Source organism: Pseudochaenichthys georgianus, chromosome 17 (genome assembly GCF_902827115.2).
Source record: "Pseudochaenichthys georgianus chromosome 17, fPseGeo1.2, whole genome shotgun sequence".
Classification (NCBI taxonomy): Eukaryota; Metazoa; Chordata; class Actinopteri; order Perciformes; family Channichthyidae; genus Pseudochaenichthys; species Pseudochaenichthys georgianus.
Genome location: NC_047519.1, coordinates 16000585 through 16244377, shown reverse-complemented (window position 1 = coordinate 16244377; position 243793 = coordinate 16000585). Strand labels below are relative to the sequence as shown.

Sequence of the window (243793 nt, the reverse complement as noted above, 5' to 3'; positions counted from 1 at the left end):
GATGATCTTATGCCTCCCCTGTGATCTCCAGTGAACCCCTGTCTCTTGGAAAACCTGACTGAGATGGAAACAGTTGGAGGTCAATAGCCTGGCAGCAATCAATATTCTATCGGGTATGTTAAGACAACTACTTCATCAGGCCAATGGACATGAACTCTAGGTCGTCAGCCCTAGAATTTAAAGTGTGTTGGGGCCGGGTAGGTTTTAAATGGTGTTAATAACAGAGGAACTTAGTGAAGTTTCAAAGATTCGGGAGAATGGAGTTTCCGGAGGCATCAGACTTGGTGAGATTCCGTTCAGAACTGATGAAGGGGCTATGGATATACCTTCAATGTCCATCACCACTATTGATGAAATTGGGGAAGAGAGTGATGTGTCAGTCGAGGAATGTAAAGAGGATCCTGAAGCGGATTTTATGCCAAACTATTGGGAGGATGATGATGAGGTCTACCAGGAGTTTGAGGAGTTGGACTTTGATTCCCTCCCGGATCACTCGGACACACACAGTGTTGCCTCAGACGATTCTTTCTATCCTCCAGATAGTCCATTTCAGACTGACCGCCCCCCGAGCCCTGACAGCCCCGAGCCTATTTCATTCTATAAGGCCTGCTGCAACAACAACTCCATCATAGTCAAGATTATGATCAGACAAGGAGTGACCGAAGAGGAAGTGAAAGAGACGGATCATAACAAAAGAGTAGGTCTTTGGATATCAATGCATTTTAATGAAAAGCTTGGTTTTCATGCATTTCTGTTGTTTCAATTTTATACATTACATTACATGTCATTATCCAAAGCGACTTGCATACATTCGGTACTGTGGACAATCCGGCAGGCAGAAATGGGTTTCCATTCATTTTCTAATATCATAGGGGTTAGGGGAATACTATGTAGTTCAATTGTAATAGTCTGCACAGGCACTTATAATAACTTATAATACAAACTATAATACAAGTTCCGGCAGACTATACGGCCACTAAAATATATTACACAACTTAATCAAGATATGAATGAGCCAGATGATTTTCATACCATAATAACGGTCAAATCCTGAAGGAGGCTTCCGAGCAGTTGGTTAAGCTTCGGATGACAGATTGGTAGTTTAAAGTACGGAAAGCAATGACATTGTAGAGAAGCGGCTTGCCGTGAGGGCTCAGATTCTAAAGGGCTTGCTACAGTAAGCTGACCTGACCTGAGCTACTGCATGCTGACAGAGCTGGAGAGAAGGATTTTCCTGGAGAACTGTCACAGAATTGTCTTTCAGAAAACCTTGAAGTTTGTCAACACAACATTATGCTGACATAGACATGATTAACGAGGTGAGATAAATGCTATTGGCATATTGAGCTAAACGCTAACTTCATCACGATCAAGCTTGTTGTGGGTATGAAGACCTTAATCAGCATTGCCCTTTTACCTAATTTTACCGCAACCAACTGTCCTGTTGAGTTACTTGTTGTCAATGTTGGGAAACTTTCAATTGATTCAGATCACTGTTGAGTCAATCCACTCACTGTTTGTAGTGTGATTCAACAAAAGACCTTAACACAAAAGGATCTGTAGATAACTGTAAAACCGTGTGATATCTTTAATATTTGTTATGCTATATTAGAACCAGGCTGACTACGCTAACCTTCTACTTTGTATCAGTCTTGGGGTTCACCTACAAACTTGAACACATTCACGTTTTTCATCATTTTAAACTCCTAACTTATTTGTCACCCTAAGGACAAAGCTTGAATAAAATGTCCTTGTATTCCGCCTTGAAATTATGTCCGTGTCATATCCTACACAGGTATAATATGTTAAACAACTCTATAGCTGTATTTTATGAGGTTCTTTATTAACACCCAGAAGGCATCATTTATTGTTATTTTTTGTTTGCGATTCAGAGATGCCACAGTTATTCTCCCTTTAAAGGATAGTTTGGTTTTGCACAGACAAAGCTGTTCATGCTCTCTTCAAAGCCAACATACCCCTTTATAAAAGAACATTTAATTTCACCTCGTAAAAGATGGGAGATGCTGGTCTACCTGGATCAGTCAATTTGTTTTTTATTGAGATTAAGGATGAAGGATTTGGCCGAAAACCAAAAAATGGCACAGAGTTTCTAGAAGCATGAAAATGCAACCCTTGAGCCCTTTGTTTATATGTGTTTTCTGTGAAAATGCTACTGACGCTAACTCTGATTTTTATAGCTGTTATCCTTGTAAATAAGAGCTAACCAGATAGTAGCCATTTTGGAAATGTTTTGCTCAGCAAGTGACCCCTCCAGTTGGAAACCCATGTGTACCCAGACATAACAGTATTTTATAGACGTCTTTTTCACTCTGAAAAAAGCCTTCTACTTTGCTTTTAGGCAGCTCGACTGCTGTTCTTAGTTATCTGAATGAAAATCACTAAAATGATTTTGTCTTCGAAACATGGCTATAAATCCATACATAAGCTATCCCATAGTCCCAGGAAACCAATTTGAAGTTAAACAAATCATAGACAAAGAGAGAAGAAGAGACTCAAGCACTCTTTTTTGTTTGTTTCAGTCTGGTCTGATTGTTGCGTGCTACCATGGCTACATGGAAATTGTCATCGCCCTGTCCCAGTGCCCCTATCTGGACATTAACTGGCAGGACAACGAGGGCAACACCGCTCTCATTACTGCAGCACAAGCAGGTAAACACACCTCTTTAGAATTCTTAAAATGCCTTTCACAATATGGGAGCACCGACACAGGTCTTTTAACTATTTTAGCCTGATTAGACCAACATATACTGTGTTGACATACACAGACTGAACTTAATCAAGAGCTTCTGCCCTGTCAAGTTAAAAATGTAGAGTTCGACAAGAATATTGATACCACTAACATTTCTGAACGAGACTTAGAAGCTACCAATAAGTAAGTGGTTAATTTTGTCACCATCAAGGAAATGATCATCCTCCCTATGTTCAGATGCGTTCTGTGATCTATTCCCCAACTACTTTTAGAGTGGTACAATTGATACTGTAGCAAATGTAGTACACATTGGGTAAGAAAGGGTCCAAAATAAAGCACAGATCATATTATGAGGTCCGTTGCTTTCAGCTGCAATAATCACCGTTTTTTTCTGGCAATAAAAAAAGTACCAAGGTAAGTAATTTCATAGTGATGCAGCCATATGTATCAGACACAGCGGCCCGGAGTCTCATCTGCTAACGATGATGAATGGCTCTTTGTGTCCTGTGATGAATAGCTGCAGACCCCTCTTCATTTTCTGCTTCATTAACAGAAGTATCGATCTTCCTTCATGACAAAGTACTCTGCAACACCTCAGGGGAACAGGTGACCAAGAATTTTCCTGAAAGCCTTCAAAAACGGTAGAAAGTGTCCAGACGTATAATGGTAATAAATCCAGGTCCTCAGATGTGATCTCCCAGTATTAAGAGGAATGGAATTTCATCATTTTATGGGCAAGGCCACTCAGTCTTACTTGTTTTTGTAAGGGAAGATTCACAAATCCATCAAATAAAACTATTATTTGTAATACATGGATATCATTTTAAGATTTAAAGGTCCCATGTCATGCTTTTCCGGTTATTACCCGTCCCCTTGTGTGTTATGAAGGTTTTTATGAAAAACGGTCTGCGAAGTCACAAACCCTCAAAGTACACCCTGTAGCGAGTAAAACTCTCACACAGAAAATACCTGTCTATGCTGCCCCAGAACGCCTCGTTGGAAATTCCAAATGGAACAATCCGTGGAGCCAATACGTTTCCCCAATACGTTACGTCCGTGGATTAGTCCAAATTGACCAATCCGCGGACTTCCTCACACACACACACACACACACACACACACACACACACACACACACACACACACACACACACACACACACACACACACACACACACACACACACACACACACACACACACACACACACACACACACACACACACACACACACACACACACACACACACACAATCTTTTCTCAGCTGCAGCTCCGCCGATTTCTCCTCCCTGAGACGGTGGGACGCGGCGAGGCTGTGAGTAGGCTGTGAGTTGGTGAGCACACACACAAACTCCCAGCCAGGCTGCGGGTGTGTGTGTTCGGGCTGGGTTTTGCTGTGTCTCGCTGTCTCGCAGATGGCCACTGGGCTCATAGGGAGGGGGGGCAGGAGCTCCAACAAGCCGTTTAGGACAGAGAGTGAATACACATACTATACAGAGATGCTGTATGAGAAAACAATGCGATTTTGGAAAATTGCACAATATAAATCTATTCTAGTATACCTCAACAATGGAATTATGATCAATAGAAATGGCCATGACATGGGACCTTTAAGACTTAAGGACAGTTTTGGGTGCATCCGCTCAACTGTATTCTGTCAAAATACACTAGAAGCGTATTTTAAGTTAAGAGGAGAGACACTCATGGGACGGTTCTTAAACGTGCGGTGTTGTATCTGGTTGAATCAAAAGCATAATATGGACCGTGTCACAAAAAAGTTATATAAGGTCATATAGTATGTCATAGAAATGTCATTAAAAAGTCATAAATAATGGCACGGTTGTCAAATTTTTGTTATAGTATCATATTATATTATATATAGTATGTCATAGAACAATTTTTAATAGGCTGTTTCTGTTTCTGTTTGTTTGTTTGTAGCCTTTATTTAACCAGGTGAAGCCCCTTGAGATCAAAAGATCTCTTTTTCAAGGGTGACGTGCAGGACATTAATTACACATGTAACATAAAAACAACAGAACAACAATAAGGATGACATACAACATAATGTACAGGGTACAGTTTACAAACTCTATTTACAGTGACAGGTACCATGAGTATCAAACAGCATGTCACCCAGCCGAGTTTTAAAATGATGCAGGGGAACCAAAGTGCTCAGTTTTAAATGTTCCAATTTAGTGGAGCTGCACATCTAAAAGCTTTCTTCCCTAAGACAGTCCTAGCACTTGGCACATTTAATAAAACCACATCATGAGATCTCAGGCAATCCGTACTTTCAATTCGTCGAGAGGTCAGAGAGCAGAACATAAAAACATACATTGTAGCTTCACATGTGTATCAAAGATATTCGTGAGGGGTCTAATGAATGTGATGAACGAATATGATTAGTAGCCTTTACGCAAGTATACTGAAAGATGACGGCTAGCCTACCACGAGGTGCTCCTCCCTTACAGAAGGGAATGTAGCTGTACTGAAATGTCACACATGGACACATACAAAAGCTTTTCCTGGAAAGTTGTTATAATGACTGAAAAAATAAGTGAAAAGGTACATATGTAGAAAATGTGGGTGATACATCAGAATAATATTTGCCATTGCAAAGCTGTGTAACACAAGTCTGTGTTTCTCTCCCGGTCTGCAGGTTATTGGTACATCGCAATCTATCTGCTCAATTACTTTCCAGGGATGGACATGGAGAGGAGGAACTGTCACGGTTTCACAGCGCTGATGAAGGCTGCCATGCAGGGCCGGGCCGAGTGTGTCAGGACTCTCATGCTGTCTGGTAGAGCACACACTATGATCTATTATCTTAGCCAATGGAAGGCCACACCGTTTATAGCACAGCTCTACTCCCAGATTCTCCCTTGCACTGAGCAGTTGTATATCTCCTTATGTTTCCAGGAGGCGATATTCAGGCTCGGGACAATGGCCGCCAGTTGACACCCAGGGAGTGGGCTCTCTTCACCGGTCGATATGAGACGGCCTATCTGATGCAACGGCTGATAGCAAGGCCCTGTGCTGAGCAGTTCTGTGACTCCTTCTCCCTGGAGTGGCCCATGTTGGAGGTCAATAAATCCATCATGACTACACACTATTGAATGCGCCTCATAATGCTTTAAACTGATGATTCCTGTAACGTTTGATCTTGTGCAGGAGCGGGCGGCCCAGTCCGAGGAGCCGAAGTCCTGCAAAAAGCTGTTGATGGACTTATTTTCGTGCTACTCTTATAGGTTTTACATTAATAATAAGGTAGACCCTGTCGATGATGGAGTTTTTGAACACATGGTCCAGGTCACCACCAGCATCTGCTCTCCGGTCATGGCCACAGCTTGTCACACGGTGTGTCCAGGCAGCCCCCCGTGTCTCGGGAAGCGTCGTCAGGCCGTGCAGGAGATCCTGCGGAAGCAACGGGTTTCTGAGCTGAAGCGCATGGGCCCGGAACGACTGAACAACTACAAGAGATTTTTCCAGAACTCCAAGGTCCTTCTTATTCCCAAAGTGCTGGATCGGAGGGCCAGCCTGCAGCCTCTGCTAAATGACGTGGCCACGTTGGCCATGAGGCGAGCGAGCCTCCTGCCTCTGCATCTGCTAAGGAGGAACAGTGTGCGGCCAGGCATGGTGGTGCCAAAATTGAGGCTCTGCAAAGCCCCGTCTTCAAGCTACTTACCCGAAATACTCAAACGGAGAAGCAACAACAACCAGCTACAGATCCCCAAGTGGAACTACAAGATGAAGAGAATAGAGAGGAGGCATGAGGAGGAGAGGCAAAAACTGTTACCTCAGATAAGGAGGAGATGAGGGAAATGGGAGTACTGGTGTCTTGTTCGAAAACCCTGACAACACTTTACGCAGTTCTAGGAAAACCTGAATGAAGAAAGGATTCCCTTGATGTAAATATAAATGAAACGGTTCAATATGGGTTTCTCACCATTGTTGGAGTTGTTGCCTTGTTTCCTATTTAGTTCAAACTATGTATTTGTGAGGCATTATTAACATTTGGTGCTATGTGGGAGATACAGGATTTCAGGGGGAGAAAAATCCACTTGCAGGATACATGTGTTACTCTTGACAGTGTGTTAGGGCGATTATAGGCTAAAACGATATTTAAAAAAATACAGAGCTGGGGAAGGGGGGGTCAAGTGAACATATGGTTGCTTGACAAGAATCCCAACTAATTATGATTTCTTTGTAAACGTCTGAGTTTTCCTCCCCTCATCAATGGCTCTGCAGTTTCTTTTGTAGCTATTATGTCCCTAATACGTAGTTTTGGTAGATGCTGCTACAGTAGGATGCTAACTAGCTGATATATCTGAAGATGGGATTCAGTTTGCTTTAAAGAAAAGTAAGTAAGGACACAACAAGAAAGAGTAATGGCAGATATTAATAATGGCGTGTCACTGCATGCTGTGGCTCTAATGAACGTCACTCACTTTAGGTACAAGGTGCTTTATCTATTTGGTTTTCCGCTGCCAATAATACTCCCTCAGTGTAAACTGGGTGATTAGCGGTTTTCCTTGGCAACACGCCTTGAGGAAGTAAGATGTGCATCTTTCCTGAACCGCCATGCGACAATATTACAAACTTGAATGGGTGTGCTGTTCTAGTATTCCTTTTCAACCTAATCTACATTGAGGATTAAGCACCCAGTCTTCATGGTCTAATCTTGAGTTGATCGCTTTCAATCTTTATTACTAACCACAACTTTTGCTGATGGAATACCAAAACTAAGCAAGTCCAGTTTAGTACATCTGAACTGGCTTCAGAGAAAGACAAGAAACAGCAACAGGACAGGACATCATGCTGGCTTAATACAGGATAAACAACTGTAGGATATAATATGTTGAAAATATTATATGTTGAAGTGAACTTTGACAGGAAAACATTGCCAGAGAGACATTTTAAGAGGTGGGAAATGGGGCTTGAAAAGTCAGGAAGGTGACAACAAGTCTTGGGATTGTACAGGTTGGAGAGAATAGCTCCGACACGGCCAAATGAAGATTGGTGGGTGGCTGGCTGTGACAGCAGATTGCCACAGGAAGGGATCAGCAAGCCTGCGGGAATAAGCCAAGAAGTCATTTTGCACTGATACATATACAACAGGTATTTGTGAGCGGCATTTGACAGCCGAGCTAAGGAGCCAGCTCACACAGGCTTTGTTACGGCTTTGTGGAGAAGTGGGGAGGCAGAGCCAAAAATAAACAGCTTAGACTGTGATTTATTGACTTCCAAAATAATCACAAGATAGTCCTCTGCTACACTGGTACTGTGGGCATCTCCTGCTCTGTGAGAAGTGGAGGTCCACTATATATATTATTTGTGTATTTGAATTCTACAAAATACAAAGAGATGTAATATAAGGTTACACAATGTCAGTAAGCGAAGGGCATTACGTATTTTGGTAAATATCTGTACCTTTTTTTTCCTTTGGGACTCTTTGCAAACTAATGAACTAGGTGTCTATGTTGACATTTCGGGGAAAAGTTGCAATGTTAGGATTTGTGGGCTTATTGCCATTACTGCCACCTTTAAAAAGGGAAAGACCACCTGAATTAAGAATTCAAATATTGTATACTCATGGCCTAGGGAACATGAGATAATCTCTCTCAGAGCCATAAACCAATACAGTAAACTTTTGATGTCATCAGGTATTAAAGCTGGAGCTAGACCATAGACGATGAATGGGAGATAGATTACATTTGAAAAAGAAAACGTACCCATTAACCTGGGTTTGTCATCCGTATCATCCATGGCATTTTTCCTAATCCATGGAGACTTAATAATGGTGACATGGCAACTGTCTGTTTTGAATTGATACTGTTGAAGGGTCGATCATTTGCTCTGATATACTATATGAAATGCAAAATTGTAGCTTTTTTTATGAGCTGTTGATCACTACCAAAACCCTGGAGGCTAATAAATTCAATTTTTACCAATGAAAAAAAAACATCCCAATATCTGCAAGCGGAAATATTTTGAGGCTACCCAACTGAACCAACTTTCTGCCTTCACTTTCCGAACTGCAATTGGCGAAATCTAGCCCCAAACCCATTTTCAACAACAATTTAAAATGTCAAAACTCACAATCCTGGTATAGCTGTTCTTCATACATTTTAGTTGTATTTTTTCTACTCAGCTCTTTCTGTTTCAGATAATGAATTTGGTTCAACCTCCATATTATGTAGTTGATTAGTTGTTTGATATTATTGCAACTCATGCTCTGATAAGATAATGTAAATGTGTTACTGTCTTTCTTTAACAGCATAATACAGGAATATTTCACAATTTGAAAAATACTTTTCAATAAAAACAAATCTCTTAGTGACACTCCTATGTTAAAGATATAAAATGACTGTAAGACAATGTAGCTGCTTTAGCTGTTTTGGTAGGAAAACTATAGAAAGTTCAAAGCAAACTGACAAAGACTCTGGAGGGAGTCATGTGTACTGATTAACTACATTTGGAACTCATAGGTGTCATTTTGGTTGATGCCAACACAAGCTTAGCTTTTAGAATTAACCATTAAATATGTTTGGCTGATCAAACACTGCAGATAGAAATAATGTACTTCCTTACCTCAGCAGGGATGATATAAATGTCCTGCAAGAAGAAGTAATTTACCTTAGATAAGGAAAAAAAGATGCACACCAGCCTTCCCTCTTTTCTGGTTCTGTGACTTGACGCCTCGTCCGTGCTTTGTTCTGCTCTCCAATTCAATTCAATTCAAAACCTTTATTTATCCAGGTAAAATCCCATTGAGATCAATGATCTCTTTTTCAAGGGAGACCTGCAGCAGTAGGTTCCACAAGAAGACATACAAACATTAACAACAGAACAACAAAAGGACATCATACAGCAAAATGTACAGGACACTGTCTCCAACAGTGTATATGTAATGAAAAAGATTTGCGCTATCTTTTGGCTTTCAAAGATAAAAATCTGTGCCTGTGGTGTGGTGATCTATCTGCAGAGAGCCATGCAGAACAGGCCTCAGAGACTAAAATGGCCGCCACCCTGACATGTGGTGCAGTTTCTCGAATGACCACTAGAGAGCCCTCCTGACCCTTATATAGATTTTATCTTATGCCATTAAAATAATTGCTTACGATCTTCTGTTTCTTCTGTTTTGAAGTACTGGAAAGCTTTCGGACTCTGAGAGGCTGCACTAGAATCTCCAGACCATGTTCATACAATGTAATTATTCTCCCTTAAGTATAATAATGGAGTATACAGAGCAATTTACTAAGACTCTGTTCAAACCACCTACTGTAAATGAAAGGGCTGTAATACTGAAGCCAAGTCTCAAAGCATTTCTATTATCTTGGTCTTTTCTCTCAAATTTGTCCTGGTCTTTGGTCCTTGGAAAATGTAATTTAAAAAATGTTTTTGTTTTCCTTCCCTGCCAAGCATCACTTGCTGGTCTTGTTGCACACTGGTATGGCTTTTCCGCTAACGACAGTGCAACAGGAAGCACAATTCTTCCATTCAGTCATTTACAAGTTAACTTCTTAATTTGTGTACTTTTGTGCAGAAATGTATCTTGCAACATTAGTTACAATTACGAATTTGGAAATAATGTACATTTTACTTTCTTGCTCCTGTCACATTTCACGATTCACGTTTTGTTCTCTCTGGCCCATTTGAATCGTTTTCTCTTATTGACCCAAACATTTGTATCTCCCTAGAACTTCAGCACCATTTGAAGATAAGTGTAAAATTAAAGCAATATCATTTTCCTTGAGACGGGTGAGTTGTTTAGCAAGTTTCAAGTCTTAGTAAATGTGCATAAGAAGAGGAATGCAAAGGCTGCAAAAATAATTTCAAACTCATAGTTTGTGCCATGCTTTAGGAATATTGCATACCCCTACATCCCTACATTATGCATAGTTAATGATGAAACATAGAGGACCAGAAATACTTTTTTTTAAACACGCACAACATTACCATATAGACTCTTCTTGGCAACAGAAGAAACAACTCCCAGAGTCAGAGGTTCTTCGATGGTCCGTTTATATTTTTTGGAGCAGTTGCAATCTGTTTGAGGCAATAGAAAGATTCACAATTCTCTTTTTAAAACACGTTTGGTCTAGCAACAAAAAGGTTACCAACGTTATATCTCCATACAGGTCTTATAGTTAAGTTCTTCTGCCTAAGGATCACAAGGACATACATAACATTGTCAGTTTCCAGATGCTTACTCACAAGCACAATACATCTGTTCATCCAGTGTTTTTGTGGGGGACTGTTGCGTTACGAGTCCTTTTTCAAGCATCAGAAGATGACCTCTATGATTTCTAAAACGCAGTGGGTAGGGAGAACCAGGGTCTGTTGTCACGTATAACAATTTAGCCATTCTCACTTTAAAAAAATCACCATTTAGTTTTCAGATTTACCAACAACAAATACTCATGCACTCATGGGTGGACTTTTGCTATTTAGCATAATTAGACTAATTAATCAGAACTTAGTGTTTTCATGCATGGGAAATACAAGAATCAAACTCGTGACTGTTTCCTGTTTTGTGGCCGATAACCAATGGTTCTCAAGGGGAACATACATTTTGTGCACAGTTAAAATACAGACATGTTGGAAATACTTGGACGTAGCACCTTTTTGGACTGCTTCAGTGACAACGTGGATCCCTGGGCCCTGGTCTACTCTACTCCACATAGCAACAACATTACTACACAAAGTCGACAATTTAGTGTGTTGACCAGGAAATAAAAAATGTGAACAAAATTCCTACATGTAGCTGTTTTTTTTTCTTTTTACAAGTCTTTTTTCCATAATGTTGCTGCTATAAGTGACATCCACATCTGCACATAAAAAGTATATATTTATATTTATATAATATATATCCGTACTCTATTAACAGTTTTGTCTACCATGAAGTTAGAATTGCCACCCATCTCTCAGAAAAGTTTTTTTTTGTACTTCAAACATTGATTATTTTACAACACAGAAATCAACTAATTTTGTACAACTTTGGGGGAAGCCTAGCTTCGCCCTCGTCCGCCACAGTCCCTCCGTGATCTTCGTTTTTCTTCTTCTTTTTATGTTTTCTCTCCAGTCCTGGTGCAGTTAGGCAGGTTTCATCCCAGTAAAACACAGTTTAGAAAAACCAAAGCATTTACAAACTGGCATTGTTAGAACCGCAAGGATGTTCAGCTGAACTTGGACCCTTTAACACGCCCCTAACCTTCCCCCTTCTACAGATGAGGGGAAGCAACCCTTGTTTGGCACGGTTATATACACAATGAGCACAGTTCACTCAAAGGAGGCGCTCATGGGAACAAAACGAGGATTTAGGGGGTGAGAATGTGACGAGATAGCTGGCAATAAACGAAAGCTAGCCTAAAATAATGTGAGTATTGTCACAGAAAAAGCTGCTTAAATGTTAAAGGTCAGTAATAACGTGAACTCCATCCATAGGGCAGTTAAAAGAGCACCATGACCTATCAGAATTGATGCCTTAATACCCATTCACATCCAATATTTTACATGTTGACATCTGTCTGTTGCTGTGATATGAATTATGGGAGTGCAGATATTGTGTGTATTTTTCTTTCGTTTTTTTGGGGGAGAGTTATTGAGGAAGTGAAGGTTGACCAAATGGCGAAAGGCCTGACATGACACAGAAAATAGTGCAATGTACAGTACGCAATGCATCTCCGTAAATGTACAGCGTACGTCAAATACTATACAACCAGAATTAAAAAAGTAGAAACACAACAAAAGAAAATTAAAAACCTGTTACAAATGACAAAGTCCTGAGGCGTTCTTCGCCCAGAGGAGGATACATCACGCCAAAGCCATAGAGAAACAAAGGTGTGTGACAGACGTCCTACATGTCTTACAGCTCTGCTTCTTGTGCTTCACATTACTAAAAGCCATGACGCTATACCACATATATACAGCTTTCTCCTGGGTATCTTTCACACTTTCCATTCACAATCCAAAAACGTCCATTCTTGAGTCCACTGATTCGTTTTTTTTCTTCCATTGTCCTTCTTCTTCACATATTCCCCACTTCTTCCTTCTCCCTCTCTTCCCTCATATCCATCTCTCTAACATTCTGTATCCAGAGGCCTTCAGGTACAGGAGGTCTTTCTGTCTGCTGAACCTTCTAGCAGTAGTTGATCACAAACTAAACACAGAAAGAAAATGTGTCCGTCAGTTATGTTGGTGGTGTACATGCACATGCATGGCCGCTCCTCCGTTTTGCTTCTGGTCCTCCTTTGTCCCCTTCCCCTCAGATGTCTCTGAAAGGACTGTCTCAGTTTTTCACTTTTCCTGCACTCCATCCTCCCCTTCTGTTGTCCTGCTATCTATGATGCTACTCAGGAACCACAGGGGAGGATGGGGATGGAGGGAAACTGTCCTCTCATCTTCTCCTCCTCTATTTAAACCCCCCCCACTTCACCATCCATCCTCTCCTCCTAACCCTCCACCCTCATCTCCCCTTAGACCCAGGAGTCTGGTGAGGCCGGATAGTGGCTGGTCTCATAGTTGAGCTCGCTGTAGGGCCGTGAGGCGGAGTAGAAGTCTACATAGTTGCCGGTGGACTTGAGGCCCTGCAGGTGCATGTTGAGGTCACCCTGGGGAGGGCGCCCTCCCGCGAGGACCTGGTTCTCGTAGAAGGCCTGGTCCTCGTAGTTGACACCATCGGGTGGGGGAGGGTTTTGGAATGGAGGGTAGGGCTCTGAAGGAAGGCCTTGAGAAGAGATCTGTCAAAAGAAAAAGGCAAAGATCATCAGTGACAGAACAGCTCTGATGCAGATTAGGGTTAGGAGAAATCTTATCAAACTGGCAATTTTTTTTCTCCAAATAAACCCTCATTTCACAGAGTTAGGTGTGAAAATATCCCTTTCTCCCTGAGCGCAGTTTTTAAATCGCTTTTTGGGTACAGACTATTATTCAACACAAAAGAAAAAAAAAAGAAAAAATGGTGATGGCCAAGTAAGATCTCCAAAAGCTGATGAATTGATCCAATCGACCAACGAGGCTTGGTCCAAACCATCATGACATGAGGATATGGACAAGACTTCTAAACTGACCATGCTTTCTGAAAGAGAGTGGTTGAAAATAATGCACACAAATAATTAACATTTATAAATCCGAAAACAGGTTGATATGTATCCATTACCTATTGCTAGGTAGCATGACACAATCAATTCCAATGAGTAATGGCAGCTAATGACAGACAAAAGGCTAAACCAGACAAAGGTGCTTGTACCCACGTCTTTTGAACTTGCCCCTACTTAAGCTACTGGTCTTGCTAAAGATTTGAGACCCACACTTCACCCAAACCTGATATTGCACACATCCCGGACCAAACTATTATCTCAAATTGGATAAGCATTGCTTTGAGAATGCCCAGTCATACATTTAGAGATAAAACCTGCATCAGATATGTCTGCCAGAGGGGGATGGGCAATATAAAAGGCTTTTACAACAATTGGCAACAATTCAGAATCAAATGCAACACCTTGGGAGCAATTTTCTATAGTATTCATAAAACACATATGGGACTCTTTAGACATTTATAGTTTATATTCATAGTTCTTAGTATTTAAAGTTGTAGTACCTGATTATACTTCAGGTCATCGGTAGGCGACACATATGCTCCTCTGTGCAGCGTGGACGACCCACCGGGGATTTGACCTGCAGGGACAGAGAAGACTTCAGAGGGATGCTTGCTCTGAAACTGATTCAGGAGCGTTTTTTAAATTAAGAATAAGAAGCAAAATGACAATGAATGATGATGATTAGGAATAACTAAGAGCTACATTTCCCCCACATAACTGCTGAGAAACATGCCAATATTGCACAATGAAATACCGAACCTTCTCTGAAAACCATGACAAAAACAGCATTAAATCATTGTATTAATCATAAATATCCCACTTGTAGACTTACAAACACTCCCTATAGTCTTCTGAATACCGAGAAACACAATTCATATTCAGCTGTTGTTTTTCAGATAGTGAAATCTGACCTTTAGTAAGCTCCATCTGGCTGTCTCAACAGCGTATTTCTAATTTGTTCAATTTCTTTCCGATTTACACTGATACATTGTAGAATGTGTTATTGTTATTTGTACACACAGTGTATGAGTAGAGTGTGGTATTGATTTTTCCATTCAACACTTTGCAAGAAATAACAACCAATATGTTAAAGTGTTCCTTAAATATTATAAAATGTCACACTAACATGTGACAGTTTTTTTGTGTCAGACACGCATTATGGAGTTCTTACCCATCATGGCGTCCTTCCGGGATGTGTGCTCGCCCTTGTTGCCATGGTAACTAGCATTGCCAGTCGACTCGTAGTCTGCCTTCCTCTCCTTCAATGCCATCATCTCTCTTGGGGAAGTAGGGGCGCTCGCTACACAAAACACCACACACAAACACACGGGGGATATCTTTAACCTTCAATCCATCATGAACACATTATCAACGCACTTGACGCCAGAGTCCCTTCACAGCAGAAAGGCCAGAGTGATTTGTACTTTACAAAGCATCTCAGGTTCTTGTATTTACCTCCACAAAGGCACAGCACTCTTTGTGTATTATTTCCTGTAAACATCACCCTGATATGAATCATAAACGGGGGCACGGGTTGTGGTTTGTGTTGTGACTCTGTGGTTACCAAAGCAGTCTTCACAAGTCTGGATTCTTGACCGGGGTGGGATTTTATAAGAGGTAAATATTGAGTCATCCCCCTCCTTGAATCTGGTTTACTCTTGCTTCTCTTTTTTTGTCTGTGTGGCTGCAGGCCACTCTTTCTCCACCAGTATTTACAACAAGTACATATTACCATCTAAGTATCCCACTGACCCATTCATCTGTCTTGGCATGATTTAACTAAAAATCCAGAAGAAAAAAAGAGGATAATAAATGTCGGACAGGGGGTGCAGTGTGAAAGATAATGAGCACTATGATTCAGTGCCATATGTTACAGTAGCGTTCGCTGTTATACTCAAATCATTATCAACAGCCTTTCACAAAGAAGCTGCTGGCCATGGTGCAGCCGGCCGGCCTGCTTTGTGTGGATGCATCAGTGTCTTTGTCTCTTTTCTGTAAAACACATTTACCATTGATCCATATACTCATTAATACTCTGCTAATATCACATGTCTATTGTAATATCGGCACCTAGATGGCTAATCACCTTTGATGCTGTTGCAGTAAGCAACTGTTGTATGAATGTAACCATTTAAAAAATGTATTTGTGTATGTTAGTCTAATGTACGCAGGCCGACAGGTGCAAAGGGCCCACATTTGTTTTAGAAACAAGAGACAAGAGAAACATTGTCAATTTCTTAATGCTGTGCATGTATCACAAGTTTGTCAAAATGAACATTTTTTTCAATGTAAGCTTCCAAATCTAAGTATAATCCAATTGCCACTAACAGTAGACAGTGTAATTCCAGTTCTGATGATTTTTCAAAGTGTGGTGCATTGAGAAATGGGGTATAATATTTTAATTATATTTCACACATTTGCAATCATGAAAAATGTATTGTTTATTTTGGTTTGCTGGACATTGTTATTGTCCCAAAAGTCGGTTTTAGATGCTTTAGGACCAAGCATAGAATACATCTCAAGGGGTAAACACTGATTACATTGTATGTTGCAATTTTATAAGATTTAGTTAACATTAGAAGATGTTGTCATGAGTCCAAAAATGCAGAAGCCTGGAAAGCTCATATTAGTCAAACCTAAGTTTTGACAACTCAAGGGCAGAACGTTTCTTTAGGAGATACCGTGCAAGGATTTTATTTGACAGCAGAATAATTGGTCAGTGCCTGTTGTAGTGTGAAGGTGAAAGCAGATTTAAGCCAGTTTGAAGCAGTTTATTTGACTTGACTGTTGGAAAGATTGATAGAGGACAAAAGGGAAGACAAGAGAGTGAGGGGTGGGTGGACTCACCTGATCGATTGTTTGGTGAAGTCCGTACAGGAGAGATGGACGGAGTGCGAGAGGAAGAATAAGGTCGCTGTCTGTCTCTCTCTATCGTGGAGGAAGAGCCGACAAAATGGTACTGGGCATAGCCATCCTGAAGATGGAAGGAGAGGTTGCAAGAGGAGATGAAAAATATGAGTCCGCGTAAAAAAATAATGCATCTCCACAACTTAAAATTCTATCATAACTCATTTTCGGCGTAAATAAAGCCAGAGCACACATTTAAACGTTACCTTTTTGTAGAGGCTGCGGAGGTCTCTGTATTGCCACATGCTGTTCAGGACTTGGGAAGCTGCTTTTACCACTTTAGGACTATATTTGGGAATTCAGCAGAGGAAAAAACACATACAGTATAAAGCTTGACTGTCTTTCATTTTGTTTTTGTGCAATCAGGAGCTATAAAAACATTAGAATGCAGAATAATAAAAACATAAAGCAAGGACAATAAACCAGTAAAGCATATCTCACTGCTATAACAAAGAATGGATAAAGGTGCACAATGAAAATGCATTTTTTTATGTCCTCAAATATGGCACTTAAATTGTACTGAGGCCAAATTGCATTGCTTGATTGAATGATTGGCCAATATTTCATTTTGTGTCCTCCAGGGTTTCACTCAGTTGACTAATGGCCGTGGGTTTAATTGGCTCATATGGCCTTATCAGAGCCTAACAAATTGAATGTATTTCTTCCAGTCATTTTGGGGAATGTTATTCTTTTATTTTCGGGTTTGGTTCTTCGAATATTAACATAAATTGGTTTCATCCTATGATTATTCACAGAGCGCAAACAAATTTGCCGTCTGCTATACTGCACAACGGCAACACACGTCATATTTAGCCAAAGTTCGGTCCTCGACCAATTTAAAACATGTAGCCTACATGTTTTAGTAGATAGAAATGTTTGTCAATTTCTGTCAAAGCACATTTTAAAATGTGCAGTAACTACAAAATGCAGCTAATTTGACAGCTAGCAAATAGAAAAGAAGCTATCAAATGAAAGATAGCTGGTGGGAAAGCAAGATATAGCTTTAGTTAAAGCTATACCAAACATATTTTTTGATAGCCGTTATCTGTAAATGAAAAGTATCACAGTAAATATCCAAAATGAGGTGGTAACTAAATCCTACAATGCCAGAGAGAAGAACCCAGCAAAACTGCTGCTAAAGCTAACTAGCTTAGAAGGCTAGATCTTAGTAGCTGACTTCTTGGTAGTTGACTAGTGGAATTAAGTTACCTTTAAATTAGCCTGTATTTGGGTTGTGTATGGGTATGACGGTAAACAGACAGATACTAGCCATTTTTCTTTTAGACCTTATTTTCTGCGTTTTGCTGACTCATAGCTCTAAAACAAGCCTTTTTTTAGCCTTAATTTTCGCTAAATTGATTTATCAACTTTTAATACTTTTTAAGACCCCGCGGAAACCATTTCTACTGGATCTGCGCATGCGCAGTACGGGTCGGGGATTGACCAACCGGCTCCCACTGCTCTGCTGTCTGTTAACGTTGTTAACGTTGTTGGTGGGGGCGGGGAGGGAGCGGATCAACAGCTTGAGCAGCTGTCAACTCAACATTGTAAATAACCAACCAAAAACGATCGCAGGTTCATCTTGTTTTTGGCGTGAGAATAGTTTGGGCAGCGTGAGAGCGAGAGTGAAAGCGTGTGTCACACACGCCAGATGCGTGAGAGTTGGCAACCCTGCTTTTGGTGAGGTAGTTATTCTCATTTGCTAGATTGACAGATGAAAATAATTCCCTTTGTTTTCTTTCTAATATCAGATTGTAATGCTGTTGCATCTTCTATCAATCTATAAGAAAACTGCCCCATGATGGTATTTCTTGTTCTTCTTCAGGCTAATCCTTTTCTCTTTCTTTACCCCCTTCCACCTGGCATCATCTTTCCATTCGGCTTACTTGTCTCCTTTGCTCCTGGCGACGCCAATGAGCTTCTCTATGCCGCCGGCGTCCCTCAGGGCCTTGGTGTTCTCCATGTTCTTGGTGATAACCTCGTGCAGTGCGCAGCATATAGCGGTTATGGTGTCATCGGACATGGTCTTTCCCGCCAGGACACTGCTGTTGCTGCTTCCTCCGCCTCCACTGCCGCTAGTGTTGTTGTTGTTGCTGCCTCCGGGCAAACGGTGCACCAGGTCCCTCATGGCATATTTACCTGTGGGCACGGTGGGCAAGACAGGGTGAGTGGGGTTGATGTAGAAACATTTTTGGTTGAAGGATTTGGAGTTGGAGAGGAGTCGACAGGGTGGAAATGGGGATGAAAATACACTTTTGAGCATTTCTTATGCTATCTTTGTCCAATATTGTAGTGTTTTTGGCAATACATTTTAGTACATAAAATAACAGATAAAAAGAATAGAAAAAGGGAAAGGACATTTCTCTGTCCCCCCTAAAAAAGGTTAGACGGCTCTCTGCTTTCATTTTTTACTTAAAACTATGGTAGCTTATCCAGCTAAGACTAAGAAAATAATGCCTGGCTTTGGGGCTGTCAGACCATTACGACGACTTGACCACGTGATCTAAAACCGACTGACTACATTTCCCATGACAGCTCAGCACTGCTGTCAGCCAATCTTGTCCACTCTGACCTTTGCCCCTTACTCTGATTGGGTGATCCCCCTGGGTGGTGGGGGCGGTGGCACGTCATGACCAACTGACAGTTCACATCCACAGTATATGTATTAAAATCCTGCTGGCGTCAGTAGAATATATACTGCATTATTTTAATGTGTAGGCCTATAAAACACAAACTCATATCAATTATGATCATGTGCAGAATATACATTTGGAACTTATATGTTGCATATGCGCCCTGCTGATGAGAAATATGGTCTTGGTTGCACTCAGTAGAACATTGTGTAATACAGGTTGCACGACAAGAGTATATAGTTTGCAATGTAACGGGGACATTTCTGAACCAAAGACAGGACATGTCTCTGAACACAGTACACCAGTGCATTGTAAAGTGTGGTCTGTAGCATTCTGCAAGGGGGTTCATTATTTCAAATTCATGATATAAAATCAGATTATTTTTTACATTTTTTTCTAATTTCTCAGATACTATTTCAACTTTTTTTAAGCTTAAATAGCGGCACATTCTAATATTAGACCATGAGTTTGGTTAAATTCTGAAATACACTACAAATTAGCGCTGGGACTAAAGAATATTAATTAAGAATGCAAGGCAATGTAAACATTTTCCAAGTGACAAACATAAGGTGGTCCCGGTATGTTCTCTATCTTGTTCGGGGTCCTTTGCTGAAAAACAATTAAGAACCTCTGCAGTATTCTATGAAGCTAAAACAAGATCATTCATCATAAGCACACCATTTTAGCGATAAAAAAAAACCCCAATTCACTTCCAATAATAAGAAATTCATATAAACTGGGTTATGGTGCTATATCTTATTTGTGACATTGCAGCAATAAATCAACTGTTGGCTCACAGCGGACTTATTTGTGGTGGCCCTTTTGATAAACTACTGAAAGCTCTGAGGATACAACTACACAATATGTCGCGTCGCTGGGTAATTTCATCATGTCAACACAATGAGTGAGAGCAGGAAAATGTTTCCCATCAAAATATACTTGCTTGCCTTGTGTCACTGCGATATAAAATTGCCATTACAACCTTCATACACAGTACACATGAATGGCTGCAGTCACAAACTAGACCACACACACAGACAACCTCAGCTCAGAGCCTCAAGCATCAGACAGAGCAAGAGGAGGGAGGCATGCAGTTGTTGCTATGGGGACCAGCAGGAAGACAGTGTTCATTACAGACATCACTTGGTTTCAAAAGGAAAATTAAGCTTCAAACAATCAGTCAAAAGAAAACTACCACAGTCTTGAATAGAGGTAATATGGGGATACATTTAGAGAAATACTATACAATTTGTGTCTTCAATTTGAAATATAAGAGCATTCCTAAAAGCAATAACCCTCTACACAATTGACATTTAACAGCAGCTTAAAATAAAACAGACACTAAACACGTCTACTTACATAAACGATTATCATATGCATTATTTAAGCGAGTGAATAGTTCTGCAAGTGGGTCAAGATAACTGCACTTGTTTTCAGTGCCATTATCTTCAATTCACTCAACTCCTGAATAAAGATGGCTTGCTTTGGAAATGTTGCCTTCACCCAATAACAGACTATTTTCCATGTCACATTATTCCAGACTCTGTGTTTTCCCTTCACTCTGTCTATGCTGTGAATGGGCCACTCACCGATGAGCTCCTTGTTCCTGACGTCCAGTGCCATGTTTCTCAGCGCGGTGGCCACGGCACACACCACCCGGTCGTTGTCTATCCTCAGTAACTCCACCAGGATAGGGAGGCCCTTCTCCTTACGCACAGCAGCCCGGATATACACCGACCACTGGGTAGGAGAGAGGGTTGGAGGTGGCCGAAGAGAGGTTTGATATTTTTGCTTTGTCTTCCCTTTTTCCTTATTTCTAGTGTACTTGGATTTGTTCTCTTGAATGAACGATGTTGATGTTTTTAAATGTTTTTTGTTTGGTACCTTTCCATACCCTACAGTAGATGTGGGTTGGGTATGTCCTCAGTTTGAAGAAATAGACAGTAATCTTGCAATAACCAAAACAAACTAACACATTTGGGCAGCAACTTGTGTTTACCAAAAGGTTAAACTGTCAATGGAGACTGGTTTTAGGAGAGCACAGATAACGGCTTAAGTTACCTGTTGGAAAGTGATGTCTGACAGCAAGGTGCTGTGGTAAAAATAAGCTAAATATACAGGCCCTTAAACTGATATTGTTTAGGTGGCTAACATATGTGACAGACTGCAATCTACTCCTACGAAATATTAGACCTATCCCTTAAAAAAGGGATAAAACCATATGATTGGGTGACAATTCCTCAACGTAATGTTCACTTGCTTGGAACATTCAGATTACTCGTTGCCTTCTGTAGAAAATTCAGTTCAGTAGTTTTGGACAGGATTTACTTTTTAATCTGGAACACCCAAGGTGATACCCTTTATGTAAAACTGGTGGTACTGTATCCACTAGCATTTTCTATTTCACAAGAAAATGCATTCTTCAAGTGCAGGATTACTGTTAGAATCTGCCCAAAGCTTGATGAGCCAAAGGGTTGTCTGTTAAGATACTGATTGTAATTTAACAATCAATGAGGTAAGAAAACAACCTTTGAAATCTAGTAGTAATCAAACACTCCCCTGTAATGTATGTTATTATCTGGATATTACTTTTTAAGGTCATACATTTGTTGATTACAGAGGGTGATGTACCAAATGTTTACTCATAAAGGGCCAGTATATAAGGTGTGCTATCTCAAAGCACAAAATGGCCAGAATATGGGGGCTGTTGAAGAGATTTCAAATTGTTCAGAACACTTTGGCACCCAATGGCATTTCCCTAGACTTCTGCAGATGCCCTTTAGTATCACAGTGGTGTAGGCACAGACCCTACCTTCCAGCTGCCAGCAGCCAGGTTCTGCAGAGCCCCAGCTGCTCCCTCCAGGGTGTCTGGGTTTGAGCACTCAGACAGCAGCGTGAGGTAGGGCTTCACGATGGTGGGGTGCCATAACATCTGGATGCCTTTCGGGGGATCCGCCAAGTCTGGAAATGGGCCGACGCCATCCCACTACGGAAGATGAAACAGTATTCAGAATAGAAAAATTATTTTAAATTCTCTGTGAGGGTTTGACAATGCCAGCATGGACCCCATGGCAAGAACAAGGGATGAGAACGAGAGAGGGAAGATTTGCTCATTATAAACAATGATATGAATCGTGTTGCTTTCATCTAATGGCATTTAGTTTTTCTGTCTTCTCCCTCATTGAAATCTGAAATGTCCTGTGCTTTTTTTAAATGCATGCACTCAAATGCTGTACATACAAACAAAACTGTGCCTGACATGTGTTAGAGAGGTGCAAGGACAAAATAATTTGCAGCAAAAACCAACACTTTATTTTGAATAGGTATACAATAGTTTACGTGAACATTTATGAACATACTTACCTGTTATAAGAATAATTTAGCTGAATTGAATGTGAACTAATAAGATATAAATAAGTGACAAAATGTTGAAAGCGGACCATTCAAATAAATTGTTACCAAAAATAACTAGTATTCGCTGCCCCACTTATTTTCTGAAATGAAAAAGGTCAGCACTAGCTGTTCGTTCAAAACCTTACTAAAACAGGTAAAAGTGTGTGAGCATTATCAGCATAATGCACTTAAAGTCCTCATGGTGCAGATAAATGGTCTGTGTCAGTGTTGTACAAATATATAAGATGTTTTGGAAATTATGTTACTGTTGCTTTTTGGGGTTTTACCTTATAGTGTGTAATGCCGGTTTCTGTGCATGTAAATGGTCTGCAAAGGCTAAAATCCCGCCCGAAATGCCACGATTGGACTCAGGTGACATCACTATGTAACACTCGCGATACTGTTGGCTAGCACTCCAACACATTGTACGTGATAACGGGCTAAGCAAGGTGTCTAAGCTGTTGACCAGTCACAACAGAGCCGGCCAGCTAACCAATCAGAGCCGACTGGTCTCTGGTTTCAGACAGAGGGTGAAAAGAGGTGGTATGAGAAAAATAAAGAGCTTTTTGAACATTAAAGCATGTAAACAGTATACATGTTTCTCTCAAAACAAAGAGGAACCCTTAATGAGTCAGTTTAACAGAAACCTTCAAAACCCACACATCTGGAGATGCACAGTTTTAACTCGACAAGGAGGGCAAAAAAAGCTGGGATAACAAAATATATTGGAGAAAAAAAGGAACAATATCTTTCACAGATTTTTTTAATAGAAGTATAGCAGAGAATGCAAATACTTAAGTAAAGCACAAGTAATCTAAACTTCTACTTGAGTATAGTTCCACCAAGGCTTATAATGTCTGTTGTTGTTCCTTCTTTGTCTGAATCTGATTTGTAGATGTACCATAGTAAATATTAGGATGTTCTAGGCTTCCTACTGTCATTTTATATCATCAATCCTCACATTTGTTTTGTAGAAAACAAAATGTTCCTCCTTCCATCTGCAATGACGTAATCTCACACGACATCTGATAAGGCTCGCTGCCAACAGACTGCACTGCTGTCTGCCTTCACTTCCCTTTTGTCTTTGACCTTATTATTCCACTACTTCCTCTTCCCCCCTCTCTCCTCTCTCATCCTTTTGTATCTTCTAGCCCCCCTGTTAACCCTAGCTTCCTTCACTCTCTCCTCTCTATATCTCTCCTCCCTACCGACGTATCCTTTCCTCCTCTCCTCACCCCTCATCTCCTCTGTAATTACTCTACAGTTGATAGAGTTTCGCCCTCTCCAACAAGCTCCCCGATCGCTGCTTCATGGTAATCACCCACAGCTGCACTGGAGTGGAGACAGACAGATAGAGGGAATGGATGGGGGGGAGGTTTTGATGTGTCCCTTTACAATCTGATCCCTGGTTAGTTGTAAGATCTTCCTGGTTCTGCCTTGATGTGAACAAATGTGTTAAAAGTTTACTTGGCAAATGGTAGTTAAAGGTCTAACATATTAAGTAAATCAAAAATGCCCTTTTTCTGTATTTTCTAAAAAATGAAAGAGAGGGGAAAAACATGCAGGGCTAATGAGCAATTTACCCACCCTGTACCACCAGAAGTGTTGGGTTTTCAATCCCAGCAGCTTCAAGTAGAAGTCTTAAAGACATCTTCCACTCAACCAGAATGTGATGCTGATTGCTAATTAGCATGACAAGAGGTTTGGTTTCTGACAACTACACATCTAAAAAGAGCAATCATTTTGTATCTAACCGGAGAAAGAAACTCTTCCTGTTGGCAGCAGATGGACAGACCAAGGAAATCCAGAGCGAAATAGTAACAAAATATAGTTTTTTGTCTGAAAAATTAGTAGTCAATGCATGGAAAGCTAAAATAGCTATTTTCCCAATGTTTGAGAACCGTATAGCATGTGTTGATGGGTTAAGGCCCTGACACACCAACCCGATTTTGGGAGTCAGAGGCCGTCAGAGGCTGTCGGGCATTCGCGGCGCTGTAGTCAGGTTGGTGTGTCCCGCACCGTCGACCGTGACACGCCTTATTTGGACTGCCAGACCCGATGCATGGCCGATTCAACATGTTGAATCGGCCATGCATCGGGTCTGGCAGTCGGACCAAATAATCACTCTGGCTGTTCAGCTAGCAAATCAGTGCATGAGAAGCGAAGCGGAAGTGAGGGACGTAAACAAACGATTTAAGAAGGCACACAGACTGCTATTCATTTTCATCTCATCATGGCGATCTGGAATGATGCAAACGAAGACCTGCTCATCACCTTGATCCAGGAGAGGCCAGCTCTGTATGATATTACGGAGAAAATATACTCTTCTTCTTCTCTGTCTTCCGGTTGTTGCCTCTTTTGAATGACGAATACACACTACCGCCGCCTGCTGGTAAGGAGAGTTATTGCCACTCACGCACTGAAGTCGGTGCGGTGTGTTCCCGTGCGACACATGGCCAAAACGCAGGAGAACACGGCCAGGCAACAGCCGACTTCAGCTGCGTGAGTGGCAATAACTCTCCTTACCAGCAGGCGGCGGTAGTGTGTATTCGTCATTCAAAAGAGGCAACAACCGGAAGACAGAGAAGAAGAAGAGTCCTCTGGTGACTGCTTGGTGTGTCAGGGCCTTTAGGGTTATATTGCATAGAAGCAGGGGGTGTAAATCTAAAGTGTAAAAATACTCTTACAAATTAAAGTCCAGCATGAAAAATGTATCTTAAGTAAAAGTACGATTTATAAGTTTATGAAACATACTTAAAGTACTCATTATGCTGAATGGCCCAATTCACAATAAAATGTCAGGTATTACTGGATAATACTTTTTATTTCCTAATAATGTGTTCATTCATTTAATGTTTAAGTTGGCAAAGGTGGAGCTATATTTTACAACTAAAAAAACAAAAATAAGTATACTTAAAACGTCATTTATAAGTGGATTTATATGTTGGATTACAAATCTGAATCTTAAATCTAGTAATTGGGAAAAATACTCAAGATGGCGGTTATATTCCACCTCAAGATAGGACAACACAAAAAGTACAAAGACTATAAGATGCATATTAGTATCACATCATCAAACTCTTCTGTTGCTATGAATCACGTTATATTAGATACGTGACCCTAAATAATTCAGGTGGTAGGCGAAGATCACGTGGAAAAACAAACTCAAACATCATGAATATCAAAGAAATCTGTGGTGCATTCATAAATATCCATCGTGTGAAGTGAACTAAGGGTGAACTGAGCAAATGTTACTGAACCAGAAACAGCAACGAGCTGCATTACAAAAGGAGATAGTGAATACTGAAACATATAATGTTAGGATTATTGTCTTAAAATGACAACCTCTCTCTGTACAGCTGTTATTTTGCCTTTTTGTTTAACTTTAATTATCCCGGTGTTGACATCTGACAGCGAGTAACCAAGCAATTAAGTCACGGCTTTAAATAAACAAGAGAAAATTCCTCATGCATTATGTACTCTGTATGTAAATGTAGATTTTTATGTGGGCATTACAATTCTATAGTGGTCACCAACCTTTTTAAGCCCAAGATCACTGACCTCGGCCTAGGTGAAAGGCGAGATCTACCTATTGCAGAATTGACCTATTCCAGACAGTGCTTCCAATTTGAGACCTTTTAGGCTAATTGCATCTGAATTACTGTTACAATGAAGGCTCCATAATCAGCTCACGGCATATAGGCAGGGGTAAAGTGCTATGTTTTACGAGTGGGGGGTGGACCTCACCTCCTCTAGGGGGGTCCAGGGGGATGCTCCCTTAGGAAGATTTTTTTTTTAAATATTGAAGTTGAAAGCATCAATATGGTACACTTTGAGAGCAACATGAAGAGATCTATGGATACCTCTCTCAGCACCATATGAAACAGAACTGTAAACAGATTTTCTTTTTCTTTATGGATATTTTACAAATCACTCCCCTTTTAACTGTATTCTTGTTTTACTGCCATAAAGTATTTCATACCTGTTTTTCATTTATTCTCTTATTGTTTGTATAACTATAATGATCATAGGAAGGTGTGCCGCGGAAATAATCTTTTGAATAATTTGTGACAAAACCGTTCTAAACACTCAGAGAGTCCTTTAGCTCACCTGAGCCCCTCAGTCTGACAGGGGAGGAATCTCCTCCAGCTTGTTGTGGAAACAGCTCCTTATGTCCTTTAGTGCAGCTAGCTAATCAGATGCTAACATCACGGTCCCCGCTAGCACCGGTCCCTCTCTCTCACTCACTATCCCTCTATCACACTAAATGCGCTATTGCCACACACACACAGAGCCGAGCTTGAATGACACAAGTACAAGTGTATTTCCATGCAACTCTCTGATTGGTCTGCTGACTTGCCTCTGTTGCATTCACTGAACACGGGTAATTGCAGTCCTGGCGTCCTCTCTTGTGTCATGATGGGGTTCACGTAAAGCACGGATATTAATGTATTATATTATTGAGGTGTCTCAAATATACATCAATCAAGTGGCACCTGCTAACAGGGTGGTGGATGATCGGTTTACATCTAAAAACGTATTTTTCAAACATTATTATTTTTATTTTATTTCTCTTTCTTTTGTTACTTTTTTTTTTTTTAACGGTCCGAGATCTACCCGCAGCACACATGATCGACTGGTTGACGACCACTGCGGGAATGTATTAGTGTGATGTACGAGGGAAAGTAAAAGCAAGCAGCAGGATACTAGAGAGCCAAGAACTACAAAGACTTTAAAAAGACATACTGTTACATCCCGTAAGAAAGGCAATAACTTTATACCACGTTTATTTAGGCACCAAAGCTAATTTCACTCCAGTTAGGAGTTTTCGCTATGAGTCATTCATTGGTGTAAAGAATGAGAATGAAGGGACTTCCTTAAACACTAACTGTGATGCTAAAAGGCAAAAAATAAGACTTATATGTACTTATAAAACATTTCTAATAATAATAATAATAATAATAATAATAATAATCTCTCTTTATTATTGTCCCCTTACTCATACTCACCTTCATTTAATCTTTAACCTGTGTTTTTCATCAAATAATGATAATCTTATGTGAATAGAATTAGATTAATATGACAGAATTGTTGTTTTTTTGCTCGAGATTGACTGAAGTGTTCAATATAAATTGAGTGTTTGTGTGTGTGTGAGTGTCCAGACACAGTCCATTAGCATGCCTGGATACTCATTATAGGAATTATTAGACTTTTGATAGGCATTAAAACACGATGAATCCACCATATTAATATTATTCACCACCATAATCTATCATATAACTGCATGGATTTGCACCCTGCCCCCCAAGAAACCCAACCTGAAGCGGCTCACCATTCTAAAGGATATGAAGTAAAGCTAATAAGCAGTTTTTCAGTCAGAAAATACTTAGAATTTCCATTTCCCCACCTGTTCATGTCCCTTCTTCTTCTTCTTTTTCTTGCCCCAGCATCCAGAGCTCTCTGCGTCCTTCCCGCCAGTGTCACACAGCAGCCCGTCGAGCTCCTCCGACCCACCCTGCTGGCTGTGGGATGTCTCTGCAGCCAGACGGTACGACAAGTTCCTCAAGATGCACACACAGTTCTCCACGGTCTGTTGGTGGAAGGAGGGTGGAGAGAGAACAAGAGACATGAAGGAGGACAGATGGCAATCAGGACAAAACTGTAGGGTCATATTTACTGTTATAGTGTATGTTGGAAGCAGGACCCAAATGCAGAGATAAACTGAAAAAACTCCTTTATTTCAAGGCTAGGATATAAACAAAGACAAAACAGAACACTCACTGACGAACTAGTCATGACACAAGACGAACCAACAAAAAACCAAAACTTAAATACACACAAGACTAATCATACAAACAAGACACAGGTGAGGAGGGAGGAGAAAACACAGGGACACCAGGTGAACACAATCGGGTAAATTAGACACACCAGGGAAACTAACGACAGGGAACCACAGACAGATTTAAACAAGACAAAACGCAGACAGAAAACCAAAAACAGATCTAGACAAGACAAAACACCATAAAGACAGATCGTGACATTTACGCAGGCACACACACTCTCATATAACCATAATGTGCAGTGCTAGCTGTGTAACATAAAGACATGCAAACACAGACACATGCTGTGTGCATAATGTAGACAGACAGACACACACACACACACTAATCCCATTGTTGTGAGTGGCGCATGCAGCCAACAGTTACAGACTTTGATCTTGTGAAGGATTTCTAAGGATTAAAAACTCCATATCTCCTCGTGAGCACACACACACACACACACACACACACACACACACACACACACACACACACACACACACACACACACACACACACACACACACACACACACACACACACACACACACACACACACACACACACACACACACACACAGCTGTATGTGGCACATATGCAGGAACATACATGCATACAGATACACATGGTTGCTCAAAGCCTCACATGAAAAACCACACAAACACACGCACACTCTCACAGTGATGTTTCTGTGTCACTGACCATCTGGGTTGGGTAATATATGGTGCACTGAAACAAATCTGAAACCCTCCAAGCGTGGGTACTCTATACTGGATATTTGTCTATAGGCTTATGTGCTTAAATAATATATTTGTGTTGAAAAAAGAAAGAAAAAAAAGATGAAGAATTGGATAATTGTGGCTTGTTGTTTCAACATATCATTAATTGATTACCAATAGGTTGTTGATGTAAGTCTTTGGGATATGTATTAATCCACATATTCCTATTTGCCAGTGCAGAAAGAAGTTATTTTTTTACTGTGTATCTGTTGTGGCCTGTTAGCTTGGGACACTAACATACAACCCATATATTTATATATTCATAAATAACCCAGGGAGACAAACATGTTAGTATGATTATGCATATACAGTGTATGGCTATGGTCTGCAAAGATAGATTAAACACATTTGCATATCACTTGTGTTAGTTCATGTAAATAATTAACAATCTGTACATAGTAATCAGCAAGAAACACATGTTTACAAAGCACACTCGTATTTGAGTCCTTGGACAGTGTGTACACACGCATGCACAGACATTTTCAGCAACATCATTTTTTATCATGCCTCCATTTTTGGAGTTGGTTGTATGTGTGTGAGAGAGAGGGGTACCTTGCTGTCAATCTCACTGCTCCCTAAAGCTGTCTGGATAACGTAAAGCAGAGCGTCTGTTAGACCCTCGCACTCCCTCATCCTTCTCCGGGCCTCCTCACCTGCAGAACTCACATTCCTGTAACACACACACACACACACACACACACACACACACACACACACACACACACACACACACACACACACACACACACACACACACACACACACACACACACACACACACACACACACACACACACACACACACACACACACACACACACACACACACACACACACACACACACACACACACACACACACACACACACACACACACACACACACACACACACACACACACACACCTTATCAATGAACAGTCAACCTGAAGTCTTAATATGAAGCGAGTCTTCAGAATATCCTGCAAAGTAACACCCACAACTTGAACATTCAAGTAGTTTCACACAAGTGTAACCTCTCATGGTGATGTATATGTATATGCGTTACTGTGTACGCAAATACAAATTGATCATGTTGTTGATAGTGCTATAGATGCGCTGCGAATAAAATTAGACTCTGTTGCTCCTTTGAAAAATAAGAAAATAAAACAACATAGATTAGCTCCATGGCATAATGCCGAAACCCGCAAAAATAAAGCAAAAGTCTAGACAACTTGAAAGGATATGGCGTTCCACTAAACTTGAAGAATCTCGTTTAATTTGGCATATTACTCTCAATGAATATAAGAAAGCACTGCGTAAAGCGAGAGCAGCCTACTACTCTTCATTAATAGATGAGAATAAGAATAATGCAAGATTTCTTTTCAGCACTGTAGCCAGGCTGACAGAGAGCCACAGCTCGATTGAGCCTTCTATTCCCTTAGCACTCAGTAGTAATGATTTTATGTGCTTTTTTAACGATAAAATTGTTACTCTTAGAAACAAAATTAATGACCTCTTACCAGTATAGTGTTATCAACAGCTCCCGGAATCGTAAGTTCTAATATTACACTAGATAGTAAACTAGAATGCTTTTCAGCCATTAACCTTGAACAATTACATTCAATGATTCTCTCTTCTAAACCATCAACGTGCATGTTAGACCCAATTCCAACTAAGCTGTTGAAGGAAGTTTTTGCATTAATTAGCACTTCTTTATTAAATATTATGAATATGTCTTTATTATCAGGCTATGTTCCACAACCATTCAAAGTAGCAGTGATAAAACCGCTTCTTAAAAAGCACAACCTCGATCCAGAGGTTTTAGCCAACTATAGACCTATTTCTAATCTTCCGTTCCTCTCAAAAATTCTTGAGAAAGCGGTCGCAAAACAGTTGTGTGATTACTAGGGCTGTCAGTCGATTAAAATATTTAATCGCGATTAATCGCATGATTGTCCATAGTTAATCGCGATTAATCGCACATTTTTTATCTGTTCTAAATGTACCTTAGAGAAATATTTTTTCATTTTTTAATACTCTTATCAACATATGAGTGGACAAATATTCTTTATGCTAATGTTTATTATCATTTGAACAATGACAAATATTCTCATGAATATTAAACACAACAACCTCTGAACATCACAAATATTCGCCTCAATTTAACCTGGAACCTCTCATACAATACAGTGTGCGTGCGTGTGTGTGTGTGTGTGTGTGTGTGTGTGTGTGCGTGTGTGTGTGTGTGTGTGTGTGTGTGTGTGTGTGTGTGTGTGTGTGTGTGTGTGTGTGTGTGTGTGTGCGTGCGTGTGTGTGTGTGATGGTGGATCGTTGGAGCTATGTGCATCTCAAGGCATATGCTCGAACGGGAGCTGCCTGGACGCTGCGATCATGTTGCGCGCATTAACACTAGCTGAGTGTGCTGACTTTTCGTACAATGTCCCACTGTCTGGCTTCCTGCATAAAGTCAAGTGCTTGGCGCAGTTGTCGGCGAAATGTCGCTCCCCTGTTTTCATTTAAACAGCTCCTTATATCCGTTAGCGCAGCTAGCTAGCACCAGATGCTAACAACAACACGTAAGGTCTCTCTCTCGCTCGCTCGGGCCACACAAACACACACCCTCCCGGTCCTCCCAATAGCCAGTCGGTGCCTGCCGGTGAGCGTGGAAGTGTGGTCTGCTGCAAGCGGGCAGCAGGAGCGGGGCTGTCAGCATCAGCTTGTAGATGGTATTTTAAACTCGATGCGCTCTGAAACTGCGGCGCGGCCGAGGAAAAAAAATACACATGCGTTAATCGCGTTAAAATAATTAGTGGCGTTAATTTGTTTTTGCGTTAACGCGTTGTTAACGCGTTATTAATGCGTTAACTTGACAGCCCTAGTGATTACTTAAAAAACAATGATTTATTTGAAGATTTTCAGTCTGGCTTTAGAACACATCATAGCACAGAGACAGCTCTGGTTAAAGTCACAAATGATATTCTAATAGCCTCAGACAAGGGACTTGTCTCTATTCTTGTTTTGCTCGATCTCAGTGCTGCATTTGATACTATCGACCATGATATCCTATTGCAAAGACTAGAGCACTTAGTTGGCATACAGGGAACTGGTTTAGGTCCTATCTATCTGAACGCTCTCAGTTTGTACGTGTTAACGATGAATCTTCCACGCAAACCAAAGTTAGCCATGGAGTGCCACAGGGCTCAGTGCTCGGACCTATTTTGTTCACATTATATATGCTTCCGTTAGGCAATATTATAAGGAATCATTCTGTAAACTTTCATTGTTATGCGGATGATACTCAACTATATTTATCAATCAAGCCTGATGAAATTAATCATCTAAATAAAATTCAAGACTGCCTTAAGGACTTAAAAACGTGGATGACCTTAAACTTTTTGATGTTAAACACGACCAAAACTGAAGTTATTGTACTTGGCCCGAAGAATCTACGAAACAAATTATCTAAAGATATACTAACTATGGATGGCATTAATTTGGCCTCCAGTGAGACTATAAGGAATCTTGGTGTTATATTTGATCAGGATTTATCCTTTAACGCCCACATAAAATCAATTTCAAGGACCGCCTACTTCCATCTACGTAACATTGCAAAAATCAGGCATATCTTGCCTCAAAACGATGCAGAGAAACTAGTCCATGCATTTGTTACTTCTAGGCTGGATTATTGTAACTCTTTATTATCAGGGAGTACCAAGAAGTCAATCAAGTCGCTTCAGCTGATTCAAAATGCTGCAGCTCGTGTACTAACCAGAGTTAGGAAAAGGGACCACATTACTCCTGTTCTGGCTGCCTTACACTGGCTCCCTATAGAACACAGGATAGAATTTAAAATTCTTCTTCTCGCCTACAAAGCCCTTAATGGGCAGGCGCCATCTTACCTTAAAGAACTCATTATACCCTACTGTCCTACTAGGGCATTGCGTTCCAAGAATGCAGGGTTGTTGGTTGTTCCTAGAATCTCTAAAAGTACAATGGGAGCCAGAGCCTTTTCTTATCAAGCTCCACATTTGTGGAATCAGCTTCCAGTTTGTGTTCGGGCGGCAGACACCCTATCCGTTTTTAAGAGTGCGCTTAAGACCTTCCTTTTTGATAAAGCTTATAGTTAGGGCTGATTAGATTCAGCCCCTAGTTTTGCTGATATAGGCTTAGTTTGTCGGGGGACATCTTACTTCTTCCTTCTCGCTGTCTATACCTGTGTACTCTCATGTTCCGATTAACCCAGCTTCCCCAAATGTCTTTCTTTTTGGTGTCTATATACGCTGGGATCCGGAGTCATGGATGATCCTGTGGTCCTGTGTCCTGGATCGCGAGCCCTGGATCTTGAGTCGTGGCTGTGGTCCTGGATCATCGGTCCTGGATGGATATCCTCGTGGATTCATCTTCCTATTATACACACATGCATTTCCAAACATTTGGACTACCTATGTTGCAAATGTATTATCTTTTCAATTTACACACGGCATCTATTGCACGTCTGTCCGTCCTGGGAGAGGGATCCCTCCTCTGTTGCTCTCCCTGAGGTTTCTCCCATTTTTCCCTTTAAACTGGGTTTTCTTTGGAAGTTTTTCCTTGTACGATGTGAGGGTCTAAGGACAGAGGGTGTCGTATTGTCATACTGATATTCTGTACACACTGTGAAGACCACTGAGACAAATGTAACATTTGTGATATTGGGCTATATAAATAAACATTGATTGATTGATTGATTGATATGCCTGTTAGAGTGGTATGAAAGAGAGAGATTCTATATGAGTGTAATGCCCTTTAAATGTCAGACTATTAAAGTTGGCTAGGAGATGTTTGTGCCCTCGGTGTCAGTGAGAAATGGCACCAACTTTTAAAACTCCATTAGCTGCACTAGTTTTCCCAGGTCCTTAAACAACCCACACTATTTTAGCCCCAAAACATCTATGGTATGAAGACACAGGGTGCATTATTATACAGCTATTTTGTTATACATTTTACATTATTTTAGGCCATGTTAACAAGGTTAATGCCTTCATATTAATCAAATCAAATCAAGTTTTATTTATATAGCACATTTATAAACGATTTTTGTTCGAGCCAAAGTTTGAGGGGAAAAAATGGGAGAAACCTCAGGGAGAGCAACAGAGTGATCCCTCTCCCAGGACGGACAGACGTGCAATAGATGCCGTGTGTAAATCGAAGAGATAATACATTTTACAGCATATAGACCGAATGTTTGGAAATGCATGTGTCTGTAATAATCCTGTGGAAGCCATCAGGGAAGCAGCATGACGAGACCCAAGGCAGGACCGCAGAGACAGGTTCAGCCACGACCCGAAGTCCACGACTTAATCCAGAACTCAGGATAGAGGATCCAAGACACAGGACTACAGCAAGAGGATCATATTAAATTGTACTACCACTCAATTAAAACAGATTAATTGGGCCATGTAAAGTCACGTTAATAAAAACAAATGAAATGTATGTTTCTGTAGCCAAACCTAATGCCATACACACGACTGCAAATAAACTCTAATGTTGCTCCATGTCTGTCATAATGTGTTGAAAATAAGTAGGCAACTGCTAGCTATCATACAAGTCATATCAACTTTATGAATGGTGCAATTGCATGATATGTTGGTGTACCCATTATCTTTAAACGCTAAGGTTTAAGCTGTTAAGTAGAACCCTTAACACCAGCAGCCTGAATTAACTCATTAAGAAAGCTGGCTCAGGCATCGGCTTCAAACTGGACACTTTTGAAGCTGTGGTGGAGAGGAGGAGTCTGAACAAACTGTTGTCAATCATGGATAACCCCGCCCACCCTCTCCACCAGCAGCTGGACAGACAGCGGAGGTCCTTTTCCTTCTCCTTAACCCAATTTGTACAACGGCTATTTGCACAATTATAATGTGTATTTAATCCAATGTCTTATCTATTGTGAATTTGTGTAAACTTGCTCCTAATGTCAAGTTGTATTGTGTATTCTTACTATATATACTTGCCGCCAATGTACATTTTTAAATGTATTATATTTATATCTTATTGTATCTTTTAAAATGTTTTAACTCATGTAACTGTTATGTTTGACACTGTTGCTGGAACAAACTAATTTCCCAATTTGGGATAAATATAGTATAAATCTATCTATCTATTAACTATCTATCTACAGAGGTGGGAAGTAGTGGAGTACAAATACTTCGTAACTAGACTTAAGTACATTTTTTCTGGTATCAGTACTTTACTCCACTACTTATTTTTCTGGCGACTTTTTACTTTGACTTCTTACATTTTTAACACAAATACCTGTACTTTCTTCTTCTTACATTTTCAAAACAGGCTCGTTACTTTAGTTTTATATGCGTTTGGTGCCGTGATCATTATTATAGAGTCATTGCGGGCCTATTGATTTGAACACGATCTGTGTATCCATCATTTCTTTGTCTTCTCTTAACAAGAGTGACCAATGAAAACTCGGCTTGAGTCTATTCGGTCTATTCCCATCATCCTCTGAACCAGAAGCAACTGCGGCGCCTTATTTATCTATTTTATGGACACCTCAAATAAGATGTGCTTTTCTTTTACGTTGATAGGTGGTTCCCAGCTGAGAACACTTTTTCTGATTATTCCGACATCACATGAGTGCAGCACAATATTGCAATGTTAAGGAAAATATGTGTATCTGCACTGTGATTCAGATCTAAATTGTAATGGGTTCTTCCTTGGCCCAGCGTACAACTTTCTACGAAGTTTTATAGAAAACCCGGCCGATTTTTCCCTAATCCTGTTGACAGACAGCCAACAACCTAACCTAATAGTGGAGTTCAATGTAAGTAATAAACAAGAAGAAGACCTCCAAATCAAGCAGAATAAAGAATAATAAAGAATACATCTGAATTAAAGCCCTTGTTATGCAATTTTCAAACACATTTTTTATTTAATTAGGGTAAACTAAGTGACTGGATCTGAAGCTGTGTTCACTGCGCTCTCTCACCCACGCAGATCATTCAAAACGTACTGAGGAAATATCTGATAAATGAAAATCCCCTGTCACATAATAACGCACCTGTTGCCTTATTATGTGACAGAAAGAGTTGACACTGCACACTCTTAGGGATTTTAGTGAGATGGGGAAGAAATAAAATCTTGAATTGGATGTCATTTTAGCTTTCATTAAAACAGGTTATATCTTTGGAGGTAGATTGCATACTGGTGTAGCTTAATGGAGTAAAAATGCGTTTTGGACGCATTTACATATTTTTAATGTTTTTAATTAGTTTGTAAGTACAGTTAGTAATAAACCTTTATTAGTTGCTTATTCAGCGTTCTGGCAGTACAAGTTTCAGCACTTCCTGTTGGTTGGCACAACAGCATACTGTATGCACACACGGGCAGTGCAACCAGCCGTGAGTAAGCAGGGAAAACATGTTTGTGTGAACGTGAGAGACAGCAGGGCAGAGACTCGGCGAGACAGAAGAAGAAAAGGGAAAAAATGAGGGATAATATGATGGAGAGAGAAGAAATGGAGTAATACAATGAGATGGTGACGGAGCAAGGGAGGGGGAATGAGAAGGCCAGGAGGATAATGGGAAATAGAAAGAGAGACAGCGAGCAGGTGGCCGGCGATATACCAAACCCGCCATGAAATATTCAATCTTTAATCAGACTCCCAGCATTCCTTAACGAGGAGTGAGAAAGATGAATTAGCCCTTCGAAAATACACACAGTAACCACATGTGTGCCTTTTCACACACGTACTGTATTAGAGGAGACCAGGGCGCCGAAATGTGTAGTTTATTTTCACTGATCGCAGTTAATTAGAGACATTATGGATGCGATTGATCGACCACACAGGAAACCAACACACACACACACACACACACACACACACACACACACACACACACACACACACACACACACACACACACACACACACACACACACACACACACACACACACACACACACACACACACACACACACACACACACACACACACACACACACACACACACACACACACACACACACACACACACACACACACACAGCCCATTGGCAAAAATGACAGAGGAATGCTGTTTAAATAAAACACACTTATTTGTTTGATTGTAAAATATGTATAGAGTTTGTGAATGTTTCAGGCTAGGTTGTCATTATTACATCTGAAATATATATATAATAAATATTATATTTTATTGCATGAACCAGTAGCACATCAGCCGGCTTGTCTCTGTTTGAAATATTTACGAGCAGAAATGTTATCATGCAGTCCTGAAAGTTTTGGACAGCATCTCACCAATACAAATTGCATGTGTATAAATATCTTATGAAATGTTATATCTACTACTAAGGAACTAAGAAGTTATCTTCTCTTTTAGCCGGAGTGTTTTTATAGCATTTTGTTGTTATAAACTAACCAATCAGTCGTAATGTGACATCCCGACACCATTTTCAATCCATTTTATTTATTTTATTTTCACGCTATGAAAATGACAATTCCTAATTCAGCCAACAAAGCTCTGGATCTCTAATGAAGATAAAACATCATACAGATGTGTTTTTGGGCATTACATTTCTGGACAATAAAATAAAAACATATTAAATCCTATTTAAAACATTTGATATTCCTTTAATGTAATATTTCCATCTGACTTTTACTTAATTTTCCAGAGGACAGGAGGTCTGAAATGAAGACTAGACAAGTTGAGATACAAAATCAATATTATGATGGTTTCCTGAAGATGAAATGCTAGAAAGCATTTAGAAAATATTACTTTTTTCGTGCTGCTGTGACCAATTGTGTTAATATTTGTCATGTCTAGTCTCACCTGTTTCTTTTTTATTTATTCATTTATTTAATTTGTGCTGTTGTAAAGTGTTTTTATTGTAAAGTATTTGTATTGTATGTACAGCACTTTGGCTTGACCAAAAATCGTTTTAAAAATGTCCTATATAAATAAAACTTGATTTGTTTCAACTTCCCTAAATAACATTTAAAACACACATTCCATTTTATAGTCACTGTTCTGCTTTTTAAATATCCAACGTGCTGGAGTGGGGCGTCATAACAACAACAACAAATATGTGTCATAGTCTTACTACTTCCACTCTGCACTGTATGACTAGCATCATGTCTCAAGAGAAAACCCAAAGCCACACTAGCTCTGAAGCCAAGATCTGAGTCATATTTACAGCTAAGTCTGTCAGTTCTCTGTGTGTTATAAAAACATCACAGAATCCTAACTAAAAATAGATTTATTTCACTGTTTGAATGGGGTTGATAATAGCAGCTTGTAAACAATAAAGCATCTCAGCAAAGAGAGTGAATATGTTCCGACAACAAATAGATAAATCAAGGTGCAGTAAACACAAAGGTGGCTTGGCGGGCAACCTTTATCACAATCCCAAACACCCGCCTCTGGCAAGAAACCACGTTCAACGGAAAAGAAAAGAGGTGATATAAAAATAACAAGAGCAGACATTGCTGTGGCCTACAGCTTTTGGTGAGGAAGGAGGTGAGTTTTGATGCTTAACTTTATTAGCACATTTTATTTATAGAGCAACTAATACAATACAAATCACACCAAAAATCATTCCATATTGCATTGATTATTTTGGATGGATCTGATATACGGGTACAAATAAATAACCTGAACCTGAACCTGAACCTGATATATTACTAACACTATGGCCTTGCAAAGAGTAAAGACCTAGCCAAAAACATGAAGATTATAGAATAGCATTTTTTCTTTTACCTGAATTTCAGCAATTTGGTCATATTGTGTGTAATCTTGTCCTACTGTTTCTAAGTAGTTGACATTTGTTTCTGTTTTAGACGTAAGTTTAGATTGTAGACCAACTAAAAAAAAAGCAACAATTTGTTTGACACATTCTCACCACTTGTTTTTACTGTATGAGATGAGGCAAGATCAAGGTTCAAGGTTCTTTATTTTGTCATACGAACTACAGTGTAGTTATGCCGATGAAAATCTTGTGTCACAGGCTTCTCCAACAGAGCAACACAAACACAGATACACAGAAAAATATATAGTGCAAGTAAATAGTAAATAGTAATAAAAAAGGTGAAATAGTGAAATAGTGCAATAAGAGTCTATATGCAAGTTATTGAAATAGGATATATAGGTAAATAGATAAATAATTTTAAAATAATTTGTAAGTAGCAGCCAGGGATGTTGTTTCAACTGTTCAGGTGTTTAACAGATTTTGCTTCAACAGTTCAGGTGTTTAATAGTCTTATTGCTTGTGGGATGAAACTGTCCCTGAGTCTGGTGGTTTTAGTCCGGATGCTGGGGTACCGCCTGCCACACGGCAGCAGACAGAACAGTTTGTGGCTGGGGTGATGGGGGTCTTTTAGATTGGAAGAAACTCAATTTGAAAGGTATCATTGTCGCAATAAGTTTAACAAATATGTTTGTTTTGGAGCACGAGCAGTGGCGCCAGGGTATGGCTGGGGAAGGCTACAGCCATACCAATAAATTGCTTAGCCCCACCAAGATTTATTTTTATTTTATTTTATTTAACCTTTATTTAACCAGATAAAAAGCATTGAGATAAAATCTCATTTGCAATGCTGACCTGGCCAAGAAGGCAGCAACGTTACACATAACACAAATACAGAGAACATAACTAAGAAAACAAAAGACGAAAAAGCAGTCACTACATTGAGCACATTGGGACAGTAAGAAAGGTACATTACTTATTACTGCAAGAGCAGCTGGTGGTAAGGACCTCAGACAACTTCAATTTAAAACATGCTATTGAGACAAGTGCCGTCAGTTTGAGGCTTGATTGAAGGTCATTCCAAGACCAAGGACCATAATAAAAAATACTCCTTTTCCCAGCCTCAGTCCGCACAGCAGGAACCTGGAACCGTATCCAGGCACTGGATCTGAGGTTGTAAGAGTCACAAACTGGAGCAAATCTGGCACATATGTACAGTGGAAGCTTTCCTAAAATGGCTTTATACATTAATAAAAACCAATGATGCATCCTACGCATACTAAGTGAGGACCATCCAGTTAGGCTATACAGTTTGCAATGATGAGTCCTATAGGGTGCATTTGATATAATGCAGTGCAGCATGGTAGACTGGGTCAAGTTTGGCCAAAACAGTGGGACAGGCAAATCTATAAATGGTATCACCGTAGTCCAGCTGGGACAGGAATAAGCCAGAGACCAACCTTTTACGGGATGAAGTTGAAAAACAACATTTAAGTCTGTAAAGGAAGCCAAGAGTGAATTTCAATTTCTTTGATAGAACTTCAATGTGATTTCAGATTACTGTCCAACCAAAAGCCAAGATATTTGTAGGTATCGACAAACTCAACAGAGACGCCATCAAGGGTGTCAATGGAGAGGCAAGAGGACGCTGACTTGGGAGAAAAAAGCATTGCTTTGGTTTTCTTACTGTTCAAAAGCTGTTTGGAATCAAGAAGTGCATGCTGCAGCGTGATAAAATCGGATTTTAAATTGGAAACGGCCATATCCAGAGAAGGAGCACATGAGTATACAATAGTGTCATCACCAGCATACATATGATAGGTAGAAAATTGCATCTGATTACAAATATTGTTTACATATAATAAAAAGAGCAAAAATGATGTTAAAGTAAGCAAAATAAAGTCCGCCAACTCGCGCGGAGTAAATTGCACAGACAGCAGTTAGTAAGATTGATTTCAGTAGCCACTTGTCTGGAAATACCGAAGACCAGAAACGGTTTTTGAAAACTTTTTTCACGTAGTGATCGTCTTCTCAATAGAACATCTTTGATAATGTCTTCTGGCCAATCAGAATCACGATAACGGCGTGGTGTTGTTGCAGGAAGTCCAGACGGAGAATACTTTTGCTGTAGTACATCTCTATATACATCGATACAACATTACGTGTTGATAGAAATCAACACGTAATGAAATAAGACCCCACGGTTTGATGATTGATAGGTGTGTGTGGGCTGTCTTTCATTTTGACACACAGAACAAGGGGGGCTATCCACCGTTATCCACAATGTAAAGTAGTTCACACAGCCTCTTCCCTCTTCTCTCTGTGAGGAGCAGCAGGTTCAGCTTTCAGAACAAAGTAACACAAAACTAAAATGGCATTAATTATTTTTAAACATGTCGTGTAGTAATAGATTTATATATTTTTCTTCTCAAGAGAGTACCAGAATGTGTATTTTATGTTAGTATTTCTCCTGGGGGAGAATCCCCCCAGACCCCCCTGCAGGGGTTGGGTTTTCAGCATGCCAACTCTTTCACCTGTGGGGAAATTGCAGGATTGGCTCCAGGTCGCCCTTTTTATTTACTACAAGACAAATGTGCCTTTTTATTTCATACTGTTCAATTTGGATTGAGACAGGGAAATAATCTAAACCTCACGCGTGGCGTTTCACTGTCAAGGGGAGCGTGTATGTAATTACATTGCAAATACTGGCTTGAGCCCCACCACTGTATGGGTTAGCCCTACCATAGATTACCCAACAAAAATACTCTGGCGCCGTCACTGAGCACGAGGCAAGGCATTACACATCGCAACTTAAAGTGGACCTATCATGCTATATTTGAAACACATATTGTAGGGCCATACCTATACAAAACATGTTTTTTTTTCAAAATACCAAACAGTTCACCCATTGTAGCTATGCCTCATACTGCTCATACCCCTCTTTTGCAGCCCTGTTAGAGAAACGTGGATCTTGGGTCCTTAGCTTAAAAAAGAAGAAAGAAGAGAAGGCGGAGCTAATGCCTGATCAGAATTCTACCGGAGATAAAGTTAAATTTTGCTGTGATAAAACGCCATCCTGTTTAAACCACGCCAAGGATTATTTCTGAAATAGTATGGAGCTCAAATGCTTTTTCTCTTGCAGGTTTATCACAAGGTGAGTTCTTTTTTTATTTCCTGCTTTTTAAACACATGTGCTCTTCAGTACAGGTTAGCTCTGAGTGTTAGCAAGGCTTGCTAATGTAAACAAAGACGAGATTACGTCCAAAACACGTCAGGCATTGTTTCTGAAAGCAACTTTCTGTGGGTCCGCCGCTATTACGTCACAGCGGATGGAATCTGTATCCGCTCGTTGTACACCCGTTTTTAAAAGATTTGGGTACGGAGGAAAAGAGAGGGTTTTATTTTCTGACGCTGCGTGAGTTCCCCGACGCACCGGGGACACATATGTATGTATAAAATACATCACAAAGTGCATTTTGCATGATATGTCCCCTTTAAATGTCTTGGCCATATAATAGAACCAAGAATCCAATAAACTATCTCTGTCTTCCTAAAGTGGGCTTTTAAATAAAGACATTGGAGAAAGAGTTACTGGTGACACTGACCGCAAGCAGCCGGTGGCGTTGCGGAGGACCTGGGAGGAGTGGAGGAGCAGCTTGCGGTCCTCCTGGGTGTGGGGGGAGGTGTCCCAGCCCGAATGGGGGATGATCACAGCGTTGGTCAGCACGGCCAGGGCGTCCTGGATGATGGGCATCTTCAGGCCGTCACATGACGACAGGTTCCACAAAACACCTGAGGAGGACAGCAGGGTAAGGTGAAAACCGGTCCAGAAAAAATAAAAAGAGGAGAAGAGGCAGGCACAGACGCCTTGAAATATTAAAGAGTCAGCAGCCTGATGGAACACACACAACACAGACAGTTAGTTCTGTCTTCACTTTCTTTCTTTACAGCGGTTTGAAAAGCCTGCTTTCAAACACGTGCGTCATAACTAGTACAATGGCCCTTTCTTATGGAGAACATTTTTACATGTCACAGTGACATTTTGTTGTTGTTGAGGATTATACAATTAATGATGACTCAATTTCATTTGGCTGCTTGGGTTTCAGACTGCTATACTGTGCATGTGGCTCACTGTCATTGCTGGTTAAGTTGACTAGAACGCAGCCATTGTGTTATTAGAAAAATCTAGACTGAATTATTAACCTAGAAAATAGGGCAAACACCCACTAGAGAGCCCTAAGTGTTAACAAAGTGTATGGTGGTATATGTGGGGAAAATAAAAGGAGAAAGCAGGATGTCTTAGCTATACAAAAAGTATTTTTAGAAAACAGATTAAGAATATGTTACTTATATAGGAGAAATTCAAGTTTTTCATCTTTTGGCTCAGTCCAATTGCTCATAGTTGACCACAGGTCCATCCCACTTAACGAATAGTAAATGGACTGCACTGGCAGGGTTAGGGTTAGACCTTTTCCCGTCTTTGCTACCACTCAGTGCTTTTAAATATACATCAGCATTCACCCATTCATAGACACTCATACAGAGTGGGGGAAACTAACATTCACAAACCCTTGACTATACCATCGGCAGTCGTTTGGTTCACCTTGCCCAAGGATACTATGACATGTAAACTGCAGGGCTGGGGATAGAGCCGCAGACCTTCCAATTGGTGGACGACCACACTTTAACCATTGAGACCTAAAACATATAATATAATTAAAATGACCTGAGGAACGACCTCTTGGTTCCTACTGGCAGGCTCATGATTGACAGCTTCCTGAGCCTCTTGTTTACTCGGTAGGACAAGTGACACCTCTCTCATTCTAATTGGTAGATTTATGAGCTGATAAATTACCACCACAGCTCAAGGCCACGCAAAAGCATTCCAAGTGCACACCCATGCTCATAAACAACCTTCGATTGGCAACCTGTATCGTTATTTACACATTAGTGATGCAATTCAAGTGTAACAAAATATTCCAAAACATGACCTTTAAATGAATTGCACCACAGTGCTACTGTCATTCATTGAGAATAGAAAAACCTTGAGAAGTGTCTAAGGCGGGAAATCACTTATTCACATTTCCAGTGCACCTCTCTGCTGCTCTTAATCCTCACCTGAAATCAACATGCAGTGACCAGCCAACCAAGAAAGTGGAGTGAGTTTTCTCCTGCCTACCAATTACTATTCACTCTTTTTGACACACACACACACACACACACACACACACACACACACACACACACACACACACACACACACACACACACACACACACACACACACACACACACACACACACACACACACACACACACACACACACACACACACACACACACACACACACACACACACACACACACACACACACACACACACACACACACACACGGACACGGAATAGACAAAAGCCCTTCCTCTCAAGAGACTCTCACACACACACACTGTGTTTGAGCCTTTCAAGAAAAGGACAGAGAGGGCAAGAGGCAAATCATCAGTTTTTTGCCGCAAAACTTATTTCTTAAGTGGTTTTACACACACATATAAACACCAAATTGTGATAACCTTGAGGATCAATGCAACGCATAATTGTCGTCGACCTTCGTCTCGTAAACGTCAATGTCCTAATCTATGTACCTACATAATTATATGTGTGTGTTTGAGAATGTCCACCTCTAGTCATATCTGCACTTATGTAGCCTTCTCCTTTATGTTTGTAATTATAGCCGTAATGGTAGTAAAACACCCTATCCTTGGGTCTGTGTTTGGAATGAGGCGTCCTCTCTTAAGTGCCGTGTTGTTCACCCTCGGCTGAACAGCGACTGTGTAATTACAGCTTCTGTTATCTGTCTTTGTGGGTTTGTATGAATTTGTTCTTCTCTGTGTGTGTATGGTTTTGTATGTGTGTGCATCTAAGCCCCCTCGACAAATCAGTCTTAATGCTGTCAGCCGTTCGGACTCGACACCTTTATGCGGGGTGTTAAGTCAGTTTGTGGTCAGGAGGAGTTTCTAAATGACTAGCTTCCGGCTTCATGGCGCTAATTAGCTGTCACGTTAGCGAAGTGTCTCCTCTCTGTCTCATCTTATCTGCTGCTCAAGAGGGCAAGGAACACAGCGCTGAGTCTGTGATAACCTTGACACTCAATGTGACGCATTATAATTCTAGCTGACCTTGATTTACACATCTGTGAGTTAGCGAATGTCTCTGTGAAAGACTTCTCATACTGTTTTCCCCCCACTGTTTGGCTTCAATATGCCGTTCGCTTACTGTGGCCAGTGTTGTGCATAAACGCTTGTTTTTCGATTAACGCTCAAATGATCATATCCGTTTGTAACATAATCGTACGTTTGTCGAAGATTGTTGAAGGGACTGCAATTGTACGCTAGTATCACAGGCACAAACCTGGTTTTTATGGTGACATGATTTTAGACTAACTTTAATATTCATAGAACAGCTGTACAAGAGAGCTATCAAGGTTTTTGACAGAAAGCCTTATTCATACCACCACTGTACCATCCTTGAAAAACACAATTTCTTGAGTTTTGACAATTTTAAGTCTTTTAAAAGTATGTGTTTTATTTATAAATATTTACATGGACTGGTCCCCCCTCCCTTAGGGGAATTCATCCACAAAAAACACACTGGACACTGCATTAGGTCAGAAACCAGAGGAGACTGTGAAGTCCACCGTAGACGGACAACTTTTGGACAAAATGTACTTGGGCAGCTCTTTCTGGAATAGCCTCCCAACTGAGATACGGGATTGTCCCACTCTCAATAGCTTCAAAGGTCAACTCAAAGAATGGATGAGAAACAAACAGACGTCTAATCACAGCTAAATGCACTTTAAAGGAATGGTATGCTCATGACACTCATTTTTAAATAATTATCATCCGATAAAACAGACCAGTCTCTGCCAGTCTTTTTTTTTTTTTAATCCGATGACATTATCAGTGATTTTAAACTGATTATATACCGAAATAACATCAACACTGTGGGCGCCGCTATTTTCCGGACGTGACGTAAACCATGCGTTTGGTTTTCGAAGACACGTTGATCTCCATGTTATTTACTGTAGTTTCTCTCTTCAAATATGCCTCACTGTATCGCGAAATATTGCCACAATTCTGATAGGAACAATCCACGGAATGCTCGGTTCCATCTGTTGCCAAAAGGTAAGCGTAAGAAGTACATTCGGAGGCAGTGGCTAGCGAAATGTGGCCGGCCCGAACCGAAAGATTCACAGGCTCATGTATGCAGCGAACATTTCAAATTTCCGGACGACTACTCTGAGAGTATGATAAAACATAACATGGGATTTATGGAACAACCATTACTCAATGGAGATGCAGTACCATCGGTCTTTCTGGTGTCATCACCGACCAGGACACCAGTTCGGCCAGTTGAGAAATCGCCCTCTGCAAGTGTGAAGCGACGGAGGAGCAGAAGTAGTGCTCGGAGTAAGAATAAGGTATGTTATAGCGCATTTCCATTGCAGCGGCTAGCCCCGTTTTAACGTCCTTTAGCGTCCAGGCCAGGACAGTTTTTGGTGGCCTTTCCATATAGCGTAGTACCGACTAGTGTGTATTTTCCCCCAGTTTTTTCCGGCCCCATAAAATCGTGATTCTATGGCCAGGGACAACGAAGCTGAGTATGCTAAACTAGAGAGGGAATCGCTAGCAAGGGTGGTACTACATGCATACATATAGTATCTTATATCATCTTCCCATTATACACACATGCATTTCCAAACATCTGGACTACCTATGTTGCAAATGTATTATCTCTTCAATTTATACACGGCATCTATTGCACGTCTGTCCGTCCTGGGAGAGGGATCCCTCCTCTGTTGCTCTCCCTGAGGTTTCTCCCATGTTCCCTTTAAACTGGGGGTTTTCTTCGGAAGTTTTTCCTTGTACGATGTGAGGGTCTACGGACAGAGTGGGTCGTATTGTCATACTGATAAAACATCAAAACTTCTTCCTCTGCTGACGAGTCCGAACTCAAATATTCAGCAATGTTTCCGTGTGTTGACAAAGTGAACGCATGGATGACGTCACGACCATCACGTGACTACTGAAAATGGCAAAAATGGCGGCGGCCAGACGGAATATACAGGTCTTGATAAAAAAGAGCTATAAAATCATTATTTACCGGGGAATATCGCTGATTTCTTCAGGGAATGGTTTAAACATAATGTTTCACTAAATACTGAAGTTTTGATTAATTATCTAATGAGTGGACCATTCCTTTAACAAAGGGGTACACGAGGCGTGTGGCGCAGTGGGTTAGTGCGTTTGGTGTTCGGATCAGGGGGTCACAGGTTCAAATCCCACTGTAGTCAGCATGTCGCTGTGTCCCTGGGCAAGACACTTCACCCCAAATTGCTCCTGTGGGGATTGCCCACAGTATTGAGTATGTAAGTCGCTTTGGATAAAAGCGTCTAACAAGTATCATGTCTTCTCTTTCACTTTATATGTCCTTGCTGCTATATTGTATTACCATGTCATAAATACTTGTGTATGCTGCTCTTGCTCTTTTTCACTTTTTGCATAACATGTATTTTGTTGTTGCTATGTTTGTAAAATGTACATTTTTTAAATGTTTGTATGTGAGGGAAATGGAAATTAGCTGAACACTAAATCTGGCACTGTTACGCTTGACACATTTTAATGTTTTAAGTGTTCATTACCGTGCATTGTCCCTGCGAAATAAACGATTACATTAAAAAATAATAGCTTCCAAGCTTCAATTTTAATTGTGTGAAGTGAACTTTAAGCTAGCTCTTGTCAAGTTTGAACTTTGACAATGGATAATTCACATTAGATATGGTCAACTATTTGTATTAAAGTAGAAGGTAGCTATTACTGATTAGGGGTATTGTATGTACATGTACGGGTACACACATACATACAGTACATTCCACTAATCTACCCAGTAACCCCTAACCCTATCCCTGTAGATTACTTAGGCTAATTGGTCAAATGGACTGCCTAACAGTCACCTAACAGTCGTCCCTTTTGCTGTTTTGTTGTTGTGATTAATGTGATGTTCAAGAAGCACCATCAGCACATATGTTGCTTTGTTATTTGGTTGAACCTACCATTTCAATTTAAAGTTTCAAGACAAAAAGTAATTCATCCTCTTGCCATACAACATCAATGAATGCATCGTATGTTTGTGTAAATGATTCTGTTATTCTATAATTATATTGTGATGGTCACAATAAATGTGTGTATAAATTGAAAACAATGTGTATATATAAATGGTTTATTCTTGATTAAAAACCACATGGCAGCTACCTGGGAAGAAAATGAAAAATGTCATCCCGCAAAATCAAAATAAATCAAGTGAATATTAATCATTTGGGCAAAGTGTTGCAGCACAGTATGTGAAATGCCATTGTTATGAGACTCTTGTCTCTATATTATCTATATCCTGTGAATATGCATGCTAACGGAACTCTTTCCAAATCAGCACAATCTGATTAAATAAATGCCATGAAAACATGAATGGCTTTTGTAGTCAAATAATCTAATTATCCTTTTGTATCCACTCTAACGTGTGAGGTGTTAAGTGGCATCTAACAAAACACATTTTGTTGTTGTTTTTCTGTGGTACTCCCCAGAGTGAACATGCTCTAAGGAATGTAAAATATGTATGTAATTAACGAGCATAATTCTTATAATGAAAATAACAAATCCCCCATTGAGGAGGATGTGGATTTTGTGAGACAGTTGCATTCATTGTATGATTAAAAGCACAGCGAGTTGTGAATACAAACAAAATGTGTGGAGGGAATACCCAGAAACAGAAGAGCAATCAATTTACAATTTACTCAAGTGCAGGGTAAACTATTTCAGAGTGTGTGGCAGGTTAAAAGAGCTATAGAAAAAGAAAGGGAAATGCTAATGAGTGTATACAAAAAGGAAAACAAGATATGTTTTAAAATGATCTCAGGATCTCATTAAAGGCTCATATTGTATGTATACAAATATAATATATCAGATGCTGAAGAGGAGTAATTTACTCCCTGTTGGGATAAACAAGTCTTATCTGAACTAGATTTTGTAAAAGATTATGAAATCTTTAAATCTAACCATGCTTTTAGGATTTATATATGCACAAAGTATGGATTTATGTACATCTGAGAGGTTGTTCCTTGTGATTTGTGTTTCTTCCTTTTCCAGTTGTTGCTTTGTTTGTAATAGTAATATAAGCCAATCGAGGGCACATTGTAATTTATAACATGATACTGATAAATGAAACAAATGCAATGATGTCATGCTGCAGCTGCAAAAAAAGGACGTCTTTGTGAGCAAAGTCAGCTGTTTGCCACAGTCACTTCCTGCTGTGCAGATAATGACATCATCTCCCTGAGGTGACAGGCAGCAGGATTTATCTTTTTTTATCTTTGATCGGAAACACACAAACTGTCTCTCACACACACACACCCAACCAAATGTACCCTACTGCTAATACACATGAATATGCAGGGGGATACACACAAAGCCATGAGGGTGTGACAGATGAAGGAGGTTAATTGCCTCAGCATTACATCATGAGTGGTAGCAGGAGGTTATGAATGCACCGTTATGGAGGGAGAGGAAATGAATGTGTTGGCTGTCTCTCTTTGTCTTTGAAGCAATTTCCCATCTCTCATGTGCACCCTATCACTGTGTCGTATTTCTCTCTCCTGCAATATTGCAACACATCTCTTAGGCTGCGGCCACACGAGGACGAAAACGGTCGTTTGCGTTACTGTTTAGTGTCATATAGACCGTTCGGCCACACGAGGACGACCGAATACGGCACTAAACGACTGAGGTGGTCCCAAGATAGAACGGCATACGCAACGCTCTGGGGGGTCCAACGGCTCCGTGTGTACGCCCTATATGATCATTTTCTGATAATGATGGCAATAGCCCCGCCTCTCCCCACCTCTGCTGCTCACCCCCGCGTCAAAGTAAACTGCACACTGAATTCAGATTATTTATCTTTCTCTCGATATGGACCTAAACGCGAGTGAAGTCTAATCTGACAGGACGGAGACACGCAGCTCTGCTCACCTGCAGCTCCTCCCGCTGCAGTAAAACACACACTTCAAGTCAGATCATCACCCTTAGCTATTTTAATTACCTCTCAAACTACCTAAACTAGTTATAAATATGTTTATTTTTACTGTCGGCCGGGTCACTCATTACTGGATCAGCTGCTGCATGAGACAGACACTGACGCTGTCCGAAGAGAGGGAGGAAAAGGAGAGGCTCCGTGTATTTTATTATTATATTATATAGATTCGTTATTCATTTGGTTTAAAGCTCAATAAATAACAAAGAAGACCTTTGACCGGCACTTTTATAATTTTGTCCGGAAGATTTCATCTTTAATACACGCTGACTGGCGAAAAACTCTGCCCGGTTCCCTCGGCCCCCACCGCGGAGAATAAATAGAAGTGCAACCATGACAACCATGCTTCTTCGCTGCTTTTGTGGAGGAAGTTACAGCGCCACGTACAGGCTCGGCATATGTACTGCAGCTTCTCCAGTGGTTGGAGCTAAACCGAGCTGTCTCGTGTGGACAGACACTATCCGGATGACTATTGCGTGTTGACGGAAGGTTTTTTGCGATTGCGTTTGCGTTAATCCTATGCGTTTAGCCGTTTTCGTCCTCGTGTGGCCGGGGCATTAGTCATAAGAGAGAGAAAGACAGCATGTACAAAGCCTGACACTTGAATGTGTCTGTAGAAGGCTGCGATTCATTTGAAAAACTCAAAGAATGAGTCAGACTTCACCTTTTTTATAAGCTGTCATCTTTATTCTCTCCGCTCTTATACGTTATGTATGTTCTGTAGCGTTCAACATCAGATTCAAAAGGCAATGCATCCTACACGTTTTTATAACATTTTTCAAACATTTGTTCTGGATTAGTATCTGTAAATAACGTTCAATAATTCAGTATTAAATGCCTGTGTATAAGTATATTATTTCTTTCTGCCGGGGCTTTCCAGTGGCTTTAATGTATTTTTTATGTATTAACGTATTCATGCCCATATATCAGTATAATGTAGTCTAGCACTTTTGATATGTTTGCAGTCTTCTGAGAGGAAAAGCATTATTTAGCAACTATCAATTTGTGCACACATCTATTGTACTCAAACAAGAAGCCTGGCCTCTTTGTTTCCATAATGAGGTGACCATCGATCACTGTTAATCACTTTGCCCACACAGGCCTACAGCTTTGTGTTAATGAGCCTCCACCGTGGACTGGAATCATGTTTGCTCAGTTTGGGTTCTTTAATGACATTGTCATTACAAACAGGAAACAGTGTAGCTAAGCAGTATACTGTAGATCACATCAAAGTCAACCAGGGTTGGTAAGGAAAGGAAAGCAAAGCTCTGTGCCTCTGCTAAGTTCGGATTTTTGTCATTTATTTGACAGAAGCTGAATGGGATGAGTGTTATGTGACAAGCGCTGTAACCATTTAGCTTTGAAGCCCGCTACTAATGTGTTAAGTGGTCATTTACTCACTACTCGTATCTTATTTTCTTCAGACACAAAATAAAGGTAATATCACATTTCTCAATGAGTTTCAGTCTGATTTAATGGATACAAATATTATTTAGCTATAATATGAAACAGGTCGAACCATTAATCCTTTGTTTTACTGAGCAACTTCATTAAAAAAGTACTGTAGTGTGTTATATAGGTTTTTGTGCATGTAAATGGTCTGCAGAGGCTAAACTCCCAAATTTCCCTCCAGCGGGAGCTTCTCTCCCTCACACTCCCCCCCTGCCTGAAACGCTTCAATACTACTGTTTACGCAACATAGTGACATCACTACGTAGCACTTTATATCTTGGTCCTAAACTTTTTAGAATTTTGTGAATAATCCACAATCTCTATTGCAGTTTCCTCTTTAACTCTGCGTTTCCCTTATTCACCAGAGATCTCGTTCTCTGTGTCTTTGCCTAGCCTAAACTGGATAAGCATTGTGACTGGATTGCCTTCAGACTGCACAGAGTTCCCATCACAGCGTGAGCCTGACAACTTCAATATCTGCTTTAAAGTGCTGAAAGCAACGTGAGCAATCCAAACCTGTCACTAAAGATGATGTGAGTGGATGAAAATAGTTGCATTGTAATGACATGCTGAGCTGCGGCTTCTGATGACATGCAGATTTTAGAGAGGGAATACATAGGTTTAAGAAGACGCAGCACTTTGTGAGTCAGAGAGGGAGTTGAGTTTTCTCTGTAGTTTGCTTCAGGATAAACTCATTTATCAACGGTTAAAATATTAGTTCAAGCCAGGCTGTTTATGTAAAGCTCAGACAAACAAAAGCAGGTCTGCTGTGTGTAAACGCCATGCCTGCTGACACAAATTATTACTCTTTAACCAATTGTTTGTTCATGTTTAAAGGTCCCATGTCATGGCTATTTCTACTGATCATAATTCCATTGTTGAGGTCTACTAGAATAGATTTACATTGTTCAATGTTCCAAAATCACATTGGTTTCTCAAACAGCATCTCTGTACAGTACGTGTATTCAATCTCTGTCCTAAACGGCTTGTTGGAGCTCCTGCCCCCCCATTCCCTATACGCCCACTCTGTTCTGATGAGTCCACCACCGTTACAGCGGAACATCAGTGTTTATGTGTTACAATGGCGTTTGTTAGCAACCAGAAAATGACACCAGTAATGACAAACAGATGAGAATGCTGCGTGGGGTCTGGGTGCCGTAATGGTGGGACGTTGCGGGGCTCGCTGCTCCGCCCTGTGAGGCTCGAGGAGCGGACAGTGTGAGCTGGATTACTGGTGTAGTTTCCTGGTTGCTGCGAGACAGCGAGACACCGCGGAACTCAGCCTGAGCACACACACACACACTCGCAGCCAGGCTGTGTGCGGAAATCCGTGGAGCCGCGGCTGAGAAAAGATAAGGCTGAGTGAGTGTGTGTCTATCTCACTATGACCGTTACGTCACTATGACCAGGAAGAAAAAAATGGAAAAATTAAAATCTCCAACGAGGCGTTTTGGGGCAGCAGAGACAGGTCTTCTCTGTGTTAGAGTTGTACTCGCTACAGGGTGTACTTTGAGGGTTTGTGACTTTGCAGAACGTTTACAAGCAGAACAAGCTACATAACACACAAGGGGACGGGTAATAACCGGAAAAGCATGACATGGGACCTTTGATAAAGCAATAGTGATCCAGCCTATATTCAAGTCCTGAAAGCTTTTAAATGTGTTTTTTTAAAAGCTTTTCTCAGAGATGTGGTTTTAAGTTGTTTGGGTTTCTTTTCATAAATAAATGTCACACTGCTGCTTGCTCAGTCACTGTGGCATGTTTGGCCTTTAATTACTTGTTTTTGGTGCAGAAGTTTAACTGGGAGAAGACGGGTCTGAACCGTGGTATCAAAAGCCTTCAAAGACTGTGCAAGAGCATAAAGGTTGGTGACATTGATTTAATTAAATTGCGTACAGGAGATTTTGGATTTCCATCACCATCATCAAACACTATTTCTCTGAGCAATGTTTTTCCGATGTGACAACACCTGCTCTATCAATCAGGCTTGACGGGACTACTCAAAAAGTACATGCTCACAAATTCACATTAAGCTGTTCTCATTCACTGGTAGTACATTCACCTACAATGAAATGCATGGAAATATGTAAATAACCCAGGTTTTAAATACGTTTGTAACCCAATACTTGCAGGTGGGATTCACCAAAGGACCTACAGTACAATGCGAAATGATCGCAATACTTAAATCACGATGCAATATTATTATATTATAAGCTGCGATTGCAGACTAGCCAGTATGTCAACAACTCTTCCACTGTCCCCTCTTTTGTTTTGACCAATTTGCTGTCAATCCTGCTGATCTCACCGGAAACAGGATGAGTTGGAAAAAAGCAAACACAAGCAAACTGCATCTGCTGGGATAACATCTCGTCTAAAGCAGCTTTATTCTCTCCAAATAATCATCTTTGGGGAATAAAAAAAGCGGAAACCCCCCAAGAGAGATGGAGAAAGACTAAAGAGCAGAGGGCAGCAGCCTTGTTTTTGTCAGATGTTGTGCCATCAATGACACTGCAGCATGCAGGAGAGAAGAAATGTGTGTGTGTGTGTGTGTGTGGGTTTGTGTGTGTGTTTGTGTGTGCAGCTGAATCTGTATCTAGCAATGCAGGCAGCTTGACTTCCCGCTGTGATCCTGATTCAAAATGCTCACCAGAGAGGAAAAAGGAGGGGAAGGCAGGGAGGGTATGAGATTTAGAAAGAGAGTGAAAAGGAGGAGACTGAGAAAGGCAAAGAGGACAGGAGAGAGACAGGAAGAGAAGGGGAGACCAATTACGAAAAACCCAATCACAGAAACAGGTGGAGAGAGAGAGAGCTATTTCCTCCGGGGTCTTTGAGAGAGAGAAAGAGAGGAGAGCACGGGCTGTCTGCGTCCGGTCGGTCGTTCGGCTGTTTAATTTGTGACAGGAGGGATTTCTGTGCTCCGTGCTTTGAATTGCTGCTCTAATTTATATGGTAATCTTCTTTAAGACACCGGCAGCCTACAAAAAACCTTTTATTTCCATCTGTGCTAAGCCTAAACCCCTTTTCTATACTCACTACACATTCATAAATATATATATACATGTGTAGGCGTGGGTCATACTCTGCTCCAAACGTGATTGAATGTGAGAAAGGAGAGGACACCTATCAATTTCACTTTCCCTGATAAGGTCGCCCAGTGCAACTGTCCGTATTCATAACTGTCTCTTACTGTATGACCAGGAATAATACTTAGCATGTTTGCCTCCCACTAGAACCTCATATCACCCTGATGTGAAGAACTGCTGTAGATAATTAGGAGAGTGGATAAAGGCTCAAGGGCAGCCTGTGGGACACTGGGACATTGTGGTTTAGGAGAGTTTGCAAGGACAGGATATAGGTGAAAACGGAGATGGACACTTGGTTGGCTAAAGCTACATTCACACTAAACCAAAACATATATTTAAGGTGTTTTCAGAAATAAACTCTGCCCATACTTAGATCCCTTTCAAAGGCATGCGTGTGCTAGTGCAAACAGGAAGCATATTGTCTATTCCGAGGTTGGTTGCTCAGTCCCTAAATATACCACAAAAGCCACAGCAACAACATCTTCATTAATAAAACAGCCTCACTTAAAACCGTCTCTCCATGTAGGGTTGATAAGGACGCTTGACACAGGAATTTTCGCAAAATGCTTGAATAACAGCTCGCCTCCTTCACGTTTAGACAGGAGTAGGGTTAAAAATGCAGATTTAACTGCAGCTGCTAGCATAAACAACAAGGGCAGAAACACCCGAAATCCATTATCCATGTTGACTTAACCACTGGAAAAAGGTCACATGATAGGTGCGTGAGGAGTCAGGGAAGGACCAGTTGTGACTTATAACACCCACTCAGGAAGCTAACATTGTTGGTTTCTGCGCCATGGTTTACAAAATATCTCTTTTCCTGCCTATATGTTAATATACTAAAACTCAATCCTGGAAGTTGCAGACAAAAAAGGGGTCGGAAACATTTAAGAAAACGTTTGTAAGGGACAACAACGACATATTCTAAAAGTGTTGATGCTCAGAATAAACGTAGCAAAAGTTAAGTTTCGGATGGAAGGTAGCGATATGAAAGATTCCCAACTTTGCAACTCGCAGGTGTTCACATCATTGGAACAGAAACGACTGTTGATATATGTAGAATTGGTCATGCGAGGACTACAGGTTCTGTAAATGGAAGATGCGGCACTGCAATTCAGCTTTAATGAACTTTAATAATAGACGATATCCTCTCTAATGATCCGATGCTCTGCACCGAAGCCCAAACAATTGGATTACAAAATAAACTCTCAATCAGTAATACTCACAAATGTATCCTTTCCTGTTTGGATTGATCTTTAATATTGTTAGTCAGTAGCTGATATTTGATATACTTTATTAATCCCCGTAGGGAAATGGTTTCTCTGCATTTGACCCATCCTGTGTTAGGAGCAGTGTGCTGCCATTTTGAACAGCGCCCGGGGAGCAGTGTGGTGCCTTGCTCAGGGACACCTCGGTGGCACTTGGTCTTGCCGGGACTTGAACTGGTGACCTTCCAGTTGCCAAGCCAAGTCCCTATCGACTTCGCCACCACCGCCCTGATATCTGATAGCTGTTATCATTTAATTTAATTTCACTTCTATGACTTTTAGAACTTGCTACTCGAAGATGGAAAGCAGCTACTGAGCATGCATGTCATCGATCCATCTCAATAAACTCCATCTGCTGATGAAGACTTTCACAGTTTTTATGGTAAAACCTTCACTTTCATGATTTAAATTGTTGAAAATGATTTTATGTACCGACTGTCGGCTCCAACTCGGCTAGAATTGAACAGAGTTGGTCCAAATTGTTGTAATCTGTTGAAATGCTTAATCATAAATATAATTGGTAGTGGCTCAAGGCGTCAGTTTTCCTAATTCCACCCTGAAACAGTGATTAAACTGTTAAAGCAGAATAACTAACACCTTGCTCTCTGACATGTCCTGAAATACCATGTTCCTGACAGGCCTACAGCAGAGATGTTTTCATGAGCGGGGTGCTGGTTACAGAAATTCATTTTTTCTCATTTGGCTCCAGGAATGGAGGAAACCCTCCTTAGAATTTTGAATGTATATCAGTTTGAAAATGGAGTGGTATTCCTCTTTTAGCTCTGTCGCCTCACCATCCCTCTCCAGAGGTAAAGTCCTTTACTGTGGCCGTCAGTGTGAATGCCAATTAGAAAGGGGATTGCCAGCAAATATAAAGTAAAAGCTATTAAAAAAAGCACTAGTGGAGGCACAGTTGGTAATCCTATAATCCTTTTGGGGGTGAGTTTACAACCAAGACCTCGAAGGGTTTGGAACCTCAAATTAATCAATCCTGAATACACTTTAATGTGGATGATATTTGAGTTTAGAGAAAGAGAATGCAGTGCGGCCTTTACGAAGAATCTCAGTTTGACACAGCAGGCAGCTGGTAAACAACTCACACACTCAGTGTAGCTGGGTGTACAGTGTGATCTGTACTGTATAACGGGATGTTCAGTGAATGTTCCCTATCTGAGAGTACATGAGAGGCAACATATGGATGTGTAATGTATGAGAGTGGTTCATATCTGCAACTATGAATATTTGCATTATGATTGAGAGTTTGCATGTCATTTATAGATAAATACTTTACAGGGACATAAGATGATTTCTCACTATGAAAGAATTATGAACACGTAACTGCATACAGTAATGTTATTCATTCAACTCTATTTTATGCAATCTTCTTTGATAAATCCCTTAGAAGCCCATTACAAAGTCTATAACGCTAAATAACAAAGCTGTCTGTATTTTCTTCCACAATTATCAGTGTCACAATTGTATAAATACACAATTAGATTGTACTCTTAAGATTGTGACATACTTATCTATTGATATACTGTAGTTCTTGCCAATAAAAGTTATAATTATAGGTATTTTAGAAATGTGCTGTTTTACAGCTCTTGCACTAATGAGTCTTTGTTATATACAGTATAACCACATCTTTCATTTGTGTCGCCTACAGTAGTTCAATTGTTTGAAAATACTATACAATACAATATGCCAAAAAGATGTGCAAAACGATTCAAACTGTAATATTCAATATGAAGGAGTATACGGGGGTTTTCATTTACAGATTTTGCACTTTGCTTTACTCACTCATACTCGGTACATGTTGATAAGCAGCTGAGCTATAAGCTGCCACTTAAGTATGAGAAGTAATTGGAAGCAACTCGAACCTGAACAAGTGAGTACACGGACAGACTTTTAGCATCACAAGCTGCAGGGTAGTGTTAAAGGAAGAGGTTTGGAAATAGCTCAATCCCTGGTGCACATTCAGTAACTTTACGTGAACAGTTCTTACCTGTGAGCAGCTCTCTGATCTCCACATCTGTGGTCTTGCGCAGCAGTCGGACCAGAGCCGGTATGCCTCCGCAGTTCTTCAGGGCGATCTTGTTGTCGTCGTTGGCCTTGCCGTAAACCAGGTTCCTCAGGGCTCCACAGGCGCTCCGGTGCACGTCCGTCATCCGGTGGTCCAGCAGGTCCACCAGCAGCTGGATCCCACCTTGTCGCCGGATCTGAGGTTGGAGGAGGGAGGACGGTATTAGTGCATTTGTTCCAATTTCCCCTACAATTGAACAACACATGTTGGTGTTTAAATAATATCAGAAGACAACAGGGCTTGTTACTGTCCACTTGAGAACATCATTTCACACTTTTGATGCCAGGATTGTAAGAAATGATTTTCTGTTAATAATATTAATTTCTCGTTTGTCACCACTTGTAAACAAAGTGCGCTGGCACTGATGCAAGATTTATTAAAATGCCATCCGCTGCACTTTCTGTCCCATCACCCCTCTAAGTGTCTGCAGCCCTGCCTGCGCTCCCCGTCTAGACGAAGAGAGAATGTAGGGCAGTCTGCTTGCTTTAAAAACAAGACCCATTGTGTCTCTTGTGATCTATATAAAGCTACATCAGCATGACGCGTATCACAGATGATTCACTTTGGATGACAACATCCAGTTGGAAAATGATTGTGCAGAGACAAGATGTTAGATATTCATGTAACAAACTTGGTTGAAATTTATTTTTGAAAACAAAGCAATTATAAGTCAATCAAAACACTAATTACAATAAGCAGGATAATTAATGATGTACCTTGATTAAGAAGGAAACAAAACAATGTATCATTATGTTGGATTAATTGAAGTTGTGTCTATCCTAAAAATGCTCATCACAAGGGATTGTTTCATAATTGCTTATTTTGTGTGGAAAACACAGAAAAAAAGAAAACAGTAAGGGCCGTAAAGATGTTTATTAAAACTGTGAAAAGGAACGTTTTAATATAATAATCAGAATTATGCGAGGTAACTTTTGCTCAGTCTTGTCTTGCCTTAAAGGTCCCCTATTATACTGTTTTTCATCAATGTAATAGGTCTCAGATATATACAAAACATGTCTCTGAAGTGTTTGGCTCGAAATACCAAACAGATCGTGCTTTGTAGCATTACCCATAATCCCCTCTGATTCAAAAGTGTTACTTTAGATGGAAATGAGGAGCCACTCCCCACGCCCCTCTGAGAGATATTTGGTTAAAAAGAACACAATGGTGCTCTAGGAGGAGATTCAGGTGGTAAGGTGTGGGGGGGGGGTTACCTTGGTTGGTGATTGGCTAATGGCAACCAAACAAGCCAACAAAACGTTATGACATCACAAAGTGGCCAAAATTTGATCAGCTCATTTTCAGACAGGTTTTTATAGAAATGGATCAGGAAAAAAAGTGAGAGAATCTTTTTTCCTGAAACTTTCAGAATGTCTTTACACAGAGGGGACACATGTTGATGTAGAAGAGACACGAAAAAGTGGATTTTGCACAATAGGTGACCTTTAGTGACACAGAAGCAGGTTGAAGGACACGTTTTTTAACGCATTACTAGAAAAACACATTGAGAACAAATCATTGTTATCCTATGGTGAAGAATGCCTGGCATGGGGTTTTCTGACATGCCGATAGAGATATATATTCTAAAATTATTATTATTAACTTTGCAGTCCAAGGCCAAGGAAGCAAATCAAATCAAGGAAGAGGCGGGTTTCTTACAAACCCTTTCCTGTTTTGCTGCAGGTAAGGAGACCATTATTTATAAGCTTGATGATGTAAGGCGCAAAATATGTAATTATTTGTTATATTATTAGTCAAAATGCACAAGGAACCACCCTCTTCGAAGGCCTTTTTTGAAGCTTTTGTGTCTGTTGCGATGCATCTCTGTGTGATCGCGGCCTAATAGAATAAATCAAGCACGCAATTCTACAACTTCATCTGCATCAGGTGCTAGGAGACCGAACAGGCAGTGAGCCGCATACATATCCCTCTGCATCCCATCTATTATTATTCAGGCATCTCTCTCAAGGACGAAAACAATCTGGCCTGTGGGTTGCATTCTGCCAGCCCTGCTCTTTAATACTACTATTCTTCTACGGCATTTTCAACATCAGTCTTCCGTCTCATCCGTCTGCTCTATCTTTATTGCCTGTTGGCCGACTGTTGTTTGAAGTACTCGGTTTGCCCTCAAATCCATCGTCTCCATTGAGAATTGAGCTGAATGGAGTTGACATTGAAGAGACAGACAGAACAGCTTGTGAGTGATGCCAGCTCTAAAGGACAGAAGGATAGACTGAAGGAACAGCGCTGCACTCTGAGTTTGGTTAAGTCAATCAATCAATCAATGTTTATTTATATAGCCCAATATCACAAATGTTACATTTGTCTCAGTGGTCTTCACAGTGTGTACAGAATATCAGTATGACAATACGACACCCTCTGTCCTTAGACCCTCACATCGTACAAGGAAAAACTTCCAAAGAAAACCCAGTTTAAAGGGAAAAATGGGAGAAACCTCTCGTTAAGTGTGCGTAAAGGTGCGTTTGGTGGCGCACAGACAGCTGCTCACGTGGGACTGAGTTTCCTCTCAATGAAGACGTGTCGAAACTTTCATTATTGATGAAAGAGCCAGTTGAAATTAGCCATATTATAACCTGCCTGCTCAATGTTTGGTCATTAACAATGTGTTAAAGGGGCCTTTATGATCCTTTCCTGTAGTGTGTTATATAGATTGTTGTGAATGTAAATGGTCTGCAAAGGCTTAAGTCCCAAGGTCTGTGACGTAATGACTTCAAGTTACACTCGCGCTTCTATTGTCTAGGTGATAGGCTCAGGGGTGGGAGATCTCTAAGCGGTTGACCAATCACAAAAGAGCAGGCTAACTAATCAGAGCAGACTGGGCTCTGGTTTCAAACAGAGGGTGAAAAGAGGTGCTGCAGCACAGGCAGTATGAGAACAATAAAGCACATTTGAACATTAAAGCATGTAAATATGTCACAGTAGAGGCTTAACATACAAACATGAACCTGAAAATGAGCAGAATCGGGCCCCTTTAAGCTTTGTTGGTTAGTCTGAATGAACAGAGACATTCAAAGAAATGGGCTTCTTGATCTCCCGCCAAATTAGTCTAAATATCACCAAAACATTTTATGTGTGTATTTTTGACATTTTTGGTAAATATACTCTCTACATTCCTGGATTTTTCTCTGGTATGATATAATTGGGTCTAGCTTGCGGACCTAGCGGCAAAAGGCACTGTGGAAAGGTAGGTTTACTTCTCCGTTGGTCTGCAGCATGACCATTAAAAACATTTTCAGGCGAGCGCACACTCACCCACTTTTTGTCAAGAACTCTTGTCCCCTGGAATCTTGCCAGTGGTACTCAAAGTACTGAAAAATCCCACTTTGAAAAACTCAACAGCAGCATCCTGTACCTTTCCAGAAACTATGTTCAGCTTCTAAAACCTCAGCAGAAAAAATCCAACACTGCAGTATCTGCATTGCTATCTGCATGTTAGAGAAAATAATGCGCCGTTTGTTTTTGTGTGTGTTTTAGATTAAACAGAAATTATTACCTCAGATTTGATCTTGTTGTCTCCAAAGCAGAGGTGCTGGAGGTAAGCAGCAGCGTTGGACTGGACTGATGGGAACTGATGCTGCAACATCTGAATCACCTCTGGAAGCTCTGGATCCCTCCAGCCAAACTCCCTGAAGAGACACAAGGAAAAGACAGTGTTGTGAAATGTGCAGAGATATAATAGTGTGTGTGTGTGTGTGTGTGTGTGTGTGTGTGTGTGTGTGTGTGTGTGTGTGTGTGTGTGTGTGTGTGTGTGTGTGTGTGTGTGTGTGTGTGTGTGTGTGTGTGTGTGTGTGTGTGTGTGTGTGTGTGTGTGTGTGTGTGTGTACATGGATGTGGATGAACCTGTTAGGCAGATTTTCTTGCTAGTGGATGCCTGATTTAAAATGCGAACCAAAGAAATAGACAGAAAGAGAGAGAGATTTCTGGTTGGAGCAGAGTAAAACTAATAGGACGGAAAACAACAACACAGAAGAAATACATACTTTTGCCTTAAGGCATGCTTTACACACACACACACACACACACACACACACACACACACACACACACACACACACACACACACACACACACACACACACACACACACACACACACACACACACACACACACACACACACACACACACACACACACACACACACACACACACACACACACACACACACACACACACACGTATAAGAGTGTGTTTGAAAAAAGACGCACAGTTGATTATCGTGAGAAAGGTGTGATGTGAGGGAGTGAAGTCGAGGTAAGGGATCAGAGAGCGGGAGAAGAGGGGGGTGGGGCTTATCGATGTAGATTATCTGTCGCCAACAGCAATGAAATATCTTGTTTCCTTGACTGTGAAGGTTTCTAGGGACCAACTAAAAGTGAAGCCGGATATTTCTTTCTCTTTTTTCGTTGTGAAGTTAACGTCGTCTTCTATAAATCTGAAGAATGTGGGAGAAGATACTTCCTGAATATCAAGGTGAGACACTCAAGACAAAAACAAAGGCAACTTTGAGAGTTATGGCTTATTTTGGCAACAATGTATTCACAACTTTCATAATTTTCTTTTGTGCCTCTACTGTGACATGTTTAGATGCTTAATGTTCAAAAACATTTTCATTTTTCTCTTACTCTCTGTACTGCAGCACCTCTTTTCACCCTCTGTCTGAAACCAGAGCGCAGTCTGATCTGGGAGCGCTATCCAATAGTAGCACAAATGTTAAGTTGTGATGTCACTATGTCACAGAAGTAAACAAGGGACAGAAATCAAGGAGTTTCATGCAGGGGGAGCTTTGGGATTTTAGCCTTTGCAGACCATTTAAATGCACAAAAACCTACATAATACAGAAAAGGGAAAACCCCAAGAAAGCATAATAAAGAACCAGCTTTAAAATATATTTGACTATGCTCTTTTACTTTTGATACTTTCACTTCCATCAGTTGCCACATATTTGCCTGTTCTGATAAACACATTTCTTACAGATACAAGAGGTGTGTGCTGCATACAGAAGCCATGCTTGCTCTTCTCTTATGTACAACCCAATTCTCTTTCATGTATCTCACTCTTAAGGCAGCAACAGCCTCACATCCCTGTGGAGATAATTCCAGTTCAGTCTAATCTAATATAAACACATGCACGCACAAACAAACCCAGGATTGCGCTGATACAAACACACACATGCCCACCGCTGAGCGCCGTAGGACTACTCAGTATGCAGCTTGGTGCACACACACAAGCACACTTATATAGGAGTCAAACACACACCAAAAACACACTCATTGACTTGCAGTCAGCCATCAAAGGCAGTGCAGAAGAGCCAGGATTAGAAAGCTTTTGTCTCTGAGTTTCATAATGGGCCATCGGGATAAACCCAGTGTTTCAAACATGGGGAAATTGAAGAGAGAATTATTTCAAAGGTTATTTTCTTTCTCTCTCTATTTGAAATCCTCTTTAAGAATGTTTCAGTGTCTCTCTCTGTTTGTCTTCCCGCCTTGCTCCAGGCGAATTCCTACACCAATGCACGGCCACAACATCAACATAGATATTGTTGTTATGCACATACATTAGCAGGCGCTCTGATAAATATGATCGGAGATGACACAACCTTGTTTAGGGCACCCCGTGGGTTAATAGGCAGATAGGACATCTAACGTTACGGCTGAGCGAGCTGTCGGATGTGTGTGTTTACTTCTTTTATTTTTTATATTTATATATTGTAATTAGAAAGTGGGACACCAGCGATAAGAAGGCCTGCAGACAAGAAGCGTAGGAAACCAGATGGCTTCACTTATCAGACAGATTCAACCGCTTGTGTAATCACTCGGTTAATTGAAGGGTTAAACTGATCAACATATAATTGTATAAAGAGAATAATAGAGATCGAGGTTTGAGAAAAGTTCAACGAGACATTTTACTATGAATACTTTTCTTTCGCAATTAATTGCATTTTAGAGCTAGTTGTTGCACATTTCATTTCATTTACAAACAAATGAATGTCTTAAGGTAGGCTAAGTAATTAACAGGCAAAAGTGTCATGTTGATAATGTTTCAATATTCAGCTGTTGTGTCTTTCCATAAAAGTTTAAAAATTGAGGACATTTACTTGTTTCAAAGATGTTTAACATTGTGGTTTTGTTTCTGTTGCTTGAGTAAATACGATTGTAATGCTACTTCCACAACTGAAATGTATACAGCAAATAATGACCAATATAATCAACCAAATGTAAAGATCAAAAGCTTACAAGCAAGGAATATCAATAAACTAAGTATTACCATCAAAACAGATCTGACATACTTGATTTCTGTGTTTTTTATCCTCTGAAAACAGCCTTTTATCAGTGTTTGCTTTACAGAATCATGGACAATTCCACTTTTAGTCTAACATCTCCACTCTAAAAACAAACAAAGTTTGACTAGTGTATTTATGGTCAGTTGAGGCCTTTACAGAGATGAAAGCAACACAAATAATTGTTTTCCGAAAAGAAAACATCATACATTGTTCACTTTTCTAAATTAATGCTTGCCTCCTTATTGTAGTATTGTAAAGAAAGAAAAGCTTTTGAGAAATGACTAAACAGCACAGTGGAGGTTGTCTCTCAGCGTTATAACTAAGGGTGAACAATGGAGCTTGAGTGAAAACAGGGACATCCACACCACTCATACTCTTTTAGTAAAGTTTTGGCCAAAATTAACCAAATTCAACAGCTGAAGGCTTTCATACGAGTCCGTCAACACTAATGTTTTCTGAACCGTTTCCTCATATCTCCTATTCTTTTTCTCGAGAGGTGCAACTACTGAAATGGTGAATTGAGGTAAAGTGCTTTTCAGGTCTATTACCCATCAAAACAGCACACAGTAATGTTAGCGGCACATCAGTAGCACTAGCAACACAATCAACTCTACCTGAAGGCCCAAACAGGACTTTTGGCAGCACTCTAAAATGAGTGAATATGTAAAAAAACAAAAAAGGGTTGTTTTCATTCATCACTTCTTGTATCTTTCGGTCTATACCTACAACAATCTGTCTGATGTTAGCGTTCTTCTTTAAGTGCAAGATCAAGGCGGACACACACATGTAATTGTACCCGCCCACCCAAACAAAATTGTTTTCAGCTTTCAGGCATTCAATATTTGACACACCCACACACACTCAAAACAGAAAACGTACAAGTATGCTTCAGAACACCAGGACCGGAAAAACATCACCACACATACAATTACAGACGACAGGAGCAGTGACTATAAGAGATACAAAAATAAACATAAAGAAAAAGAGCAGAAACACACACACACAAAAACATACACAAAAAACAGAGCCAGGGCTTAGAATAGTTGCGGCCCCGGAGAGATAGTGGCACATCACAGTGGATCAAACTCAACCCGAGGCCTAAGGGTGTGATGCTTTTCAGGACACACACACACACACACACACACACACACACACACACACACACACACACACACACACACACACACACACACACACACACACACACACACACACACACACACACACACACACACACACACACACACACACACACACACACACACACACACACACACACACACACACACACACACACACACACACACAATGTACACATTCAACAAAGATTGGATGAACTCCAACATGCTGAAAATACAGTTGACATGTTGTGCAATACCGTAAAACTGCATTTAATAGCTCGGGATTTATTTGCCTCAATCACTGAAACAACCGGTGTATAGTTGAGACAGCGCCCTCTAAGGGACTGGCCTTTAACTCCTTTTGCTCAAAAGATGGAAAATAGGATCAAGTTGTTTATTTAAACAAGTATAATTAGAGCAATACCGTATTATTTACGAATCATCCATTTGATCCTCGTCTGAAATGGTTAACAACGCTGGTACAATGACATCCAGCATACGGACACACTTTTCTTTATCCTCTTAAAAGAAACATGCCCATCAACAAACTTTTTTGACATAACAAAAAGGAAAAAGGTTTAAGAACTGACCTAACGAAAGAAGGAACATTATCATTTTGTAGCCAGCAAGGTAATGAAAACAAGCACACCCAACAATATGGTGCGGTGAACACATTGTTATGTCAGTTAAAGTGCCACACAGTGAGCAAAAGACTTAACAAGACACTATTAACAAATTAGGTTATTTTTCATGACACTTTTTTCAATTTGTATGGATCGTCCGAGCCTTACAGTACGCACTTCAGAAATAGAATTAATTAAAGAATGGAAAAATATTCAGGTTTTATGGCCGCTTCAGAGGTAGGGGGTCAAAACCATACAACACATTTGAATACATTCTGCGTTGGTCCTTGGTTGTTTATGGTTTCCATACAATTAATGAGATGTGGAGAATCTAACTTATCTATTCTATGTGAGGCATAGCTATTGACAAAAGTTACCCGCTAACTAATACGAACTCCATTTCATTAGTCAATAAAGTACCCACATGTGGCGACTAAAAGAGACTCCGTGTCGGTTTTTATTGACATTTTACAGTATGTTATGGGATAATATTAAACAACATTTTAAAGAAGACTAGAACTACAGAATAATTGTCCTACAGGCGCATTGGAACTTGGAATCGCAGAGACGGTCTGTCTTCTCTGCTGTGTGCGTTCTGCCCCAGAAAGCTGCACGATAACGGTTCATTCATTCATAACACTAGCCTGGAGCTGATCTACTGTTCACTCAGCATCTCACTCTCAGTGTGTGTGTGTGTGTGTGTGTGTGTGTGTGTGTGTGTGTGTGTGTGTGTGTGTGTGTGTGTGTGTGTGTGTGTGTGTGTGTGTGTGTGTGTGTGTGTGTGTGTGTGTGTGTGTGTATGTCTAGTTCCAGGGCTAAATGAACACAGGAGGATATGCTGCTCCCAGTCCCAAACACTGTGTGACAACATCACAGCAGGATGAGCAAATACCACAGAGCCATCTGTGAACTTCAGGCCAAAGTGTTCACTCCGGCAATGTTTGCACCGTGTTTAGTGTCGGAGTTAAGAAAACAATATGAAACATATTTGGATGACCCCGCTGATCTAGTTTAGATTGGATCCCTATATCTAGGGTCAGCCTTTGCAAAGCTTGTCATTCATGACATTATTTCTGCAAAGGTAAAATGTTTTAAATACTGTTTCACTTGTTTTATAAAAAAGGAAGAACAAGGCAGATCACATTACTGGTCAAAATCTTCAAACTAGTTATGACATGTTAAATAACACCATCTTGCTCATCAAGGTTTCCTAGTTTCATTTTTTAACTTAATTTGTGGCTCGTCTAATTGCTATAAACAAGACCGTTTTTTGTTTAACTGAACAATCTTTCTTATCCCTTGTATATCCCACAGATAGCTCCAATCTTAAAAAATCCATATGTAACAAAGCGCTGGTTTCCTTGACAAAATGCAACAGGAGTACTTCATTGGTTTTCTGGATTAACCTCTGTGGCTGACAAACGCTTATGCTAATTACACATGTTTGCATTTATGATTTTTGCAGATAAATTGCAAAGGGTCTAAGTAAATTGCTTACGTCAGTGTATAAGAAAACCACAGTTGCTTAGATTAACCGTAAAGTAAATAAAGTAGTTGAGTCTGGCATTTAGTGAGATGCTGTTATATGTCCTTGATAACCTCTTAAGTCTACACGTGTGAGCAAACACCTTATTGACGACACATAAAGACCTCAAACCAGTGTGGTGGGTCCAAAAACCAAACCTTATGTCACGGCACAAAATGTGAACATCTCTTGAGCTAACCACAGACGAGATCAGGGCATTGGAAGTGCAACAATGCTGACTCATTTCAGGGTTTAAGGACTCATTCCTGTAAGTGTCCATATGCCTGTGTGTGTTGCGCTTGTGTGTCTTCGAAATCCCCCCAGAGAGCCTAATGTTTCATTTGGCGACTCAGTGGACTGGGACAAAGTACTGACAAACTGTCAATCCACTCTTTGTTCCCAGGCAGCCAGGTGGGCTATCTCGCATCACCACTTGTCTAGGAGTGTGTGTGTGTGTGTGTGTGTGTGTGTGTGTGTGTGTGTGTGTGTGTGTGTGTGTGTGTGTGTGTGTGTGTGTGTGTGTGTGTGTGTGTGTGTATCATCCTGTCACCCACAATCAAAACATTTACACCACAATAGCAGATGCAGGCAAACCAACAATTAAACCCTGTACACAAATAAACTATGTATGAATTATGTATTGATGAAGCATGGCGAGGCGCTGTAATTTGTTGATCACCGCTTTATCAGGCTGAAAGGATTTCCTATGAGTCAGGGTTTTTGTGGAATAGAGCAATTTGAAACCAGAGATCTAACTATCTGTTTTGTGTCGGGTATGTTTGGTTTGTGTGTGTACTTTTGCACCGCTGTGGACTCTCGGGGGGGGAAATGGAGATATGCGTCTGATGACTCATTCGCAGAGACAGACAGACAGGTAAACCTGCAGAGTAGACTGACTGGAGAAGAAGAAAGGAGGCAGGAATAAAGGGAAATAAATTAACAACGGTGCTGACTCACTGCATTAAGCTTTCAGCGGGAGATCCAACCACATTAGGGGGCTGATTATCAACGAAACATTACAGTCAATTCAAGGTACATTCAAATGGAATTGTGACGAAGATGGCTTCGTCACAGTGAAATACAGGATGGTTATGCTGGGCAATTTAAGCAAAAATTATATTTGATTAAAAAAAATGATTCAACCTTTCTTTGAAAAGATCCACCCATCCGCCCATACAGGATCACACATGTCTACAGTTTTTATTTGCTCAGAATGTATTCATTCAATGTTTGTCCAATTTAAACAGTAGCATTTTCTCTGTGCTGTAGCAAATGCTATGTTGTCTTTGTGTGAAAAAAGCCAGAAGTGTGTGTGTGCTGTGGTAATTCCTTCTCCTCGCTTACACAGTTGTTTGTTTCCTCCACTTTTCACACCGAAAAAGGAAAGTACACATTGTACAAGATAACGTGATATTTGCATAAACAAGTATATGTTTTTGATTTAATGATATCCAAAAATGTCCATATATGACATGATACATTTCTCTACCACTAAAATCAGACAGGAAATAGCAACAAAACAAGGACAAACTACGAAAATATACATGTACTTTTTCGAGACAAATAAGAACATCTATACCAAAATACTCAACACACCGTGCCAACATTTACACTGGGCAAGCTCCACGACTAACTTCACAAAGCACCTTCAGATATCACCAGGACAGACAGACAAATGAATGACCAGAAAATCAACAGATAGAAAGATTGATAGAGGGATGGGTGGATAGCCAAAGGAGAGAATGAGGAATGTTTATACAAAAAAGAAACAGAAACGATATTTCTTTAAATGGCAAATAAGTCATTTTTTACTTTGTTACTTAAGACTGATTTTATTTTTTGTAAATAATGCAACTTTTCTCTTAGTGTTTTCAGTTAAAGCATGTAATTTAATGTTATGTATATTGATGTAGTTTTATTTTTATTTTATTGCCAGTAATCCAATTTAGAACGCCATGTAAAATGGGTGACGATACATATGGGAACTGTCATGAGGTCATTAACATCTGACATTGGTGTCATATAGAGAAGATGGAAAGAGTCAGTGAATGAGACAGGATATATAGATAGATAGATAGATAGACAGAATATATGTGTATAAATAAATAGTTGGATTACTTTGTCATTCTTTGCTCGGCTTGATTTTGATTCCACACAAGGAATTCTGGGTCGTACCTATCGAGGGGGGACAGGCAGAGAGAAACAAGAGAGGTATATGTTGGCTGTCTGGCAAGAAATTATTCAATAACCGTCATAAAAGTAATGATCAGTAAATATAAATCTCAATATGTAGCCACTACACTATCTTTCTCTCTCAACATTTTGTTATCAGGCAATGGTGGAGGAGGTGGGCTGGTGAGGTGCATGCATTTAGAGCGGGTGGTGAGGAGATGGTGGGTATGTTAGTTAAAGAGAGGGTCCTAGGATACAAACAGACCATTTTAGAGCCAATTATCAAAATACCTTCAGTGCTATTAATGCTATTCGCTCATCCATGTCATCCTGTTTTGAGCAATACATCAAGTTATTATGAGATTGGCATGTTTGTCAACCGTGCTGGTGACTATAGATGACAAAATCCTTAAAGTGTATTTTATTAAAAAATGTTTGTCATTGAAAATGACTAGCTTTATCTCAGAAAAGCACGGCTGAACGACTAAGCTAAATGGTGAGTAAATGACAAGCTAACAATAAATTGTTTCCACCAAGGACAATCACAAAACAATATTGATAGGGAAAAAGGGGTATAAGTACGCCCATTTGAGATGGACTGGAATAGAGCACCACGTGGGCAATAACTTGCAACTTCAAATCCCCAAAAAACTGCTATGATTGAATTATACATTCCGTAGGAATACATGGTAGCCTATAGGGTCTGATACAGACATAGGGAAGCCAGAATATTGAAAGATGGACTCACATAACATCGTTAGTTTTGGTCTCTTGAAACTGTTACATTTGACTACTGCAGAAACCCAATGTTCATATATAAGTTAATATATATATATATATATATATATATGTTTGAGGGACCCTCCCTTCAACATAATGTGGACAAATAGCATGTTTTCATTCCTACAGTGGAAGCACTGCATGTTATGAAGGTAAAGCACAATGGCATGCATCAGAAATCAGTCCTTTGAATGTAGCAGTGCAGATGTGTTGATGCTGGAAGCTACACAACAATGATGCTGAAGCTCAAGATTGAACAAACAGACAATGTGGGTGCAATGTGCACAGAGAAATAAACACTTGGACAATGGGTGAAGGAAAGAGCCATGGCAACTACAACAAAGTCACCTATCCTAATGACACAGAAACATTTCTTTATGCTTCCAAATGTGACCATATAATAAGCCGTTCAGCACAAAGTGACTTCGTCATTTGAAATATGATATTTTAGAAAGAAAAAAAATGTTCTGCTTACACCTGAGCTGAAATATCACAAAGAGAGACACTTCAACTTTAAGTAGGCTGCTTATATCTGTGACAGCATGTCTGTGCAGTCATAGGACAGAAAAAAAGACTAAGAAAGAAAAATCCATTACACAATTGGAATAGTATCAAACTTGATTATAACTAGGACAAAAGAATGATACAAAATCTACTAAAGCGGCTCTGTATACGTCTCTCTGTTGCTCTTTTTTCATCTATCTTTCACTGTCTCTCTTTCTTTCTTTCTTTCCCTCATTCTCAAACACCCACTTTCGTTCTCTTGGTCTCAAAGCAGACTCCATGCACTTCCCGCATTAACGGTGTCTGCCTAATACACAGAACGTTACTGATTGCACTGAGACACTCCAAACTTTTAAATTGGACCAAAAGGTGTGTGCAGGAATTTGTACGGCAGTGTGAACAAACCCCGACACCAGGTAAACTAGAGAGGACAGTGAAAGATGTGGCGTGATGTGTGCCTTATACTAAAGCCCAGATTCAACCAGCCTTTTACCGCAATGGACCGTCAAATTCAGACAGTCAATTATCTGTTGAAGTGTTACAAACTGCAGTCACCATGCTACAAATTGAAACTTTGACACTCTTCAATTATAATGCTTAATGTGTATATAATTATGTTTAAACCGGTGAATCTGGCCCTCAGTAAGTTCAGTGAAAGTGGAAAGGGAGCGGAACAAACAGGCTTCATCATCAAGTCAGAGCTGATTGGACATTTGTCTTTTTGTTCTCACCTTGGGTCCTTCTGGATGCTGTCCACCGATGGAGACCGGCCTAGGGTGGCCTCAGGGGCGAGTGCTGGGCCCGACTTGCTGTAAGGCGATTCGGTGGATGGGCAGAACTGCAGAGTGCGGTACGGGTTTCCATAGTCAGCAGCCCCGCCTCCTGCGGCAAAGCTGCCTCTCTGAAAGGTTCCCGCGGCACTCTGGCTTCCTGTTCGCTGCAAGGGGATTGGGTCGACACCAGGGGAAGACGGGGCTACAGCAGGAAGTGGAGAGTAGGGAAAGATCAGATAGTTGAGGACATCTTGGTACAATTGGTTTGCCACTGGGTTTGATGTAGCCGAGGATGGGCGGGGTGAGGGGGAAAAAAGAAATCGGAAAACAAGTGCCACCACAAGGATGCAAGTACAAAACGACACAATGAGAAAAAGCAACAACACCAATGAAAAATAACAGGAAAGAAAAAAAGTGAGGAATCAAATTAATAAAAAGAACTCTAACGTAAACACAAATGTCAAACTACAGTGACAACTTAAAGCAACATTATATACCTAATAAAACTTAAAAACAGCTTACATTGTCAAAACATTTTGATGTTACACTGACTTCCTTTGATCAATGAGGTTTCCTGATGGACAGAAGGCTTTAGTTGTTGCTAACTGCTAACAGTAGCTGTAGGGAAGTCGCCAGGAATTGGAGCACTGAGCCCTATTGTGTTAACAACGATCACTAAGGAGATCTCTAGACCAGTGGTTCTCAACTGGTCAGGCCTCGGGACCCACTTTTTCCTTTGTTAATAAATCGCGACCCGAAATGTTGAACCACTCAAATCTATTCAAGAAAAAATGGTGCTGTAATATATACGCCTTTCAGCATACAATATTAATTAAAGTGAAGTACAGTGCATGTATCCCTTATATCCCTTTACAGAACTAAAGAATGCTTTTAAAACAGGTTTAATGAGAAGATGGAATCAAAGCTGAACTGTATAACACAAAAAGGCACACATGCTGAGCAGGGGGGTCTGGGGAGATGCTTCCCCAGGAGATTTTTAGAAATATTAACATATAATCTACGTATTCTGGTACACTCTGAGAAGAAAATAAATAAATCTATTACTACCCGACATTTTAATAATATTTGATGCTATTGTTTGTTTTTCACTTTGTTCTGACAGCTGAACTTGCTGCTCCACACAGAGAGAAGAGCAAAGAGGAGATAGTCTGTGTGAATTACTTTAAATCGTGGGTAAGGGTAGATAGCTCCCATTGTTTCTGTGACCTGTCAATCATCAAACCGGGGGTCATATTTCATTATGTGTTCATTTGTATCTGAAGTCATGGATGTATAAAGAACAGTGTTGGGTGTAACGCGTTACAAAAGTAACGGAGTTACAGTAATGTATTACTTTTTGCTGTAACGAAGTAATATAATGCATTACTAATGAAATGTGGGTAATATACTACCCGTTACAATTCTCAGCAACGCAGTTGCAACACATTTTAACCCAAAATGAAATGGTGTTTTGTTTTTTAAGAATTCACTAACATCGCGAGACATTCCAACACCAGAGAAATATTGTGCCGGTAGATTAGTAATGCTGCGTTCACACCGGACAAGATGCGATTTTTGGGGGTGGCGCGATTACATGTAAAGTCAATGCAGAGATGCGGATAGATGCGAATTCGCTCCGACGGCGCGCACGAAGCGGTGGACGCGGTGCGAATCACACGACTGAGGCGATTGAAGGGGGCCGCGTCGAGCGTCAAATTCACGTGACGCAAAGCCAATCAGCGTTGGGATGATTGTAACATTTTAAAGTTGGAATGAAGTTTCTGAGTGAAAGTATGAAGGAACAGTTAGCAGTTGAAGTCACATGAAGATTTGTTGAAGTCTGAAGAATGTGTCCATTGACTTCAATGGTTAAAAATGTGATGAATTATGGGATGTATCTCTGGAATTATGAAAGTTATGAATGATAAAAGTAATAGCCATGGATTCCCGACCGAGCTGAACGTTTTGATGTTTGAACGGAGTTTCTGCGATGTTCAATGCGGGAGGAGAAGACCGGCAAAATAACGGGCGGAATAATAAGAATAAAGAATTTCGTGCGTAGAAGAACAGATAGTTTGAATGCTGTTAACAGCATTCCCACTAAATAAAGCAAAGCTATTGTGTAATACAATATTTGTATTGCATGTATTTTTTTATTATTTGTAAAAATGTCAGTTAATAAAGCTTAAAAGAATAAAGATATTTTTGTTATCCAAACGTTTGACTTCTTTCTTTTATTATTTTGGAATCGAAACGGGGGATCGATAAGAACCGGAATCGATAAGCAGAATCGGAATCGATAAATTTCAGACGGTACCCATCCCTACTGTAGATAGGAGTAGTGGCAGAAATAGACTGTGAGCCCCCTGACCTCTTATTATTTGCATTTAATTTCTGCTTTAGTGGTGCCAAGAAACATATTTATACAAAATCAAATGACCTAAAAGTAATTAGCACACAGTGAGGGTTTGGGGCTTCAGGGCAGTGGCCCAGTTTGCCCAGGTGATAGTCTAGTCAGATTCAGACGGAGAAAGGAATTGTCTTCTTGCTAAAAAGTGGCTCAGAAACCATTTGGGCATGATAGTACCACCAGCTTGTGCTGTGGGGGGTGAACTGGGTCAGTATGTGTGTGTATCTGTGCACGTGTGTATTTTGGTGTGTGTGTGTGTCTTGAAATAATTTGAATAACCTTGAAACATAGTCAGGCTTGAACAACTACTCTTCGTGTTGCACAGATAAAATAACAAAAGATCTAAGTGTAAAGAAAAAATGAAATTCAGAGCGCTGCGGTCGTGACTTAGATTCACTGCCACAAAGCTGATATGGTTATTGAGTCATTTGTATGCATCTGTGTGTGTCTCTGTGTGTGTCTCTGTGTGTGTGTGTGTGTGTGTGTGTGTGTGTGTGTGTGTGTGTGTGTGTGTGTGTGTGTGTGTGTGTGTGTGTGTGTGTGTGTGTGTGTGTGTGTGTGTGTGTGTGTGTGTGTGTGTGTGTGTGTGTGTGTGTGTGTGTGTGGTGAGCCAGCACAACCTCAAATCCTTTAATCAAAAAAGTGAATCTCAATTATTTTGGAACCTAACCTTGTGTTGTGCGTCGGCAACTGTGTTAAATGTTTTGGCCAGATTCTACTGTCACACATGTACAAGGAGTGGACTCAAAAGCATGAATGCAGACACAGGATTCAAGTATCAAAAATACTTTTTACTTGAAAAGTAGTATAGTACACAAATATAATGAATACCAAAAGCACAGGATCGACAGATCCAAAAAAAATGCATACAAAGATAAATCTACACTAACGCTTACCTTACAAAATAACTAGACAAATACTATTACCTGTTCTTACCTGACTATAACTATATATGTGAACAATGACCGTAACGATAACTAGAAGAATTTGGATAACTCTGGAGAGTTTGGCAAAGGACACAAGACAATCTGGCAACAAACAAAGGGAGACAGGACACTATACAAGAGGTAAGTGGACACAGGTGGAAACAATCAGGGGTGGGGCAGACACTGACGATGGCGGGGAAACAACCAAGACAGGAAGAAAAAGGAACCAGAAAATAAAACAGGAAGTTGAACATAAATATCTAAACTAACAAAAAACATTTAACACAGTTGCCGACGCACAATGAGAGGTTTTTCTTGCATATTTTTCTCTCTCTGTATTTCTCTTTACAGCAACCTACATTGTTCAGGGAACCAAATCTGCAGCAAAGCGTTGACAACATTTTAGGACACGGTTGATTTGCTTTGATTTCAAAGCACCCAAGCTAACGCCCATGGGATTAATTGAGATTAATTTTCAGCCTTGAAATGTATTAGTTAACAGACTGTGACTGAGAGACAAATTGCCATTGAGACCCCAATTGGATTTGCCTACCTGATCTGGTAAATAGCTACTGTACACATGATCAGATGGGATGAGGAACTCTCTAATATACAGCAACCTTTAATATTACACCATTAAAAAAATCACCTATGTCTCATACCTCTCAGTATGTACAGTAATACTTTGATCCATCAATTCTTCTATGTTTCATGTGATGTCTTCTTTTACTCTATGTTACTAAATTTAGAAGGGTCAGTAGGTGATTTACAGCTGTTGCTATTTATAATTCTGGACTATTTGAAGCACACTTCTCACTCTAATCCACTCTGTAGTGTTTTATAGGTTCCTCATTCCCTCCTGTTCCTTCAACCTCTTTGATTCCACTTACTAATAAATGATCTCCATAAAGTGTTTATAAGTTACACTTTATGGTTTCATTTATTAAAGGTAATAAGGCATTTACTTATTCTAGATAGATAGATCAGTTATGAGCAACAACCTTTTGGTTGTTTTGAATGTTATCAGCCAATTTAATGGGGGTGATCAGTTTTGATCAGCCCCATAGAAGTGGCTCATACTTTCTTTATTTTCAGCATACCTTGTCCTCTAAGGTTGGGTTTGGTGTAGACTCGGTCCTCATAGATAGGGTCGATGTGGTGTTCAGGGGACTGCAGGGGTCGGAGCTCAGCGCCCAGGTGACTGAGCTGGCTGAGCTGGCTGCTGTAGGAACCTCTGGAGCCTGAAAGGCACAGGGAATGTTGAGGTTAGGTATCATGAGCAGTATATAAATAATGGTGATCCATAATTTAAAGCAAATCAGTTCTATTTTTTAAACTACCCCTTAAAGCACATTTAATGAATAACTGTAATATCTTGATTACCATGTCATAGCCAGATTAACATGCTTGGGGGCTTCGTATCCTGAAACTTAACTAGTGGCCGTCTTTATACTGACACACAGTTGGTGCCAACTGCCAAAGTGTCTGTGTGAGATGCAATGGCAATTCAAGTAATTTGAGCCTATCCTCATTATTACTAGGTTTTAGGTAAGGGTTAGTCTGAACATGTATGACGAGTGCTACATTCTACTGAGCTGCGTGAGAGGGAGGGGTGAAGGATGGGTCAAACTAATACACTATGTCACATGTGAAACAAATTGTAAAAAAGCAAGCAATAGTTATTGTGCATTAGTTCTGAATGAATCACTAACAAAGGTTTTTAAAATAACAAATCCAATATGTATTTGGTTATTAATTAAGAAGCTTATTTCATGTCACTAATGTAATGCTGTAACTTTAAAGGGGACCTATCATGCAAAATGCACTTTGTGATGTCTTTTATACATAAATATGTGTCCCTGGTGCGTCGGGGAACTCACGCAGCGTCAGAAAATAAAACCCTCTCTCTTTTCCTCCGTACCCAAATCTTTTGAAAACAGGGGTACAATGAGCGGATGCAGATTTGCTGCCGATCTGACGTCAAATCGGCAGCGGACCCACAGAAAATTGTTATCAGAAACAATGCCTGACGTGTTTTGGACGTAATCTCGTCTTTATTTACATTAGCAAGCTTCACTAACAATCAGAGCTAACCTGTACTGGAGAGCACATGTGTTTAAAAAGCAGGAAATATAAAAAGGAACTCACCTTGTGATAAACCCGCAAGAGAAAAAGCATTTGAGCTCCATACTATTTCAGAGATAATCTTTGATGTGGTTTAGAACAGGATGGCGTTTTATCACAACCGAATTTAACTTTATCTCCGGTAGAATTCTGATCAGGCATTAGCTCCGCCTCCTCTTTTTGTTTTTTTAAAGCTAAGGACCCAAAATCCGCATTTCTCTAACAGGGCTGCAAAAGAGGGGTATGAGCAGTATGAGGCATGGCTACAATGGGTGAACTGTTTGGTAGTTTAAGCAAAAAACTTCACTGACATGTTTTGTATAGGTATGCCCCTACAATATATGTTTCCAATATAGCATAATAGGTCCACTTCAAGGCAGGTGAGTAGAAGGCTATCTACACATCATTTTCAATTACTTTTGAATTGGACAAGTTCTAAAAATGGATATATGACAAATGGATTTCACACATCCACACATAAGAGAGTAATCATTTAATTGTCCTGACCTCTACCTGCCAGGCTACCAGGCCTTTGCAGGGTTGCGTTGGCGTACAGCTCGTGGGAAATCTTGTAGCCGTCTGGTCCGATGTGATGCAGCATGCGCTTGGTGGGCGACAGGGTGGCGTAGCTGCCCACCACTGAGCTGAGCTGGTGGATGGGCGACGAGCTGTGGTTCCCTGGGGAGGTTGTCATGGGGAGGGGGGAGGAGGAGCCAGCGGCACCCGATGCTACCATGTTGATGGGCGATGAAGTGCTGCAGGAGGAGAAAATGAAATTGTTTGGTTGGTATTTTTGTCAAAAAACTAAGAAACATTTAAGACTATAAAGTATCTATACAGGCTAAGACAAAAAGGGGAACTCAAAATCGATGTACTTGTTGAAGGGAGATTTATTCGACCTGTGAAAACTGTCGTTGACTATAATGTATTGTGCAGTTCTAAACTTTGTCAAACCAGAAAAAGTCAAATGCTTTGGGCTTGAAGAGTATTTTTAGCAGAAAGCATGCATATATCTTTAATCTTCTAAAGCTAAATTAATTCAACTCAAAAGGCAGCCTGTCATTCAATGGTTTGTATCTTTGAAAATGTTGGTATCTCTACAATATTCAAATGTGTGGGTTTGAACACAATTTTACTAGACAGCAGTTACACTGCACAGTGAACACACTGGATGTATTTTCCAATGTAAAGATTGCAATTCAGGAACTTTGTCCAAGATGTATGTGTTTCGCCTAGACTGCAGTAGCGTGGACAAGTTACAGAACATACTATTTTTAAAAGATTTTTAAGTCGACATGTAGCCCAATGCATTCAGTCAAATTCCAAGGCTATACAAATATATTGTTACACATAACCAGATTAAGACTTTATTTTAGACATGTAACCATGTTTTTACTATATTTAGAATAACATTTGCAATACATCTGTAGTAATGCTCATTGCAGCACTAATTCAATTGGTTTCCACCCATCTTCAATTTCAAAATTCCCTAAGTACTAGCGTCCTGCTAGTCCAACATGAAAAATACAAGCTGGACGTTTCTTGTAAAACAGACTAAAAGCTTTAATTCAATTCAAAAGGATTGTATCAATCCCCTTAGGGGCAATTAGCTGCGTTTAGCTTTAGGGGTTTTCAATGCCAGAAATCTCAGCACCAGGTGAAGTAATTGCTGAGTTATTGATCAGAAGATATATTCCTTTGTGCTTAGGGTCCAATAAAAAAGTCTTACGTAATGGTCTGCTATTACAGCCCTTATTAAATCAACCGGTCAGACAGAAGTCGAAACCAACCTGTAGGACTTGGCGAGCCGGTTTGGGGACTGTTTGGGCGAGGACACCCTCTGTAGCGTGGCGTAACTGGGCATGTCGGAGGACGCTGATCCAAGACGCTGCAGCTTGGTGGGGGATCCCATCGCCTGTAGAGGGGAGCTCACACGCTGAAATAGAGAAGGTGTACATCATTAAAGATGTAAAGATGTCACTTTAAATATTCATTTACTCTCCTTGTTCATATCATTATTTTCAGACGGATGAACATCTCCCCCCGGAGCTGGAAAACCAGACTCTAATCTGAGATAACATCCTGATGAAGAGGATTGGAGACCAGACCAAACATGAAGGGACGACTCTGAACTTTTATAACCAAATGAGCACGAAATCTGATTGCGAGCAATGGGCCGCCAAATGAAGCTCCTTAGAATTCTTAACGTACATTTATATTTTATTCCAATTGGGGGAAATCCATTGATGAAATATGTGCAAGGTGGTGCAGTTAAAAACCTAAAAGGTACAATTTTAAGTGCTACATTGATTTTTAGATGGTCAAGACATGCTGAAGTGGGGATGCTTAGTAAAAAATAAAGTGCTGGTAAATCTGCTGAAATTAATTCAAATACACTTTGTATTCTTAAAACCTCCAAACTCTCCGCCTGGAGGTAATCGCAGTGCAGCAGAGAAGCAATTCAAGTGTAAATCATCACTGAAGAGGCTAGGATGTATTGCAGGTTTGGTGAATTGTTGCTGTACTGCTGACCGATTTAAGAATAACTACGAGAGATCTCATAAACCCATTCCACTAATTGCAAGAAATATGCAGGATAAGCCATTTTTTCAATGTTACCACAAAAGCAGTATTGTTGCTTACATTTCGGCACAGTTTGGCTACCACAGCATATACCACTGAGGTACCACCATGTCTTCACTCATCTGTTACACATTTAACACTTTGTTGGTGAAGCAGTTTGCAGAACATGAAACAGGGGTGAAATGCTCTGCAAGTCATGACTAATATGTCTGAGGGCAACATCGATCTATTACTGAAAGCTTGTAATGTATTTTTTCTTACATAAAAGGTGAACTTGTAGTATTTTTGAAAAAATAAGCCACCAAAACTCAATTAAAAAGACTGTGCCTTGGATTAGATTTACCAGCTCCAATACTTTTTCTCTATAACGGACCTACTTTCCCTGGCATTCATGATTGATTTCATTAAAGAGTTACCGAGGGTAAATGAAGCAAGCACTCCAAGCTCACTGACTTTCTAACAGACAGTTAGCAAGCTAATTATGTAGCTCAGTCCCAGCTCACAGTTAGGGTGACAACAATGTAAATCCTTGTGTATCCGAAACTTGGTGTTGATCTAACACAATGTGTAAAAGTATCTCAGACCACTACTTCAGCTAAATGTAGTTATCTGGCTTTAACCAACAGTGTGTGTGCTAATACAAAGATATTACTTCCACTTCTCTAATGTCTCTCTAAGCTCTGCGGAAAGTTGTGTTTTTAGCAATTCATTGGTGATTCGGCACACTGAGCACACAGATTGACAGCAGAGAAAGATATGGCAAGACAAACATTCAAAAGCCTTTTCTAATGGTAACTCTCAAATCATTGGTTTCACTCGGTTATAGTAGTGTTATAGTAGTGTTAAGTTTCAAGGATTCCACCAATAGGGGTCTCTGAGCAATGGTTAAACCATATAACAATTCAGACGCATTACAGTAATCCAGTCAGATATTTGTACCTGTGCGGGCAAAGTGGCACAGGAGTAATACATGGGTGGTCCGCCAGGTGAAGATCCATCTGCGGGCATGTGGAAGGCGCTGCCATGGGCAAATGAGTCTCTCTGTGACTGGGAGGGAGAGTCAGTTCCCACTAAGTGGGCAGCTGCACGGCTGGATGTCACCTAGAGAGGACAAGAGTGTGGAGAAAGATGAGAAACGGGAGGAAGATAAGGGTTCAGTCAGCGAGTGTGGAACACAAAATGTAAAGGAGGTAAGAAGGGTAGAGAAAGAAATCAGGAGAATGGGCAAAGAGAGCACAAAGAGGTGTGGGTAGAGCAAAAGATAGAGACATGAAGAAGAGGAGAAAGTGTGAATGGAGAGAGGAAGGATATAGAAGCAGAGGCGTGGAGAGGAGGGAAATAAATGAGGGAAGCAGGAACATTTAAAGTGGAGAGAAAATACACAAGGGAATACATGTCTTTCTGATATGTGTAAAAAAATAGGTGTACGTGTGTACCTGGTTGTAGCTGTGAACAGCCCCTCCAATCTGCCCACCACGGCCCATGACCGATTCCCCAAGTGCAAGACCGTGGTTACTATGGTAACCAGCTGCTGCATAGGCATCCTGGTGGTTGAGCTGCAAAGCGCTTTGGGACAGAAGTCCTTGTCCTAATGATGAAAAGAACAGGATGAGAAGAATCAATAAAGCATTCGATGAAAATGTAGGTACATTTCAGAGCTTAAAGGGGTTTTGATTTGGGGCAGGAGGTTAAATGAGGTAATGTCATCGTTTGAGACCCCATTTACACGGGAACGCAAACGCAAACGAACCGAATACGATATCAAAAAAGTCTTCCATTCACACGAGACCGCTCGAAAGCGCTGGAGACGCTGTAGTACATATGCCGGGCCTGTAAGTGGCGCTGTACTTCCGCACGAGACCGTTCGAAAGCACTGTAGTACACAAAATACACCAAAAGCAGCGAAGAAGACCCCCGAGCATGGTTGCCGTGGTTGCCCTTCAGTTTATTCTCCGCGGTGGATTTACATGTAGTTCATGTAGTTCTCTATGTCATTGTCCACTAACATCTGTAGCATGGTCAGTAGCAGTAGCTACTGACAGTAGCTGACAGTAGCTACTGACCATGCTACAGCAGTGAGCAGCAGTGGTGGGGAGAGGCGGGGCTAGGGCTTCATCGTTATCAGGAAATTATCGGATAGGACGTACACACGGAGCCGTATGGCCCCCCAGAGCATTCCGTCTGCAGATCTATCTACCTTGGGACCCGTTATCGTTTTAGCGGTCCGTTTCCACGTTTCCGTTACGGCCTCGTGTGAACGAACGGGCTATACGAAATGGAAAAGTAGCGGATACAACCGTTTTCGTTCCCGTGTAAACAGCACATGAAACGAAGATACACCTTCTTAAGGTGGATTTCAAAATCCACCTTAAGAAGCATTTGTTAGGACACATTCTCCTTTTGTAACAGTTGTGTGAAGCTTCTTTCTGTCCATGGCCCTCAATGTTATTGTATCCCAGTTTTCATCCCACGTGTTACAAAATGTGGTAATTAATGTGAATCCAACAAATATAACGCCTCAGTTTGCAACAGACCTTGAACAGTAGCTAAGAATATAAAAGACGACTGAATGCTGTCATAGAATAAAATAGAAGGCCTTGTCCTCTTTTATGAGACGCATATTTGCTTTTTACCCGCTCTGTTATTCTAGCCTCTCTTCACTCTTTTCTATTCATGCTCAGTAAATCACACTCGGAACCTGACCTCCATTTCAAACACTCCTGCTCTGTCTTCCTTTTTTCACTTGCTGCCTCTTTCACTTCCTTTACCGCTCTCTATTCTCCGTCTTTCTCTATCTCCACTCCATTTTTTTCTCAATAATTCAGCAGGAGAGTCACATTAATAATCTTGCACAAACTAACTCATCCATGTGTTGAAATCCTTTCTAATAATTTCTCTTTGAAGAGGGTAATGTATGCCCTTTTAAATATAAATGTTAAAAAAAAACATTTGTATAGTAATACAACATATTTGCATTTCAAGATATGTTTCTTTCTCCTTGAGTAGAGCATTTACTAATCTCTTACACCACACCAGGACGGTACATTTTCTAACTTAAGCAAACTACTTTCAATGGATTCACTGTAATTAATGATAAAGTGAATCATATTATAATCTATGATTGGTCATGGTCCAAAATCTAGTATGTCTCTTGGACAATAATGTATGATGGCGACCTTCACAAAACTTAAACATACTGTGTAATTAAATTGCGGAAACCATTGGCTATTGGTCTGATTTAGCCATTTCAGTAGTAAGCTGTAGCCAACAGGATTTCTGATTACCAGCTTGGTCTCAGTCTCCGAGTGTCCAACAGACATTTGGTTACTGCCTTCGGTGTGTGATATTGAGTCAATTTAGTATCTGTATGAGAAGCATCAAGCGGCAGCAATGTGGCAGCAATATTATTGGGTTGGTTGGTTGGGTCAAACAAACACAGGACTATGACCCACTGTAGATGTAGCTGTTTTTGTCCCGTGCGGAACCAAATGTCATTCGAGCCATTTTACTAAAAGTTATTAATACATTCTGATTAGTTCAACCCAAGCTAAAACATTTTACTTAACCCAGGTAAGGAGTTTTGTTTGATTTCACTGTGATAATTACTATAATGGATAACCATTATACGCAATTTGACGCGTAGGGCTACCCAAATTGTCAACAAATGTACCCTAGAGGTCCAGGCGAGGAATAACGATTACCTTGTCCGAATTGTTCTCGGTCATTGCATTCCGAAACATTGACAAGTTGAGACGCAAACATTTTGTTGGTGGAGATAAGTGATAACTTCGACTAAATTGATTCACAAGTAGCTAGTATACATTTAGGTTATGTATTTGCTACAGAAAAAACTAATCTAAGCATCCTTCATTGGACAATAGTGAGATTGCATTGCTATTGTCCTTCATTGGACAATAGTGAGATTGCATTTCTGCCAAAACGTTCTGTCTCTCCTTTGCCACACTGACTGTTTACTTGCAATACCAAGTAGACATCCAGTACGCCAATTTCCTACCTCCACATACTTCATATTACATAGAGATATAAAGCAGGCTTTTGGGTAAGGAAGAAAGAAAGTAAAATATTCCTTAAGAGGTACATTAATCTTTTCCATTTTCTCATTTTCTGAAACATTACCAACAAGTGAGCTTAGTTCCTGGCTCATTACACAGCTTCTACACGTTGCAATGTCATGTTTGAGTTCAAGTGTGAGAATCACTGACACTAACCTCACTGATGAGCTGATTTTTATTAACAAATCTTACTCTACTATACCCACATTCAGGCTTTCATCCAACATCTACCCGAGATCAGTCGGCCAGACTCCAGCTGGACAAACCTAGCCTACAGTGAGCTGGTCCTTCAAATCAGTCACTATGTCAACAGTTACTTTTAGACTGATCAAAAGTCATACTTGCCTCATTAGCTTTAATGTCTGAAAAGGGATGTGATTAGTTTTCTCTGGGTGCACAGTTTTCAGTTTCTCATCATGTGTGTTGCTGTTACTGATTCACAGTAGCTTCACAGATGAGGCTGACTATGATGACACATGTGCAAACACATAGCCAATAGCAAAAAAGCATAAAGTGACAAAACGCTTCATTGCTAATTTCACACGCAGCCACATTCTTGTTTCCGAGGCATTTGCAGTCTGGTGATTTGTACACGGATCATTTAATTACTTGCGTCAACATGCAAACAGGCAAATGCTGTGAAACATTACACAAGCATGCATGTTTGTGTTATTTATCAGAGCATGTTATGTGATTACAGCACATTCATGGAACACATGACGAAGCATTCACACAATATGTTTTAGACAGTGAGTTTTTAGCGTTGCCTGGATCGTCCCTAAAACTTGAAGTGAGCTAAATTGAATCACTTGAGGTGGACAGGCAGGTCGAACTTCTCCCATCCCTCTTATTGAGATCCTGTAAAAGGTTTGATGCACCTTTGATTAATTCACTAATGGTGATGATAGCATTGATATGCCTCATCTACACATTTAATTACGGAAACAAAATGTCCCTCAGTATAAAATTAGTGTACTTCAACAACTTTCAAAACGTCTACATCTGTTTGCTTTTCTTTCAAACAACTTACAACGTTAACTTTACAGCCTTACATCAGTTCTTAAATAGGACTATAAATTCCTCGCGCTCAGTATTTGTTCTTGAGCTGTCCTCCATCAACAGTGGCTGTCCCTTTAATCTCCACTTTATCCCTTTTTTTGCGAGCGTTCCAAGAATCAAACATTGTACGAGACGAGCTGAATCAGTCCGTCTTTGCGATGATTAAATAAGAAAGAATGAAAAATCATAGTGGGCCGGCGGTCAATATCAACTGCATTGGAGAGATAAAGTCAGCAGCTAACAGCAAATGGAGTCACTCTGGATAAGGGCGTTGGAAAACAAAGCTCGACCAAAGTGAAAAGTCCATTAAAAGTACAGCAAATGGATCCTGTGTAGGCAGTGATTTTGTGTTATTTAAAATGTGATATTAAGCCAAGGGGTGCTGGTTGCGTTTACTAGGTCAATGCCTCTTTGTCTGATATATGTTCGTCTTGGGTACATGGGTGAACAAAAAGCCATAATGCAGTGGAGGAATTTGTAGTCCACACCTTTTTTCAGATGGATTCACATGCACACAAACCCAGATGTGTGCACAAAGCAAGAGGATGTTTTCCACCGTTTTTGTTTGCGACTTTAGGTGTGTTTCATGTGGGTACTGGGGCTTTAAGGGAGTGAAGCGGCCTCATAAATACATGATCACTCAGATGGCAGAAACACTGAAGGCTCCACTGAATGCATCTGAGGTGGAAGAGTGAGGGAATGTGTGTGGATGTGTAGAAAGAGCTGTATTAGTGTATTGGAAGGAAAGTAATGGGGTGCCATAAGAGGGTCTCTGCCTGTGCATTTAAATATCTGTTCAAACGTCAGTGAACACATACACACACTGAATATCGCTCATTCCTTCACCGTGAACGCATGCATAGACACACGTCACATCTGCATATATACCTGCATGCATGCAGTTCTGGATGGCCTAACGCTGATAGACTTGCCCGGGCTCATTCATCTGCTCTTCTGCCATTACATACCCCCCCTCCCCAACCCTGCCACACACACACAAACACACACTTAAAGTTGTTGAGTGGCTTTTTTGCTGCATCGTGACCAGCGTTCTCTATTGACACATTTTAATATTTCATCAGTAGCTATTTTTAGATATGGTATTGGAGCACACACACACACACGCACGCACGCGCACACACGCACACACACACACACACACACCCACGCACACCCACGCACGCACGCACACACGCACGCACGCACGCACGCACGCACGCACACACAAACACACACACACACACACACACACACACACACACACACACACACACACACACACACACACACACACACACACACACACACATAAAAGGGCATGCTCAGTCCCAAATAGCTGCATGCAACATAGTCCCATACACACAGATTAACATGCACACTGGAGAGCATCACGAGCGTGAAGTCATGAAGGCACACACAGTGTCACACTAATCTGCTCAGCAGCTTGAGTGAAGAAGTAGATGCTGCTGCTGCTGCTGCTGCTGCTGCTGCTGCTGCTGCTGCTGCTGCTGCTGCTGCTGCTGCTGCTGCTGCTGTGTGTGGTGTGTGCTTTTAGGTGTGTGTGTGTGTGTGTGTGTGTGTGTGTGTGTGTGTGTAGGTATCTAGTTATACATGCTTTAAGCCTTATTTGTATGCTTATCTGCTTTTAACTGTACATTAAGTAGCAAGTGTGCCAAATGCATTTTTTACCTGACCGTTTGACAGGTTTAGACCTACAACTCAAAATATACAGTAATCTTAGCTAATGCTGATAGATTATGGTCCAACCCAGTCTCACAGCATTTCGTGTTATAGTGATGAAATGTAATCTATTGATTCGTGTTCGCCAACATGATTTCCCCATTTTTTTCGTTTCACCCAGAACGATTTTAAAAGCAATGTAAATAATAACAAATTAGAAGGAAAAAAAGATTTAAAAAATACAGATTTCAGTATTCTGACACAGAATGATTTTAAAAGCAATGTATTTATATTGGTAGTATGTTTCGTGCCTGCACCAAATAATAACAAATTAGAAGGAAAAAAAAGGTTTAAAAAATACAGATTTCAGTATTCTGAGGCTCTGAGAATCATTTATTTTCCTCACGGACAGCAAAAAAAGTCAGACATTATACAATTTAAAATAAAAACAATAATCGTCGCTTGATATTGAGTAAGAACTCAAGCACTCACTGTTTTTATGAACCCGACCGGACACAAATACTTGTTGCAAGCACGAAACATACTACCAATATAAATACATTGCTTTTAAAATCGTTCTGTGTGACACGGAAAAAATGGGGAAATCGTGTTGGTGAACACGAATCAATAGATAACATTTATTTCGTGACTATAACACGAAATGCCGTGAGACTGGGTTGTATGGCACATTGATCATTACACACCAATAGATCCTTGATTTCAGACAAAAACAAGCTTCCTTATTCTAACCTGCAACTGTAATTTCTTCCAGCTTAATGACAACATTCACTCACAGATGTTATCAGCTTTAGCTAGCTAGTTGATCAAGATAACGTTAGCAGCATTAGTTTTTTAAAAGAGCGGTCTCCTGGTGACTTTTTCATTTTAAATCATTCATACATTTAATTAATTTGCTGAAAACAAACAATGAACACTTAGAAAAATCACATTTTAACAGTGATTAATTATAATTCATTATGTTCTATGATTACTCTTATAAATCATTATGCAAATTCACGAGTGCTTTAAGCTAATTCTAACACATTTCTTATGTATGTTTTTAATGCATTATATACATGGGCAACGAGCATTAACAGTACTAGAAATGAATACTACTACTTAACTATTTATCTAGTAAGGATAAACTTCCCCAAATCTATAAGGAGCCGGAGAGAGTGCTAACATTAAGCTAAATGCTAATAACATGCAGGATTTTCTCACACACAGTGGATGTGCTGTACATTCATTATTTTCTTCAGCACAAACTAGACAGCCCCAATTGTATTCTTTGAATGAAGAGACTCTATCTTCCAACAGACACAAGACATCCAAATAAAATATAATACTTGAGATTCCTATGCTCTGATTGGATGATCGATGTAGAGAGAAGGGGCTTAGTAAAGACATTAGTTGGGTTATTTTGCCCTCTTTCTTTCTTGCCTGTTTATTTTCTTGCTTATTGGTCTATTCCCCTCTGTCTCTTGCAGGCATATTTGCTCTTCTTTTTTTATTCGTCAGGTGGTCGGTTACATAACTGTTATTTAAACATTAATAACATCAAACAAAATTATTATTCCTAGTTCTGCATGCGTGTGTATGGCAGTTCTTAGCTTCAATAGCACGTGTGACTAAAAAGGCAATGCATGGGAGACTGTACACTTCTGGGATTTTCTTCATGCCTCATATGTAATTGGTGTATGCTTGTCTATGCACATGTATGGCTTTATTTGCATGTGTGTGTGTGTGTGTGTGTGTGTGTGTGTGTGTGTGTGTGTGTGTGTGTGTGTGTGTGTGTGTGTGCGTGTGTGTGTGTGTGTGTGTGTGTGTGTGTGTGTGTGTGTGTGTGTGTGTGTGTGTGTGTGTGTGTGTGTGTGTGTGCCTCCCCTCACTGCACTGTGAACAGCAGGCCAGCTGACACCTCAGTGAGGGTCGATTAGCATATCAAACTACTGGCACGTCTCTGCATGTCTCCTGACGGCTACCTCTCTCCCATGGGGTTGCCTGTACAAGAGTCATGGGTATCATCCCAGGGACCAAATTACAAAACAATAGGGTTCGGCAGAGAGTCACGCTGTTGTTCAAGATCTCACTGAGAGAATGTATAAACAACTCCTTTAAACTCTGAAAATAAAACAACATTGCATCAGCTGTGAAACCTATTTTTTTACCATCTAAGTATAGAAACTATAGGTTACTTACGTAACCCCAGTCCTCAGAGTAACATGAAGTGAGATGTCTCACTATGGGATGCGCCTCATCGCGGAGCAAACAGAAGCATCAATCTCATTACACCAATCCTGATTGGCCGGTGATTCTTGACGTCAACGTCAGGGGAAATCACCCCCTATAAGTAGCCTGCGCCACGACGCATGCGTCATTCAAAATAAGCACCTCTTCTCGCTTCACCGTAGCAAGGAGGGCCGTCTGGTGAGACATCTCACTTCATGTTACTCTGAGCCTGGGGTTACGTAAGTAACCTATAGTTCTCATTCATAACACTCCGTTCGATGTCTCACTATGGGAAATTGTAGCTCCCGTATTGCCAGACGAGCTTATCTCGAAAATCACCAAACCAACCAGAACTCAACAGGTAGAGTTCTGACTCAACCAGGTGCCCAGCACTGCTTGAGTCACACCGGGAGCAGAACGCCCAGCCTGCTAATAGGCGGACAAAAGTGAGTGGCGAGGACCAGCTCGCCGCTGCACCGATGTCTTGGATGGGAGACATTCTGGACAGAGCCCAGGATGCAGCCAGACCCTGAGTCGAAAGAGCTCGCGGACCCGAGGGTGCCTGCGAACTCTGACTCGTATGGGCCCCAAAGCAATAGCTTCCACAAGACAGTGGGAGAGCCGTTGCTTAGTAACAGGCTTGCCCTTATAAGGGTTAGCCCAGGACACCAGGAGTTGGTCATTATGACAAGTACCCCTGATCTGTCCATACAGGTGCGTAAGCACGAACTGGACACAGCAAATCCCGCTGCTGTTCCCCGGAGGGACCCAGAGGCGGAGGAAATGCCTCAATGTCCATTGGGTACATGTACAGACAGTGCATGAAAACATTACTGGCTCGCCTGGCGGAAGCCAGGGCCAGTAACCGCACTATGTTAGAGAGACCTGGTGTAGGAATCTCTCGCACTCTGAATAGTGTTATCACCCTATGAGGGAGTCTCACTATATTCAGGTTGTACCCAGGCTTGGAATTTCGTCATTTTAGGGGCAAGGCCATTTGGCCTTCCCGTTCACGTTTTTTTTAAGGGCACAAAGGCCACATGACAGGGCACAAAGGCCACATGACAGGGCACAAAGGCTGTTTGGTTAAATTACGCTGGTCAATCAACATGACTGAAAAGTGTAGCACTAACGTCAACACCAGTCGTTTTACAAACGGCTGAATAGCAATAGTGTTTCTTAAACGTATACGTTAAGTTCAGCCATAAACCACATAAGTCAGTCAGGGGTAGACAGTAAGGGTAAAATTGTATTGTCACTGGCCCCACCATTGTAACCACTGGCCCGGAGCATTCGTCCACCAAAAAAAAAATCGACTAATAATGAAGAAAATTAACACATTTGTTGCAATAATGTATGCACTAACTACATTACTACTTGTACTACAACATTTTAATCATCAGTTCTTCCTCATTTTCCTCAATTGTTCATATTTGGTTTAATGATATTGTGGTCATTGTTAAAAAATGTCTGCTATTATTATGAGTATTATTATTTGTATAATGCACTTTCTGCCTTCCTGTCATTAGGAGTTAGACATGTAATGGCTATATGTAATTGATTTGATTAGAACCTTCATTAAACTGCTGGGACATTTCGCCAATACCTTTATATTGTCTACTCTTCACTTACTTGTCAGCATAGGTCGGCATTGATGTACAGAGCCGACAGAAGACCTTGTTTATATTGGCATCATATTGAGAGGTGCAGCCAGTGACGCGTCCTAAAACCAGGAAGTAAGCTGCTGGTTCCCTCGACAAAAAGCAATGGAATTTATCCACAGGGTTTTGGAAAATAGCTGGAAAGGTCTGTGGAAAACAAACCTGTTTGATAAATGCACGTTTTGTTCAGCTGGATAATCTCCACATGTCTACCCTACTTTTATAATGTTCGAATCATAAATCTAATCGATAGATTATAAAAGGGTTTTAGGACGCGGCACTGCAGCCAACTCCCTGTCACTCCTTTAACTCCTCCGGTGACTTTCTTTTATTTGAAGATTGTTTTTTGCACGGCGCTTGGCCGGTTACCGCTCGTATTAAAAACATTTTGGCGAATGGTTAGGTGGCGCGATAGTCTGTAGTGAAGAAGGAGCGCCCTCCCGCTCACGGGAGCCTGCTCGCGCTGTGCTCCGAAGCAAACGCTGTTTGCTGTGGAGCACAGCGCAAGCTGTTTGCTTTCCCCCCCAACAACGACAACCGACTCACGAAACGCTATGTTGTAGCATTGATAACTAAATTGCTAGTCAAAATACCAATACCACAGGAATTTTTGTTTTACTTTTGACAGGGGCACAAAGGCCACTTTGGCCATGAATTGCATTTTTTTTAACAGGGCATCACGGCCAAAGTGCGGGGCAACGACGGCCATGGCCGTCGTGGCCGTCGTGAAATTCCCACCCTGGTTGTACCACTCACGGGCCAGGCCCATAAGGCCAAGCGCTCTGGGTGTGGGTGAAAAATCTCCCCCCCCGCCTGGGACAGTATGTCCCTGCGTAGTGGGAGCTGCCATGGCTGCCCGCACAGCAGCTGATAAATCTCCGCCAGCCAGTACATAGCGGGCCAGTGCGGAGCTATCAGGATAAGTGTGTGGCGTTGTTCCCTCACTCTGGCCAGAGTTTGGGGAATCAGAGCCAAGGGTGGGAACGCGTACAGAAGGCCCGAAGGCCAAACGTGTGCGAGTGCGTCCACGCCTAACGGTGCGTTTAAGTCACGCATCGAAAAGAACAGCTGACATTGAGCATTTTCTCTTGATGCGAACAGATCCACCGTGGCTCTGCCATAACGCACCCACAGCTGGCTCACAATCCTTGGATGTAGAGTCCAGTCTGCATATAGTGGTGTACCTCTGGACAGCAGATCTGCCCCGAGGTTCGACACACCCGGTACGTGCGTCGCTCTCAGGGAGAGGAGACGCCCGCTGCTCCATAAGATCAGTTTGCGTGCCAGCATGTGTAACTGGAGAGAACGCAAACCCCCTTGGCGGTTTATATACGATATTGTAGTCGTATTGTCTGTCCTCACGAGGACATGGTGTCCTCTGAGAAAAGGCAGGAAGCGTTTTAGGGTGAGGAACACCGCTAAAAGCTCTAGGTAATTTATGTGTGCCCGCTGGAGGTCTCTGCTCCAGAGACCCCTCGCCGAGCGGCCTTCATAAATACCTCCCCAACCTGTCAGACATGCGTCCGTGGTGACCACCCTTCGTGAAAGGACAGCACCCATAGGCACGCCCCGTACTAGAAAAGTCGGGTGCAGCCAGAGGCGCAGTGCCGTTACGCATTTCACAGTAACCATTACCCCCCGCGCGCCATGACGCGCGGGGTTTAGTTTTAAGGCGGCTACCCAGCGCTGAAACTCCCTCATGTGTAAGCGTCCTAGTCGTACGACCAGGATGGCTGACGCCATGAGCCCCATCAACCGCAGGCATGTTCTGAAGAGAACATGTTTGCGCAGCCGGAATTGAGCGAGACAAGCTCTGAAAGCTTTCACTCTTTCCGCTGACAGGCGAGCTGTAAAGGGCACCGAGTTCAGGTGTAACCCCAGGAAGAGTATAGTCTGCGCGGGGCACAACATGCTCTTCTCTGTGTTTATCATGAAACCCAGGTTGAGCAGGTGCTTTACGAGGACACTTGTCTGTGTAATAGCCTCGTGCTCCGACTGTGCGAGAAGCAGCCAGTCGTCCAGGTAGGTCGCCAAGCGAATACCCTGTTGTCTTAACGGGGCTATCGCGGCTTCCGTACATCGTACAAACACCCTTGGACTGAGAGACAGGCCGAAGGGAAGTACTCTGTATTCGTAACAGATCCCCTGAAATGCGAACCTCAGATATTTCCTGTGTGGATAATATACTGGGACGTGGAAATACGCATCTTTCAGGTCGACTGATGTAAACCAATCATCTTGTCGCACGAGACGCAGCAGAGATGTGTGAGTGAGCATTCTGAACTTATATATTTTTAGATATCTGTTCAGAACCCTCAAATCCAGTATTGGCCGAATTCCGTTCCCTCCTCGTTTGGGAACGAGGAAGTACTTGGAATAAAAGCCACTCTGACTCTGCTCGGCAGGTACAATAGATATAGCCCTCTTTTCTAGAAGTGAGAGGATCTCTCTCTCTAGAATATGGGCTGACTCTCCTCGGGCTTGTGAATACAAAATGCCCGAGAAACGAGGGGGGGTGACAGCGAATTGGAGTCTGTAACCCCGTGTCACTGTCTTGAAAACCCAAGCAGATGTTGCGAGCATCTTCCACTGTGTGCTCCTTAGAGCCAGCGGAGATGTCACATCTCTTACCCTCTGAGACTCTGTTTGTTGTGTCATGGGGCCCTCTAGTGTCTGAACATGGTGTTACCCCATTTCAACAGTCCCCACCGTCACTGCGCACGCACGTGGCGGTGGCTTCACGGACCCGTCAATAATCCGTCTTTTGAGAGATGCCGTAGCTGCTCTTGAAAGGGGAAGGATTGGCGGGCTGTCCTTTACAGCTCTAGCCGGCACTGCGCATGCGCGTGACGGTGGTGCCTTCACAGACCCGTTTATTATCCGCCTTTTGAGAGAGGCCGTAGCTGCTCTCAGAAGGGGATTTATAGTTAACGGACTGTTTATTGTTTTTCTTTTCATTTTTTTGAGCTGCGCCCTTGGCCGAAGCCTGGATGCGTTAGCGGAACATGGTTTATTCAAACAATAAGGATGTGACATGTGTTTTATGCGGACTTGAGGATGGCGTTGAGGCATCTCTAGAGGCAGCGGGAACACATTTCGAGCCGGGGAAGGAACTTCCAGCTCTGTCACAGAGGGGAAAAGGAGGGGCTGTCATGCCGCTCGCTTCTTCCTCCTCGACTGCTGGCCGAAATTCTGGGTTGTCTGCGCCTGGGCTGCAGCCGGAACCGGAGATTTTCTAGGCCAACTCGCCCTCGTCTCCTGCCTGGGCTGGGGACTCGGGACGGGCTGCGACCTCTGCTGACCTGGTACTTTAGACCCAGCAGGGTTCGGAGCAGCTTGGGCGAAGGGCCGCTGTTGCGGAGGCAGCGGCTGGACCCTTCGAGGGAGACAGAGGTGGAGGGCCTCGTCTTCCTTCTTTTTCGACTCGCACCTCCTCTGCATGGAAGCGAGAGCGGAGCCGAAAATCCCCTCGGGAACGATGGGCATATCAAGCACATCTTCCTTTTCCCGGTCCGGGAGGTTGGTGAGGTTGAGCCATCTAGCTCTTTCCTGCACCACCATGATCCCCATTACCTTGCCCGTGGCCTGGACGGCGCAGCGTTGGACACGGAGACAAATGTCTGTGACCGCGGCTATCTCGTCCAGAGTGGCCGGTCCAGAATTGCTCGACATATCCTCACAGAGCTCCGCTTGGTATGCGATTAGCATCGAGGAAACGTTCAGAGCTCTGGCGGACAATGCTGCAGCTTTGTAGGACCGTTCAGTCATGGTCGACTGGAATCGGTCCGTCTTCGCTGGCAGTGTGGGGTTCCTGCTTGGTGACGGGCCCATCCTCGGTAGGAGGTGGGCTGCCACCAGCGGTTCCATAGGCGGTATGTAGAGCAGGCCGAGCCTCTCCATACCGTCACAGTCAAGGGAGGAGGCACCCTGGATTGGGGCCTTGTTGCTAAAGGGCCGGTCTCTCCACGAGACCGACACCTCATCCAACATCTCCGGGAAGACCGGAAGGAGTTGCCTCTTTGTCCTCGTTGTTTGGGAAAAATGTTTTCCCTCGTAACGGGACCTGGAGGTCTCCTTGGCCACTTCGGGCCATGGGATGTCTAGTCTGGCCGCAGCGCGCTGACACACGGCTTGCAGGTCCATGCTGAGACAGGGCGAAGCTGGTGTGCTATCGCCCGGGAGAGCAGCCATCGCTCCCGGCTTTGCAGCCTGAGCTGGTGACACGAAGACGTCGTCTTCTTGCTCGTCCGAATCAGACAGGAGGAACTCAGAGGCATCCTCTTCATCCTCCATGTAATCCAATTCTAGGACATCCTCCGCGAGTGAAACCATGGTGAGGTCCAGCCCGCGTCTTTTGCCGCCACCGGGTCCCGGCCTGATATGGCGCGGGAATCCGGTTCCGCGGCTGCCGCAGTTGATGAGCCCCAGACCGTGAAGGTGAGTGACTCAGTCTCTGCGGCGGACGCCCCCGTGTCTTGATTGCCAGCCGGCCAATCAGTGGACATGAGGGGATCCTGTCCCGACAGGCTAGCTTGTCGTGCTAACCGTCGGTGGAGGCTCTTTATGGTGAGGCGGGCACAATGCCTGCACGAGCCGGGGTTGTCGATAGCCTCCTGGGCGTGTTCCAGCCCGAGGCAGGACGAGCAGACCTGGTGTGAGTCTGTGCCTGATATCTTCAACCCGCAGCCGCAGAGCCGAGCCTCCGAGTCCCTGACTCCTCTGGTGTGAGGGAGAGAGGCGTCCATCTCGTTCGTGGAGGGGACCCGCTCTTAACAGGTACGTCGAGAAAAAGTGTTCCCAATCTGTCTTTTATCCGGAGAAAAAAAGGCAGTGTGGGTCTTTTTTCTCAAAGAATATTACCTGGTGTGGCAATATTCTTTAAATCCTTTTCTCCTCCGGGGAAGAGAAAAGAAAAAACGTCCTCGCTACCGTGGTGTCGGCAGTGAGGGAAAAAAGCACAAGCTAGCAACTGGTGTGTTGCTAACTTGAAAGTCAAAATCTTACCTTACTTCCAGAGGAAGAACGGCGAGGTTGACTATAATACTAACTGGTGTGTTAGTATCATACTCTTCTGTAAGGCAGAATAGGGTAGCCGGCTAACGCCCGTCGACCGAAAATTAGCTTTGGTTCAGTCTGTGGACTGTTAAGCTAGCCCGGCTACCATTAGAGATGTGCTCTGAAGCGAGAAGAGGTGTTTGAATGACGCATGCGTCGTGGCGCAGGCTACTTATAGGGGGTGATTTCCCCTGACGTTGACGTCAAGATCACCAGCCAATCAGGATTGGCGTAATGAGATTGATGCTTCTGTTTGCTCCGCGATGAGGCGCATCCCATAGTGAGACATCGACCGGAGTGTTATGAATGAGAACTGTGTTGTCTTTCAGTTTTTTGTTGTGGTTCTAAGGCTATAAACTGTATTAGTTAACTCAACCTAAAGATACCTATTATTTCCGTTAGATGTTGGTGGAGACTAAACACAGCAAGAGTAAATACTGGTCTGTTCATCATTTGGTTTGAAGAATTATGGCGGCAATGAATGCTAATACTGCTGGATTTGTAAATCGACAATTTCTTTCTAACACGTTTGCCATATGTGTTTTTAAGATGATAACATGTACTTGTTGTGTTTAGAGCTTTTTGTGTACCCCAAAGTGGCTTAAAGTCAGATTTAGGTGATTATACAGGTATACAAGCTTAAAAATGTTGCTTTAGCATTGCTGAGTACTGGTTCAGTATTGGTGGCCTTATGAAAGCTGCATTTGGTCTTTTCAATACTACATATCTGGTAACCATAACATGGGAAAGATATTGTGGAGCATAGTAATATAAAATGTACTAAAACATTGTAATTACATTTAGTATTAACTGGACTAACTAGCATGATTGTAAACATTTACTAGAGGTAAACAGACCAACAAACTGAACAATTATTTTCAATCAATATAAAATCCAAGATAAGATGAAAATAAACTGGACACACTAAAAGACAACAAGCATAGAGCATGTTGATAACCGCTTTATCCACTATACTGTACTTGCACTTAAAATCATTAAATAATTCATGTAGCACTTTTGGAAAATGTGATGAAATCCAATGAAAGACAACCACTCTTTCAGCCTTTGGTTAGCATGTGTGAATTGGAGCAAGTACTTAGTTGAAATAATGTGGCTTGATTAAATTTAAAAAAGGGCCTAATTGTCTTATATTTTCCATTTATTCAATGAAGGTCTTAAAAGACGCTTTAATGCTTTATTGCTCACTAATGTTTTGGTGCATGCTTCCTTTGTGTACAGCATTTTCAAGTGAATTCACACACATTCAACAGGTTCATCAGCACAAACGTGGAGCATACATCTCTGCAGAATACCTAACCCTGCAGGTCTCTGATTGCATTTTACCTATTCTCTTTTAAGCCATTTGTCTCAACTGTCAAGAAGTAAAGAAAACTACTTTTTTCATTATCCCTTGAAGAAAACCTTCGTAATCATATTATTGGCCTTACTGTCTCCAATAGTGTCCTGCGAGTCCAATATGCCTGATTCCTGGAGCGATCGGATGCAGGAGTCCACCAGCTCCAAGCCTGTCGTCAGCTCCTCCTCGATATCCTTGTGTCCATCTACATGTGCACACACAGAAAATGGTAAAAGGAACAAAAGTTAAAACAAAGACACCTTATATTACAACCTTCAGAGTGCAGAGTCATGAGACTTAAGCTAGACTCATGGCTCGATTTATCCAATATGGGATCATGCAAAATGGGAGTTGTTAACACGTGAAACACGAGCAAATAATGCAGCATGATATTTTCAGGTGCAGGGTCACCAAAAGGTAATAACGTCTAAAAGAATGTGTGGGAGCTAACTCTGCTAACTGTCCATAACAGCATTCTGTAAATAAAAAAAATCCAATAATAACACCTTTTACTTAATTTAAAAAGTAAATTACAATGGACATGTTTGTTTGTTTTACACTATAATATAAGTTAGCTAAAAGAGGCTCAGAATTAACAACAATTCTGAAACATTTGGTCATGAAATCCAGTCTCTATTCATTCATGAACAGGTAGCTACTTTGGGCCTTCAGGACAAAATTCCCCATAAAAATCAAGTTGCTTTTTTTCAATAAATAAAAATCTGTCCCAGAATATCAGAAGCACCACTGAAATTTCGATTTAATTCTGAGATGCGTAACGTAAATTGAGAAAACCAATATAAAGTGTTTCAAGCAATCCAAGACTTCATGACAATAATTGAATACCAAGCAAGACAGCCCAAGGTTCAAAGACTTAACGTTTTTGAGTTAATTCTTAAGGTTATTATACCACACTTAAAACCTCTGATTCATATAAGATCATTTTTATACTTTTACAAGTAACTAAAAAGCAAATAAATACCTATAGGGAGTCTACCGGACATATTTCCCTCCCTACACTGTTGAAAATCCTTTTACACCAACTTGAGATGCAGCATGGAAATTAATTCTTTTTCAGGCTGATAAGCAACCTAAAAAGTGGCCTCACTCTTGTCTCATCACATGAGTAATGCGTAAGGATGGACCTTGGGTGAAGCGAAAAAACTTGACTGATAATCCAGCAACAAGTCTTGTGGGATCTGGGTCTATGGGGCAAAGACTTGTACTTAGATCCCAGGCCGTTTGATGCTCAGGGTCTTCCAGTTAGAGAGGCCTGCCACGAAGGATACAACTCACAAATTAGTCTGAGGAGAAGGGTTAATCTCTTTTTGGGAGACAGAGATGGTAATAGTAGAGGACTGTTGAGTGGATTTAGGAGGCTGATTTTATTGACTTCGACTGTCGGAACTGCAGACTGATGATGTTGATGATGCTGGTGAAACATTTCCAATGCTGTCTGCATCGTTGGGCTGGATTTACTCTCACCCTCACGCCCACGAGTCAAAAGTCATTTTTAAACCTGCTTGATCCAGAGGTGATGGGTTTTTAATGAATCGCGATGACAAGATCAAAAAGTCTGATTGAAATTCAGGAGGTTTTTCGTGGCAGAGTCAATTTAGTCTCTCTGATTCCTGGTGGTCAGGCTTAGGTGCAGCAGATGGATGAAACCCACAGCAGCACTGAAAGCCTTCAGTTTGAAACATTTTGACCAAGAATCTTTAGTCACCTCTTTGTTGGCAGAGGTCACCAACCTTGCACTCAGACAATCAATCTAGCCTCAACACCCTATACATCCCAACATGACTGACAAAGAGGAAGAGAGAGAGACCTTAGTGTCATGTATGGGCGGTTCTTTTCAACTAAAATGCTGTCAAAGAAGATGTCAGGCCCCGAGAGGTGTCTTCATTTGATTTGCAAATCACCTGAAAAGCCTCACACTCATTGATTCTTGTTTTCTCTTGTGTGAAAAACACTTCTCATATGGCTCTCCAAACAGTTTAAACGAAATACTATGAATATTTGCAAATGCTGTTTCACCTTTCCTCAGCTGTCGGATGAGGTGAGGGAATTTGAGAGACAGGAGGGTTTATTTATTTTTGTTAGAGCACATTTTTTTTATTTGGCTTTCATTGCAGGCCAACACATCCTCACTCCCAGGTCGGCCTATGTTGACGTTATGTCAAGTCCCCTGTGTCGGCTTTTTCCAACGCAAGGGGGGGGGCCTTAGCGTCCATTTTCAGCTTTCCGGGATGTCCATATGCTTCTATGGACGCTCATGGAAGCACGGCATTCGTTTGTGTCGGCTGCCCTTAAAGGCAATGTGAGCGTCCATTCTCATTGGATAACGGAGAATTGTACACCCGGAAGTAAGTATTCCCCTTACTGTCGATTGATTTTACAGTGATATCTGCACTACTCATCAACTAAAAAACACCAGATTATCCTTGTTAATTACACAACATTGATTGGTTTAAATTGTGTGCAATGCTTTTGTATTTTTCCCCTTCGATTCGGAGAAACAAATATTTTTTCGGAGTAAAGGATGGCAGAAGACACTACACTACCCAGAATCCCCAGCTATCGTTTGGACTACACCATGTGCTCTGTTTGACTTCACTTCAAATTTCTCCCTGCAGAAAAAAAAAACATGGCCGAACTTCGTTTTATTCTCGGTGTAAAATGCCTATTTTAAAGTTAGTTTGGCCATTAAAATGCGTTTTGATGTCATTTGATGCGAAAAATATGAGTTGTTATTTCAGATTATGTGTGCAGTGGATGTACATGATCTTTAGTTTGCTAGTTATTATGAAGATTACTTCAGGAAATTGCGTCCATAACGTTTTCATTGTTACCAAGGTGGTTGCTAGGGACGCTGCTATCGATATTATTTCTGTTATGTTGTGTAACTGTTTAATGGTGTTATCTTTATTGCTACCCCCTTCCCCGTCAATGTATAGTGTTGGTCCATAGCGCAAACATATTAGTTTAACAAAATCCGCATCTAAAGATAGCCTACGTTATTTTCCCCTGTGCAATTCCAGTCTCACATCTCAGAGCACATCGTCATTAACAAATACCGGAAACAGACCGAAAACATTTAAAAAAAATAAAATAATACTTTATTCCGAGTGTGCTTGCTTTTCTCTTTGAAAGTCATCACATACCGGCATTGTAATACACGGTTCGGCTGAATTAAATATTACATATCTGCCGTAGTTCTGTATTTATAGAGCCCTGATGAGAAGACCTCTAGACAAACATGAGGAACTGAAAACGTGACGTGGATCATAAATATATCAGCCATTAAACAACATCTTACATTTATTTTCACACAATACGTCTCCTTGCAGTATCAACACTAATTCGGCTGACTTTTATATTTGATCCAATTCGTAGATAGGCTGTATTTACACCATAAAGGTGCACAGCTGATATAAAGGGACACCTAGTGGTTAAAGCATGTTATTACATTTCATTATTTTTATTATTAGATATTAATAGGATCCCTATAAAGTATATTCATTACTCGTTATTCTCTACTAATAGTTAATTAAAGACTGTATATAATGACTATTTTGCACATCCCTTTCAAGATTTCAAGATTTTCTAAGGTTTATTGACATATCATATAGGCCTACACAACTGTGGTGTAGTTCTGCACTGAATGAAAAACTTGGGTCGCAGGTTCCTCAATAGTGCATTACAAGACATCTATCAATATTTGTGCATACCTCCAGCAATGTTAACTATGTTGAAGCACTTATTTTAACTGATATTATACATAATGTATTATACTCTTATAAGATGTATGTAGATATTTCATCTCCGGCCTTGTCAGGTATTGAACAATCAATAAATAAAGAACACAGAATTGTTGAATATAAAACACAGAATTTGTGTGATTATACTAAATGATTTACAAATAAACACCACTGCATATTTAACTGTTACACATGCTGATGTAACACAAATGTTCCAACTTGGGATCAATAAAGTATATCTTATCTTAAGCTGATCGATGGCTACTGCCATATTTGCAAAATGTGCCTCTGAACCTTGACAAGTGCATGTTTCAGGCTTATCAATTAATGTAATGTAATGTAATGTTATCACAGGGGTCACAAACATAAGACCAGCTGTTAAATAAAGCTCTTCTGACCTTATCTGGCATGTGTGTATATATATTAATGCCGGCAATTTTCACCCATTTATTAATTATATGTTTTAAATGTGAGTGTTTCCTGTCCCCTAAACCTCCAGGGATGTACACAGTTTAATACTGGCAACTTCTTATTATGGGAAATACGAAAACGTCTTTTAAAACTACAACTCCCAGTAGAGACGTGCCATCGATAGAGAACATGTTGCGAAACAGAATAGCCAGCATGTGTAATTCTGGGGACGGGTGGGAGAGGGGGGGACGCGGTGGACCCGTTCAAATCCAGTTTTGGACAGTCTGCCGTGGTTCCATCCCATTTCAAGTGCTGTTCGAGGCTCGGTAACCCTCGGAGCACACTCTCCAATCACAGAGCTTGAGGACTATCACTGGGTTTGTCAAACAGAGCACATGGTGTAGTCCAAACGATAGCTGGGGATTCTGGGTAGTGTAGTGTCTTCTGCCATCCTTTACTCCGAAAAAATATTTGTTTCTCCGAATCGAAGGGGAAAAATACAAAAGCATTGCACACAATTTAAACCAATCAATGTTGTGTAATTAACAAGGATAATCTGGTGTTTTTTAGTCGATGAGTAGTGCAGATATCACTGTAAAATCAATCAACAGTAAGGGGAATACTTACTTCCGGGTGTACAATTCTCCGTTATCCAATGAGAATGGACGCTCACATTGCCTTTAAGGGCAGCCGACACAAACGAATGCCGTGCTTCCATGAGCGTCCATCGAAGCATATGGACTAGAGATGTTAAGATTCACCGATTCGCATCGGTGCACCGGCATAAACGTTCAAGATGCGAGTGCACCGGTTGAAAGAGTGCACATCGGCTACAGTTTGGGTTGAACCGGGTTGAACTCGCGATGCATCGATTGCGTAGCGTCTTTGCATCGGTAAAAAAACGATTCATTCATATAAAATCCCCTCATCTTGTCAACGCTCAGCAGAGACGATCTTTGATATTTGCTTCGCCACTACGGAGGCCGAGAGTCTCAGTTATCAACACACACGGAAGTTGAGGAGAAAGAGAAACACAGCGCACCGAAAAATACCTACAAATCAAACGTTTGGCAACACTTCGGATTGTTCAAGAAAGACGGTGTAATAATCCTTTATGCTATATAGCTGACCGCAGGTCATGGAGAGTAATAAGGTATCCGTAGACCTTTGTATGAGGTATCTTTATTACTTAACAGGTCTACAGCCATGATACATAGATCCGTCCTAGATGCGGGCTTGCATACACACAGTATCACTCCGCAGCCGCACCCCATCAGTAACGTCCTGATGGTATATGTGCGCGGCACTATATACTACAGACGGTCAACTTGAAAAATCGATCGCAAATTGTTAACGATGCCGAGCCGCTTTAAAGTACACACGTAGTACGAGGAACTTAGCGACGCACATAAATAGGCGACATGGGGTCTGCGGCTGAAAAGAGAAACCTGAAAGTTAGACTATGAGTTAAATCACTCAGTGAGGTGTTCTGTCAGAGAGAGTGGTGTTTAGTTTACAGCAGCCTGTGAAGGCCAATAACAATTTAAATGTCTTCCTTACTGTAAGCAGTTATGAAATACCTGTTTGTGAAAGGTTATTTATATTCTTTATTGTTATAGAACCCACTGCTTTCTGCTCACTGGTGAGTTAGCCTATGAGTGTTAAGCACATCAGGCTGGCAGCTGTATGGGCATTGCACTATGGTAGCTGTTATTTGCACATTGTTAATCATGAGCAATGCATCCTTACATTGTTTAACTGTGAGGTGTTATACAATTGTACTGTAGCCTACTCTGGCTAAAAAATAAACGGCATGATGGGATGTGCAGTACCAAATATGTAAAGCTCTTTTTTGTTAATGTATGATTTGCTGCATATAAGGAATAAAACAAAAATCCTCTGTCGTACCATATTGAAGTATCATTATTTTTGCATAATGTTGAATCGTATCGCACCGAATCGCACAATGTTGAATCAAATCGTATCGAACTGTATCGCAACAGGGGTGAATCGTATCGTATCGCATCGCCTGGTGTTTCAAATGTATCGTTAATGTATCGTATCGTGGCAACGTATCGAGATGCGCATCGCATCGGCCTCAGTGATGGAGATGCACATCCCTAATATGGACATCCCGGAAAGCTGAAAATGGACGCTAAGGCCCCCCCCCTTGCGTTGAAAATGGACGCTAAGGTTCCCCCCCTTGCGTTGGAAAAAGCCGACACAGGGGACTTGACATAACGTCAACATAGGCCGACCTGAGTGAGGATGTGTTGTGCAGGCAGCCACCATAGTTCTCATACAGAAATTGCATCAATATGTTGTTAGTGCATACTGGGGAACTTTTACAATGGCCAGCAATATAATAACGCTCAGTCAGCAATGTTCAGCGTGAGCAGTGCTGTATTGCAAACAATAGAGGACCAGACAATATGTTGGATTTGAGAGGAAATTACCTTGGTTGTTCCAGCGAAATTTCTCATCTGCTGAGCTGCAAGAGACAAACAAAAGAAAGCAAACATGGTTAGAAATATGAGCAAAAATGACATTCCACGCTTGTTTGTTGATGCACTTGCAGGACAATTTTACAGTGCAACAGCATTTGAAACTGCCTAAATCAGTTTCCCCCATGCTTTATAGTATTATAAAATAACAGGAATACCATGGCAAACATTGATTTGAGTATTATATCATTGTATATCATGTGGTGAAAAACGTATATACTATAGCCATTTGCAGTTTTTCATTTTTTACTGTAAACTGAAGGATGAACATTTTTTTTTCAAGAAATACAAAAGGATACCCTCTAACAGAGTGGTTCCCAAACTTTTTCTGTCAGGCTCCCCCTTTGGAGAAAAAAAAAAGTCGGGCCCCCCCAACACAAGTCAGGCTCAGTGGCTGCGCCAGAGATTTATTTTGGGGGTGCTGTGGGGTAGCTTGACGTTTCATAGAGGGTGCTCAAACATTTAGGGTTTCCCATTAATGTACCGGTTGCTAAAGTGGAATTTTCTACTGCAACAATCTCCACGCACACACAACGTACCCCCAACTGTTACAATGAAGGCTCGATATCAGCTCATGGCATATAGGTGTAAGCAGGGGTAAAGTGCTATTTTTATAGGTTGTGTGTGGACCTCACATAGGGGGGTCCGGGGGCAAGCTCCCCGGGAAGATTTATTTTTAAATATTGAAGTTAAAAGCATCAATCTGGTGCACTTTGAGAGCAACATGAAGAGATCTATGGATACCTCTCTCAACACCCATATGAAACACAACTGTAAACAGATTTACTTTTTCTTTATGGATCTTTTACAAATCACCCTTTTAAACTTTATTATTTTTTTACTGTCATATAGTATTTCATACCTGTTTTTCATTTATTCTCTTTTTATATCTATAATGATCATATAAACGTGTGCCTCAGAAATAATTGTTTACATTAATGGTGACCAAAACGTTTGAGACCCACTGAGATAATACTGAGAGAGTCCTTTAGCTCACTGAGTCTCTCAGTCTGACAGGAGAGAACTCTCCTCCACTTTGTTGTTGAAAAAACTCCTGATATCCGTTAGCGTAGCTCGCTAGCACCAGAAGCTAACAACAACGATCTCCGGTACCGGTGCGCTCTCTCTCGCTCGCGCACACACACAAAATGGCTCCTTTCACACACACAGAGCCAAGCTTTAATGAAACACAGAGACCCAGACGTAATAGTACTGTACTGTGTCATATTATTTTCGAATCAATAATTTTTTTTTTTATCTTTTTTTGTTGTTGTAATAACCATTTTTCCTCCTGGTCTCTCGCGCCCCCCCTGTCATGCCTCTGCGCCCCCCACTTTTGGGAACCACTGCTAAAAACAGGGTTTAAGAAGTTGGAGAAATAATTATTCGAAATAACAATGTGTAATACTTTTCCTGTTTGTGGAAACAGTGCACATAACTGATTTATTATTTCAGAAAAAAACACTGATTGCAAAAATGTATTCCTACAATTTTTTTAAACATTACAACCCATAGTAACCATATATTACTATACTGACAGAAAGTCACACAACTCCCCTTATGGGGCTTTCACACCAACGCGGTTCCAGGGCCGGTTTGGAGCTAGAGCCTGAAAAGCACCGGTTTTTTTAGCTCCTGAATCCAAATTCACTTATGGGGAATTGGGGATATGTATCAGCTGCTTGTGTGACAGTCAGACAGTGAATACTTTACAGCGGCCGCTGCCGTGTGAGCTAACCCGGAGCTAACGGGAGAAGAAACTCTGGTGGAAGAGCAGCACTGCAGCGGTCGGTAAATGCCGCTGAAACACATTAATAAATAATTAACCACAGCACAGAAAAGTATAAGGCTGGAGAAGTTGTTATTTAATTTAATCTGGCTTCGTATGATTAAAAGCAACACGATCATCGTCCCCCATTGTTGTTGTTGTAGTGAGCGACGTAACGCCGTTGGGGAGAAAATCAACGACGTAAACAGTGACGTCATGACGCAGCAGCGGCAGCACCAGTCGGGCTCTGGGCAGTGTGAACAAAATGGGGGCTAAAAATAAAAACCGGTTCCGAACCAGAAAAGCTCTAGCAGGGAGCTAGAACGGGAACCGCGTTGGTGTGAAAGGGGCATTACAGCAATTGGCAGTTTACCTTTACTTCGACAGTCATACACCACTTTGTTCAATTTTAAACAATGCATTCTTAATGTACAGTGGTGTGGTACATTTGCCATAAAAGGCAAGGCAGATATCTCAGGTACTCAAATATTTACCATTTATAACTGCTGTTTGATTACATCATTGTTTACCATCTGATTCTTGCCTTCCTTGTTCCTTTCTACCTCTACCTATTGTCTGCAGCCAGCTCGACAAAATGCTAATCCCCAAGCTCTATATTGTGGACCATTTGCTTTGAAATGTACCTGTTTTACTGTCTTGCCATCAAATTAAACTGTGCTTTTGACTGAGGCACCTGAAACATGAATCAAAAAACCATTGAGTTCCCCAAATTGCGCAAGCAACTACTCTGTGGTAACTATAACATTCAACGATTCAAAAACTCATTAACAAACTGTAACAGATACTGCCAACTTTTTGTAAGTAGAATCGATTGTGCTACGGTGCATAATTATCTCCTGGGACTGCTGCCATATGCTGCCGTTTTCCACTTGTTCTTTGATACACTGCGATGCTTGGGTGGGAGATATTGGAGATCTGACCTTTAATGACCACTGCAGAGTTGAGCAGGGTTTCACAGTCATTAGCTCTCATTTAAGGAAAATAAAATGAGGCGAGAATACAGAGTAGAGTAGATGTCAACTTACAAATCTACAATGTGGAACAGAAGCTTCTCACAGCCAATATTCTAAAGTGAATCGAAGAGGAAGCTCCCAACGTGTAACCGTGAGTTGTTAATTGTTCGTCAGTGTTCTACAGACCCACATCCATATTGATTATTGGGCAGCAGGGTTTACCCTTCACCCTGTGTACAGACGAGAAGTTGTCATTTGTCTTTCAGCTCATTCGTCAGACAATTGCACGGTTGTAAAAAAACAGCTTGATTGGCCAGTCAGTAAACCCTGTCAAGTCTTACTTATATGGACTATAAATCCATCTCACTAACACTGGTAAATTACAGTGAACGCTATAAATAAAACATGCTGTCTGTGAGTTAGATGGCCTATTGTCATCCACAAGGTTAACCATCAAACTCTATCTATGCACAATGCTGTACAGATAACTGATCGCCCACAAGTAAGTATCACTACTTTACATGCCTATATTAAAGCCCCAACCATTACATAATCATATTATTTTAATATTCCTTAAAGAATCACCACTAAGTTGTTTTTAGTGCTTCTCTGATGAGCACTTGTTTTGACCTTTACTAGGAAGCAATGCATCAAATTTGAGCATTCCATATCCACATACACCGCTGGATGAGCAATTAACCTTTGTTAATATAATAGCTATATAAATTGATTATGTGTGATAAATATCCTTCCATCTACAGGTTAAAAGAAAATCTATTTTGTCCATCCCCAAAGTGAAAGATAGAGCAATTCTTCATAGGAATAGTTTGACATTATGGAAAAAAGGCCTTCTTACAAGAGTTAGATGAGAAATCACTTTATTGTCTATATGCGACAATATATGCTTATGCTTATGTTTAAGAAAAAAGTACACACTGCCAACTAGCAGCAACTCTAAAGCTCACTTATTTAAACATGATGTGTTTTTTGTTTAACACATACACAACAGAAATGTGAAACCTGCACGTTGTTTTCTTTTACTTTGGACAAAGCCAAGCTAGCTAATTTATATTTTTGTTTGCTTACAGGCTGTTTCCATTCATCTATTTACCATACACATGACAGTGGTGTCAAACTGCTCATCTCTTTGCAGGAAAGCTTACATGCTTTTCCAAAATACAATTCCTTAAAGTTCAAAAACAAATTTTAAGGGGCCAAATCACTGGTGATAAGAAAATATTGACCAATTAATATCATGTCACAAAAGGTTCTCTTGTCAAAATTGCTACTTGATTCCAAATAAAAAGTTGGTGTGAAATCCTCCAAATCTGTAACCAAAAGCATCCACAGATAAATCTAGGGGTGAATCCTATTCACTCCCTGTGGACACAGAACAGAAGCTATTAAATCATCCCATTGATTACCTCCATTCTCTGTGTGTATGTGGTGTGTGACGGATTGCGAAGGGGGAGCCAAGCGCTACGTGTTAATGGGACCCTCTGTCAGCAAAGCAGACTCCTCATTCATCAGGCGTTATTATACAATAAACCCCCACACGTGCACACACAGAGGAGGAAAATGCATCACACAACATAAGGGAGCAGAGTGAGACTGTACCCGCACGTCTAGGAGGATAGAGTTTGTTTATATCTGACACACACCTAGAATGGAGCAGGGTGATGAGGATTATTATCACTCGTCTGGGTTCAGACAGCCAGTACTGATGACAGAGGCTGAGTCAATGTTTTCCTAAAGCCCAGGACAGACTGGTCCTCGCACTATTTTTCCTATGTCAAAATGTTTCATCTTGAAAATGCTCGAGTAAAGCGTGTTTTTGTTATTTACCAATGCCCAGGGTGTGATGTGAGTAAAACTAAATGCAAGTGGACTGCTCACATACAGAAACCTCATTGGGAACTGTGAGGAAAGAGGCCAAGGCGTGTTATCATCAAGTGCTTACCAACAGGGGCTGGAGCTAGAATATAAAACAGTCTGGAGAGTTTCAGATTTCTGTCTGAGCTGGAGGTGGGGGGGGGGGGGGGGGGCATTAATGTGCCCGCATCATCGGGGAGATCAAAACAGACCAGACAAAACTAGATAAGACACGGGGAAGGCGAAAGAGAAGAAAATAAATGAGAATATATAACGCAAAATCTGAGAAGACAATAGGCTAAACTAAACTACACTATAGAAAAACAATCCTTCATCATCATGCATCACAATCAAGGAGCGTTCACTGGGGAGAAAAAAACAGACAACCACATTTGTGTCTACCATTCAGCTTTGTAAACTTACTAGCATGTTACTATCTACTAGTACCACAGCAATTACCTGATTAATAAAGTTGTCAAGAAACAAGGGCCATTATTTGTGTTTGAATGGTGCCTTGAGCTAAACGTCAGAATGCTAAAACATGTTAACATGCTGATGTTAAGCAGGTATAATGTTTATCACAATCAACCTCTTAGTTAAGCATCTTGCTGAGATGTGCTAATTGGCAGGACAGTTAAAGTAGGCTAGTAGACTATGGCTCACGCTGATATAAATGTAATAAATTAGTCGATATGTTTTGCAAACCAAAGTATAGGAAACATTTAAATGTTGACTTTATGATGGTGCTGGTGGAAACCCAAATGTCAATCGAATGGTGTCTCGGAACAGGAAATGTCAGGGGCTCATCCACTAGTTCTTACTCTTTCACTTAAATCCTAAAAACTTAGATCTTATATTTAAAACTTTATCCAAAACCTTTCCCCTCTATGACCTCTCGAGGTTTATTAGAGGGTAACAGGTTGCAGAGAGGCCTATCCCGGCCGGGGAGTGTGGAACGTAGTCACAGACCTACTCCTCACCTCTGACCAATTCCAATTAAGGTTCCAGTGGGGACCTTTCTCCCTGCGCATGCCTCTCCACCTCTGCTTCTTACTTGCTACCATTTTCCCTCAACCTATCCTAAGGGAGTGCATGTATGTAGACACGTTAGTTTAGCTGCTATAGGCTTGGACTGTTGAGGGGGGCACCTTACTCCGTCTTTCTGTCTGTTTGTACCTGTGTACTCTCATGTTCCGATTAACCCAGTTTCCCCCAAATCTCTTTTTTGTGTCCATATCTACGCCGGGATCCTGAGTCGAGGCTAATCCTGTTGCTGTGGTCGTGTGTCCTGGATCCTCTATCTATCCTGAGTACTGGATCTGAGTCCTGGACTTTGAGTCGTGGCTGAACCAGTCTCTGCGGTCCTGCCTGACTCTCACCATACTACTTCCCTGATGGCTCCCACAAGATTGCTGACATCCTCGTGGATTCATCTTCTTATTATAGACACATGCATTTCCAAACATTTGGCCTTTCCAAACATTTGGTCTATCTATGCTGTAAAATGTATTATCTCTTCGATTCACACACGGCATCTATTGCACGTCTGTCCGTCCTGGGAGAGGGATCCCTCCTCTGTTGCTCTCCCTGAGGTTTCTCCCATTTTCCCCTTTAAACTGTGGGTTTTCTCTGGAAGTTTTTCCTTGTACGATGTGAGGGTCTAAGGACAGAGGGTGTCATATTGTCATACCCCCTTGAAAACGAGATGGTGCATCTCAAGGGGTTTATCCCAATGAATAAAAATGTCTATATATATACTGATATTCTGTACAAACTGTGAAGTCCACTGAGACAAATGTAACATTTGTGATATTGGGCTAAATAAACATTGATTGATTGATTGATTGACTAGGGACCATGAATGCCCCAGGTATTGAGATATTTCGCTTGGTATTAAAGTGTTGGAATATCTTGGTCAGTGTATATTTTGGTCATTGGATTTCCTTTTCACAAATGGATATTCAAAAATAAAAAACCACTGGATATTTAATTTTCGTTTTAAAATTGAAAAACCAAAATTGGTCAAAAAGGGATTTACTAAACTTAAAAAACGGGATGATTTTTATTTTCTACTTCTCAAAACAAAAAATTAAATCACTAGAAAACAGAAACAAAAAAACTACAGTTTTTTCATATTCTGCTACCGGAAGTTACCTTACGCAGACAAAACTCACGGAAGTGATTTCAAAACAAAAGCACTCGTATGGTAAAATCACACTTTGAATCACTACAGTATCCTGTTGAAGGAACGGTGATTATTATAAACAAGGGGAATTTAGCGATCACAATGAAAACGGCCAAGACACACTTTGAGCCCAGAAAACAGGAAAACTTAGTTGACAGGTAACCTAGTTGACAATTTGTATGACATGTAGATGTCAGACTCATTACACATCATTATCAATTGCATTTTGCACTTCTGTCTTGAAATAAACATAGTGCTGATGGTTAATAATGTCAATGTGTCCAGTCAACTATATTATTTGCGTCAAATGTTTGACTTTCATTGTCAACTATGTTGCACCTCATTTTTTCAAATGTAAAATATCTAAAATAGTGCTTCTGATATCCTTGTAGTATAATGTACATCTACACAGGTTGGAGTTTTACATGACATCTCTTAAAACTATCAAAATGACCTGTATGGTAGTTTTATGATAACAAATATCCCTATCCTTAATGACAGTGCTGAAGATATCACATGGAAAACAAAAACTTTAACACAATTATTTTTTAAACTTCTAAAGATCATTGTATGGTAGAATAGACTCAAGAGCCTTTCAAATTGGATTTCATTTGAAGTGCAGGACTTAATCAAATGATTGTAATGACATCAAGTTTGTCCGTAACATAGTTGACAAACTGAGTAGTGAAAACATCCTTTCCCTTAAAAATAATTAAATAAAAAAATGTTTAAGCTTTGCAACTAGTTACACTGAGGAATATACTAACTTGAACCACTGATTGTTCTATTGAGAAAGAACACTGTTTTTGTACTGTTTTGTTGATGTGAAATGTACCCCAAATTGTAGAATGATATAGAGCAGATGTTTTCAATATATATATAACCTGGCCGGCTTAGCCAGTGTGTATTTCTTCAAGCACCACAAGATTCAGAGTTTCTAAAGTACAATTCTGGGCCATTTATTGTGTAATTTCTCCAAACACATACAGTAGAAATGCCTGTTTTGAAGCCTTAAAATTGTGCAGGAAAAGGACTTTACATTGTATTATACTTAAAGACAGGGCTATTCAGTTAAGAAAAAAGGAAAGCAAATTGAAGAGAAAAAAGAAGAGAAAGAAGGAAAGCAAATTGTTATAATGGGTGATGTAACATTAATGACAGACATGAGGTCCTTGGCACTCAGACTCTAGAGGGGTCATTTTGTGATCATGGGGCATAACCATGGGGCATTGGGGCATCACCCTTACAGCATCAGGACAATATCATATGGAGTCAGACACTGGAAGTGTGCTGGAGGCGTTGACTGGGACTGATGGAAGGATGAGGATATTGAGACTGAAAAATCGGCGAGGAACGAACTAGCGGCTGAGAAATAATCATATATTAAAAGACAGCAGCATCATAAGAGGCCAACCATGTGACATAGTGTGTCACTTTGCTGAAGGATATTTGTGACCAGCTATCCAGGCCAGACTCTAAAGACTTTCCCAGGTGTAAAATGCTGCTGCCGGGAGTACTGACTGGAAGTATTGCTGACATCATTTATACCATATCCTCTTAAAATACTCTGTCCAACAATATCAGTCTCAGGAAGAAATATGTTTTTAATGCTCATTAAAAGAAAAACATGCATTCTTGTTCTCATGAGGGGACATTGACAGAGGATTAATGGAAAAGTACACAGTAAGTACTTCATAGTACTTGTGGGGGTAGTTTCACTAGTACTGAGTCCAACAGGATCAATCTCACGAAGAACTAATGGCAACAAAAAAGAATTCCCTCATCAAATTTAGCAGAAGTGGCTTGATGTTGTTCACAGCAGGGGAATTTCACAGAGTATTTCTCAAAGAATACGCGGTAAAAGTACTTCAATGTATTTGTAGTAGTAGGCTTACTAATACAAAGTCAAACAGTATCAATTTCATTAAGAACTAATGGTAACATTTTATTTGTTATCACTCATCAAAGATAGCGTGCAGAAGAACATGCATTATGGAGCCTACTATGGAGGCGACTTTGACAGAGGATTACTCAGTAAAAGTACTTCATTTTATTTCTGGTAGAAGTCAAACTAGTACCGAGTCCAACAGTGTCAGTTTTCCTAAGAACTTGAGGTAAAACAAATGTGTATCACTCGTCAAATATAGCAAGAAAAATGAAGAGCAGCTGATTTGAAAAGACAAACGCGAGAGACGGCTGAGTGACCGCAGTGCAGAATCGCTGTATAGTTTAAATCTCCTAACAATGTTGTCCATTTTCTGACATAGGTTTATTATATGTACAGCCCTTAATAACATCCATGTTCTGGGCTCAATGTGTGTCTTGGCCGTTTTCGTTGTGATCGCTAAATTCCCCTTGTTTATAATATTATCACCATTCCAAGCAAACGAGTGCTTTTGTTTTGAAATCACTTCCATGAGTTTCGCCTCGCCCGTCGCTCAAAGGACCATTTGACCATTTAGTAAGGTAAAAAGCAAAAACGCCTCGCAGACGCTCTTCCGTTTATTTGTTTAATAAAGAAAAACAAATGGACCGTAGATCCCGTAGATACACTCATCTGCGTTCTTATTTTGTAAGGTAACTTCCGGTAGCAGAATATGAAAAAACTGTAGTTGTTTTGTTTCTGTTTTCTAGTGATTTTATTTTTTGTTTTGAGAAGTAGAACATGAAAATCATCCCGTTTTTTAATTGATTTTGTGAAAAGAAAATCCAATGACCAAAACATACACTGACCCATCTTCCTGTACTGACTGAGTCACCAATTTGCCATCCCTCACAATAGTTTGATGGGTTTTCTGTTTATAGGACGGATATATTGATGTTCTCCAAAGTGCAGATTTGGATGACCACCTGAGCTTCACCAGCCCTCTGTGCCCAAATAAGCAGCCCTATTCCTCCTGGCCACCAATCAGACCTCAGTATCCGAAACAGCTCATTGACCTCTTGGCCCAGGAAATACCGAGAGCTCTTTCCAGTCGAATCTCCCTGGCGCATCAATGGGATGTGACAGTATAATTAGTCGACGAGAGAGAACTAATTGACAGCGTGATCAACTCGCCTGCTGCGGGTCACGCCATGGCATTGGCACTTCATCACCGCTAATGATATAATGCTGTGTGCATGTGCGTGCGAGTGTAAACTTGGATAGGTTTGTGTTTATAGACAACAGCCTCAGGTGGCACAGGGATCAACACTGTTTTTTGTGTTTGAATGGGTAAAAGGGTCAAATATTAAGTATGACCTGTGGCTGAGGAGCAGCAACACAGGGATTGATATGTCATTAATTAATTAAAAAAGCTGTTAGTGCATGTAATAACATGTATATTGCACATGCTGCTTGTGGTGTACACACAATCCAAACAGGTTAGATAATGCTGTTTAACATAATCCCAGGGTAAGATCAATGTTGTTTCCCCATAAAATGTATCAACAATACTGCATAATCTCAAAATGTCCACAGACAGTGTTTTAGGTGTTGTTTTTTTATTCTAGTTGAATCGTATTCTGGTTGGTTGGATTTGTTTAGGCAGATTTGATCAAAAATAAGTCCTACTCGGGTGTGGAAAAAAACATTTGTACATAAAGTCTTCAGAGGAAGTGGTCTTGGCATGGTCGCTAAATATCTATTATTGTAACCTGTAATGGCTCACCTAATGTTAATCCACCAGAAATGGGGTAATAACTTAAAAGCCTATAATCATAATAAGAAAATAAAGAGTTTCTTTAGACTGCCAATGTTTCTGGAGCTCCACCAAGCAGAGGTGTCTAAAATAAAAACCTGACACTACTTTACTAGAAATCGGATCCATTAGACTGAATGACATATTGGACTCTTCTATGTTAGGTCTACAATAAAAATGTATACCCCAAATGGGAAAATTAATGTCAAGAAAAGAGTCAAACTTGAGCTCAATTTTCAATCAGGTAAAAAGTAAGTTAAGTGAAAGCAATCTTTTGTAATACTTGAGCCCAGTTATGCCAAGTTTAGTCAAAAGCACCACTTGATGAAGCTGTTATGTGGATGAAAGAACACATGTGAAGCGTAATGCTCTGTAATTTAAAATAATGATCAACTCCTGTTGTACATTCTGACCCGATATTTTCAGCTGCTTTGAAGAGCACATTAAAGCTATTTGATGCTATTCCTAGAGAAAAACATCAAATGAAACTGCCACTCTCCGACAACCTTATCCAACCAACTGGTCTCTCGGCTACAGGGTAATGGAAAGAATATGACACACAGACAGAGAGTTGGAAAACAATAGGGACAGAGAAAATGAAAAAGTGGAATATAATACAAAGAGCGAGGGATAATGGTCGAGAGAAAGAGACGGGGAACCACTGAAGAGCGGAGTCAGAATATGACACAGAGAGGGAGCTCTGCAGAGGGGGGCTTGAAAGAGGGGATGCCAGAGATAGCATTGGAAATCCTGTCATTTTATCCACCCAATAAACACATTCTCAACTCAGTCAATATAATCCATCTATTTCCAAGCCCTGCATATTATCTGTTATCTTTTCTGACCACAATGGCCAGCCCTCTTGTAGACATAGCTGTTAGATAATAGAGCCACCCATAAAGAAACACAATACAAAGAAAGGAAAGCAATAATCATTTTAGGTATGTAAAACCCTCAAACAAAAAAGCTGCCATTGCTTGACTCACAAACTAAAGCCAAAGTGTGATTGTTAATTTACTCAGGCGCATTTTAAAGAATTGATATGCAAAAGATTACTAAATCAGTCAGATTTTGTTTTATACATGTTCTCTTTCAATCTTCACAGTTACCTTTAGTTGACTTATTCACATCTATTTAATTCACATTCTCATCACAACTACTGACACTGCACTTTTGAAAGCATACTGTATAGTCATATAAATAAACTCCAAAGTAGCATTAAGATGTGTCACTTCAATGTGTTTTCTACCATTCAAAGAACAGTCATGATGGATGATTAAAAAAAGCCTCATTTAAATGTTTTGATTTTATTTCACTATACTTTGATCATCAATCACTGCCAGTTGAGTTTTCCTTGCACACAAATATGCACAACTTTTAGGAGTTATGCCTCCTCTTTCATCACTGTGAAACTAAAATGCATTAGTCACACCAAGTGAGGTATAAAATTGGCTTATTGTGATGCTGATGTGATGATTTATATAAAAGCAAACTTATACATTCAAGGAAAACCTGCATAAATACACAACAATTAAGAATCATAACAAATGCATATGTTGTGTTCTGTAGTAGCTGTTTTACCAAACAGGAACATTTATTTATTAATGATTGCTGATTTATCAAGGTTTAATATGGACAGTACTGGAGGCAGAAGTCTATTACAAGCTGATAATATTTGAGTTGCTTAGCGAATGTTTGCTTACATGACAAAGTCCAAAAATCCCCAAAGATATAAATGGGACTTTAGGTGCTAAGCCCTTCAATATGTTCACAAGCTGGTCCCTAAAAGATGCTTAGCGAAAGTCCCAGAAGCATTTTGAGCAAACGCAGCAGCAATAAGCATCCAATTATTACTCTTTTTGTAATAGTGTATGTTTTTAAGTTGATAACATGTTATATTTGAACACCCTGAAGCATCAACAGCACATTTTACCTTCAAAGTGTGTCTCCCAATCCATTACCTTCTGGATTACCAAACATCAAGCTACCTATTATTTAGCTTCCGTGTTAAATGTGTGAAGTTCCGCATGGAAGCTATATGCCACGTTACATTTGCAATAACCCAGATGAGCTAAAATCCTGTTTATGAGAAACATGAATAATATGATAGCTAAAAAGCTGAGCAGGAATCCTGAGATAGAAAAAAACATCTGTTGTGTAAACTCTGTTGCTATGGTAATATCCACAATATTCTGTTTATACAAGGGTAGATGTCAAACCTGAACAAATATGACCTTAACTAGGTCAGGGGCTTCTGTATTTACTAGCACACGAGTGCAGGTTTACAAAAGAAGCCATTTTTCTGCAGAGAGCCGTTTCATGCATTGATCCTGTATTAAGAGTTTAGTGGGTGTTGCAGCCATTCGTTTGTCAGTCAACTGGAACTGTATAGGCATTTAGAGAAAGGGCTGGCAACATATCAATGTTATATCGATAAAGATATACAAGACTATATATCCTCTTCAGTAGCAACCCAGTCTTACGGCATTTCGTGTTATAGTCACAACATTTAATCTATTGATTCGTGTTCACCAACACGATTTTGGTGCTGCCTTGAATGCAGCACATCATGATGATGCCGAGATCACCCAAAACCCCTGACTATTCTCTCAACTCAGTATTTACATTCTTTAATTCAAAGAAAATCAGTAATATCTTTAAAAACTACAAGTCCCTGTCTATCAGCTGTGCACCGTTATGGTGTAAATATAGCCTATCTACCAATTGGATCAAATATAAAAGTCACCCGAATTATTATTGATACTGCAAGGAGACGTATTGTGTGAAGAGAAATTTAAGATGTTGTTTAATTGCTGATATATTTATGATCCACGTCACATATTCAGTTTCGGCCGCAGTTCTTTGAATTTGTCTAGAAGTCTTCTAATCAGGGCTCTATAAATAAAGAACTAAGGCAGATGTGTAATATTGAATGCAGCCGAACCGTGTATTACAATGCTGTTATGTGATGACTTTCCAAGAGAAAAACAAGTACACTCGGAATAAAGTATTATTTTCTTTTTTTTTTAAAGAAATTCGGATTTCATATCGCATAAACATCATATCCCAACGTGCATTGCGGCTAAAACATCCAATCACTGAGCTTCAACCATAGCTGAGGATCTTGGGTAATCAGTTCAGTGGGTGTGTATCGCCTACGTCTGTTTCCGGTGACTTTATTTTGAAATTCAGTTCTTGACGGACGGCAAAAAAGCCCGATATTATAGAATTAAATAAATAAAAAGAAGGATAATTGTGTATTATTGTTGAGTAAATAACAGTGTGTTATTTACAAAAGAATACAGATTTCAGTATTCTGAGGCTCTGAGAATCATTTATTTTCCTCGCGGCTGGCAAAAAAAGTCCAACATTATAGAATTTAAAATAAAAACAATAATCGTGGCTTGATATTGATTAAGAAAATGTTTTTATGAACCACACAGCTTCCAGTCTTCCAAGACCCGACCGGACTAAAAGACGTGGTGTCGGCACGAAACATACTACCAATAGAAATACATTGCTTTTAAAATCGTTCTGTGTGACACGAAAAAAAGGGGAAAATCGTGTTGGTGAACACGAATCAATAGATTAAATGTCGTGACTATAACACGAAATGCCGTGAGACTGGGTTGTCTGTAGATATTACACTACTGCATACTGTGCCTTGTCTTGGCTTTAAAGGCTGCATTAAAGTAAAGTGATGTACTTTTCTAAATGTATTGATTTTATACTATGCAACAAAAAATGGTGTTAGTTAAACAAACCTGCTTTATTATTGTGTCTGAGTAGTTTGTGAATTATTTCCTCTGTGAACTTTTCCTGATTTGTAGTGCTGTCTACATGTATCTGTCTTTTCCCAGAGATGACTGAATAACCTGAAGTGAATGGAACATTTTGTTGGTAGAATTAGATGTAGCTGGTGATGGAGTCAGTTAAGGAGGAGTCAGTGTTTTGTATTGAAGATATATAACTCTAATGTTGCTGGTCAGCTGATGCAAGAAGCTCTTGAATGAGACAAAGCAATTAAAACTTGTTACGGCACAGGAAGCAAGTAGTTATAAATGTGACATTTGGTCATTATCTTAGTGTTGATTTAAGACCGGCTTGTAGAAATTAGTCCATATGGTGCATATGATATATAAGGAGGGCCGTTAACAGCATCTAAGCTAAATGCAAGACCATTGAGAGTTACAACACAGACTGGAAGATTTTTGCATCGTAGATCCTGAGAGAATACAGATAAACGCACGCTGCAGAGGAAACATAACACAGAGCCAAGGGATGCTGATAGTATTAAAATGGGACTCCAGTATTTATTTTGTGCCACATTGGTAACATTCAGACAGTCCCTCAGCCAGCTATATGAAAAGGCTCAGGCACATCCCAGAACGGCCATTGTGGACCTTTAATTACAGTCTGAGCCTGGAAGATGGAGGACCCCGGTGTGCACTGTAACTGCACTTTATCTCGCCCGGTCACCTGCATTTTACCTAATTGCATATTATGTCGGAACAATAGCCAACTGTTGCTGCTTTGTGCGGGTAATATCTAACTCGACTGTATCTCATATCTCAAGAGAGGAGAGAATTCAAGGGGTGAAAATGTCAACAGCCTCAGGAGACTGTTGAACATGCTACCCAGAGAAGGGCCGTGTAGTGCATTATGCATGGCAGGATGGTGTAATTAGATGGCTGGAAATTCTACAACCCATGGCTTATTCCAGATAGTCTTGCATGTTGGGAGTCCTACAACAAGATACTCATTTACAAAGCTACTGTAGCCTAACCTGACCTCTGACTTTTGTTAAGAAGCAAAAATCAAAAGGTTACTCCCCTTAGAGTTGTAATGTCATTAGATCTAACCAAACAGTTTTCAAAATATATCTTGCTTTTGAGGCTGTCCTCAACAGGAAAACGATTGTAGCCTACTGGTCGTTTGGACCAATCCTCAAAATGACCTATGATCCAGAGGGACCTCTTGCATCTATATAAAGCTTTTGTCTGTCACAAGGAAATGTATTTGTACAATGACATCTTAATAGCACTACATATGGGATGTGGTTTGGGTAGATGGTTAGGTGTATCAAGCTTTGACATTTCACTTTTTACCAAACATTGGTAACTTTTTAGCAATGACATAATCTTCCCATAAGACTTTAAGTTAATTAACATCAGAGAAGGTATTGGTAGAGTTGATCATCAGACAAGATGGGAACCCATATGGAGTGAGAAGTTTGTTCATGACCTTTATGTGTATTATCATCAATGTCACCAAGTCAGAATTCTTGAACACGAAAAGTCTGTTAGAGCACATTCACAATCACTAAAGAGAGTGCAGAAGAAAAAAATGTTGTCTAGTTGCAAATGCAAAAAACATAATGCCGGTTGCCAGCAGTGCCTCAGCAGATTGCAATCACCAAAGAAAGTAACACTAAATAAATGCAGCGCTCTGTGTCTGGCTGCAACCGATAATATTTTTCAGTGAAATTCTGTTGCTTTTGAATAAATAGCTCCGCATGAGCTGCCAAACTGGAGCGAGGACAGTGAGTGACGGGAGATATGAGTTCTGTCTGGGTCTGATGTTCATGAATTCAGCGGAGGTAGAGTAACGCTTCATCTTCCTCCCCTCTGCCATTCAGACAGAGAGAGAAGCACGAGACCCTTTGATGCGAGTGATTAAAGCCCAGCAGGACGAGGCGCAGCTCGCCATCTCTGTTACCCCGTCCATATGCTCCAGACAAATGGTTAGAGAGAGAGAGAGAGGCAGAGAGAGAAGCAAAAGTCTCCTGTGACCCACTAAATTGGTCAGATTGACTGCCAGTGTGGGAAGCGGCCATTTTGACTTGGAGCCAGAAGTTAATGAGAAGCGAGGGGGAGGACATGTTGGTTCTCTGTGTGAGACTGGGCAGTTTTTCCAGAACTGCCCAGAGACAGATAACATCTCTAGAGGTATTCGTATTTCTCTCAGCAGATAAATAATCCATGTGTCAAAACTCTCCAATGCTGCCGATCATGTGGATAGAAATCTCGGCAAGCAGAATGTCAAAAATGATTGGCTGTGATACATCTCTCTTATGGTGCTGTAAAAGGCTTTTGAGCCTTCCTTCGAAACAAAATGAAAGAGAAGTCTTTTGAAAGACAAGAAAACGTCTAAAACAGCAGACTTCACAGAGTGGAATGATCAGTCATCTTTTCAGCAAAGCAAGTAAAAACAAAAGCTGATGTTCACCGACCTTCCACATCTCCTCTTTTTTCCAGTTATCAAGTGCCGAAATATTGAGCCTGTCAAGAGCTATAAATACATGTTGCTGTCAATAGACACAAACACCTTTTGGGATAAGTGCTCAGTGGCCATTTATTATAAGACAGCAGTGCTTTTGGTTTAGCAGTACGGCGGTTTGTATACTCAAGCCCAACCTTCAACGTACAGGGGTCCCTGTCCTGTGAATGCAGCTTCATCAGAACACACTGTATGGATATTAAAGTAGGTAAAATAGCTTAATGTCTGTATACTATTAGCTTTAGGCTTTGAGCAACATTTAGCACAGGAAGCTGATTGGCGGTGCAACTCTGTCGCGAGGCAGCGAAATGCCTCTTCAGTCTCCAGCAGTAGGATTGTGTGCTCTTTTACACTATCACTGTTCAGAATATATATAAAGAAACATGCTTTTATAGCTTTTTTTCCTTTTATTGAACCAAACTCACACTAATTTGCAATTCCTAAACCGGGGTATTGACCAGACTATAGGCGCGTTCACACCGCAGTACTTTTCCCACTTTAGTTCCGATATAGTTCCAAAATGTTGCGTTCACACCAAAAAGAGCCGGAACTAAAATTAGTTCATGAGAACCTTTTCACCCCCTTTTCCGTCCCTGCTAAAGAGCAGGGACTTTCGTGGGAGAAAAAGGTTCCTATGTCTGATTGGCTGGGCGGATTGCAAACCACGCCCCGTAAAACTCCCAAAAAGTGTTGTGAAGCCGCCATTTTATTATCCTCGCATTAGCATTATTAGCATTGGCCCAGCGCAGAAACGCAGAGAGACTAACTTATGGCAACACAAAATAAAACATGGGCGCGGTAGATGAGGAGGTGTCGGCGTTCTGGCGATTTACTCGGAAGTCCCCAACTCCGGGGTCTTCCTCCCGGGGACTTTGGGCGGCAGTATACACCGTGAAGTGTTTGCGGCCTGCCAGTAAACCCAAAGCAGAAGAAGAAGAAGTGACGTCAGCGGCTTCATTTGCCTAATCCTCCCCCAGGGACTTATTCCAGTGTGAACGCGATCTGTACTTAGTTCATGAGAACTAAAGAGTTCTCATGAACTAAGTTCTCATGAACCTTTGTGGGAAAAGTACTGCGGTGTGAATGCGCCTAATGACTTCAGTGTACCGCTACATCTCCATTTAGCAGTAGTTGAGGTTCTGTCTTATAGTAGACAGAGTTTTGCAACTGTTACAAGTCCTTCATATAGGGCAGACCTACTCTTATATGCTGGTACTAGGAGAAAAAGGGCAACATTGAGGGAGAAAAACGTGTCCTTAGCTGAAGCACTAACCCACTAAAGGACTTTCTATTGAGAATGTCTGCCACTGATGCCACTGTCTGGACAAGTTCTCCTCGACACCTGATATGTGACACAGTCCCGGTGCCAAATCCCAACTGTTAGGCTTGTAGTAGCAGTGTGTTGTCCTTTTTACACCCCAAATCGACAATCCAGAGCTGTGGCCATTTCCTCTCTAGCTAGCTAGATGTCAAATAAATGTACTGGCTTTGGACTTGGCCTGTTGTACACACCTTCTGTACACACACATACACACACACACACACACACACACACACACACACACACACACACACACACACACACACACACAATGTCCGATGATCTGTTCTCAGTCCCTTTGTGCTGCTGCAGCAGACTCCTGGGCGTGAGCTTGGCTTTGAATTCGTCATAATTGCATTTAAGGAAATTAGTTAATTAAGTTAGGCTATCAACAGTTCATCTCGTCATAGGGCTGTATGATCTTCTTTTTTACTCACGTTCACATGTGTGACTGAGGGAGATTGAATTGGCAGGAGTAATTTGTGTAACTATATTCTGCTTGCAAGGATTTACTGATGGTCTGAAGATAAAAATGTCTATGTTATCTATTATTCTAAATAGTTGAACTATTCAAAGGATCTCTTTGATTGCATTTCATTTAGCACAAATGTTCCTTTTATTCTGCCTCATTTTGCCTTTGGATAGTGGATATTTAACAGCACATTTATGTGTTCTTGAACTGTAGATGCTTGCAGGCACATTATGCCAATAATGTGTTAATAAATGTCCCAAAAATGCAAAAAAAGTCCTTAAAGAAACACAACACCTAGAAATGTGTCTAAACTTACAGCAGCTTTGCATTGCATTTCTTTACCCAATTACTCTATTCCAGCTTGTGTGCTTCAGAATAGGTTTATTTCAAGTCAGCATGAATATGTATGTGTGTGTGTCTTTGTGCATGTGTGTGTGTCTTTGTGCAAATCTCCCAGCGTGTTTGTAGTCTAAGGAGGTTTTCATCATAGCTTATCTGTGACAGTTCTGTCTCCGTTCTGCATGCAGATCAATAATAGAGTCACAGATGACTGTACTTACTGGAGCCACACAGACACACACAGCCGAGTGTGAGTGTGACAGACAGAGCCTGTCTGTGACTGTGGAGGATATTAGGCTTATTAGGAGTGTCTGGGTCTCCGAGTGACTCATGCTAGCTCAGTGTTTGTTTGCATGGTAGCAGGTTAAAAGGGCTTAACATGAGAATGCATCTACCCCCTGCTTCCTTTGCCTCCTGGCTCATTTTGTTATTCCCTCACTCCCTCCCTCCCTCCCTCCCTCTCTCCACCTCCCTTCTGGTCCCTGCTCTGTCCTCTTTTCAACCTCGTCCTCTTTTTTCTCGCCTTTCCTCCCACACATTTTTGTTTGGTTCCTTACTCAAAAAGAAAACTTTCTCAAACTCAGATTTTATGACAGCTTTGGAATATGTTTTGTTGTGTTCAAACTGTGACTTTCTGTGGGGATATGGGTGTCAACAGGGGTACATCCTACGGTCTCAATATAAGTGATTAAAAAGGCCCTTTTATGCATTTTTCGTCATACCCTTCCCTTTAGTGTTTTATACTGTATAAGTTTGTATGCATGTAAATGGTCTTTAAAATATAAAAGTGTTTAAAATAGGTAATTCTGTGTTGGTTAAACCAATTGGCAAATATTTACAAAACTGATATTTGACACAAAGATGAGTTTGAGTTACCATGCTATTATAGTGCAGCCAGCCAATCCATTTTGAACATATAGAAACTGTGCAGTCGACTGTCTCAATCACATGGCCCTTGCCTTTCAGGTCATCCCTTCAGGCCTCATAACCTTGTAACAACTATATGAAAAATAGCTGTAGAAAAATGTGGACAATCGTAGCAAACCTAACCCCAGCTTTAGAGGCTGTCCGACTGTCAACTCTGGGAAATGACAGCCCTGAAATCATAACAATAATAAAAGTTGTGAAAAACATCAATTTAACAACCCAGAGCAACTGTGTACAGCTTCCATGACAACAAGAAATTGAAGTCAGCAGGGCGGATAGGCTTCTCACAACAGTAGAATAAAGCAATAGCATAAACCATCATACATAAACATAATGTGGCCCTGGGTGAATGAAGGGAAACATAAGATTATCATGCTCTTATTGACTTACTGCCTGCTCGGCTGATCCCGCCTTGTGTGTCATAAAGTAACCTGCTTTTCTTTCATTAGACAAACAGTCAAAGTAATTTTCTACTACAGTGTTGCAACTGAAGTCACAGCGTGTGAAATATCATTGAGTGTAATGCGAGGTCAAAGCTGGCGTCAGGTCATCCGCAATAAGTCTGAAAAGACAGTATTGTGCAAAACCATGAAAATAATCCTGTCCCCCCCCAAACATTTCCCTTCCTGCCTTACTCTTGTCTCCATTCACCTGTATAGATTGCTGGCCTTTTTATCTCTTTCTCTGCTGCCCTGTCTTTGCTTCAAAGTCGCTCCATAACATCAATACGCAGAGTTCAGTATGGACCACAACGAATGCTAGTGTTTGAAATGTACCTCGCAACCTTCCTTCCTATTCCCTCTCGCTGTGAGATCAATACCAAGAACACACACAAGAAACCACCACTGTTATCATCAAGCAGTCGGCCTTCTTTGGATCAATAAGGATTAAAAAATGAACATCCTCATCGCTTACATCATCAAAACAGGCACCATCATAAGCATTAGAGTAATTTCATAGTCCATATGTCTGAGCCAATAAAGACATACTAATTTACATCCAAACTGTCAAGAAAGGTAAAGGTTGCCATTCAATGTTGCCAAATAATGCCAAAGATAATTAAAGAAATTCTAAAGATCACAAATTATCTGTTGACACACAATGTGATGCTCTAATGCAGGGGTCACCAACCTTTTTTAGGGTGAGGGCTACTTTAAAAAAATAAAACTAATCGGGGGTTACTTGTACTCCTCTTTTTTTGTTTTTTGCAGTGTATATATTTAGCACATTTTAACATTTCAATAATCCAAACATCTTTAGAATATGATCACAACCAATAACAAATCACTTAAACTGGTTTATTCTTATGTTATGTTACCTAGTTAGCATTCTTTCTTTTTCTTTATACATATTTTACTAATCACTCCCCTTTTAAACTGTTTTTTTGTACTGTCCTATACACATTGGAATGATTTCTTACTTTATCTATATTAAATAGATAAAGGTGTGCTCTCCCTAGCTCTCTCTATCTCTCCCTCCCTCAATCCCTAGCTCTCTCGCCCTCCCTAGCTCTCTCTCTCTCCCTCCTTCCCTCCCTAGCTCTCTCTCCCTCCCTAGCTCTCTAGCTCGCTCTCTCTCCCTCCCTAGCTCTCTCTCTCGATCTCTCTCTCCCTCCTTCCCTCACTAGCTCTCTCTCCCTCCCTACTTCCCTCCCTAGCTCTCTCTCCCTCCCTAGCTCTCTCGCTCGCTCTCTCTCTCTCCCTCCTTCCTTCCCTCCCTAGCTCTCTCTCTCTCCCTCCTTCCTTCCCTCCCTAGCTCTCTCTCTCTCTCTCACTCCCTCTCTCTCTCCCTCTCGCTTGCTCACAGAGGCTGTGTGCTCCTCCGTGGCGATGACGGCTTGCGTAAAAACATTATAATAAACATATTTGTAAAGTGGGGGGACACAAACGGGATTTCGAAAAGAGCGGGGGACATGTCCCCCCTGTCCCAGGTGGAAATTAGGCCAGGCGTGTGTGTGCGTCAAGTGCAATAAACATATATGCAGGTTGCAACACACACAGAGTAAAACTCTGCCTCTCATGTGCAGTATAGGCTGGCACGACTAGGCTGTTCAATGGGGCTGATGTGTTGTGTAGATTCTGCTAGAAGGAAAATCAGCGGGGAGTGCCACATTGCTTTTCTTCTCGACTGCAACGCTGGTCCCGCAAATCAAGCAAGAACGTGATTGGTCGATATTCATTGGGGGGTGGGGGGAGGAGGGGTGTTAGATAGATATAGAGTTGTAGTAAGTAGATAGAGTTCGCTATGATTTAGGTTTCGTTTATGTATAGGGTAGATTCCTTTAATTACATTTCCTTTTTTGTTTTGTGTATTTTATACATTTTGGATTTGCTTGGCGAGCTATTTTTAGAACATGCCCCCGCGGGCGCACCGTTTTGGCTACCCTAATGTGACACACACGAGGGTTTGTTTTGCCAATAAAGATTTTCCTTTAATCCAATGAGAGCCTTTTTAAATCTTTTTCAAAATACCAAATGGTTTACCTTAGCTGTACTCAAAATGTGGGGACATTGGCTAAGACAAAAAATGTGTGGGAGTTTTATCCAGGCTGAATTATGGTATAACCATTCCGAGCACTGGCATTTAGAGAGAGGAGCGGGCAGTGTTAGACGATGCCGTTCAGGGGCATCGTAGAGAGCCGTGTTTCACCAAAACAACCTTTGAAAAGAACACAAACTTCAAGAGACAGCTCACATAAAAACATTTTCATTGTGTGAGGTCTCACAAAACTCACACTGCCATTTTTTTTGATTTAATAAATGTAAGCCCATTTTGACTAGAGCTTAACAGAATTTCAGATAGTTAAATGATCGTTAAAGTTATTATACATGCAAAAATAACAGAAAATGATAAGACATTTTACTGAATATTTCTGGGTTTTGGTGTGACAAAACAAGACATTAAAAAGGCATCAGTTGGAATGTTTTCACGTTTTTCTGACATTTTATATACCACATAATTAGTTTATAAATCTAGAACATAATTGGAAAATTAGTCTGTAAAGAAATTAATCGTTGCAGCCCTGATTTTGTCATAAACATGTGTTTACATCCAATTGGTAAATGAATTGTGCTGTGTGTGTTATTTTGACAATGATGCCTTTTTGCCAAAAAGTAATTGACATGCAAACAAATGCTATGTGTGTAAACTAGAAAAAACGAGAAAAAACGTGAATCCTACAAAATGATTTGATGTATCAGTCTCTAACGAAAGTTAAATGATGAATATGATCTGTGTGCATAATTACAGCAGTAACATTAAAGTCTATCGGAGTGAATATAACTCCAACTGGCAAATACTGCATAACTGAATCAAACTGAGCCAGAGAGCTTATTTGTTCCCCTCTTTCCTCAAACTCCATCTTTCTCTCTCTGATCCTCTGTTCTCACCACTTTTGATACTTAAAAAAAACTCTACAGTCATATAGAGGCGTTCAGCCCAACTGTAGCTCAAGGGACTATCTCTCACATTAATATAAAGAGAGACGTTAACTCTGCGATATCGCTCCACAGTTCACATCCTTTATGGCTCAGCCATATGCAACACAGTGCAGGCTCGTCGCTATGACATTGACGCTCTGTCTTTTGAAAACATCAGTGGCCCGATATGAAAACGTATGGGAAAACTGCGTAGAATGTTTCCTAATTAGCAATATAACCATATGCCATATTTACAGAGTATATAATCGAGGGGGAATGTGAGGAGCCAGATGTTTTTTCTTCCCTGGTGCTTCATTTTTTGTTTTCAGGGCTATGGATCTAGAGGAATTAATGAACAAGGCTCAATGCAGGCTTGTGGCATTTAAAAGTCAATTTTGAGTCACATATGCCTCCAACACACTAGAATCCTTAATAAATGAAAAATAGTACACGCCTGCAATAACAATTGGTTTTCCTTGTTAAGAAATATCATTCAGCATGCTCATCAGACCCAAGGGCAGACAAGCGCAGATGCAGACATAGACCAAAAACAGCTGAAAAATGAGAGGCATAATAACGTGATGTCAATTTCCCAATTGATTTGAGTTTCCCCTGTACCTGAACCCAACCTTAGACCAAACCGATTGTTATCTGCAATGCATGAATTAATGCCAACCTTACCCAAAACCCAAGGCATCGCTGTGAGAAACACTATTTAAAAAGAGGAGTATAGCTTGACACAAGACTTGTTACACATCCATCAGCCCTGGCAGGAGACAGTAGCACCCGAGGGTCTCCTGTCTCCTGCCACAGGTGGGGTCCCACTCTCTATCTCTCTGCATCATCTTATCTCTTTTCCCTGTTGAGCGAGGTCGGATAATGTTGAAAAGATTCATTTATATCAAGCTGCCAGCAAACCAAAGCAAACCAAATAACAGTTAACTTAATTAAATACACCTTGCGTGACACGATCAACAGGTGATTCTACTTCAGATATGGTTGCTATGGCAACTGGGAAATAAGAGAACCAGCAGCAGAGTAAAGGAAATCACACAGGATGTTGTTAGTCTCATTATAGGGCTATTCAGGGTTATTGTAATTGTCCACAGGGCTATAGCCTCATTATGGTGCCTATGGGAATGTGAATTATGTAATGTAATCTGTTGATGATGAGATGGGGCCAGTTTTGATAGGAAGTATTTTCTGCTTCTCTTTATTCTTATCTATTTATTGACAATAGATAGTTCTTTTTTTAGGAATTTTTACAAAAATGTCTTAGAATTAATTAAGCCTCAGTTTATTCTGGCATCCCATTGGCCAAAATGTTGGCGACATATTTATGAAAACAAACATGCATGTTAACATAACGGGCATATTGAGGTCAGCAAAAATGATCAAGGTCGTGTCTATTTATTGTGCAATGAGTAGATAACAAAACAATGTAGTAAGAAAGATCAAGGCTTGTCCCTGGGTGTTTCTCAATCGCGAGCTGCTCCAGAGCCACTATTTCAAGCCTACTACGTCATCGAGTGCCGCCGAAGTACTGTTCCAATGTCCAACATACTTGGAATTCTACCAGCCCGGCGCAATTTGTTTGGAGACATTTCGAGGCTGCACATGTGTAGACTCTGCGGTCTTAAAATCCCCACAATGCTTTGCGCACGGACCAATTTCCCCAAATCTGTGGCGTAAAATGTAAGGCGGGGCCTCTCATATGGCGCACACCTGCACACTTGCTCGCCTGTTCCACTCTTCGTTTTCCGAATGCCAGGAAGTATTCTTGCCTCGCTTCTGAAGCAAGACGCTCGGAAGCGTGCTACCAAACAAGCGTACTCGCGATTGAGAAACACCCCCTATATCGTCCACTCCTACTCACCAGCAAGACCTTGGATGTAGAACGCTCTGTCCAACCGACCTGACATTACATGTTTTGACTCTTTCGATTGCCTCACAGGGAGTCCTTGAAATGACCATTAGTAACGTTTCTTTGAAAATAATTTTTCAATTGAATACAAACAGCTAACATTTCTTATGCAGCAATATGCCCCCCTCTGCAAACATCTTGTTAGTTAAAGTTTGCTGATGAGGAGCAGAGGGAGAGCCACAGTACTGCGGGTCTAAGCTGGCAGCAGATCGCTCAATGCATGTGCACGCACACATACACACACACTCAACATTCAACGGCCAGACAAGCAGCCGGGCATCCGATTACTGGACAACTGTCGCAAATATGCAGAGCCAAAAAGAGCCAGATAAATAGCCCACCCCGGGAGGAGGCAACACCTCGGCCAGAAGAGTGGAGGGGCCACTGCGGTGCCACCAGAGCTCTGATATCTGCACCGGGCGTGTGCTCGCTGTCAGAGGTCCACTCGGAGGGGGGGGGGGGGGGGGGGGGACTCAGGATTAATTTATTTGGATTCCCGCTGTATGAAGAAATTAAAGGACGGCGCAAGTGGAAACAATTCACAAAGGGTTTAAACTGTTTAAAACAAATGCTCAAATTATGTGTTTATGTGGATTCAAAAGTCATAAATAATCTACAAAATGGAGGAGAACGATCTGATTGGAGCAACTGTGACAAATAATCCAACTGAAACCGGCATGGACAATGACTATGTTTTAAAAATGCGCTTATCCAGACAAGCTTGGTTTGGACACTTTATGGGCAGAAGAAACATTTATATTAAAGAAAGAATTATACATTTCTGTCTTTTTATGCCTTTAAAACTAACTTGAATTTTTATTAAAATTAATTAGTCAATTATTTTTTATATTTTATTGTAATGTAGAGACAAGGCTTTTAGTGACAATCATGTATTGCCTTACAATATGTAAAATAAAAAAAGTCTAAATATGATATTTGGCCTCAAATCATCTGAGGCCTGGCGCCTCCTCTGCAATCTTTGGCGTCCCCCCAACGGGGGCACGCCCCCCAGGTTGGGAACCACTGAGATAGAAGGACTTTAGCCAGGAAGCAAGTAAACACTAGGCAGAGTGGGGAACACCAACACAGAAAGCAGAGAGAGATACCAACGTCCTCTGGGGTGTCCCTTGTGATATTTCTTGGTCGTAATCAATTCAGGATACTAAGTTACTTTTAACTCGTTGGAGATTGCTAGGCACTTTTGTGTGAGATCAAATTTTAGATCAAAACGCAACAAAAACAGGAAGAATTTAAAGAGAATTTTAAACTGTTGACACAAAATGTAGAAAAAACTAAAGTGAGATTCCAACAAGAGAATACAAAAGGGATTGAGAGGGAAACTGAATAACTAAATAACAAGTTGAGGGTAGAAGCCTCCCTAAGGCAAGAAAAATGCAGTTGTTCTCGGTTTTACCAATGGCAGGCAAGACAACTAGCTTAGAAGTTAGGCATTTTAGCCATTGAATTTGGCTAATGTCTTACAAAATGTGTGATAACCATGTTGCAAAAGTTACTTTGAGCTCAAGTGATAAAGTAAATAGAAAAGAGTGGTGTGTAATTGACCAATTACATGCACAATGAAATCATAATCTCCTCAGTTTATCCACTTTGTACGGAGTTTAAACCCACAAGAATCACCAATGCACGGAATGCAACCTTGACATTTGGGGCGGAATGGTCCTTTAACTAATGAGGCCATGTATATCACACTCCTTTTTCCCAACAGACAAAAACATTGTCTCAGCTTGACTGATAGAGCAACACACATATTCACACAGCGGATTTGTCACTTTTGAAGTGATAAAGCAGCATATGCCGTGGCAGACACTGCAACCTGTGGTTATTGATTACAACTGGAAACAAAGGCAGAGCTGAAGATCTCATTAGCACTTCTAAAAGTATTTTTGTTCCATATCACAACAGGCGCTGAATCCTGAACTGCCAGCCCCCCTCACAGTCAAACAGCTGCACTTAACACTCAACACTTAATTCAACTGTTGTAGTTTGACCTGTCTGTCCATCTGGGGACAGAATTCCTTTATTTCTGCGTACTTTTTTAATAGAGCTGTCAAATACAAGTTTATAGGACAGACAAATAAAAAGACTTCTAACTAAAGAAAAAAAAAGGAACATTTTGGTCGATGATTCACATATCAATTGGATTTGAGGACTATTGCCTTGTGACAAAAATATGTGGTGTTTCAATAGATGTAAGGACCCTCGATATTATAATCTTCTCAATTCAGGGTAAGCCCTTGATAAGCTACAATACACAGTTTCACAATCCCGTATTGTTTGCTCCTTTTTTATCGGTGGTAACAGCCAAGGTGTCTGAAAACAACAAAGAGTTCAATTCAATTCAAGTCAAAACCTTTATTTATCCAGGTAAAATCCCATTGAGATCAATGATCTCTCTCTACTGCTGCAGGAAGACCTGCAGCAGTAGGTTCCACAAGAAGAGTTCCTGGTCATAACAACAAATGGTTATATTACATATACCCTGCTCAACCGGTGGTTCGTCTGAGAGTAGTCTGACTCATTGGGTGTAAAATGTGGGTATATGGCTGCTATGGACAGAATATTTGTATGTGTTATGCTATGTATTTTGTAGAGCTCTGTCGATACATCCTGTGCTTAGTTTGACTGGCTTAAAGAAATACAAACAAGAAGGAATGTTCTTTTCCCCTATGGCAGAACAATAATGTGTGGAGCCAGACCTTTCTCCTGTGCTGACACAGCACCTTGCAGGTTGGTCTGGCTATGTGAGACTACTTTGGGGTAGAAACTAGAGCTGCTCCTTTGGGAAAGCCAATAAGACTGTCTGTGAGGGAGTTTTTCAAAAAAACAACAATACATGCTTCCGGGATTCCAGGTAGTGATCCTCCAAATGATACATTGAATGGATGGTTTAATAGACTTTATAGAGGGATAAGTGAATTAGATTAAGTCTATCATTCTTAACCATTTGGATTATGAGTTTAAAAGAAAAAAAGACTATAGGTTAAATACAAACTAGTTTCAGCTCAAAAAGAAAGGTATTCATTGAATTTGTGTTAAGAATTCATTGGGAATATACTGTTTCCATCAACACCAGGTATAAACAATACAGGATTCTGGTGCAATATTGTGTTGGTTAACAGTATCGAGACCCTTTGAGTCTTTTAAAATGAAGTTGTTGCAAAACAATTAGATCATTTTTAGAGAACTATATTTTTCTGGAACCATTGCCTTTCGCCAACATTATGCTAGACAACTGTCAGCACAATCTAAATAAAGTAAATGTGACACAGAAGCATTGAATGAGGGTGAATTGGTAGCTAGCAGCAAGTAAAGCTAACCTGGGTGACACCAATACATCACTTTTGGTAGTGGTGAGAAAAAGACCTGAAACATGCACCCAAACGGCAACAAGACCTGGAGTTAGAACATGGTAAACCAGGCAACTCACAAAAATATATCACATAACTTGTTGCTAAAGAGGAAAACAAAAGACTACACCAGCAAAATGCATCTGGGCCATGCTAAAAGACATTTGCTAATAGCTAAATGAAACGGAGGAAATAATAAGATACAAAAAAAAGCTATTCATTTTCTACTAGTGATGTTACGTATTGCGTCGAGGCTTCGGAGCGTGTGTCGAGTAATCCCTGAAGCTTTTTGTGAAGCATGTATCGAGGCTTGTATAGTTTTGGGCCAGTGACGTCATCGATGACAAACGAAGCCTCGCTGCCTGTCAATACCACGTGACTGCTTCACGAAGCGATTCAGATCGGTTGAACCGTTGAACCACAACGCTCATAATACCAATGGATGTATAATAAGAATCATATTACCCCTCCTGTACCCGGGCCCGGTGACACGATGGAATCAAGAGAGCTCAGACCCTCACTCATATAGAGGTCGGAACATGTCATAAGTATAAATAGATATAAGCATAAATAAATGTAGGAATAAAAACATGAACAAATAAATACAGGAATAAATATGTTGCCGTGTTTTCAGGGAGCTTTAGTGTGTGTGCTGTGGCTCAGCTGGAAAGCAGTTGACTCATCATGACGCAGGGTCCCTGGTTCAACGACTGAACAATACGTATTTGTTGTTGTTTATAAAAGCTACAGCTAAATGAGATAATGTAGTTAATAAATGTATTCTTTGATATGGTTTAGCCTTTCTCAGGCTACAACATGGTTAAGTTTATGAATATTATTAAGGAATACAAATCCCTCTTTGCAATGTTTACCAGCCTCCTTAGGCTTTTCAATCACAATCATTAAACTGGAATAAATACAATATTGTTAACATGATAATATGATTTAATGTTCGTTGTTTAGAGTTATTCTAAGGCTTTACTCAATGGGAACTCGGTATGAGATAGATAGAGCACACTGTTGAGATGTCCAATCTGCCTGTTTTACACACTTTGACCAACAGGGGGGTTTGTGTTGAAATGAAGCCCATGATGAAGCCTCATGAGATGAACCCTTTTGCAAACCAATTGCCTGGAAAGCTTCAAAGCTTCATAAGGCTTCATTTCACCATCACTATTTTCTACGTTCTTTGCTAATTCATGTACAAGCAATCCTGCTTAATTTATTATTATTTTTAATAAAAAGAGCTAACCCTGTTCCTGTAGTTGTCTTGTTGTTCACTTTCCTCCTGGCAAAAGGCTGAACTCCTGAACCACACCTGGCAAAGTAGATGGGCCTGGATGATTGGACTGTGCCATTCTCCTAAAACCATAGGGGTGTTCTAATATGGGATTAGTTTTGTATCATAAAGATAAAGCAACACTTTTTCAGAATAAAGCAAAACTATGAGTTTAAAAGAAAAAAAAACTGAGTCAAGCAAAATAAAATAAATTTCAAAAATAAAACTATAAGTTGCAAACAAATCATTTGTGTAATCATGTGAACTATAAGTATTTTTTCTTTGTTTTAATAGGTTTTTGTTTGCAGTTCTTGTTTCTTCTTTCTCAATGATCAGACTTTTGCTCTCGCTGCAGCTCTTCTCTTTTGCGCTCCCTCATTGGTGCGAATGCTGTTTACAGCATTCCACTATAGTACTTCAAATCTTTATTCTTCCCCTTAAACTTATTTCAGCCAATACTTTGGCTCTCCATAACTTCAGCTTATTTTCAGCTACAGAAACCATTCAAATATTAAACTATTCAGCCTGTTCAGGAATCGATGGGAAACCTTCAACTTTTTCAAAAATATTTCATACTTTTTGAAATATTCAGCTTTTTAAACTCTTTTTTTTACATTGAAGTCAATGGGAGATGCCTTCAAATCCTGTTTTCCTACACTTTGCGCCAAATGCATCTCCTTCCACATAATTTCAGCCAGACCCTTCATTCCAACTTTCAAATGATCACAAGACCTTCAGCTATTCAAACTTGACTTTTACTTTTGATATCTTTTCAACTTTTTGAGATATTGAATTTAGTTTGGAGCTTGGTAGAGAGGCCTTTTTCAGATTTTAACATTAGAGTGGATGCAGCAGCTCGTTAACTCTAGAGTGCTTTGATCTCAAAACAGAGTGCAGCACAGCTCGAAATTCTCCCCCAAAAATGTTTTAAACTTGCCATAATTCCCAAACCCTACACTCCTCAGACATATTTTTTCATGGAAAACGTAGGAAAACCTCTCCTACTGTAGGTTGAAAAATAAAAAATAAATAAGACAAAATATTAAACAAAATGCCTCTTGAGGGCATGAAGTGACAAAAACGTTCAACATTCCTCCATTGAAGCCCATTGTAATTTCAGGCAGATATTTCCTCACGGTAGCAGCCACACACCTTTAGTTAAACTGCCAAAAAGGCCACATTATTAACCCGAAACTACACAAAAATTACACTTCAGATACTCAACTTCCTTGACATGCTTCACGTTTTGAAATTTCACAGATATCTGTTATGGTTCTTCCACAAAACGTTCACATGTAAGAGGTTTATCTCTCATTCAGAACAATGGAAACCTGTGATCTCTACAGAGCTCATTAGCTCAACTATAAACACCTGTGTAATGGAACACGATGATGTCATCGCTCCAGCTGACATGCAGCAGACTTCAACAGTCCAGCTGTGAAGACATCTTCGGGACAGTTTTGAGATTTCTTCAAATGCCGTTGCCATGGCAACACAATAATCGCCTTGAAACACGGTTTTCTCATAGCTTCAGTGAAAATACTCCAAACAGCCCAGAACTTCACAGGTTTGATAACGATGCAGCCATCAATGCATCTAAGCGTAGTATGGGGTGTCATCAAATGTCGTTGCCATGGCGACAGACCACTCGCCATGAAACACGATGAGGCTGTAAGTCCAATCGACACTTTCCAATCGTCCCCCAATCTTCACTTGTATATCACCGGTCCATGCCTCAACAGCTCTACGCCAAATCTGAGATCTCACCATATGCCGTTTCCATGGAAACGCATCCCTCGCCATAAAATATGATGAACACTAGGTCTGGTCTGTTTAAAAAAGCAAATCTGCCACTTTTATATTGCAGAATTTGTTCAATTAAAGCAGTCTTTAATTGTTTGTCCTAAACATAGCAATATATGCTTTTGAAATGTAACATGTCTTTGAAAAATAATAGTATACAGTTTATATTGTGCATCACCTTTAGCTTAAAAATACATAGATGTGTTTTTTTAATCTATAAAATAAATAGACAGACACTTTATCAATCCCAAATTGGGAAATTATTTAACAGCAGCAGTGTGTTGAGGTATTAAAATATTTAAAGTTGGAATAAAGTATGAACTACACATCACAAGTATAATGCACTGCAATCCATAAGATAAGTCCGATATGTTCATGAAAACTCCCCAGGAGACACCAACACTAATGTGGCCGAGTGGACTCCGGCGTTTGCTCTATGAGTTGCACTGTATGATCTGTGGTGTAGTGGGCTGTCACTCAAAAGCTGAGTAGCCAATGGGGACACACCCCGGAAAGTCCCGCCCACCTGGGATGTTTGTGTCAAAATCTCAAACAAAAAATGATGGAGCGCAAACGAGAGAGCTGCAGCGAGAGCAACAGTCTGATCATTGAGAAAGAAGAAACAAGAACTGCAAACAAAAACCTATGTTAAAACAAAGAAAAAATACTTATAGTTTACATGATTACACAAATGATTTGTTTGCAATTTATAGTTTTATTTTTGAAATTGATTTTATTTTGCTTGACTTAGTTTTTTTCTTCTTTTAAACTCATAGTTTTGCTTTATTCTGAGAAAGTGTTGCTTTATCTTTATGATACAAAACTAATCCCATATACTAATACCATGGGCGTAGGAAGCATCCTGAATGTGGGGGGGACATTTTGAAGGGGGGGTGTCGGGGTCCCCCCCCCACGAAAAAAAAAATAGTAGATGGTGGTTTGATACTTTTATGTGGCTATACTAGCATGAGGAAAATGATGGGTACATTTTGTAATTTCATCCAGTAGTAAAGAAAGGAAACATATTTGATTATTAATTCAGAGCCGTCTTTGAATAAACAAAAAGCAGTTTAAATGCCCATTTTTTGTACATTTATATACAACAATAAATATTTGTGAGTGCATTGAGAGATATTGTTGTGGAGAATCATTTATATATAAATCGCAAAATACATTTGTGAATCTTTCTGTGAGCATTTATTAATATTGAGACTGATCTGACTCCATACAGATGTTAAGTTCACCTAGGAATGGTATCATTGACTTAAATGTTCAAATAAATGTTGCTCTTCTGTCTATATTGGTCATATGATGCCCCTTGACTGAAATGTTTCCTGTTCAATATCCCCACTGATTTCCTTAACATTCTGGGATGAGAGTCCACATCACAATTTACTCTAAACTGTCATTTCCCTTTCATCACTCACCTCAGCAATGGACCTCTCTCCACTGTCCCTGTGTTCTGCCTCTGACTCACTCTCAAGCGCCTAGATGTCAAGAGAGGTGGTGAAGTGATCATTATTCATTGAGCAGTATACTCTTTCACATTGAACCATAACAAGTCATACTGAATGTAAATACAACTGACTCTAAAGTAAGTCCCAGTCTGTGACATTGGACATTTTGAAGACTCAAAGCCCCAAGCAGTAGAATATTAGCTAGTCTATGTAATGTGCACAGAAAATAAATAGTTAACTGAATACTGGGATGGAAATTGCCTATAAGCACTCAGTAAAACATAAACACACACACAAAGCTTCTGAATGATAAGAAGTATAATTAAAACATAATGTACATTATCATTTTGAGAGAGAGTACCGAAGTTAAAGAACTCAGAAAATAATCTCTTATCGAACTGAGGCTCCAGTAAAACACACTGACTGCGTCTCTACATGGACATCATGGTATTTACATGAGCACAGAGAGATCGGGTTATTCATGTTCCCTGTTTACATGATAAATACTAGTAACCTGGCATTTCGATGCCTTTTCTCATCTAAACTATTCAGTATTTGTATCTCTCTATCATGACATAAAGACGAAACTCATCTTCAGAAGTGAGACGCCGCCGCCGCCATCACTGTTAACTGATTAACTGCTACCAGCTGATGACTTACTTTCCTCTTCTTTGAAATGTTCTTATGTCCATGTTGTCTGGGGGAGAAAACATATCAAACCAAGAGATCGTCAGCTTTGATTTTTGCTGTATTAACCATTTCCTGAACATTTGGTGTGTGTGCCTTACGGCCCGTCCACACTACAGCGTCGACAGCTTCAATCTGCCCATTCACTTTGAATGGGGTGACGTCACGTTGCCTCGCTTTTTCGCCGAACTGAATTGTGGGTAGCATAGCGGTCCGTCTCTGACGCCGGAGACGCTGGAGTAGCCAGCGCCAGCCAATCAAATCCCGTTTCGGAAAATCTGACAGCTCAAGCCGTAGCCAATCAAACCACGTCTAAGCTGGGAGAGATATCCCGCCGTTCATTTCTATAATTAAAAAAAAATGGAGGAGAAACTAATTATCGCTGTAGCAAATCACCCGGTTTTGTATGACCAGACCCTCTTCACCTACCGGGATACAAACCGGAGGAACCAGGCATGGAGGGAGGTGGCAGAGACAGTGGGTGAAACTGGTAGGTTTTCGCCTGTTTGGGGAGTTTATATATATATTGCTCCCATAAAATCCCCGGGGGTTTTTGCTTTGTATGTCGGGGGCGGGAGATTCATGTGATTGGTTGTTGGTCACGTTGCTTGAATAAAATCCCCAAGCTTCAGACACGCCCAGCTCCAAGCTTTTTTTGAAGCTGTAGTGTGGACGCTCTGTTACGGTACGTCCACACAGCAGCTTTAGACGAATCTTCCACCGCTTCCAACGCTTCGCTGCCCATTGACTTTGAATGGGGATGACGTCCCTTTGCCTCGCTTTTCGCCGAACTGCATTGTGGGGGAGCGAAGCGAAGATTTCCAGGATTTCCAGGATTCAAAAGTTGAGCAATGTTCAACTTTTGAAGCTGAGCTGGAAGCGTCAGCCAATCAAACACGTTTATGCAAATCTGACAGTAGAAGCGCTAGCCAATCAAACCGCGTGTAAGCAGGGAGAACCAGACCGCAGTTCATTTCCTCATATTCCAAACGAGAAATTACGGTAGCAAATCACCCGGTTCTTTACGATCAGAACTATTAACGGGATACAAACCGGAGGAACCAGGCATGGAGGGAGGTGGCAGAGACAGTGGGTGAAACTGGTAGGTTTTCGCCTGTTTGGGGAGTTTATATATATATATATTGCTCGCATAAAATCCCCGGGGTTTTTTGCTTTGTATGTCGGGGGCGGGAGATTCATGTGATTGGTTCTTCATACAACAGATCTGAGCTCTCCAACTATGACAACACTCCTTGAACATGCGTGCGCTATGGGAGAAACTGCCTTGGTACAAAGTAGCAGTGAAAACATGGTACGGAGTTTCATTGATTTGGGCATTCTCTCAATAAGCAAGTGGAATGGATTTGATAGTGAAGCACTGACATAGCGCTCTACAAAGTGTGGCGAGTGGATAGACCGATTCACGGACTTTCCACATGGTAAAAGTGGGAGGGTCTAAACTAATCATTTGAAAAAGTGGGGGGGACTTGTCCCACCCTCATATAATGGCTGCGACGCCCATAAATGAGTCACTTCAACCAGGCCACCCCTGCTTTAAGTGGAGCAATGTCTTCTTTGCCCTGCAATTTACTATTTACTGGCCAGCATGGGTATGTAATCCTACAGTCAGGAAAGGAGGCCAATGTCACTTGGACAGAGATATTGTAATAATTAATCTTAGGCTCTAGAGCAGTTCTGTTATGTGTTGTCACTGCAGATTAAATGCTGTCCCTTATGTTTGCAAGGACATGCAGCGATTACACTATTTAAAACAGCAACAATACTAATGTTTAGGAGGTAATTGAAGAATAAATCGTATACACATTACATACTTTTTGATTAGTGTATTTTGCCAAATCATTCATCCTTTTGGCAATTACATCCAAGCTGGACAAAGTGGACTGCCTATACAGGGGAAGACTGGAAATCACAAGACACTCTGCTTCTCACTAAATAATAAACCCATTTAATCAAGTGAGTGAGAAGATGGAAGTCTTTATTCCATCTGTGTGCAGCTGGGTGTTGAAGTGGAAAAAGGTTTTTTTGTTTGGCTTCCACACCTCTTCCATCTCCCAAGTTGGATCTGTTTTAAATGGAGGCTATCAATGCAGCCCTGTGACAGCGTTGAGCAGCTAAATGCATGGCCAGTTAATTAGACACGTGAATGAATCGGTTTTAGAACTTTTTTGCTGCTCATTGTTGGTCCACCCCTCAAATTGAAACGAGAATTACAATGCCGGCAGACTAGGAATTAGTTTGAGACGGACGGAATCCCCACTCGCTTAATGGAATCAAAGAGGAGAAAAGATGATGGATTGTTTGTGTCTAGTGTGTGTGTGTGTGTGTGTGTGTGTGTGTGTGTGTGTGTGTGTGTGTGTGTGTGTGTGTGCGTGCGTGCGTGCGTGTGTGTGTGTGTGTGTGTGTGTGTGTGTGTGTGTGTGTGTGTGTGTGTGTGTGTGTGTGTGTGTGTGTGTGTGTGTGTGTGTGTGTGTGTGTGTGTGTGTGTGTGTGTGAGTGAGAGAGAGAGAGCCAAATGCTTTAATCACGTTACATTGTCCTGAGAGGCAGGCTAAGTGTGTTACCGCTACTGTTTTCACATTGGGCTGGTATGGAATGTGTTCTGTGAGATCAGAGCAGAGACGACACCAGTGTCCAAACTCAATCAGCAGAAGATAATATGACGGTCACTTAAAAAAAAAACTGAAGGTCCTGAGCAGAACAATGGACTCCTGCGGCAGCTGCACATTGTTTGGTTCTTCGTAAGAAGCAATCGCTGTTTTTAATAGAAAATGAATAGCATGTCATGTTTGCAAAGCTGGGGATTTGCTTTGTGCCATTAGACCTGAGCCAACAATCAATTTGAACTACCAAAAGCAGTCGCTTTGGTCCACTTGGAGTGTTACACTGACAGGGGTGGCATGATTTTGGCACCGAATATGACATTCTGCTCTCTAGTTCTGCACACAAATGTATTCTGGGTGATGTTGTCACACCTGATTAAACCTGACAAATTAGGAAATTAGAGAGGTTTAAAGAGATTAGGTTTCTATGTTAGTGTGTCACATGGTCTGTGTCGCGCCAATTCTACAAGCAAAAAACTAAAACCTATAAATGTATAGAGTTGTGGCTATAACACTCATGTGTCATAATAATAAAAGAAAACATAGTGAAGAATGATATGCAGTTTATGCGAAAGGATTTGGTCAGTAGCTAGTCACATGATCATCAAATCCAGATTAACTGTGTAGGAATCAAAGTCAGATTTCTTTCAAGTTCAAAGCCTCCTGCTGCAAAGTGATATTGATTAATTCCTCGTGCGTCTCCGAGCTTAAAGGTGCTGCGGTGTGTGTACTCAATGTGAAGGAAAGGGCTTTAAGATTGCATCTTCATCTTGTCAGTAAACCTCCACCTGAGTTTTTGACAGATCTGTATCCTTTCTTGAAGCAAAGAAGACACATACAACCAGGTTTATAAGAGGTTTTAAATGATCATTCTTGCGCTTTAGTTTCCACACTTAGTTTAAAGTGATTACAGCCAAATTGCCTCATGTCCCATTCACCTTCCCGTTGTCATTCTGCAAGTTCATAATGAGGACAAGAAAACGAATAACACTAGTGAGAACTGATAACAGCTAATAGCCTACTTGTTTTTAAAATGAGGTCAGCTGAAGTGAATATAATTAATGGAATTTAGTTGCATAAAAACTTAATAAGTAAAAACTGTTCGTCTTTGTTCATTTATAAAGCTACTCTGGAGGTCACTGTCTTTAAAAAACGTACAACCATCTTTTATGTTGTGTGGTTACAAATGTAGTCAACTAGCTTGCATAGATAATAATACGCTAGCTTGGTGTACAGTATTTCACAGCTACACCAATCATATCATTAGGGCTGGCCTATCAAAGTACACTGACTTCTATTTGTTAATCCGTACATATTGTATATTCAATAGAGATACTCTATACATATGTCACTGTTGATATGTGCATATGTACTGTTTTGTTTATTTGTTTATTATTATTTTACTGTTTACAAGTTTTTGCTGTTTATGTTAATTGTATTCATTTGCAATTCATGTGCAATGCTTGTCTAATTAAATCAGTTGCACACGCAGTACATGTTTTTCAGGGTTTTGTAAGCGCAAAATACCATGGTAGAGTTGTAATGAACTGTCACTTTAACAATGGCAAACTTTGCTAATCCATCATTTAGTTTGACGTCCTGTTGTAATGGAACTCAATGTGATGTGATGTCCAGATCTTTGTTTAAAAGAAACCGTGGTTACTTATTAATACAAACAAATGATATACATATCTTATTTGAATATTCAGTCAAAGAAAAATATATAGCTACCAGATGTATGTATTTCTTCCCATTTGATATACGGTGATTGTGTGAATTATAAGAAAACAACAATATAGATACATGTTGCATTAACTAGTAGGTGTGTGGGTAAGGTGGTAAGGAACACAATCTTGTGCCCCACAGGAATGCAGGAGGATCTCAGTCTCTCTCTCTCGCCTCAAACAAAATGGTGTGTTTTGACATGTGGATTCAATCATCTAGATCAGGGGTGTCAAACTAAATTTCATCGCGGGCCACATTCGCATAAAGGTTGCACTCAAAGGGTTGGTTGTAACTATATATATAAAATAATGTATTATATCACATTAATGCCTCTGAATTGGATTATTATCGGATAGGATAATAACTTAGTAATTAACTACGTTTGAAAGCAGAAGTCCAGGGCAAATAATTGCAAGTCTCTTGAGTGCGCATGTCACAAAACGAGATGCATTGTGGGACATGTAGTGTATGGGCATCCTGCTTCTGTAAAGTGACATGTAACCATATAATAAACGTATTATATTCTTTGCAAGCTCTTGCAGGGCCACATAAAATGAAGTCGCGGGCCGGATTTGGCCCCCGGCCTTGAGTTTGAGACCCCTGATCTCGATGACTTTTAGACACAAAAGTGAACCTCTAATGTGACCAGCTCTGAAGCCATTCACCTGCAAGAGCACAACTGACACACACAGGTAGAGCGTTCAGAAGAGGATCTGACAGGTGTGAGACATACACACAAACACACCTGATGCTAGTCATGCTTCCGGTCTCAGAGCCAAGCTTGCATCTCTCCAGCTGACTGGCAACGATCTGCCGCTCTGCTTCCAGCTCCCTGGTCAGACGTTCAAACTGCAACTCCTGGAGGGAAAGAGAAAAAGACATGTCAAAACATTCTGCTCATCAACACATTTACAGCCTTCCTGAACATTATTTTGGCCATGTTGTCAAACACATTTTAAATTGTTGTGAAATGGACTCTGCCGTCTGTGGTGGGAGAACAGGCTAGATATCACTGTGTCTGGCAGAGAGTCAGTGAGAAATGTCGCAAACAGTGACACCACACTAACGCCATCCCATATGTGACATTTGTTATTCTGCTACTAGCAAAGTTGAGAAACAGATGAAGTGTGGGGAATGTAGAATGTTGTTGTTGTTTTCTACATAAAGTGTCAGTTTTGCATTAAAGCTTTAGTTTGAAGCCTGCCTGACAAGCACGCTGTATGGATTTACACCCTGCTGTTACCATGTGGTGGCTGATATGAAGGGAGGGATGAAAGAGGTTGTCAGTCACATCACCCCAGCTAAATACCCATCACGTAGATGCCATGTTGCGCACCCTAAAGAAGCACTCTCCATGAGAGAACTGGATGTTGATGTTCATAAAACCAGGTGGATCAGGAAGCAGTTATGCGACAATATATTTGTTTTGTTTCCCTAAAACGTTATTTCTGTTCTTGTTGAATATCTGTCCTACCGAGTCTGTCAAGAAAGACATAGAAAATAAACCTAAAAAGATAGATGTCATACACAAAATGAAGCTAAAGCGTAAATTCAGTCAGGAAGACTGGCTATACATTCATTCACTCCTCAGCTGATTTTACCACAATCTCCAGCAGCGAATCATAGTGCTGTCAAACTTTACATGTGTTCTCCTCTCTCCTGCAGTCAGCTGTGATTTCAGACCCAGTTTGAGAGAATCCAAAGACCACTTCTCCTCAAATCTAGATCTTCAGCATCCCCGTCATCCCACCTCCTCATCAATCCAGATGTTCAGACCACTCATCGCCAAAAACAATTAACATTCTATCATATCGCACGTGTCAATAAATGTTCTTTAAACAAATAATTAAGTGTTATCCTTTTTCTACTAAAAGAAAGTATATATAATTGTGCCAAAAACACCCATAAAATGTTCTAGAATAACAGTAAACTGGCAGTTGATTACAATTCTTAAGTAAAATACATGTCACATTGGATGGGTCAAATACAAAGACTACATTTCATTGTGTGTGCGGTGCTGTGTACGTGTGACAATTAAAGAGGATTTTCTTTGAATCCTCCATTTTCATTTTAAGTTCTCTTTAATCACTTTTGTACGTGTGAAAGAATGTGTTTTGATGAATGGTTCTTCCATTGTTTTCATGCTTAATTTATGCTATTCAATGTGTGATGAACCACTATCAATTAACTTACGCACAGCAAACAAACAAACAAACCACACAAATGGCTGATTATATAGTATTTGTGTCTGCTGCTACGATCATTATAGCTGATTAAACGTAACCTGTGATTTAACCAACTTGTGTGAAGAAAACAAATATATATTTGGATCGCAGATGGTTTTAAATCAAGCCAAGGGCACTGAGATCCTGCACACTGGAGCAATGGTCCTGAAATTATGATTTAGATCTTAAATTGCTTGGACATTTTCCTGGTAGCTTTCCAGATAATAAAAGTGATGGAATTATAATAAATCATGTCAGAGCTGGAGATACAATCTATAAATGCTCCCCGGTCAGCATTTGCATACAAAGGAGATACTCTGAAAGAGATGTGAGCTCATCTAAAAGTTATAAAAGTCTGAATTGTAATCTGATTAATCTCTATAAATGTAATTCAATATAATGATCAATTGCTGACTTTTAAAGTGACAACAGTAACTCAATGTGTGAGGATATTTGAAGTGACACAAGCACACATGCAGGACAAATATGACTTATTATAAAGGTAAATAAGACACTTTTCAACACCCATTAGTGCCCAAATTGTTTATGTGCAAAATAAATGTCCCATTGCATTAGTAAAACCAAATCCTTGTGGAGTTTCAAGCCTAATTAGGCTTCATACAGTGCATTTAGAAAGAAATTGCATGTCGTTAAAAGTGAATAAAAAGACTGATCTGTTTGCACAGACACCGTCAGAGACAGATCTTTACTATGCTAGTTTTTTACACTTAAAATGCTCTCAAAATATAATTTTTACAAGAAAGAAGGAACATTAATTTGATTAGGATTACACATGTGTATCTTCATTTTAAGAGTACTGATGGAAAGCCGAGTAGTGGTCCGTGGGAGATTAAATGCCTGATGATGCCTGAGGCGACTCCACGCTTCTCACCATAATGATAACATTTGATTAGAATGAATCATTGATGTAATAGGTTAACAAATCAGATTGCAATTGTCATTGTCATTATGCACTGGCTCAAGTATGGACACAGATAAGTATAAAGACACATGACTAGCGTGCACATGCATTGGTTTTAGAGCTTGTTCAAATAAGAGAGCAGAACTTCTACACATTAATACTAGCTATAGTGACCTTAAAGGTGGGGTATTTTGGAGAAACCAGCTCGAGTGCGCTAGAATTTGAAAATACACAACCGTAAAAAATCTGCCACTTCCTTACAGAGCCCCTCCTCCAACACACACGAACGCGCACATGACCAATGAGGGCATGAGATAAGTTTGTGCACAGATGGAAGTCTGACAGGCAGGTAGGCCATCCAGTTATTGGTCGTGCTTTTTACAGTACCACGGCTTCCGCAGATTTTGTTATGGATTTTTTGTCAAAGCACTGAAGATATTCATTGATATCGGGATGTTAAGAGAATTCCATGGAATATAACAAAAAGTGTATCTCGAGCCGGTTTCTCAAACTTACCTACCCCACCTTTAAGTTGATATATATATATATAAAAATTATATATATATAATTTCACCTTTGTATCTGTAAGTGGCCATAAGATCAATCATCACAATGTTAAAGTTTAGTGTGGAGACAATGATCTGTATGGATGATTTGAGTGTCTATGGTCTCCCTGCTGAAGGCTCATTTGGAGATAAAAGCCGTTCTCCTTTGATAAGTTGCAAACACAAACCAGCCACTTGCTACAAAGCTGCTCAAAAGATGCAAGAACAGCCGTCACACAGAGTTAAGAACTGCTCTTTTCGCATCTCAAACATCGCCGCCTGCAAGACAACAACAAGATTGTCCCCGTGGGATTTCACTTTTTCAAATCAAATCAATCTAACCACCCGAATCAGCTGATGTAGAAGCAAGAAAAGCGAGAAAAAACAACCTACTTCGAGGCATCTTCTCCGGAGCAGAAGAAGGAAAAGATGAAACGCCTGTGTGTTGCTTTGTTTGTTTGCTTGTTTGGTGCTGCTACAGCTGAGGCTGAAGCGAGCTGACTAACTAGCTGGATGGTGAGCCGTGAGAATTCACTTGTCACTTGGCTTTTTTTTAAAGCATCCAAACAAAAGCTCCCTCCTTTTCCCCCTTTGCCCCTCTGATCACTTCTCCCTCTGATTCAGTATTGACAGGCAGACACCTGTTACTGCAGAGGATCAGGCATGGTCGGATGAATTCAGACAAATTGAAAAAAGGCGGCAAAAACAATAAAAAGATCAATACAAAAAGTAGTGATTCCACGTACCTTCACATGGACCATACTGCAAACACAAATTCCCAAAGTATCCTGCTTTTATTTAGCTCCCTCCTGGTCAAAAAGCAACAACAACGCTCCCTCTCCCACCTCCAAACACTCATCTGTCCCGGATCAGACACAACAAGTGAGAGAGGGGCCGAGAGACATAGAGAGACTCTAGTGTCACTTGAGCTGACTGCAACTCTGCCTCTCTCTCTCTCTCCTTGGGGGCCACGAGACACACACACACAGACACACACAGTGTTCACTCAGGCACAAAGGTCCCCATGGCAACGGAGCATTTAGAAGCCCTGTGGCATTATTTATGCAACGTTGCATCACAATGGGCCCTCCCACCGGCCGACCCTGCCAAAAAAGCCCGCCGCTCACCCGGTCACTCTCTGCCTCTCTCACCCGACCTCTCTCTCTCTCTTTCTCTCTCTATGACTAGACCATCTGCACTTCTCACTCCCCCCCACCCCGCCTCCACCCTAGACACCATCACTGAAAAGCAAAGGGGGGATTTAAGGAGAAGGGGGCCGGGAGACACAGAAGATGGATGGGAGGCAAGATGGAGGGAGGTATACACACTCAAAATAGTACACGCATACCTACACACAAACACACATGCCTACACACACTTAAGCCATATACACGCGTGTGCACTCACACACGGTGTGTTCTGCCTCAGTGAAATTACATGGGCTGACATAGGATGTAAGGTGGGGGGGGGGGAAGCACATTAGTTGCAGCAAGTTCATGCAAGCACACAAAAAATTACACAATCTACACACAGCCATCGCTTATCAAGACATGTTTGGCACTGTTGGCAGCAGAATGCTTATTATGGGAAAGCACTTTATATGATATTGTCCAGAGTCAAGGTGTTGTGTTTTACTTTTTATATAACAACTTTAACCCTATAGTGTGCTTTCAGTTTACAAAAGATACAATATGGTTTACAAAAGTTACAAAATAATCCGCTAACTACTGTAGCATGTTCCAACATGCTGTAGCCTACCAGCCACTAGCTTGCGAGCTACAGTTGTTACCGAACTAGCTCTTTTCATTTTTGAATCAATAAGTGTACAGAATCATCAATGCAGAACTTAGTGAAGCTTCACTTAAAAGAACAAGCATGCACACCTATCTCTTACCCAAATGCAATCTGGCTCAAAATCTGTCGACATGGCTTCAGAACAGGTGCCACAGTCACGTCCAAAAACACAAAGAAGCCCAGTGAATAATTCCCAGCCCTTTTCTAAAATCCTTTCTTTGTTTTTGCCTTCCTTTATCTGATGTGTCCACTTCCCACTCCCTAGATGCCACAGTTCAACTAAACCAATCACGACATCCTTGCAAATACATGCTGCATATGCAAAACTCCAGCCCTCACACATTTCTTTAACCAAATTTGCATTGGGTCTGTTGACATGGATGTTTATCTACAGACTGCCTAAGCGCAGGTTTAATCACAGAGATACATGGTCCATCCATCGAGTGTTTGGATAAAACTACACAGATCAGCAGGATCATCTTACATTACAGCCTGCAACTCTCAGGCCAAGGGCTTCGGGGTCTGGTCTGACTGGCCAGATCTCAATGACCTCTGTAATCGGACTGGAGTCCAGCTCAAATGGACACGACTCAACACACAGACTGAAGTCCCCGTCTCTGATGAACTGATCACAGACCCCAGTGTGGTTGTGAAGGCCGACATCACAACACCTCAGGAAGAGACTGTGGAACTGCACAGAGACTCTGCAAGGAGGGTTCTGCTCAGCATGAAGCAGTCTGAGACCAGGCAGCACTGGTGTGGACTCAGACTACAGGGAAAGCTAGCCTGTTTGGGGTTTGCTGACCACTCAGTCTCACACTCAGTGTTTAAGAACGCCGCTGTTGGTGAGGATGTTCTGACATGTACCATCAAAGCAAGACTGCAGGTATTACCCACTAAGTACAATCTGTCCACCTGGGACCCTCACATTCACAGTCCATTCTGTTTAAACCATCAGGATTCACAACAACACCTAGAATCCATTGCACACATATAACAAATGGATGTAATGCATACAAACGCCTGTACATAGCCCGTCATGACCGTATTGTGGACATTGTGTCTGATGCGGTAAAACATCTTACCATCTAGCGCAGCAATGTACAAGCACGCTAGAGTGTTACCAGAATGGTTTGGTTTTACCAATGATGTCTTTGCTAACATCCCAAATACACCTGATGTGGTTTTTGTTGACACCAACCACAGAGAGGTGCTAATATTAGAAGTAGGCTGTGCCTTTGACCTGTACATGGACCAGACTTTCCAGGACAAGTATATCAAATACCAACCACTGCTCAATATGATAACCAGCTTTGGGTACAAGTGTAGATATAGCATACTCATATTCGGAAGTCTTGGCCATGTATATAAATGCACCATGATTGGTTTGAGAATTGCTGGAATGTCAAAGAGAAAAGCCAAACAAATTGCCAAATATTGCTCTGTTTCAACTATTATTGGCAGCGAAGCCGTGTGGAGAAGGAGATGCTATGTGTTCCCTTAAGTGTTCTGTGCTGCTTAGCCCTGATATATTTGATTCCCTGTCTTATGTAATATAATTTGTGTAACCAAATAAAGTATTCAAATGCGCGCGTGCGTGCGTGTGTGTTTGACATGTTGGATTGCATAAAGCTGATTAATGTATCTTAGAATATCTTAGAATATATTGAATATCTAGAATTCCTTAGTCTTTCAAGTTATTTCTAATAGAAAGGCACACATTAGATGAATATGCGTGTAACAAGGACTCAGTCTGTGAAATGTATAAGGTGCATGATGTTTTTTGTGACTCTAGGTAAATGTTTTTAAGTCTGAAAAAATAACCCCAATAATGTCGTCATCTTCTTTTTAGACTCGAGATCTACACATTAATAAAATAAAGCCTGACTTTGGTAATGGCGTTTGTCAAATGTAGACATTTACCAGGCAATATCAGTTGCTTAAGGATAAGTAAAGGATAAAGAGCCATTAAAAAGTATATAAAAGGGATTTTCTTTCACAGTTCGAAGCAGCAATTGATTTTCTTTTAAACCCTTTTAAGCCATCAAACCACATTACCCGACTTTTAAACCTTACATAATATGTGTGTAAAGCAATATTCCACCAATTTACTGCTGAAATTACATTAAATTGAGGGACTCAAAAAAATGAAAGAATAGTAAATGGCTGACAGATTGTGGGTCCCGCTGTATAAAACCACCAATGTTTAATGCAGCCTTTGTGTTACATATTTGATGTCACACATAGATAATCCTAATAACTTCACCCTAGGTTATTTTCTGACTTCGAACCACCACTCTGGAGTCACAGAAGACCTTACACAAGGGTTTGAGTAAGACTTTACAAATGTGTAAAAAAAGTGACGTTTCCATTTAGGCGCAACTATATCTCTATTGTGATCAATTTCACGGTAATGGAGGAAAAATAAATGTGTAATTAAAAAGCAAATCTATGCGAAATCACTGATGTTGCTCCTCTTAAATGTTACAATAAAAATGAGTACAGCCTAATCACCATATCCATCATAGTGGAAATAAACTGGCCTTACAGACTGGTGTGCATGCATGTGTGTGTTTGTGCGTGTGTTTGAGTAATCATAGCTTGATAAGCAATAAAGTGCAAAGGACAACAATTATCTATGTCTTAATGAGCAGGTTCTACAATGAAGAGCTTGTCAACTGATTGCATTACTAAAAATCGGTCCCAATCAGAGTTGGTTAATGGAGACAGAGGCAAGACAGCCACTAGCTTACAGGAACAGGCTGCCCCCTGAAAACCCCATTAAAGCAATTAGTAAAGTAAAATAAATGACTGTAGGACAGTGGTGGGCCGCATGAGGAGAAAAGTTGCAGTGTGTGTGTTTGTGTGTGTGTGTGTGTGTGTGTGTGTGCTTGGTGTGTGTGTGTCCCTCTCTCTCTCTAGTGTAAAGCGGTCTAATTGTGCCCCGTGGCGTCCGCCTGGCATTTAGTTGTTTCAGAAGAGGCCCCCGTTCATGGAGAAAATGTCACAATGGCTGTATAGCTAAGACCGCTGCTGTCTGGTGCTTTTTGTTTTGGGTCGGAAAAAAATACTAGGTACATTCAGTTGGTAATAAAGTTGTCTCTGAGGCGGAGGAAAACAAGCCGACACGAGAAGCTGGGGAGTGATAGAGAGATGGAGACCAGGGGAGCAGGGAGCGAGAAGTGAAATGAGATACAGGAGTGGAAAACTTGTGCTGACTGAAAAGCAGCGAGGGGGAAGACAGATTCAAGGAGATTTAGCGCTCTCCAGATACCAAAACTACTTAAATGTTCATCCCAAACCAGAGAGATCTGTCTTGTTGCCCGATAACTGCGGCTGTAGATTTGGGGTTTAATTCCTCATCTCACCGCAGTATGTATTTCCAACCCCCCCCCCCCCCGTGTACAACAGCCTGAAAACTGGTTAAGCACAGACATGAATTATGAGCAGGTATAAAATATTCAGGGTAAAAATGGTCTTTGTTGTGCTCATTTAGCTGCAAAGTACAAAAAGACATTCATCAAGCTTCAAGGGAAAATCGTTTTTTCAATCTGCAGGGCGTATGAAAGGCTTGAGGTTGTTAAAAGCCCACGTTCGTGACATATGATGTAACATCTAAAAGGGTAACAGTTCTCCAGACTCTTCTTGACGTTGTTGCTTTAATCACATTGGAACACCTTGTGGCCTTGTTATTTTTGTCTCGGGTTATTGCTTGTTGCTTGGAGGATTGCCGATTGACATGTTACTTCCCAAAAACCACATTGTGTCTGCAGGTGCTGTTTGGAGAAGAGGATACATTTGCAACTTTGCCCAATAAAAGCTTACTGTCCTAGTGGAACCCTTCAAATGTGTTCAAGAAAAAAAGTACAATAAGAGGACAGGGTTCTAACTGCAGTATGAAAGTCATCAGTCACAGCCCAAATATATGGTTCCAATTCAGAAGTGCACCTCTCGCCAAGGAGGGATAACAGCGATCAACATCCTGATTGCTCGCCGTGATATAGCATTCCTGGGCTTAATTTAACTATATCTCAAATTGTAATCCCCTATACTATACTCAAAGCACATTAGCGCCATACACTAAAGCCTGCGTCACACTGTCCCGAAATTGACACCCGATGGACACACGATAAAGGAAATGTTCAAATTCGGCTCTGATCGTAACAACATCAGGCCATTCGTGAGGGCATCTTAAGCCATCGTATGACCGCGGGTGGAGTTTCTCAGGCTCCGGCAGCAACTTCATGAGCGGCAATTTCGTAAGGGCATCTTGTCAAATCGTGTCATCTTCGTGTTATCATCGGTGCCATAGGGCATTCACCCTCAATCTGATAGGGGTGAATGCCCAATGGCACCGATGATAACAAGATGCCCTCACGATGTCCTTACGAAGGGCAACATTGACACACAAATTCAACACGCAAATGAACATTCGTAACGTCCTTCGGCAATTTTTTGGCATGCCAAAGATTTTGCCACCGCTCACAAAGTTGCTGCCAGAGCCTGAGAAACTCCACCGGCGATCATACGATGGCTTAAGATGCCCTCACGAATGGCCCGATGTTGCTACGATCAGAGCCGAATTTGAACATTTCCTTTATCGTGTGTCCATCGGGTTGTTTTATTGCACAACAAAATCATGTAAACATATTATGTAAATAACCCAATTTGTGTTCTGTGAAACTGAAAAGGATATAATATATTATTTTGAAGGCGAGTTGACAGGAAGTTGTTGTTGCTATGGAAACAACATTACGGAGAAAACTTAATATCTTCTACATATAAAGACGGATACAGTAAAGAACAAAGTCTGAAAATATCAGTACAGTATCATAGTACTTTAACATAATTGTTTTTGTTACTTTCGTTGCAGTTGTTGTATGTCTTAAATGTAATATAAATGTTGCCTTCGTGTGTGGTTCGGGGCCATCTTCGTGCGAAATTCCCAATTCCATATTCGTGTGTCCATCGGGTGTCAATTTCGGGACTTTATGGACTGTATCTCATTGACTATATCAACAATTCACAACTTTTTGCCTACTACATTATATTACATTTAACTGACGCTATTATCCAAAGCGACTTACAATAAGTGCAATAAACCATAAAGATTCAAATTAAGGATAACAAGAACAGTGCTGACATATTAACTTTAAAGGTCCCCTATTATGCAAAATGCACTTTTTAATGCATTGAATACATATATGTCTCTCTTGTGTGTTTAGAGACTCAGAACGTTTCTGTCACTCAAAATCTGCTAAAAAAACGGGCGAGTTAGGTTTTGGTTCATACGTGACGTAAAAGTTAATAATTGACTTTATTAGGCAAGGCATGGCAAGTTTATTTATATAGCACCTTTCAATACGCGACAATTCAAAGTGCTTTCCAAAATAAAATAAAAGACATTTAAGAATAAATACAGTAAAAACACATTATATAATGGCATTTTACAACAGGCATTTAAAAGGCAAAGATAATAAGATAAACACAACAGTTATACAATACATGAATAAAAAGCAAACTGCAGTGTGAATATGAGAAGTTCAATTAAAAGCAGTTCAATTAAAAGCAACGGCAAAATATATGTTTTCAGTCTCGATTTGAAAATAGTAAGAGTTTCTGCGGACGTGCATGATTCAGGCAGTTTGTTTCAGATTCTGGGGGCATAATAGCTAAACGCCGCTTCTCCATGTTTTGTTTTTGCTCTCGGAACCGAGAGCAGACCCGTTCCAGAAGACCTGAGACACCTTGATGGTTGCCATGATAGCAAAAATGTGTGTCTTTGTTGAGGTGTACCTGGTTCCACTTCACAGCGAGGGAGTAGCAAGCTGATTGGCAGATGAAGAGCGAAGTGCACGTGCTGAGTGTGAGGTTTGACTAAAATGATACAAATCTTTGTTATATTGTGTTTCTGTCTTTGCAGAATAAGCCATGCTTTAACCGAATACTAAATGATGCGGCTTTTCAAATCAAGAAAAAAGAAACTCGTCAAAGAAATCTGTCTGCCACAGAAGATACTCTTTGATCATAGATGGCTATTAATATGCGCGTTTAGTAAATGTCTGAGTGATATGCCTTTACTTAGGACAGTGTGGAATAAAAAAGGACATGAGAAGAATTTGAGAGACTGCATGAATATTCTACAGAACATGTTAGGCTCCAGGTTATCAGTCTCATACATGTGGGTCAGGAGGAGATTGCTAAACCACCTGGTAAGTTGGTCCAAAAAGCAAAGCCAAAACTTGAAAATAGACCTTCGAAAAAGAAATAACACATGAAAGATACTGTTGGTTTGAAATATTGAACTTTTGCTACGGTTGAATGTATCTGTTTTCTGGAGACCTTGTTGTATGAAAAAGTTATAGTTTTATTTTTTCAATCTGACAACAATCTGTGTGTATTGCCTCGAGGAAACACCAAACAAAGCTCTGTACTTGTGGAAGGAGAAAAATAGTAAAAACACAATCCTCAGTGCTCACTACATAAGCTAAAATCTTGGTTCGGGCTACGTCGCAAATTCGGTATCATTTTGACTGTTATAAAATGATCAACCTCTAACACTAGACTTATGCTGATCTAATATAAAGTATGGTATCTGTTCCTTCTCAGTGTCAACTGTCTACTCAGCTGTCTGACTTATATCCTCTAATCTCTGCAGAGCTGAACTCAGAGTCAAGGGCTAGACTCAACACCGCAACCCAAAGAGGCCTATACACACACACACACACACACACACACACACACACACACACACACACACACACACACACACACACACACACACACACACACACACACAATCAGAATGCCTGTCAATCCTCAGTCAACCTCTTTTTTGTCCTTGCTGTGGCAGGTAGCAGAGAGAAAGGTGCCAAATATAAGAAACCGTTGACCCTTTACAGGCTTTACCACAATACACTGTTTTCCTTCCCTGTCACTGCTTTCCAGTTGGAGATAAGACAGCTAACAGCCATAAAAGTGACATTCTGAAAATAACTAACAAGGACAACACACCTGTACCGGGCTTGGCAAACTGGAGAAAATCACATCGGGATATTTTTTACGAAATTCCTCCATATCGATAACGCAACAATTTTGTAGGGTTGACCATTGGGTTTTTCAAAATATATGGATATACAGTAAAGACTAAGTGGGTAAAGGCAAATAGTAAAACAGCTAGAACAGTCTGTTCATTTCAGAAAATGACATCACTTCACTGTAATGCAGCCTTTAAACCAGACATATACTGTACAACAGTTAAGTCAATATCTAGTTGCAACCATATCATTATAATATAAATCTAGTGCTCATCCATCAATAAATGCAAGCAAATATGTACTGTATGCATTCCCAATGGATATTTAAATTGATGGTAACTAAACTCCTCCTGGGAAATGGGACTGTCTAATCATTGCAATGCTTAGCAACTGTAACTATGCACGGCAGACTTTGGGTTTTTCTACACTATAAGTGGTGTACAGGATTGGGCTGTACTAAGAGCAGTACTCTGTGTTTAAAGGGTGTGTCTTTTTAAACTATTTCAAAACCAAAAATACACAAGCTAGAGTGAGAAGAATGAATCAAACTATGTGCTTATCTAATGCAGAGGTTTTCAGAGAGGGAGGCAGGCCTCTGAGGGGGGGCTCTAAACACTTTGAGGGGAGGCTCAGTGAATGGAATTGAATATGACATTAGTTATTAAAGAAGATCACGAGGAATAGCTTTCATGCGTGGGATTTGGTTGGTAGAAAGAGATAGAACGAGAAATGTTACAGTTGTTTTTACTTTTCCAAAGTTAAAACTGATAAATGCACAGAACTAAATGTAATTGGTATTTTTGGTAGTTATGTCAAACAGCGAGATTGGGCGTAATTGTTGAGTGTCTACAAAATTGAATAATATATTTGTAACTCACTCAAATACATGCAAGTTGAGTGAGATAAATGTCCCTTTCACCCTGAAATAATAATAATAATAATAATGAAAATACACAATAATTATATTGTGTATTAAGTTAATGTTGCATATGTGTGATCCAAGTAGATTCTCCGGAATAAAGGGGCCTTATTATGCTCATTTTCATGTTTCAGGTTCATATTTGTATTTTGTGCCTCTACTGTGACATGTTTCCATGCTTTAATGTTCAAAAAGCTCTTTATTGTTCTCATACTGCCTGTGGTGCAGCACCTCTTTTCACCCTCTGTCTGAAACCAGAGCCCAGTCTGCTCTGATTGGTTAACTGGCCGGCTCTGCTGTGGATGGAGCACTAGCCAATAGAATCACGAGTGTTGCATCGTGATGTCACTAGCGTGTGGGGGAGAAACTGCCTCTGGAGGGAACTTTGGGTCTCAGACTAAGTCCCTTATCTAATCTAATGTCTGGTTAAGTGGCTTACAAACATTGCCCACAGTAACTCAGCATTATGTTGCCTTCAAAGAACGCTTTATTAAACTTCAACATTCCTTTTCCGAATTTCATTAAAAAGCCTCATTCATAGTGTCTATTAAAAAAAAATCCAGGTCAGCCAACAACCTTTTCAGAACACACAAATCAACTGATACATATATTCAAACACAGCTGCATAGCTACCATAAGACATATTGAAGGCACATATCAGATTCCTACTTTCTAATCTCTTCCTTCAGCATCTTAAATGCCAGGGAAAGCAAAAGATAACAAGAGAGGCTGTAAAACAAAGCAAGACCACAATTCCTCACACAATCCCTCTCCCTCCCTCCTCATCCTTAAATATTCAACTTTTTCTTTCCCTGCATACACTCTTGCATAAGAAGTCAAACCAAAATAAATATTTGATCCACTTTGAAACCACTTCTTATGAATTTCTAACTATGTTGTGAACTTTGAAGGGAACTATACTTGGTAATTTAATGAGGTAGCCGATGCTAAGCAAATCATAATTAATCCTTAATAAACAAATGAAGAGCGTATAGCGGCTAGATGGGGAGGAAATGCAGATTTTGATCGCAGGGCTAATGTAGGAAAGCACCAATAAAATAACCTAATGAATCATCCAAGAGTGGGTACAATTACCACAAGGTTGATTGATTTCAGAAAGCTATTAATACTTGTTGTTATCATCTCATATCATACCATCAATCATAAATGGAGTATGTGTGATTTGTGTTAAAAATAGAGCATCCACAGCCACAAAATGTGCAAATAAAATGTGTTTGATTAAAAGAATGATGCCGGTATTTATATATTGATGTGTTTGTAGGTGAAAGGACTAGCTTAGAGACAGGAACAGTAAGGTATACTTTCAGATTATCTCAGTATAAACTACGTTCTGTTTGGATTCTTACAAGTTGTAGATCAGACCCTAGAGAAGCTGTTTCCTGTTGTGCTGCCAATTCAAATGAACAGTGTTACAGAGCACTACGATTCACAGTAGAAATCAGGCTGCAGAAAACACCATCAAATCTGATAATTATAAGAAAGCCCCTCTGACAGATTTTGATTAACGTGTTTTTTTTTCTTCGTTGTCGTCTTCTCTCCTGGCTGCAGTTTTGCATCCATGCATTGTCATGTTTTCTTCTCTGATGAGGCAGTGAATGCAACTAAATCTCTTTTCTTTCTGACATTTGACTCATGTTGCACGATTAGTCTGCTTGTAAAAAAAACAGTGTGAGGTTATGTTGCAAACATAATGGAAATGGCGTTTGAAGTAGTAATGTAATGTGCTCTTCCCGTCTGGAGCACACAGAGGAAGAACACATGGTTGCTCTTTCTAATGAGCGACACGATACGCTTTTACCTTCATTGTGGGTTGTATTCTTGCAAATAGTTATTGTACGTTATGTTTGGCTGGGTGCAGTCATGTATTTGTGAAGTTAAACTCTCTAACTGGTAGTTGTGAGCAGTGAGAGTCACAATAGGGGGTATGAACCAAGCCTACTACTAAGTCAATGAGCCAAATTGAAGTTCATGGGGTAATATCAGTGTTACATAAACAATTGAGACAGGGTTTGTGACTATATGTTGTTTAAAAAATACAATAACGTTTTGAATAGTGTTGTGTTCAACCGCATTGCAGTAGACTGAATTGCCATTTTGTGTCAGACATTATGATAGAGGTTTTTTACCAGGCAAGATTGGACTCATGGACTCCATTTATAGTCAGAACAAATACTTTTTGAAGCAGAAGGCCATGAAGGCCATGAAGGTGTTGCTGAACATTCAGAAGAAGTTGATATTTGGAGAACATTCAAAAGGATAAGTCTGGAGTTAACAATTATCTTTCTTATTGCCTCCCAAAAAACCTAAACCAATAATGTGTGTTTCTGGTTCTAAATGCTAACAATAAGATGGATACATTATTCAAAAGGTCACAAATATAGTCTTTCGCCAAGATAACAGCACTGTGTGCACTTGTTTGGGGTTATATGCTAATTTCAGCATTGCAACAATGAACAATGCTGATAAACTGGTGCAAACAGGTGTAATATAAACCATGTGTGGCAGATTCATACTTTTGTCATGTTTTCTAGTGCAGGCTTTATGGCATTAACTTTTCATAAAGTAATCATTGGATGTTAGATCAGATGCATTGTCTATGTGTATGAATTTATATTCCCTCCTACTGTATTTGTGTCTCTTAATAAGAACATACATATTGCATGATCCAGAATATTTTGCTTTATACTGTAATTTTTACATGTTATGCTATAGTCCTTCATTACATATTATAATTGTAATATTTAGTTCTAAAAGGGCCCGAAGCACCAGGAAATAAATATGTTTTCCACATTAACATATTAAAATAAAATGAAAGTCTTAGAGGATTTTCACATTCAACATCTTGATATTTCAAAACTGACTGGATGATCAAGTGTTGCCTGGCTGCGAGTTAAAAGACATCTTATCAATACCCTGTGCTACTTTCACTTTATGTGTCATTCAACAAGACAATAATGTCAGATTTTTCAAACGGCACATCTCACATTGGAGTGAGACTCTTTCAGAGCTGGCACTTCACACTGCGCTGCAGCAATAGCAGATGTGTTGACAGCAGAAATGATGAATAATACGAGGACAAAAGCTGATAGATGTGATAAATACGACGTCAAATGGCTAATCATCTCATGAGGGTGGAAGGAAACGGAGAAAAAATGGCAGCGGGGATCTCCTGGTGTGAGTCAGCAGAGGCAAAAGACTTTGATTGGCAGTGTGTACAGGATTATGCGTGTGTGTGTGCAGACCTCATGTGGGCACATATGTGTGAGTGAAGCCTTTTCTTGTTCTTTTTCCTATGCCTGTCCTTGAGAGGAAAACACATCCCCATCTCTGCTGCCTGGTTACAAACATTGGCAAAAGTCCAAGCGTACTAAAAAAATTACACACTGCAAAAATAAGTATGAAAGGAAGTGACACATGATCAGCTTACAAAATAATAAGGGGTGTAACGGTTCACAGAATTCAAGGTTCCGTACGTACCTCGGTTTGGGGGTCACGGTTCAGTACGGGTTCGGTACAACAAGAAAAAGCGTATTGTAACATTTTTCTGTGTGTCAAAATGAAAGAGAGCACCTATCAATCATCAAACTGTGGGGTCTTAATTCATGTTCTTGATTCTGATTGGCCAGAAGACATTATCAAAGATGTTCTCTTGGGAAGACGATCACTCCATGACAAAAGTTTTCAAAACAGTTTCTGGTCTTCGGTATTTCCAGACAAGTGGCTACTGAAATCAATCTTACTAACTGCTGTCTGTGCAATTCTCGGCGCGAGTTGGCGGACTTTATTTTGCTTACTTTAACATCATTTCTCATGGTGGGGCTAAGCCATTTCTTGGTATGGGTGTAGCCCATGGATGTTGCCTACCCCAGCGCCATATAGACTGAGAGTTATGTCATCTCCGTTCAGTCCAATGGACCACTTTTTTACAGCAATGGCGGATCGTGGAGCCTCTCAATCGTTCCCCGGAAGTTAGCGCCAAGGCTAGCAGAGCTATAGAGTTGCAGCATAATAGACCGTTCGTGACGGACTTTTAAAGGTAAGAAGAAGTTTAAAGATTTATATTGTGGATATTATCAGTACATCTGATTCAAATTAACATGTGTATTAAAGGATGTCAGTGGATTATCCCTAAATTAGTAGATTTAGGGAACGTTTACAGATAACAGATTAAGCTAGGATACCGAAGCAAGTTAGCAACACACGTTGAACAGCCTTTTAATTGTAAATTCAGTTCTCTTAATGTCTATTTGGTCCAACGTTGTTGAATTAGAGAAGAGGGGCTTCTAAACGGGATTGTATGCGGGGGTGGAGGGAGTTAAATATTTGATAAATATAACTTTGATGCGTGTAAGAGTGAGTGTTTATAGCAGAGCCATATTGTGTCCTTGTGATTATGTTGATTACTACCTGTCTGTATAATGTTGCAGCTCAGCTGATTTTGGATTGATGGCAAAGGGAGAGGGACTTAAAGGGGACCTATCATGCAAAATTCACCTTTGTACGTCTTTTATACATGAATATGTGTCCCCGGTGTTCCAGGGAACTCACCAAGTGTCAGAAAACACAACCCTCTCTATTTTCCTCCTTCGCCAAATCTCTAAAAAAGGGGCTGCAACGGATCTGAAAAAAACGGATCCAGATTTCAATACTTTTCTACGTCACAGAGAAGTCCTCGGCTTATTGGTCAACTCTCCACCTATCAGGGGAATGAGCCACGGCCACGTGCATTGCCAAACCTCTCATTCGCATATAGGCTATCGGCAGGCTAAATCAACCCACATCTGTGTTTTTGCCTGCTCTTGCCAGGATGTCTAAGATAGTTAAACGTTGTGCTGTTGTTGGCTGCAAGACTCGGGACAGGGGACTGCATGCAATGCCATCAGTGGAAAAATAAATGAATCTGTGGCTAGACTTCATTTACAAGGGACATGTGCCAGAAGACCACGGCAGATTTCTGTTTGTGTGTTCCAAACATTTTACGACGGACATGTTTATGAACTTGTCTCAAGTCCAACACGGATATGCCTCCAAAGTAATGCTAAACCCGGGATCAATACCAACCATCCGGGACCAGGCCAGTGAGGACACATCCAATTTTGAAGCTGTAAGTTTTTATTTAGCGGTGTTTTTCCTGATAAAGCTATCTCTAGCTTGTAGCATGTAGCATGTAGCTTCGTGTAGCCGTATCAATGTCGCCTCAAACCCAAATAGTAATCGGTTAGGTGTTTATATATGTTTGTAGCATTTTATTTTGTACGCTCCGCAGTCTTTGCTTTGTCATATGAATTATCAGGCATTTGCTAACATGTTCAGACATACTGCCGTAATGGCGATCTGTGTGAAGGCATAAATGAGGCCACTCCACCCAGCCATGTCAACACTCATATTGCTCGAGGCACGGGCCGAGGAGGTGGAGTTGCAGCAATCTTTGACTCAAGTTTACTTATCAATACTAAACCAAAATTAAATTATACCTTAAGCCTCGTTTTTAGTCTTACGCATCCGACCTGGAAAACTTTGCAGCCAATCTTATTTGTTACAGTGTATCGTGCACCAGGTCCTTATTCAGAATTCTTATCAGAATTCTCTGAGTTTTTATCAACTTTGGTTCTTAAAACAGATAAAGTAATTATCGTAGGTGACTTTAATATTCATGTTGACGATGATAAAAATAGCCTTACTGTCGCATTTAACTCTATATTAGATTCTGTTGGTTTCTGTCAGAGTGTAAATAAACCAACCCACTGCTATAAACACACTCTCGACCTTGTTCTGACTTATGGTATTGAAATTGAGCAACTATTAGTCGAACCGCATAATCCTGCTTTATCCGACCATTTCTTAGTAACTTTTGAAGTACTATTACGAGACTACAAAGCATTAGTCAAAAGCTCTTGCAGCAGAAACCTATCTGTTAGTGCTATAGCCACATTTAAGGAAGAGATTCCACCAATACTTAACTCGATAGCATGTCTGCATGTAGGGGAGGAAACGTATACAAAATGTACACCACCCCAAATTGATCATGTTGTTGATAGTGCTATAGATGCGCTGCGAATAAAATTAGACTCTGTTGCTCCTTTGAAAAAGAAGAAAATAAAACAACATAGATTAGCTCCATGGCATAATGCCGAAACCCGCAAAATAAAGCAAAAGTCTAGACAACTTGAAAGGATATGGCGTTCCACTAAACTTGAAGAATCTCGTTTGATTTGGCATATTACTCTCAATGAATATAAGAAAGCACTGCGTAAAGCGAGAGCAGCCTACTACTCTTCATTAATAGATGAGAATAAGAATAATGCAAGATTTCTTTTCAGCACTGTAGCCAGGCTGACAGAGAGCCACAGCTCCATTGAGCCTTCTATTCCCATAGCACTCAGTAGTAATGATTTTATGTGCTTTTTTAACGATAAAATTGTTACTCTTAGAAACAAAATTAATGACCTCTTACCTTTGACCAGTATAGTGTTATCAACAGCTCCCGGAAACGTAAGTTCTAATATTACACTAGATAGTAAACTAGAATGCTTTTCAGCCATTAACCTTGAACAATTACATTCAATGATTCTCTCTTCTAAACCATCAACGTGCATGTTAGACCCAATTCCAACTAAGCTGTTGAAGGAAGTTTTTCCATTAATTAGCACTTCTTTATTAAATATTATGAATATGTCTTTATTATCAGGCTATGTTCCACAATCATTCAAAGTAGCAGTGATAAAACCGCTTCTTAAAAAGCACAACCTCGATCCAGAGGTTTTAGCCAACTATAGACCTATTTCTAATCTTCCGTTCCTCTCAAAAATTCTTGAGAAAGCGGTCGCAAAACAGTTGTGTGATTACTTAAAAAACAATGATTTATTTGAAGATTTTCAGTCTGGCTTTAGAACACATCATAGCACAGAGACAGCTCTGGTTAAAGTCACAAATGATATTCTAATAGCCTCAGACAAGGGACTTGTCTCTATTCTTGTTTTGCTCGATCTCAGTGCTGCATTTGATACTATCGACCATGATATCCTATTGCAAAGACTAGAGCACTTAGTTGGCATACAGGGAACTGCTTTAGGCTGGTTTAGGTCCTATCTATCTGAACGCTCTCAGTTTGTACGTGTCAACGATGAATCTTCCATGCAAACCAAAGTTAGCCATGGAGTGCCACAGGGCTCAGTGCTCGGACCTATTTTGTTCACATTATATATGCTTCCGTTAGGCAATATTATAAGGAATCATTCTGTAAACTTTCATTGTTATGCGGATGATACTCAACTATATTTATCAATCAAGCCTGATGAAATTAATCATCTAAATAAAATTCAAGACTGCCTTAAGGACTTAAAAACGTGGATGACCTTAAACTTTTTGATGTTAAACACGACCAAAACTGAAGTTATTGTACTTGGCCCGAAGAATCTACGATACAAATTATCTAAAGATATACTAACTATGGATGGCATTAATTTGGCCTCCAGTGAGACTATAAGGAATCTTGGTGTTATATTTGATCAGGATTTATCCTTTAACGCCCACATAAAATCAATTTCAAGGACCGCCTACTTCCATCTACGTAACATTGCAAAAATCAGGCATATCTTGCCTCAAAACGATGCAGAGAAACTAGTCCATGCATTTGTTACTTCTAGGCTGGATTATTGTAACTCTTTATTATCAGGCAGTACCAAGAAGTCAGTCGCTTCAGCTGATTCAAAATGCTGCGGCTCGTGTACTAACCAGAGTTAGGAAAAGGGACCACATTACTCCTGTTCTGGCTGCCTTACACTGGCTCCCTATAGAACACAGGATAGAATTTAAAATTCTTCTTCTCGCCTACAAAGCCCTTAATGGGCAGGCGCCATCTTACCTTAAAGAACTCATTATACCCTACTGTCCTACTAGGGCATTGCGTTCCAAGAATGCAGGGTTGTTGGTTGTTCCTAGAATCTCTAAATGTACAATGGGAGCCAGAGCCTTTTCTTATCAAGCTCCACATTTGTGGAATCAGCTTCCAGTTTGTGTTCGGGCGGCAGACACCCTATCCGTTTTTAAGAGTGCGCTTAAGACCTTCCTTTTTGATAAAGCTTATAGTTAGGGCTGATTAGATTCAGCCCCTAGTTTTGCTGATATAGGCTTAGTTTGTCGGGGGACATCTTACTTCTTCCTTCTCTCTGTCTATACCTGTGTACTCTCATGTTCCGATTAACCCAGCTTCCCCAAATGTCTTTCTTTTTGGTGTCTATATACGCTGGGATCCAGAGTCATGGATGATCCTGCGGTCCTGTGTCCTGGATCGCGAGCGCTGGATCTTGAGCCGTGGCTGTGGTCCTGGATGGATATCCTCGTGGATTCATCTTCCTATTATACACACATGCATTTCCAAACATTTGGACTACCTATGTTGCAAATGTATTATCTTTTCAATTTACACACGGCATCTATTGCACGTCTGTCCGTCCTGGGAGAGGGATCCCTCCTCTGTTGCTCTCCCTGAGGTTTCTCCCATTTTTCCCTTTAAACTGGGTTTTCTTTGGAAGTGTTTCCTTGTACGATGTGAGGGTCTAAGGACAGAGGGTGTCGTATTGTCATACTGATATTCTGTACACACTGTGAAGACCACTGAGACAAATGTAACATTTGTGATATTGGGCTATATAAATAAACATTGATTGATTGATTGATTGATTGATTGAAGGCTGTAAAGCCACGCCCTAGGCGATAACACAAGTATTTATTCTCCTATTTATTAGTATTTTGTATCCTCTACAATCATATTGAGTAAGTTATAATAACAAACGTAATCTTCTGTAGGCAAGTGCCGTTTTTTCCAGCGTTATATGTAAACGCTTTTGTGATTGTAGTCTGTAAGAACGATCAGATATCATCGATCTGTAAGCTAAGCTACGCTATGCTACGCTAATGATACATGCCGTTTTTTGCAGCGTTATATGTAAAAGCTTTTGTGTGTTTACTTGTTTGCGCACATGAATATAAATGGGGGTGTGTTAGGATACAACACTGTGTATGTATGCGAAGGGGGGCACACACCACGAGTAAAACTGAGCTAAAGCCCCGTCGGTCTGTTGTTGTTGACAAGGCCTTACCTCTAGCAACAGGCTAATTAGTGGCTCGCACTCATTACAGTCAGTCTACTGAGCTCAGCCCCTCTCCAACACATCACCTGCATTGAGTCAGAAACACAGCATGCACGTTACGGTTCAAAACTAACTCAGATTGGAAAAGGCTAAGCAAAGAGCTTTGCTAAATAGAGAGCTTTGCTAAATAGAGAGTTTTGCTAAATAGAGAGTTTTAGCCCCATCTTTTGGGATTTCAGACTATATTTATCCAAATAGTATTTTCTCATCCTGAATACTAAGTTGAGATGATTTTGTTCTAACTATGTGTTCTTCTTTACAGGCCAGCACCTCACATACTTACTAATTAGTGACAATTTGTACATCCTTTGCTATTATTTACATTTTTTTTTATCATGGCGGAAATGAAAGACTGTACCTGGCAGCCCTGCACTACAATGAAAACGCTGAGCGTGCACAAGCCACTACATCCACTGGAAACCCTCTGTATAAACTGCAGTTCCCAAAGGCCAGGAAGGGAGAATGCAGAGCAAAACCAGTAAAGACTGACCCCACATTCCGTAAGTGTTTAAAATATTTATTATACAACTATTTACAAATATAAAATAAAAAAATTAGAAAGAAGTTTCAGTTTTTTACATGCATATACTAATCTAAACCACATTTTTTGTTGTGCTTTTTTTACCATTGCACAGCCCTACGTGGCCAACTTGATGGACCTCATCTTCGACCAAGTCTTTGTGGACCCTGCACCATTATGAGCGACCTGACAGGGAGGAGGTCATCGCCGGGTATGCTACACGGTTCAATTTGGCTGCTGTCTGAACCCAACATCGACATTTCACGGATCAGGAAACTCCCTGCGTATCCTGAGGACAACACAGGCCGGAATCACCACTCTGATCCTGCGTCCAAGGAAGCCCCAGCACCAGCTCACAAAGCTTCTGTAAAAATATTTAGCGTCATTTATACAAAATACAAGTAGGCTACATTTAGTTTTTTTTAATGGGTTTTTTTAACCGTTGATTTTGACAATAAAGTTCCAAGTTGATATCAAAATGTGTCGTGATTATTCATGTTTGGATGGGTAAAGAATATTCTGATTTCAAAAGCATAAGGTTGTGTGTGTGTGGACCTTTTTGTCGTACACATGGGTGTGTTATGCCATTGCTGTGTAGTATATAATATAATAGTGTACATGTACAATGACAGAATGAAAGATTGCATAAAGCCATATACACCAGTATTTATTTCCATGAACAATATTAGCATTCGTTTTACAATTTCAGGCAAAACAAACAAACCACTCACTGCTCTATTTGCCTCAACTGTAGTCCACCATGTTCAGCTCTGTAAATATTCAATGCATTCTGCAGGGAGAACACATTTAGGCACACAGGCTCCAATCCAGGATGGTCCACCATACAGGTTACAGAGTCCTCAAGTTACTGCATCCGTCTTGACACATTGTGATAAACATATATTGAATGACATGTGAAAAATGTATTTAAACAGACAACTTAGTAAAGCTATCAAAAATGTTACCTGTGGTATCTCCATGCAGCACACATTCTCCGTTCAGAAGGCATCGTGGCGCAATTTGCACAAAGAAGTCAATAACTGAGCTTTTAAAAACACGTGAAACTACACACATTGCTGACAACTTGTTGTTGGAGTTATACTTTTTATCATCCTAAGTTATTCAACTTTCCAATGGTTGTTGCACGATGTTGGAAGAAAAGGACTGTAAACTATTAATAAACGCAATGAGGCCATTGTATATATGCTGAAAATATGAATGTCTCCCTTTATAAATATATATATATATATATATATATCGCTGTTTTTGCGTTACAAACTGTACACATTGCATTCTTGCCAATTAGCCAAAATATGAACGGAATAAGGAGCAAGCATCGTAACAGAGTAAAATAAATAGGGACAACAGCTTGTCAGCTAACCATTCAGAAACGTCCTGCTGCAACCGAGATTTTTTCACCTCCACCAAAACCTCCGCTGCTTCAGGGTCAGTTTCTGGATCAAATTGATAGTATGCTTGAACACATGCATTGCTCTGAGATGACATGTTTATTCGACACTAGTAATCACAGCAAGCATGGTAACGTGACTCTCGCCGGCTCATGCCTGCTCTTCTGCAGGGGGGCGTGGTCAGCTGCTGCTCAGAATTTTCAAAGACGGGCTTGGAATAGAGCGAAAATGAGCGAAACGAGGCATGTCTAAAAAATGATCTGTTTGGTATTTTGAAAAATAAAATGTATAAATATACCTTATATAGGTATGGTTATACACTATATCATTTAAATATAGCATGATAGGTCTCCTTTAAGTGAGTGAAAACACAAGGTAAGTTTAATACTACTGTTTTATATAAGTAAACACCTTATCTCCCCAAGGCAATTTCCCATCCAATAGGTGTGCTATATAGGTTTGTATAACCCTTTCTCCTGTCTGTTACTCCCTCTTTCAGCACAAGAACCAGAGGGGGATTCAATGGAGCCTGAATACCTGCACTGAGACCCTCACCCTGCACCCTGAGTCTCAACTCAGTGTTTTTCAAGCCTTTCCCTGTTTTTTTGTATTAAACAAAACATTAAGCTTTCTGAATGGTGTGGTTTTCGTTTTGTGAAAAAGTGCAAATGCAGTGTTTGTATATAATTACATCACATATGTTTTTGCTGTTGGTCGTGAAATTGCTCCTGCTGACTTGAGCCAGCCATTTTTTCCTCCGCTCTTTGTCAGTGGGGAAGCCGTACATTCGTACTCCTTTCTCGGAGCGATTTGAGCATCCCCAGGAAGCACAGCAAACCATGGTGGCGACGGAGGCAGCACAGCAAACCAGGACAACACGGAGGAAAAGGCATTGACAAACTGCGTGATATGCTATTTATTGTTTATTGAATCCCATGTATTTGCAATGGATGTTCCTAAAACAACACATTTAACATCATCATCATCATCATCATCATCATCATCATCATCATCATCATCATGCTGCTGCTGCTGCTGCTGCTGCTGCTGCTGCTGCTGCTAGTCCTTTGATAGTCACCTGTCGGTCTCCTGTCCTTTCTGAAAGCCATAAAGATGACATTAGTCATTTAGATAACTTGTGTCTTCAATTACCATGGGATTACTGAAACTACCATGAATTTAAGAAAATGGTAGAAATGAATCTAATCTGAATTTTAAAGCATTACTTTAGATCCCCTCCCTCTAAATATATCAATAAACATTAGAAAGTGATGCTCCTGACTACCATACAAGTTTAAGAAGATAATATTGGTTTTAAAGAATTCTAAGCTATAAATAAACAGCAACAGGCTCTTTAACCAAGGCACTGTTAGCCTAACATATAAACTAGTTGTTCACACTAATCCTAATATTATCACTTAATATTAGCAAATTCTATTTTATTTTTTAAAACATATTGATGTAAATACATACACATATCGATTTGTTGTATAAATATTGCAAATCAAAACCTTTATTCACTAATAATTACCAAACATTGTAGTTCTATCTCCTGTTATCAATGCATTCACATTGCCCGCCATGAACTTCCAGGGAACCATCCTCGTCTACATGAACCTGCACATGCGTTAAATATTTTAATGCAATTAATAAAAATTTTGTTTTGCAAAAAACAGCTTTTCACACAATTTGCAAATCAACATGGCACTTTGTGCAAACCACACATTAGTAGTTATATTCATACCCCTTTCGTCTCATTAGTATGCATGAAAAAGTGACAGATGACACGCCCCCAATTATGCAAATGAGCTAAGTCCCGCCTCCCATTGGTCGAGATCCTTTGATGTGAGGGGTGAGGTGTTATAACAGGTAGGTGTGAAAAGCCCCCCTGTGTAGTGCCTGTGTTGTCTAATCCTTTGATGTGTTGATTAAGGCAGTCTCTTTGAAGTTATGTTGTCTGGGCCCCTGCCCCCTCACACCCCTTTGTAGTCTAATCATTTGATGTGAGGTGTTATAACAGGTAGGTGTGATATAAGCCTCTGATGTTAATATAGGTGTTGATTAAGGCAGTCTTTTTGAAGTTATGCGTGAGACTGTCTGGCCCCTGTCCCCTCAGAGTTGTATAATCGAATTAGCCTTTGATGTTTGCCCTTTGATGTGAGGTGTTATAACAGGCAGGTGTGATTTCACACCGGTGTGTTATAAGCAGTGTTGGGACTAACGCGTTACTGTAACGCCGTTATTTTTGGCAGTAACTAGTACTCTAACGCATTACTTTTTCAATTCAGTAACTCAGTTACCGTTACTACATGGTGCTTTACTCCGTTACTTCGTTAGTTTTTTATATAGTCAACAGCCAGGCGAACAGAGATGAGAACTGTACTTAAGTACAGTACTTGAGTAAATGTACTTAGTTACTTCCTATGTCACATGCGGAGACGGGCTGTGGGCGTGTTTGTGTTGTTTACTAACAAGACTATCATGGCGGCGGCGGAGCTCAAGTCTAGTTTCTCCACCTGGAGATATTCTCACTATTTCACTTTTGTCGAGCACAAAGAAAATAACGTTTTAGTTAAATGTAAGTTGTGTCCTGACGGGTCAAAGAGCCTATCTACTGCCCAAACCAGTAATTCAAATCTCTTAAAACATCTGCAAAAACAACATGCTGGGACGAAGCTAGTAGCTAAGACCACAGAGACTCAGCCGACGCCACTCCACCTCCACCTGCACCTAAGCAACAGCGGCTGGATTTTAACCGAGGGACTGCTAGCCGGGGAAAAGTCGATAAAGCCATTGCACGGTATGTTGTAGAACACATGCAGGCTATTGCTACAGTGGAGTCACCCGCTTTCAGGGAGCTAGTTAGCATGATAGCATGTCCGGGCAGCACACGGCGTATGAAACGGAAAACTTTTTCCAACTACCTGGAGAAAGAATATACAAAAATGTAAAGCCAGCTAATATCGATGCTATCCAGATTGCATATAATGCATGTCAAGTTGATCAACAGATTGTATTATTCTCCAATGCAATAACAGTACTGAAATGAAGGCTATAAGGGCATTAATATAATGGGAGCCCTTTTTTTAAGTAACTAAAACGTTACTTTTCACAGTAACGCATTACTTTCTGGTGTAAGTAATCAGTAAAGTAACTGAGTTACTTTTGAAATGAAGTAACTAGTAATGGTTATAAGCCTCTGATGTTAATCTAGGTGTCTCTTTGAAGTTATGTGTGAGACTGTCTAGCCCCCGCCCCCTCACCGCCCAGGCCTTTCCCCCTTTCTCCACCCCTTCCTTTGGCTATGAGGCCAGCAGATAGTGGGGGTGGAATTAGGTGAAAATAGAAATACGCTCAAACTAAATAAAAAAAACAGTAATTTCCACTTACCAAGTCACCTTTCAAAAAAGAAAAATGGCCAAGAGACGCCTCGGTATGGGTTTAATCAGCGAGAGGCCTGTGACAACTTACCGCCATCCGTCCGGAGCGCCAGTCAACAAACGAATGCAGCATCTGCATCGGGGCTCTGTGAGAAAGTGGCAGATTTTCCCCCGGTTGTGTACTTTTCAAATACGTAAAGAGGGAAATAATAAAATATCCTATTCCCCCCATGATCTTTGTCTTTTTTTGTAATTACTTCACACAACTATAAGGAAACCCAATATGAAGTTATGTGACATGCAACAAAAAAATTGCACAGGATCATTCTAAGAAGAGTGAGAGGGCTAATGAGCCAGCACCATACCTCCTCTATGCATTTTCTTGACCTGTATCTGATCTTGAAAAACTCTGGTAAGTACTTTTTATTTTTATTTTATAATATCATGTAATTATTAAATGTTTTTTTATTTATTTTTTGGTAGAGGTTAAACTACTATATTATGTGGATAGTATATTATTAGATACTTAAAAATGTTATGTTTTTTTCTTTTTACAGTAGAGACCCTGTGTGCTGAAATCTACTCAAACAGAGTACTTCATGGTAGTGGTCAGCTTTTATACACAAAATTGTATCTTTCAGTAACTTTCTGAGAGAATTTAAGCATAAATCTGTCAAAGGTTCAAAACAGCCTTGTTTCACTGAAATAGCCTCAAAATCACAAACTGCCATTAAGAGTCAGATTCTTAACTAAATCTACTGACACAAAGTACTTCATTATCTACTTTTCAGCTTTTAAATACAAAAGTGTATCTTTCAGTAACTTTTTGAGAGAATTAAGCATAAATCTGTCAAATGTTCAAAACAGCCTTGTTTCAAGCCTCAAAATCACAAACTGACATTAAGAGTCAGATGCTTGACGAAATCTAATAAAACAGAGTACTTTCATGGTAGTGGTCAGCTTTTATACACAAAAGTGTATCTTTCAGTAACTTTCTCAGAGAATTTAAGCATAAATCTGTCAAATGTTCAATACAGCCTTGTTTCACTGAAATAGCCTCAAAATCACAAACTGCCATTAAGAGTCTGATTCTTAACGAAATCTCTCAAAATCACAAACTGCCATTAAGAGTCAGATTTTTAACTAAATCTACTGACACAAAGTACTTCATTATCTACTTTTCAGTTTTTAAACACAAAAGTATATCTTTCGGTAACTTTCTCAGAGAATTTAAGCATACATCTGTCAAATTTTCAAAACAGCCTTGTTTCACTGAAATAGCCTCAAAATCACAAACTGCCATTAAGAGTCAGAATCCTAACGAAATCTACTAAAACAGAGTACTTCATGGTAGTGGTCAGCTTTTTATACACAAAAGTGTATCTTTCAGTAACTTTCTCAGAGAATTTAAGCATAAATCTGTCAAATGTTCAAAACAGCCTTGTTTCACTGAAATAGCCTCAAAATCACAAACTGCCATTAAGAGTCAGATTCTTAACGAAATCTACTGACACAAAGTACTTCATTATCTACTTTTCAGCTTTTAAATACAAAAGTGTATCTTTCAGTAACTTTTTGAGAGAATTAAGCATAAATCTGTCAAATGTTCAAAACAGCCTTGTTTCACTGAAATAGCCTCAAAATGACAAACTGCCATTAAGAGTCAGATTCTTTACAAAATGCATCTTTGTGTCAAAAACAGAGCATACAATGAGAGCACATGATACACTTTAAATGTTTCGTTTACAATACTATTACTATATATGAAAGCAAAAAATAAAACCCATTTTCATTTTGTAATGGTTGTTTCAACACATTTTCATAAAAAACACATTACATTTGACCAAGTTAATGTCGTAGTGCATACAAGGTAATAGACTTAACGATTTGCACTGCTGCTTCTCTCCGCGTTTCATTTACAGTGATCGGTTTATCGTTCAATTCACACTGCCCAAGTAGATGTTTAGGAGTCTCTTGGAAGTATACGAATGCATTTTTTATATCAGATAAATGCATTAACATCACATGCAAATTCTCTATCCTTTCACCCGCAACGATTATAATCTGCTTTGCTTCTTCTTCGGTTTCACCATTATTAGCTCTGAATGTAATCCTTTCTGGGGCTTCTTGTGCTTCTTGTGGTCTGTTGAATACCTGGCGTAGGATTTGTTTAGCTGTAAGGACAGGTACCATATAATTGTCTTCAAAAGCTTTGTCTATGTCGTCACACGTTTTGGCGTATCCTTCGATGTAATGACAACCGATACTAGAATAGAGATCCTCCAACAGTCTTTTAATACATGTTCTGGCACTGTCGCCAATTTGGGCAATTCCATAGTATCGCGCTTTTTCTCTCATTACAGATGTAGCACTCCAGATCAGACTCAAATGGGTGTGTCCCAGTCAAAAGCCCAGCGGATGCCAGTGGCTGGGGGTGTTGCCAAATTGCTAGAGGGCGTTGCCCAATTTCCCCATTTGTTCAATTACAGGATTTAACCATGAGATGGCGCTTCATTCACAAAATACACAATGGGTGTTGTAGAAACATCAATATTTTAGATCAAATAAAGTATATAGTTTGCTTTATGCAGTATATTTCTTGTAATATTGTACAGTAGATTGAAGTAAATCAACTTATACATTAAGATAAGATAAGATGGACCTTTATTAATCCCGTGGGGAAATTCAGTAGTTCAAACAGCAACAGGGTGAGTGAAAAACAGGACAGCACAGATTCACACAGATTAATAAAATCAAAAATAAGATGAGCGATAAAAATAATAATAATGAGAAACTATGAAATAAGAAATGAATAAAACTAAAATGTAATTATCATATCATATATTATAATGTATTGTATTATTAAGTAATATCATACATTAACCCCATTATAGCAGATGCCACATTGAATGGATGAACACATGTATGCATCAATAATTACAACAGAGTATTTCTAAATACAAGTTGTAAAAATACTTATATGTATTTAATATTAACCCTTTGGAGTCGACCGTCACGCCGGCGTGATCAGATCACATGACCTGTTCAAGCCGGTGCCGCATAAAAACAACAGTCCGGACAACATTGCCGTGTGTTTCTGTCGAAAGTACTGGCTTGAAACTATATCCCAGTCTTTGTTTCATGCAAAAAGACCCAGTAAACACGGAGATACGATGATATAAAGTTAATACATTTCAAAAGTATGAAAAATGGAAGCACATATTTGAATATCTTCGCCGTATTTGATCATTTTACGAAACGGAAAATACTGGAAACTGTAGATCCTGCTCAACAGGATGTATATGTGTATTTCTGTCGAAAGTACTGGCTTGAAACTATATGCCAGTCTTTGTTTCATGCAAAAATACCCAATAAACACGGACATACGATGATATAAAGTTAATACAGATATATTTCAGAAGTATGAATAATGGAAGCACATATTTTAATATCTTCGCCAGATTTTATCATTTTACGAAACGGAAAATACTGGAAACTTTAGATTCTGCTCAACAGGATGTATTTACCAGGGAGGGGGTGAGGTAATCAGGTAAACGGAGTGATACGAAACGAGACGAAAATAGACGAAGAGGGACGGTGGGAACCGAAGAGAGACGGCGGGAAATGGAGAGAGACGAAGATATACGAAGACAGGCGGCGGGAGACGAAGAGAGACGGCGGGAGACTGCGATTGAAGTAAAGTGACAGACAAACATTGAGAATTTAGATATAGTTAGATAATTTAGAGTTTTGAAGATTCAACTATGATGAAGAGAACTCTGAACGTGAGTCAAGCTTTAAGCTTGTTTTTTGACCTGGAGGAGGAGGAATCTGTGATGTTGCCCTCTGTGTCGTAGTTGACAGAAACCGCTTTGAAGCTTGGCACAGATAAAGACAGAACAAACTGATTTTTGTACATAATGTACGTTTTTTGTGTGATTTTGGGTCCAAAATGTTCATAATAGTAGAAGATCACAGCTCTAAACAAAGTCAAAAATCCTACATCCATACGAAATAAATATAATTAATTATGATGAATACCTTAAGTCTTGTTCATTGTTTTTCACTTTTCATATTATCATATCTCAATGCACACATTCATATATTGTCACTCACACATTCATGCATTTTGTTCTCATATTCATATAATGTAATGCTCATATTTATACATGTTGCTCTCATAAAACAAAGTATGTCATGATGGTCAGCTGTTAAACACAAAAGTGTATCTTAAGGGCTGTAAATATAATAAGCCTGTTGTCAATTTTAGACACAGGCTTATTATATTTACAGCCCTTAATAACATTCATTTCTAGACTCAATGTGTGTCTTGGCCGTTTTCTTTTGTTCCAAGCAAACGAGTGCTTTTTGTTTTGAAATCACTTCCGCGAGTTTCGCGCCCCCCCCCCCCCCCCCCCCCCCCTCCCCCCCCCCCCCCCCCTCGCTCCACTGACCATTAGACCATTTAGTAAGGTAAAAAGCAAAAGGGCAAAAACGCCTCTCAGACGCTCTTCCGTTTACTTTTTTAATAAAGAAAAACAAATGGTCCGTAGATACACGGACTCATATAGCCTATATGTATACTGTAAGGAGAATGTATGTGCGTGAGAGGACCAGTATGAATTACGGCATAGAAATATGCAAAGAAAACCTACAGAGTGTGGGGGGGGGGGGGCTGTGGAATGTGACCCTTCCTCCACACATTCCGATGGTCAATTCGTTTTAAACACAGGACAGCATAGGCAATATGGGGGGTGGGGGCTTGTGAGCGGTCTGGTCAATGTTTGTAAACACAATCCCCAGGATGTGTCCTAATCAAACCAAAAGAGAAAATGCAGATATCATTCTCTCTCTCGACTCGCTGGTATCTCGAGATGAGTGCTCATTGGTGTTCATACTGCTCAGGCTGGGCTGCTGTGTATATCTAGTGTATTCATACTGTACCCCACCCTGTTTATTCATCATTCAACCATTTACACCTTCCTTTTTTCCCGTCAAGAGGTTGAAAAAGATTGAGTCCTATGTTTCCAATTGGTTCCCAAATCTGAACATTGACCAGTGGCATAAGATCAGGAGCCGGGTAAATGAGAGGGAGCCCCCGAAAAACAGATCCCAAAATAGCGTCCTGGTTTCCGCAGCAGATAGGCCTACAATATATGGTGTCTGTTATGTCAGTTATTTTAAATAAAACGTTGAAAACTGAACTTGAAAATTGTTTCCTCTTTTTATTTTATTTATCATTTTCGGGACGGGGAGACGTGGAGAGACGTGTGTGATTAAAAATTAATTTGCAGAAATGTAAAGTAATCTAACTAAGTTCTATTCATATTCTTGACGGGAAGAGCCGTGTAAATGGGTGGCCATATGCATTTGAAAAGCAATATAAATCACACAGTTATTATACAATAGGCTATAAAAGCACCATCGATAACCTTTACCTTACCTTTATCCAATTCAAACTTTGGACGGGAAAAAAGGAAGGTGTACGTGGTTGGGCTATACTGTAGGCCTACTGTATACATACAAAGGCCATTCAAGCTAGAGTTCTTCTGGAAATGTTCACATCAGGCCAGAGTCCTGCATCGGGTGACCCGCAAAAAAGGTGATTCGCGGGTGGTATTTTTTCAAACGCTTTTTTCCGGGTTCGGTTCTGGGTAAAACAAAGATGATGCGGGTCGGGTCGCGGGTATTGCATAATAAATATATTAAAATAATAATAATTTAGTTTAATGTTTAAATCCTCAGACTTCTCCCCGCGGGACTGTGCATAATCATAACCTCTGCAGCGCATCAATCTGCTGCTGTGCGCGCCACATTCTAAATGGCTGAGGTGAAAGTGGAGAATACAGCATTTTCAATAACACTTCCTCAAGAGCTTTTGGTGGCTTTTGGTTTCATCCTAGATGGAGAAAATAACCAACATCCCACGCTTTTTGAGACAAATATGCAACTGCATGTGTTAATAATTGCACGTTTTCACTACTCATATATAGGCTAGGCTATGCGGGTTCGGGTCGGGTTGCGGATCTTGTGCCGACGTTTTATATGATTTGCTGAGTGGGGTGGGACTTATTGCGTTGAGTGGGAAGAGTCATCTATAGAAAGTATTAGATTTCGTAAAGCATCTGACTCTTAATGGCAGTTTGTGATTTTGAGGCTATTTCAGTGAAACAAGGCAGTTTTGAACATTTGACAGATTTATGCTTAATTCTCTCAAAAAGATACTGAAAGATACAATTTAATGTTTAAAAGCTTACCACTACCATGAAAGCACTCTGTTTTATTATATTTCGTCAAGCATCTGACTCGTAATGGCAGTTTGTCATGTTGAGGCTATTTCAGTGAAACAAGGCTGTTTTGAACATTTGACAGATTTATGCTTAATTCTCTCAAAAAGTTACTGAAAGATACACTTTTGTATTTAAAAGCTGACCACTACCATGAAAGTACTGGAGACTGCCCTTGTCTTGTCACATAGATTATACTATATGTGTCGTAGTAGAAAACTCTGTGCTGTAATTTCTCCAATTCACTGTACAGTTTCAGCCAGTTTGTGATTTTGACGCTATTTCAGTGAAACAAGGCTGTTTTGAACATTTGAGAGATTTATGCTTAAATTCTCTCAGAAAGTTACTGAAAGATACACTTTTGTGTATAAAAGCTGACCACTACCATGAAGTACTCTGTTTTAGTAGATTTTGTTAGGATTCTGACTCTTAATGGCAGTTTGTGATTTTGAGGCTATTTCAGTGAAACAAGGCTGTTTTGAAAATGTGACAGATTTATGCTTAATTCTCTGAGAAAGTTACTGAAATATACACTTTTGTGTATAAAAGCTGAAAAGTAGATAATGAAGTACTTTGTGTCAGTAGATTTAATTAGGATTCTGACTCTTAATGGCAGTTTGTGATTTTGAGGCTATTTCAGTGAAACAAGGCTGTTTTGAACATTTGACAGATTTATGCTTACATTCTCTGAGAAAGTTACTGAAAGATACACTTTTGTGTATAAAAGCTGACCACTACCATGAAGTACTCTGTTTGAGTAGATCTCGTTAAGATTCTGACTCTTAATGGCAGTTTGTGATTTTGAGGCTATTTCAGTGAAACAAGGCTGTTTTGAACATTTGACAGATTTATGCTTAATTCTCTCAAAAAGTTACTGAAAGATACACTTTTGTATTTAAAAGCCGAAAAGTAGATAATGAAGTACTTTGTGTAAGTAGATTTCGTTAAGAATCTGACTCTTAATGGCAGTTTGTGATTTTGAGGCTATTTCAGTGAAACAAGGCTGTTTTGAACATTTGACAGATTTCTGCTTAAATTCTCTCAGAAAGTTACTGAAAGGTACACTTTTGTGTATAAAAGCTGACCACTACCATGAAGTACTCTGTTTGAGTAGATTTCAGCACACAGGGTCTCTACTGTAAACAGAAACATTTTTAAGTATCTAATAATATACTATCCACATAATATAGTAGTTTAACCCCTACCAAAACTATTTTTTTTAATAATTACATGATATTATAAAATAAAAATAAAAAGTACTTACCAGAGTATTTCAAGATCAGATACAGGTCAAGAAAATGCATAGAGGAGGTATGGTGCTGGCTCATTAGCCCTCTCACTCTTCTTAGAATGATCCTGTGCCATTTTTTTGTTGCATACAGCACATTCTAATAGTACCCCCATACAACCTCACATAACTTCATATTGGGTTTCCTTATAGTTGTGTGAAGTAATTACAAAAAAAAGACAAAGATCATGGGGGGAATAGGATATTTTATTATTTCCCTCTTTACGTATTTGAAAAGTACACAACCGGGGGGAAATCTGCCACTTCCTCACAGAGCCCCTCCTCCAACACCCATGAACGCGCTCACATGACCAAAAGAGGGCACGAGATAAGTTTGTGCACAGATCTTCGGCTGTAGGCGTCTGAACCCCGCACAGATGCTGCATTCGTTTCTTGACTGGCGCACCGGCGGTAAGTTGTCACAGGCCTCTCGCTGATTAAACCCATACCGAGGCGTCTCTTGGCCATTTTTCTTTTTTGAAAGGTGACTTGGTAAGTGGAAATTACTGTCTTTTTTATTTAGTTTGAGCGTATTTCTATTTTCCCCTAATTCCACCCCCCACTATCTGCTGGCCTCATAACAAAGGAAGGGGTGGAGAAAGGGGGAGAAGCCTGGGCGGTGAGGGGGCGTGGGCTAGACAGTCTCACGCATAACTTCAAAGAGACACCTAGATTACCCCTCCGTTTGCGCGTTCACACGGAGGGTCCGCCATAGTGAGGGCTGTTCCAAACCAACGAGTGTGGAGCGGTATGGAGGGGGAGTGGGCTATCAAGCCCTCAAACAGCGAGGCCGTTTCTCAATCTCGAGGATGCTGGCTTGGTAGTCGCGTACTTCCAAGTCACTTCCTTCAGAAACGAAGCAAGTATACTTCCAAGACACGGCTTCGGAAAACGAAGAAGAATGGAACAGGCTAACAAGTGTGCCACTCTCTCGGTTTCAACATAAACTGTACCGAAAATAAATACCTCACGATGTCTATCTACTTATGAACTTGCTTTACTTTCACGGAACACATTTTGGGTGATAACAAATGTAACAAAGTAACATATTTACCAACACATGTTCTACGCCATTACATACTTACAATTAAATGTGTGCTGCGTCGGTTCAGCCATTCTCCGCAAGGGTTTTTGAAATTGGTTCGTGCGCAAAGCATTGTGGGGATTTTAAGGACGCGAAGTCTACCCATGTGCAGCCTCGAAATTTCCCCCAAACCAAGGACGCGACCTCGGTGGAATTCCAAGTATGCTGGACATTGGAACGGTCCTGCTGCGCCACTTGATGATGTAGCATCCTTGAAATATTGGCTTGGAAGCCAGTATCCTCGAGATTGAGAAACGGCCCGAGTCTGCATCGGTGCTGACTTGAGACCGGTCTCTACCTGACCGGTCTCAACGCTGTGTGTGTCCGTCAGGAAACAAGCTGTTAACAAGTAGTTCCAGCAAACATCCACTGATAAACTGCGATGTTAACAACCTCATGATAGCCTCAGAACAACCTTCTGGATCCGCACCAGTCTGGTTTCAAGGCAGGTCACTCCACAGAAACTGCCCTCCTTGCTGTCACTGAGGAACTGCACACTGCTAAAGCAGCCTCCCTCTCCTCTGTCATCATCCTGTTGGACCTGTCTGCTGCATTCGACACGGTGAACCATCAGATCCTCCTTCGCACTCTCCAAGAACTTGGAGTTTCAGGCTCTGCACTTTCCCTCCTCACCTCATACCTCAAAGACCGCACCTACAGGGTAACTTGGATAGGATCCGAGTCCGACCCTTGTCAATTAACTACAGGGGTCCCTCAGGGCTCTGTTCTTGGTCCCCTCCTCTTCTCCCTGTACACAAACTCGCTCGGATCTGTCATTAGCCCGCATGGTTTTTCATACCACTGCTACGCTGACGACACCCAACTAATTCTGTCCTTTCCCCGCTCAGAAGACCCAGGTGGTCGCACGCATCTCTGCTTGTTAGCTGACATCTCTCAGTGGATGTCCGCTCATCATCTCAAGCTCAACCTTGACAAAACTGAAGTGCTTTTCCTTCCGGAAAAGATTGTCCCACTCTTGACCTGACCATCAACATCGGCACCTCTGCTGTCTCCCCAACCCAGACTGCAAGGAATCTGGGTGTGATCCTGGATAACAACCTGTCCTTCACTGCAAATATCGCTGCTACAACCCGCTGCTGCAGATACACGCTTTTCAACATCAGGAACATACGTCCCCAGCTGACCCAGAAAGCGACGCAGGTTCTGGTCCAGGCTCTCGTCATCTCACGCCTAGACTACTGCAACTCCCTCCTGGCTGGTCTACCTGCATGTACCATCCGACCTCTGCAGCTCATCCAGAATGCAGCGGCTCGTCTGGTCTTCAACCTTCCTACATTTTCCCACACCACTCCGCTCCTCCGCTCCCTCCACTGGCTTCCAGTAACTGCTAGAATTCACTTCAAGACACTGGTACTTGCGTACCATGCTGCGAATGGATCTGGCCGTTCCTATATCCAGGACATGGTTAAACCGTACACCCCAGCGCGTGCACTTTGCTCTGCATCAGCCAAACGACTCGCTGCACCCTCACTGCGAGGGGGACCCAAGTTCCCATCAGCAAAAACACGTGGGTTTGCTATCCTGGCTCCAAGATGGTGGAATGAGCTCCCCATTGACATCAGGACGGCAGAAAGCTTACACACCTTCCGGCGCAGACTGAAAACTCATTTCTTTCGACTCCACTTAGAGCGATAGAATGACTAACAAAGAACTGCTAACAGAGCACTTATATACTAATAAAGGACTGGCTTATCTAAAGCCAGTTGAGTAGCACTTGAACTGATTGGCTCTATGGAACCTGATGTACTTATATGATTCTGTTTTCCTCAAGGTTGTGTCTTCCTGGTCGAATGTACTTATTGTAAGTCGCTTTGGATAAAAGCGTCAGCTAAATGCAATGTAATGTAATAGCCTCATATGTTTTAACTTAGGATCGTACCTGTGTTTAGTCTAGAAAAAGGTAAATGTGTGCATTTTATTATAAAGTTGTGTATATTTACAGACTGTTGCAAAAACTAAGAAGCTTATAAACATCAGGTATAAAACTAAAAGAGCTTTACAAAAAAGTAACACTAGTAAAGATGTTTGGAGTTTTATTTGAGTTATCAATTTACATTTTTTGTCCAAGAGATGCTGATTTGAAACCGTTGTTACATACAGTTACGGCATTTCCTGTTTCTGCCAGAGAGAGGGGAGGCCCGTCCAAAAGCTTGCCGCTGTATTTACTCCCTCCATCTGACAGGAGGGAGCCTCGTTGAGCTGCGAGTGTGGCTACAGATGGAGTTCACTCCGTCACGGAGGGGTAGGGTCGAGGGAGTGGTTTGGGATTGGTCTACATGTGCCAAACCGTGACTTCCGAACCGTGACGTCCAAACTTTAATGGTTGGGGATGAACACGGATACCGTTAAACCCCTAATAATAACTTCACTGTGTTGCTAGGGCATGAAATATAACATCTTTGGAGGAAGGGAGGGGGGGAGAGAGAGTGAGCAACTACCTATTCCTCTTCACTTTCTTCAGATATATGACACTGCTTCCATTTCTGTCCACTCCTCTCCACCCTGTTTCTTTTACACATTTCATCAGAAGAGCCATTATGTCCTAGAATAGATCATCTGTCTCCTAGCCCACGTGACCTATTAAGAGTAGGGATGGACCTCCAGAACATTCTAGTAACTTGCAGCGTGATTTTAGTCTAAAACACGCAGAATCCATTATTTTTCACTCTCAGCCTTTTCACCGGCTATTTTTAGCATCTGAATTTTAGAGTCCTACTCAGGCATACACACAGTGTCCATGGTATCAAGTATCCATTCAAACTTTGCACCCACACACACAGATTTAACAGTATATACGAAATAAATAAAAAAATCAATGCGGCAGAATCCAATATATTGTATTTTTTATTCCTTGCAATCTCCATTTCAAAATCTTGAGCCTACATTACCCACAATGCAACTCAACGATCAGGTGCTTGTGTAGTCTGAGATGCTTCCCTCAACTAGAGATGAGGAACAGGCTAAAGGGGTTAACTAATGGATGTATAAAGAACTTTTGATGCAGCATTGGAGGCGGGTCTCTTCCTATGAATATTGTTCAGTGTCTCGTGCCCAAAAAATGTGACACCTAGTATACAATTACACAGATCTTCCAGTGATTGTCCGCATCCATTGGCCAATAAAGTGTCATTCTGTTTTCAGCTTTTCGTGCATTTTACATTATTGTTCTTCTAATGATTTAAATAAATGGTAAATGGTAAATGGACTGTACTTATATAGCTATTAAATTCTTCAAACTGAGACGTTCATTTACCTTAAGAATAATTTATCTGCTGATTTATAGATGTTTCTTGCTATGTAAGAGGGGAAGTCTTTTTAGGCCTGATACAGTGGCGGTTCTACGGGGTGGCACGGGGTGGCAGCTGCCACCTCAGAAAAAGGCCTTGCCACCCCAGCTGCCACCCCATTTGGCAGCTTTGTTTTGAAAGAAAAGTTGGGGCTCATCGGACATTTATGAGAGAAAATCTCTAATGTCCGAGTGCAAGTGAATGCAGCACAAGACGCGAGCCTTGTAACCCCTCCCCCGGCTCTTGGCGCGAGCGTGGAAATATGATTGGCGGCGATTTCATTTGAACGGGGGGACAGCTCAAAATGAGAAGCATTTCGGATCCAAGTGGACGGAAGGAATGAAGTATTTGCGGTCAGGGTATAGCTGGGGTAGGCTACAGCCATACCAAGAAATGGCTTAGCCCCACCATGAAAAATGATGTTAAAGTAAGCAAAATAAAGTCTGCCAACTCGCGCGGAGTAAATTGCACAGACAGCAGTTAGTAAGATTGATTTCAGTAGCCACTTGTCTGGAAATACCGAAGACTAGAAACGTTTTTTAAAACTTTTGTCACGTAGTGATCGTCTTCTCAATAGAACATCTTTGATAATGTCTTCTGGCCAATCAGAATCACAATAACGGCGTGGTGTTGTTGCAGGAAGTCCCGACAGAGAATAATTTTGCTGTAGTACATCTCTATATACATCGATACAACATTATGTGTTGATAGAAATCAACACGTAATGAAATAAGACCCCACGGTTTGATGATTGATAGGTGTGTGTGGGCTGTCTTTCATTTTGACACACAGAACAATGGGGGCTATCCACCCTTATCCACAATGTAAAGTAATCCACACAGCCTCTTCCCTCTTCTCTCTGTGAGGAGCAGTAGGTTTCGTGTGAAATATGTAAATATGTCGTGTAGTAATAGATGTATTTATTTTTCTTCTCAAGAGAGTACCAGAATGTGTATTTTATGTTAGTATTTCAAAAAATCGGTTGGCAGAGAATCTGGAGAACCACAGAACGGCCGGTCGACAAGGGCCGTTGACGTCCGGCCGGCCCTTTTAAAATACATAGTTTAACGTCATCATTTAAGTTGTGCTGACGGCCGACAGAGGGCGACAGCGGCCGCTAATGCAGTTGTGTGGTTCTTATCTGTCAAATAACCACACGCGAAGAAGAAAAAAGACCGGCCATGCGAAGAGAAGGGATTAGACGCCGTGGCAGACAGGGAGAATGAAAAAACATGGATACAAATCAAAGAAAACGAAAAGAAAAAGGTGGGGCTGAGAAGGCAATAGAAAAAAAGGTGAAGTCACTCGCAGATGAAGCATATAAATGTTGCAAATTGACAGACCTTTGACAGCAGCGCTGCTACAAGCACTATCAGCAGCAGCTTAGAACAAGTGCAAGATGATGAAGAGAATGATGAGGGTGCGAGTTCAGATATACAGCCAGCCTCCTGCGTTCATGATGAGGGACAGAGTTGAGCTGCTGGAAGAACCAGCTCAACTGTCTGGCACATACAAGTGCAGGACAAGAGCAAGAGGTGGGTGAGAATTATCCCTTGAACTCAGTGGTGTTTTCTCCTGGAGGCCAAGGGAAGCCAGGCTTCCCCTGTTTTTTTGGATTATAGTTCTAATTTTAATAAATAAATAAAAACACTTTGTTTAGTTTCGGTAATTATTCTGCCGGCCCATCTCTCCCCCATTCTCATTGAGTATTTTACAAAGAGTGAAACAGCGCCCCTCTAGATGTTATGGTGAAACAGTAGATTGCACTCTCTGTTGCGAGAGGAGGCCAGCCGAAATTGGCTTCCTTTGGTGAAAAAAATTGAGGGATTGACCAATAAGATGAGGCTCACGTCATGCCTCACAATCCAATCAAATCGCATCAACTTCAGTTCGTACTGTAACTGTCATCACCGTCCTCAAAAAGTAGCAAGCAACTGAAGCAAGTGCAATTATGGAGGGTGGAAATTTGGAGTATTTCATCAAAGATAATTGTACTAAACTTCCGCTACAGCAGCAACTAAAAATGAAATCTGATGACAGGCCAATGCCAGAACTGGAGCTGTGTACAGAGAGGAAAAAATTAGCGAATCGGACGTAAAACTTTAAATAATAAACAGCGGATTTCTAACATTTGACATTTCATGTGGCCGGACTGGGTCAGTTTCCAGGGCTGCATTTTAGTCCCAGTCCGCCCCTGGTACCAGGAGTCTAGTACTAGGAGCAGTGGGCAGCTATTGTACAGCGCCCGGGGAGCAATGGGAGTGAGGGGGGAAGGGGGATGTCCGGTGCCTTGCTCAAGGGCACCACGGCTGGGCAGGAGGTGAACTGGGACCTCTCCAAGTAGAAGTCCACACTCCAAATGTAGGTCTGGTCGGGGACTTGAACCGGCGACCCTACGGCTCACAGTCCAAGCCCCTACTGACTGCCATAGATTTAGTCCCTAATTTTGCTCTCAAAGTGCACCAGATTGATGCATTTAACTTCAACATTTAAAAAAAAAATCTTCCCGGGGGAACATGCCCCCGAACCCCCCTAGAGGAGGTGAAGTCCACCACCTGCCCACACCCCCTGTTAAATTGTCTCACCCACATTGAGGATGCTTCCTACGCCCATGTTTTATTCCATGTGTCAAGTCAGGCAAATTGGGTCCAAATGTTATTGCATCAATGATCTGTTAACATTAAAATCACTAAATATATGCTGTAACTATTTTGCTCTAGGCAACTCAAGGGCTCAGGTAATGTGATTACTATATGAATTATGGTCAAAAATAACATTAAATGCGTAGGGTTTTTTGTTAAGTAACATACTTTCGTCGCCGGCCGGCCGATACATGCCGCGCATTAAGTGGGCCTGTCTGTCAATTAATCCCCGGGCCACTTTTTTCCCCCAGTCCGCCCCTGGCTCCAGGTACCCCTTTTTATTTACTACAAGACAAATGTGCCTTTTTATTTCATACAGTTTAATTTGGATTGAGACAGGGAAATAATCTAAACCTCATGCGTGGCATTTCACTGTCAAGGGGAGCGTGTATGTAATTACATTTCAAATACTGACTTGAGCCCCACCACTGTATGGGTTAGCCCCATAGATTACCCAACAAAAATACAGCCACTGTTTGCGGTCTACAATGACAGAGAAGAGCCTGTCAAGTTTGGCTGTACTCAGCATTGAATCAAAACGCACCACAGCTTTAAATCTTAATAAGTTTGTGAGGTGTTTTGCTGATCAAGATGGTAATCGCCACATTCAGCTGTAATAGGCATGCCAACTTGATGCTCTGCTCACGGATGAGTCGATGAGAATAGTAAACTGTTAAGATGATGACCTTACGTGTGTATAATATTTTTCTTCTTTGTGGGGGTCTGCCCCCAAAAAACAGTTTGAAGTCCTGAGAAAGTCAAATCAGACGGTGTGTAAAAGTTCACTGCCCAGCCAAATAAAAGTAACCACTATGATTTAACAGTATGTAAGGACTGGATAATAACTGTAGCGATGTTTATGTTTTAGCTGAATACACATTTTAACCCTAATTGATGCAGTTATTCACTTCTTTAATGTTTGTTCTTTCTGATGTAAAGTCAAGGTTGTAACTGTTTGCAATGAAGTCGTGGGGCGCTGAACTGTTCTTTTGAATCTTTTGATTTATGATAATTACTTGTCTTTCAAATTTGAAGGAGGGTGAGCAAGCATTTTGAGGAACATTCATCATTAACTCCTCCAAAAAATATAGTTTATTTAATAATAACACTGAATATGTGAATCATAACAGTGATTGACAGCTGATAGGAATAATATGATTGTTAGTATTATCATATTCATTCTGACAAACATCGATGAGACAGTTAATTAATGTACTTATTGCAGCAGTCTGCATAGATTTGGTACCCATGCTGGTCTAAGAGTGAAACAAACTCATTCAGTTATTGTTCAGTTAAAATTCATTAAATTATGTCTGCCACCTTATATATTTATATGTAAGGCTTTACTGATGTGCCACAATAATGTCACCTAATGTTATTGAGTTAAAATATCAATATTGTGGCTTTCCAAGTTAACATTGTTGATATGACTGCGATTAAATCAGCATATACTTCTGCCAGGGGATGCCAGCCCTGAAATTCTCCTGCCACCCTCTTGCCACCCCATGAATATTTGTCTAGATCCGCCCCTGGCCTAATGAGATCACGTAGATTTAGAGAACGAGGAAGATGCAATTCTTCGGTTGGGCCACTATGTCAAATTGGCTTCAAATGTTGAGCTTTCTTGGTTAAACTCTTTTTTAAGCCACATTTTAATTTTCAAACTTCTAGTCTTTAGCAATGTATCAATTTGATCCAGATACCTTGAATGTGACTGTTTTCGTGTCATCATGTGGTATATGTCTCGTCTGAGAGGGGTGTAGTGCATGGATGTATAATAATAATGGATGTGCTGCCAAAACGCACCGGAACGCCGCTCCGGCACTTCAAAATAAATTGCAGTACGCATAAGGAGCCGCAGTTTTTGCATGGCTGTGTCTTTAGTTGTAAGCCCAGTGGCTATCTGTTCATCTGTTATACTGATCATAGAATAACTTTTTCTACAACCAGGTGGAAAAGAGCTCTCTCCTGACAGACTGAGAGGCTCTGATAACCTCAGCTCAGTGAGGTAAAGGCACATCTTTATATGATCATCATTATAGTTATAAAAAAACAAGAGAATAAATGAAAAACCATAGAGCTCCTAATTTTGCTCTCAAAGTACACCAGATTGATGCTTTTAACTTCAACATTTAAAAATAAAATCTTCCCGGGGGAGTATGCCCCCCGGACCTCCCTAGAGGAGGTTAGGTCCCCCACCACTTAAATCATGTTCACATGGATAGGATACTAAATACATTTGCACACATCTTGTGTCCATATCTTTCTGTTTTGGTGTTCATGCCACAACCGTGCACGTGCATGCATGCGCGAGTTATGGTAACATTTCTGGATTAAGGGGTTGCTTTTTCTTTGCACAGCATGAAAGAAAGGCGAAATGAATGGGCTGGGATTTTTGTTTTTTTAAGCAGAGGTTGAATTCAATAATTTGTACGGCCCTCGGAGGATGTTGTAAAAATTGAAATGGCCTTTGAGAGGAAAAAGGTTCCCCACCCCTGCCCTACAGTATTAAATCTGTGTTCTGCTTATTTGTGCTGTTGTACGTTGATTGGTACTTAAATGGGAGAGTAAGTTGATTGGACGTTGTTTTGAATACACTGGTGGTGTTGCTCGGGGGGAGGCCATGGTTATCCACCAGTCCATCTGTTCAACATTTTGGTACAGATTAATTCATGTGGACAATTTTGGGACGGATTAATATTACATTTGGCAGTGACATAAATGGCCCTTAGAGGCTAAACCTAATGACTTTGGGGATCATTTGCTATCTTGCACCATCAGCAGCAGGTAAAAACTTCGCCTTTCAGGTCCACACCTCTAAAACTAATCCAATTCTCATCAGCAAAGTTTTCCCTCCATTTTGTTTCCAATCTCACAGAGTTGTTTGAGCTTTGCCACAGGAAGAGGCTGCTAGGAATTGCTGTAAACCTTTAGTCTTGTTAAATATTGGATTTGAGGAGACACGATTTAATCATCAGGGATGATATTATCACTGTTCAATGGGAAACTTTCACTTCTCAGTGTACTGTCAAATCTAAAACAATTGCTGTATTTTATTTGTCAAAGCAAAGCATGAAAGGGGGCAGCATACCTATGGAACATTCAAAAAGTAAAGAAAATTAATGGCAGTAGTCATGAATATTCTTGATTTCATGAATAGATAATAAGCACAGATCTTCATGTTGGTTTTATTTAAAAAGTAGTCAAGGCGGCTTTGTCTTTTTTGCTTAACTTTTTTGTTATGAACAGTACCTGAAAAAATGAAGGGAAGTGATGCATCCCGCCACATTTGAGCAGTTTCAAAATTACTCTGAGTGGCTGTAGCCTGAGGCTTCGTGCTAACAGATGAAAATGTGGTGACATACTTGTGACACATTAGCTCAGACGGAAATTCCATCATTTGTGTTTACTGTTTACTGTCACCATGTCTCACTCTGAAAAAACTGAAGGAATTATCCCCACTAGTTTCTGGAATTCATATTTCATTATTTGTGACAGCATGCACACACACACACACACACACACACACACACACACACACACACACACACACACACACACACACACACACACACACACACACACACACACACACACACACACACACACACACACACACACACGCACACACACTGTTCTAACCTGCTCCTTGACGGAGGCGAGGATGGCGGAGGTGGTTTCGGACTCGGATCCATCTCCATTGGAGGCGTTGAGGACGGGGCTCAACATGGCGGCAGCACTGGCAATGTTAGACGCCACCTCAGGCACTGGCATACCTCCTGGAAAACAAGGGAACATGCAACTATTTTACTATAATTAAATACACCGTGACATTCCAGCATTTAGGCTGAAACACCTCAGCCTAAATGTTGACATTAGTGTGAAGTCAGAGATGCAGAGAAAAACAATTCCAAGCAAACATTCAATTGATTTTGGGTTGTAGCTAAAAATGTAAATGAACCACGAATGAACCAATCTAAATATGATCCAGCCAGTTGTCCGTTTGCAAAGCATTTCAATGCGTTTTGATTGCATGTTACCTTAACTACACTTGATTCCACTGTGTTTAGATGATCATTCAAACTTTATTTTTTCATTTCTTATCTAAATTATTCATGTTTAGGGTCATGTGGAGCTGGTACTTATCCCAGCATGCATTTGGCAAGGGGCAGGGACATCACAGGTGCGCTAGTTTCTTTGAATTAGGGAAATATAGGTCAGTGCAAAGAAAGTGTCTAGACTGCACTGAGATCATGTGCACTTTGTTTATTTTGGTAAAGTGGCAAGGAAAGTAAATGCAGGGTAGATGTTGGTTGGATGTATGTGTAAATAGTACCATGACAAATACTTGGTTTGTGACAAGATGTGAATATTTATCAAAAAAGGCAATCCAGTTCACATGAAAATAGCGGTGTACGGGTTTATTTGCACTAGAAAAAAGGTACACATCTGGCACATATTTGTGGTAAATGGTTCTTCCTAGGGCATTAGAATGTTACATGTAAAGCCCACACAAAAAAAGCATTTTGCTCCATTTCAGTGGTAATGCTTTAAGTAGCAAAAACATTCACCTTTCTTAATCCCGAAGAGAAATTCAGTTCTTGACTCTGGTGTTATTTTACAATTACACACATAGAATACACACATAGACACTAATGGAGAGGTGGCAGAGCGAAGGGGGCGCCAGTGTTCCAGGACCCGGGGGCTGCTTGCTTTGTGCCCTGAAAATAGCGGTGTACTTGAACCAACGACCTTTCAGTTCCCAAGCCACATCCCAACACACTGAGCTACTGCCACCAATAGTGGTGTTACCATTGTAGTAGTGCTACTATGACTTTTCTTGCTTGTATTGGCAACAACAAAAAAGTCAAATTATGACATGCTTTGGCAGAAAACTTAGCAAACACTATTTGCTACCATCAAAATGTTCAATGCAGATGTTTATAAGAAATGTATGTTTCTGGCTGAATACATAACTCATAAATATGTACTTTAAAAAAAAACAGAAGGTTTCCCTTAACAGCTGGTTAAGGTAAAGTCTTCAACATGCACCTTTTTGGACAATCAGAAGAGCCTGAACAATGGTCTACCTGCCTTATAAATAAATTGGCTGGTCAAAGGGGCTTCATTTACAGTAGAGAAGCAAAGGTAAAATACAAAAATAAAAACGTTTATACAAAATGGTTTGTAGTTTTATGAATCAACTACATAAAAATTGTCAAATTACATCACTATGAACATTTGAATGTAATTGAACAACCAGCAAACTACGGCGAAATGCACTACTATTTTTTTCACATGTTCCTCAATAGTAGCAACAGTATTAAAACTTAAATTAAATCCCAAAATAGCCGAAACCTAAAGTCAAACACTAATGCCCCTTTCACACCAGCGCCTTTTCAGCTCCGGCTCGGAGCTAGAGCCTGAAAAGCGCCGGGTTTTCCAGTTCACACCGGAGCTGCGCCGGCTCTTAGCTCCGGAATCCGCTTCATTTCCAGCTCCAAAAAATTGTCGGTCCAGAGGCAAGAGCTTTGGAGCTAAGAGGTGACGTCGCTTACGTCTCTCTTACGTCGAGGCGTGCAGGAAACTAAACCCACCTCCCCTGAACATGGGTCGACTGTTATGCCTGCCTACAAGCAGTAGTGCCTATAAACACACTTTATAAAGTCAGGCAGCACTAACCAGGCTTCGTGTGATTCTGTTTATTTGTGCCTTACTTTGACCATCCGTTCGCTGTTATCGATCATTGTGGAGAGAGGCAGACGTGTTGTTTTGTATTATTGCAGCTATCGGATGCAAGTAGTCAGTTTAGCTTCGGTTGCTATGCCAACATCACCCGTTTTATACCAGAGACACTTTCATAACAGCGTTGTGATACCAAACAGTGTCAATTCAGACGTACACACATTCACTTAGGCTAAGGGAACTGGGGATATGCATCAGCTGCTTGTGTGAGTCGGACAGTGAATACTTTAGAGCGGCCGCTGCAGTGTGAGCTAACCGGGAGCTAACGGGAGAATACACTCCGTGGAAGAGCAGCACTGCAGCGGTCGGTAAATGCTGCAGAAACACATTAATAAACAATGAACCACGGCACTCTGGAGAAAAGTATAAGGTTGGAGAAGTCGTTATTCAATTTGTTCTGGCTTCGTGTGATTAAAAGCAACACGATCATCGACCCGACGCAGTTGTTGTTGTTGTTGTGAGCTGCCGTTGGGGGGCAAATCAGCGATGTAAACGGTGACGTCATGACGCAGCAAGGGCAGCTCTGGGGCGCCAGTGGGCGGTGTGCACAGAGCGGGAGCTGAAAAGGGAAACCGGAGCTGAACCAGAAAAGCTCCCGCTCGGAGCTAGAAACTGAAAAGCGCTGGTGTGAAAGCCGCATGAGTATCACAGTCCAACCTTCAGAGGGACTGGCATATACAGACAACCGCACACATTCGCATGCTTGATGCCATGTGTCATCCTGTATTTGACCAGGCGTTGGAGGACACGGGCTTCACATGTGCCGTGTAATCCTGATGCAGCACAGAGCTGGTGTAACAGCTGCATCAGCCAGCTTTACACACTGATGAAAGGCTTGTCATGAGGAATCTGACACACACACACACACACACACACACACACACACACACACACACACAAACAAACAGGCTGTCGGCATGAGGCAGCACTTGCCTGAAGAAATGAAAGTGGAGCCTGTGAGCAGAGTGGACGGATAGGTGTTAAAAAGTGAGAGTATAGATGTAAAAATGAAAGGAAAAGAGGAGAGGAAATAGAGTGAAGAAAACAGAAGGGGGAGGAGGATGCGAGGCTAGGAGAAAAGACAGATACAAGAGGAGTAGGAGGGCTAGAAAAAGAGAAGAGGAAAAACTATTCTTGCATGCTGCTAGGCAACAGTCGCTGGTCACTGAAGGCTGCTAATATGGCTGACCTGGCTTCACATGTCTTCCATTTGGGAGAGTGTTCCTCTTCTCATCCACCTATCCATCCCTTATCTCTGTTTCTGAACTTAAATGTTTTATAACCACCTACCTTTCTACTTATACTACATGTTTTTTCTTCTCCTTCCCTCCTCACTATCCTCCTCCTCTGAACCTTTTCTCCCCCTTTCCCTTTCTCCTGCCCACTTCACTTGACCTATTTCAGTGTCTCCTCATCTTTTCAGCGCATTTCTGCTGTATTAGGCAACATGCAGTGAAGGGTGACAGGAGGAGGAAGACTGGAAAGGATGATGTTTGGATTTGAACCTGCAACGCTGCACCTGAGCCCTCATGAACACTTGGTTGCTTATATGGCTTCGTGACACCGCTACATGCTTCACAGTCTTCACACTGTCTCTCTTTTCTCTCCTTCTCAAGATTTTCTTCTTTTTTACTCTCTGGCTAACAGCATTATCATGTGATGGCACGTGCCTTTCATCCTGTCTCTCATATCTACCTCCCTGCCTATACTTACCGCCCTTTGACTTCCCTCCCTTTCCGTCATTGCTCTTCTTCTAATCACATCACACACAATGTCATTACTCTCATCGTCACCTTTTCTCATCCTAATCTGTCTCAATTCCTCCTATTCTCAACAGCATAATCCCCCAAATCCCTCTGTTACACTCTTTACTTTTTACTTGAAGAGATAAAGTAGTCAACCTGAGTTAACATGTTCCTTGCTAGCTGGGGCCATTAGCTTGTTTGGGCATGGGCAACAGCTTGTCTCTTTTAATAAAGCATTTTTAAAGATTGTTTTAGATTCCCAGGTGCATGATGAAGACATGGGGCTGATCAATGAGCTGCATTGTTCCCCATATAATGTTTTCACCACACAACACTTTTTGTATAGCGTGTTACTGCTGCATATCCAATTGTTACTACTGCTCAGTCAATTTAGAAATGTACCAACGTTATGTACTGATTCTTGACTGCACAGTGTTAGCTTTTTGTAAATGTATCTATCCCCGAGAATCTTTGAAATTCACCATTTTGGATTTTGGAGAGACTTTGACTCAATTGAAAGCCAAAATAGCACATTTACAAGGGAAAGTACTGCAGTCTAATATTTTTCTTTAGAATAACTACACCATTAAAAGGATTATAGTACAGAAACTATGATTAAAAAATGCATTAAACATTACTAAGTTAGGATTGTGTGCATCTTAGCTTGTTAATAGTATCATGTAGCCCCTCTAAAGCCTCACATAGCTGCTAGCATGGCGGTAGACTTTTGTTTATATATGTGATTTCAGTTTTTCCCCTCCCCCAGTATATTTCCCAATTTTAGTAGTCAATGCATTAGTCCACAAATATGACAAATTCCTCTACATAGACGATGAATGAAGTTCTTATCGTGAATGAATTCTCTCTTTGATTTGTGGGGAAATCCCTTTGCATGAAACAGACACATACATTCAAGCTTGAAATTGATTAGAGACCCAGATCAGATAGCGTAGCGGCCTGTGGCCCAATTTGCCAATAGAACAAAACAAGAGAATCTCTGGTTTTGACTGTGCATACAGGGCAGGCAGCCAAATATAGGTCAGCACAACAGACCGTGTCCAAGCCCCCATCCCACAACTGAACACTACAAAGCTGCTTTCCCCAATAACAGCCATCAGAACTAGGTTATAGAGGCCCACAGCCCAGCTAGAGACAAGACTTTGAAAATGTATTAGGCCTAAAGGCTTTATTTCACTGAAATATAATCTTGGATTTGTTTAGGTCTATATTCCAGGGCCGTAATGCAGGGGTATTTAGCCCTGCATTTCAAAGCAGTAATCTCAGATATTGCTGTTACATTGTAAATGCAGCTCACCATGCTATGATTGACAAGGCTGACATGGGGAGTACTGAGCTTAATATTTTGACCCTTTAAGCTCATCAGTCAGGTCTGAGACTGGCGTGTTTTGGTGAAGATGGAATTCAGATCAGCAACAAATCAGCTTCATGTCCATGTAGAAGTGTAATTTCCCTGTGGTACGGATCGTTGTGTGTGTTGTTTACTTACATGTACAACTGTGTTCTTGTTTATGTATACAAAGCACTGGAGCAAACCTGTGTGTATATTATTTCTGTGTGTATCCCTTCTGGAGTGTGAGTGTTTGTTATGGGTTTGACAGGCAGTCCCATGTCGCCTCATTAAAACTTGTTTTGTTTGGGCTTCACCAGTCAACTGTCCCTTTGTCTGGACCCTAATTTACAATTAACAAGAGTTTAACAGTTACATTGACAATGCCATTAGCGCTGTGTCTCATTGTGTATTTATTGGGCTTTTTTTTGGTTTTACCCTTAGTACTGTGAGGCGGAATTTCATTCAGACTTGTTTTCTCAAACAGCACTAAATGAAACGCGTTGTGTCTGGGATTTAAGTTTGCATGTTAATCCTCTAATCCGTGTTCACTATTGACTTCTGAACTCAACATATTTCCAAGTGCCAAGAACCCTACCAAGTGTACAATGGTATCTCATAAGAAGATAGTTAAAATCAGCAAATGTTGTGGCAACCATTTCTCCTAAGACATATGTTGGTTATTCATTTGCTTTCCAAATGCATACTGAATTGAGATGCCTGGCATGTTTCTATCAATCCACTGTGAGATTGATACAAGCATTGGGCCTGCCTTAAATCCTACTAAATTGTGGTGGTGAATCACCAACCCAATGAGAATTACCAATGGACTCTGCAGCTTCTCTTGGATCCATGAAACCTGTTTAGTATTTTCTAGATTTTGTTCACTGTTACCCATCTCATTAGCCCTTTTCTTAGCAGGCTGCTGGTTTGAACTTTGCCCGGTACTAAATTACAGTGGGACACAAGGTTATTGTAGCTGTTGAACACATGAGATGCATGTGTTATTTGCTAACAACTTAGCCATATAGCAACCCAGTCTCACGGCATTTCGTGTTCACCAACACCATTTTTAATCTATTGATTCGTGTTCACCAACACGATTTGCCCCTTGTTTTCATGTTGCACAGCACGATTTTAAAAGCAATGTATTTCTACTGCCTGCAGCACGTCTTTTTCTCCGGTCGGGTCGTGGGAGACCGGAAGCTGTGTGGTTCATAAAAACATGTTCTTACTCAATATCAAGCCACAGTTATTGCTTTTATTTTAAATCGTATAATTTCGGACTTTTGTTGCCGTCTGTGAGGAAAATAAATGGGGCTCAGAGCCTCAGAATACGGAAATCTGTATTTTTAAATATTTTTTTCCTTCTAATTCGTTATTCTTTTCAAAATAACACACTGTTATTTACTCACCAATAACACACAATTATCCTTGCTTTTATTTATTGGTTTGATTCCATAATCTCTGGCTTTTTTGGCGTCCGTCAGGAACTGAATTTCAAAATAAAAATAACCGGAAACATAGGCCTGTAAGAGACATTTCGAGCATCGTTGCGATTGTCAACATTTCTGAGTTTAGGATGGCCGAAGACACTACACTACCCATAATCCCCAGCTATCGTTTAGGACTACAGTCCCCGTAAGGTTACGCAGAGCGTCAAACAGCTGTGTGAAATGGAACGAAACCACACCAGACTATCCAAAACTGGAATCGAACGCCCCCCAGAACTACACATGCTGGCTATTGTGTTTCGCAAAATGTTCTATGGGACGTCTCTACTGAACGTTTTCGTTTTTCCCACAATTAGAAGTTGCCAGTATTAAACACATTGGTGTTATCAAATGTAAAACATATAATTAATAAATGGGTGAACATCGCTTGTGTCCATAATGCGCAGCATTAATATATACCCACATGACAGCTCATTGTTACTTTGTAATTCTACTCCACGACAATTCAGAGGTTAACCTGGTATTTTTACTCCACTGCAGATTCTGATTAATTATGTGAAATATAAACAACCCTTAAATCAGACTTTAGTTACACGTGACCTGAGTAAAATTCAGGTAAGGTGATTGTCAAGTGCCAACAATCAGGAGAGATATTTGATAGTTGGTGCTTGAGAAGACTAAACATGTATCTGCAATTAACATGAATGGAAACGAGTAATAAAGTATATTCATTACTCGTTATTCTCTATTAATAGTTCATTAAAGACTGTATAGTATGGCTATTTTGCACATCCCTTTCAAGATTTTCAAAGGTTTATTGACATATCATACACAACTACGGTGTAGTTATGCAATGAATGACACACTTGGGTCACAGGTTCCTCAACAGTGCATTACAAGACATCTATCAATATGTGTGTACCTCCACCATTAAACATATTCATATTCTGCACATTTCTTATTATATCTACATACATAAGAGTCCATCCATCTTCTCCCGCTTATCCGTGGTCGGGTCGTGGGGGTAGCAGTTCCAGCAGAGAGCCCCAAACTTTCTTTTCCCTGGCGACATCAACCAGCTCTGACTGGGGGATCCCAAGGCGCTCCCAGGCCAGCGAAGAGATATAATCCCTCCACCTGGTCCTAGGTCTACCCCTTGGTCTCTTCCCAGCTGGACGTGCCTGGAACACCTCCCTAGGGAGGCGCCCAGGTGGCATCCTAACTAGGTGCCCGAACCACCTCAACTGGCTCCTTTCGACGCGAAGGAGGAGCGGCTCAACTCCGAGTCAGTGTTAATTTCGTTAACGAAAACTATGACGAAAAATGTTCGTCAACGACCTTTTTTACATGACTAAGACGAGACGATGACGAGCTAAAAATAGATTCTTGATAACGAAAACTATGACGAAATGTAAATGTAGTTTTCGTTGACGAGACGAGACGAGACGAAGGTGTTAAGGGTGGACTATCGGACATTAAAAATGCAGGATATTATTTTCCTCCAATTGTCCGTCTTCTCTTTCAAAATGCATCCCTGTCATTGGTTGAATTATTTGGGATTCTGGGAATTTGCACACCTCACTCACCCCCGCCCACCCCAGCTTCACTGCAGCAGCACAGGTGGTGATGATATCCAAACAGTGAAGATGACGGATTCAGCGAAAGCGCTTTTAGTTTTTGGTCGCAAAAAAAGAATAGATATATGGACCAACTTTCTTTATAACTCGGTAGAAAATAAAACACACTGCACTGCAACTGCGGGAGAAGGAGAGACTTCAAATTAGTTGGGAAGAATACGACTAACCTGAAGAGGCACTTGAAGGCGCACCATCCTGCTATTTATGCCACGGTATGTAACGTTACATGATAAGTCGTAACTAACTCGTATGTGGTAACGCTAACTAAGCATATACATTTGCTAACGTTAAGTCTATGTTACTGGGCAGTCTGCATTTGCAAGTTGCCATTGCCAATGCAGACTGCTAGCTAGTCACTAGTTACTAGAGGCAAATGTACTAACTATCTATGTTAGCTTAGCCTTTCTTGCAAACACGTTTTCAGTTTCCGGTAGCAAATGAATGATTCTGGCAAGTTCCAGGCTAATGTTGGCTGGGCTTGCATTGCAATAACTATCTAGTCACTGCAATTATTGTGTGTTTTTTTAAGAGTACACGGCAATTTATTTGGAAAATACTTTCTTATCTCTAAGGCCAGGTAGGCATATATAATAGGCTAGTTGTATTGTATTATCACATAATTAGAATCTTCAAAATCTAAACTTGATATTATTGATATACTATATTTTAATGATAATACTATTACCAAAGGCATATTTTAAAGGGATTAGCCTACATTTAATTAATTGGAATTCATCTGTAGGCGTTGTAGTTCTGTATAGGGAGTAATTATGCAATCTTATTTTTCCTCACCTAGATCCCAGAGACGAGTACTCCAAAACAGCAACCTGGTGCAAAGAATAAACAGTCAACTATCCCAGCAGCGTTCTCTTCCTCAGGACCAAAATATAAAGCAGACTCGCTGGAACAAGGCACCAAAGAAAAGGTCATTGCCCAGTGGATTGGACGCACCGGTCTACCTGCCCGTACAGTTGAGGATGAGGATTTCATCCTTATGATAGAGACCTTCGATAAGAGGAGAAGTGCTTTCCTCAAACTGAATAGAGATCAGTAGGCTAAAAAGTTGTTAATGCTACTACGGATGTCTGTACTTTGTCTGTTACTTTATATGAGAGTGCACTACAGAGGTGGTTCCCTCTGATTGTTTATAAGGCCAAGTTTATTCAAGGTTTATCTTATTCTATAGGTATGTACTGTATGCACTTTCAACATTTTTATTTTATTTGTAGGTACAGAAACGTATAATGTTAAGGTGAGGGATAGTTTTATACAACAATTTATACTTTATAATTTATACAAGTTACTGCTTTGCACTGCATCTTGTGAGGGATGACCCTCTGTTCTGACAAGTTACTGACACACCATTGATAAATGTAGAGAGTCTACAATGGACTACAGTTTGAGTCACTGAGCTAACTCAAGTCTGTAATTTTCGTGATCCAAAACTTCAGGTGTCATGTCATTGTTCATCATTTATTGCTCTGTTTTGGGCATACGTGTCTTCACTTTTATTGGAGGTTTCGGAAAATAAATATAAGGCTAAAAAAAATAATGTTTTGGTTCTTGACTTGGAGTAAAGAACATTCCACTATGTTACCAGTACCACTTGTATCTATGTGTATGCACTATCCTTACCTTAGAGGATCAGCAAGGACAACACAACAGTATTGCACCAATGTGAGAGGCTAGAGATATCAAACTAAGTAAAGGGTTAAGAGAGTGAAATGTTGCTTTACAAATTTCAACACTTGATACGGTCACCTTGATTCCAATTTCAGATACCTGTATTTGCCTAACTGAATTGGTTTAAAGAGAGAAAACATTTGGACTTAAAGTTAACTAAAATGTAATTTTTCATCGACTAAAACTAGACTAAAACGGTTTGAGTTTTCGTCGACTAAAACTAGACTAAAACGTTTTGAGTTTTCGTCGACTAAAACTAGACTAAAACTATAAAGGATAGAAATGACTAAAATGTGACTAAAACTAATAACCATTTTCGTCTAAAGACTAAGACTAACTCAAAAATAGCTGCCAAAATTAACACTGCTCCGAGTCCCTCCCTGATGACCGAACTTCTCACCTTATCCCTAAGGGAGACACCAGCCACCCTGCGGAGAAAACCCATCTCGGCCGCTTGTATCCGCGATCTCGTTCTTTCGGTCATGACCCATCCTTCATGACCATAGGTGAGGGTAGGAACGAAAATGGCCCGGTAGGCAGAGAGCTTTGCCTTCTGGCTCAGCTCCCTTTTCGTCACAACGGTGCGGTAAAGCGACTGCAGTACCGCTCCCGCTGCTCCGATTCTCCGGCCCATCTCACGCTCCATTGTTCCCTCACTCGAGAACAAGACCCCGAGATACTTGAACTCCTTCACTTGGGGTAAGGACTCATTCCCTACTTGGAGTGGACAGTCCATCGGTTTCCTGCTGAGAACCATGGCCTCAGATTTGGAGGTGCTGATCCTCATCCCAGCCGCTTCACACTCGGTTGCGAACCGATCCAGTGAGTGCTGAAGGTCGCAGACATAAGAGTATAATTCATAATATCAGTTAAAATAAGTGCTTCAACATAGTTAACATTGGAGGAAAGCAATATATTAGACGTTAAGTACTTTGTCAGGCTTAATATTTATCTGTAGATAGATACCCCCAAAGTTTTTTTCTTATTTAAAAGAAGACCTTAATCTGTTATTTAATGTTTAAATAAAGGTTAATTCGTTTTTCTTTTTTGCACCTCCTCCTATTAATATCTTTGTACATCCTGCACTAAACTGTTTTATTGTAGAGATCACTTATAGTATCATCTTGATTTTTTATATTCTATATTTCTATCACAGACCTTCTACTTTCCCCTTATGAAAGTATATATACTCTTAATATTTTTATTCAAATATTCAAATAATATTTGATGAAAAAAATATTAAGAGTATATTATTGTTTTTATGTGTTATATTATAACACATAAAAACAATAATTCAATAACGTGCTTTAACCACTAGGCGGTGCACACAAGGTACACACAGCCATAATAACTTTGTATTATTAGTGTAGGACACGTTTTATTCATGCTTTCACATAATTTTACAGCATATTGCTATACTATTTCAGACTCAGTATTTACATTCTTACATTCAAAGAAAATCAGTAATATCTTTAAAAACTACAGTCCTTTTATATCAGCTGTGCACCGTTATGGTGTAAATATAACCTATCTGTGAATTAGATCAAATGTAAAAGTCAGCCGAATTAGTGTTGATACTGCAAGGAGACGTATTGTGTGAAGAGAAATTGAAGATGTTGTTTAATTGTTGAATATATTTATGAACCACGTCAAGTATTCAGTTTCGGCGGCATTTTCTCAGTTTTTCCAAAGGTCTTCTCATCAGGGCTCTATAAATAAAGAACTACGGCAGATCTGTAATATACAATGCAGCCGAACCGTGTATTACAATGCCGTTATGTGATGACTTTCAAAGAGAAAAGCAAGAACACTCGGAATTAAGTATTATTTTATTCTTTTAAAATGTTTTCCGGATTTCATATCATATAAACACCAAATCCCAGCATGCATTGCGGCTAAAACATCCAATAAACGAGCTTAAAACCATAGCTGAGGATCTTGGGTAATCGCTCGAAATGCCTCCGTCTGTTTCCGGTTATTTTTATTTTGAAATTCAGTTCCAGACGGACGCCAAAAAAGCCCGAGATTATGGAATTAAACCAATAAATAAAAGCAAGGATAATTGAGTGTTATTGGTGAGTAAATAACAGTGTGTTATTTTGAAAATAATAACAAATTAGAAGGAAAAATATTTTAAAAATACAGATTTCAGTATCCTGAGGCTCTGAGCCCCATTTATTTTCCTCACAGACGGCAACAAAAGTCCGAAATTATACGATTTCAAATAAAAGCAATAACTGTGGCTTGATATTGAGTAAGAACATGTTTTTATGAACCACACAGCTTCCGGTCTTCCTCGACCCGACCGGAGAAAAAGACGTGCTGCAGGCAGTAGAAATACATTGCTTTTAAAATCGTGCTGTGCAACACGAAAAAAAGGGGCAAATCGTGTTGGTGAACACGAATCAATAGATTAAAAATCGTGTTGGTGAACACGAAATGCCGTGAGACTGGGTTGCATATAGATATTAGTGTATGTCATTGTTGCATTTTTTCTGTTACATCCCTGTGGCAAAAAAGGGCTATATTTAAGTGCATGTCTATGATTTAGGGATACGCTCTGCACAGCTCTCAACATGGAGATGTAAAGTGAAATCATATACACAGCCTTTAAATTAATTACTTTTCACTACAGAGCTGTCACTAGCGGACAATGGCAGATGGTCTTGCAAGCATCATTGAGGGTTAATCACCCATCAGACAGATTTATCCATGGTAAAAGTCCAGATGCTAATGGACATTTACTGTGAACATACTCATGTACTCACAGACATATGCATACTTCAGTGATATAGCGTGCATCCCTTCGATTGGCAAAAATAGAAATCCATTAATTAAAAAAAAGTATTATCAAAGGTATTAAAACACAAAGTCTTTTACACCACAAGGAAAACACTTGCCACATCACTTCAGAGAGCTGCTGCTGTGATGTTATTTTACTGCCTGGATGCCTGGCTCACAATTCAATTGAGCCTGAGTGATTGTGTTCTCATTTTCAAAAAGATGTATCTTCTTTGAGCTTAAATGCTAATGATGCTCAATGATGTTGGTGTTGGTGTGTGAGAGAAAAGTAATGCTGATTATATAATCACAATACCTTTAAGTTCCAAGGACAACTAGTAACTGGGTGTTTCACTTTGATTTCTGTTTTTCCCCCGGCACGTTCAGGCTTCACATGGCTAATTACCCAGAAGGCTGGTGGAGATATAGTGGAAGACTCTGAAGAAAACAAGACTCATACGTCTTGTTCATAAGCTGAAAGGCTATAGTAGTAACAAGAAGAGAGACAGTAGGAGGACATTCCCTGAAATCAAGGTAGCATGATGGTCAGAACAAGGGCCATTAATATGTGTACCAATGCCATTGCGACTATTAATAATGATAATTTCAGTACAAAATAAGCCGACTTCACTAAAGTGAACTTTTGTGCGAATTACATATGCACCTTTCCAAAAGTGGAACTGAGGCTATTATCTGTGATCCGCCAGACTCCTTTGACAAAAATGCTATTTTGCTTTGCAGAACATGTAAGTCGTTGGTCTTCCATTTACTTGGGTTATCGTGTGACTGGTGAATCTGAACTAACCCTTCAAACGCCAAAGTGATATGTTGAGTTAATAATACATTATTGTTGTTTCATCTTAGTTTCAACCAATGTTCGTTGGACACTAAATGAGACATACATTTGTGACATACTTTGCCGCCCCACTGACATGTGCTTGCACCATGACAACTAACAACAATAGTCATTTTCTTTCGACCTAGTCAAATGACCATAGCAAATGTTCATTTTACTATTGAAGTTTTGAGCATTGATTATCTTATTTTATTTGATCTTGTAGGCAAATCAAACACATTGCCGTAAACTACCATGAGTCTGTCATATTGGACGAGAGCACCTTTCAGTGCTGGACAGTCAATATGCTCGCACGATAAACACTTCATTTGGTTTATGAGCCGAAAGGGGGGCTTCCTTCTTGGGATATTGGACATTTACACAAATTACTTTTGCAATTCATGTAGTTTTGGCACAAAAACAATGTCTAATGTTGATCTCCGATAAGCTGTTAGGGCTTCTTGATTGTTTTCTTCCCGTATGAAACTTCTGTTTATTACTCACATTAAGAGGGTTATTTTAGTTTGTATCACAAGCACAGGTGAATATAGACAAAGTTGGTAAAGTTAAAATACGTTTTTTTTCCGCAAGTCTGCAAGAAGAAATGCTATTGAAGCAAAATAAACCAAACTCTTTAAATTGACCCATGCATGCTTTTGCTTCGCCTTATTAATGTTTTTAATAACCTAAAGGGGATAGTTATCACCACTCTGTATATTATAAATTGTATGATATTACAATAAATTATTCACAAAGTAATTCCCACAATCTTAAAAGGAGTAAGTCAGTTTTGCTGGCTTCTTTTGCTACTCAGTATTACATAATGATTCAACACAAAGTTACGCATACTGGCACAGAGCGTTCCGTACAGATATAGAAAAAAAACAGACCATATGTTGCTCTGCCTTTGTGTGTCTGTGACATTATAGCCAGTGAAGCTTCAAGTTGGCACACTGAGACAGACTGTTGGGTACTGACTCAAATGAAATCAGAAAGCATCTTGTCACAACAGTGCTGGAATTATTCATTTATTCGTGTGCAGGATTAAAAAATGTATATTAGACTACATCTTTACATTGCCTTTTTGATAATTAATGATGCATTTTGTAATGTTATAACAGACAGCAATGGGTGCCTGCAGCTATCAGCCTGCACAATCAAGGGCTTACCATGTAACCCATTAAAAGTAACCTGTATACTTTACATATATTAAATCTGCACTGTTTGTACAAAGACCTGCACTCGCATCTGCACACTTACATATAAATATATTTAACAATCCGAACCCAAATATGTATATATTTTCTATCAACTGTTCAACGTTTTACCTTGTTGTGATATCAGTTACTATACATTTTAGATTTTTTTAATTCATTTTTGTACTATTCATTTGTTCTCCCTTGTGTACTCCCTGTACTGTCCCTGTACTGTCCTGTTTTTTCTAAACCTCTCTATAAAGGTCAAATTTCACTTGTTTTGCATCAATCTTGATACAGGGTACTTATTATATGTTATAGTTTGGATTCCTAAAGCTTTTAGTCTACTATCCCATCATTCAAGGGTGGTTTTCACTATAAGTAATGTTTTCTTTTTGGACAGACACTATAATTTAAAATGTTTTACTTTGTTCAATCTGAATTCACTTAAAAAAAAAAAAAATCTATATTGATTCTGACTTTTCTACATCCAACTCACAGGTGTATCATTGCTTTGAGAAAAAAGATTATGAATGTACCCCTTTTAAAAGGGAAGATATAGTCATTTGTTCTGGGAATGTCATTTTCGAGCCTGAGACCTGAAAAACAGGCTCAGGGCTTAACAGGTTAATACATTTGTCCATCACTTCCTCTGCGAAGCACGGTATGTTTTCAGTATGTTTTTTCTGTCTGGCTGCAGGATTACAGATATTTCCTGGCACGATTTTGAATAGAGCCCTTGGTGGAAGCTTGTAGCGAAGAACAAATTAAATGTTGGTGCAGATCAGAATCACCTTGGGAAAATTATGTTACATTGTCATTAACATTGCATCTTCTCTGTAGCATCCATGTTTTTTCCACATTATGACTTAAAGCATGAACACACCAAAGTCAGAAGAATCTACTTCCCAACTAATTTCTTAAACGCTGACATAAACCAGAAATAAAGTCAATGCCCTCTATTTCATTTCCTCCACTTTTCCCTTTATTGCCAGTTATATCACGCTTACACAGCATGCCTTTTCTTATTGTTGTTATACTGTAAGGACATATTGTTTTTACCCTTGGAAATCTAATTCATGAAGCTTTAAATCTTTACATTTGTTGGAAGTTAAGACATCAACCGACTCAAAGATCAACCTATTGAGAGTTTTGACACAAAACTGGACAAAAATTATGATCACACTGGCCTAATCTTGTACTTATGACCTTGTCAAGTAAAATAAATCCTGACGAAATCACTTTCAACCTGATGCCATTTCGATGCAAATTTCCACTGCAGGTTTATCCCCAGGATGTGTGTTGATCCTGGGTCGGAGAGAGCTTCTGCATATTGATGAATCTTGGCGTAATTCTTCAGAAACAGCTTTTTCAAGGTCATTATTTGAGTGTGGGAAACTCGAAAAAGTTGTTTTAAGTCATTAGTGTCAGATCTAATATAAGAAAAGGAGACCTGGATGTTTAAGTTACTATCAACTCTACATATTACTGGCATGAATGTGGGTTTTCTCTGGAAGTTTTTCCTTGTACGATGTGAGGGTCTAAGGATAGAGGGTGTCGTTTTTCTCATACTGATATTCTGAACAATCTGTGTTGTTGTATTTGCTGTAAAGTGTCTCTACTGTAGGCTATTTTTATTTTATGTACAGCACTTTGGCTCGACCAAAAATCGTTTATAAATGTGCTATATAAATAAAACTTGATTTGATTTGAACTTGATGAATGAGAGAAGCATTTGCAGTTAATCTAATTATCACCTTCGAACTGCACTCTGTTCATTTAGCTGATTAACAAATCTCATTACAGAATACTTCAGGAGAATGCATATCATCAAGAGCTGACTGACATAAATAAAATGAGCATGCATGGACAATCAGATGTTGGTAATGGATATAGGTACTTCTTGGCCAAAAGTGTGTGGACAATCATGAGGCAACATAGGTTTGAAACGTGGAGCCAATGTAGATGCACCTTGAACCTGCATTCTTTCTAAATTCCAACAGGCGGCAAGTGCACTGGATTTAAAAATGAGTCTGATTGTATAGAAGACTATGAGAAAAGGCCCCTACTTCTCACTTGATTTATCACCTCAGTAAATATTTAAAGCAATGTATTCTTAGGGGGCATGGCTATAATGTAATTGACTAGACAATACCTCTCACAGAGTGTCTTCAGTTCAAGAATGTTTATCATAACATTTTGGCTGGCTAATACAAATTGTGTATAGAAATGTCCTTAGCGCAACCCTCTAGTGTCAGACCCATACCAAAAAAACAACGTCCATTACATTAGTCCACAAACCAACGTCCACTTCTTGCACAGTCTATGTAGACAATGCATTTGTGTTTTGTTCTTGGGTTGACCCCTTAGTAACAATTAAGGGAATCATTATGCTTCAGCAGAATCAGCACACAATAGTATTTTAATGAGACAATAGTGTGCTCCACCTTACTGGGAGGATCTGGAATACCAACTGTGAGCCAATCTTTTTCACCTTACATCAGTTATCGTCCTCCCCTACCAAAAAAGTTGAAAGGATATTGCTGCATTACTGCTCTTTCACAGCCCTTTCTTCACTCAAACGGCGCGGATTAACTCCACCTTCTCAAGCAGATCCTCTGAATGCGCCATTTCCATTGAACCCAACTGACATTGCGACCTTTTGATATCATGATGTGTCAAAGCTTATATAGTGCTTGCAGAGTCAGAGTTTGCTAATGCTTGAATCAATTGAGAAGTTTTAGAATATTGTTATAGTTCACGGATCAGTATCAAAGATGACACTGGCCCTGCTGTGCAGTACCACCTGACCCCCCTAGTTCAGGAAATAAGTCATGGAAAAGAGATTCACTGGGATTGGCCCAAAATGTAGAGAGTAACAGGAGACTCCTGCTGGCTAGTTGATGGGACAACAACAGGGAAGCACTTGGTATAACCTCAGGCCAAGGAGAGAGAAAGAGAGAGACCTTCACACCAAGCAACACAACTGACCTCCATATAGTGCAGGTCAATGCTAATGCGCTCTTATTGATGAACACACACAAAGACACATGAGCGGAAGGAAGAGATAGAGAGAGGTCTCCAAGTTTCCCACTGTGTTCGATAAAATGCTGAAATGACATTCAGTTACAGTACACATACACACTTGTATCCAACTTTCACAGGACCAAAGTCAAAACCCAAGCAAAAATGTAAGATGAAAGAAAACACTTCTAGCTTTCTTATTTAAATGATGCCACTCAGGACAGAACAGGAAAATGTGGAAAATTCAGAGCTTAAGATATTATATGTTGTATGTAGCATAATGGCAGTGAATGGAACAGCACTGCTTTGAAGGTAATGTTTTAACTCCAAAGAAAAATATGTGCAAAATAAGAATAAAGAATGGCATTAACTTGGCACTGATGTTGATTTTCTTAACCTGAATGACAGAACGGGGAACCTGAGAGTGAGAAAAATCCTCCCAGTGGGCAGTAGATGGAAGTTTAAAGAGGAGGAAAATAAACTGTTCACTCCAGGAAAAGATCCTCATCATTATCACAAAGTACCCTTGTTTAACGCTACATCCGTGTCTCCAAACAACAAGTTGTAGCAGCTAAAAGTATGATCAACATCATGAGTTATTCAACCTTTCCACAGATCCTCTGGGTGAGCTACGTTTCGCGAGCGGCTCCACCGCATGGTATAATTACAGAGGTTACAACGGCGGTGATAAACACAGTGCAAAGGCAAATTAAGACTCGCACTGCCCCCCTCCACCCACAAAGGAATTCAAACGGCTCGATGACAGAAGACTCATGACAAAGCTGTTTGTGAACGAGAGGAATGAAAGTTACAGGCAGAGACACTTCAAAGTTAACCGCTTTGTACAAACCGTGGCGTTTTGTCGGGGGGAAAAGCTGCCAGTGTTTTTTTTTTAGATCTCAACTCCTGAGGGTTTACATGCTCATCAGTGAAGTAAATAAGTGGGGCAGAGATGTATTTGCAGAGGGGGGCTCCTTAACCACAGGTTTCTGTGTTTCAAGGATGATATACCTGTGATACATCCCAGCATCACAACTGAGACTGATACGCTCCACCAATAATGCCTGAGAGTGGTGAACATGTTACTGCTTTAGTCAAACAGCATGCTACATTAAAACAGTCTTTGAATTGGCAGCATTTATTCAGATAAAACTCTTTGTGGTGCATAACACATTTTTCACAAAAGGAAATAAATCAGTATTTCTGATCTCCATTTTTATTTCCTACACCTTTATCTTTTTTATTAAGTGTTATCAATGAAATGGTTGATTCGTGTTGCTTAGAAGCAGGAATTGTCTCGTGCTACTCAGGCATCCTGAACTCTGCAACAACAGTCAGAATAGAGTCCTATCTTTCATTACAAACGGCAGAATATTGCTGCTACTAATGACCTTCTGTTCTGATGTTTTAAAAAAGGTTTACTCAGAATCTGACTTTTTGTGTTGTTCAGCTCCAATAAGCCCATCACTACTCTATTATCTATAGTCAGTGTCTCAAAGTGTGACTATACTTCAGCTCAGAGTAGCTACAGTACATGCTTACATGCTAACAATGATAATGGTGCCATGTTGATGTTAAGCAAGCAATGTTTTTTATGTTAGCATGGTGACATTTTATTTGCAATTATCACAAAACAGTTCAGTAAAAAGTTCAGCTGAGGCTAACGGCAATATTTTGCTAATAGTTTGTGATAAACTAAAATTATTTTGTTTTTAGTAAATGCTATTGTTTTATGATCTTGACTTTTTGGCAATAAGTAGTTGAGGATATTGCCAATTGATTATAAACACAAGAAATCTCATTGGATTTGAGATCAACTCACTCCGTTGGAGTTTTAAAAAGTAAATTGAAAACCTATCTTTTTAATTCGGCTTTTAATTTGGTGTCATTTTAGTTGTACCCATGTTCATGTGTATTGTTTTATGGTTCTGTGATATAACTCTAAGTGTATTATCATCTCGAGCGACTCCACCAGCATGGACTACATATTGTGGATTTAAAAAATAAATCCATCAAAATGCCCTTTTCTTGTGCAGTTATCCATCGACCATAGAGCCTTCGGTACAAAGCTATTCCATTGCTATTCTCATAACTGCTAGCATCACCACCACCCCAGAGCAGTACTAGCTCACTGGCTATCTACTGTAGAGACATGCATAAAACATCAGCCACTTTGAAGGGCTTTTCTCAGAAGAAATGACATCACTGGAAAAATAGCTTATGGAAGGCATCAAAAAGGTACAACTGCCCTCGGCTTTAGCCACAAGCAGCAGCATCAAACTGACTGTGGTTTTGGACTGCATGTTGCAAGTCAGGACATGAAGAGAATAAATGAAAGTGTCGAGAAGCAAAGAGCGGTCCAAAAGCACTCTGTTGAAATAGTCTTTTTTAAGTCTTAGTATAACATATAAAAAAGATTGGTTTATTGTTGCTGTTAAAGTGGTAGGCCAGGATATTCCCTTATCCTAATCTTATTATATAAGTCTTCCTGCATTTATGCAATGTTCTGTTGTTTTTTGGAATGATTATGGATTCATTCGTCGATGCATAATAACATTCAACCTATTCATCTCAAATAGCATTCTTTCTTGTGAGAACTGAAATACGATTTCCAGCCTCTTTGAGTTTACCTCACTGGCCAAAGCTTCATTTAAACATAACATGGCATAACTGGAATGATTCCTCTTTTTGGCTTGTTTTCATCATTATCTTCAGCAGAACAGGAAATGCTGTTGTGTTCCTAGCAGCACTAATACTTTTTTTTAGATATTTGTATAAAACAGAGCCTTCAGTTGTGTTTTTTTTATCATTGCAAAGCAACAACACAAAGCCACAACCAGAGCTAAACCCCGAAGCATGTGTTTAGCTCGGAGAGTAAAGAGAACAACAACCATGGTATGAGACTTATTTAGTAGGGAGACAGTTGTAACACGGGACAGTTGTAATGCCTTCAATATCTCTAATCACAAACCAGCAAGAGTGATGAAACTCACTCTGCACATGCTCAGTTAGGTGGCAAGATTGCTGTGAAAAAAAGGAGCCACGTCTGTCGCGAAAGATATCAGCAAAAGTGTGTTTCTGAGGTAAAACATTAACACAAATTATATGATGTATTTGTTGGATACTGTCTTGAGGTCAAATGTCTAGGAATCCAAACTAGTATTATTAGAATCACTGTTTTGTAAGATAAACATATAACTAGCTAAATATGGGTCAAGCTAGCAATCAGGCAGGTTCACAGGGGGTGAAGACATGACTGGTGGTCCTGGGAAGGTTGTAACACGGACCAACTGGGACGGCTGTACCATGGCACATTTACAATGACGGCTCATATGCTCGAATGATCAATATTGTTGATTGGTGTGCACGGTCCCTGTACAAATAAACAGAATAAAATACTGTATGTAGAGTGTGTGTGTGTTTACAGTATGCCAAATATCAGAAAGAGGAAGACTGACAGGCGAGTGCCACTTCCTCTGCTGCCGAGGGCCTCAAATGAAGTTCAGGAGGGCAAATCAGTCAGGACAGTGGCAAAGTCCCTGGATATATGCCATTTCACCCTGTACCGGTTCCATAAAAAGATGCTGAGGTTGGAGAGTCAGGGATCACCCCAAAGAGCAGGCTACTGGACACCGAAGAAGGTGTTCTCAACAGAGCAAGAGATGCTTTTGAGAGACTACCTGATGGAGGCAGCTGATGTATACTATGGTCTCAGCTCAAAGGAGGTAGGTCCACATAATTAAGGTAGAATAGGCTATCTATACAGATGGAAGTGACTTTTACACCTGCCACAACTGTGAATCAGATTCGTTCCATCTGGTGTTCTGTTTTAAGTTCTGTTCATTGTTCATTGTTTGTTGGAGGATGTGTGAAACCCCTTTCAAATCTTGTTACCTTAGAATTTGACAGCTTTCCCTCTTTTTTGTCATGTAGTGTGAAAAAAGGTAACCGTTATTAACATGTTACAACCGTCCCTGGCATGTGTTACAACTGTCCTTGTACACAAGGACGGTTGTAATGGTTGAGTTTTAAAAAAAAAATACATTTTCCAACCTGTACTTATTTCATAGAAACATCTTAAATACATTGTTTCAGTAGTTGAAACATTGAGAATGTATAATATAGCAAAATGGCTATCCTAGTGTAAATGTTGTTTTACTTATCGGGGAAAACCCAAAAAGTGTTACAACTGTCCCTGGTCACCCTATAAAAAGGAACTTGTATCACAAATGCCTATTTCTGGGCTGTCCGATGCCATTGCAGTGACATATGTTAACTCTGAAAATTGGGTGCAATTCCTCTTTAGCGAATACAAGAATGATGCTAACTGTGCCCTGAAGTGTATGCGGTGTGGCCGCTTTCTCCATCCTTCTCTTTCTCGCAGTGCTATAAATAGTGGAGAGTGCTGCTGTCTCTCATATTTCATGTGTCACTGGCTCTCTCAGTCACAGCAGGTGAAGAATGTTCACTGCGTACGTAAAGCCTCTTCTTGCCTCCTTGAGCACTTGTCTCCACTTCCTCACTCTCCTTACTGCTTTTAATATTCCTCTCTGTGATTTAAGAGGCCACCTGTTTTAAGTGAAAGGGGAGTAGACCTCTATGTATGGGAGAATTTGAAAAGAAAAGGAGTTACACATGTTCAGCCACATCAATTATTCTCAGAATAGTACAGCAAACATAATAATAACATTGACCCATATACATTGCTTTTTTAATACCAGACGAGCAGCAAATGGGATGCTTTTAAATGTTCCTTTGATGCAGTCAGAGCTTGGTAAAGCTGCATTCTCCCACTATGCTCCCTTTTTATGGAATACGCTGCAAGTAAGAGGCACTTCCTACTGTAAATGCTTTTAAAGGTATGCTACGATTAGCCCTTCATGAAACATGTAACTGTTTTACCTGATGCTATTGCTGATGTGATTATGCTTCTTGCCACTGCACAAATGGCCTTCTGTATTTATATTTGAATTGTATGTTTTTTTTGTTTAATGCCCTTGTTTTATGTTGAAACTTGTTGTGTCTTCCAGGACTCCCTGGAAGAAGAGATCTTGTATCTCAATGGGACATTCCTGGATAAATAAAGGATAAATAAAATGAAATAAAAAATAAAATACAGGGGGGTAGATTGTACATAATAAACACAAATGCAGCCTCCTTGCTTAAGCTAGCAGGCTTAAACCCTAACTGAACATGTTTTCAAATGTTTGCAGCATTAAATGGTAAATCTTAATGTGTGCACTGTCAGACTTTTAAAATTCTTTTTTTTTAAGGAATGGCTTAGGAGAGGGGGCGTTATGAAGGTGGAATATGAGAAGAACAAGAGTTATTTGGAGAAACAGGAGTCAATGGAGAAATGTGAAAAGTCTAGGACTGCAGACTGTTGAGGTCTATCTCATGCCTGCTTATATCAGTAACAAAACACACAGTCTGGCCATAAAATGCAGATTTTTAGCCACACTGGTGGCAAAGCTCTATATTTTAATGTGAGTAACACATTTGGTGCACTACTTTGTCCAAAAAGAAATATCTGAACAACGATTTGGATTGCAATCAAACTTTGTACAGAGAATCATGGTGCCCAGAGGATGAATCCTGTAGACTTTGGTGAACAGACTTTCTTCCCACTTTTAACAAACCTGTTACAAATGTGCCTTTGCCACATTTATTTGATCACCATGGAAACCTTTGATCTCTGGACACGTCGTTAGCTCAAATATAAACACCTGTGTCATGGAACACGATGATGTCATAACTCCAACTGACATGCTCAGAGCAGCAGACTTCAGATAATGGTTAATGGTCCTGCCCTCAACAGCTCTACGTCAATTATGGGGTGTCATCATAAGCCGTATGCATGGAAACGCATCCCTCGCCATAAAACACGATGTCGCTGTAACTCCAATGGACACGGTCCGATCGTCCCCCAAACTTCGCTTGTATATCACCGGTCCATGCCTCAACAGCTTTACGCCAAATCTGAGATCTCACCATAAGCTCTTGCCATGGAAACGCATCCCTCGCCATAAAACACGATGTTGCTGTAGCTCCAATGGACACGGTCCGGTCGTCCCACAATCTTCACCTGTATATCACCTCTCCATGCCTCAACAGCTCTATGTCAAATCTGACATCTCACCATATGCAGTTTTCATGGAAACGCATCCCTCGCCATAAAACACGATGTTGTCGTAACGCCAATGAAAAGGGTCAAAACAGCACCACACTTCAGATAATGGTTAACGGTCCAGCCCTCAAAAGCTCTACGTCAATTATGGGGTTTCATCATATGCCGTTTCCATGGAATCCCTCGCCATAAAAGACGATGTCGCTATAACTCCTATGAAAATGTTAAAAAAGTGCTCAAACTTCACATGTGTGCTAACAGTCCAGCCGTGAAGACATCTACAGGACAGTTTTGGAATTTCTTCATATGCCGTTGCCATGGCAACACAATGCAAAAACACGGTTTTCTCATAACTTCAGTGAAAATGCTCCAAATGGCCCAAAACTTCACAGGTTTGGAAACGATGCAGCCATCAACGCATCTAAGTGTATTATGGGATGTCATCAAATGCCGTTGGCATGGAGACAGATCATTCACCATTAAGTTAGTTCAAAAGTTTGCAGTTCAAATATTCTGCTGCTTTTCCAAGCCTTTTCACTGTCTTTTCTTCTCTCATCACACATTCAAGCCCCCAGTGTTCATGTATCATTTCAATCTAAATTCTTCACTTTCTTCTTACACATTACATTTCAGCATAGCAGTTTAGCGTCAGCTTTTCAGCATAAAGCATTCCCACTAGCAATTTCTTCAGGAATTGCATTCTCTAGTTTATTATAGTATTTTAAGAAGCCAACAGCCGGGAAAGGCTAACATACTAACATTGTTTATTAATTGTATTTTTTACATTTATTTATGTATTTATTTAGTTACAAATGTTCTTTGTCTTTTGGAAACAACAAGATTATACCACCTGGTGATAAATACTGTTTTTAAGTATAACAGTTTTCTTCATTCATAGTTTTTTTTCAAATAATCTTTGATTACTTTGAATATTAATCAATTTTTTTTATTTAAGATAAGTCCACTGCAGACTATAAAAGCATTCAAAAATGTTCATTTGCGTTGCTTTTCAATCTAAAAAAATTGAATTCTATCAGATTGTTACTGCCAGTAAAAAATAAATACAAATAATGGACCTACTCTGTGGTGGTTTCCTTCTTACTCAGTCCATGAGTATTTTTGTCTTTTTATGCAAGTGTAAATAATTGTTATAACCATGGTAACAACATTTGCGTGACAGGGATACAAAAAGAATGCCTGTTGGGTTGGCGCAACACGCTCATATACATAGTCTGCATCCAGCTTATCAGTGTCTGATCAATGCCTTTCATTAATGAAGCTGAAAGGGAGTTAACTGAGGACACCGTGTTATTTCACTACAACAAATCAATGAGATTCATTAACTTAGCCTGAAGGCTGAGATAAGTAAGGACACACTGTTATTTTACTACAGCAGCTGAGAGAAGTGCAAATAAGGAAATTCCCAGCTCTAAGTCGAACACACGGAGTGCAGTATGTTAGCCAGCTGAGTGAAAATCTCTGCAGGATTTGACCCTTAGCCAATAAACTGCAAAGTCTCTTCATCTCTCAGTCAGACACAATGCTTAGTCATCAGTGAGACGTTAAGCTCAACCTGACAAATCCTCATTAGTAAAAGTTTAAAGGTCTGAGAGAAAATTCTTCCTTTGAGCTGTGTTCAGAAGCTCAGTCTAGTTCCAGGCCTGTCTTCAAGGAGGCAGTGTGACATTTTTAATCAGCAGCTGCCGAAAGCTGGAGCCGTTTGTGCCTGACTGCGTCTGGTGATAAAACAACCCAAAAAAAGTCCAACACAGCTGGCAAACGGTGTCCAATGGATGATTCATAGCAGTTATAACAAGTACAATCATCTTTGATTTCTTTTCATTTCCAACTTGTTCTATTTTCCAAGTGTAAATGTCCTGTTTTCTTTCTGACATAAAAGCTGATTCAAATACTTCTATCTTCTCTATGTCCAGGATGAACTGATGAAAATATGACTACAACAAACACACACTGTATTCTAATGAGATAACCCAGTTCGCAGGGTTTGATATGATCATTCGATGTAACGGTAAACACAGCAAAACACCACTGATATAAATTCACATTTATTTCCATTGATTGCATCAGTGTGTGTAGCCCCATTTCAGGCAGATAAATGACGGCACTCCTTCAAAATCTCAAATCCATAGCAGTGTAGAAACAGCATGGGCTTGGCATGGACCTTCATGCTTTGTTTCCCTGCCTATTTTGCTTCTAAATATCTCATAACAAGACCTCTCTCACTAATTAGTGCTGTTAATGTTTTACACATATGACTAATTTCCAGAGCAACAACAAATATAATCGAATGAATCATATATTTTTAAAGCACAAAAGGTCCTAATGTGGAAACTCGTAACCTCACCTGGCTTTTCTGGTAAAAGAGTGGGAATAAAGGAAGACTTTGCCGTTACGGTTAATGGACACACATAGGCAAAGTAGCACAATGTATTTTTTAGACGTCTGAAAATAAAGCTCTTCTCTGGCAAAATAACACTCCATAAAACATGTCTGAATAAGAGTTTACATCTAAAACAGGCATAATGGCTACCATTTAACCATCTTTGCTTAGCGTGTTTTTATTCAGACATGTGTTAGTTGGAAATAAGCTGAGCCTAATGAGAACACTATAAATTTGGCATAGCTCTCGGATATTGAAAACAAAACCACACATGTCAATTTCATGCTATTGCTAGAGAAAAAGTCAAGAAATCCCCATAGTGAATATGAGTCACTATATGTAAAAAAACTTGAATGTACAAAATGGTGTGCTTCTGGTGTTGCTAGATTAAAACCCACGGCATCACCAAATTCATTAGCATTGATCTATAGTGTTGCCAACTTTTCAATTGGAAATTAGCTAAAGGGTTAGGTGGTTAGAGTTAGGGTTAGGGTTAAAAATGCTAATGCTAATTTGGGAATAAGTGATGTCAACTATGTCATGCTAAACTGACTATAACTAGTTTTAAAGTTGAATATATTTGGGCATCCTTATGCAAAAGTAACAACCTCCCTATTCCAAAGTACAAAGACAACTAATGGACATAGTAGAACAGTCAAGTGCTACTTTTCTGCCTGAAATCTTTAAATGCAGCAGTCTGAATGGGACGCCAAAGTGCTGAGCAAACTTTGAAGATAAAGAGGAGATTAGTTGTTGTCAGGGCCCAGGCTGGATGTGAGTACAGTGAATGAAAAGGCATTAAAGCCAGACAAAGCTAGGCTATGCTGGCCTTACGCCACTTCCTCTTCTCCACACACTCAAACCCACTCATTCAAAACCTGCAAGTAAGCAAATGCTTCCGCAAGGTTAGAAATTAATGAGCGCTGGGGGCACTAAAAATGCCCTTTAAAGTTTGAAAAATGCTTATGAAATAAAAACTGTAGGTGGTTAAAAACAAATATAGCATCACCTCACATTTACTTATTCCATTTTTTCCATCTTTATTATATTAAATTTAATTAGCAATAATTTTCTCACATGGATTGTCCACTCTAGATCATTTCTGTGTGTAAAAAATGGAAGTGAATTTGGTCAGAAAACAACAAAGGACATAGCCAAAAGCAAACGATTACACTGACACCATGCAGTCTTCAACAGACCGTTGTCCACGATGTCAGCAAACCCGGTAAAAAAACATAAACAATAGCACCCATGAGAGTGGGGGGTTTTAGGGGAAAATAAGTAAAGCACTTATTCCTCCCACTGGAAACATTTTAAAACAAATCTTTGATATGTAATTTCAGCATTTTATTGCAAACATGAAGTAAAAACGTATTATTCTACTACATTGAACACACAATAGATTTCCCTCAGCAAAACGATTTGTATCACACCAAGATGCAAATTCTCTTTAGGCCACCATCTGTGAAAAAATGCATTCTTTGCCATAGCCAAATAACATAGGGAGTAAAATAAATCAGAGTGAGAATTGTTCTCATCAAGGTGATAAGTGATGAATGGGTGTTTGACCATCACCATATGTCTGTTTTTCTCTCCTATCTTCATAGCTTCAAAAAGCTCTGCCGGACATAATGGCCATCTCTCAGCAGTAGAGAAAATAATATTATTTGTAATTATGTAAGGCCCACTTACACGTAAGAGTTCATAAACAATAAAGGCATGTGAGAACAAAGAGTGGCTGAAAGGCAGCAGCCAATGCTCCAACACCCACCCAGTCTAAAACACACAAATACACACAAACACACACACACACACACACACACACACACACACACACACACACACACACACACACACACACACACACACACACACACTCACACACACTACAAGGGCATGCAAAGTCATACTTTCATTTGAGCATGCAAAATGAAAGTAGAACTGACTTGTTTCAGTTAAATATATTGAGTCAGGTCTCAAAGCTCTGGGACCTGATGTTTATTCTGCTCAGTCCAATAAAATTAGGGGTAAATAAAGCACAAAGCACGGTCATAAAAAGAGGTTTACTGTATAAAGTCTACCTTAAAACAAATGAGACTACAATTGGGAAGAATATAAGCTAATTATAATGTTAGAACTAATGTTGATTCTACATACATTTTGGATTCAAAAAAGAAAAAGAGACAATCATCTAAACAAAGTTGATAATGGCTAAGGTAATAAATAGTCAAAAGATAATGTAAGTGTGTTATTATAAGTTCATATTCAGAATTAAACATTCTTGCACCATATGTTACTACTGGGAGAGTGTTTGACTCCACCTAAGGCCATGCTCTTTTCTCAAAATGTTACTTGAAAAAATGGAAAATAGAAAGCATATCCGCCTTCTGTGGTTTGCTGCTAGACTGCTGACAAACAGTCAAATTGAACCAATCAAAAACATAACGTTCGTTGGACAGACTAAAGCGTAACGTTTCAGCTTGGTGCAGGTGTTTACACTGGTATCACGACATTCAGGAAATAGCTACTTAGTTTGTCCAGATATCTAATGTTTGTTTAACCTGTGACTTTACCAGGTTCAAGGATGTGATTTATTGAGTGCAGTGTTAAGTCCCCCGAGCTAACGTTAAGCTAGATGTTGGTGGTCGACTAATGCCTAACTATTGTTTTTATGAAGGCTCCAATACAGCATATACGATGTGTGGGTTTAGGGTGTTTGGCATTGTTGGAAAAAGAAACGTTTGATCGAGCTTTATTAGCTAGAAACATAAATAATGCAACCTAAAATAAATTCATTGATTGTTACAATAAAAGTATAATTTTGGTGTTGAAACTCTGTATCATTTTGACGATATTTGAGGGAAACTCAACTTTACCCATCCATTAATAGCTTCCTCATTGTTAAAGGGCCCATGTCATGCTTTTCCAGTTATTACCCGTCCCCTTGTGTGTTGTGAAGGTTTTTCTGCAAAGTCACAAACCCTCAAAGTACACCCTGTAGCGAGTAAAACTCTAACACAGACGAGTTGGGATCGCGGATTAATGCTCTCCGCAGACCCATTCTCACAGTGTTCTAAACCTTTTTCTTACTCAATATCAAGCCACACTTATTGTTTTACTTCGGCTGTGAGTGTTTGTGTGTGCTCAGGATGAGTTTCGCTGTGTCTCACTGTATCGCCGACCCGGAAACCTGTCCGCTCCTCGCAGCAGCGGCGAGCAGCAACGAGCCTCGCACCGTCCCGACCAATCAGAGCACACTGGGCATACAGGGAGGGGGGGCAGGAGCTCCAACAAGCCGTTTAGGACATAGAATGAATAAGCATACTATACAGAGATGCTGTGTGAGAAACCAATGTGATTTTGGAAAATTGCACAATTTAAATCTATTCTAGTATACCTCAACAATGGAAATATGATCAGAAGAAATGGCCATGACATGGGACCTTTAAGGAATCACCAATTGCTTAATCGTTGTCTACATGCGCCAATACAATCTTTAGTTAAAGCTTAAAGGTGGGGTAGGTAATTTTGGAGAAACCAGCTCGAGTGCGCGAGAATTTGAAAATACACAGCCGGAACAAATCTGCTACTTCCTTAGCCCCTCCTCCAACACACACGAACGCGCACATGACCAATGAGGGCACGAGATAAGTTTGTGCACAGAGGGAAGGCTGACAGGCAGGTAGGCCATCCAGTTATTTTAGCCGGGCCGGCTAAAATGATTGGTCGTGCTATTTTCAGTACTACGGCTTCCACAGATTAAAAAATGTATGGATTTTTTGTCAAAGCTCTTAAGATATTCATTGCTATCGGGATGTCAAGAGCATTTCATGGAATATAATAAAAAGTGTATCTCGAGCGAGCCGGTTTCTCAAACTTACCTACCCCACCTTTAAGGTAAACCTTTGTAACAAAATTGTCTTTCTGCTAGCAGTGTTTTTGCGGCTGAATAATGTACAAAGATGACAGATGATAATTGATGGTCCTAATTTCTAGATCCACATTGTCAAAGTGAATGTTGACTTTGTGTGACGTATAAGATTAACTTTGTATTCATACACATGCTATTGACTGAAGTGTCACAAGTATTCTCCTATAGAGTATTATATTAATCAACTGTGTTTCTATTGTGTTATATTCCTGACTGTTTAGCTGAACAGATCCAGGACACCACAATTGTGTGTTTGTTATCTTTGTTACACCTGTTGCATTTCTCCGAACACAAACATACAGTAACACACCAGGGGGAAAATGTTCCTGTCAAACTCCCACCCACCCACTCACCCTCTCCCTCACACACTCCAAGCTAATTGGGAGTCGCCCCTCGCTGACCTCCCCTCATACTCAGAGTCATCTTCGTGACAGCACAGTCTTGCTCATTATCCCCAACAAGGGTCGGCCTTGTTAGAGCCCCAACCGCCGCACCGCACCTGGCTGACATCACAGCAAACCCTGAGTCCCTGTTGCCATGGAAACCACAACTTGGCAACAACAACTTGGCAATGTCCCACTCCACGGGGGATTGATTGGGTGAGTAATGCAGTGAGAGGTGGATTAGGAAGAGTATTATTGTCTCCCTGGGTGAAGAGGAACACTCAGGGTCTGATCTTTGGCAGAAACCGAGAGGACGGTAGACTTACTGGAACAATGATGACTGCCTTGGCCCGAAATTGGTCTAACACAAAGATTAAAGAAGTCTCTGATGTATTCATTGCTCATTAATTTGCTAACATGCTGCAGGGATTTAAAAAAGAGTGCGGTGGGCTCTTTTCTGAGCTTACTTACATTTTAGACGCATTTATACTTTTTAATACACAACCATATAGTGGCAGTAGTAAATATAGTTGCAAAGCAATTTCGCAATCAGAGTTTTTTCCGGTTTCAAAGTGCACACTCAACCATTGAGAGAAATGAACAAAACTCAAGTGACACAACGATATGTCTGACAAACAACCATTACCCTCTCCATAGCTCCCGCTCTGCTCCTCTCTCCTCTTAGGGCAGCGGAGAAGAGCAAAAACCACTCACTGCCTGAGACAGGGAAGCAAAGTGCAGCTGCTATTTGGCATCATCCATTAGTGAACTAGCCAGACCCACAAGTGGAAGCTGCAGTGAGAGCAAATGGTTGGTGGTCACCTGATTTTTGCACCTGAACAGTAGGTATAATATTGTGTATACAACGTGGGTCAACACTGGCTCCATAGGTGACTTCATTTATAAGCACTCAGAGAGCTAGTCAGCCGAGTTACCTGGTCTATCTTCATTGTGAATGGAGGAAGTAGAGTGCTCTTTATGTAACAAGGGTGTGGAGGTTTGAGTGTTTGAGAGGTGAGTATTTTGTTTGATGTAGACCAGACTTTGCTTCCTGTTACAGACCTGCTCTTAACATTTGACTTAATCCTAACCCTAACCTAGTTATAGTTGCTTAACCTTACCATAACCAGGTTTTTGTTGCCCTAACCAAGATCATTCCTTAACTTTGACTATACTGTGGTTGCCATGCACAGATACTTCAGCAAGCAAAACCTTATTTTAAATTGTTATTAAATCTGATGAAGGTTTTTTTAAGAATCGTCAAGTATGGACACTATTGGCTACAGGGTTAGGTATAGAGAATGACCCCTTTTGACAGAGTATACAGTTATGTGAACAGAAAAACATTAAATATAAATCATGTGTTATAATACATGACATCTCTGCAGTCTAACAGACAAGGTTACTTCCATAACCTACAATGAGCTTTGATGGGACTCTAAAGACATCTGTTTAAAAAAAAACAAAGTTAAGCTGTTAGGAAACTCTTGAAACTTCAACAATTTGTACTTGTATTTGTACTTATTTTATGCACAGACATTAGTTGCAACAGGGCTTCGCTAAGCATGCCATTATGCTCAGGGATAAGGTTTATATGAAATTCTATTATGTTATGTTTCAGTGGTATTATTCACATTCTGCTGTTTCTTTGAATCATTTGCTCCTCATCCCTTTGGACTGTTGAGGCACTGGTTTTGGCTCTGATATTGGCTTTGGCTTGAATTTCAGACCAATTTACAAGCAAGCTGATGACAACTAAATGTCAGTTTTAAGATGTGTAAAGCTTAACTAATGGAAAGGCAAAAACAGTCCTTATAACCATATCAATCTGCAAATATGTGTCCAAATGAAATTGTGATTAATGAAACAATTTAATTAAATTCCTTTAAAACAGGAGTTGAACTCAACCCAAATCTTGAGAACTCTTTCGTTGATACTCAAAACTCAAAGATATTGCGTCTCAGCAGTAACTTCACACTAAAATGCTACACCATGAAATCCAACAGAAAAGCCTTTATATAAGATGAAAGAGAGATTGAACATATCGAAGGCCTTGGAGAGGTCAACAAACAGAGTTGCACAAAGTTGATGGTTATTATGCATAATTCATCGCGGAAGCAGTGAATGTGCAGTGACCTAGCTTTAAAGCTCAGTGCAATACATTACACTGCTCTGAAATGACTTGAGGGAGAGGCTTTGAATTAGGTCTATATGTTATCAAATGACTTGAAAATGTAAGACTGGGTATGAATATAAAAAAAGAAGACAAAAATACCAACAGTAGATTCACTATTTGTTGCCAAAATAATAGTTTCTTGTTTATATATTATAAGACATTGGTATTTTTGTTTAACTCTAAATTGCTGCTAAATTGTCATTGTTTTGGCCATGCTGTTTAATTTTAATTATATTTTCACTGTGGGACTTACGTGTGCTTTGCAGCAACTTATAATGTTATGTATTTGCACTCTGCTCTGCTGTGCTGCTGTAGCTGAGGCCTGGTTCCACCTTCTCTGCTCTGCTCTGCTGTGCTGCTGTAGCTGAGGCCTGGTTCCACCTGCTCTGCTCTGCTCTGCTGTGCTGCTGTAGCTGAGGCCTGGTTCCACCTGCTCTGCTCTGCTGTGCTGCTGTAGCTGAGGCCTGGTTTCACCTGCTCTGCTCTGCTCTGCTGTGCTGCTGTAGCTGAGGCCTGGTTTCACCTGCTCTGCTCTGCTGTGCTGCTGTAGCTGAGGCCTGGTTCCACCTGCTCTGCTCTGCTGTGCTGCTGTAGCTGAGGCTTGTTCCACCTGCTCTGCTCTGCTGTGCTGCTGTAGCTTAGGCCTGGTTCCACCTGCTCTGCTCTGCTGTGCTGCTGTAGCTGAGGCCTGGTTCCACCTTCTCTGCTCTGCTCTGCTGTGCTGTGCTGCTGTAGCTGAGGCCTGGTTCCACCTGCTCTGCTCTGCTGTGCTGCTGTAGCTGAGGCCTGGTTCCACCTTCTCTGCTCTGCTCTGCTGTGCTGCTGTAGCTGAGGCCTGGTTCCACCTGCTCTGATCTGCTGTGTTGCTGTAGCTGAGGCCTGGTTCCACCTGCTCTGCTCTGCTGTGCTGCTGTAGCTGAGGCTTGTTCCACCTGCTCTGCTCTGCTGTGCTGCTGTAGCTTAGGCCTGGTTCCACCTGCTCTGCTCTGCTGTGCTGCTGTAGCTGAGGCCTGGTTCCACCTGCTCTGATCTGCTGTGCTGCTGTAGCTGAGGCCTGGTTCCACCTGCTCTGCTCTGCTGTGCTGCTGTAGCTGAGGCCTGGTTCCACCTTCTCTGCTCTGTTGTGCTGCTGTAGCTGAGGCCTGGTTCCACCTGCTCTGCTCTGCTGTGCTGCTGTAGCTGAGGCCTGGTTCCACCTGCTCTGCTCTGCTGTGGTGCTGTAGCTGAGGCCTGGTTCCACCTGCTCTGCTCTGCTGTGCTGCTGTAGCTGAGGCCTGGTTCCACCTGCTCTGCTCTGCTGTGGTGCTGTAGCTGAGGCCTGGTTCCACCTTCTCTGCTCTGCTGTGCTGCTGTAGCTGAGGCCTGGTTCCACCTTGCTCCGGGAACAGCGTGGATACTGTTGTGCTGGACTGGGAGAATGGCGGGTGTCGTGTTTCTGCTGTGCCTTTTCTTGGCTGTGCTGGACAAGGAGAAGATCGCTAGTCGTCCTGAAAAATCTACTGGATTTGGGTATGTTCTGCCATCCGCAGTGGACATCCCCTGTATAGTTTCGGAGGTGTTGCACAAACAATTGCTGGTTGCACTGTCGCGGACTTTCATTTCGGAAAATGTTTGTTTTTCTCACATGCCTGCCACGATGGTCCTTCAGAATTGTTTTTTAAACTCTAATCTCACTTTCGCGAAGTTTGCTGGTGACTCTAGAACAGCTGACAATGTATGTGTGTTGATTACGAGGAAAAGGTGCTTGGTATTTTTATTGTTGTTACTATCAGGAAATGTACAGCCAAATCCAGGTCCACCTAGCAGTATTAGTCAAATAGCTACTCCTGCTGATGTTATATCTAGATCTGGGCTAGGTTTAATTCATTTAAATGTGCGTAGTCTGTTACCTAAATTAGATTTTGTCCGTATTTGGGCGAGTTCGACTGATGCTGATGTCATTGTCTTATCAGAAACGTGGCTAGATAAATCCATTTTGGCCTCTGACATTTACATAAATGGTTACAGTGTATATCGTACTGACCGGCCTAAAAAAGGTGGTGGCGTTGCCATTTATGTGAAAAATAAGTTTTGTGTAACTAATATGGTTTCCAAATCTGTTAGTAAACAGCTAGAATTTTTAGCCGTGAATATTGAGGTAACAAAGGGTCAACAGGTCATGGTGGTGGGCTGCTACAGGGCCCCCTCGGCTGTCAAGGACTCTTTATCGTCTTTGGCAAAAATGTTATCACAACTTTCCTACAAGGAAATAGTGCTGCTTGGTGATTTTAATTGGGACTGGTTAACTTCTGTGTCAGAGGATTTTAAAAACCTGTGTACCTCTTTGAATTTTACCCAGATTATAGACAGTCCTACTCGCCCACATATTAAGTCCCCAAATAAATCCTCCTTAATTGATCTAATTTTAACAAATGTTCCACATAAATACTCATCTGTGGGAGTATTTGCTAATGATGTGAGTGACCACTGTGTTGTAGCCACAATTAGGGACACTAAGGTCCAAAAGGTTAAACCACGTGTCATCACAAAGAGAGACAAAAAACACTTTGTGGAGCAGGGTTTTGTGCATGATCTGTTTGATTTTGATTGGGGTAAAATCAATCTGTGTGCTGATGTAGAAACTGCATGGTCTTATTTTTGTCTTGGTTTTATGAAAATTATAGATAGACATGCACCTCTGCATAAATTTAGAGTGAAGGGACGAAACAATCCCTGGTTTTCTGCTAAGCTGTCCAGTCTCCTTCATGAGAGAAATAATGCTTGGGCTAAGGCTAGGAAATCAGTCTCAGAGGTAGAATGGCTACGTTTTAGGCAGCTAAGAAATAGCTTCACATCTCAAATAAAAAGTGCTAAATCAAAGTACTATTTGTCAGGATAAAACCAAGGTAATGCTCTTTTCAAAAGCAAAAAAGACACCAGAGCCTGTTTTAGATATTGTAACTACGCAAGGAACAAAACTTGAAGTTGTTGCCTGTTACAAATACCTTGGTATCTGGCTTGATGATTGTCTCTCTTTTAAACTTCATGTCAATAACCTGCTTAAAAAACTGAGGGTTAGGCTAGGGTTCTTTTTCAGAAACAAGTCCTGTTTCTCGCTTGAGGCCAGGAAAAGGCTAGTCACTGTGACCTTTTTACCTGTGCTGGACTATAGTGATTTGTTGTATATGAATGCACCTGCCAATTACCTGAGCAAATTGGATGCTGCGTATCACAGTGCTCTGAGATTTGTCACAAATTGTAAAGCGCTTACACATCACTGTACACTGTATACCAAGGCAGGTTTACCATCACTCTCTGTACGGAGGCTTTGGTACACGTTTATTTATAAAGCTTTGTTGGGTAAACTCCCATAGTATATCTGCTCTCTGATAACACAGAGAGTTGCAAGCAGCTATTGTCTAAGATCACATGATGTAGTCTTGTTAGATGTGCCAAGAGCAAGGACTGTCTCAGGTAAGACAGCTTTTATGTGCGCAGCTCCACTTGCTTGGAACAATCTTCAGCAAGAATTGAAACTGAGCAATCTCATTCCTCTGCATGTTTTTAAAGCTAGGGTAAATGAAATGCTTGCCGATACAATGGGCACTTGTAAATGTCTATAACTATGTATCCTGTAAATATAATGTATAATGTCCTTTATTGTTTTATGTTTCATGTGGAACCTATATGCTGCAGGTCTCCCTTGAAAAAGAGATCTATGATCTCAATGGGACCAATCTGGTTAAATAAAGGTTTGAAATGAAATGAAAATAAGGTTCTGCAAGTAAATGTTCTCGATGGTGTTGGTGATTTTTGCTTCTTTTTTCTCATCTCCGACTGCTTTTCTGCTCTGAACAGCTCAAGGAATAAAGAGGTTGTTGACTACGCAACCTATATTCCCCATGTAATCACTGAAGGAGGGGGGCGCCAGCTGCGATATGAATCAGATGCAGCCATGATTGGAATACAATGACCTGGCAACACCCAGAGTCTCTCTCTTTCTGAACAAGGTTATCAGCAGAGATTATCAACAGGACAATAGACAGCTGATTCAAATAAGTATTGAATGGTTTTAGCACAAAACGTACGTCGGCTTGTGGCAACATTGGGCTGCAAATTAGTGGTAGTACGGACTTATGTTGGGCCATGGAAATGATTATGTAACATATGTAATATTATGAAATCTTATTTCATTTTTTCAAATGCCTTAGTGTTAACATAATCCTAATAATTAGCAGTACTGCTTATTACGATCACCATCATTAATTCCTCGGTTGATTACAGCCGCTTCTTACATCATATTACATAGTCTACAGGGGGTATAGATAAATAAAAAAACACCCGTATACAAATACAATTTTGACTTTGAAGTATCTAAGGTATGCTAATGCTGCTACAAATGTGGGTCATAAAATGCCTCATGCTAATTAAGTATTTGTCAACCCCCACTATACTGTATACTTTATACAGTATCTGTCATGGCTTCAACTAGTGGAAGCTGTTTTTTTGTATCTTACTGCAGTTTGCTCTTGATTTTTTACAACAGTAATCCTTGAGGTAATTAATCATTTAGCAGTTTTTGGATTTATATGCCAGCATTTTATATCACAGATCATCTAACAGCTGCAGATATATATACTGTTAGTTGTGAGTGCTCCGATTGTAAAACTGCTCATTGCCACAACTTGTCATCAATAAAAAAAATTGACCAACTGTCAGGGAACTAAGGGCAGCTTGGGTATATTTGTCATGATTTTTGGCATTATTTGTATTGATAATAATAGCACTGTCACACAAATAACATTTCTGAAGTCTGGCAACATTGCTAATAAAGAATCCCAATGGACAGGAGCAATTCATTTTACCTCTAAATACATATAGTGTTTTCTCATTGCTGATTTCTTTAGCCCAGTTGAACTTTGTTGAAGCAATCTCACTACATTCCCAAATGTAAGTAAATATTTTAGCGAGATGTCATCATAACCAATAGAAAATCATGGCCAAACCAATTAACCAAAATGATAATAAACCCAACAAATCATTAAATTCTCCATATATCATTGAATGTTTTCATTACTCTGTCTATAACCTCTATATCATAGTCTTGTGAACTGAACTAAATGTGTTGTCAGAATTAATTTCATTAGTGTATACCGCGGGAGCAATAGATACATCATAGATTGACTGTAGATGTTGCACACGGGCAGTAAATCATGTCTCAGATCTGTCTCAGCGAGAGGTTATTAAGAGCTTGTCCACATCTCATGTATCATCTTCTTAATATAAAAACGTAATGAAGCCTGTTGAGGCTGCAGCAGCCGAGGCGAGTCTTTGGAAAAAGGATGATAGCATTCTCTTTACACCTCACTGAACCATGGTGGAGTGCATCACTTTTTGCACTTTTCACCAGGGATCCAACTATAGGTTGACTCCACCATGCGCTATGAATCTTTAGCAATTAGGCAGAGGAATGGAGAAAGGGGTAGAGGATTGGGATAAAGGTGGTTTACTATTGTACCCCAGAGTAGCAGGTGTATATACTGTGAATACTTTCTTCTTCATGTAATGCTGTTTAGGGGTTTAAAGCAACGTATTCAGCAACATTTTGGATACAAAGCTCTCTGATTGATAGTGGTAAATCAGTGGTACCCAGATGGGTAGCAAGATCAATCTGAGCGGTTGCGTGATGTTTATATCAGGCCTTTTTTCTTTTTAACATATTCTCTAAAGCTAGTCAAAAATAATATAACCTGAGAAGGTGACAGTACCCAGCTCAGAATCAAGATAAATTCAACCTGTGAAAAATAAGTATTCATGGTTTATTTTTTAAGCAAAAGTGGGACCTTTTGGAAAATGTTGGGTATTAAATGAAAAGACCACAACCCACCTTTTGGCACATTAAATATGAAGCTGTCATCGTGTAACCATCAACTAATCCAGGAAGTTTGTTCAGACCCCATTGTTAACCACAAACTGCTGTTGTTGTACACACTCAAGATATAAAATGTTCAATCTTTATAATATTATGTGAGAGTCAAGGGTGCTGTAAGGCCAATGTTGTTGCAGTATTCAGGCTAGTTGTCTTTATGCTAAGCTAAGCAAATTGGCTGCTAGCTGTAGCTATATTTTTAGCATTCAAACATGAGAGAAGTATTGACCTTCATCTCTTAGACTCAGCAATAAATTAAATAGACACATTTCTGTAGATGTTGAACTATACCTTAAAAAGGGTCACATGACAACATCTTGGATACCACAGACAAAGACAAGTTTCGGTACAAACACTATCCAAAGTCAACTGAGGGATATAAGGAAATTATATATGTTTTGATTCAATCAAGATTTAATTAGGGGTTGCAGATTTTTCCATCGGTTTAGTGGGCGGGTACATATTACACCCACTTGGTATAGATATTAAAAATTAGAGGAACAATTATCAGAATTCTCTACGATAAGAACAGATTATTATGACTACTGAGCATGTTTTACACTGCCATATATACACTGACCATTGCCATGTTTCTAATGATGCCAAACATCTGCTCAAACATGTATACTGTACATGCACAATGTTCAATATGAAATGAACAGCCTGTTGATAACCGATTCGGTAAGATGTTTCACTGCCTCAGCTGGCCTAATCAGAAGCATCTCTGTTGGCTTCCCCCAACCCCCCCAAATACCCATCACATTAAACTTCTTATTAAGGCCGGGAAGCTCCTCCATCTTGGGACTGATCTGTGATCTACGACACGATAGCCCTTAAGAGAAAACTCAGGAATTAACTTCAAATGAGGCACCATTAACTGCCAACCAGAGAGCGGATATTTTAAGGCTTTATGAGGACTAATTCAGTGGGCACGAGCAGGCCCCGATTTCTGCCAGGTCACAGAGCAGAAATCCACACACAATTAAACGAGAGCATAACATTATGATGCTCTCTGCTGAAACACAGTCATCCTGGCAATGTGATGAATGAGAGGCATTACTCTACAGAGGGGAGGAGGGACAGCTTGGAGCTGATCAGGAACACACTGTGGTGTTTTTTGTCATCAACATGTAGCTATTGGAACAGGCCGGAGCTGGAGCACACAGACAGCAAAGGTGCTCTGTATCCACTCCACATGCCTGAGGGAAACACATATTCCCATCGTCCCAGCATCGCCCTGCAAAAGGCGACACAAAGACGGCGCAGCCCGGCCACGATGAGCCGCTGCCACCTGTGATTATCGCACAAATATCACTCACATTTAGGTCAATCTCAAAGTAATAGGGTTTTCGCATCAGCAGTCCCCCCGACACCACCCCCTACTCCGACCCCCACACACCATCGGAGGGAAGGATGGATGGATAGATTGATGGCGAGACTATGAAATGGGGAGGGGGGGGGGTTCCATTTTTAAATCCACGATGAAAATGCAAGCGCACCACAGCCCTTTAACGCATCATAATAATACAAAAACACAATCAAAACCACGCCTCGGTATTAAAATAAAATTGCAAAAACATCTGGCACACACTTCGAACAAGCCATATTCCCAGCAGGCTGTCACATTCTAGCATTTTTTCGAGCACAGATGGGAGGTGTGAGACGAGCGGAATGAGGAAACTGGAATGACATTGCGCCTGCTTACTGTAAAATAAATTCCCTCGGGGGATGGAGAGCCTCCCTTTTCCCTCTTGACTCCCCTCCTTTCCGACGTGCGATTTTCCCAAAATTCAGACCATGCAAAGCGGGTTGTCGGTCATTCCACCCTCCGAAGCATTTGGTCCGGCAGCGCAGTGTGCGAGAGGAGGAAGGCAAGAGCCAGCATCCGAGAGGAGAGAGCCAGCTGCGGGTAGGAAATGAGGAAGGAGCGGCCGGGCCGGAGAGCTGCGCACATGAGAGGAGGCAGAGCAGAGGTGCTCTCTCTCTCTCTCGCTCTCGCTCTCGCTCTCTCTCTCTCTCTCTCTCTCGCTCTCTCTCTCTCTCTCTCTCTCTCTCTCTCTCTCGCTCTCGCTCTCTCTCTCTCTCTCTCTCTCTCTCTCTCCCTCTCTCTCTCTCTCTCTCTCTCTATCTCTCTCTCTCTCTCTCTCTCTCTCTCTCTCTCTCTCTCTATTTCTATTTCACAATACAACACCCCCCATCCCTGCCAGACAGACTGACAGACGACTTGGGTACCAGTGTCACCAGCGACCCCCACCGGGGGATGAGAGGAACTTCAGTATGGAGGCTGAATAATGCCAAAGAGAGGCAGAACCTGGAAAATGAATAGATACTATGCAAGTTGCCTACACGTTAGGATCCTGGTCTGTATTATATATAAGAGTAAGTTATTAATTTGCTTAAACGTTTGACGATTAAGCATAAGTGTCCCAATTATATTTCCTTTCTTTCAGACAGTAAACATGTAACATGGATGATCACATGCTCTGTTTTTGAAATATAAAAACATAATTATAGAGCTGTCTCTTCAGTGGTAAAAGTATGAAAGATATATTGTTTCTCTTTTAACCGTGACTTAAAGGTCCCCTAGTGTCAGAAAATAAAACCCTCTCTCTTTTGCTCCGTACCCAAATCTCTAAAAACGGGGGTACAACGGAGCTGATCCAGATTTGCTGCCAATATGACGTAATATAGGAAATATGGGCTGGCTTTACGCCAACGACCCTATCAGAAACATTGTTGTATCAGAAAAAGTATTTCAGTTCCATACTGTTTCAGAAACAGGCCCCGTAGCTATAGAGAGGCAAAGTCCCTCCCTTTCCGGTGGAACTCATGGGACCTTATTTCGGAAGAATTATGTATTGAAGTCAATGGCGAGAGAAAACGTATCTTTCGATCCCGTTTGAATTGTGCCATGAATTACACATAATGATGTTTGTCAATCTTAAAAAATCATGCATGTAAAAAAGTCACAGTTTGTCGTAAAACTGTTGAAATATAAGACAAATACGCAACTAGAAAGACTAAAAATCCCAGAGTCGTGTAAGTGATGTCATAACTGATGTCATAATTGTTTTCCTCCACCAAATAAGAGATAGCTAAGATAAGATAAGTTTAACAAGATGCCCGTGTGCTTAGTACCAGGTTGTAATCATACCAGCAATGGGTCTTGCTCGTTCTTTCGCTTCCCGTCTGATGAAAGGACCAGGAGTGGCTGGATCAAGTTAGCTACCTAGCTAGTAGTAAGCACGTTAGTTAGCATTACCGCCTTGTCATTTGTATTAGCCTTAACATGAAGTAACATTAAGTAACCCAAAATGTTAAACAGTAAGAGAAGTAGTAATTTTTCGTGAACCCTTTGAAGAGTACTGTCACACCGGCGTGATCATTCTATAATACACGGTTACATTAGCATCGGCGATCTTTTCTACTTCATGCTATCTGCACAAATAGTTAACATTGAACATTAAAAAGATCAGGCAGTACAGGGAGAATCGAAGGAAGGCAGGCAGGCAGCTTTGCATGACATTCTTCTGGACGTGTTTCATTGTGGTGATGATGACAGTAGTGACGGCCATCTTGGTGACGTGTGTTGTGCAAGACCTGAGATGTAGTTCATTGAGCGGTTTCACACAAAAAAAAATGTTACTTCACAGTTTTACAGCAAAAAAAAATTATGTTTTAACTTGCAAAATTCAAACGGGATCGAAAGATAATCTTTCTCTCGCCATTGACTTCAATACATAATTTTTCCGAAATAAGGTCCCATGGAGGTCCACCGGAAAGGGAGGGACTTCGCCTCTCTATACTGAAACCAGAATCAGCACTTTAGTAACAGGGATGAAATATAGGGATATGAGGCATGGTTACAATGGTTGATCTGTTTGGTATTTTGAGCAAAACACTTCAGAGACATGTTTTGTATGATATGGCCAAAATATTGTTCTAATATAGCATAATAGGTGAGCTTTGATATTACTATTAAAGAGAATTTGTTGGGATTTTCCCTTTCCTGTGTGTTATATACGTTTGTGTGCATGTAAATTGTCTGCAGACGCTAACATTACATTACATTGCATTTAGCTGACGCTTTTATCCAAAGCGACTTACAATAAGTACATTCAACCAGGAAGACACAACCTTGAAGAAAACAGAATCATATAAGTACATCAGGTTTCATAGAGCCAAGTATTTCAAGTGCTACTCAACTGGTTATAGATAAGCCAGTCCCAACATCCCAAAGTTCCCTCCAGAGGGAGTTTTCTCATTTAAAAATCATTAAAATGTGGCTTTTATTTTAATAGACTTTAAGTGTGTAGACAGTTCCATAGTCTTTAAAAGGTATCAATATATCTATACATATAGATAGATATATATATATATAAGTAAATAGCATGAAAATCAGTTAGGTTTTCATATATCGCAAAAGTCAAAAAGGCATTGTCGTATTTTTGGCAACCATTGAAAATAAATTGTTCAGTCAGAAAGCACGTAGACTACATTGTTTCCATGGTGAGCTATGCCATAACCTTTATGTGTATGCCCCCTAAACATATTCCACCCCATACTGTTTCCTTAAACTAAAACCCTCCCCCTTTGTTGAGTAGACTATAATAGAATAAACAATTTATGCAGAGACAGACATGCCAAATCAGGACAAAGACCTAACTCTAGACACAAATAAAGTCTAGATAAAAAAAAGTTTATAACCCATTTTTACCGAGCTATGTCTATCCTCTGACTCTTTTCTATCTCTGGCTTTATCTATATTTATCTCCCTCTCTTCCAGCCTCTCCCTTTAGTTCCCTTCCTCTTTGTCTAACATTTCTTTGTTCAGCCAACTGTAAGCTATTTCCAAATGCCACAGTCAGTAGCATCAATGGCAATCTAAATCTTGCACACATTGTTCTCACATGCACCATTTGCTTCATTGCACAAGAAATGACTTTGGATGCTCAGATTAACCACACACACTACAGCCAAAATGTCATACTCTAAACAGTGGAAGAATGAGCAATTTGTTGATAAAAAATATGACTTCAGGCATGCATGTACTTACGGTGTATGAATGCAGGGTTTTAATGAGTTAATCCCTGAGTGCTTATTTTTTGCTATATCATATGCTCTCTTCTCACTATTTCTTGCAGTATACTCTATTTTAGCTATTCTTATCTGTAGCCTCTCCTTTGCTGCTCTAATGACCTGACATCTCCACAGGGATCATTAAAGTTTCATCTGACCTAATCTAAAAATTGATGTCCCCTTAAGCAAGGCACTTGTCTGCTCCAGTGAAGCTGCTCAGTGTCCATCAGTGTAGTGGTACTGAGAAGCTGCTGGCTGGTGCGTATGTATGTGATGCTGCTTAAATCTATGTTATCACAAAAGATGATGTCACCTGTTGGATTGAAAGTGTTGTCGAGATAGTCTGGAGGTTATACAGCAGTGGTGATTTGGTATTTGAACTGTGCCATGTCTGGCTTCTTGAACTGGTGATGAAAACACACACAAACAGCACCCACCTTCCACACTTTAGCACTGTGATGTCAGGCGTCAGTCAAGACCTACAGCCGATTAGTCACAGACTGAGTGACTCATGTTGCCTTCCATTTATCTATCAATCACCTATTCAACCGTTTTAACCCACAGAGCGCAATTTTTCTAGATCCAATCTGTAATTTTTTCAACATATAAATAATCAGCCCAGGCTCATTTCCTGGGGCATCAAATATAGATGTTTGTCAAATCAGCGTTTGATCCATTACACAAGACAACTTTTTGCATTTGTGTGGCACGCACCAAGGTTTTAATTCACTACAATGTAAACAATCAGCTGCAAAATAAGGCCCCGGCCACACGAGGACGAAAACGGTTAAACGCATAGGATTAACGCAATCGCAAAAAAGCTTCCGTCCACACGCAATATTCACCGGATAGTGTCTGTCCACACGAGACAGCTCCGTTTAGCTCCAACCACTGGAGAAGCTGCAGTACATATGCAGGAGTCTGTACGTGGCGCTGTAACTTCCTCCACAAAAGCAGCGAAGAAGGATGGTTGTCATGGTTGCCCTTCTGTTTATTCTCCGCGGTGGGGGCCGAGGGAACCGGGCAGAGTTTTTCGCCAGTCAACGTGTATTAAAGTTTAAATCTTCCGACAAAATTATAAAAGTGCCGGTCAAAGGTCTTCTTTGTTATTTATTGAGCTTTAAAACAAATGAATAACGAATCTATATAATCCATCCATCCATCCATCTTCTTCCGCTTATCCGTGGTCGGGTCGTGGGGGTAGCAGTTCCAGCAGAGAGCCCCAAACTTTATTTTCCCTGGCGACATCAACCAGCTCTGACTGGGGGATCCCAAGGCGCTCCCAGGCCAGCGAAGAGATATAATCCCTCCACCTGGTCCTAGGTCTACCCCTTGGTCTCTTCCCAGCTGGACGTGCCTGGAACACCTCCCTAGGGAGGCGCCCAGGTGGCATCCTAACTAGGTGCCCGAACCACCTCAACTGGCTCCTTTCGACGCGAAGAAGGAGCGGCTCAACTCCGAGTCCCTCCCTGATGACCGAACTTCTCACCTTATCCCTAAGGGAGACACCAGCCACCCTGCGGAGAAAACCCATCTCGGCGGCTTGTATCCGCGATCTCGTTCTTTCGGTCATGACCCATCCTTCATGACCATAGGTGAGGGTAGGAACGAAAATGGCCCGGTAGACAGAGAGCTTTGCCTTCTGACTCAGCTCCCTAACGGTGCGGTAAAGCGACTGCAGTACCGCTCCCGCTGCTCCGATTCTCCGGCCCATCTCACGCTCCATTGTTCCCTCACTCGAGAACAAGACCCCGAGATACTTGAACTCCTTCTCTTGGGGTAAGGACTCATTCCCTACTTGGAGTGGACAGTCCATCGGTTTCCTGCTGAGAACCATGGCCTCAGATTTGGAGGTGCTGATCCTCATCCCAGCCGCTTCACACTCGGTTGCGAACCGATCCAGTGAGTGCTGAAGGTCGCAGACCGATGAAGCCATCAGAACCACATCATCTGCAAAAAGCAGTGGTGCAATCCTTAGTCCACCGAACTGCAGACCCCCTCCCCCATGACTACGCCTCGAAATCCGATCCATGTATATTACAAACAGGATTGGTGACAAAGCGCAGCCCTGGCGGAGGCCAACCCTCACCGAGGACCCGGACACAGCTCTCGCTTTGGGAGTACAGAGATTGGATGGCCCTGAGTAGAGACCCCCTCACCCCATACTCCCACAGCACCTCCCACAGTAACTCCCTGGGAACTCGGTTATACGCCTTCTCCAAGTCTACAAAACACATGTAGACCGGATAAGTGTACTCCCAGGCCCCCTCCAGGATCCTTGCGAGAGTAAAAAGCTGATCCGTCGTTCCACGACCAGGACTGAATCCGCATTGTTCCTCCTCAATCTGAGGTTCGACAATCGGCCTGACCCTCCTTTCGAGTACCTTAGAGTAAACTTTCCCGGGGGAGGCTGAGTAGTGTGATGCCTCTGTAATTGGCACACACCCTCTGATCCCCGGGGAACCACCACCCCGGTCTGCCACTCCTTCAGTACCGTTTCCGACTTCCACGCAACGTTCTATATAATATAATAATAAAATACATGGAGCCTCTCTTTTGCCTCCCTCTCTTCGGACAGCATCAGTGTCTGTTTCATGCAGCAGCTGATCCAGTAATGAGTGACCCGGCCGACAGTAAAAATAAACATATTTATAACTAGTGTAGGTAGTTTGAAAGGTGTCTCTGTCCTGTCAGATTAGACTTCACTCGCGTTTATGTCCATATCGAGAGAAAGATAAATAATCCGAATTCAGTGTGCAGTTTACTTTGACGTGGGGGTGAGCAGCAGAGGTGGGGAGAGGCGGGGCTATTGCCTCATCATTATCAGAAAATGATCGTATAGGGCGTACACACGGAGCCGTTGGACCCCCCAGAGCATTGCGTATGCCGTTCTATCCACCTTGGGACCCGTTATCGTTTCCGCAGTCGTTTAGTGCCGTATTCGGTCGTCCTCGCGTGGCCGAACGGTCTATATGACACTAAACAGTAACGCAAACGACCGTTTTCGTCCTCGTGTGGCCGGGGCCTAAGATGCTCAGGGTGCTTCCACCAATCATAGGTCATTGTCATTAGTTCAATCACCAGCCCTTGCAGTGTCGTAGTGTCATGGGCAAGATATTAAACCCCAAATTCCTTCCGTATGTCTACAGTATTGAAGGGTATGTAAGATGTGTGATTAGCTAAATTACATGTTGTGTTAAAACACAGGACACGTTGCCTAGGACAATACCTCTTTTTGTGTCTCTTACACACAACACTGCTGAGAGGATCATCGGTGCCTCACTCCCGTCACTCCTGGACCTCTACAACACCCGCCTCACCCGCAGAGCACTCAGCATTGTGGGTGACCCCACCCATCCCTCCAACTGCCTCTTCACCCTCCTGCCTTCAGGGAGGAGGTGCCGCAGCCTGAGGTCGAGCACTACTCGACTTAAGAACAGTTTTTTCCACCAGGCTGTCAGGATTGTGTTTTTTTGTAATATATATTCTTACAAAAAAAGTAACTACAATAGTCAAAAAAGTTTTAAAATCCATTGTAATGAACTAGTAGGAAGTAGGCCTGGTGGAGAGACACTTGAAATTTATTTTAAACAACCCAATGAGACATTAACTATCTAACTGCAATGTGCTGTATATTAATTATGATAAATTGTAGTTTACTTTCATTATTCTGCTAGTTGTACGGACCAGTGGCCTGTCTGTGGATTGAGAAGAGCAGCCAATTGAGAAGATATCAGTCACAGAAAGAAAAGGTGCATCTGGGAAAAAGAAAAGTAAGAATTCAGAGAGATAAAGCACAGTAGTGCAGACAGCCAGCGAATAAGCAAGCTGTGCCTCTGTGGATCCTGTCACCATTGCAGATCTGAAGGTAAAGCTTCTCAAGCTGGTGGGAGGGAGCTGATCTCAACTCTTTGCCACTAGCAAGATTCCGTTTGAAAACTTCTGACATATGTGTTCTCCAGAAAACCCGGTGCCACAAGTACAAGACGAGAAGATGTTTCCGAAGCAACATAGTCTAAGATGCTCAACATAGTCTAAGATGCTCATACTCTTCATTGACAAATACAAACAAGTGGCTGTGTATTTTTTGTAACATGAAGGTATATTGTAGAACGTTATAGCCTATCATCATTGGAGTTCACACAACGGAACGGTTCACATATATATAACATTCTGTATAAAAGAAAAGTAGCCTACAAAAAACAAACAAATAAAACACATCCTATAGGCTACATAGAGGATGCAATCAGGAGCTGCTTTGTAGGCCTATTATTTTATACGAGCGCGTCTCCTGGCATTCTTCTGCGCAAAGTCCTGTATAACAGTCTTTAAATCTATACTGCGCGCGCGTCGGCTCTCAATACTAAGGACTGCTAACCCAGACAGTCTCTCTTGCAACATTGTGCTCCTCAAATATGTCTTTATTAATTTAAGTTTTGAGAAATATCTCTCAGCTCTGGCAACAGTCACGGGTATAGTTAACAACTATTTCAGTGCTGTGGCAACATCGGGGATACTTGGCAAAATTGACTGATTTTCAATGAGCAGGGTTTGTGCAAGGTCTTTGATTGTTCCACGCTCAATTTTCTTTATAGTAGGCCTAAGAGCATTACGGAGGGACAGGATCTGGAAAGGAAACTCGGCTGACAGGTCGTCTTTATACTGGCCTGATAAAGCACTTGTGGACTCAGACAGATCCTTGTCTTTTGCGCGCAAAAGTTCGCGGGGAAGCAGAAAAGAAAATCGCTGTGCAACTTCGCTCGTTCCAACAAATCGATTTTTGAGTTGGGCAACGACAATATCGATATTTGCGTAAAATACCGCCACTCTAAAATGCTCCCCTGGGTCTTGGAGCCGCTGGTCCTCGCAAAGCTCTGAAAAGTGCCTCTTTGTGCGCCTTGCGCGTCTGTCTTTGAAGAGACTGTGGACACCCCATGAGGATGCCAGGTCTTGCGTGTGCGCTTTTAAGCCATCAAACTCTCCTCGGAGTTGGGCAAGTGTATCGGTTGCGTTACCAAGCATTGCTGTCACCTGTAAGAGGTCCACGTCTTTGCGCTGGAGAGCTTGGGACACAATGTTGACTGTTTCAAGGACCTTGCCCTGTATTACAGTCATTACAACAAATACAAAGCTCTCCATGGCCTTTTTCAAGCCAGTCGCCTTGGCACGTTCCTCACTTTTTTTGGAGAGCAAGTCTATCTTAGTTAGCGCTTGCATAATGTCAGCATAACGGAACCGCAATGATTGGACGGCGTCTTGTCTTGATGCCCATCGTGTCGGGCATAGTCTCTTCAGTGTAGGCTGGCCAGGCTTGGGCACTGAGAGGTGTGTTTCCTAAAGCTCCCATCGTTTGATGCTTCCACTAAAGAATACATATAGCCTTTCAACAGTGTCGTAGAAGTCTTTTATCTCAGGTATATTTTGGCATGCGTCATTGAGTACAAGGTTTAAATTGTGCGCAGCACAATGAATGTACACTGCGTTGGGCTCTTTATCCCTTATGCATTTTTGTACACCGGAGTAGACGCCACTCATATTGCTAGCCCCGTCATATCCTTGTCCGCGGCACTTCCCAAGTAGTATCCCCTTTCTCTCCATCGATTCGAGAATTTCTCTCTCTAGACCTGCAGCAGTTTGGTCTGTGACTGCATGGAAGCCCAAACAACTTTAGTTTATTTTCACCTCTGTAGGGTTTCCATTTTCATCATTTGCTATAGTAACATATCTGAACACTTGACTCAGTTGGTCTACTTTTGAAATGTCCTGGGTAGTATCCATTATAATCGAATAGAATTCTGCATTCTGTATGTCTATAATGATTGTGTCCTGCACTTTTTTTGATAGCAATGAAATTATTTCGTTTTGAGTTTGAGGACTTAGGTAGTGCACCTTCTTTTTGCTTTCAATAAGCCTTTGCAGAACTGGATCATAACGCGCCATAAATTCTATGGTAGATAAGAAATTACCATTATCTATATCACCTATTTTCTCTCTGTGACCCCGGAAAGCAGAGTTGCGAGAGGCCAGTGTTAGTGTAACATCAGTTATTCTGGTTAGGACCTCGGTCCAAAACCCCACCTCTCTCTTAAACTCAGATGATATTTGCGCGTCAATGGTCAGATTATTTTTCCACGTATCATACACGACACATGCTGCCAAATGAGAGCGAGAGAATTCGTGTTCCTTAATCTTTTTAGAGAGACCCTGCCAATCATTTATTCCTATTCTCCACGCTTGGTGGAGGTGATGGGCAGACGGTCTGTCACCGAACAGCCAGCACTGCTCACAGTACACCCGGTCCATAGATGGCGAGTAACATAGCCACTTGCGCGGAATTCTACATCCAATTTTGGATGTTTTGTTATAGAACTCTTTTGAAAAGCAACTTCCCTTCCCATCCCTTTTGAATGGCCCTTCAGGCTTGCATAGCCCGTTATTCAGAATGTACCGTTTAACATCATCGTCTTCTAAATCTACAGGGAATTTCCCCCTATCAGTAGGGTATTCAGTCACAGAGTTGTCGCTGGCCAACATGTCCCTGGGGTGGGTGGGAGCTGCTGTCACTGTCGGGTCACGGCTAGCTGGCTGGGCAACCGGCCTCGGAGGGGGGCACAGCTGACTTCTTGCTGACCTGCAAAAAGGAACGGATTATATTCCAATTCCAATGTAACCTGTAGCATACTGACTCGTACTGTTTATGGCGATTGGCGAATAAAACTTTCTATTATTCTAACCTGTCTCGAAGCGTGAGGCACGACTAGCTGGCTCGGCTGTAACGGGGCTGCTGGGCTGTCTGCCTGGACTCGGAGCTGACGGCCGGGGGGGGGGGGTTGCTAGCGGTCTATCTGCAGTAACGTTAGAGTCTACGTCTACCTTTGCTGCCTGCCGGAACAATGACGTTATTTTAGGTAGTTTTGCCCTCTCCTGTTCGGCTTTCGCTCTCACGGCCCCTGCCGCTTCAACGCTTCTGCCCATTCACTTTGAATGGGGTGACGTCACGATTCGCCGAACTGCATTGTGGGAGCAAAGCGTAGCTTCTCTCGCGGTGCTCGCTGCAAAAGTAGAGCAATGTTCTACTTTTGCCGCCTCGACGGAGGCGTCAGCCAATCAAATCCCTCGTATGCAAATCTGACAGTACAAGCACTAGCCAATCAAACCGTGTGTATGTTGGGAGAGCCAGACCGCAGTTATTTCCCATATGTCAAAAAATGGAGGAGAAAATTATCGTGGCGGTAGGGAATCACCCGGTACTCTATGACCAGTCCCTCTTTACATACAGGGATACAAACCGGAGGAGCCAGGCATGGGGGGAGGTGGCAGAGACAGTGGGTGAAACTGGTAGGTTTTCGCTTGTTTGGGGAGTTTATATCCAGTGTACTTCGTTTGAATGGACAGCTAGCAAGCATAGACAGTATATTTAGCCAGCATGGATGTAGCATGAATGCTTTGCTTTGTATGTCCGGGGCGGGACATTCATGTGATTGGTTGTTGGTCGTGTTGCTCGCGTTGACTCCCCAAGCTCAAGACACGCCCACCGCCAAGCGGCAACGCACGCCGCCGTGTGTCGGGGCCGTCATTTTGCTTTTCTGAGCACCGCTTGGGTAGTGGCGCTTCATTTTTCATGTTTACCGGCAACGCAACTAATGAACGTTATTTATATGAGCAATGCTTCCCGCTTTGTTTTGAACGCTGCCCAGCCTGCCAATGAACATTAGTTATCAGCCGGCTAGCCCTATCGCAGGTGAGCAAATAATTATAATGATACACTGTTGTACTACTACAGGCAGCGTACACATGACGTAGCAACATAGCAGGGAGGGCCCCGCCCTCTGCGCCCTGTTCCCGCGTTACGAAATCTAAGAGGATAGCCTACAGTGGGGGCGGGGCCCCCTAAGCTCCGGGGCTCCCCCGCACCGGGTGCGGGGGGTGCGGGGGGTGCGGGGGGTGCGGGGGCCTCCGCTACGCCACTGCGACCATGATGTCCTATTGCAAAGACTAGAGCACTTCAGTTTGAAGTGTTTCAACGATGAATCTTCCATGCAAACCAAAGTGAGCCATGGAATGCCACAGGGCTCAGTGCTTGGACCTATTTTGTTCACATTATATATGCTTCCGTTAGGCAATATTATAAGGAATCATTCTGTACATTTCCATTGTTATGCGGATGATACTCAACTATATTTATCAATCAAGTCTGATGAAATTAATCATCTAAATAAAATTCAAGACTGCCTCAAGGACTTAAAAACGTGGATGACCTTACATTTTTTTATGTTAAACACAGCCAAAACTGAAGTTATTGTACTCGGCCCAAATAATCTACGAAACAAACTATCTAAAGATACATTAACTATGGATGGCATTAATTTGGCCTCCAGTGAGACTGTAAGGAATCTTGGTGTTATATTGGATCAGGATTTATCTTTTAATGCCCACATAAAATCAATCTCAAGGACCGCCTTCTTTCATCTACGTGACATTGCAAAAATCAGGCATATCTTGCCTCAAAACGATGCAGAGAAACTAGTCCATGCATTTGTTACTTCAAGGCTGGATTATTGTAACTCTTTATTATCAGGGTGTACCAAGAAGTCAGTTAAGTCGCTTTAGCTGATTCAAAATGCTGCAGCTCGTGTACTAACCAGAGTTAGGAAAAGGGACCACATTGCTCCTGTTCTAGCTGCCTTACACTGGCTCCCTATAGAACACAGAATTTAAAATTCTTCTTCTCGCCTACAAAGCCCTTAATGGGCAGGCGCCATCTTACCTTAAATAACTCATTACCCTACTGTCCCACTAGGGCATTGCGTTCAAAGAATGCACGGTTGTTGGTTGTTCCTAGAGTCTCTAAAAGTACAATGGGAGCCAGAGCCTTTTCTTATCAAGCTCCACTTTTGTGGAATCAGCTTCCAGTTTGTGTTCGGGCGGCAGACACCCTATCCATTTTTAAGAGTACGCTTAAGACCTTCCTTTTTGATAACCTTAGTTGATAAGAGAATCTAATAAGAGTGCATTGACGTAGACATGTTGTGCCTCTTCATCTATACATCTTAGTTTGTACTCTTTTTCCTTACTGATGATGTAATTTGGTTGTGTGTGTGTAGCAGGGGCGGTTCTATGGGGGGCAGGGGGGGCCAGTGCCCCCTAACACTGACCTCTGACCCCCCTGTGGCCCCCCTAAAAGTGAAAAGTGAAGAAAGTGAAAAAAATGAAAAATGTATGATTTATCACACAATTTATTGAATGACGGAATAGGCGGAACTAACGTTATTCGTCATTCTAGTCGGACCCATTAGAGTGGTGCACTCAGGACCCATTAGAGCGGTGCACTCACTTTCACTGTCCGGCTGAAGCGCGCGAAAAACAAACACTTTTCATCTCGGATCATCAGAGGCTGTTGCATCCAAGAAAGACTGATTGAAACCTACGTTTCGAGAGACTACCACGATAATTGAAGGTGAGTTAAACTATTGTATCCGTGTAATTGTAGATGTAAAGTAGAGATGTAACTGTTCATTGCCTTTATTTTTATATAAATATGATATGGTGTTAGTGCAAAAATGGTACTATAACTTAAGCTGAAGCTAACAGTAATAACTATAAGATATATCTGAAATAAATAAGTGTACTGAAACAAATACTTATTTCACAAAACACAACAGCATTTCAGAAAACACTACAGCATTTCAGAAAACACTACAGCATTTCAGAAAACACCACAGCATTTCACATTGGACGGAAAGGGTATTCCTTTAGGGAGAACACTTCTTGTTTATGATTGAACAGAGCCAGCCAGAGAAATGTCAAGAAATGACGCTTCGTGATTGGTCAACGCCCGACAGCGCAATATGTCCCAACCGGTCCCAACCATACAGTCTATGGTCCCAACACATCAGCCGTTAGCACACACTCAGAGCTCACAGCTCCTCATATCTGTTCAGAAACTGGACAAAAGTTAAACATGTACAAACCACAGACTGTCTATGTCATGGCGAATACAGTCGCTGCTTTATTTATGTCTGTATGATGTCTGTGGACGGAGCAGCTACAGGTTAGTTTAGCCTGATGGATCCGATTCCATTCAGAAAACACACATTTTAAAAGCTTTTCACCTGCCGTCTTGTCTGCAGACTTGTCAAAGCGTTAATTCATGGTTTTTACTAACCGTTATCGGTATGTAGTTGCTTCGGCATCACTTTGAAACATGTATTACAATTAAATCACGGTCAAATATGTTCATTTTGTTGTAGTTGGTATCTCCCATTGGATTTACATGGAGATACACCCCGCCCCTCTCCAGCGCGTCTTGTTTGAATGACAGGAGCAAACACAGCTGACAGCCGCGGTGAAACTCGAGCGATTAGAGCGATGCGAATACTGTCTAGTTCTCTTTTTCGTCCTGCATTTATTGTGCCCCCCTCAGAAAATAACTGGCCCCCCAGTGGCCCCCCCAGTCAAATTGGTCTAGAACCGCCACTGGTGTGTAGACGGTGGAAGCAGGGAGAGGCATATACGTACGTGCCTTGATCCCTGCCGAGTCGACGCACAACTGTTGATTGGTATAGATGTGGCGCATACATCTTAGTTCCTACTCTTTTCCCTCAACCTATCCTAAGGGAGTGCATGTACATAGACACGTTGTGCCTCTCCACCTCTGTTCCTTACTTCTTACTTGCTACCCCTTTCCCTCAACCTATCCTAAGGGAGTCCATGTACGTAGACACGTTAGTTTTGCTGCTATAGGCTTAGACTGTCGGGGGACAACTTACTTCTTCCTTCTGTCTGTCTGTACCTGTGTACTCTCATGTTCCGAATAACCCAGCTTCCCCCAAATTTATTTTTGGTGTCTATCTACGCCGGGATCCTGAGTCGTGACTGATCCTGTTGCTGCGGTCCTGTGTCCTTGATCCTGAATCATGTGTCCTGGATCCGGAGTCCTGAGTCCTGGATCCTGAGTCCTGGATCCTTATTCTTGAGTCCTGGATCCTGTGTCCTGGATCCTCTATCCTGAGTCCTGGATTTGAGTCCTGGACTTCGAGTCGTGGCTGGGCCTGTCTCTGCGGTCCTGCCTGAATTTCATCATACTACTTCCCTGATGGCTCCCACAGGATTGTTGACATCCTCGTGGATTCATCTTCTTATTATAGACACATGCATTTCCAAACATTTGCTCTACCTATGCTGTAAAATGTATTATCTTTTCGATTTACACACGGCATCTATTGCACGTCTGTCTGTCCTGAGAGAGGGATCCCTCCTCTGTTGCTCTCCCTGAGGTTTCTCCCATTTTATTGTCACGGTCAACTTTTACATTTTCACTTGTTTAGTTCTGTTTACCTTCTTTTTTTAGATGTTTATATTGTATAATTTTTTATTTCTGACTCTTTTTTATTTCTAATTATGTGCAATACTTGGTTTTACATGCTGCTGCAACAACACATTTACCAATTTGGGATCAATAAAGAATGTCTTATCTTATCTTATCTTACAAGATGCCACTGCTTTTAATTGAGCTGCTCATACTCGCACTACAGTATGCCTTTTAGTCATGTACCTGCTGTGTTTATTTATTTATTTCATTTCATTATCTTTGCTTTTTATTCCTGTTTTTAAATTCCATTTAATTGTGCATTCATGCTGTATGTGTTCTTAAATGTCTTGTGTTTTTATGTTGTAAAGCACTTTGAATTGCCACGTGCTTAAAAGTGCTATATAAATAAAATGGCTTTGCCTTGCCTTACAACACAGATGTACACACATGTAGCCTCAATATCTTTGTTGAATAAAATAAAAACGTGTAATTCTTTCTTTATCTCAGCTGATATTGTCTGATATTGTCTTGGATTTGTTGAGGTGAATTGAGGGAGCTCTGTTAAAGATAAATGCTGACAGCAGCGCCATCCTGTGGTAAATCAAAGCATAACATACAAACATATAATCTTGTTTACAATCCAATATATAGTTTTATTATAACATTTGTCCCGGTTTGTCCA

The 243793-nt window shown here is 40.7% G+C and overlaps 2 protein-coding genes across 5 annotated transcripts; one reads left to right on the top strand and one right to left on the bottom strand.

Annotated features, from left to right (window-relative positions):
• The first annotated feature begins 316 nt into the window (after window positions 1-316).
• On the top strand, window positions 317-6857 carry ankrd33bb (ankyrin repeat domain 33Bb). The gene is made up of 5 exons (XM_034104840.1): window positions 317-697; window positions 2541-2670; window positions 5371-5511; window positions 5631-5794; window positions 5883-6857. The coding sequence occupies exons 1-5, from the start codon at window positions 317-319 to the stop codon at window positions 6525-6527; spliced, it is 1461 nt and encodes a 486-aa protein (XP_033960731.1). The 3' UTR covers window positions 6528-6857.
• Window positions 6858-10719: 3862 nt separating this feature from the next.
• ctnnd2b (catenin (cadherin-associated protein), delta 2b) lies at window positions 10720-228817 on the bottom strand. Of its 4 annotated transcripts, none has more exons than XM_034104424.2 (25): window positions 228427-228817; window positions 187990-188126; window positions 142560-142672; window positions 103667-103701; window positions 97130-97243; window positions 81361-81512; window positions 80864-81025; window positions 79132-79277; window positions 77849-78096; window positions 76318-76458; window positions 71840-72083; window positions 69771-69827; window positions 61595-61727; window positions 58003-58216; window positions 42668-42854; window positions 29898-30015; window positions 28154-28336; window positions 22166-22339; window positions 20943-21093; window positions 18607-18859; window positions 16927-17020; window positions 16661-16787; window positions 14985-15113; window positions 14314-14390; window positions 10720-13453 (listed from the first exon to the last, which is right to left on the bottom strand). In XM_034104424.2, exons 2-25 carry the CDS (start codon window positions 188119-188121, stop codon window positions 13190-13192), a joined length of 3648 nt encoding a protein of 1215 aa, XP_033960315.1. In that variant the 5' UTR covers window positions 188122-188126; window positions 228427-228817; the 3' UTR covers window positions 10720-13189. The 4 variants fall into 4 exon arrangements, with proteins under 4 accessions (XP_033960315.1, XP_033960316.1, XP_033960317.1 ...); XM_034104425.2 differs by having other exon boundaries at window positions 16927-17005; XM_034104426.2 differs by lacking the exon at window positions 69771-69827.
• Window positions 228818-243793: the final 14976 nt, after the last annotated feature.

Coding starts and splice junctions, on each gene's coding strand:
- ctnnd2b (XM_034104424.2), bottom strand. CDS start 188,121: ATGCCAGTGCCTGAGGTGGCGTCTAACATTGCCAGTGCTGCCGCCATG. Junction 28,337..29,897: donor GCAGTGAGATTGACAGCAAG/GTACCCCTCTCT, acceptor TTCCACCAACAG/ACCGTGGAGAACTGTGTGTG. Junction 13,454..14,313: donor ATGACCTGAAGTATAATCAG/GTACTACAACTT, acceptor TTCTTTTGACAG/ATCTCTTCTCAAGGCCTTCC.
- ankrd33bb (XM_034104840.1), top strand. CDS start 317: ATGGATATACCTTCAATGTCCATCACCACTATTGATGAAATTGGGGAA. Junction 698..2,540: donor AGACGGATCATAACAAAAGA/GTAGGTCTTTGG, acceptor TGTTTGTTTCAG/TCTGGTCTGATTGTTGCGTG. Junction 5,795..5,882: donor TGGAGTGGCCCATGTTGGAG/GTCAATAAATCC, acceptor GATCTTGTGCAG/GAGCGGGCGGCCCAGTCCGA.